Genomic DNA, 288,358 nt, shown 5'->3' on the forward strand with positions numbered 1-288,358 from the left:
CAAAAAATACATATATATATGACTTGTGCTAGACGTATATTCAGCATTGTTTTTTATATCTCTCTGAGTGGTATAGGTAGATCATGTCCATTCCTACTAGCAGCTGTACAGTTTTACATTGTATGTATACACTATTTTACTTATTCATACCCCTTTTGATGGATATTTAAGTGTTTCCAACTCTTTGATATAGAACTGTGTTGTGATGAACATCTACATAATTATCTCTTTGGGTGACTATGTGAGAATTTTTCTGCCTGAATTTGTTTTCAGTAAATATTCTCAAATTGCTCTCTTAAATGGGAGGATCAGTACAGTCAGCCCTCCATATCCACAGGTTCTGCAACCACAGATTCAACCACCTCAGATCCAAAATATACATTTTTTAATTCCAGAAATTTCCAAAAAAGCAAAACTTGAATTTCCATGCTTCAGCAACTATTTACATAGCATTTCCATTGTATTAGGTATTATAAGTAATCTAGAGATGATTTAAAATATACAGAAGAATGTGTGTAGGTTATATGCAAATACCATGCCATTATATCAATATATTAGGGACTTGAGCATCCAAGCAGTTTGGTACCCTTGCGTGTTCTGGGACCAATCCTCCTCCGAATACCAAAGGATGACTGTATAGTTCTCACCAGCTGTGTGAGCAAAAACATTCTTGTTTTCTCACATCCTAGGCAGCATATGATGTTGTCCAACCTAAATATTGTTGCCAATATGGATGTGAAGTGATCTCATTGTTTTCATTTGTATTTCTCTACTAATAAAGTTAACATCTCTTTATATGCTAACCAGCCATTTGAGTATCCCCATGTGAAAATTGCCTATTCATTTCCTTTGCCAATTGTCCAATATTTAAAACTGGACTTCCTATCTTTTCTTGAACCAATTTACAGTAGTTTCTTATATACTCTAGATTAATATTCTAGATATTAATCACTTGTTTTTTAAGTTGCAGATATATTTCCTAATCTGTTGGCTTTCTTTGCAAAGGGTGTTCTTCACTGAACAGAAATCTTTCATTTTGATGACCTCAAATCCATAATTTCTTTCCTTCTATAGCTGTGCTATGTTGTATCTTAACTCATTCTTTCTTAACCCAACATTTAAAAGATATTACCCCTATATTTTTTCTAGTAATTTCCTCATTTTAAGTTTTAATCATGAATCCATCTAGAGTTTATTTTTGAATGTACTGTTTGCCATGCACTTGCTTTTATTTTTTTATTTTTTTCATATAATGGCCCTTCTATTAAATAATCTTTCCCTTCCTCCTCTTGTTCTCCAGGCCACTATATAACGCAGGGTCCTGTTGGTGGACTCCATTCTGTTCCATTATTCATTTATCCATTCCCATGCCGGTGTCACACTGTTTTAATGACCATGGCTTTGTGATATCCCTTAATACACGGTAGGGCTAATCTCTTCTTTGTTTTGAGCATTGTCTTAATTATACACGGACTATTATTATTCCTTAAAAAATATAAAATCACTTTACAATTCTCCAAAAGTCCTGCTAGGATTTTTTAAAAATTTATTTAATTTATTTTTTGGCTGCGTTGGGTCTTTGTTGCTGTGCACGGGCTATCTCTAGGTGCGGTGAGCCAGTGCTACTCTTCGTTGCAGTGTGCAGGCTTCTCATTGCGGTGGCTTCTCTTTGTTGGGGAGCATGGGCTCTAGGCGCACAGGTTTCAGTAGTTGTGGCACGCAGGCTCAGTAGTTGTGGCTCACAGGCTTAGTTGCTCTGCCACATGTGGGATCTTCCCGGACCAGGGCTCGAACCTATGTCGCCTGCATTGGCAGGCGGATTCCCAACCACTGTGCCACCAGGGAAGTCCCCCTGCTAGGATTTTGATTCCAGTTGTATTAGGCTTATATATTAATTTGGGTACAATTGACACCTGTACAATGTTAAATATTCCCATCCATGAGAATAGCACATTTCCCCATTTATTCGGGCCTTCTTTTATACCCTTGAAGAGAAATTCAAACATTTCTCCACAAAGGCCAAGTGCAGTTTTGTTAGTGAACACTTTATAGTTTCGTTTATATTTCAAATATCTTGTTTTCTAACCGGTCATTGCTCATACAAAGGAAACTTATTCACTTTCAAATCTGATTTTGAATATAGTCACTTGGCTGAACTCTTTAACAAGTTCTAGTGGTTGATTCTCTTGTATTTTCTATGCAAATGGTTATATCCTCTGCTCTTTCCAATAAGCACGTTGAGACCTAAGGGAGTTAAAACTTGGGTCGGGAACGCCTCGGGACACACCTGCTTCCTCCCTCGAGAGCCAGCGAATCCCCTGCCCCGCGGGTTCTTGGCTGAGCGCTCGGCCCCCGCCAGGTGGACCCACTTCGCCGCAGGAACCCGCCCGGAGGAGGGGCGCCGCGGCCGCAGCCCCCGCCCCGCCAATCACAGCGAGGCCTCGCCACGGGCCGGGAAGGACCAATCCGCGACTTCTCTCCTCCGGGGCCGCCAGCCCTCGGCAAAGTGAGTCGGTTTCTGGAAAACTTCTTCCACAAGATGGCTCAGCGCTGATTTGCGGGGCCCGCAGCGACGGTTACCTGCCCCGGGGCCACAGAGCCGCCGGCCCAGCCCCCGAGCCTTGCACCTCCGCAGCCCTCGAGCTGTCCTCTCGCGCCCATGGCGGTGGCCGAGCTGTACACGCAGGTAGGCAGGGTGGCCCGACCTAAGGGAAGGCGCGCGGGAGGGAAGCGGCCGGGCGCTAGTGCTGACTGTACCTGGCGCCCGGGCCACACCTGTGCACCTGGCGCGCTCGCCGCGGGGAGGGGCCGCGGAGACAATGGGGGTTCGGGGAGCGTCGTATCCCCCGCCCCGCCGAGAGCTCGGGTCCCTATCCGTGGGGAAGGCGCCCGCCGGGAGCCTGGGTCCCCTCGGGATGGGAAGACCGAGTGCTAGGGGCTGCTTCTGCGGCAGGACCCGAGCTTCCCGGTGTCCAGGAGTTGCGGGTCCGTCCCTTCTCCCGCGCCTCTCGGCTCCTCCTCCTGAGCCACAGAGGGAATCAGACTTGCCCACGGAAACTCAGAAACCTCAGACACGGGCGAATAATAGCATCTATAATCTTCCGCCTTGAACAACTCGGCACAGAAGCTCGGACAGCAGTATTCAGGATGCTTTCTAATTCCCGGGTCTTCAAAATACCTGTACGTGCACTTAAGTTCATCTGGTGCCTGAAGCTGCGGGTGCCTGGTAGTGTGGGAGAAGTTGAGGGCTCCTGGGAATCCAGGGATCCTGACACTGCAGTCACAGGCTCTTTACTCACATTTATAAGGTGCTTTACAGCTTATAAAAAAAACCTTTCACGTACACCCCGAGTCCGGGAATCACTCTAGAGCATTCCTCTGAAACCTCCTCTTCCCACAAACGAGGGCTCCACCCCTTCTCTGGGAAGACCAGCATTCCCACATGGTGCCCAGAACCTTCTGAGATGAGCTTGGTTAATTATTTGGATAAAAAGTGTGAAAGTGTTGGAAAAAATCCACTCTAATAGCCATAAAGCCACATACTCCTGTACCCCAGTGGGGGAAATCTGTGGTACCCAGTATTCAGATAGATGAGACTAGAATTCATCCATTTGCCCTGACAAGTGTCCTAGCTTTATATTAAAGAGACACTTTTGCTGTAGATATAAACGATGGCTGTAAATAATTTGTTTCAATGGTTTAAGCAAGCTTTTTTTCTTCTACTTTGTTTAATTAGTTAACAGTACAAATACAAATTAACCAAACCGTATTTCCCCCTCTATTAACTAGAGTTCTAAATGGCAGTGTTAGAATAGTTTTACCGGTGAGAATGTGAGACATCAAATATCCAGCAATGCTTCTTAGATCTTCAGCTTACTGGAGATAAAAAAAAAATTCTTGAAAAAAACGATTCTTGGAAGATACTTTGGAGGTCGGAGGAAAATGCTGATTAATCCATTCTAAGTAACACTTTTTCCTGAAGCAAAAATACACAGGTGTGAATACCCCTATCATCAAGTGACTCATGCCACAAATATTTATTAAATACCAACTAGGTACCAGGCACAATGTAGGAAAACTAATATGGAAGAGTTTTCTAGAGGTGAGCTTGGATGGAGAAAGACTGAGAATCGCAGAGCCAGAAGGAGCCTTGATGGCCGTCTCTACCCACTTCGTGTCCAAGTAAACACCTGTGTCCAGGCACCTCCCTTCCCAGTGGCCAGTCAGCCTCCACTTTGTCAGTTCCAGAGGTGGGAAGCTCCCCCATTTGTGTAGCTGCCTGTTTAGGTTTTAGAGAACTTCTTTGTTAAAGAGTTCTTCCTTAAACTGACACAGAAATCTTAAGCTCTCTCCCTTGCTTCCCTACCACTCCCTCCCACACTCCCGAGTCTGCAGATCTAGCCAATTAGTCTAAGTCAAAGTTTGTGGCGGGGGAACCTTGGCCACAGTGAACCCCCAGGAGTGCTCTGTTTCCCTGCACGGTCTTAGCCACATAATGTTTTAAAACAACCTGAAACCCATTGCTGCACTCAGAGGCAAGTAGTCACCCTGTAGCAGGGTGATGGGTGGGCTGTCCATTCAGGGATCCGTGTGTGGCAGCCAGTTCCTGTGTGACATCCAGACCCACCCTATGATCTGCCCGCTGCCCCACTCACCCACTTTACACTGCTGTTACCTGCCTGGCCCCTGACTAATTTCCCTTCCGGCATTGAAGACAGGCATATTATCTCCCATAGAACATTTGTTTAGCACTTTTTGTATATAAAACATTATGCTTGGGGAAGGTTAGGAAAAGAACATTTAAATGATTAGTCTTGCCTCAGGGAGTTTTCTGATTAGTGAGAAATGAGAAATGTCAAGCAATTCAATCTGCTGAGGCCTGAAAGGCCTGGAGGAGCCTGCTGGGGGATGGGGCTTAGCGGGGGAGGGTCATGGCAGCCAAAGAGGTAGGTCAGGGCTTTATATTCCATTGAAGATTTTGAATGGGGATGACAGGATCCAGGGTGGTGTATGTCAGATATGCCAGCAGTGACCATGAGACTCTGTGCCCATGGGAGAGAGGCTGGAGTCAGGTAGCTGAATTCTCAGGTCATCCTAAGTGCGCGGGAAAAAAATTAGGGCTGCAGTGTTAGACATGGAGGATGGAAGGAGCGTGCAGAGAGCATGGACAGGTAGGTGAGAATGGGAGACGGCACTGGGACGTGTGAGGGGGAGGGCTGAGCCAAGGCTGACATGAGGTTAGAGTCTGAAAGATCGAAGCAGGCTGGTGCTGTGGACGCAGGGACTTCAGGAGGAGGAGACGTTAGGGAAGTCATGAGGCAAGGTTTGTACCTGCGGGGGTTGACGTGGTGAGGGGGCTTCCAAGGGAGAGTGCCCTGAGTGGTTGGAGGTTGGTATAGAAGATGGGCCAGGAGTTTTCCCCAGAGGTGGTAGTTGAAGCCCAGGCATGAGGGCCTCATCAAGGGAGAGAAGAGGGCCCAGACAGGACCCCGGGGATGCATCTGTTCAGGGAGGAAAGGAGGCAGAGGGGCCGCAGATGGAGCCATCCCAGGGAGGGGGACACGGGAGGCCTGGCACGGGAACCGCAGGAAGAGAGGTTCTGAGAAAGGGGACTCTCGGGAGGAAGTGTGTTGAGAGTAGTTGCTGCCAGTTGAAGTGTAAAACGACCCACCCCTTTTCAGAAGCTCTTTGGCAACGTGCCTTAGAAATGTTCAGAGCATTTGCTGTTCAGCAGTTCCACTGTTTGAAATCTCTCTGAGAAAAACCGGTCTGGCCATCCTCTTATTGAGCCCCTCTGGAGGCCCCTGTCACTTTCAGACTCACTGACCAGCCACAAGGCCCCGCCTCTGCATCTTCCCCTGCTGCCTGCCAGCTCCTGCCTTGGCTCACCCTCTGCCCAACTTCTTGCCATCCTGCAGCGCACTCCTGCAGTGTCACCGCTCTGTCTCTTCTGCTCACCGGTGCCTGCACCTTTCGAATTCAATTTGAGCAGTGCCTCTTCTTTCCTATTTTTTTAATCGAAGTATAGTTGATTTACAATATTGTTTTAGCTTCAGGTATACAGCAAAGTTATTCGTATTATTTTCCATGATAGGTTAATACAAGATATTGAATACAGTTCCCTGTGTTATACAGTAAATCCTTTTTGCTTGTCTATCTTATGTATAGTAGTTTGTTAATCCCATACTCTTAATTTATCTCTCCCTCCCCCGCTCCTTTTCCCCTTTGTAACCATAAGTTTGTTTACTATGTGAGTCTATTTCTGTTTTGTATATAGATTCATTTGTATAATTTTTTATATTCTTCATATAAATGATATGTAATATTTGTCTTTCTCTGACTTACTATGATATTCTCTAGGTCCATCCATGTTGCTGCAAATGGCAATATTTCATTCTTTTTTTACTGCTGAGTAATATATATATATCTATATATACACAGTCCATTTGGTGTGTGATATACATATATATATAGATATATATAGATATATATATATATCTATATATATAGGCATGTGGGCTTCAGTAGTTGTGGCGCACGGCCTTAGTTGCTCTGCGGCATGTGGAATCTTCCTGGACCAGGGCTCGAACCCATGTCCCCTGCATTGGCAGGTGGGTTCTTAACCACTGCGCCACCAGGGAAGTCCCAGTTGTAGACTTTTAGATGATGGCCATTCTGGTCAGTATGAGGTGATACCTCATTATGGTTTTGATTTGCATTTCTCTAATAATTAATTAATAATTATTAATTAATTGCTAGTAATTAGCAATGTCGAGCATCTTTTCGTGTGCCCATTGGCCATCGGTGTGTCTTCTTTGGAGAAATGTCTATTGAGGTCTTCTGCCCATTTTTTGATTAGGTTGTTTGTTTGTTTTATATTGAGTTGTATGAGCTGCTTTTGTATTTTGGAGATTAACCCCTTGTCAGTCACATTGCTGAGCAGTGCCCCTTCTGAGAAATCTTTGCAGCCAGCCCCTCCATCCAGGCACTTTTCATGATGACTTGTAACAGCTCCTTAACTCTGTCTCCCCTATTGACCAAGGGTTTCTAGAGAACAGGGAGCAGTAGGGACTCAGTAAATGTTTGATGTGTGCATGCATGAATGAATGAGTTTTTTTACTTTCAGAAAGAGCTATGGTCATGACGATGATGAATGTTGATGATAGTTACTTTTATCTTATAGTCATTGAGTACTTCTTATCTGCCAGATGCCATCCTCAGAACTCTGTGAACTTTATCCTCAGAACGTCTTTCATTTAACCTGAATAAACAATGCCATGTGTTAGTTATTGCTATCCCATTTTTACAAATGGCTCAGGTTAAGTAAGTTGCCTAAGGTTACATAGAAGCGATGGAGCTGGGATTAAAAACCTATCTTCTTAATACCTCCTACTCTCACCACCTTATTCAACGACCTTATCATCTTCCTTCTCTTCAAAGGATCTGACCTTTCCCCCAACACACAGAGGATTTTTGGAAAGTCCATTCATTTCATAGCTGCCTCCTCTGACATCTGGTTATTTATCAGATTATTCCTTCTAATAACTAAAATGGAACCAACCCCAATGTCCAGGAAGAGGGCTAGAGTTACGTGAATTATAGATAGAAGAATAGAATAGTATGAGGCCATTAAAAATGCTACTGTGAAGAGTTCATAACAACATGGGAAAATGTTTGTTATGTGGAAAATGACGGCACAAAAATGCATCTGCTCTGTGATCATAAACATATAAAATATGCAAAGTAAGAAGACCATGTATATCAATAACAATTCAGCAGTCAGTTCTGTAGCTGCAGAGAAGTCAAGGAGGATGAAGGCTGAGGAAGTGTCATTAGATTTGGCCACCAGGAGGTCCTTGGCATTGCTTCTCTTTTAGTAGAACTGTGAGGGAGAGAGGGGACACCTGGGCATGGTCACAGGCTGAAGGGATGGAACTGGTGGAGGACTGGAATCTGAAGATGTAAGAAAGGCACCAGGCATGGAGTAGCTTCAGAAGGTAATGGTGGACCTGAGGCTGGGTGGCAGGAGTTGGAAGACATGGAGCTCTTTAGAATGAGCTGTGGGCGGGACTGAGAGCTTGAGGAGAGTGACGATACCACCAACTTTTTCTCTTGCAGCATCATTCCAGACCCTTCACCATCAAGGCCACCATCCTCTGGGTGAATTTCAATTCCTTGATGCCCATCTTTGTGGCACTATTCTCTAGATCTGGTCTGCTCAGCCAGAGTACCGTGGAACCCGTGGGGCTGCAGCCTCCTGTGAGCTGCCCTCAGTGCAGGCGAGCATTAAGTCAGTGTTCTGTTTGTTTTAAGCAGAGCTGCTACATGCTGCCCCTGGAATGCACATGCACGGTGGCTGGGGTTAAGTCTTGGTTCTGCTAACTGGGTGACATTGAGCAAGTTACTTAATTTCTCTTGAGTTTCCACACCCGTAGAATGGATTTAAGTTTTACCAGTCATTGTAAGGATTCGATTACCTGTGTAAAATCCTTAGCACAATATCTGACACACAATGCTTAATAAAAGTTAGTTGTTTTTTATATTGATGCTATTGCAATACAGTTAATTTTTGGCACCTAACTGTTGGACTTTACATTTATTCCTATTAAATTTTCCATCTTGTTGTTTAGTGTTTAATGTTCTGCAGCTTGTCAAAACCTTTTTGAACCTTTTTTAAAACCTTTTTGTATCTTGATCATCTTTAGCTAATCATTTTATCTGTATATTTGATACACGTGTTCTGCTTTTTTATCTAAGATACTGGTGAAAGTGATGAATGGAGGGTGAGGCAGTAGAGCTGTATAGCATGCCTCTAAAGACCTTTCTAATTAACCAGAACTCAGGTTTTAGCCACAGATTCACAAATCATATTATCCTTCACCCATTTCTTTCTCTTCCTTGTGCTTGAGGAGCTCACAAGACATCTTCACAGAAATTCTGCTGAAACTCAGATATGCAAGGTCAAGAGAAATGCAGTCCAGGGCCTCTGTCTAAAATAAGGTCAAAGCTCAGTTTAATAACTTTCCACTTAGCTATTCTAAGCAGCTTTTAGATTTCTATATGTGATTAACCACCCTGGAAAATTAGATTTTTCTATTGTACTATATATGGAGAGTTCAAAAGAGTAAAAAAGGGACATAAAGACTAAAATACCAAGTTTATTGGTGCAAACTACTTGGAATTTGAGTTTTTGTTCAGTAGATGTTTTTATGGAGTGCTAGCCATGGGGAAATCATTGTATTGAGTTCCAGGGCACAAAGACAAGGCTCTTGAAGCTCACACGCTAGTGGGGGAGATGGGAAGCCACCTGAAACCTGGGGAGGGAGCAGAGAGCGCGCTAAAGAGGAAGCATTCAGTCCTGCCTGGGGTGGAGGGTGGTGGGGAAAGCACCGCAGGTGGGAATCTTGAGCTGACTCTTGACTGCTCAGAGCAGTTTGCTCACAGATGGGGAGAGGCGGGATGGCACTGGGGGTGGAAGGAACAGAAGTGCATAGCAGAGAGCCAGGAAGAGCTTGGCATGTTCTAGAAACTGCTAGTGGTTTGGGTGGCAGCAGGCAGAGGATGGATTGAAAAGAAGGTGAGGCCTGAGTAGGAAAACTGGCTAGGACTGTGGTTCCCAGGCCTGGATGTTCATCAGAATCCATCAGGGGGAACTTTCATCTTGCTGGGCCCCACCCACGGAAATTCTGATTCAGGTGCGGGTAGAGGAATCTGTCTATCCACAGAAACCGGTGCTCAGCCTGGTTGAGGAAGCACTCAGCAGGTTGTGGTACCCATCAAGAGAAGATTGGTGGGAGCAGCATGGGGGGATCTGATTGATGGCCATGGCATTGGGGGTGGATGGGGCAGACAGGTGGGACCTGTTTTAGATATAGGCGTCCTAGCACTTGATAACCATCTGATTGTTGGGGGCGAAGGGAAGGAGGGAGAGGGTGTCCAGCGCTGTCCCAGGTTTCTGAGTTGACGGGCAAGGGAACTGAGGAGGAAGATTGAGTGTGGGGCAGGCGTAATGATCACTCAAGCTTGGGATTTGTGAGTGTCAGAGGACATTTCGGGGCTGACGTCTGGGAGACAGTTGGAAATGTGGTCTAGACCCACTGAGAGATCTGGGCTGGAGGCCTCAGTGGTGCCCAGGTGCCAGGGCAGTCGTGGAAGCTGTGGGAATGGGTGAAAGTCTCCAGAAACAGCCTGTCATGAGGGGAGGCCGGGAGGGATCTTGGGAGACGCGGGAGGAGGCTGGGGAGCTGGGAAGGCCTGCAGGAACGAGTGAAGAGGAGAGAAGGGAGCGTGGTGTCGCTGCTCTGGCCTGGCTGACCGAGAACGTGGAGACCCCCTTCCAGTCCAGAGAGTGGCTAGGAGAAAACCCCTGTCGTCCCATATGCCATGTAAAGTCTCCAAGCCGTTTCTGTGGCTGATGCCGGTAGACCCCTCAAATAGGCGGGACACATGAGAAGATGCCACTCGTCGTATCTGAGCATGTGGGGTGGGCGGATTTGGCCTGTTCCTGAGGACGTGTCCCTTCCTCCTGAAGCCTTTGCCTCATTCCCGAGCCTGCCCGGACGTGGATGCACCATGATGTCCCCCCACAGGGGAAGATTCCCAGGACAGGCGTGGGCGGCAGGCCTCGCTGCCCTCCTGGCCCTGCGGCAGGCGGCCCCCGGAGGGCTTGGCAAGCGACCTGAGTCAGGAGGCTCCTGCCCCACAGGAAGGAGCCACCCTGGGGAGGTCCCATGGGAGCTGGTCATGTCGTTTGTCCAGACACTGCAGTTAGCTCTCTCTCCGGTTTGAAGCATTGCCTTGTGGGTTGAGGAATGTGAGGCAGAAGGGAGGGACCGAATGGGTGTAACTGAGGTGGAACCAGGTAAACTTGGGCGTGTTTACTTACCAGGCTGGGTCTCAGCTGCGGGGGGGCCCTAAACGGCCGACGGCCTTGCCGACAGAGGCATCAGGCCTGGCGGGGTGTGCGCAGCCTGGAGAATCCGGGGCTGAGGAAGCCATTTGTGTTCACGCCAGAAGAGAAGCAGCCTCTTGGTTCCATACGTCCTAATGCATTTAAGGCTACTTTTATCTGAAACAGACTAGCCTGTGCGCTCTCAAGTAGATGGCTGCAGTTGAGAGTTCAGGATTATTTTCAGAGCCAGGCTCATTCAATTAACAAGTAGTTCAAAGAAGGAGTCCCAAGCTCTGGCTCCGTGGCGTCCTGGCCTTTGAGATTCTCTGGGTGGTGTTTGGTGAGTTATTGACCTCTCTGGGCTTGAGTTTGGGGATCAGGAAAACAAAGGCCTTGGGTTAACTTAGTGACTTGCATCACTTCTCAGAGCCTAAGGTTTCCATGGAAGGGCCTGAGGGACCTCAGCTGCAGAACATGGTGGGCTACCACCATTTCATTTGAAGCAAGCTTTGAAAAGAACTTTGACAGCTTGGAGTAGACAATCTCCTGGGACCCTTTCAGCTATAAAATTCTGTAGTGGCCAATTCTTGATAAATGGGATATTCCCAATTATCATAAAAATATTATCCTATAAAAAAGTATTAATGATTTCAGCTTTATGAGGTTCGCAACAAATACTTTCAAGAGCAGACCTGACATGGAAAATAGTAGCCCATGGCAACAAGTATGTGTGGAGTGTGGGTGTGTGTGTCTGTGTGCTTGTGAGGCTTCTCTCCACCTATCTGCATGGGCGTGTGTCTCTGAGTGTGTCATTGCCCGCCAGGTCATTCTTCCATTTTCTCTCTCTTTCCCTTTCCCTCCCCCTCTCTCTTGCAAGTATCACTCATCCCGTGCCACATTTCAGCAAACTTCTGCTCTTAGCTAGCTGTCAAGAATTAAAGCAAACCCAAATAACTTAGGGAGTCATGATTGGTATTCAACGGATGATAAACATATAGTTTTTGTTCGATAAGTGAGGCAGCTTATATTAACTACTAGATTAATAAATGTGCTCCTCAACCAACTTTGTCCTAGTCTAGTCCTGGCACCCCAAACTTTGTTTTATACTTATTCCTTATTTCCTTCAACATCTTATTATGAAAATTTAAAGTATACAAAAAAGTTGAAAAAATTTTACGGTATCTGTCCCACCACCTAGATTCTAGCATGAATATTTTACCATATTTGTTATATCACATGTCTGTCCATCTTTTTATACTTCAGTCCTCAGCCCATCTTATTTTTTGAAGCATTTTAGGGTAATTGCATACATCAATACATGTCCTCCTAAATATTAGTATGCGTATTGTTGAGTTCCATAGTTGTTTAGTTCTTTTTGTAAAATTTCCAGACAATGAAAGGTACGTATCTTAAGCGTGCGTTCTCTGATGTTTGAAAAAGGGCTTAACACCTGTGTAACCCAGACCCCTTCAAGGTACAGAATGTTGCCATCGCCCCACAAGATTCCCTCCCCAGACCCACCTACCCCCAGAGGCAACTACTGTTCTGATTCTTTTCCCCACATTGTATTTGTTTTACCTGTTCTAGTACTTCATTTAAAGGACTCATACAGAATGTACTCGTTTGTGTACAGCTTCTTTAACTCAGCCTAATACTTTGGAGATTCATTCATGTTCTTGCTTGTATCAGCAGTTGATTCTTTTTATTGGTAAGTAGTATTCCATTGTATGAGTATACCACAGTTTTATGTTTTTTTAATTTATTCTCATGTTAGTGGACATAGAGTCTGTTTCTAGTTTTTAGCCATTATGAAGAAAGTTACTATGAACGTTCATGTACAAGTCTTTTTGTGAACATATATTTTGATATTTGCCTTTAAAGATGGCATATTCTGATTATAAAAGTAAAATATGCAAATTATAGAAAGTACATAAAACTATAAAGAAGAAAAGTAAAATGTCATAATTATTGCCCAGAATTTTTTTGTAACTGAAAACTCCTGAAGGTGTGATCTCTCAACCCAAGGGAAGATTTCCTCACAGTGGAAAGGCCCCAGCAGTCCACAAGCCACGTGTTCAGCTGGCTTATGTCCTGGTCATCATTTGGTCATGATGTTTGCCCTCTCAGCTGTTAAGAAGCAGAGATTCACAAAAGGCAGTGTCTTGTTTGTGACTATTCCCAGAGTCAAGGATGATGCCTGGTGCCAATTCAGTGCCCAGGAACTGTACTCAAAAGGATGGCAGGCACTTAGGCAAAAGTGCAGCATTCTTGGGCTTCCCTGGCGGCACAGTGGTTAAGAATCTGCCTGCCAATGCAGAGGACATGGGTTCGAGCCCTGGGCCGGGAAGATCCCACATGCCGTGGAGCAACTAAGCCCGTGCACCACAACAAGAGAAGCCACCGCAATGAGAAGCCTGCACGCTGCAACGAAGAGTAGCCCCTGCTCGCTGCAACTAGAGAAAGCCTGCGCGAAGACCCGATGCAGCCTAAATAAATAAAATAAATAAATAAATAAATAAGTGCAGCATTCTCCCCTAAAGGCACAAACATTCCCTGTTACAAGAGTTTACACACTCGACAATTACCTTCAGAAGGTCCCTTTGTCCCATTGAGGGACAATGCCAGAGGACCAGTATTCCTTTGGCCTGTGAATGTAAGGAGGTGGAAAGGAGATGCCACTGTAGGCACCAGCCTGAACTGGGTGCTCATCTCAGCTCTGCTCCTGGAGAACTTGGAGTCCCCTGAGGCCAGTTTTCTCTGGGAAATAAAGGTTAGACCCTGCATGGCTTCTTAGGCTTCATCTAGATCTGGGATCCCGAGCTATTGAGCCTTTGGATTCAGGAGCTTTCCTGGGTGCTGCTTCATGTCTCCATGTGAGTGCTTCCCAATTCTTGTTCCTTTTGGCCTGGTTATGTCCCAGGACATCAGGGTATCCTGTAGGGGTGCCCCAATTGATAGAAACCACCGGTATGTGAGCAGAGAGATGCAAATATACACATAATGCACATGCAGCTCTAGGTTAGAGATTGGCTGAGTTAGTAGGAAGATCATGATGACTAAGAGGAGATAACTTTCTTTCTTGGTAATTCAGCACTGTGCCAGACGCATACATAAGAGATGCCCAGGTGTTTGTTTTTTTAGATTTATTTTATTTTATTTATTTATTTATTTATTTATTGGCTGCGTTGGGTCTTCGTCACTGTGCATGGGCTTTCTCTAGTTGCAGCGAGCAGGGGCTACTCTTCGTGGCAGTGCAACAAAGACTCTCCCTGAGTCTGGTTTTGGCGCATGGGCTTAGTTGCTCCTTGGCATGTGGGATCTTCCCAGACCAGGGCTCGAACCCACGTCCCCTGCATTGGCAGGTGGATTCTTAAACACTGCGTCACCAGGAAAGTCCCAGGAGGTGCCCAGGTGTTGGATGGATGGATGGATCGATGGATGGATGGGATGGATAGATGGGATGGATGGATGGGTGAATGAATGAACGAGAGAGTGAATGAACAAACAAACAAATAGATGACCACAGGAGAATACGAAATGTGGGGTCTGGGTGAAAGCAAGAGTAGTCAGTGCATGATGCTGACAGCATGCATGCAGGAGAGAGAAGAATGACTCATGGGGCCCTGTGACAGCTGCCGTATAGGGACATGGCAGTCACTTTGTGTTTATCTCAAGCTGCGTTCAGGTGCCATTGGTGACTTCTGGAGAGTGAGCCTGCCCCCTTCCCAGTGTGTGAGTGTGAATATTAGATGTGTGTATTGGTCGGCTTGAGCTGCCGTAACAATATACCACAGACTGGGTGCTTAAACAACAGACGTTTATTTTCTCACAGTTCTGGAGGCTGGGCAGTCCAAGATCAAGGTGTTGGCAGGGTTGGTCTAGGAGGGCTTCTCCCCTTGGGTGCAGACAGCTGTTTTCTCACTGAACTCCCATGGCCTTTCTTCTGTGCATGCAGGTGGAGAGAGAGTGTGCATGCAAGCTCCCTGGTATCTCTTCTTATAAGGACACTAATCTTATCGGATCGGGGCCTTATGACCTCATTTAACCTTAATTACCTCTTAAAGACCTTATCTCCAAATATATTCACATTGGGGGTTAGGGCTTCAACGTATGAATTTTGGGAGGATAATTCAGTACGTAGCAATGTAGTTCTGCTTAAGGACTTGCACATCAGCACTGAGCCAGGTGGCACATTGAGCTCGGGACTTCCACATTTCCCACGGTGGGAATCCTTGGCTGCTGACCAGTGTGATAAGACTGTGATAACACTGCTGTAACACTACTTCCACAGCATTTTGCAAAGTGCTGTCAGCCACTCAGTCCAATTTAACCTCCCAGCAAACCTGTAAAGTACTGAGTAGGTATTGTGCCCATTTTATAGATGAGAAAAATGAGCACAAGAAGTGTCGTGTCTGGCCCAGAGCCCCGTGGTCCATCAGTGGTGAACCACATCCCTCTGCTCCAGCTCTTGTAGACAGTGCTCAGATCTTCCCATTAAGAGACTCACAGATTTCCTTTCCACTCCCAGGCTTTCCTTTTTCAATATGTATTTAAGAGACTTTGGGAATTCTGTTACCTGTGAAATGAAGCAGCTAGGCCTGTTGCATTGCAGATACGCTAACAATGACCTCACAAGCAAAAATTACGTAAAAGTATTCCTAATGAATTCACTGACGTAGTGGACAGAAAGAAATCTCCCCGAGTCTAATCATCTAACGATTTGTGTTTTGCTTTTAAAGTGCTGAAATTAAGCCTTTCTTATTCTGTTGGTCAGTACAACAGGGTTTGGATTCCTGATCCTGAAGAAGTTTGGAAGTCTGCCGAAATAGCGAAGGACTATAGAGTTGGTGACAAAGTCCTACGTCTCCTGCTGGAGGATGGAACGGTGAGGGTCCTTGATCATAACTACCATGATGTATAAAGGAGAAACTGTAGGGTGTGTGTGGAGGGGAGCACCTTCGGCGGGGGCACATGAGGGGGCACCTAACATGGCCAGCTGGTGCTGTGGATGCACCCGTGTGTTTGTACTCCTCCCCACCCCCCTGCCTCCACCCCCCACTACCCTAATGAAGACATAAAGTGCCCTGCGTCAGCTGGGCCTCTCTCTGGAATGAGATGCAGTGGACAGGTCTGTGCTCTCTGCTGCCTTTCTGGGGATTCAGCAATGTTGGGAGAATGCTGAAAAATGATTACCATTTTGGTTTTATGGGTCTCAGCACAGAGACTGGGTGACGATGAGAAACTTGGAGAGGAAGTAGTTTGAGCCCAGGACATAAACTGGTGGAGGAAAACATCAAGATGGGAAGAGGAAGAGACATAGAAGAAGGGAGATAGAAAACAGGAAGGGAGAGGGAGGTGTGGGAGAATGGAGAGTCAGTCTATGGATGGATAGAAACAGGTAAGAATTGGGACCTCCAGGAGGGAGTGTAACAGGGCAATTGGAGGAGTGACGGAAGATGGGACAAGGGGACAGGAAGCCCAGCTGGGTAGGACATTATGAGGAAGCTCTGTGGTGCTGGTGTGGCAAGGGAGAGGCAAAGGATGGGCACCTGCCCCCATGGTAGAGCATGCTCGTGAAGAGTTCCTCTCAAAGGCTGGTCATGGCTTTCGATGACCAGTTTCTACAGATTTTATCTCCGCTTTAAGTTTCCATGATGAGTCGTCCTTTCCCCCCATAGCTGTAATGACATCCCACTGGATCCATAGCTAGGCTGACCTTAGGTTTTTAGAATCAAGTATCTGGATGCAGAGCTGGGCAAAGGATTCATGATCCATCTGGATGTCAGAGTTAGTCCTGGGAATTTCACATGAATATTAAAATGCTGGAATTTCCAAGGCATGGAAATGGTCTCTGCAGAGGCAGGACTTATTACTGCCAATCAGACTGTCCTGGATTTGGAGTCATCTCCTGAGATCCTGGGAAGGGAGATAAACATAGCAGTTAAGAGCACATCCTCTAGAATCAGACTGAGTTCAAATCCTGCCCAGTCTGTGGCAGACTATCTGGGTTCAAATCCCACTAAGTCTGTGACAGTGAGCCCCTCGGCTTCCTCACATGTCAGATGGAGTTAGTAACAGCATATCACAGGGCTGCTGGAGATCAGATGAGATAATCCCTGGGGGCATGTGTAAATGCAAGAGACAAGGCAGAGGACCTGCTATTTCCATTTAGCCTTTCCCTTCCCATCAGAAACTTCTTGGGGGCATTTGTTGAGTATCTCCTGTGCACAGTCAAGGTTCTGATTAGGGATCAGATGGCTTTGGGGAGAAAAATCTCAGGGCAGCAGCTGCAGTGGCAGTTTGCTGCTTTAGTAATATGAGCAGGGCTTCAGGTGGCGACATTCCTGGCCCTGAATGAGCTGCTCAGAGGAGGAGGGGGAGAGGCAGGTAAGATGGCAGGTGGCCAGACTTTTTTTTTTTTTTTAACATCTTTATTGGAGTATAATTGCTTTACAATGGTGTGTTAGTTTCTGCTGTATAACAAGGTAAATCAGCTATACATATACATATATCCCCATATCTCCTCCCTCTTGCGGCTCCCTCCTACCCTCCCTATCCCACCCCTCTAGGTGGTCACAAAGCACCGAGCTGATCTCCCTGTGCTATGCGGCTGCTTCCCACTAGCTATCTATTTTACATTTGGTAGTGTATATATGTCCATGCCACTCTCTCACTTTGTCACAGCTTACCCTTCCCCCTCCCCGTATCCTCAAGTCCATTCTCTAGTAGGTCTGCGTCTTTATTCCCGTCTTGCCCCCAGGTTCTTCATGACCATTTTTTTTTTTTTTTTTTTTAGATTCCATATATATGTGTTAGCATACGGTATTTGTTTTTCTCTTTCTGACTTACTTCACTCTGTATGACAGACTCTAGGTCCATCCACCTCACTACAAATAACTCCATTTCGTTTCTTTTTATGGCTGACTAATATTCCATTGTATATATGTGCCACATCTTCTTTATCCATTCTTCTGCTGCTTTTTAACTTAACCCTTTATCTATACCATGAAGGGCAAAGCCTGCTTTATGTAAGAAAATATCACCTCTGTTTCTAGCTGTCGATCTGATGTTCTTCACATTCATATTTTCTCCCCTCCCCCAAAGACTTTCTGTTCTATTTGTTTTTTTCTCTCTTTCTGTTTCTTTCACACATAAGACACACACACACACACAGTGGCTGAACTGGAAAAGGAGGCTGTTGATTTAAAACATAACGGAAAAACTCAGGGTAAGTACAAATTATGTATGAGCGGCACTTTATCTTATTCTCGAAAGTGTGTAGGTTAAGAATATCCTGCTTGGGGCAGGTCCATAAATATAATTGCATTGATAATGAGCAGGCAGCTGCTATGAGGACCCATGCCCAGTTGTCCTGGATTGCCCTGAGCTGCTCTCCTTATGGAAAACAGTCCAACCAGCCAACAAACCAAACCCCTGTCAGTGTTGACCAGGCATCATGACGCAGGCTTCAGAGTCAGCCAGACCCATATTAACTGTGTGACCTTCAACAAGGAGCTTAACTTCTCTGAACCTGTCTCCTTAACTCTTAGTTAGGGCTGTCATGCTCTCCTTGGAAAGCAGTTCTGAGGATCAGATGAAAAACCAGTGCTGAGTACTTGGCATAGGGCCTGCAGAGTGGGCTCTTACTACGGGGCAGCTGGGTCACTTTGTGCAGCTGGTCCAGGACCAGGTATGGAAAGGAAGGCAGCCTGGGCGGTGGAAGGGAAACAAGCCTGCTGGGTGACCTTGCTCAAGTCACTTCCCCAAGCTGTGAAGTGAAAGTGAAGGAAGGTAGAACAGGTGGTAATAAGGTCCCTTAATGCTCTGACATCTGCAAGGCCCACAAGGCATGCTGACCTTGCCTTCATTCTGCTCAGGCAGCTACTTTCGGAATATACATGGGTGAAATCTAGCAGATGAGAGGCCATCCTGGGCCAGTTACTCAGCCCAGGGCTGAGAATCATAGAAATAGGCAGCCCTGCAGCCCTTGGGAACACAGGTGGCTGCAGACAGGAGTCACCTGTACTGGGGGCCTCTCACAGAGAGACCATCACCCCACGCAGGCTCCTTTAGACACTTCTCACCACCAAGAATGTCAACTTCCAGCAGAGATTCGGCAACCTTAGAGCTTCAAGGGACCTTAGATCATTGAGTCATTTTAGCAACAGAATCCTGTTTCCAAATGAAAACTCTCATGGCACCAGCAGTTAAACCACATGCAAGTAGAGCCCCTGTGGTAGAATTGGGATGGGATCCCCAGGTCCCTGACCATGTAACTTCCCTGTCACCCCTCATTGAGGCCTCTGTAGCTCTGAGGACCCCTGATCTGGTCCAGCCAGTCTTTTCACAGATGAGAGAAGGGAGGGCCAGAGAAGGTGAGTGACACACCCTAGGGCACACAGCCAATAATACCTTGATCACCTGGCTCCCAAAAGTCAGCCACGAAGATTATTTTCTCATTGCTATATGTAAATTTGTTTTTTAGAGTGTCAGGGATCACTCCAAAGAGGGGTAGATAGGAAAGAGGACAGTGATTCAGCAGAAACACCAAAAAACTTCTTCTTCCAGAACTTTAATTTCATCTTTGTCCACAGGAGCTGGATTATTCCGTTGATCCAGAATCTCTGCCTCCACTTCGGAATCCTGACATCCTCGTGGGTGAGAATGACCTCACGGCCCTCAGCTATCTCCACGAGCCCGCTGTGCTCCACAATCTCAGAATCCGCTTTGCAGAATCCAAACTCATTTACACCTACAGTGGTAAGGAGAGCAATTCTAGGAGCGCAGGAATGACACTGAAACTTAATGCTTGTTGTCTAGAGCATCCTGATTATGTTTTATATTATGTTTGTATTAGAAATGTTGACTCTGTCAAAATGTGTAATCACAGCTAAAAATTTGCCCAGATTTCTATCTAAAAGGTACACACATCTGATCTTAGAGTTTGTTATAAAACGAAGTATCTAGGTGGGGAGAGTCTTCAACAAAAACTAAGATTGGACTACCAAGAAAAATACATGTGGATAAAGCTTGTGTTTGAGTTTCTCATTGGATTTGATACGTTTATTACTTATTTTGGGCAGTGATATTATCATTATGTTTACACTGAGAATTGTAAGAGCCTCTCAGTTTTAGGGCATTGCCATCTGTCATCTCATCTAACCTTCAGAGTAGCCTAGAAATGTAGGTGACCTCGGCAGGGAACTGAGATTCAGAGCAGTAAGTGACCTGCCCAAAGTCACACAGGAGATTTAATAAGTGACAGAGCTGCGGTTTCTCAAAAGAACTTGGTGAAAGAGGTGGCACTAAGAATCCCATCACTGCATCTGACATCTTTCCTCAGGAATCATCCTGGTGGCCATGAATCCTTACAAGCAGCTGCCGATATATGGAGATGCCATCATCCACGCCTACAGCGGGCAGAACATGGGCGATATGGACCCGCACATATTTGCTGTGGCAGAAGAGGCATACAAGCAGATGGTCAGGTAGCCTCCTGCCACGCAGGGCTTCCTCTTGCTCTCCCAATGCTCCTGCATTTGCTGGGCCTTCACAGTGGTAGGGAGACATCTGGCCGGGTCTCATTAAAAGTGACCATCAGTCAGACCGGCGGGGGTGCTTGGTAGAGCAGACTGACTGTACCAAGTAGCAAATGACTGTTATATATAACTGTCTGAACCAAGTTTCCTGGTTTTGCCCCCTCTAGGTAGTCAAGTCAGTCCTACCAATCTGGGAATAGCCGATGCTTTTCTTGCAGTGTGTTTGATTGGAAGAAAATTGATTTATTCTTCACTGTGAGATGCTTAAGCATTTTTACCCATCCACGGCAGCAGACTCTAATGATAGATGAGCACAGGTTTTAGCTGTAGGAGATTTGGGGTTTTATTCTAATTTTGCCACTTGTTTTTTGTATGGCCTGTGAAGTTATTGTTTTGCTAGCGAACAAGGAGGCTTTTCTGAAAAGCCTCCTGTGGACCAGGCACTGTGCACACACTCTCACACGTCATCTTGAGTGCCCTCAAAAGAGCGTGTGATGAGGATGCCTGAGCAGTAGTCAGACAACTGAGATGTGAAGCCATCCACCCAAGGTCACCCAGCAAGAGAAAGGCAGAGCTGGGATTTGTGCTCAGATTTCTAGACTCCATGTGTAATTTCTTTTCCCCGTAACTATCCTATTTTGGCTTCAACATCCTGATCTGTAAAAGGGTCTTGGTAGATCCTTACAGTTTGCAAAAGAACTTTCACAGACAGTGGTCTCCTTTGAGTCTTAGAACACCTCTGTGAAGTCTATTGAACCGCCATCATGCCCTTATTTCACAGATAAAACCTGAGACACAGGACTTGGGTCTGCTGCATTTACTTCATAACCCTGGGCACAGCCCTGATCTCCCTCAGCTTCAGGATCCTCATCTGTGAGCTAGGTGCTCAGAGAGCACCCATTCCAAGCTCTACTGCTTATAACCAGGAAAAAATAATGGTGGTTTATACAAGGTAGAAATGCATGATTCTCTCCTGCAGAGAAGTCTGATGGGCAGTCCAGGGCTGGCACACCACCTCTACCAAGTCATCAAGGATCAGTGCCTTCCAGCTTCCCAATCCCTGGAGCAGGATCCTTGGCCTCAGGGCCAAGCAAGTACTCAGCCTCCTTTCTCTCTTTTCTAGGCTACAGAGTGTCCCAGGGGAAGGGTGTGCCCCTCCTGGTTAAGGAGCCCTCCCAGAAGCCCCCACAGAGCACTTCTGCTCACAGCTCATTGGTCAGGTCCTACTCACATGACCATGCCTAGCCACAAGGGAGGCTGGGATATGTAGTCTTTCATATGCACAGCAACATGTCCACTAAGAACATGGGGCCTAGTCCCTAAGAAGCAGGGGAGGATGAACGTTGGGTGGAGAATTACTGATTAAAAACCAGTAACCTGGGACACCCGAACCCCACGTCCTCAGTCTCAGCAGGCGCCCTCCATGCCTCGATGCACCTGTCAGGCCACAAGGGATTGTGTGACTCCCTCTCTTTTGGAAACACATCAGAGGCTGGGAGCCAAGCCAGGCTGTGCTCCTGAGGACACCAGCTGGACCCGAACCTGCCGTCCCTACTCTGGTGCTGTGACGAATGACGCAAAAGTCTCTCCCTTTTCCTGAGCCCTGCGGGTAGTGTGGAGGCTCATGAGCAGAGGGCAGCCGAGCCCGATGGTACCAGAACATGAAAGATCCTGCAGGTTCCAAAAAAAAATTGCCAGTTACCTTGGCTTCTGCCACAGCAAGGTTCTTTCCAATGCTAAAACACCCGTGGTTCTAGGATTTACCCTGGCCCCTGCAGGTCTCCAGGGCATCTGCAAGATTAGAGTCTGTGTGGCTCAGAGCCTGACAGGCCAGGACTGCCCCTGGGTGTCAGTAGCATGAGCTCGTTAGAGCTGCAGGACTGAGCCAGGTTCAAGCTTGAAGAGCCAGTTTCCTCTGGAGGTCTGTCTAACTGTACTAGCAGAACCGAACATAAGGCAGGCTCTTACTGGACTTGCCGATGCTGGACTAGGAGTCCGGAGAGCCCAGCGTTAGGAACCCCAGTCCCACTCCGTGCGGCTGAGGGGCGCTGGGAGTGCCGTTCACCTCCTGAGCGTCTTAGCTTTCCTCACTGAGGCCAGAAGCTCTCTCTCTAAGGTCCTCTCCAGTGTCCACAGGGAGGCTGTGTATTCTGTGCCTCGCGGAGTCACTGTTCTACTCATCTGTATGATGGATACACAGTATGTGGCATAGGATTTTTGTGAGGCTTAAATGAGAATCCCTGTAAAGTATTCACCAAGCACCTGGCACATAAGTGGTGCTAGGACAGCACTATTATAAGGTTCTACCATCATGATCTATGACACAAAAAGTTTAATGCATTTTTTTAAGATCTCTAAGTTGTGTAACAGAGCATGTTGGCTTATGGAGCACACGTGTTCCCAAGCACATTTCAAGTAATTGCTCTCCAAATGATGTCTTTAAAATGTTTTTATATTTAAGTGGGGATATACAGAAAGGAGTTGACATAGGCTTGAGACTGCTATCTTTAGAAACCTGCTTGCAGGTTTGGCCTGTGGCAAACCTCTGGGAACTTGGATCTCAGAAAGATTCCCAGCATTTCCTAATTGCTAAGAGTGGCTCACTGCACCTAAACTGTTTGTGTGAACATTGTGGTTCCTGCTGAATATCTGCTTTCCTTCTGGGCATCTGGAATTTTGGTGTGTGATGGCAGAGGATGCCTATGTGACCGGCCCCCAGTAAAAACCCTGGACAGTGAGTCTCTATTGAGCTTCCCTGGTAGACAGTGTTTCCCGTGTGTTGTCGTAATTCATTGCTGGAGGAAGTAAGTGCATCCTGTGTGACTCCACTGGGAGAGGACTCTTGGAAGTTTGCACCTGGCCTCCTCTGGACTTGGCCCTGTATGCCTTTTCCCTTTGCTTATTTGCTTTGTATCCTTCTGGTGTAATAAGTCTTAGCCATGAGTGCAAATATTTGCTGAGTCCTGTGAGTCCTCCTGGTGGATCACTGATCTGGGATTGGTCTTGGGGACTCTCAGCTCAGGGGACACAGCAGGAAACGAAGTTGTGTGTTCAGCAGGATCACAGAGAAAAAGACTAGAAGGAAATTCACCGATATGTTAAAAACAGTTACTTTAAAGTGATAAAACAAAGTCCCTTCTTCTGGCTTATCTACATTTTTCTTGATGAGTATATATTGCCTAATAGGAAGAAATGAATATTCTAAAAAATCCTTCTATTTATTTGCTTTAGAAATAATAAAAATCAGTCAATAATTGTAAGCGGGGAGTCGGGTGCTGGAAAGACAGTATCTGCTCGCTATGCCATGAGGTACTTCGCCACCGTCAGCAAGTCCAGCACTAATGCTCACGTGGAAGACAAGGTTCTGGCGTCGAACCCCATAACTGAGGTGTGTACCCTGTGGGTGTGGGGAGTGGGGACAGAGGCAGAGGCGTGTATGGAGAAGTGGGCTGGTTCGTGTATACAGGCATACCTTGCTTTGCAGATACTGCTTTTTTTCTTTTTTCTTTTTTAACTAGTTAAAGATTTATGGCAATCCTGCATCAAACAAGTCTATCAGCGCCTTTTTCCAACAGCATTTGCTCACTTTTGTCTCTGTCACGGTTTGGTAACTCTCGCAGTATTTCAAACCCTCCACCAACAAAAAGATTCTGACTTGCTGAAGGGTCAGATGGTGGTTAGCATTTTTTAGCAATAAAACATTTAAAATTAAGGTGTGTACATTGTTTTTTTAGACATAATGCTATTTCACTCTTAATAGACTATAGTATAGTGTAAACATAACTTTTATATGCACTGGGAAACCAGAAGTTTCGTGTGACTTGCTTTATTGTGACATTTGCTCTATTGCGGTGGTCTGGAACTAAACCCACCATATCTTCAAGGTATGCCTGTATGTTGTGCTTGCTAACTTGAGTTCCCTTGCTTTAAAAACCAAGGAAGTGAGGGCAGGGAAGGAGCAAGGAAGTCTGTTCTCCGGTGGGATTTGAAGGAGATTGGGGCATAGATTGCTGCTTCCAAGGCCTCTCTCCTCTACCTGCTGGGCTAGAAATTCTACCATCAGGATTTCAGGAGTCCTCTGTTTACGTTTATATCCCAGGGGAAATTTCCTCAACCCCAGAGACAGCTGGTACACCGAGACCAGTGGTGTTCTCCAGCCAACCAGCGCCAACTTTCATGAGCTGATTGTTAAACATTCAGGAATTCTTTTGCAAGTTATTGTTAAACCTTTGGTAGTTTGAAATCAGTCATGGCGGAAGTATTTACCCCTTACAAATCAGCAAATGTCACATATCCAGGCTGTTCCTCCTCCCCTCCCCGAGAGTGATTCATCAGCACACCACTGACTGGCTCAGATATGTGGGCAAGGCCAACCACGATGGCACCCAGGGGTGAGGAGACAACCCTCAAGGAAGAAGGGGCATCTGACAGCTCACGGAAGGGCCCAAAGGCCAACTCTGGCTGCCTTGCAAATTGGGAAGAGGATTGATTTGGATTTATTTGGAAGCATAGCAAGTAATTAAGAACGTTAGATTCCTAGACCCTTTCTCCCTGTTTTCTTGAATCAAAATCCTCAATGAATATTTATCAGACCACCTATTTTGTTTAAGCCACTGTGCTGAAATAATACAGGAAGTAATGAAAAAGAATAAGGTCCAATCCCCAAGTTTTAAGACTCCTCTAACATAGCATGTTTTAAATTCGAATAGAAAGATAAATCATGATCCAAGATGGCAGTAAAAAGGTTGTCAAGAAGCACTACCCTGTTAAATGCCCAGTGGATGATATCGTGTGGTTATTTGTTTAGGGCTGGTCTCACCCGCTATTGTAATATCCGTGAAGGCAGAACCATGTCTACTTGGTTTACCTTCGCCTGCCAGTAAATACATGTTATCCAAAAGCATGATGACCTGGACAGGAATGTGACGTGTGTGCATAGGAAGGGTACTTCCAGCTGGAAGGTGCCCAGGAAGGGAGAGCAGGATGGGCAAGAGGAGAGACAGAATTCAGTAGCAGAAGTAAAAAGAAAGAATCATGCTCAGTGTGGGAGGGATGGAAGAAGGCAGTTGTTTGGTTGAGTAGAAAGTTCGAGTAGGGAAGTGGTAAGGGATAAGGACAGAAATAAAGGTTGGATGAAGGATGTAGACTTTGAATTGAGCATCTCTAATATTTTAGGCATAGATGAGTTGAAACACTGTATATTATCTCATTTAATTCTCCCAACTCTGTAAGATGCATACTTCCCCATATTACAGCTAGAGAAATTGAGACTTGGAAAGATTAAATAACTTTTCTAGCATCACACAGATAGTAAAAAAGGAGCCTAGGGCCATGAAACATCAGAACCCATGTGTTTTCTGATCCTGCTCAGTGTCTACCAGTAAGATTGAGGAGAGCCTTGGGGTGAGATTGAGGAGACCTAAGGATGTGTCTTATTCCCTGTGAGCCCCTGCCTCCCGGCCTCCCTCTATAATCAGACTTTTCCCCAGCATACAGGACTGGATTTTACTGTAACTGCTCCAATAATATTGATGCAAAGGTTTTTTTAATGTTGTTACTATGTTTTGTAGGCTGTTGGAAATGCCAAGACCACCCGCAATGACAACAGCAGTCGGTTTGGGAAATACACAGAAATCAGTTTTGATGAGAGAAATCAAATTATAGGAGCCAACATGAGAACTTACCTGCTGGAGAAATCCAGAGTTGTCTTTCAAGTAAGGATAAAAATATTAAGTTTCCTTTTCCCCAACTTTTGTAGTATGGTTCACATTTATATATTCATTAGACAACCTACATTGTTCTGTGACTTGAAGAATACAGTTTTCCTATATTTCATTTGCAGTTTGGGTTATTTTTTTTCTATTTCTTAAAAATGAAAATTGATGAATAGGTGCAGTATCAGTGGAATTATATGGTTGAGGGAAAAGTTTATGACTTTCAATTTTAGGCACTTAAATCCTTAGCATTTAAAAATCAAGTTTATCTTTCTAGAACACAAAGACTACTTGAAATAGACAAAGCTGTTAGACTGGCTTTTGTATCAGGAAGGGAATGGGATCAGATCTAGAGAGGCGGGGTTTAAGAAAAAGGCTTCTCTCCATAAAATGGAGAAAACTCTCATCGTTTTGGCCCAGAAGGAGAGTAACAGTAAACCTTGTACTGCAGGGAGTTTCTTTAAAATTTCAGCTAGTACTAACTACATTATTTCCCCTTTCGTAGAATGTTTCGTTTAATAACACTTTCTCTGCGGTGGTTATTTGGAAGGTGATCTTGGGCCACCGGCTCTCCCTCTGTGAGCCAGTGGAGGCAAGAAGTTTGGTCACAGCAAAAACCCACGTGGATGTCCGTGTCCGTGAGAGCAGAGCTGTCAGTCCAGATTAGCCATCTAGGACCCTCTTGTTGAAAACCTCACATTTTCATTTGTGAAGGGCTTGTGTAATTCCAGGACTTTTCTTTATCTTACAGTCAGAAAATGAGCGAAATTACCACATTTTCTATCAGCTTTGTGCATCTGCACAGCAGTCGGAATTTAAACATCTTAAATTGGGTACGTAATGCATGGTGTGTGGAAGAGTCTCTTTTTTATGTAGGAATTTAAATTCTAGGTTAATTCCGTCTTCTTACAATAGCGTCACTTTTAAAAAAAAAGTATTCTGTCCAGAAACATAAGATCCTTGGGTTCCAGGGGTGGAATTGATGCATTTAACTGAGGAGGTAGATTAGTTAGGGGCAAAGTGAGTACAGGAATAGGGGACCCCTTCAACTCCAGGGTTCTTTGCAAAGCTCCAGAGTGATTGTGGTCCATCCAGCTAGAACTACCTGAAGAAGGCCTTCTGACCACTGGGACTTACCGATCTAAGTCCCCAAACTTTTCTTTTTATCTGAACTTCTTGGATGGTCATTTTTCTAACAGCTATGACATATTTCCGTGTCTTCTGAGACAGAGTACCTCTATCATAATTTGAATTTCCTTGATGAGTCAAAATCATTATTAATTGTAATCATAATTAATGAGCTATTTGTCGTTTAGTGCAAATGGCTCAACTCCGGTGGTATCTCGGCTCTCCTGTCTTGGTCGTTTGTGCCGTGTTGGTAGACAGAATTGTCTAGTGTGTCGGAGTTGTATGCACACTCCCTAATCCTGGAGAAGTTACTTGCACTTGTAGAATCTAAGTTTCTTCAGATTTCGTATAATTTTAATATCCATGCCTTGTCTGCCAAATAGAATGTGAAGAGCGAACATGAAAGAGCTTTCTGAAGGCTCCCCTACTATTCAAATATTAGATGCATATATGGTTATTATCTTGACCATAGTGATGTTTTCATAATGGTATATGTTTATCAAAACTTATCAAGTTTTCTACAGTTAATCGTACGTTCAATAAACCTCAGTAATGCTGTATAAAATTGTTAGGTATGGGGACAAAAACCACGCTCTCTGGAGTCAGGCCTGTGTTTTAATTCTTGCCCTGCCGTCAGCTGTGGGACCATGAGCAGGCCACTTTACCTTTCTGAGCCTCAGCTTCTGAGTCAGCAACGTAGAATTCTAAGGAATAAGTGGAGAAACATTTGTAAAGTGCTTAAGATAGCACATTAAGTGTGAACGTTTCTTCTCGCTTCTGATGTACATGTATGTTGAGATTTCTGTGTCACAGATGTCACAGTCTTACTTTTGATTTCAGGGCGTGCAGAAGAATTTAATTATACGAGAATGGGGGGCAGTACCATCATTGAGGGCGTGAATGACAGAGCCGACATGATAGAGACTCAGAAGACCTTCACACTACTGGGTAAGTGAAAGCATCCTGTCCCAGGAGTGGCCATGTTCTCCAAAAAGGCTGGGATACCCAGCATTGCATGTGTTCTGAAGACACCTAATAAATTCCAATTTTAAGATGAGCCAATCAAAACACATACTTGGAGGCCAAGCGGTCAAAAAGGTGCTTTTCCCTTAAAAGATCCAGAAATCAACTCTGTGCTCTATGATGACCTAGATGGGTGGGATTGAAGGGTGGCTGAGAGGAAGGGGATATATGTATACATATAGCTGATTCACATCGTTGTATAGCAGAAACTGACACAACATTGTAAAGCAACTATACTCCAATAAAAATGAATGAATGAGGGCTTCCCTGGTGGCGCAGTGGTTGAGAATCTGCCTGCCAATGCAGGGCACACGGGTTCAAGCCCTGGTCTGGGAAGATCCCACATGCCGCGGAGCAACTAGGCCCGTGAGCCACAATTACTGAGCCTGCGTGTCTGGAGCCTGTGCTCCGCAACAAGAGAGGCTGCGATAGTGAGAGGCCCGCGCACCGCGATGAAGAGTGGCCCCCGCTTGCCGCAACTAGAGAAAGCCCTCGCACAGAAACGAAGACCCAACACAGCCATAAATAAATAAATAAATAAAAATTAAAAAAAAAAAAAAAAAGAATGAATGAATAAATAAATAAATAAATAAATAATTTAAAAAGCCCTATGGCAGGGACTTCCCTGGTGGTCCAGTGGTAAGGAATCCACCTTGCAATGCAGGGGACGCGGGGTCGATCCCTAGTCAGGGAACTAAAATCCCATATACCACCGGGCAACTAAGCCCGTGTGCCACAACTACTGAGCTCGTGCGCCTCAACTAGAGAGCCTGAGTGCTGCAAACTACAGAGCCCACATGCTCTGAAGCTGCGCTCCACAGCTACAGAGCCCACGCACTCTGGAACCCGTGTGCACAACTACAGAGCCCACGCACCCTGGAGCCTGCGTGCCACAACTAGAGAAGAGAAAACCTGCACACCACAACTAGAGAGAAGCCCGCATGCCGCTATGAAGAGCCCGCTTGCCACAACAAAAGATCCCCGATGCCTCAACGAAGATCCTGTGTACTGCAACTAAGACCCGAGACAGCCAAAAAATAAAAAATAAAATAAATAAAATTCTTAAAAAAGAAACCTTATGGAAGAGGCACCAAATGATAGCAGTAGTCAAAGTATTCTTCACCTTCATGGGCTCACAGTAAAAAAAAGTTTTAATTAAGAATATTCTTGAGAGAGTGGGATGAATTGGGAGATTGGGATTGACACATATACACTAATATGTATAATAGATAACTAATGAGATCCTGCTGTATAGCACAGGGAACTCCACTGTACAGTAGAAACTAACACAACATTGTAAAACAACCATACCCCAATTAAAAAAAAAAAAAAAGGAAAAAAGAATATCCTTGAAGAAGCAATAAAAATAATTAATTTTATTAAAAAATAAATAAATGATCTTAACTAAGAGTATAACTCTTTGAGAAACAGTGACTTATTGCCAGTGGTTCTCAATACTAGAATATCAGATCACCTGAGAAGACTGTTTTTTTAAATTCTTATATCTAGATATCACCCCAGACCTACTAAATCTGAATGAGAATATTGAGAACAATGATATACCTAAAAGAGAAGAAATAATCATGTAGAAGCTTTTCATTCTAATCTGTGAACTGTGTGAAAACCTCGAGATAGACATTTCAAATAAAAAGTGTCTAACTTTGGGCTTCTTCCTTTCCATCAGGAATTTATGAACTAGCGTTCAATTTCTACCCTAATCAATCGTTCTAGCAAAACTCCTAATTTTAAAAAGATCAGATCTTTTTTTTGCTACAAAATTTAATTTTGCAAAGTTCACTTAAACTGAACAAAAGAAAATCTTTGTAGAGAAAAAATGCAGCTCTTAATGTTCCTCCACATGCATGCATTGGACATGGCTATGAGTCCTCTAAGAACAAGAACTTTATCTTTCTTAACATGACCATTTATTATTATCTCTTGTGATTCTGGGCTGACTGGGCTCACCTGGGCACTTCTCACTTGGGGATTCTCGTATGATGGTGGCAGGGGCTGGATCAGCTGAGGGCGTCTTCTGTCACAGGGGCTGGGATGGCTAGAACTACTGAGGGCTGGGTGGGCATTTCTCTTCCTCCATGTGGCCCTCCTCACAGCACGCCGGTCACATGCGGCTAGCTTCTCCCCGAGCTAGTTCCGACAGGCTCAGGTGGACTCTGCAGGTTTTTTTATGAACCAGCCTTGGAAGCAGTGCAGCCTCACTGCTGCTGTGTGCTAATAATCAAAAGCAAAGGCATAGGGCCAGCTCAGACTTAGGACCCTCGGGGAGAAAACTACACAGGGCGTGAACAATGGGAGGGTAATGCACTGGGGGTCATCTTTGGAGAGTAGCCACCACAGTAGCTGTTAGGGATGTGGTGAGGATTAAGAGATAACGTCTCTTGGTTTATGAACTGTGGCATGCTCTATCAGAATGAGAGATCAGTACACATTGAATGAAAGCATGACCTCAACGTATGAACCACTAAAAAATGTCCTAGGCCAGAGGTTGGCAGATTGCAGCCTGTTTTTGTAAATAAAGTTTTATTGGAACACAGCCACACTCATTTAAGTATGATCTATGGCCGTTTTCATGCTATGGTGGCAGAGTTGAGTACTTGTGCCATAGACTCTATAGCCTGCAAAGCCTAATAGGAAAACGTTTGCTGACCGTTGTCCTAGGTGATAAAGTGAGCATAGTTGATGGGTTCCTTATAGTTTTCTTGCAATTTGTGAAAAGATTCGTGGGTGGAGTCATGAAGCTAAGCTTCAACCCCAGTGCGTTTAAACATGGATGTCCCCTGAGGACCCCTGGCCAGGCAAAGAAGTTTGAGCAGGCTTCAGAGGTCTGTTTGCTGCTGTGGAGTAGATTCATGCATGGAACTCACTATAACTTTGAGATTGCCATCATCCTGTGACCCCCACAGCCAATAATCTCATGCTGTGTGTTGATTTCATGGTCTCTAAACCTGCGTTGTCCAACACAGTTAACTACTAGCCACAAGTGACTGTTTACATTAATTAAAATGAAATAAATTTTAAAATTCATTTCTCAGTTGCACTAGACATGTTTCAAATGCTTATAACCATATGTAGCTAATAGCTGCCATATTGTTCAGCACAGATAAAGAACATTTCATCCCCAAGGAAAGTTCTATCCAATAGCATGTCTCCAACAATGTGAATATCTCGTGTATACTGCTTGTCCCATTGGCTGTGTCCTCTTGTTTGTGTCTCAGTGTTATCATCTTAGACAGAGACCCCCTCAAGGGCAGACTGCCCAACATGAATCATACATAGGCTTATAACACATTTGGGCAGATACCTTTTTTAAATGTAATTGCTAAACAACGTACTTGTTGGTTGATTTGTCCATTGCCGTGGTTTGCTATGGAGACAGTTTGGAGAAACAGACAGGGTTAGCAGTGAGGTCATCTAGTTCAGTACACAGATCCACTTCACAACACGCCCATTAAGCAGACTTCTGGGATCTGCTCAGACTTCTTTGCCTGGTGCAGGGGCATCAGGAAACCATCACTTTTATACATCCTGGGGTGAGCTAAGGCAGCTTCATGACTCCACAGGTCTTTTCACTCACTGCAGTGGTCACTGGCGGTACACTGCTTAGCCATGATACACCCGGTGTGATTGTGACTTTGGCAAGTTCCCTAATCCTTCTATGCCTTAGTTTACCCCTCTGCTGACTCTCATTTAATTCATCCTTTGATCTTTGCCTAGCCATTAAGATCTCTGACAGAAAGAATACTCTGGAAACAGTCAGACCTATCCTGGACCTCAGGCTCAAGAAACTTGACCACTATGTTTCTCGTTGAAATCTACCTCAGGCCTGTGGTGCTTGTGCAGTGATTTTATCTTACTAGAAATGATTACTTAAGTGAGGTCGTAAGTTCTTTCTTTGACATCATTGCTTTGGAGTTGTTACTTCACTTTTGTCAGTTTTGGAAAGCATGGGGTAAGTAATGGATCATACAGAGAGTGGGAGTGCCAGAGCAGATTCCCAGACTTTGTGTATTTAGTTCCTTTTCTTCATCACTTACCTGTCATTTATCATGGTGATGCACAGGGGTTTATTTCTGTTAGAATCATCTGTCCTTCAAATGTAGGCATTAGCGCGAAATGGAACAGCTGCAAATGCCTGGACTCAGATTGAACTGGAGGCTTCCATGTAATTTTGGTTTGAAATTTTTTTAATTTTTATTGGAGTATAGTTGTTTTACAATATTGTGTTAGTTTCTACTGTACAGCAAAGTGAGTCAGCTATACATATACATATATCCCCTCTTTTTTGGATTTTCTTCCCATTTAGGTCACCACAGAGCACTGAGTAGAGTTCCCTGAGCTATACAGTAGGTTCTCATTAGTTATCTATTTTATACATAGTATCAATAGTGTATATGTGTCAATCCCAATCTCCCAATTCATCTCTCCCCCCACCCCGCCCTTTCCTCCTTGGTATCCATACGTTTGTTCTCTATGTCTGTGTCTCTATTTCAGTTTTGTAAATAAGGTTGTCTATACCAATTTTTTCAGATTCCACATGTATGTGTTAATATACGATATTTGTTTTTCTCTTTCTGACTTACTTCACTCTGTATGACAGTCTCTAGGTCCATCCACGTCTCTACAAATGACCCAATTTCATTCCTTTGTATGGCTGAGTAATATTACATTGTATATATGTACCACATCTTCTTTATCCATTCCTCCATTGATGGACATTTAGGTTGCTTCCATGACGTGCCTATTGTAAATAGTGCTGCAATGAACATTGGGGTGCATGTGTCTTTTTGAGTTAATGGTTCTCTCTGAGTATATGCCCAGTAGTGGGATTGCTGGGTCATATGGTAGTTCTAGTTTTAGGTTTTTAAGGAACCTCCATGCTGTTCTCCGTAGTGGCTGTATCAATTTACATTCCCACCAACAGTGCAAGAGGGTTCCCTTTTCTCCACACCCTCTCCAGCATTTGTTGTTTGTAGATTTTTTGGTGATGGCCACTCTGACTGGTGTGAGGTGATACCTCATTGTAGTTTTGATTTGCATTTCTCTAATAATTAGTGATGTTGAACATCTTTTCATGTGTTTGTTGGCCATCTCTATGTCTTCGTTGGAGAAATGTCTATTTAGGTCTTCCGCCCATATTTTGATTGGGTGGTTTTTTCTTTTTTTTTAACTTTTGAGTTAGTTTATTTATTTATTTATGGCTGTGTTGGGTCTTCGTTTCTGTGCGAGGGCTTTCTCTAGTTGTGGCAAGTGGGGGCCACTCTTCATCGCGGTGCGCGGGCCTCTCACCATCGCGGCCCCTCCCGTTGCGGAGCACAGGCTGCAGACGCGCAGGCTCAGCAACTGTGGCTCACGGGCCCAGTTGCTCCGCGTCACGTGGGACCTTCCCAGACCAGGGCTCGAACCCGCGTCCCCTGCATTGGCAGGCAGACTCTCAACCACTGCGCCACCAGGGAAGCCCGGTTTTTTCTTTTTGATATTGAGCTGCATAAGCTGCTTGTGTATTTTGGAGATTAATCCTTTGTCAGTTGCTTCATTTGCAAATATTTTCTCCCATTCTGAGGGTTGTCTTTTCATCTTGTTTATGGTTTCCTTTGCTGTGCAAAAGCTTTTAAGTTTTTATTTTTTATTTTATTTTATTTTTTTAAAATGTTCTTCTTTTATTATTTATTTATTTATTTATTTTTAAATTATTTATTTATTTATTTATTTATTTATTTATGGCTGTGTTGGGTCTTCGTTTCTGTGCGAGGGCTTTCTCTAGTTGCGGCAAGTGGGGGCCACTCTTCATTGCGGTGCGCGGGCCTCTCACTATCGCGGCCTCTCTTGTTGCGGAGCACAGGCTCCAGATGCGCAGGCTCAGCAATTGTGGCTCACGGGCCTAGTTGCTCCGCGGCATGTGGGATCTTCCCAGACCAGGGCTCGAACCCGTGTCCCCTGCATTGGCAGGCAGATTCTCAACCACTGCGCCACCAGGGAAGCCCTAAAATGTTCTTCTTTTATTTATTTTTATTTTTTAATTTTTTTAAATTAATTTATTTATTTATGGCTGTGTTGGGTCTTCGTTTCTGTGCGAGGGCTTTCTCTAGTTGTGGCAAGCGGGGGCCACTCTTCATCGCGGTGCGCGGGCCTCTCACTATTGCGGCCTCTCTTGTTGCGGAGCACAGGCTGCAGACGCGCAGGCTCAGTAATTGTGGCTCACGGACACAGTTGCTCCGCGGCATGTGGGATCTTCCCAGACCAGGGCTCGAACCCGTGTCCCCTGCATTGGCAGGCAGATTCTCAACCACTGCGCCACCAGGGAAGCCCCAAGCTTTTAAGTTTAATTAGGTCCCATAGGTTTGAAATCTTTTATGACTTTGATTTTGCGTAATCTTAGTAGAGAGAAGTCTCTCCAGGTTTGGAAATTATTTAAGAACGTGACCTAGCTGCTATTGAGATATTCCACATATCCTCAAGTCAGAAGGAGCAGGTGGCTGCAGTGGCTCTTACTGGGCATGTAGGGTCTGCTGCTCTTTTGCTGGAGGAGTCGAGGGTCTCCTGTTAACTGAAAAAAATGCACAACCTAAAAGTTGAGAATTATGTTTTATTTGGAGGACAAAACTGAGGACTTAAGCCTGGCACACAGCCTCTCAGCTAGCTCTGAGGGACCGCTCCCAAGAGGTAAGGGAGGAGCCAGGATATGTAGGAGTTTTAAGTCAGAACATCAAAAGATTACTGTTAATTGAAGAAAACCAGACATCTCAAATTAAGGAATTTAGCACTTTTCTATTTATGGGAAGATACAAGAGTCTGGGTTCATTGAAATCATTCCTTTGATACGCACCTTAGCTACTTAGGACCTGTATCCTGCTTTTCTCCATCCTGAATCCCCTCAGGGTACACTGTTGGGGGCAGTGATAATGGCTGATGGTCTGATGGCCACAGCATCCATTGTTTGCTGATATGACAGGCAACATTTTTTATTCACAAGTGATATTCCACATACATTGGTCAGGGTCCCATCGAGGAAACATGGGGCACATTCAAATAGGATAAAAGGAGGAGGGTTTATTTATGAAGGGAGCAACTACAAACTGTATGGGGCTAAGGGGGCTCTGAGGAGCAGTAGGGACCTGGAAACAGCAGCCCTTTTTGTTCAGGCACAGAGCCTGAAGGGCAGGCTGGGGAAAGTCAGCAATGACTCGGAACAGTAACATTCTGTCAGTCGGCAACACAGCCAGCCTGAGGCAACTTTGCAGGGAAAGAGATGGGGAGATGTACCCAGCACCTGTCTCCTCCTGCTCTCTCATCTCCTGCCAGGGTCCCCACTGGTCAAACGCCACCAGAGCCCATTGCCTTGGTCCAAACAGGCCAGTCTCCTGCGGCAGAGAACAGGGTGTAGAGCTGGAGGGGCAAATGAAATCCTTCCAGCACAAACCATAAAAAGCATCCAGAGAACTTATGAGCAAAAAAGCAAAAAAAAAAAAAAAAAATTAACAATCAAGAAAGCACAGCACACAGAGTGAATGAGAGCTGGTTCTCCCAGGAACACAACATGAAGTGGTTACTCAGATACTAATTTTTGTGTTGAACTTCCTAGCAGCCACAGCAAAAGGGAAACCTGGTGGGTTGTACAGCTCACATTGTGTGTCTGCACACGTCAAACTAGAAAGACAGTGAACTAGATTTTCCCTGGGGTCTACTCATTGTTCCCTGTCCCAGCTCTTGGCACTGATGGTACTAGAGTGTCATGAGAGAATTCAGGTGTTTACCTTACTAGTAACTGAGCAAGAGAAGAAATGCAGTATTCCTAATTTGGGAAAAATTTTGTTTTCAGGTTTCAAGGAAGATTTTCAGATGGATGTTTTTAAGATCCTGGCAGCCATCCTACATCTGGGCAATGTGCAGATCATAGCAGTGGGCAATGAGAGATCGGCGGTCAGTGTAAGATATGTGTTTGTTTCACCCTTCCTGTGTTGGGACAATCATCAGTAGAAACCTCTCATGGTTACCCTGCTTTTGCATTTTAGCACCAGGCACATTGGGCCTACTGGGGAGACCAGTTTAACAGGAACAAGGAAGGTAGGAGTTTCCATGGGTTACCTTCAAAGAGTAAAGCTTCTTCCCCTTGCAACAGTAGAGAAGGGGGAAATGCATTCTCTGTTTTTCTTTTATTCAACAAATTTTTACTGAGTGCCTACTCTGCCAGACACTGTTATAGGCTCTGGAGAAACAGCAGTGAACAAAACAAGATCAGAAGGCCTTCATGAAGCTTATGATCTGGGGGAAGGAAGTGGAGGAGGGGGAGACACAATAAACAGTTACAGGCTCTGGCAGCTGACGATAGCCATTAAAAAGGAAAATTAAGCAGAGTAGGGGTGGGGCGGGGCTGTGCCTTTTGTATCTGGCATTCAGAGAAAGCCTTTCTAATTCCATAAGGAAGTGAATTGTGTCACTTCACACACACACTTCGGGAAGAACATTTGAAGTAGAGGGAACAGCTGGTGCAAAGGCCCTAAGGCAGGAAGTGTTATTGGAAAAATAGCCAAAAGGTTGGTAAATGCAGAAAAGAGTGAGAGAAAGGAGGGGTGGTAGATGAGGCCAGAAAATGAGGGGTAGGCGGGAGGGAAAGGTGCAGATCATGCAGGGCCTTAAGGGCACTGGACAGTTTTAAGTAGAAAGGACACCTCCTACCTCCTGACACATGCCTGACTCAAACACCAGTGGTGCTCTCTATGGAAATATATTCCCATGTAAGTTTTGTGATGGATTTCTTTATTTAATGGACACAAGATAAGTTTATGTATGTGTCTCTTTAGCAACAAATGTTATGAGTGGTGATTCTTGGTGGGGTATGTGTTTGCTTATTCTCAACAATATCCATGTAAAGAGGACAGTCACACAGTTAAAAATTTCTCTGAAATGCAAAATCTTCTTATCGTTAAAACTTTGTATTAACGTGTGTCTTAGTCATCTCCGGTTGCCATAACAAACTACCACAGGCTGGGTGGCTTAACAACAGAAATTTATTTTCTCACAGTCCTGGAGGCTGAAAGTCCAAGATCAAGGTGCCAGCATGGTTGAACTCTTGGTTCATGGTTGAACCTCTTCCTAGCTTGCAGACAGCTGCCTTCTTGCTGTGTCCTCACATGGCAGAGAGAGACAGCAATATCTAGTCTCTTTTCTTATAAGGACACTAATCCTATCATGGGGGCCCCATCCGCATGACCTCATCTAAACCTAATTACCTCCTAAAGGCCCCACTTCCAAATACCATCACATTGGGGGTTAGGGCTTCAACATATGAGTTTTTCATATGACTGAAACAAACATTCAGTCCATAACAATATCTACTTTCATGTCTCCAAAACAACAGATGGGAACAATTGTTAATTTTGTACACCTGGTAATTTCTCAGCTCTGGGACCTGTGGTTTAAGGGGAGAGAGCGCTGAGCAGAGATGAAGGGTGTGTTTTTGGCCTGTTGCCATATGACCAGGAGGTAATTCTCCTCCCTCTCCTCAGATTCCTACATTAAGCGCCCCGCCCCCATCCCCACCAATATCCAGCCCTGACAGAGTCAGTCAGTTCACAAAGGACTGGGAAGTTTGGAGAAAGGTGATGGTAGGCCTGGAATGTGTGTAGGTGTGGTTCTCCCTCTGGATACTGGCTCATTTACCCCAGAAATGGGCTGCTGCACTTTTTCTTCTGAAACTCCCATGACTTCCACCCAACAAATGCCCTTGCTTTGAACTCTGTCCTGTGAAGTTTGTTGTGAAGGTAGTATTTTGGAGGAGGAGTTAAAATTGATAGACTAAAAATCCTTTGTCTATCCATCTTAGGAGACAGATTCCACAAAAAAGATGTCAAATCTTTGTAGAAAATTATCAGTCCTGTAATTTTCAGTCATTTGCATCAAGAACTTGAAATATTGGGCAAATTCAATCGGATGAAGCCAGCTTACTTTTTAAAACTTGCTGCCCCTTTGCATTTCCCCCGGTAGCTGCACCTGTAGCTGAATGTTTTTAACTCAGAAGGTTTGGTTCCTGCTTAGAAGGAAGGAAACCAATGACTCTGCCAGTTCCCTCCCCCAGGGAGGGAATCAGGCACATTTAAGACAGGCTTCATACTATTGTGATCTTGGTCAGAAGGGATGTGGGTTGGCGGCAGGACTTTATAGGTTGTTATCGCCACTGTAATCTGATGCTTTTTAAATGCAATCATGTGGTTTTTCCCCGATTGGCTGAGATGGTGTCTACAGATCAGCCTGCCTCAGAAGTTCCCCTTCCCGAGAGGAATGATGGTGTGCAGTCACATGGGATCACATCTCCTTGCCTAGTGACAAGGACCCCTAGTCCATGCTTCCTGAAGACAAACAGGAGCAGAACTCTCCTCGCCTGCTGGCCAGTGGGGCAGCTCTCCTGCCCAGGCTTGGGAGAGAAATAAGATTCACTTTGTACGTCCAGGAAGAGTCCCCACCACAGCCCTCAAGTTGGCTGGGAAGCTACTTTACTCCAGGGAGCCCACCGTGTTCTCTCTGACAATGACACCTAGGTACCTCCTGGGCCAGACCCCCCGGGCAAATCCCAACAACACAAGGAGGGAGAGGTCGTGAGTATAGGCTCTGACAGGTGGCCTGGATGTGATGCAAAGGGAAGAGAGGCTTCAAGGCTGTGTCCACACGCACAGGAGAGGGGAGAGGATTGCTTCTGTGGCCTAAATCACTACTGACATTCTTTGGCCCGAACGAAAATCCAGATGGGACCAAGCCCAGGACTGCCTGGCATCACCACAGCGGTGCCCTGCCAGGGACCAGGTGCAGGCTGCGTGCCACTGCAGGCCCTCCTGCTTCACTCCCAGACCTGGCTCTGTGTCCTGAGGCCTGGTCGTGCAGAGGCTGAGGGGCCTGGCTGAGTGGGCCAGTGCTGGTTTAGATGGCCCGATGGCCCTGACGGGGCTTGTGTCTTGCTTTTGAAGGAGGACGACAGTCACCTGGAGGTGTTCTGTGAGCTCCTGGGCCTGGAGAGTGGCAGAGTCGCTCAGTGGCTGTGTAATCGCAAGATTATCACAAACTCCGAGACGGTGGTGAAACCCATGACCAGGTCCCAGGCCATCAACGCCAGGGACGCGCTGGCCAAAAAGATCTACGCTCAGCTGTTTGACTTCATTGTGGAGAGAATTAACCAAGCCTTGCAGTTTTCAGGCAAGCAGCACACTTTTATTGGTGTTTTGGACATTTATGGGTAAGAGTCTCTTCAGTGAGCCTGTCTTTCCTCATTTAAATGTCGAATGCCTGTTATTTTTAGATCATTTTGTTCTGGTTGCTCTTTTGTGTTTCACATGATCAGAAAGATGGTGTTCTCTTTTTTTGCATATATATGGATGTTAGATACAGTCTCCTGGGCTACAGTGTCTTTTTTCTAGGGTATATTAAATAAATTCTAAATCAATAATGGCCAACATCCAGAGCCACATGCCAGCTACCATGCTGAGTGGTCTCCGTGCACCTTCTTATTCCTCAAACAACCTTGTAATTACCCTCGTTTTACAGATGAAACAACTAAGCCTTAGGAAGACTCTTTCACAGTTGCTCTGCTGGTGGGAAAACCCAGCACTGTATGAGGCTCTCACCCACTTCTGTTTCCCTATAGAGGCCCTGTGAGATGTAGAGCCCTGACATACCTTTCCCATTTCGTAGGGTGAAAATAACAGCCCCAGCGGTCCTGCACCTTGCCCACACTCACAGGGCCAGAGGTAGACTCAAACCCAGGCCTTTTACCAACCAGCCTCCTCACACCTAAAATCCTCTTCCATTCTTGGATCATGAGGGTCATGTGTTTGCCCCATTCTCCAAGAATTCTAATCATTTGGGGGACCAAGTTCCCACATTGGGGTTTTTTTCTTGGCTTCTTTTCATTGCCCAGTCCTGCTTTTCCAGGTCAGAATTGTGCTAAAGACACCTGTAGAACAGCCAAGAAGAGTGAGTGAGGCCTGGCCAGCGTGAGGGGAGTTAGCACCCGGGCTTTTGTTTGTTAGCAACTGGCCTCGGGCACCCAACCCCTTCCCCCTCCCAGGACCAGCCCTGGTTTCTCAGGGGGAGGAGGGGCACATGGTCCCAGGGAAGGCATCACGGAGTATTGCACCCAGATTGGGGAGTATCCCCCCACACGCCGGGAAAAGCAGCTCACCCTCCCCTTCCCGTTTGGAGGGGAGAGCCGGCTCTGCTGGGAGGGCAGGCAGAAGGGGCCGCTGAACTGTTTTTTACCCATATAGAGAGAAATAGCTTTTCCCACAGCTATTTAATGTGAGGCTGTGCCTCAGGGGAGTTCCTTGTTTAACTTAGGTTCTAAGTTAATACTGTACATATGACTCCCAATTAATAGTATCTGTCAACAGTTATAAATTAGTGATACATTGCTGGGGTAGTCTAATAAATTATTTACCTTGTCCATTCAAAAAAAAAGGATTTGAGCAGCCAATAGTCATTTAAGCAGACTTTTACATGGGAATAGTCCTGCTTAACAATAGTCTGTCTCATTGTGGTGGAAATGTGACTGTTATATTTTTTTCTATTCTTTTCTGTGTTTTTAAAATGTCTTTAAAATAAATAGCCCTTTATTTTAAGAATATATTATTTCATTCAAGAACAAATATGCATGTGCCAGGAACTATGTCAGGTGTGATTGATAAAGAAAATAGACATGGCTTCTGACCTCTAGGGACTTAACTTTTAGTGGAGTGGGCAGGCAGATACTTAGAGGTTGGGATGATTTCTGGGCAGGGAATAAGTAGATGGATGTGCTGCAGGTTAGCAGGGCGGGAAGAAGAGAGGGGGCAGCTGAGAACAGGGAGCAGTGAGTCAGGAGAATGGCAGGCCGGCGTCAGATCCGCAGGCTGATAGACCGCTGTCATAAGGAAGTTGAATTTTTGGCTAAGTGGGCAAATCTTTGACAGGAGTAATTGTAAATTTTTAAGAACTTATTAGAGTAGATTTTAAATTCATATTTTAAAATTAAATTCCTCCTTGGAAATTTAAAAAGTAACATGCTCACTGCCACCCATGAATTCATTTCATCCCTCCAAAAAAATAAGCTCTCCTCTTTAAGTAAGAGTGTTACTGTCTGGGGCGAATCCTTTCACACCTTTCTCCAGTATGCTTATGTCTAGGTTAGCCCTCGTGCATGCACACCTGCAGCTGTTGAGAGAACCGAGCTCAGGGTGACCTGGAAATAAGACAGCCTGAAAAGAAAAGTTACCCTCTGTGAAGGCGATTAAAGCCAAAGCTGTGAGCCTTGAGATTTCAGCTCGGAAAAACATGGAGGCTTGTGGTTCCCCAGCCAGTCGGGTATTTATGTTCTCTAGACCCAGAGTTGGAAAGGCCTGGGGCTTGGAGTCAGACCGCAGGGAGTGAGCACCGCAACACAGCTGTTGTGTGGCCCCCAGAAAGTCACAGAACCTCTCTGAACCTCAGTTTCGGAGGGGGCCTCTCTGGCAGGGTTATTACAAAGGTCAAATGGAAGAGATTGTGAAGATATTTTAAGAACCATAAGAATTGTTCAAATGTGAACAGGAAAACAGTCATTGATGTTTGACATTCCGCCCCTGCCCTAGGAAGTCCAGCCTTTGGCAGGGCACGATGAGGCCCTTTTGTCTCCCCTCCAGGCCCAGCCGTGGCCTGTCTGCAATGTCCAGGCCGGCAGAGCCTCCGGACCACCCAGGGCACATGTGGTATGGGGCTGTCCGGACTGTGGGTTCTGCTCCTGTTCCAAGTCACCCTGCAGCTGCCCAGAGGACAGTCCGGGCCCTTCACCTCCCCAGGAATTCTAAACTGAGCCAAACGGGCTCGGTCAAGTGAGATTCTCAGGGGACCCATGGTTGGAGCTGGCAGGAACCTCTCGGGATTAGAGCGATTAAGAACTAAGGCTTTAGACTAAGGCACCAAGAGCTGGGATCGAATTGCATGTCTGGCACCACATTGCAATGGTCACCATCTCTTCTGACCCTCGTGTGTAACAGTGGGGTCAGGGCAGCTCTTCACTTAGGGCGGTGTTGGGTTAAGTGAGGTGATGACCATCAATGCTAACACCTAAAGTACTCAGCCTCCTTCTGGCAGGAGCGCTCATCTGGACAGGTGGTGGGTTGGGTGGCCCAGTTTTGTTCAGCCCACATCACAGAGTGGGGTAATTCACATAAAATCAGGTTTCTGGATTCTCTTGAGAATCAGGTGGCCTCACATCCTGACCTGCATTAATCCACGGCCACAGCTGGCTGGAGCTGAGTAGCAGCTGCCCGTTGGGCAATCCTGGTTTTCATGGGCCCCGCACAGTTCCAGCCTGCCCCCCATTCTGTCGTCTACTGGTCTCCCCTCAGCTTGTGAGTTTGCAGCTCCAGAGACAGACACTGAAAGTCTGAAAATGGAGGTGGGGCTGTCTGCCTTGGACCTAAAGGGGTCTGCTGGGCTATGGGTATTAGATGGCCTTGCCCTTTTCCTCCAAGGACTATGAAAGCACCCCTTGGGAGGCAAAAACGTGCTGCCTCTGCGTGCAGCAAAGAGTGGGGCAACAGGAAACAGCGTTGCTTTTTCACTGGAAACGTAAGTGTTACAGTCAGGTCAGCTCACAGCTCAGTCTGACACGGTTTGTCCTCGGACAAATTTTTCAACTTCTCAGTCTTATAAAGTGAGGATAATAATGCTGATGCCAGTGTTATGGTGTGGATTAAATGATATGCCATATTGTACCATGCCTATTTTAATGCCTGCCTCAGGTAGGTGTTTTGTACACCCAAGATGCCTTGCTGGGACAGCCTGGAAAAAGGTGACTTATAAACTGAATGCTAGGATATTTAAAACAGAAGCTTTGAGGCATATTTAAAACTTGCAGAAAACATAGAAAACTTTTAAACTGTAAAATCTGTGAAAAAAGGCTAACCTATAAATGAATGTATATATCCTACAAGTTATATCTTAACTTGTTTAAACTGTATTTCAGTTTCGAAACCTTTGATGCGAACAGCTTTGAACAGTTTTGCATCAATTATGCTAACGAAAAGCTGCAACAGCAGTTTAACCTGGTGAGTGACTTTTCTGCCTTCTTGAAACTAGCTCTCAGCTGTGTGTCTGTGTGTGTGTGTGTGTGTGTGTGTGTGTGAGAGAGAGAGAGAGAGACACAGAGACAGAGACAGACCATGGAGAGAGGCTCAGTCTAGTTCTTTCCCTCTTCAAATCTTGCTGGATCACTCACATGCTGGGTCACTGCACCATCTTGTGGCCATATCTTGAAGCTGCACCTTCCCATCCTATTTCATCTTTGTGGAGCCACTTGCCAACTTCTGTTTCAGTTCATCGCCTGCCATTCTTGGACACCGACCACCGCTCCCTGCAGCCAGACCAAACCCCTTAGTTTCCTGAAGGCTCCAGTCTTTGAGAGCCTCAGTATCTGCACTTGCTGCTCTCTCTGCCATAACCCACCTGCCCCTGTCCTTTCCCCATCCCTTCATCTTCACCTGGAGAACTCCTGCTTGTCCTTTGAAATTCAGCTTCTCCCACACAACTCATGAGGAGAAGATAGTGTGACATCACGGAGAGCGTGGGCTTTTGCTCAAACTGAACTGGGTTTGAGTCTCAGCTCTACCACCTCCTTCCTCTGGGACCTTGGGTTCTCTGAGCCTCATTTTTCTCATTTTGAAAACAGGTCAGTAGTATCTGCCTAATATTCTTGTAAGGAGAAGACCTAACGGTGAATCATACCCAGTAAATGTTTTTTTGCTTTCTTAGTCCTTGCTCCAGAATTAAGTCACGTATAAGCATAAGATTTCACCCTGTTGCGAATTTGTATTCTGTTAACATTCTCAAGGATTCCCTGGAAGTTTAGCATTTAATAACTGAAACTAAGATTTATTCCAAGTGGGTATGCAGCATAACTCACCTGAAGTCGAACTGTATCTGTAGATCCTGCCCCTCCCAGGACTCCAGTGCCATATTCCTCCCCAACACACACATTCACCTCAACCTCAGAATAACATGTGCCAGACACCTCCTGAAAATAGCATGTCAGAGGCTGCAATTCCATTTTTCTCTTTTTTTATTCTGCTTTTCCTACTCTTCCACTTCATCCTCCTTCTCCCCCACCCCACTTTTTTTTGGGGGGGTGGCTTGAGTCATCTATCAATGTGCAGATCCTCCTGGAAGAGATAAAACCTTAAAATATCAACATAAAAGCCTTAGTGAGCCCTCTCCTAGCTCCAGTCCCATGAATCTGGCCGCTGCTGGACCCCTGCATCTGGGTGGCCTCTGGGAGTTCAGCAGTGACAAAGTGAACCTGCCACCTTCCCTTCTTGGCTCCTTGCCTTCTACGCTCCCTCTTGTGATTAAAGCACCACCCCTGACCCAGTGTCCTGAGCCTCACGTTCATCCCAACCTCTTTGCTCTTGCTCACCTTCCTGGCACAGTGTCCGGCCTCCACAGAACCCCGGGCTGAGTCCTGACTGGGCTTTCTGCCTCCAGTCCTGCCCTCTTCAAAGCCATCCCCACCCCCAAACCAAGTTATCTTTCCAGAACTTAGGTCTCATCATGAACTCCGTGGGTCCTCACTGCCCCTAGGAAAAGGCCACAGGTCTGAGATTCTCTGGGGATACACAGGGGGCTGGTGTGATCTCCCCTCTGCTGTCCTTTGCAGTCCCATCCATTGCCCGCCCCCAGCACTGTTGTGCTGTCTCTCTGGTCTGTACGGGCGCCGTTCAGTTCTCAACCACCTATTGGGCTTCTGTGCAATTCCCACTGGGATTCTCCTGTGGGAGCCTTTCTCCTCGTAGCCCTTCCCCCTTCTGCCGCCTGCAGCCAGGATGAGCCTGAGCCAGCCCTCTGGGAAGCCTCCCTGGTACCCTCATGGCCCAAACAAGTAATGTACAAAGCTCCCCAAGTTGTTAGCTTCTCATACTGGCCCCAGAGCCAACATTCTCAGGTGGGCTGGTTCCCACCCGGCCAAAGAGGCTGGGTCTGCCTTGGACAGCAGCAGTGACTGAGCAGGAAGGGGCTCCGGGACCACCCTGAGTGCTAAAGGTGGCAGGCTGGCTCAGGCCTTACACCCCAGGATGTGGGCACCCCCTGCGAGTGGGCTGGAAGATGACAGACCCACGTTAGGACCTCAGCAGCACTGATCGTGGGTAAGGAGGGTGGCGTGCACCTCAGGGTCTTCCATAAACATTCAAATCAGTCATATATCTACATTTTCCAAATGTTTATGTCCTGTTCTTCAGAAGCACACTCTAATATTCTCTTTTACTTTCTATGTTGACTTCTGGATTTCCAGCATGTCTTTAAACTTGAACAAGAAGAGTATATGAAGGAAGATATTCCTTGGACTCTGATAGATTTTTATGACAACCAAACAGTTATTGACCTGATTGAAGCAAAAATGGGTATTTTGGAGTTACTGGATGAAGAATGCTTGGTAACTTTTTAAAATAATTGTTGTTTTCAACTTCTGAGTAGTAATAGATGAGCATATTGCAAAATGGATTTTTTTTAATGTACATGTGAATTCCTGACGTGTTACTACTTGGTTGGATGTTAATACTGAGACAGCAGTCCATAGCAGGAACCTCAGAGGGCCCGGTGCACCTCCCACCCTCAGCAGGTGTAGCCCACCCTTGGGTAGCATGCATGACCTCTTAGGTCATGTCCAGCAGGGAGGAGCCCTTTGAAGCTGTCCCTAGGTGTATATATAGAGTGGACATGGAAACAGCAAGTGACTACACACCAGTTGTTAATGACTAATAGGAACTGAGTTTTCTCTTATTTCCTGATTCCATGAGTCACCCACTGGGAGGTGCAGCTGAAAAATCAACATCATACAATTGAGAAAAGAGTCTCTAGGAATTTTCCTATTATTATTACCCTCTGGGAGGAAAAACTTTACAGTGAGTCAGCCTAGCAGTGTCCTTCGTCAGGCCACAGGAAAAAATAATCCCTAGGACAGTATTCATTTTTTCGGTTTAAAGGTTATATTTTAATGTTTAAACACACATCTTGTTTCTTTTCCAAAGATTAATTTTTACCACCCCCAGCCCCAAATGCTTGTAACGTTGAAGACTTACTGGTATTTTCTCCCTAGAATTCTCAATTCCATGGTTCTTCTCACAGATTATCCTTTCTGGTGCCACCTATGCTTTAGCCCCTTCAGTGATGTAAGATTAAAAGACAGGCATCAAGGTCAAACATTCTGGACTGATCTACTGGGGGCAGGGTGCAGAGGCCAAGGTAACCTCTAGGAATATTTGTACCCACTCTACAGAGTTATCCCCTATATGGAGTATTAGACTCACAGAGTTCAGGCTGAATATAATCGATAGCTTCACAATCACCCGTATCAAGAACAAGTTTTGCAACCAGCTTAGTTTAAGTAGGTAAGATCTTAGTTCAAGGAGGTAGTTATTAACTAGGCAGTAAAACAAAAGAAAAACTGTCTTCCTGAGGCAGGGGGTGGGGAGGACTACATTTGGGTTCCAATCTTCCCCCATTCAACCAAGAATAAAAATCATGTTCACATAATTTTGGGGGGAAGAAATGTTAAATTACTGCCAATTTTGCAGAAATAAAATGCTTCATTCTTACGTCGTTATACGACCGTTTCCTTTTCATCGATAACATTTTGTTCTTCTAAAAGAGCATTGATATGTCCATTTAAATATCACTCTAAAGAATAAGATCAAAGACAGTTTTATGCCGAGAGTTGCATTTGGAACAGAAGCCTCTCATGTAGAGCAGTTCACTCTGAGGTGCAACTCATCTTGGTTTCTTAGAATTAGCGCTTTTCCTCTCCTCTGTTTTCTTACTTGCTATTTGGTTTGCTTTTCTCTTCCAGTTACCACATGGGACTGATGAAAACTGGCTTCAAAAGCTGTATAATAATTTTGTCAACAAGAATGCTTTGTTTGAAAAACCCAGAATGTCAAACACATCCTTTATCATCCAGCACTTTGCTGATAAGGTACAGTGAGAGTTTGGAGCAGTGCTGTCTGCCCCTGGCCCACAGCTGTCTCCTGGGAGGAGCAAGCAGGCCAGGGACTTTGCTGGTCAGAACCATCATGCTTATTTAGCACGTAGCTTTGATGAAGGATACCTGTGTGTATGCGTGCGTGTGTGAGCGTAACAGTTCTTAATTTGTCTTTATCGCAAAATATATGCGTTTCAATTGTACTGCTTTAAAGATAAACGTGTTGCCAATGGACCTCATTTCTGATTTGGGGCTTATTGTGAGTTCATTAACCTTTTTTTTTAAAATTTATTTTTATTTATTTTTTTCATTAACCTTTTATCAGTTTATTTTCTCCGTGAAATTGCTATAATCAAGACAGCATAGTTGTTTCCTACATTGAAAGGAATATCTTTTTGCTGACCCTTTCCTTTCTTATTGTCATAATATATTTTTACATTGGTAACAAAGACTGACTCAAGATGATGGGTTTTCTCTTTTTTTTTTTTTGTTTGTTTTTTTTGTTTTGTTTTGTTTTTGTTTCCAATATGATTTATTTATTTTTAAAAAAAATTTTTTTAAACATCTTTATTGAAGTATAATTGCTTCACAATGGTGTGTTAGTTTCTGCTTTATAACAAAGTGAATCAGCTACACATACACACACGTTCCCATATCTCCTCCCTCCTGCATCTCCCTCCCTCCCACCCTCCCCATCCCACCCCGATGGGTTTTCTAAGTGATCTTTATTTTCTTTATATGTCTCCAATTTCTTACGAAGAAAATGTTTAGTAAAAAAAAATTTTTTTAATGAAATTACAGAAAGCTTAGGAAACGGAAGGAAAAAAAAAAAGAAAATGTACCACAACCACCTGCCCTAAATATGCTTTCTCATCTTGCTTTCCTTCCGTATGGAAACTCCTGCCCTCTGTGTTATTGCCGGGTTGGGTGTTACTCCAGTGGCTTGGCCGGCGCCTGGGGATCACGGGGACGGCCTGTGCTTGCCTGTCCTAGAGGCTGTTGCTGGGGGTCGGTCTGCTGGTTGTGCCTGAGTGACCACGGGGACACTGGAGGGACAGCCAGCCAGACAGCTGTAATCACCTTTGTGGGCCAGAGGAGCAGAGTTAAACGTGATCGCCTGTTAGCGCTTAGAGTTTTTCAGATAGGCTCCTGAAGAGATGCACGTGAAATGAGTGATGATATATCAAGTTCTAGTTTCTAGTTGTGGTCCTTTTATAATTTCACAGTTGTGATCCCAAGGGAAAAAAAAAGGATCAGACTTCAGGTAAAGCACATATGGGATTTACTTCAAGAGACCCTCTCTACAGTACGTGGTTTCTGTACGTTCAATTCTTGTCACCTGGCGCTTCCAAGAAGACCCTCTTAAAAGAACTAACAGTGCAGCATTCTGTGTGTACTATGGATTGGTGAGAAGAAACCATACACACTGTAGGGTCAGCTTAGGTTCTCAATTTCACTAGCCAAGGAAATAAAATTGTTTTGAGAGCGAGGCAGCTGTGCTTAGATGCAGAAAATCAGCACAGTTTGCCATGGTCCCCAGTGCCCCCAACAGAGGCACTCAGGTACCTGCGACCCTGTCCCTGCAGACAGTCTCCTGGGATCGGGAAGGCTCTATATTTGTCACACCTTTGCTCGTTTATACTAGTGGCTCACACACCAGCCTGGAAGAATTTATACAACAGTCCATGTGCTGTACTCACAAGGGCGTGTTTCCAGACAGCCAGCGTTCCTGGTTCATAACCCGAACTGTGCACCAGGAAGGACACTTTCCTACCCAGGGGACAAAGCAGAGTCCTTGCCCTGGGGTCCCTGAACACCCTCTCTGCCTCCATATTCCAGCACCCCTGGAAGCCTGTTTGTTCACAGTTTGTAAATTTTTATTTTTTTATTTATGAAGAATATATATCACATTTTAAAATATATAGTCCAGAGATTTGGCTATTGTAAATAGTGCTGCAGAGGACATAGGGGTGCATGTATCTTTTTGAATTCGTGTTTTTGTTTTCTTCAGATATATACCCAGGAGTGGAATTGCTGGATCAAATGTTAGTTCTATTTTTGAGGACTCTCTATACTATTTTCCATAGCGGCTGCACCAATTTACATTCCCACCAATAGTGCAGGAGGGTCCCCTTTTCTCCACACCCTCACCAACACTTGTTATGTGTGGTCTTGTTGACTTTATCCATTCTGACAGGTGTGAGGTGATATCTCTTTGTGGTTTTGATTTGCATTTGCTTGATGATTAATGATGTTGAGCATCTTTTCATGTGCCTGTTGGCTATCTGTCTTCTTTGGAAAAATGTTTATTCAGATCCTCTGTCCATTTTTTAATAGGGTTGTTTCTTTTTTTGGAGATGAGTTGTAGGAGTTCTTAATATATTTTGGATATTAATCCCTTATTAGATATATCATTTGCAAATAATTTCTCTCATGCAATAGGTGGCCTTTTCGTTTTGTTGATAGTTTCCTTCACTGTGCAAAAGCTTTTTAGTTTGATGCAGTCCCATTTGTTTATTTTTGCTTTCGTTTCCCTTGCCTGAGGAGACATTTATGAAAAAGTATTACTAAGACTGATGTCAAAGAGCATACTGCCTATGTTTTTTTTTAGAAGTTTTATGATTTCAGGTCTTACATTTAACTCTTTAATCCTGTCTGGAAACACGCCCTTGTGAGTACAGCACATGGATTGTTGTATAAATTCTTCCAGGCTGGTGTGTGAGCCACTAGTACAAATGAGCAAAGGTGTAACAAATAGAGAGCCTTCCCGATCCCAGGAGACTGTTTGCAGGGACAGGGTCGCAGGTACCTGAGTGCCTCTGTTGGGGGCACTGGGGACCATGGCAAACTGTGCTGATTTTCTGCATCTAAGCACAGCTGCCTCGCTCTCAAAACAATTTTATTTCCTTGGCTAATGAAATTGAGAACCTAAGCTGACCCTACAGTGTGTATGGTTTCTTCTCACCAATCCATAGTACACACAGAATGCTGCACTGTTAGTTCTTTTAAGAGGGTCTTCTTGGAAGCGCCAGGTGACAAGAATTAAACATACAGAAACCATGTACTATAGAGAGGGTCTCTTGAAGTGAATCCCATATGTGCTTTACATGAAGTCTGATCCTTTTTTTTCCCTTGGGATCACAACTGTGAAATTATAAAGGACCACAACTAGAAAATATAACTTGATATATCATCACTCATTTCATGTGCATCTCTTCAGGAGCCTATCTGAAAAACTCTAAGCGCTAAAAGGTGATCACATTTAACTCTTTAATATTTATTTATTTATTTATTTGGCTGTGCCAGGTCTTATTGTGGCAGGCCGGCTGCTTAGTTGTGGCATGCGAACTGTTAGTTGCAGCATGCATGTGGGATCTAGTTCCCTGACCAGGGATTGAACCCAGGCCCCCTGCATTGGGAGCGTGGAGTCTTAACCACTGGACCACCAGGAAAGTCCCTGAAATTTATTTTTGTGCATGGTGTGGGAGTAGTCCAGTTTGATTCTTTTCGTGTAGTTGTCTAGTTTTCCTGGCACCACTTATTGAAGAGGCTGTCTTTTCCCCCACTATATACTCTTGCCTCCTTTGTTGTAGATTAATTGCCTATAAAAGTGTGGGTTCTTTTCTGGGCTCTCTGTTCTGTTCTATTGATTTATGTGTCTGTCTTTATGTCAGTACAATACTGTTTTGATGACTGTAGCTTTGTGATTAGCCAGAGATTTGAATGTTTAAGCAGCCACCCTGGATATGTTGTTTGAGGGATTTGAGAAGCCTTATGAATCAGAAAGGGCTGCATAGAGGGTTTTTCTAAGCCAAATTCAATCAGGGCAAACACTGACCCACTCTAAACCTGACTCTAAGGGTTTTGTGGTCCTGGAAGGTTTTGTGATCAGCTGGTCAGTTTTTCTTTCCTTTCTACCACATTAATGCTGATTCAGGAAAACATTTCTGTTTGAACTCAAAGGACACCACTGAGCTTTTTTCCTCCTCCTGGTGGCTTCAAAGGCAAAGGGAACCCTAAGCCAGGTCTTCTTGTATTAGCTGCACATGTTACAGGGAACAGTCAGTCACCTGTGGCCAGTGGGAACTAATGGGTGAGTGTAGAGTGACCAGCGGCCAGTGAGAAGTCCAGGCAGTGGGAGAGCCTGGCGCTTTGCATCAGATGACATATTCCCAGCTTTCTAAGCTTTCTGTATTGGTGTTGCTGTGACAAACAGAAACTGAGTCTCTTTTTAAAACATTGCCTTTATAGCCCCTTCATTAATCTTTCTTTAAAAAGAAAAGAAACCTGTGGTACTTAGACGCTGTCTGCATTTGCCTCTTTGGAACTAATTCCTTTCTTTGCATAGGTAGAGTATAAATGTGAAGGTTTCCTTGAGAAGAACAGAGACACCGTCTATGACATGCTGGTTGAAATCCTGAGAGCCAGCAAGGTTTGTAAAGTCCTAAGAGGTAGTTAATGTTATTCATTGTGTACTTGACGTAGATCTAGCTGTGTTTCAGGAAAGAGTAAGAAGTGTGTGTGTGTGTTAACTGTCTTGTAGCAGTGAATTGTAGCTCCTACATACAAAAAATGACTATTTCGGAATTGGCACTAAAATATGTTTCTAGCTTCTGAAAGCATGCAAATTTCCACTATATGCAAAATCAGAAATCAAATATGCAGATGACAGAGACGAAGAACAGATAATACAATCATTTAAAGAATCATAATTCACATTTTATTAGTTCACTTACTTATACAGCACTTATCATGTGCCAAGCACTGTCCTAGATTCTGGGGATGCAGCAGTGAACAGGGCAGACAGGGTTCCTGCTCTCATGGAGCTCACGTCCCAGAGGGAGCAACATACCTTACACATGAAAGCAAGCAATGGTAGGTAGTGCTAAGTAAGTGCTCAGAGAAAACCAAAGCAAGACAGAGTGCTGCTCTGCATATGTGAGCTCCTTGAATCCACGGTTCTGTATGATGAAGTGTCACCATAAGAGTGACTTCTGGCTTTTTCTTTTCCTCCTTAAACATTTCTTTCAGTTTAAGAATTTTAAGAATTCGAATTCTTAAAATATGAGAAAAAGGATATTTCATACACAGTCCTTTATTTTTTGTGAAGATTTGGTTATCATATTTATTTTCCTTCTTTTAGAAGGTCCCCAGTCCTTTGCTGATGCTCAAGTATTTTTTTTCTCTTTTTTTAAAATTTTATTTTATTGGAGTATAATTGCTTTACAATGTTGTGTTAGTTTCTGCTGCACAGTGAAGTGAATCAGCTATAAGTATACATATGTCCCCTCCCTCTTAGACCTCCCTCCCTAGCCATCCCACCCATCTAGGTCATCACAGAGCACCAGATGCTCAAGTATTTTGACAGTTTCCCAAATGAGCCTGAGCACTTCCCACTAATGGTCATAAGTAAATCACAGGCCATGGCAACTTCAGTTATTAAAATTGATTTATGACAGAAATAGCCTGTATTTGTGTACAAAATTAGTTGACGTATTTCACCAATTGTTTACCTGGGGTCCAGTCTGGAAGAGGGACACAGATCGTGGTGAAGCACAGATGGGTCTCTGCACTAAGCCCACAAGCTGTCAGAGGCCTGGGAATTTCAGATTCACTTGTTCCACAGGGGCTACAGGATGCATCAGGCAGGAATTCTCCCCCAAAGAAGGTTTTCAGTGTCTGATTTAAAAGAAGAAAATACGACATCTTCTCCAAGAGAGAAGATAAGACATTTAAAGAAATAAGTGATGCAAGGTAGAAAGTAGTGAGTGTCTTAAAAGAGGTACAGATCAAAGATTAAGATAACCGAGAGGAAGTTGGGATTAATTCGCACTGGGACACCAGGGAAGTTATTGTGAAGGGGGTGGGGCTAGAAAATATTATAATAGCACCTTGAGTAATGGGTAGGGTTTGGATCTACAGGGATGAGAACGTGGGGTTAGCAGGGAGGAGATTCCAAGTGCAGAAGCAACGTGAGCCAAGGCACAGAGGGAGGAAGAGTAAATGCTTCTCCTATTCTGACACTTGGAGTGATACCCACATACAGACATTCACATGGTTTCCTTTCTGCTCCCATTCCTGAGAAAGAAACCGTCAGTCATCCCAAGCGAGGACGACCCCCTTGTGGAACTGAGATTTGGCCAAGATTGTTACTTTATCCCCCACTGGTTTAGACGGGGGTGGGGGCGTTTGTTGTGACCATTTCCTTGATCGTTCCAGCTGAGGACTGTGGGCGAATACTTTTGACATTGAAACCCTCTTTGTTCTTCCCAGTTTCATCTCTGTGCCAACTTTTTTCAAGAAAATCCGGTTCCTTCTTCACCTTTCGGTTCAGCGATCACAGTTAAATCTGCAAAGCCAGTCATCAAGCCGAACAACAAGCATTTCCGGAGCACCGTGGGGAGCAAGGTACTGAGAGAGTTTTCTGAGGGCGAGGGGGCTGAGGGCGGGGAGCCAGGGGTGGGTGGGACCCATTCCGGGCCTGGACACGGGCACTGGGTTTCTTCAGATCTATTAGTATAAATGCACATGCAAAGAAAAGTAGTCGTTCATCATCATAGTGCCTCAACCTCTAAGGCTACACACATCTGAGCAAACCATATGTTTGCACAGTAACCCGAGTCACTAAAGTCCTTTGCTGTTTGGGAGTATTGGACAGAGAACTGCTCTGTCCACAAGAGCAGGATATGCTGATAAACCCAGTCACAGACTAAAACTTTTCATAATAGATGTTTATGCATGAAGTTAACTTTTCCTCTTGAGTAACTTATCAAGGTTGGACCTTTTTTTTTTTTAAACATCTTTATTGGAGTATAATTGCTTTACAGTAAGGTTGGACCTTTTTTTTTTTCCTTTTAACCTGGATCTAAGTATTAAATTTCAGCACCATGTTTGTCACCTGACCTTGTTTCCTAGTTCCGCAGCTCTCTGTACTTGCTCATGGAGACCCTCAATGCCACCATGCCCCACTACGTTCGATGCATCAAACCAAATGATGAGAAATTGCCCTTTGAGTAAGTGTTCTTCTGCAACAGAGGGGGGAAGAAACACTGAGGAAACGGTTCCTGTCGTGATGTTGGAGAATTTGCTTGCAGTTGTCATGAACTTTACTGTTTCTGGGTTTTTAAATGATTCAAAACAAGCCTGCCCTCTACATATAAGGTTAGCACAACCCCTCTGGCTAAGCCGTCTCATCTCCAGGATTAAGCAAAAGGGTTAGATTTGAAAGAATTATTCTACAGCTAAAGCTTACGCAACTGAGAAAGCCAGAACATTTTCCTTGATGGTAAGAATTTGTATGTGTTTGCAGGAGAAATGCTGTAGAGGGGATTGAAGTTTTGTCTTCCAACGTGCCTTGAGGCCTTACTTAGACTTGTTCTCTGGGGCCCCAGGGAGAAGGCCCAGACCCACGAGTGGAAGTTGTAGAGAGCCTCTTAGCTGACTCCACCTGAGAGGTGTCTAAGGCAGTGGTCTGTCTGGAGGTGGTGACTGTGTCTGTGTGTCCTCAGAGGGTCAGGCCTAAGCCAGAGGGCCACCTGTGGGGTGTCTTATAAAGGGAACTCAGCAACAAGTAGGCGCTGGGACGGGTGAGCTTGGACAGTTCTTCCACTCTGGTTGCCATTCGAAGCTCAACCCAAAGGCCATTTCCCCACAAGGCTTCTCCCTGTTGCCTCCCTCAGTCAGAATCAGCTGCTCCATTCCCCGTGTCCTCAGTGAAGCTTTCTGAACTGTTTCACAGAGGTGCTATCTTCATTTGACATGCAACACATATTTATTAAGTATCTGCTGGGCTTGGGGATTACACAGGCAGATCCTGTTGCCCAGGAGCTCACAGTTGGGGCAGGTCCGCTACACTGTTCACGGGCCTGTTTATCAACTGCGATGCCTTAACACATGATCAGATCGTCTTCTTTCAGGTTTGACTCCAAAAGAATTGTTCAGCAGCTGCGAGCCTGTGGCGTTTTAGAAACCATTCGCATTAGCGCGCAGAGCTACCCTTCTAGGTACGTTGTCAGTTCCTTGTTTGGGGGGAAAAGTGCCCAACTTCAGGTGTGTGCTGAGATCCAAGGGAGGGGCTGCCGCGTTTTCATCAGATATGTTCATAAGATGTCCCACTGTGCTGTGGGAAGGCCAGATGAACCAGCAGCATGTGGGACAGAGGCCACCGTCCCCGCCCTCACACCCCACCCTCATCTCTGCACTAGTGAGGGTCGCCCGCTGCCTCCCCAGTGCCCCTGAGAAAGGGAGTACCTGGAGGGGGAGACAGCTGTCGGAGCGGAACGTTAACAGGAAGCATCCAGGGAGCAAAACCGTCCAGGTGTGCTCAGGTGAGGTTTGTGGGCAGTGGGTCAAAGGTCAGGGTCATTGTCCCCAGAACAGTGGCAGGTAAGCCCTTGGGGTCCACACGCAGCATGCGTTTCCTCCGGCCCGCCTCCTTAGGTCTGCCTTGACTTTCCAGGTGGACGTACATCGAGTTCTACAGCCGCTTTGGGATCCTCATGACCAAGCAGGAGCTTTCATTCAGCGATAAAAAGGAGGTGTGCAAAGTGATTTTACACAGGCTCGTCCAGGTCAGTCCTGCTCTCTCCTGGAACCACGGGCTCGCAGACACCTTCCTCATCTCTGCCTCTGTCTCAGGGCTGTAACAGTCGTGAATGCCTAAACAGGAAGGAAACGTGCCCCGAGCGTCTGTGTGCTAAGGAGATCAGAGCAGACCTACTCATGGGGCATCATCTCCTGACAGCAGGAGTCACCTTGAGGGACCCGAATTCAAACCCTGGCCTCCAGCGCCACCGTGTCCTCCTGTCCTGCTGTGTTCTCCCACAGCCTAGGGAGCTTCTGCGGGCCAGGCTTACGTTACACAGTCAGCTAGACGGTCGCTGAGCCGGGGGTTCCAAGCATGGCCCTCGGTGTGGACTTAGAGGTTTGCTGAAGCCATGACTTGTGATGGAAAAGAGGTGGGGAAGCAGTGATGATGGCCAGGAAGGGGGTGGTGAAGAGAAGCCAAAGGAAGACAGAAACCAAGCCTTTCCAGGTGCCTCTGCTCTTCCGTGCAAACCACCTGTGAAAGGCTGGAGCCCCCCGGCAGCCCAGCCAACAACGCACACACCCCTTCCCACCCCACAGACGGATGCCTCGCCCTCAAGTCCATTTCTCCCCCAGAAGGAAGCTTTAAACAAACAAGGCAAAATATAAACTTCTAGGTCATAATCAGAGCTTTTCTGCTTTATGTCAAAGAGATGTCAGAATAACAATGTTGGTGGCATGTTTGGATCTCTAAACATCTTTTCCGAATACTACAGAAAATCTGAAAGATTTTGTTTCTGATTACGTCATTTTTCTCTTCCAGGATTCTAATCAGTACCAGTTCGGTAAAACCAAAATTTTCTTCAGAGCAGGGCAAGTGGCTTATTTAGAGAAACTCCGGTTGGATAAACTGAGGCAGGGTTGTGTTGTGATACAAAAGCACATCCGTGGCTGGCTCCAGAGAAAAAAATTCCTCCGAGAGAGACGAGCGGCCCTGATCATCCAGCAGTACTTCCGGGGTCAGCAAACCGTGAGGTATGTTGGAACCAAGAAGACGTGTGCCATCATATGGCTTTCTTCGCCATCACCTCGGGGGGCGGGGCCTCCTTTCTTCTGGGACCCAGGTGCAGATGCGTCCCCCGAGGTGGCTGTGAGCCTCCAGGTGAGATGGGTGTGTCCTCGGGGGCAGGTGGTGCTGACTGCCTGCTGTCCCCACGTGGCAGAGGTGACGACCAGGACCCTGAAGAGAGGAAGCCCTGATCAGCGTGCTGCTGAAGAGGGTCAGAGTTCCTGGTGAGACCAGGTAGAGGGGCTGGGCCGCTGGTCCATGGGAACTGAAAACGCCTCAAGTGATCAAGGTCCAAGTGAAGCCTCAGAGTAGAGACACCAGTGACCAGCCTACCTTGCAGGTGGTGGGGCAAACCACGCCTGAGGGGACCATGGCAAGGCTCTGCCCGCAGGCACTAAGCCCCTGGGTGGGGCTGCCTGAGTGGAGGGCAGTTCCGCCGGCCACGCCCACCCCGCCCCTCCTTGAGTTCTCCCAGGAGGCCATGCTGGCCTGGCCAGCAAGACGGGCGTCCCTCCTGGACAGCATTTTGTGGTTCTGTGTCTGCCCTGCCTCCCTCCTTCGCTTGCTCCGAGGGTAGTTGAGGGCGCAGGTGTTTAAGGGTCAGGCTGTGGGGCTCAGCCTCCCTCGTCCCAAGCTTGAGCCTGACCTCCAGCAGCATCTGGGCTTCTGCACGTGGCTGACACACCACAGCCTTCATCTCAGCACCCCCCAAACTGGACTCGCCGTTCCACCCCCCTACCCCCACCCCAGCCCGCTCTCCTCCCAGGCGACCATCTTACACAGAAACACAGCCAGCCTTGCCCTCCTGAGCCTCTGGTGTCAGTTAATAGCAGCAGTCTCCAGGGCAGGGAACTCCACAGTTAGCTTCTTCCCCAAACTCATGCTCCCTTTCCGTTTGGGAATCACCGTGGCCTGGGATTCTATTTCCCGCTTGTCTCTTGTGTCTGTCCCGTTCGTTTCATTCCTGCGCCCCTGCCCTGGACGAGGCCTTCGTCATCGTTTGCCGTTCACTGTACAGCACAGCCCTCCACCTGCTGCCTGTCTCTCCCATCTGCCTAAAGCAGGGCCTGCCCTGCTCCTGCCGTGAATGCCTCCAGCGGCCCCTGTTTCCCGCAGAAGAGCACTCAGGTTTCAACGTGGTATTCACGTCCCCCCATGGCCTGGATGCAGTTATAAGCATGGAAGCTCTGTGAGGACAGGGACCATACTTGTCTGGTTTCCACTGCATCCATACGTAAGACCCAGCACAGTGACTGTCACATAGTAGGTGTTCTAGACATACATATATATATATATTTTTTTTTGTTTGTTTTTGTTTTTTTTTTTTAAATAACAGATTGTCCCCATCTATCTTTCTTACCTCACAGACTACCAATCTTCTCCATGTATCTTATATTCTAGCAATTCCAGACAAATTCCCTTTCTCTGAATATTTCAGGCACTGTTAGGCCTTCACGCCTTCACTGGTCCCTTAGTCTGAAATGCCTTTTCCAGCCTTCACTGTCTACAGAGATCCTACTTTTCCATCAAGGCTGGCTGACATCTCAGCTCTTCCCAAGCAGAATGATATTTCAATAAGATCTCTCTTAGAGATCTTTTAGTAGTTATTTTACTTTTCTTCTTATCCCACTTGACCATTTCTGTCTGTTTCATGAGGTTGTAAACATTGAAGGTAAGAACTTTGTGTTCACCCCCCGTCCTTCAGATAGATCCTTCGAAAAACTTTTTCTGTTAAGGGCCAAATATTTGGGCTTCTGGGGTCATGTGGTTTCTCACACAGCTGTTAAACTCTGCCTTTGTAACGTGAAATCAGCCATGGGCCATTTGTAATTAATAGTTGCAGCTGCATTCCAACAAAAGTTGACAATAATAGGTGGGAGGCTGCAGATTTGGCCCCCAGGCCGTAGTTTTCCAACCCCTGATCTAGAGCCTCCAGCGTGATTTCCCACAAGAATGACTAGATGAATGAGCGAGTGCATTGCCAAAGCACAGTTGTGTTGTCACGGTCTCTGTGGGTATGTGAGTGACAGTGGGGTGATCGGCCTGAATGTGAAGAGTGTGGCAGTTCCCACGTGGTGCCCCGTTCCTGGAGCAGGTCCACATTCGGATCAGGGTGGAAAGGAGAGGTAATGACACTGATCTTGAGTAGACATTAGCATAAACCACTTACAGCGTTTAATGTGTAGATTTGCAAAACATTTGAATATGCCTTAGTTAAGAGGTGTTGCACAAGCTTGCTGCTCTGGAGTAGGTGTCAGTGCCCTGTGGGTAACAGATTTACTCTACATTCTTTTAAACCAAGGAAAGCTGTTACCGCCACAGCCTTAAAAGAAGCGTGGGCAGCCATAATCATTCAGAAGTACTGTCGTGCGTATCTTGTCCGCAATTTGTACCAACTGATTCGCGTGGCCGCCATCACCATCCAGGCCTACACCCGAGGATTCCTGGCGAGGAGGAGGTATCGAAAGGTGAGGCTTTCTGGGATGTGAATGTCTGTTCGTACATGTCCTCTACAGGTGGGATTTGGTTATTGTTTCAAAAGTCTAGGTAGGAGAAACCATTTGCAAACGATGCTACTGATGAGGGATTAATTTCCAAAATATACAAAAAAACTCATACAGCTTGATATCAAAACACCAACCCAATCAAAAAATGGGCAGAAGACCCAGATCAACATTTCACCAAAGAAGACATACAGATGGCCAATAGGCACATGAAAAGATGCTCAACATCGCTAATTATTAGAGGAATGCAAATCAAAACTACAATGAGGTATCACCTCACACCAGTCAGAATGGCCATCATTAAAAAGTCTACAAATAATAAATGCTGTAGAGGATGTGGTGAAAAAAGGAACCTTCCTACACTGTTTGTGGGAATGTAAATTGGTGCAGCCACTATGGAGAACAGTATGGAGGTTCCTTAAAAAATTAAAAATAGAGTTATATGATCCTTCAATCCCACTCCTGGGCATATATCCAGAGAAAACTCTAATTCGAAAAGATACATGCACCCCTATGTTCATAGCAGTGCTGTTTACAGTAGGTAAGCCATGGAAGCAACCTAAATGTCCATCAGCAGAGGAATGGATAAAGAAGATGTGGTGTGTGTGTGTATATATAGATACATATATATGTATACATACAATGGAATATTACACAGCCATAAAAAAGAATGCAATAATGCCATTTGCAGCAACATGGATGGACCTCTAGATTATCATATTAAATGAAGTAAGTCAGACAGAGAAAGACAAATATCATATGATTTCAGTTATATGTGGAATCTTTAAAAATGATACAAATGAACTTACTTACAAAACAGAAATAGACTCACAGACATAGAAAACAAACTTAGGGTTAGTTACCAAAGGGGATAGCGGGAGGTGGATAGATAAATTAAGTTTGGTATTAACATATACACACTACTATATATAAAATAGATAACAAGAACTTACTATATAGCACAGGGAACTATATACTCAATATCTTGTAATAACCTATAATGGAAAAGAATCTGAAAAAGAATATATATATAGGTATAACTGAATCACTTTGCTGTACCCTTGAAACTAACACAGCATTGTAAATAATTACAATTACTTACAATGTAAATAATTGTAATTTACAATGTAAAAAAGAATCTGAAAAAAGATGGGTAATGTGCTCTGTGGGTTGATTACAAGAAATTCATATTTTACCCTGTAGGAATATTTTGGTAGTTATATCTCCCAACATTGGAAGAGTTGATGAGAAAAACAGTAGAGACCCAGTTTGCATTTCACAAAATCTTGTTTTAAAGATGCTGGAGGAACACAAGGCTGTGATCCTTCAGAAGTATGCCCGGGCGTGGCTGGTCAGACGCAGATTCCAAAATATCCGACGATTTGTGATCAACATTCAGCTTACTTACAGAGTTCACCGTTTGCAGAAAAAGCTAGAAGACCAGGTAGGTGTTCCTAACGCATCTTTCATATTTACTTTTTCTAACAGATTTATTTTGTTCTGGGCCAGTTCCTTAGCTATGCTGTTGATGAAATAAAATTATTTTAAGGCAGGACAAGAAAAATTGAACATAAAATTTTCTCTGCCATTTGAGCCACAACCTTGTCCCCTTTAGCGTGCGTTGTGCATCTGCATTATATGTTAACTAGATCCTCTTAGAAGACACAGAAATGCCTACCCACCCCCTCCTCCCCAAAAAAGCAATTTCCTCCTGGTGCCAGCAAGGTAGCTGCTTAAGAGATAACTTTCCTTCTTTAATCCTGTAAAGGGTCACAGTGATCCACTACTTGTCTTGTTGGACTATGTAAACTGTCAATATATTACTTTGACGTATAGCGCTTTGTCTTAAAAACTTACGTAACTGTGCTTTGACCTCTAACAGGTGGAACAGTGCTCAGAGCTTTCTGAAAGATTGTCTCCTGGGTTATAATCCTCAGGTTGGCTCGAATAAAATACTTTATTTCTTTTTTAGATTGAATATTGATTAATTATTTTTTTTTGTCAACACTGTTAAGATTTATGCCCATGTTAGGAGGTTCAAACAGTTTACATGGACCAACTGAGCTAGGAAACAGAAGCGCACTGTGAAGGGCTGATACATATGGTTGTGTAGGTTGCACACTGCACAAGGGCACCTGCCCAAGAGAGCAAGTGGGGCTGAAATCCAGTCTGGCTTCACTTGCCAGCCCATGTGTCTCGGTATAAAGCTGTACTGCCTTGAGGCATGGGTGCCTTTTTCTAATTTGCACAAAGATGCTACCTGCATGCCAAGCCGTGCTCCCTCAGAGCTGCACTGGCCCAGAGAAGTTGCCGTTTTCTAACTTGCCCAGAGGCCCATGTGGTCTAGCTACAGCCCTGCCAAGTTTGGGAAGATTCCCCAAACCATTCGCATTGATAGGAAAAAACTTCATATACCCTCAGCCAGTGGGAGAGAGCTGTGGAATATGCAGTGTCCAGTTCTATGAAACTTACTCCTGCATCTGTCTCAAATAATACTGAGATTCTCCTACAATAAACTTTAAACTTAGCCCTAGGGGTCGTTGGTGAATGGATGAATGTGCAAACAAGAAACTTTAGGTTTTGATAAAGTTTCCCCTCCTTGTGCTGTTGTGCAGCAGGCCTGCCTGTTATATAGCTTGTGGAGAACAGCATTGAAAAACAGCCCTGGCCAAGAGGGAGCAGGGCCCGTGGGAGTCCCCACACTCCCTGAGCTCCTTTCTAGGTATTCATGTGCTTAGGGCTGCCATAACAAGCCAGCACAGACCGGGCGGCTTAAACAACAGACATTTATTTTCTCACAGTGCTGGAGGCTGAAAGTCCAAGATCAAGGTGTTGGCAGCGTTGGTCTCTTCCGAGGGGTTTCTCCTTGGCTTACACACGGTCTTCCTCTCCCTGTGTCTTCACATCATCTTCCCTCGGTGTGTGTCTGGGTCCTAATCTCTTCTTATAAGGACACCAGTCATACTGGATCGGGGCCCACCTGTATGACCTCGTTTTACCTAAATTACATCTTTAAAGACCCAATCTCTAAATACAGTGACGTTCTGAGGTACTGGTGGTTAGGACTTCAAGATGTGGATTTGGGGGGATGGAGGGGACACAGCTCAGCCCGCCGCATTAGGGGCTGTCCTGGAGCTCCAGGATTGGACTAAAAGAGCCACCCGCTCAGGAGGGCATTTGCCTGACCAGCTCTGCATCCCTATTTTCACTAGGTTGAAGATGCTCATCCATGCCATTGTAATGATAACTGTGGTCAGTGTAAATAAACCTCCGATTTAGATGAGACGTTGTGAGGAGCAAATGGAACAGCTTCTTTATTTTGGATGAACCCCTACGTATAGGATGTGTCTTTCCTCTAGAACAGAGAGAACCATGGGCTGGTGGAGAAGCTGACCAGCTTGGCTGCCCTTCAGGCCGGTGACGTGGAGAAGATTCAGAAACTGGAATCAGAGCTGGACAGAGCAGCCACCCACAGGCAGGATTACGAGGAGAAGGGGAAGAGGTACAAGGCTTCCGTGGAAGAGGTCTGTGCTGGAAGTGACTACGGGCCTAGGTTGTGAGTCATGCCGTGAAAGAGATCTCAGTGCAGCATTTTCCCCACAGAGTAGACCTTCTGCAGAGCAAATCAGATTTTGCCATTGGCTTCCGTTACCAAAGAGAGCCTGCCTGCATCTTAAGGGAGGGGAGATCTGAGGCCTGGAGTCCGGGTGGGGGCAGAAGAGGAGGCTGAGGCTTCAAGAAGCACAATATAAGGTTTCCTCTTCCTTTCCACGTTTGTAAAGTGATGAAAGGCCTGAGAAAGAGCCCTGGTCAGGTGCTTCCCTCTCTTCCAGCATGACCTTGCTCTCCTGTCACCTGTCCACCTGGTGTGCATCCTGGAAGCATCGTCCCCAGAGCAGCAGTGCAAAGCATGGGCAGGTTTCCATCTCTGTGGTGTAGTAAAAAGAGCAGTAGACATAAAAACCAGATATCCCAGGCTCAGATCTTCTCTGTCTGGGCAACCTTGGACAAGTCACTTACCCTCTCTGAATTTTGGTTTCCTCATATGTAAAATGGGAATAACAAAAAGGGACTGACAGAATTACTGTGAAGATAAAATTGTCAGATAAAATAATTTAGCCAAGTGACTGTCGTAGAGCCCTGCAAAAGCGTGAACTGCTGTTTTCTAAGCAGGTGGTCTTTATTACCATCCGTTCTGCACCTTCTGAAGTGCCACAGCACCCACCGTAGTGGCACCCTGGAGCCCCAGGGCATCCCTCTGCCCTCCCCACGACCACATGCCTGTCTGCCCTGACACGGCTGCTGGCATCCCCCTCACTGCCAGTCACCAGCCATGAGCACCCAGGGGCCCCCGGCTGCCAGCCCAGCAGGCACTTGACAAGAGAACTTAGGTCGTGATCACACATCCTTCCTGAGTCTCAGTGTGAATCCACTTTATATCATAAATTTCTTATATTAAGTATATACATACCCTGGCCAAGAAAAAGAGAAGTTTCCTTGACTTTGGGAAGGCCTTGGATTTGGTTCTTTCTCCTTGATTTCAGCCATTTCTGGGCGAGGCTGGGAACTAGTGTCTGTTGAAGTCACATGGAGCCCTTGCATGTGGAGCTAAACACAGCGTCTTGCAGTGGGCTGGTGCCGGCTGTTACCTATGGATGGGAGCCGAGACCAAAAAATGCTAATTTAAAAATATACAGGCAGTGGTGACAAAACTCAAAGCGAGGTTTTCAAAAAAGCATTTTTTTCTTCCCTTTGCTAGAAATTGGCAAAGCTTCAAAAGCGTAATTCAGAATTGGAAATACAAAAAGAACAAATACAGCTGAAGCTCCAAGAGAAGACTGAGGAGTTGAAAGGTAAAGCCCAAGGTGACCCGACACACATTCACCCGTTCACAAGTCCAGTCATTCAGGAAATAGGTACTGGGTGGGAACTGAGTTTCAGGCTGGACCAGGAGGCTCTGGTATAATGAGAAAACTTTCACTCCACAGAGGATAACTTTATTTAAATCGTGGCAACTGTACCCTACAGATTCATCCGGTTTATTTCCGTCTTTTGTCAGAGCACAGCCGTCCCTGTCTCAGAACCTCCTGGGCCATTTACAAAGTACCGATGGTTGGGCCATCAGCCTGGAGCTGTGATATCAGAAGATGGGGTGGGGGAGTATCTGTGGGTGGTGGTGGCAGGGATGGTTCAGTGTCTGTATTTTTTTAAACCTTGTAGTCATCCTGATGCATTGTCCAGGGCAGTGTTGGGATAATGTTTGTGGCTTACCAAGGATTTGCACTCAAATTTCAGCTCTGTCCAAGTTACTTAGTCTAAGTGGTACCCAGGTCCTCTGCCACTGTCCTGGCCCTGAACGAAGGGCCCTGCTTAGCACTGAGCTACATCAGCCCTGAGCTGTTAGATGCAGGCCCTTGGGACCAGCGGTATCACTTTCCTTTGGAGTGTGGAGCAGCCATCCTTAGCCTAGCTCTGTCCATCTGTACTTGTCCGACTCAAATTCTAATTGCAAGCCCTTGCTAAATCCCAGAAAAGGCAGCAGGAACATGAGCCTAGTGGTGCCTCACCAGGTAGTTTAAATCACCACACTGGATTATCTATCGTGTCCAGGAGCTATTCCTTAAGCTCCAGCGTGGGGGCAGGAGCGCAAGGGTTCAGGCCTGGGGATCTAGCACACACCTTAGGCCCAGCTGTTGGTGGATGTGCCAGCATCTGGAGCAGCACTAAGCCCTGGGGGTTCAGGTCAGAGTGCAGGAGAAGCACATGTCGGGAGGAGGAAGTAAACATCCTGAGACCTGGCCAGCAGAGCAGGCGGGGTGTTCAGGTGATACCCAGGATGGGCATGACCTCCTGCTCCAGATACTGTGTGCCCTGCACCCTGTCTGTAAGGGCTGATGATGTGGGTGCTGGGGCCCACGTACGTGGCAGTGATGGACAGAGAGAGGTTAGAGGTCTGTGAGTAAACCTTGAACCCGAATTAGGGAAGGGCTTTTTAATTACAATCCATTCCTCTTGAGTGTTTGTCCTTTTTTCTAACTTCTTTAAGTGGGATTTCCCACAAAAAATTTTAAATTCCCACAGGTATGTCCTGAAAATTATATATTTGACAGCATTGACATGTTTGGGTGGGTAATTTTATAACTCCTTCTAAAAAGTGCCTGAAAGCTTTCACACCCCATGTTTATAAACTGCTTATCCTATGGGTCTCCCTACACATGGCAAACTGAGTTTTATGAAAGCACCAACTTCCACTTACTCTTGTGACGTGGGACTCAAGGATATTATCAAATGCTGTTTCCCCTTCTTGAGATTCCACCTTGGGCAAAATCTCATTGCTTTGGGGAAGAAAGTCCCATTTGGGCAGCCTCTTTAGCCCATTTGCAAATAGCCCAAGATGGTAAACACCAGAATTGAAGTCAATTCTGTGAATGAATTAAACATTGAAATTATACCAAATACGGTATCTTCTAAATTAAAGCTTAAGCATTTTCCCTAGTATTTTCTGGCTGACTCATGACATTCTGAAGCAGTCATTCTGATTCAGGGACGTTTTACACTGCATTAGACAAACTATTAAACTGTTGGCTTTTTTTTTTTTTTTTTAAACAAAGTCATGTGGAGGATTACTATTGTCACCTCATCCCTGGGCTCCCCTCTGGGGCAGGACTCAGAAATGAGGTAGAACTCAAGGTCGAGGTGTCGGCTAAGCACATATTGGGCTGTCAGGCTTTGATGGGCTGCTGCATCTGTTAATCCTGCACCTGTTAATCCTGCACCCATTCTGAAGGGCACCTGTTGTGTGTGGACACATTGGGAACGTGGAGCTGTCCTAACCAGAGACTGTCTTGAACCCCAGTGATCGTTTCCCAGTGGTCAGGTGCCCACTTAACCTACACTTTGTGTTGGATTCTTGTATTTAAATGCAACAGTGGCTTTTTAGACTTCCTCTTCCCCAGATGAAGACAGACACTTTATTATGTTCTTGGTTATCATGAATGAGTGATTCTCCACCAAGGCCCTTTTGTTCCCACCCCCCCATCCCCCGCCAGGGGACATTTGACGATGTCTGGAGACATTTTTGGTGTCACAGCTAGAGCAGACGTGCTACTGACCTCCAGTGGGTAGAAGCCAGGGATGCCAGTCAACATCCTACAATGAGCAGGGTGGCCCCCTCTCCACAGCAAAGAATTATCTAGCCCGAAGCATCAGTAGTGCTGAGCTTGAGAACCCCTATCATAAATTGATCATCTTCTTCCCAAAGGGTTTCTGTTTATTTTTAATAATAATATTTATTGTTTCAAAGCCAACATATCTATTTTAATAAAACAAATGGTATTCAGACCAATAAAAGTACTCTGAGTGAAACTATTTATAGATTCCAACACAACAAACTTGTGAGGGTTATTATTTTGAAACCCCCTTATCTATTTCTAACTTATAAAAAATGACAATTATACTCTCATCTTAAGTCCCATTAATCATAAATATCACATGATTATTCTTACATTCTCACTTTCTTAAATGTGACATGAAACAATCAAGGCATCGCTTTGCAGACATATTTCAAAGAGCATTCATTCTCTTTCACAGAAAAAATGGACAACCTCACCAAGCAGCTCTTTGATGATGTGCAGAAAGAAGAACGACAGAGAATGTATGAAACCTCATTTGCCTTAAAGCCACTGCTTTTTTCTCTCTCTGCTGTTTTCTGTTTTGCTTCTCAGCTTGCAGGTAGCAGATCACAGATACAGGAGAGCCGGGTGTGAATATTTTTAGGAAGTGAGAGACTGAGCTTTGTGAGAGCTAAGTGCCCAGCGTGCACCTCTCAGACACTGCACAGGTTCTGGAGTTGTGGGCACAGTGGACCTTTATTGCCAAGACAGTGAGAAGTTCAGAGACTGCCACCTCTTCAGCTTCCATCAAGTCCAAGGATGAAAATTATTGCCTCTTAAATAAACCTCCCTTCCTTCCCCTCACCCCCCACATTGTATCCGTAAACTTGACTCTTGTCTCAGGCAGTAAGGGGTGTAACCCACCTCACAAAAATTAAGACAGGTCCCCATGAGCTTGTACTGTACCAGCCCTGCCTTTCCTGTCTCAGTTATCAAATCCTTTGCTAAGGTCTAGAGGTTCCAGTCTGTGCCCGCCTCTCTTAAGAAGTCAACTCACAGGTTTTTAGATCTCCAGGTAGGGATTCATGGCAGGGTGTTGGGGAGAGATGGAACATTCTTGCATATCTCTGTCGGAGGCTAGAAGGCACAGGGCTGCCTGGGTGGCAGGATATACAACTTGCCTGTGAAGTTAGTTAGCAGGAGAACCTGGGCCTGGATGAAGGAGGCAGGATGCTAAGCAGTTAGGAGAGGGAGTGTCACTGAAAATCTCCAAGAGTTAACAGATACCTAAAGTGTTTCATGATCCTACATCAGTTTTGTTTGTTTGTTTGTTTTTTTGATGTATCGTTGATTTATAATATTAGTTTCATGTGTACAACATAGTGATTCAAAATTTTTATACATTGTACTCCATTTATGGTTATTATAAGATATTAGCTAATATTCCCTGTGTTATATAATATATCATTTTAGCTTATTTAATTTATACATAGTAGTTTGTACCTCTTAATCCCCTACCCCTTTCTTGCCCCTCCACCTTCCCTCTCCCCACTGGTAGCCACTGGTTTGTTCTCTGTGAGTCTGTTTCTGTTTTGCTACATTCATTCATTTGTTTTATTTTTTAGATTCCACATATAAGTGATAACACACAGTATTTGTCTTTCTCTGTCTGACTTATTTCACTAAGGTATTATACCCCCCAGTTTCATCCATGTTGTTGCAAATGGAAAATTTTCTTTTTTTATGGCTGAGTAATATTCCATTGTATACATATACCACATCTTCTTTATCCATTCATCTGTTGATGGACACTTAGGATGCTTCCATATCTTGGCTATTGTAAATAGTGCTGCTATGAACATTGGTGTGCATGTATCCTTGTGAATTAGTGTTTTCATTTTCTTTGGATATATATACCTAGGACTGCAATTGCTGGATCATACTTACATCAGTTTTTAAATAGGGATAGTTAACTCTTTACCTTGAAAAGTCTGTTTTTCAGTGAACTCTTAACTCTAGGATAGAGGAGCTCAGCTCTTGGCATCTGCTGGTGTTCTGGGGCCACTTAGGAGTGATCATTTCAAGCAGGGGCTTGGAGAGCCAGCCTGAGGCCAAGTCACTTTGACCCCTTTGCAGTCCTCATCAGCCCTCACCTGCAGCTCCTTTTGGTCCCTGGTCAGCTGACTGGGGAAGACTTGGTCCTGTCACAACCCTTGAGAGGCTCAGAGGTGCCACGGTCAGTGGGCACACTTCTGGTCAGTTTAGGCTACACGTCTGAGATTCTCTTTACATAAGGTTTCTGGCTGCAATTTGCTTCTTCAAATGTATTTTCCTGGCCTCTTAGGAGCACTGTAGTTTTTTTTTAAATCTGAAAACAAAGTTTAAAAGTTTGTTAACACCTGTAAGAAGAAATGAAACGAAAACCTATTGGGAATATGACTCTTCCTCAGGATTTTCCCCTTTGTGCTATAAAAGGAAGTCATAAAATGGACTGAGTTGACAGCCCAGCAAGTGGGAAGATGATTTCGTAAACTCGCAGAGCCCCCAGGGTGGCTTCAATTCCGACTGGGCCCCTGTGAGCTGTGTGGGGCTGGTCTAGACTCTGTATCTCCCTTCGGTTATTTTTCCTGGGCTCAATTGAGCAGTCGTCGTACAAGGAATTGGCTTTCTGTGGCGCCTTGGGCGCCTGGGTTTGCTGCAGTTTATTCTAAAATGATTGAAGAGCTGGACCCTTTCACATATTAAATGGCTATTAACTTAATAACCATTTAACTGGTTTAGGACTAAGTATTAACTTGTTTAGGACTAAGCCAAACTGCTCCAAGGATCCTTGGTTCGAGGCAGGAGACAGGACTTAGCAGAATGTGCCACGGTCTTTGCTGAGTGAAGTGGCCCCTTTAGGGGACCACGTGGAACCGGGGCGGCTTGGGGGGTACACGACCCCCAACAAGCACTGAGTCTTTACGTTTAGCCTCCCTCTCTTGAGGTTCCTCGGAGTGACCCCTGTAGAGCCGCACTTCTCTGATCAGAAGGTGTAAGAAGCTGCCATAACCTAAGGGGACAGAAAGCAGTCTGCCAAACATAAGACCGTTGTCCTCACAATAGGTCTTAACTTGGCTCTTCCTTTGTGAAGGAAGAGCCTCTTATTTTCCAAATGATCTGTAGTTCTACTTCAGGGTAAAGCCTTTAGAGATGGTTCAAAATTTTCTCTTGCTGCTTAGACTTCTTGAAAAAAGTTTTGAACTGAAAACGCAAGACTATGAGAAGCAGATCCGGTTTTTGAAAGAAGAAATGAAAGCTCTCAAAGATGAGAAAATGCAACTGCAGCGTCAGCTGGAGGGAGAGCGGGTCACCTCTGATGGCCTGAAAGGGGAGGTGGCCCGGCTGAGCAAGCAGGCAAAGGTAGGAGCTCCTCACCCCCCCAACAAGCTCTTCCGCTGACTTGTCTGACCTGCACGAGAGGGAGGAACTTCACATCCCTTCAGGGTCAGCTAAAAGCACCCATGTGACGGCAGAAAGCCAAAGGACCCCGGTTCCTCCAATTCTTCCAAGTATAAACCCCCCCGCTGCCTTTGACTTAGCAATACTGTTTTTTTATGTTTTAAAAGTCAGCTTTCTAACTTTGTAAAAATTACATTTACATAAAGTTCTTCAAGTAAGTTGACCCAGAGAATACTTCCATATTAAATTATAAATTGATGGGAGCCCCTGTTATATAATCCATCATGTTGTATATCTGTTAATACCGGTATTAAAATTAAATGACCATATCAGAATCTTCCATTTTAAAGTGTTATCATGAACTGATGAGGATGATTATAATTTTTGTGACTTTCTGTTTGGATTATTAAAAAAAAAAAAAAAGTGTTATCAGATAATCTACACAAGTAATGGTCCATGCCTGGACAATCAAGGTTTAACTAAATTCCTTCCCCATTGGAAAATACAAACCTGTTTGTCCCTCCGTTCTTCAAGGCAGACCATTTTAGTGTAAGGTTGGAAAGCTTTTAAGCTTCCGCTAGATATGTGAGACACATGTTAGTAGAATAATTGTTATGATTACACAGATATCCTCTGTAATCATCAAGGAGCACCCATGCATGGTTTAGAAGATGTGTCATGGAATCATACCTGGGTTGCCTCTGAATTTCTTAGCAGAACTGCCAGTGTTCTCTGGGCCCTAGTTTCCTGTTGTTTGAAAGTAGTAGGTTGGACTGTGGAATCTGGAAGGACCACATATGCCTGTGAGTCCTGCATTCTTAGCAGCCACATAAGACTGATGTCAATCTGGGAGTCACGTCATCTGGCTGCAGTCTCTATCTTGGGAAATCATGTGGCTGCCCTTGGAGTACGGCACCAATATTTGTCACTCGTTTCCTCTTTGGTAGCTAAAACTATGGTCCACACTCTCCAATGTGGTATATTAAGGAGATTAGTCTGATTTTCAAAGAAAATAAACCCATTGTCATCATGATACATGTTATAATAAGCCTGTAAGTAAATACAGATATGACTTGGAACATTTACTGAAACATTACCAAGAGTCGGGCTTGAGGGTGGATAGTCCTGGGTCCCCTGTCAGCTGTCCGTGTGACCCTGAATGTGCCGCGTAACGCTTATGCAGCTTCAGTTTTCTAACCTATAAAAGGTCATTCTACTCACCTTATAGGCCTGTTACAAGGATGAGGTCGTGTATGTAAAATGATCGGTAAATGCCAACTTGATCTCCCTTTTCACCCCCTGTGGAAACAAGAGCTTTAACCTTTAAACACTTAGGCTAACTGAGAAAATATCCAGGAAGGGTTATTCACCTCTGAACAGCTCCCATAGCTACAAAAGCACAAACCTGAGCTCACAGGTGAATAGAGGCAGAATACAGCCTCTTCCCCACAACCAGAGCTGCCCCTCTTGGACCCGGGTCACGCACTCACTGCCAACTCCCGGACCTCCAGGACATGCTCTGCCCCTGCTGCTGGGCCACATCTAAACGTAGCTGGAGCCCAGACCCTTGACTTTGCCCACTTCCTTGCATCCAAGATTTCATCATACAGTGAGAGAGAACTTAGCCCCTGTGCTTGACTTCTCGCAGCTCCCTCCCCTCTCCCTCCCCTCCCCAAGCTTGTAGTAAGTACTTATTTTTTCCCTTTTTATAGTAGGGAAGCTAATTCTCTTGCTACAACCAAGTACATCTGGGAAGAACAGCATTTTAGATAGTTAAACAAGGCTTTAAGGCCAAGCTTTATGGGCAGTGATGGTTTAACAAGATTTTAACTGAGAAACTGCAGGTAGGACAACTTGCATAGATAAATAATACAGTAATAGTGTTCCCTTTGTCTGATGTAAGTCATGATAGCTGTTTTTTCTTCACCTGGTTCCATCATTGCTGGGATTCAGACAATCTCTGAGTTTGAAAAGGAGATAGAGCTACTTCAGACACAGAAGATAGACGTGGAAAAACATGTGCAGTCCCAAAAACGGGAAATGAGAGGTAACGAAAATATGAGTCACTGAGTCCATTGGGGTGCAGGCTGAATTTATCATAGGTGTCACTGCTAAGGCAGTGTGTCCTTTGATTGGTCTGAGGCTGGTTAGTTGGTTGGTTGGTATTATGGTAGGTTGAATAGCTAGTTGGCTTCATAGCTGGTTGGTTGGTGGGTGGGTTGGTTGGATAGCTGGTAAGTTAATCAGCTGATGAGATGGTTAGCTGGAGAGTCTGAAGGGCTAGAGAACTGGGTCCTTAAAAAGGAAATGGAAAAAGAGAAATTAGGCAAAAATGTAATTTATACCAGTTCTGCCTTTTTCTCTCAGAAAAGATGTCAGAAATCACCAGACAACTTCTTGAGAGCTACGACATTGAAGATGTAAGAAGCAGGTAATCATTTGTGCATTACCAAGCACTTAAAAAAAGGTAACACATGAAAGAGATGATTTTCTTACCCTCCTCATGTTGCAGGCTCTCTCCGGAAGATTTGGAACATTTAAATGAGGATGGAGAACTTTGGTTTGCTTATGAAGGACTAAAGAAAGCAACACGGTGAGAAATTTCCCTCAGGTTCTTTGTGATTTTTCAGAGATAATGTACTATTGGAAACTCAAAAGTTTATCTTTCATAGATTTGATAGACAAAGTAAATTCCTTACAGTAGAATGGTCTAATAATCCCTGGAAATATTTCTTTGAAGATTGAGTAAATTAGTTTAATAATGAAGAACAATCTCTTTGTGGGATAACTGGCCAAGTAATAAAACCCATAACCTGTACAATGAAAACTGACTATATCAAATAAGTTAGCCAGTGTTGCTATAGATATAGATATAGATATAGATATAGATATATATATATATATATATGTTTATTTATTTATTTATTTATTTATTTAATTTTTGGCTGTGTTGGGTCTTCGTTGCTGTGTGCGGGCTTTCTCTAGTTGTGGTGAGCGGGGGCTACTCTTCATTGCGGTGTGCGGGCTTCTCATTGCAGTGGCTTCTCTTGTTGTGGAGCACGGGTTCTAGGCACGCGGGCTTCAGTAGTTGTGGCACGTGACCTCAGTAGTTGTGGTGTACGGGCTTAGTTGCTCTGCGGCATGTGGGATCTTCCCGGACCAGGGCTCGAACCCGTGTCCCCTGCATTGGCAGGTGGATTCTTAACCACTGTGCCACCAGGGAAGTCCCTATAGATATGTTTAAATTTAAGGCGTTCGCTTTTTAAAAAATTAGTAAACTGTTTTTAGAGCAGTTTTAGGTTCACAGCAAACCGAACAGAAAGTACAGAGGTTTCTCATATACCTCCTACCCCTACACACGCACAGCCATTATCAACATCTCTCACCAGAGGGTGCATCTTTTAAAACAGATGAACCTATGCTGACACATCATTATCACCCAGAGTCAATAGTTTACCCTAGGGTTTACTCTTGGTGTTGTACATTCTATGGGTTTTGGAAAATGTATAATAACATGTATCTTTATCATTGTTGCATCAAACAGAACATATTTTTTTAATTATTAGAGTAAAAATATAATTTTAATAATGTCCAAAATAAAATTTCTTATCATTAACTGCATGTTAACACCACATAACTCTTCCTAACTAGCTAGAAGGAGTTTATAATTATATGTTCCTAATTCCATAGCCTGTAACCTTGTGTACACAAGTAAACTTTATGTGCTTAGCGCCTGGCTCTTAATTGTGGGTTTTCATACCTGCTGCAGAAGTACACGCTCAGAGTCATCAGCAGAATAAAGACTGCAGTTAACTTCTTGACCCCTCCTCTAACAGCATTTTGGAGAGCCATCACCAGTCCCAGAAGGATTGCTACGAAAAGGAGATTGAAGCTCTGAACTTCAAAGTGGTGCATCTAAATCAGGAAATCAACCACCTACAGAAATTATTTAGAGAAGAGAATGACATCAATGAAAGTATCCGTCATGAAGTTACCAGGCTAACATCAGAAAACATGGTATGGTCTCAGCCACGGGCCCCAGTCATGGCCATTATTCTGGAGATGTTATACATTAGTGGAGTAAAATTCAGTGTCTCAGCTGTAAAACAAATTACATTTCCCAGGAGTGAAATAGCTGGTTCAGAAGATAAAACTATAAAATTACCCCAGGCTGGAAAGCATTTTAAGAGGGTTTACCATAGGGTAGGTCCAAATTCTGAGGTGTGTGTGTGCTCTTAAATCTATCCATTTTAAATCTATCCCTAACCCCTTGGCAAGTAACACAAAGCATTAAGGTAAAAAGGTACCTCTTGAGAGGGGTGTGCATTCAGAAGGTCAGTCGCCCTGCTCATGCCCCTCATCTCACTGTTTTAACAGCTTCCTTCTTCCGTGATGCCTGTTCTTCCCCACTGTGTTTGTCTCATCCTTTCTTCTCGCTCATGTCTACTGGCATGAAGAAATACCTTAGGAACCTTCTCAACAAAAGCAGTCCTTTCTTAACCCCACAGCCCTTGCAGCCACCACCCCTTTTCTCTGGGAGACTTGGCCACACTTCTCCATGCCACCTGGCTGTGATTTCTCCACTCACCTCCCGTTTGCTCTGTGGCCACCCCATTCTGTGGGCCGCCCCTCCCACTAACTGAATCTGCCTGCACAGGGCTGAGCACAGAGGGTTCCTTTCCACCCTCGTCTTAGTCTCTCAGCAGCACTTGGTGATGTTAATGACTCCCTCTCCCTCCTTTCTGTTCTGCTGGCTTCCAGGACACTATGGTCTCCCAGGTTTCTCATCCCGCCTCGCTGGGTCCTCCTCCTCCCCCTAGCCTGGAAGCATTAGGAAATCTCAGTGCTGTGTCAACACGTGAGCATATGTGACCCTGGGCACAGCGGACGTATGGAACAGTAGTTAAGGACCTGCACGTCTTTGTTTATTCCTTGGGTGACGCTTTAATGAGGAATGTGCAGTGAAATCCAATTGCACAGTCAAACAAGTATTTTTCATCTGGACTTCAGAGGCACGGGTGTTTTCATAAACTTGCACGATAGAAAAAACTCTCCGTACGTGACTAGGGGTGGAAATGATGGACATTTAAACAAATATTAGCTAGACAAAGACAGAGGATTATGAAACATATTGGATCATTCCAGACCTCTGCTAACAGAGCCGTGCGCAGCCTGGAATTCAAAGGGCACGGTAGGACCCCTTTGAGATGATTCTCCTGTTTCTAGATGAGGAGATGATGTCTCTGGGCCTGGACCAAAGAGACTGGCTGCCATTTCCTCACATCATCCCTCCCTCAACTCAGCAGAGAATTCCCGTATGGCCTCCCAGATGTACACTTCCTTCTCTCCAGGAGACCTTGGAGATGTGGAGGGTTGTAGCTATGTGAGAACCGCTCACCCTGAGCATGCTGGTATTTCTTGTGACTATATAGGTCTTGAGGTAAAAAAAACAAAAATAAAATACATGCCGTCCATCCAGTCTATGCTTTGGCTAGCCCTCTTACACAGCTATACTAGACGTATGTTCCATGGGGTTAATGACCTAGACAGTTTAGTTTGCTTCTGAGCAGCTCTGAGATTTTAAAGTTTATACGTGAAAGTGTTCTAATATTTCTAATTCTTCTCTAAAGATGATCCCAGACTTTAAACAGCAAATTGCAGAACTGGAGAAACAGAAGCAAGATCTTGAAATCCGCCTGAACGAACAAGCTGAAAACATGAAAGGTAACTGGAACCCTCATGAAGCTGCTTTTAGAAAATGGTTTCCTGTAGCCAGGAAATGACCAAAACCTCATCGTCAAACTGATTCTCCGCGGAGCCGGGCAGGTGACATAAATGTGAGACGTGGGCTGGGTAGACAGGACATTAAGATTCATAGGCATTTGAAGGCGGCAGCTGCCTCCAGCCTCCATTGATTGTTGGCAAGTAAGAGTTCGGGCCCCAGTATTGCTTGATATTCCTATTTTTAAAGAAAAACCAGAAATCCAGGTTTTTATGTGAAATATCACAATTACTAAATAATGGCTTGAAAAGTTTTTAAACACTGTTCAGACCACATAAAACCTAATCTGTAGCTGGGTACAGTTCAGAACCCCTGATAACTGAAAATATGAAAATACGACCAAACCCAAATCAGAATGCAGTGACATGGCCACCAAAGGACTGATAGTTCTTCTCATTATAGGAAAACCAGAAGAGTTGTCTAATCAGTTGAATCACAGTCAGGAAGAGGAAGGAACGCAAAGAAAGTAAGTATCATCATGCATGTACCCCAGGTTCACGTTCATGTAATGCTTTTCTTTTCTGAAACTGGGAGTGATGCCAAAGAAAGGTTATTAAACCAAAAAAGCAAGGTGTTAATTAAGATATATAATTTGTTAGCGTTCAAGTGTGAAGAAAAGAAACACTTGTGTGCACACACACACACACCCTTCTCTGGGAGAGTGTATAAGAAATGAAACAAAACATTGGTTGCCTGCAGGAAGGGTAACTGGGTGACTGGTGCACAGGGGAGGGAGGAGACTTACTTTTCACCGCGTAGACTTTTATACCCTTAGAACATTATGCCATACGCATGAATTATCTCTTCAGAAAAAATTGATAACATAAGATCATGTGAAAGAGAACAGTTTCTCTCTCAGCAGACCACTTAGGGTAAGGCTTAAAATCCATGTTGATAGAGAATCTTCATCGATAAACCCCCCAAATTACATCCTGACCAGCAGAGGGCCTGATAGAGCCTTGTGAGGAAAATGTTTTGCCACCAGCTTGTTGAGATACTTTTTAAAAAATGGTGGTTTTTTTTGTTTTTTGGGTTTTTTTTTTAATCTCTTTATTGGAGTATAATTGCTTTACAATGGTGTGTTAGTTTCTGCTTTATAACAAAGTGAATCAGCCATACATATACATATATCCCCATATCCCCTCCCCCTCGCTTCTCCCTCCCACCCTCCCTATCCCACCCCTCTAGGTGGTCACAAAGCACCGAGCTGATCTCCCTGTGCTATGCAGCTGCTTCCCACTAGCTATCTGTTTGACATTTGGTAGTGTATATATGTCATTGCTACTCTCTCACTTTGTCCCAGCTTACCCTTCCCCCTCCCCATATCCTCAAGTCCATTCTCTACATCTACGTCTTTATTCCTGTCCTGCCCCTCAGTTCATCAGAACCATTTTTTTTTTAGATTCCATATATATGTGTTAGCATATGGTATTTGTTTTTCTCTTTCTGACTGACTTCACTCTGTATGACAGACTCTAGGTCCATCTACCTCACTACAAATAACTCAATTTTGTTTCTTTTTATGGCTGAGTAATATTCCATTGTATATATGTGCCACATCTTCTTTATCCATTCATCTGTCGATGGACACTTAGGTGTCCTTCAGATTGTCAATGCCCTTAGGTTGCTTCCATGTCCTGGCTATTGTAAATAGAGCTTCAATGAACATTGTGGTACATGACTCTTTTTGAATTATGGTTTTCTCAGGGTATATGCCCAGTAGTGGGATTGCTGGGTCATATGGTAGTTCTATTTTTAGTTTTTTAAGGAACCTCCATTACTGTTCTCCATAGTGGCTGTATCAATTTACATTCACACCAACAATGCAAGAGGGTTCCCTTTTCTAAAAATGTTTTTGAAGCTATTTTAATTCAATGCTTTTGTAATAAAATATAGATTTACTTATTTATACATAACTGAAGTTAGAATTACAAGTTTAGAGTTTCACACTCATTAGTAAGGTACCATTTTATATCCTAGTGTTTTTCCATACCACAAAGCATTGCTTCTATCAAATAATATTTTTTATAACTTAGATTAGATTGCACTTTTGTATGGTAAAAGTATTTTGTAAAACTTTATAATCTTCAGAAAAGTCAGTTACCCTGACTTCTTCACTGTGAATTTTATTCACAGTCATTTCTAGGTCATCTTCATCAGATTAAAATTGACTCCCATATTATTATTTAAATCATCAGAGGAATAGATGTCAAATTTGTCATCAGTGTTCCATTCCAATTTAAAAATCCTTGAGATAACTTGATTTTAAGAACAGTAAATGGACACTCTATGTCGCAGAGAGCATTTTTCATCATGTGACTTCTTTGGTAGGATTGGGGCCAAATGAGGGCCCAAAACAGTAGGAAAGTGGTGAGCACCATTTTGGAACTCTTTGGATGGGTTCCCTTTTCTTCTCTCTCTGATCGCTGGGTTTTGGAGTACCTGTTCCCCGTCTTTTCACAAAGGAGATAATTATCGAGCTTTTGGTCGTAAGGGTGTGAGTGGGTATGGATGTCCTGTGGGAGCACTCAAAGGGTGTAGGCAGGTGGGGACAAGAACTTCTTATCAGGTTAAGGAGACTGGAGCAGACGTGGACTTTTCTACCCCACGAACCCTGATCTCTTCCTCCCACTCTGAGCACTCCCCTATTCAGGTACCACTTGCTTTACACATAAAGTGGCCAAAGTATTTTTCCATCTTTGGAAATATCACTGCTTGCTATGACAATGAGAGACATTTCTATGACCGTCAAACTGATACCAACATTTCCTAATCCTTTTCTCAGAACCGTAGAAGCCCCAAATGAAATGCATACCAAAGAGAAAGAGAAGCTGATGGATAACATTCAAGAAACACAGGAGGCCAGCGAGCACTTGAGGAGACAATTTGAAACTGAAAGTGAAGTCAAGAGTAATTTCCGGCAGGAAGCATCTCGCCTCACTGTGGAACACAGGGTGAGGAGTTTTGTCACTTGTTGCTGAGTGATGCCTGCACATGCAGGCAACACTGAAGGGGGTCAGGCCACCTAAAGCATCCAATGAGCAGCATCTGCCTCCCACCAGAGCAGTCTGTTTCCTTATCTCAAGACAGGTGGTCTCTGAGGTTACAGCTGCCTCAGGGCAGCCTGGGGATTGACCAGGGCTGAGAGAGGACGGGTGGCGAGGACCTGAGCACTGTCCCATGGACGGCACCCATCTGAGATGACGGCGCCCTGGCCCAGAGCACCTTGGGGGTGATAGGCTGATGTGTGACCTTCTCTGAGCAGAGCTTACCCCAACAAAGGCCTATGCTTGCTTTTGTGGGGGGTGTGCCCTTCCTGCGGTTTTCAGAGTCAAAATGTTCTTCTATGCAATGATTATGATAGTAGATGACTAACTTTTTAACTTGTGAAAATCTTCACCAGATTGTCAGTGCCCTTGTCAACATGATATTTGGCAACTCTGTCAGCTTCCAGCAGTTCTTTTGAAATTTTATTGGTGTGTGAAACCCACAAGAATGAGAAGCACCAAAGTAGCAGATTGGGTGCTTTCCTGGGAGCTGGATGCTCACAGGCCCCTTCCTGGCCTGGCAACCTCCAAGACCATGACCAGGGGAGGGCTCACCTAGGCATTGGTCAGCCTGCATGTGTCCACGGGCCCTGCTGCCTGTCGTCAGGGTCCCCCATTTCCTGTCTCACAAGAAAAACATGCTAGGGTAAAATCACATTTTGCCATGTCAGGATTTAACTTTGAAGAGGACTCCAGAGAGTTTAACATTTAATAGGAAGTAACACATTCCAGTCAGGGCACCTGGATGATGACCATCTTTTTTGAGGTGGGGGTACCCCTTTCTCAGAGAATAAGTTTCTCAAATCACACTGGATAAGCAACTGCCTGCTAAACGTGAGAGGCTGTCCCACCTTCTGCCGCTGTGTCTGCGTGTGTGTCCCTGGGGTCTGAGCAGGAGCCAGTGGTGAGGGAGAGGGTAGGTGGGTGATCATGTGTGTTGCACATCTTGTCCTGTGTGAGCCTTCACTCAGCTGTGAGCATGTGGCTCTGGGTGTTGTCCGTCCCTGAGTTGTGTGGGATTTGTGTGAGTTTGTTTCTGATGTTCCGGGAGGAGTGACGTCCCACTCAGTGCCCCTCCTCAGGAGCCAAATCTCTGAAGTTTCTCCGCCTGCAGCTTCTGACATCCAGAGAGCCCATTTGCACACCTGCATATTTTAAAATTCTCTACAATGGGCATTACTTTATTAAGGGAAAATTAGATCAAGTTAACTGTGGTCTATCCGTACAATAGGATATTATTCAGCCACGAAAAGGAGTGAAGTATGGATGAACCTTGAAAACATTATGCCAAGTGAAAGAAGCCAAACATGAAAGGCCACATATTGTATGATTCCATGTATATTAAATGTCCAGAACAGGCAAATATGTAGACACAGAAGGTAGATTAGTGGTTGCCAAGGGCTGGAAAGGAATAGGAGGACAAAGGGGTGCCAGCTAAAAGTTACATGTTTCTTTCTGATGTGATGAAAATATTCTGGAATTAGATGATAGTGATGGTTGCACAACTGAGTATTCTAAAAACCGTTGAGTGTACACTTCAAATGGGTGAACTGTTTGGTGTGTGAATTATAGCTCAGTAAAGCTATTACCAAAAAATAGGTTAAGATGCTTCTGAGCTAATGTCCTTGTTTCTTTTGATTTCTGTAGGATCTTGAAGAAGCGTTAGACATGAAGGACAGAGTGATTAAAAAGTTACAAGATCAAGTGAAGACTCTAACCAAGACAATTGAAAAAGGTAGGAAAAATAACATTCACTTTCCTATTTTTTGAACTTTCAGCTAAGGTCCACATGTGTTGACATGTTATTTCTTGATGTGGTCAAAAGAATTTGAAAACCAAAGGAATGGGTCTCAACTGGTGGGTTTGGGGTTCAGTGATGGGCTAATGGAAGGATCCTTCAAGGCAGGAAGATAACCGCCTCTCAGATGATACCAGATATGCTCATGCAATTGTAAGGGGCACCCTGGAATGACTACTTTTAAACTCTTTCTCTGTTAGCTCTCTCCTTGTAAAAATGAAACTGGGAAAAAGTTTCAAATTTAATGGCTTTAAAATTTATTTCCTCTCTCAGTGACATGGAATCAATATCCCAGTTTCTATTAGAAAAAAGAAGTAGACAACTAAGAAGCTGGACAGCAGTCCTAAACATGGACTGAACTGCACACTGAATGTCCTCATGAGCTCCTGGGAAAAGGACCCTCTGCCTTTCTTTCCTTCGCCTGCTTCTTTTTTTTTTTACATCTTTATTGGAGTACAATTGCTTTACAATGGTGTGTTAGTTTCTGCTGTATAACAAAGTGAATCAGCTATACATATACATATATCCCCATATCCCCTCCCTCTTGCGTCTCCCTCCCACCCTCCCTATCCCAACCCTCTAAGTGGTCACAAAGCACCGAGCTGATCTCCCTGTGCTATTTGGCTGCTTTCTACTAGCTATCTATTTTACATTTGGTAGTGTATATATGTCCATGCCACTCTCTCACTTCGTCCCAGCTTACGCTTCCCCCTCCCTTTGTCCTCAAGTCCATTCTCTACGTCTGCATCTTTATTCCTGTCCTGCCGCTAGGTTCTTCCGAACCATTTTTTTTTTTTAGATTCCATATATATGTGTTAGCATACGGTATTTGTTTTTCTCTTTCTGACTTACTTCGCTCTGTATGACAGACTCCAGGTCCATCCACCTCACTACAAATAACTCAATTTCCTTTCTCTTTATGGCTGAGTAATATTCCATTGTATATATATGCCATATCTTCTTTGTCCATTCATCTGTTGATGGACACTTAGGTTGCTTCCATGTCCTGGCTATTGTAAATAGAGCTGCAACGAACATTGTGGTACATGACTCTTTTTGAATTATGGTTTTCTCAGGGTATATGCCCAGTAGTGGGATTGCTGTGTCATAAGGTAGTTCTATTTTTAGTTTTTTAAGGAACCTCCATACTGTTCTCCATAGTGGCTGTATCAATTTACATTCCCACCAACAGGGCAAGAGGGTTCCCTTTTCTCCACACCCTGTCCAGCATTTATTGTTTGTAGGTTTTCTGATGATGGCCACTCTGACTGGTGTGAGGTGATACCTCATTGTAGTTTTAATTTGCATTTCTCTAATAATTAGTGACGTTGAGCATTCCTTCATGTGTTTGTTGGCAATCTGTATGTCTTCTTTGGAGAAATGTCTATTTAGGTCTTCTGCCTGTTTTTGGATTGGGTTGTTTGTTTTTTTGATATTGAGCTGCATGAGCTGCTTGTAAATTTTGGAGATTAATCCCTTGTCAGTGGCTTCATTTGCAAATATTTTCTCCCATTCTGAGAGTTTTCTTTTTGTCTTGTTTAAGTTTTCCTTTGCTGTGCAAAAGCTTTTAAGTTTCATTAGGTCCCATTTGTTTATTTTTGTTTCTATTTCCATTTCTTTAGGAGGTGGGTCAAAAAGGATCTTGCTGTGATTTATGTCATAGAGTGTTCTGCCTATGTTTTCCTCTAAGAGATTTATAGTGTCTGGCCTTACATTTACGTCTTTAATCCATTTTGAGTTTATTTTTGTGTGTAGTGTTAGGGAATGTCCTAATTTCATTCTTTACATGTAGCTGTCCAATTTTCCCAGCACCACTTATTGAAGAGGCTGTCTTTTCTCCATCATATATTCTTGCCTCCTTTATCAAAAATAAGGTGACAGTATGAGCGTGGGCTTATCTCTGGGCTTTCTATCCTGTTCCATTGATCGGTATTCCTGTTTTTGTGCCAGTACCATACTCTCTTGATTACTGTAGCTTTAAGTAGTATAGTCTGAAGTCCAGGAACCTGATTCCTCCAGCTCCGTTTTTCTTTCTCAAGATTGCTTTGGCTATTCAGGGTCGTTTGTGTCTCCATACAAATTGTGCGATTTTCTTGTTCTAGTTCTGTGAAAAATGCCATTGGTAGTTTGATAGGGATTGCATTGAATCTGTAGATTGCTTTGGGTAGTATAGTCATTTTCACAGTGTTGATTCTTCCAATCCAAGAGCATGGTATATCTCTCCATCTGTTTGTATCATCTTTAATTTCTTTCATCAGTGTCTTATACTTTTCTGCATACAGGTCTTTTGTCTCCTTTGGTAGGTTTATTCCTAGGTATTTTATTCGTTTTCTTACAATGGTAAATTGGAGTGTTTCCTTAATTTCTCCTTCAGATTTTTCATCGTTAGTGTATAGGAATGCAAGAGATTTCTGTGCATTAATTTTGTATCCTGCTACTTTACCAAATTCATTGATTAGCTCTAGTAGTTTTCTGGTAGCATCTTTAGGATTCTCTGTGTATAGTATCATGTCATCTGCAAACAGTGACAGTTTTACTTCTTCTTTTCCGATTTGGATTTCTTTTATTTCTTTTTCTTCTCTGATTGCTGTGGCTAAAACTTCCAAAATTATGTTGAATAATAGTGGTGAGAGTGGACAACCTTGTCTTGTTCCTGATCTTAGAGGAAATGGTTTCAGTTTTTCACCATTGAGAATGATGTTGGCTCTGGGTTTGTCATATATGGCCTTTATTATGTTGAGGTAAGTTCCCTCTATGCCTACTTTCTGGAGGGTTTCTGTCATAAATGAGTGTTGAATTTTGTCGGAAGCTTTTTCTGCATCTATTGAGATGATCATATGGTTTTTCTCCTTCAATTTGTTAATATGGTTTATTGCATTGATTGATTTGCGTATATTGAAGAATCCTTGCATTCCTGGGGTAAACCCCACTCGATCATGGTGTATGATCCTTTTAATGTGCTGTTGGATTCTGTTTGCTAGTATTTTGTTGAGGATATTTGCATCTATGTTCATCAGTGATATTGGCCTGTAGTTTTCTTTCTTTGTGACATCTTTGTCTGCTTTTGGTACCAGGGTGATGATGTCCTTGTAGAATGAGTTTGGGAGTGTTCCTCCGTCTGCTATATTTTGGAAGAGTTTGAGAAGGACAGGTGTTAGCTCTTCTCTAAATGTTTGATAGAATTTACCTGTGAAGCCACCTGGTCCTGGGCTTTTGTTTGTTGGAAGATTTTTAATCACAGTCTCAATTTCAGTTCTTGTGACTGGTCTGTTTATATTTTCTATTTCTTCCTGGTTCAGTCTTGGAAGGTTGTGCTTCTCTAAGAATTTGTCCATTTCTTCCACGTTGTCCATTTTATTGGCATAGAGTTGCTTGTAGTAATCTGTCATGATCGTTTGTATTTCTGCAGTGTCAGTTGTTACTTCTCCTTTTTCATTTCTAATTCTATTGATTTGAGTCTTCTCCCTTTTTTTCTTGATGAGTCTGGCTAATTGTTTATCAATTTTGTTTATCTTCTCAAAGAACCAGCTTTTAGTTTTATTGATCTTTGCTATCGTTTCCTTCATTTCTTTTTCATTTATTTCTGATCTGATCTTTATGATTTCTTTCCTTCTGCTAGCTTTGGGGTATTTTTGTTCTTCTTTCTCTAATTGCTTTAGGTGCAAGGTTAGGTTGTTTATTTGAGATGTTTCTTAAGGTAGGATTGTATTGCTATAAACTTCCCTCTTAGAACTGCTTTTGCTGCATCCCATAGGTTTTGGGTCGTCGTGTTTTCATTGTCATTTGTTTCTAGGTATTTTTTGATTTCCTCTTTGATTTCTTCAGTGATCTCTTGGTTATTTAGTAGTGTATTGTTTAGCCTCCATGTGTTCGTATTTTTTACAGATATTTTTCCTGTAATTGATAGTCGTGGTTGGAAAAGATACTTGATACAATATCAGTTTTCTTAAATTTACCAAGGCTTGATTTGTGACCCAAGATATGATCTATCCTGGAGAATGTTCCATGAGCACTTGAGAAGAAAGTGTATTCTGTTGTTTTTGGATGGAATGTCCTATAAATATCAATTAAGTCCATCTTGTTTAATGTATCATTTAAAGCTTGTGTTTCCTTATTTATTTTCATTTTGGATGATCTGTCCATTGGTGAAAGAGGGGTGTTAAAGTTCCCTACTGTAATTGTATTACTGTCGATTTCCCCTTTCATGGCTGTTAGCATTTGCCTTATGTATTGAGGTGCTCCTATGTTGGGTGCATAAATGTTTACAATTATTATGTCTTCTTCTTGGATTGATCCCTTGATCATTACGTAGTGTCCTTCTTTGTCTCTTGTATTAGTCTTTGTTTTAAAGTCTATTTTGTCTGATATGAGAATTGCTACTCCAGCTTTCTTTTGATTTCCATTTGCATGGAATATCTTTTTCCATCCCCTCACTTTCAGTCTGTAGGTGTCCCTAGGTCTGAAGTGGGTCTCTTATAGACAGCATATATATGGGTCTTGTTTTTGTATCCATTCAGCCAGTCTATGTCTTTTGGTTGGAGCATTTAATCCATTTACATTTAAGGTAGTTATTGATATATATGTTCATATTCCCATTTTCTTAATTGTTTTGGGTTTGTTATTGTAGGTCTTTTCCTTCTCTTGTGTTTCCCAGTTAAAGAAGTTCCTTTAGCATTTGTTGTAAAGCTGGTTTGGTGGTGCTCAATTCTCTTAGCTTTTGCTTGTCTGTAAGGGTTTTAATTTCTCCATCAAATCTGAATGAGATCCTTGCTGGGTAGAGTAAGCTTGGTTGTAGGTTTTTCCGTTTCATCACTTTAAATATGTCCTGCCACTCCCTTCTGGCTTGCAGAGTTTCTGCTGAAAGATCAGCTTTTAACCTTATGGGGATTCCCTTGTATGTTATTTGTTGTTTTTCCCTTGCTGCTTTTAATATTTGTTCTTTGAATTTAATTTTTGATAGTTTGATTAATATGTGTCTTCACATGTTTCTCCTTGGATATGTCCTGCATGGGACTCTGCGCTTCCTGGACTTGATTGACTATTTCCTTTCCCATATTAGGGAAGTTTTCAACTATAATCTCTTCAAATATTTTCTCAGTCCCTTTCTTTTTCTTTTCTTCTTCTGGGACCCGTATAATTCAAATGTTGGTGTGTTTGATGTTGTCCCAGAGGTCTCTGAGACTGTCCTCAATTCTTTTCATTCTTTTTTCTTTATTCTGCTATGCGGCAGTTATTTCCACTATTTTATCTTCTAGATCACTTATCTGTTCTTCTGCCTCAGTTATTCTGCTATTGATTCCTTCTAGAGAATTTTAAATTTCATTTATTGTGTTGTTCATCATTGTTTGTTTGCTTTAGTTCTTCTAGGTCCTTGTTAAACGTTCTTGTATTTTCTCCATTCTATTTCTAAGATTTTGGATCATCTTTACTATCATTACTCTGAATTCTTTTTCAGGTAGACTGCCTATTTCCTCTTCATTTGTTTGGTCTGGTGGGTTTTTACCTTACTCCTTCATCTGCTGTGTGTTTCTCTGTCTTTTCATTTTGCTTAACTTACTTACTGTGTTTGGGGTCTCCTTTTCGCAGGCTGCAGGTTCATAGTTCCCATTGTTTTTGGTGTCTGCCCGCAGTGGGTAAGGTTGGTTCAGTGGGTTGTGTAGGCTTCCTGGCAGAGGGGACTGGTGCCTGTGTTCTGCTGGATGAGGCTGGATCTTGTCTTTCTGGTGGGCAGGACTGTGTCCATTGGTGTGTTTTAGGGTACCTGTGATCTTATTATGATATTAGGCAGCCTCTCTGCTAATGGGTGGGGTTGTGTTCCTGTCTTGCTAGTTGTTTGGCATAGGGTGTCCAGCCCTATAGCTTGCTGGTCGTTGAGTGGAGCTGAGTCTTAGCGTTGAGATGGAGATCTCTGGGAGAGCTTTCACCATTTGATATTACCTGGAGACGGGAAGTCTCTGGTGGACCAATGTCCTGAACTCGGCTCTCCCACCTCAGAGGCACAGGCCTTACACCCAGCCGGAGCACCAAGATGCTGTCAGCCACACGGCTCAGAAGAAAAGGGAGAAAAAATAAATAAATAAATAAATAAAGTTATTAAAATAAAAAATAAAAATAAATTTTTAAAAATTAAAAAGTAATAATAAAAAATGAAAGAAAGAAGAGAACAACCAAACCAAAAAACAAATCCACCAATGATAACAAGTGCTAAAAAGTATACCAAAAAAAAAAAAAAAAAACACGGACAGACAGAACCCTAGGACAAATGGTAAAAGCAAAGCTATACAGACAAAATCACACAAAGAAGCATACACATACACACTCACAAAAAGAGAAAAAGGAAAAAATTTATATATATACCTTTTGGGAAGTCTGAGGTCTTCTGCCAGCATTCAGTAGGTGTTCTGTAAGAGTTCTTCCACATGTAGATGTATTTCTGGTGTATTTGTGGGGAGGCAGGTGATCTCCATGTCTTACTTCTCTGCCATCTTGAAGGTCTCTCCCCCTTCACCCACTTCTGTGTCACTGAACTTTTCTGACTTCTCTCTTCTAACTCCCTTTACTCTTTGTTCAGTATTGCTTCTTCCTCCCAACCTTTATCACTAAGGCTGTATCTTCAATTCTCTGTTCTTTTTACTATATTCATTTCTTTGAAGAGCTCCTTTACTATTATTTATTCAGCTCTCACCTCACATTTAATATGTCCAAAACCAAAATGAGGATCTTTCCCCTTCAATAATTAATGATGAAGGTCAGTCTGCCCTCATGAGGGCAGAGACCATGTCTGTCCTTCCCATTGCCCAATGGTGTCCCCGTTGTTGGAATGAATGAAGGAACTGCCATCGCTACATAAGGACTTCCAAAATCCACCTGCCATTCCTCACTTTTCCTGAGTCCCAGTCCCTTTTTGCCTCTAAGAGTACTCCTTCACCTTTCTATTATCACCTCCAACCCAGTGTGTCTAAAGTGGAATACATCAGCTTTCCTTCCTGTATCATGTATCTATTGTCAAATAACAAACTACCCCAAAATTTAGCAGGAATAAAGATGCAGATGTAGAGAATGGACTTCAGGACATGGGGAAGGGGAAGGGTAAGCTGGGATGAAGTGAGAGAGTGGCATGGACTTATATATACACTACCAAATGTAAAATAGATAGCTAGTGGGAAGCAGCTGCATAGTACAGGGAGATCAGCTCTGTGCTTTGTGACCACCTAGAGGGGTGGGATGGGTGAGTGTGGAAGGGAGATGCAAGAGGTAGGATATATGGGGATATATGTGTATGTATAGCTGATACGCTTTGTTATACAGCAGAAACTAACACACCATTGTAAAGCAATTATACTCCAATAAAGATGTTAAAAAAAAAAAAAAAACAGTTTCTGAAGGTCAAGAATCCATAAGCGGCTTAGCTGGGTGGTCCTGGCTCTGAGTTGCAGTCAAGTCATCAGCAGGGATGCAGTCATCTGAAGGCTTAGCTGGGGCTGGAGTGCCTTTCTCCAAGCTCATTCACATGGCTGTGGTCAGGAAGCCAGTACCTTTTGGACACTCCATAGGTGGCACTAGCTCCCAAGGAATATGGTCAGATACAAGTGACCACACTTAAGAATACCCAAAGTATGATGTTCTTATCGCGTATTTCTGCTTCATTTATTGTTCTTCCCAGTCCAGATGCAGTTCAGCAGAGGTTATTCTTAGCATAAGCAGGTTGCTTAGTAAAACAGTTAACATTCTACCTTTATCAGTCTCCAAGGGAACAGAGCTAGTAAATCAACAGGACAAAGTCTCATGCAGTAGAAGAGAGTTCTGTTAACTCTTTACCTGGATTATCTTCTTTTTCATCTATCAGAGCCTACTCAACTTTTCTTGGCCCAACTGGAGTGCTGCCTCCTTCAAGAAGAAATTTTCAACAGTTCCAACCTACCTATGTGTAAAGTCTTATGTCCCCTGTATTTATTTCCTATGGTTGCCTAACAAATCACCATAAAATTAGTGGCTTAATAAAATACAAATCTTACAGTTCTAGAGGTCAGAAGTTCAAAATGGTCTTCACTGGGTTAAAGTCAACATGTCAGCAGGGCTTCTGTAGGCTTTAGGGGGAGATTCTATTCTCTTGCCTTTTCCTGCTTCTAGAGGCCACCCACTTTTCCTGACTTATGGGCTTCTTCCACCATCTTCGAATTCATCAACATGGCATCTTTAAAATCTTTCTGACTCTCTATCCTGTGCTTCTGTGTACATCTCCTCCTCTCAGAATGGACATGAATCTTTGGGGACCAGAAGGCAGACTGTGGCCCACCCAAAGATGTCCATGTCCCAATCCCCAGAACCTGTGAATATGTTACCTTACATGGCAGAAGGGATTTTGCAGATGTGATTAAGTGAAGGATCTTGAGATGGGGAGAGTCTCCTGGATTATCCAGGTGGATTCTATGTACAATAATCACAAAAGACGTTATAAGAGAGGCAGGAATGACAGGGAGAGAGAAGGTGATATGACAGTGGAAGCAGAGAGAGAACGATGTGATGATAGAAGCAGAGGTCAGAGTGATGTGGCCACAAGCCACATCATGTGGGCAGCCTCTAGATGCTGGAAAAGGCAAGGAATGAGTTCTCCCCTAGAGCCTCCAGAAGAAACACAGCTCTGCTGACACTTTGATTTTAGCAGTGTAAGATCTATTTCAGTCTTATGACCTCCAGAAATGTAAAATTTTTTTAAATTATATTTTTTTAAAAATTGTGCTTTATGCCACTGAGTTTGTGGCACCTTGTGATGGCACATAGGAAGCTAGCCCAGCCACCTTGGGATCATGCAGTTTGGTGTTTTGCACACCACATGTTTTGTGACTCTCGTTTCTTTAACTGTAACATCAGTGTCCTGAAGGCCAGAGCATCATCTTGGATTGTTTTCATATCCCCACTGTGCTCGATATACACCAGGTGCTCATGAGGATATATACCAGCAGCTATACTCATTGATATACTCACAGATAAGAATCACTACCCGAAGAAATTCTTCAGGATTTAATAAAGTTTGCATTTATCAGAAAGCCACAGGAATTCATGGGCAAGCCAGCCAGTATGGGATGGAAAGAGACAGAGTAGTCTCATGATAATGCTGGTGAAAGTTGTTTTTGTGTATTTAGTTGATTGTTTGCCTCTGCCTACAGCCAATGATGTGCACCTGTCCTCAGGACCCAAGGAGTACCTTGGAATGCTGGAATACAAGAGAGAAGATGAGGCCAAGCTCATCCAAAACCTCATTCTTGGTAGTGAAACCTGGAACTCTGAATTTTTGCTTTATCTTTGAGAACTTGAGCATCAGCCATTGCTACAGTCTTGGGCAGGGGTATTTCCTCTTCTTCCTCCACTGCTTCTTCTCAGCCTCACCACTGTTGACCACATAATTCTTTGTTTGGGGTGGGGAGGGGCTTTGCACTGTAGAATATTGAGCAGTGTCATTGGCTTCTATTCTGTAGAAGCCAGTAGCAACCCCCAGCCAGGACAATAAGAAATGCCTCCAGCCATTGCCAGATGCCCTCTGGGGGTACCTTGCCTTCAGTTGAGAAGCACTGCCCTAACCTCTTCCCAAGTCTCATCACATGGTCAGGGTAGAAGACACATCTCCTCCTCTTTTGTGTCTCAGCACGGGAGCCATGGGAAAAGTAACTGTGGCTCCTTTGTTCCATCTGACTTCTGCTGAGAAATTTATTTGCAGGCAGTACGGTGGAGGCTTTCTAGCCACACCTCAGTTACAGGAATCTCCCAGTGGGCATACTCTAGGGTTGGTGGTCTTAGAAACAATCTTACTAGACTGTCTTCACCATGAAAACCACATGGTTTTCCAGGGAAAAGGAGAAAAGCTGCCTCCCTATCAGCGGGTTGTAACATCTCAAAGCAGAGAGCCCATACGTAGCCTTACTCCTCTTGTCCTAATTGACTCCCCTCAGAGGACATGAGCACCCCTACCCTTTCCTTTCCACCCTCACTGGTGCACAGCTGTGGGGCCTCTTTGTTCCCCTGTCTTAATGCAGACATGGGGAGGTCTGTGTTTGCTTATCTTAACTTGTTCTGTAAAGTTTCTATCTTCCCTTCATTCCTACTCTGACTTCCAGCCATTCTCTTCTCCTCAAGACCAGCTGGTCCTCCTCTGCGGACTGCTATGTACCTGTTTTCTCTATTCAAGGCAGATGCATGTGATTGCTGAGATCATATTCCATCCTCATCATAGAGGCTGAAGTGAGGGTGCATGGAACTGGGGTTCCTCTGTTACCTTGGAGATATGAAATTCTGTCCTTTATTCAACCTTAGAAAAGAGAAGGTACTTTGCAAATGAGAAGTAAGAAGAGCAGGTGGCACCTGCATGTATATTTTTGCCAAGAAAACCGCCAGCCTGAACTCCTCAAAGGGAAAAGACATCCCTATGCATTCAGGCACTGCGTCAAATACAGAAAAGCAGACAACCCCTGCCCCATCATTATAGGTTCCTTATCGGGAGAGCTGATCATCAGCTGTAATCCTCACTGACTCTCTCTGCTCCAGACCTGAAGCCCCGCGGTGTGGTGGTGAACATGATCCCCGGGCTGCCAGCTCACATCCTGTTCATGTGTGTACGCTACGCAGACTCTCTAAATGACGCCAACATGCTCAAGTCCCTCATGAACAGCACCATTAATGGTATCAAGCAGGTGGTTAAGGTAGGAACTACCTTTGACATTGGCCCTTGGTATTATGGCTACTTTAGGAACACCTGTGGGAATGACCAGATGCCCGTACTTTTTCCATCCTTCACCTCCAGTCTTTGGTCAACCCCATGATTCCTCAAACCAGTCAGAGGCCCAATCAGCAAAAGAATCCAAGCTGTTAGGAAAAGACAATTTAGGTCAGAGAGCCCTAAGGGTGGGGATCTGCCAATGGACCCCAAATCCTTACCTGCAAGACTACAGCCTGGTAGCCAACACGCCACCACTTCTGTCCCCCGGGGCTGCAAAGAGGGGCTGGCTGCAAGGAGTATGTGTCTATCCAGATAACAAGTGTGAATGCCAAGGAATGGGAAGGACTGAAAAATTACTCCTCTCTTCCCTTGGCATTTATGTGATTCTCCCTCATAAAACCACAGTATGTACTTTTATTCTCAGCCCAGAATCGAAGATAAGATATATGTAAGGGACCAGTAAAATATAGATCCATTATTCTTCATTCCCCTTCCAGATGGAAAGTAATGTTTGATTTTGAGATATATTTAATTTTTTTAGTTGGGGAAGTCCTATCTCACTTTTAGTAAAATATGTGTTCTAGAAAAGTCATGAGCAATTAAATCCTATTTTAAATACTCTAGGAAAAGAGAAGAATAAAAACAGTGAATGCATCAGGGCATGGATAATTCTTCCCCCTATCCCCCCCCCTACCAAATTTTATACTAAGAATTCCTTATTCATCAGGAGTTAGGAGTAGAAAACTAACATTGATTTGGCACTGGGTGCTTTATGGTCACTGTCTTCACAGGAGCTACCATTGTGTTCTTAGAAGAGACTTCCATAAATTCATGTTTTCCCTGTCCGTGTTTTCATAAATTGGGTTTTCTCAGGGTACACTTGCATTGCGTTCCAGGTCATGGGCACACAGTATTTGCCCCATCGTGCTGCTCTGGAATGCTTAAATACCTAGAAACTGAAAGACACATGGCATGAGGAGTGTAAATCCTTCCTTGCCGGCATCTTCCATCTCAGCTTCTTCAGTGGCTCCCCACCCCTCCCCCTCCAGTGCACAGCACATTAAAGCAACCCTCACTTGGTCCACATACCCCCTTGGCCACCGTGCCTTTTTTTTTCACCCCTTGCAATCTGGCTTCTACCCCCATTACTCCACAGAAAGATCACAGGTAATTCCTCTTGCTAAATCCAATGGTATTTTCTTAATTTTTATTCTCTTTAAATGGACTGAACAGTAGCACCATCTCCTTGGAACGCTCTGACATTGTCTTTCAAATCCCAGGACTTTCCCGGTTTTCCTTTTATCTCTCTGGTCTTTAGTACCTCTGCTTCCTTTGCTCGTTCCTCTCCTTCCTGCCCCATAAGCGGGGGTGTTCTTGCCGACAGAGTCCTCGATCTTGAGCTCTTGTCTGCCCACCCCTTGCCTTCAAGGAGGACATCCTCCCACCTCTCTCCTGAGGTTTTCTCAGATGTCCAGGTTCCACATCATCTCTGCATCCTCTGAGCTTTTGTAGCACAGTCTATGCCCATCCTGTAGGCTGTCGGCTGCCTATTTAACTGTGTCCTATATATGTCATGTCTGTCTTACCAGTCAGAATGTGAACTTTGGAGGGCAAGGACTGAGACATTTCTCAGGCATTCCTGCAGTGCCTGCTTCAAGCATCATAACAGGTGATATAACCTGTACAGAAATACTTTGCAAACCATAACGTGCTAAATAAATACAAGAGCTTATTTTTATAGTATAAATTTAATAAAGTCTTTAATGAATAAAAAAGGAATTCTTTTTGGTCAAAAGCCACCAGCTAACCAAACAGGTAAGATATGTCTGTTCTTGGCTCAGAGGTACCAAATCCAACACCAAAATCCAACTTTGTCTTTTCTTGTTTTTTTTTTTTTTTTTAAAGGAACATTTAGAAGACTTTGAGATGCTGTCCTTTTGGCTTTCCAATACTTGTCATTTCCTCAATTGCCTGAAGCAGTACAGTGGAGAAGAGGTAGGATTGCCTGCCCGCTCTGTGTTCTACGCTGACTGCCAGTCTCCTACCTCCTCATGAGCCAGAACTCACCATAGGAGTTAGGAATTGGGATGCCCAGCTCCAGGGGCAGGTGGCTTTCTCACTCCCCTCTTACCCAGGAGGCCAGCTTCACATCACCAGCTGAATGGAAGTCACAGGCAAAAAGACTTCTAGAAAGAAGTATAGACCTCGGGCATGGTACTAAGCCTCAGTTTTCTTGACTTAAAATTCATGAGGTAGATTCTGTGACTTTTCATTTTCCTTCTGGTTGTAAAATTCTGAAGTTTTTAGTATTCTCACTCTAAAATACAGCTGTTAGTGCAACATGCCTATTTCTTCATAGCTGTTCTCACTATGAGATTCTGATTGTTCCTCCATAATCTGCAAATCCTTTGCCATTCTGACTCTGCTTTCAAGGGGCTGACATCATAAAGAAGCTCTTCACCTCCAAGTACTCACAGAGCAATATTTCGTTGACCTAAAATAGCAAAAATAGCTTTCAGGGTTTTCACTGCTCTGCAAAATGGTTATACCATTTTATAGTCCTACCAGTAGTATGTAAAGGTTCCAGTGTCTCATACCTTTACCAACACTAGGTATTGACAGACATTTTATTATTTATTAGTCTCATGGATATAAGATGATACTTTGTTGACTTAAATTGTAATTAGTTGATCACTAGTGAGATCAAGCATCATTTCATATGCTTACTAGTTGGTTGGGTTGCCTTTTAAATTGCCTACTCACATCTGTTCTCCATTTTCCTTAAGGGTGATTATTTTTCTTATTGATTTGCAGGAGGTCTTTACATATTATGGGTAGATTGTGGCTTATCTTCTACTTTTCCTTATGGAGTCCTTTGTCAGACACAATTTTTGAATTCTGATGTACTTAAACCTATCAATCCTGTTCTTTTATGATACCTGATTTAATGTCTTGTTCAAGAAATTCTTTCCTACCCTGAGATCATGAAGTTATTCTTTCTTCTAAACTGATAATTCAAATTTAGAGTTCATAATTACGCTTTTATCCAAAATTGGTATGATTATTTATCCCAAGTTGACATGTGAGGTAATGATCTCATATCTTCTTCCACGTGGATAGCCAGTTGTCCCAATGGAGAGAAAGTAAAATAAAATATAAAAATAATCCTACTGGTACTATTGAATAAAAGGAGAAATAAGTAAAGAAAATCCAACCTCTAACCAAAAGGAATATTGGGGGGAGGGGGGAAGACCAGCCCATTTAAGACAAACTGGCATCTGTGAGGCCTTCATGGGAGGCATTATTCAACACCATTTTAAAAAATCCTTTCTTTACCCCCTTCTGCCATGTATACAGTGTTCTTGTCCCTGTCTGAGTGGTTTTTAATTACTATATTTTTATTTCTAAAATCTCAATTCTTTTTCACCTCTGCCTTTTATAATGTCCTGTTCTTAATGTTTTTTTTCTTTTATCTCTTCGAACATGGTAAACATATTGTTATTAGTCTGCTTGGTCTGCTAGCACAGACTAGGTGGCCTAAACAACAGAAATTTATTTTCTCACAGTTCTGGATGACAGAAGCCCAAGATCAGGGTGCAAGCATGGTTGGTTCACTGGTGAGAGCTCACTTCTGGGCTTGCAGACAGCCACCTTCTTACTATGTAGTCACATGGCCCTTCCTCAGTGCATGGGGTAGAAAGAGAGAGATTGAGCTCTCTGCTGTCTCCTTCTGTAAGAACACTAATCCTATCAGATCAGGACCCCACCCTTATGACTTCATTTAACCTTTCTAACTTCCTTAGAGGCCCCGTCTCCAAATATAGCCACCCTGGAGGTTAGGGCTTCAATATATAAATTTGAGGGGGGGGGACACAAATATTCAGCCCAGAACCCACATTTTAAAACATTTCAGATTGGTCTATACTCTAATTATAAAGTTATGAATCTCATTTATTCACCTACCAACCTCTTACAGCAGTTTATTTCCTTGGGTGCTTTGCAGTTTTTTCTATGAGCTTCCATGGGAGTTGTTTTCCAATGTAGTCTAGCTCTGGAGGCACATATTTGTCAGGGAAATAAATAGGACAGTAATGTTTACAGTTGACCCATCCTCAGATTCAATCAACTGTGGATCATGTGGTACTATAGTACATATTTAGTGAAAAAATCCACATGTAAGTAGACCCATGTAGTTCAAACCCATGTCATTTAAGCGTCAAGTGTAGTTAGTTATAGAAAATAAATGCTACCACAAACATCGAGAACTCATTCGATATAAATCAGACATTAAGTTTTAAAGTATAGGAGTTATAGTAGAAGCTTATTATAATATCATTAGTAGAGATCGTATTTTAATTTTCTACATGTCTACATTATTCTAATATTTATATTCAAAATTACTTCCAGGAATTCATGAAGAATAACAGTCTACGTCAGAATAAGAATTGCTTGAACAATTTTGACCTTTCAGAATACAGACAGATTCTTAGTGATGTGGCTATACGAATATATCATCAGTTCATTATTGTAATGGAAAATAACATTCAACCAATAATAGGTAAGAAAAGAATCGATGACCAAGAAATATTTATAGTGACATTGAGAACTTAAAAAAATAAATCTGGTGCACGGCATGTGTAATTGCAAAGAACATAATTTTAAAACAGGAAGATTTACTGATGTAAATGTCCACTTTTTAATTCTTTGATTGCCTAAAATGATTACATATATAAAAGTACACGGGTCATAGTTTTCTTTCTGTAAGGGGGATCCATCCTGAAGGGAAAGACTTGGGAGAACTGCTGCTACTTATGTGGCTAATCCTGGTTCTTAGCCAAGTATTTTTGAAATTCTAAAGCCTCACTCAAATTCTTGTATACTTTCTTCAATTTTCTGAAATTTAAATACTTTAGGCTTTAAGTAGTTCCAGACCGTGGGTTGTCACGCTGACCAGCCCTCTCTCCTGTGAAGTTGAAAGAAAAGGAGCTATTGCCCTGCTGTAGATGACGGTCCATCCCCATCCGCCCCTTACTTCCTGGTGCTCCCCAACCCTCCATTCTTCTGCTTCCTCTGTCACAGCTGTATCCACACTAACTCAGGTGGAAAATGTCCCACCTCCTGAAACAGACACATGAGAGCAGTGGAAATGTTCTCTGGGTGTCCCCACTGCGTGTGCAAGAAAATCTTCCCGTTTTTCTCCATAGTGCCAGGCATGCTGGAGTATGAGAGTCTGCAGGGCATTTCCGGCCTGAAGCCCACAGGCTTCCGGAAGCGGTCATCCAGCATAGATGACACGGATGCCTACACAATGACCTCCATCTTGCAGCAGCTGAGCTACTTTTACAGCACCATGTGCCAGAACGGCCTGGACCCCGAGATCGTGAGGCAGGCAGTGAAGCAGCTCTTCTTCCTGATTGGGGCGGTCACCCTGAACAGCCTCTTCCTGCGCAAGGACATGTGCTCCTGCAGAAAAGGGATGCAGATAAGGTAAGACCCATAAAGCACCGCTCATCCTGGAGAGGCTGGCCAGAAAGGATGCTCTTAAAGTCCGAGGCCACACGCTCTCTGCCCTCCTTCCACAAGAGCTGCACTGCTGGAGGGTGTGCGAGATGACTCTTAGAACCTTGGAAATGTCAGCCATCTGAGGCCAGGCCCTCCTCCCGTCACTCTACCCCACGCTAACTTGACGGTCTGGCAGAATGTCTTCTACTAAGAACTAGTAATTGTGTATTTTAAATTCTGGCCCTCTGTGGTTATCATATACTCAACCAGTATTTATTGACCACCACCTCTGTGACTAGTACTGCTGGTGGGGGACACAGGAAACAGAGGAAAGGGTGATTTGATCCCTGCCATTGAGAAGCTAAATGATGAGTCAAAACCACTATAATTAAGTCACAAACAAGTGGCGAGGGAAGTGCTTCAGAGAGGAGAGATTATCGTGGACAGAAAAGTTAAAGAAGCCTGAAAACTGTGTGTGAGTGATTAAATATGGGAGAACATTTCAGGCAGGGGAATGAGTGGGCAAAGGCACAGTGGTAGAACTGAGTGGGGACCCGTCCTCAGGCAGGAGTAACTAACTCCGTCTAGATTAAGCGGAGGTTTGTGTTGGGAGCCACAGGTCCACAGTAGAGTGCTAAGTTGGACCCAGATTGGGAGGGTCTGGAATGCCAGGCCAAGCACTGAGAGTTCATCCTGTGGACATGGTCATCCAGTTTTGAGGTGCGTTGACTTCTCTTTGTCTCTAAACCGAGGAAACACAGACCATTAGCTATTGTTTGAATTAACACTGTCACATGATTAGAAAGCATATAATATGGGGTAGATATTTAAGGTTTTTATAATATGTGCAGGGATTTGACACCTGTAGGTGATAGGGGAACCTGGGATGGTGATGATGGCAGTGATACAATGAAAAGTGACCCCAAAAAGTTTATTAAGCCAAGAAATAAGAAGCATCCATTACATCTTTTTAGCATTAGAGGTGGACATCCCTACAAACCATTGTGGCAAATTCTCATGATGCCAGGTTGTGGTTTTCAGATATGAGGGAGTATTCAGGAGGACTGGGCTTTTTTTCCTCTTCACTGAGAGAGGAAAGGCTTCTGTTTATTTCCCGAGCACTGAGCAGATGCCCTGTACCCCTCTGAGGTAGGATTCAGACCTATTTAAAGTAAAGCCATAAACCTCATGTGCCACCAGAGTCTTTGCTAAACAACTCTCATTCCACCAGTAGGTCCCCAAGTTGAGTGAAAATCTGTCCCCATAGGTGCTCAGTATTTTCTCCTCTCACCAATTAAAAGTGCCATTAGAGAAGTACTGACTTTCCAGTGTGTTGCTCTCAGTAAGTAGCACATGCATTTAAGAGGCATTCATTCATTCAGATATTGACTCAGCTCCTGCCATAAACAAGGCACACCAGGATTTACAGTGACTTTACCATGACAACACAAGCAACACAATAACAAAACATGAACACAAGTGGAAAATCAAAACCAAAGAAAAGAAAAACATAAACAGTAGACAGAGTAGCTTGAAAACTGGCTCTGGGCTTTCTGACTGCCAGGAGAAAACAGGCAAACATCATAGCTCTCTGGTCTCATCTGGCTTGGTGAGGCAGACCAGTTCCTGGGAAGATATAAAGATTTTCCTAGTATGTAATTCTTTTTTGTGCCTAGTCATGAATTGTAAAAACATTATCTCATGTGGAACTTTATCTCACCGTCTCCACAATAGCATTTTTGCTGCAAGTTCCACTCTGGCTGTTTTGCCCAGGGATCTTTGATAAGAACCTAGGTAGGGGTCCTGGAGACAGAGACAGTTCTGTTAGGAACCAGAATAATGTGGCCCAACTACAAACATTGCTTGCTGGCCTGAGGGAATCTGGGGGGAGTACGAAAGGCGTTGACTTGGGTCTTGAAGGACAAGTAGGATTTCAGCTGACCCAGAACCAGAGGAATGAGCACAGGCCTCAGTGAAGGAAAACTGAGGGCAGGGTATGAACAGCCCCCTTTGAAAGGAGCACCAGGAGTGATGGGAGGACCTAGAAAGATGGGTTAGAAAGACAAAGTGGAATGCCAGCATGAGAAATGCATGCTTTAGTCCCTCAGGAGTGGCAACCACCACAGATTTTTTTTTTTTCTTTTTCAGAAGGCTTTAAACAGTGAATTCAATTTCTTTAATAGCTGTAGGAATATTCAGGTTATATATTTCATCTTGGATGAGTTTTGGTAGTTTTTGGTTTTCAAGGAATTGGTCCACTTCATCAAAGTTGAGTTTATGTGTATAGAGCCGTTCAGAATATTCCCTTATTATTCTTTTAATTTCTGCAGAATTTGTAGTGATATCCCCTCTTCTGCTCCTCTGTGGGTAATCTGTGACTTCTCTTTTCCTTGGTCAGTCTTGCTAGAGGTGTATCAGTTTGGTTTCACTGATTTTTGTCTTTTTTTTTTAAATTTAATTGATTTCTGTTACTGTCTTTATGATTTCATTCCTTCTGCCTACTTTGCTACTTTGCATTTATTTTTCTCTTCTTCTTCTAGGTTCCTAAAGTAGACACCTGGATTATTGGCTCTGAGACCTTTCTTTTCTAACATAAGCATTTAATGCTATACATTTCTCTCTAAGCACTACTTTAACTCTATCCCACAAATTTTGATATGTTATATTTTCATTTTTGTTCAGTTCAAAGTATTTTCTAATTTCCCTCGAGTCTTACTCTTGGACCCATGGATTATTTAGAAGTGTGTTGTTTAATTTCCAAGTGTTTAGAGACTTTCTTATTACCTTTCTATTATTGATTTTTAGTTTAATTTCATTGTGCTTGAAGAACATACTTTGTCAGTCAAATTCTTAGAAACAGAAGATAGAATGGTGGTTGCCTGGGGCTGAGGAGAGAGAGAAAAAGGGAGTTGTTGTTCATTCAATGGATGTACAATTTCAGTTTTACAAAGTGGAAATGTTCTGGGAATCTGTTATACAACATGGTGCATATAGTTAACACTACTATACTATACACTTACAGTAGTTCAGATGGTAATTTTATGTTATGCGTTTTCTACCACAATTTTTAAAAAAATCTCAAGGTACGTCCAGGTTAACATATACCATAGATTGTGATACTAGAATTACCAACCACCCCACTTTGTCTGAGACTTTCCCAGGTTTATTTTTAAAATACAAACTTATAAATATTTTGGGACTTCCCTGGTGGTCCAGTGGTTAAGTCTTCACACTTCCAGTGTAGGGGGTGTGAATTCGATCCCTGGTAGGAGAACTAAGATCCCACTTGCTGCATGGCGTGGCCTAAAAAAAAAACAAAAACCAAAAACTTATATTTTTACATTGAAAAAAACAAACTTGGTATGATTTCAGTTATTTTTAAATTTGTTAATATTTGCTTTTGTGACCCAGGTCTATTTTTGTGAATCTTCCCCATGCGGTGGGTTGAAAAGAATGTATATTCTGCTTTTGTTGGGTAGAATGTTCTATAAATGTAGATCAGACCCAGTTTGTTGATGGTGTTTTTCATTTCTTCTGTATCCTTGCTGATTTTCTGTCTATTAGTTCTATTGATTACTGAGAGGAGTGTTGAAGTCTCCAACTATAATTATGGAGTTGTCTATTTCTTCTTTCAGTCTGTCAGGTTTTGCTTTATGTATTCTGAAGCTCTGTTTTTAGGTGCATATACACTAAGAATTGTTATGTCTTCTTGGTGAGTTAGCCCTCCTATCATTATGTGGGATCTCTCTTTGTCCCTCCCTGGTAATTTTTTCTGCTTTGAAATCTACTTTGTCTGAAAGTCTATTTTTTATTTGGATCAGTGTTTTCATAGTATATCTTTTTCCATCCTTTTACTTTTAACCTATCTGTATCATATCTGAAGTGAGTTTCTTGTAGGCAACATATATTTGGGTCCAGTTTTTTGTTTTATTTTTTCATCCAGTCTGACAATCTGTGCTTTTTAATTGGGGTTTTTACACCATTTCAATTTAATGTAATTATTGGTATACTCAGATTTAAGTCTACCATTTTGTTATTTTCTATTTGTTCCTTCTGGTTTTTATTTCTCTGATTTCCAGTCTCTGTCTTCTTTTGGGTTCTTTGAACACTTTTGGTACCCCTTTTAAATTTATCTATTGTGTTGTCACTGTATCTCTTTGTATCTTTTTTAATGGCTGCTCTAGGAATTACAGTATACATACTTAACCTTTTTCAGTCATTTTAGAATCAGTATCTTATCACATTAAGTGGAATGTAGAACCCTTACCATTACGTAGGCCCCTTTCCCCTCTTTGCTTGTTGTCTTATATATTATATCTACATACATCAAAAACTCTGCCAGACAATGTTATAATTTTTGTTTTAAACCATCCAACATATTTTAAAGGACTTAATAGAAGAATGGTCTATTGTATTTACCCAGGTATTTATCATTTCTGTTATTCCTTCATTTCTAATGTTTCAAGTCTCATTTTCCCCCCAAATCTCATTTCGATTTCATTTTCCTTTTGCCTGAGGAAATTATTTTAGTAGTCCTTTTAGAGCAGGTTCACTGACAATAAATTCTCTTAGCTTTCTTTCCTCTGAAAATATCTTCATTTCACCTTCATTCCTAAAGTATATTTTTATAGGCTACCAACGTCTGGGTTGACAGCCCTTTCTTTCATCGGTTTAAAAATGTTCCACTTTTTCTGGCTTCCATGGTTTCTGATGAGAAATGCACAGTCATTTGAATTATTATTTCCCTATAAATAATGCATAGTTTTTCTCTGACTGAGTTCCAAATTTTTTTTCTTTGTGTTTGGTTTACCACAGTTCAGTTATGATGCGTCTGGGTGTGGATTTCTTTGGGTTTAGCCTCTTTGAGCTTCTCTGAACTTCTTGACTCGGTAGGTTTGTGGATCTCCCCAGATGTGGGACATTTTCAGCCATTTCTTCAAATGTTTTATCTGCATCACACTTTCTCCTTTCCTTCTGGAATTTCAATGACACAAATGTTAGACCTTTCATTATTTTGTTATCCCTAAAGTTCTGTTCTTTGTACTTTTCATATTGGATAGTCTTTATTGATCCCTTGAAGTTCACTGACTCTTTTCTCTGCCATCTATATTCTGCTATTGAGCCCATTCAGTGAGTTCTTTTGTTTCAGTTATTGTATTTTTCAGTTGTAAATTTCCATTGTTTTGAAACATCTTCTGTTTCTTTTCTGAAGCTTTCTATTTTTTTCATGTATTTCAAGATAGTTTGTCCTTACTTTTTGGTGCTTTTTTTTTTTTTCTGCAGCAAAGAGGGTTTATTTTCAAGACAGCCAATTTTTGTGATAGCTTCTTTAAAGCCTTTGTCAGATGATTCTAACATCTGTGTCATCTCAGAGTTGATACTATTAATTGCCTTGTTTAATGTGACTTAAGATTTTCCTGGTTTTCATATGCCAGGTAATTTTGAATTGTATTCTGGACACTTTTATTATTATATTATGAGACACTGAGTCTTTAAATCCTATGGAGAATGTTGATACTTTTATCAGATAATCAGCTCAGTTGGGTTCAGGCTCTGCAGGTTGTGGTTCCTCTGTCAGTTCTGTCTTCAAAGCCTTTGTAATGCTGTTTGGTTTTGTCTTGTGTGTGACACACAGTGACCAGTCTGAAACTTGGGTGGTGTGCAATCCTGTAGTTTAGTCCTCAAAGTTTGTGTGTGCTCTTGAGGGTCAGATCCATCCCTGGGCTCAGGGGTGTGTCCAAGAGTTCATAAATAACTTTAAGGGTCACTTTCCCAAGCTCCCCCTCTCCACAATGCCCCTGGTACTTTCCGGATACCTGGGGATCCCCTCTTTGGTCCTCCAGACAGAAAACAGGGGCTTCACTTAACTCACTGTGTGGCACACTTACTTCCAGCAAATGTCCCCACCTGGGGTCAAGTGGTGAGAGGAAGAGCAAGGAGAGTTCACGCCATCCTCTTGAGCCACAACTCCTCCAGCTGAAGAAAGTTCCCCTCTCCCAGAGTTTTAATTTCCTACTGGACCCTGTTGCCACCACCATAGGACTGTTTGGGGCTTGCACATGAGAGAATGAAGAAAAAGAAAGGAAAAGGAGAAAAAAGAAAAACAGAATTTCCACCCTGTCTCAGAGCATTAGGACACCCCTTTCCAGCACCTTGAGCCAGAACTAGAGGGTTCCTCCTGGAGCTCTTTGTTGGCACCCATGCCCACTACTGAGTTTCAGGCTGCTTTGAGTTCAGGCCAATAAATAGCAGAGGGAAAGATACTGGTAAACTCATTGTCAGTTTGGAGATACTTCAAATTCTGGTCTTCTCTCCCAGCCCACCTGCTACTGTTTACTTTTCAGAGTCCTCAAATAGCTGTTCCAGGCATTCCATCCAGGTTTTATAGCTGCATTCAGTGGGAGAAACAAAATGGAGTGCTTACTCCATCTTACCAAGAACCAGAACTCCAACACAGAGTTTTGAGTGGGAGGATTAACGTGCTCAAAATTCAGTGGATTCCCATTAGGAATCTACTGTAATAAGAACTAGTGTTGGGGGCTTCCCTGGTGGCGCAGTGGTTGAGAATCTGCCTGCCAATGCAGGGGACGCGGGTTCGAGCCCTGGTCTGGAAGGATCCCACATGCCACGGAGCGGCTGGGCCCGCGAGCCACAATTACTGAGCCTGCGCGTCTGGAGCCTGTGCTCCGCAACAAGAGAGGCCACGATAGTGAGAGGCCCGCGCACCGCGATGAAGGGTGGCCCCCGCTTGCCACAACTAGAGAAAGCCCTCGTACAGAAACGAAGACCCAACACAGCCATAAATGAATGAATAAATAAATAAATAAAATTAAAAAAAAAAAAAAAGAACTAGTGGGACAAAATCGACAATGCAAAAAAAGGGAGGGTAACCAGTGCAAGAGATGTTATCTCACACTCATTACATCCCTATGGAATACATTAATTCAGCATTTTTGTCCCAATGTTATAACCCATGGGGAGTTGCTAATCTGGAAGGTCAGAGCTGGAACCGACCTTAGAGATCACCTAGTTCAGCACTCAGTTTTTTTAAACAGCTTCATTGATATATAATTTACATGCCATAGAGTTCACTCGTTTAAAGTGTATCGTTCAGTGGTTTCTGGTATATTTACAGAGTTATGCAGCCGCCACCATAATGTAATTTTAGAACAGTTTCATCACTCCAGAAAGAAACCTTACACCCAGTAGCAGCCACTCGTATCCCCTACCCAAGTCCCACTGGGGAGTCCCCTCCCCCTCAACCTAACCAGCAACAAATATATTTTCTTTCTCTATAGATTTGCCTATTCTGGACATTTTTAAAATAAATGGAATCATAAATATGTTGTCTTTTGTGACTGGCTTCTTTCCCTTAGCGTAATGTTTTCATAGCTCCCCCCTGTGGTAGCATGTGGCAGTACCTCACTCCTTTTTATTGCTGAATAATAGCCCGTTGTATGGATAGACCACAATTTGTTTATCTATCCATCAACTGGTGGACATTTGGGTTGTTTTCTTTTTTTGGCTATAATGATTAATGGTGCTGTGAACATTTGTGTATGATTATTTGTGTGGACATGCTTTCAGTTCTCTTTAGTAAGTACCTAGAAGTGGAGTTGCTAGGTCAGAAGGTAGTTTTATGTTTAACATTTTGAGGAACTGCCTAACTGCTTTCCTTAGCAGCTGTACCATTTACATTCCCACTAGCAATGTATGAGTGTTCTCAACGCTCTGATTTACCAAGAGAGGTTGAGTAACTCTCCAGGCTCACACAACGGATTGGTGGGATTAAAACCCATGGCCCTTAACTCATAAACCTGTGATAATCAGTGACAGAAACAAGAATAAAAACCCCAGTGGACTAAAAGAAAGCCTCTACCAATTGAAAATTTTCTGCCAATTTGGGAAAAGAGATCAAACAATTTTTATACCAATGTAAGTCTTCTCTTCAAATACCACTATGATTTTTTCCTTTAATATATTTTCAAATCTATTATTAAGGGTACTTTAATAGATTATAAATTATTGTAGTCACTGTTCCTTGCTCAGATTTTCTCCAAAGTTTATTGCTGTTATGGCCCCTCACCCTTGACCATCATGATCCTTAGAACCATGGATCGTGAGAGCTGATCATCTGGCCCAACCCCGTCTTGTTACAAATAAAGAAACTGCTGGGCTGTAGTCCTAAGGATCTCAGTGAGCTCTGGTACCATGTTGGGACACACTGGAGGATTCGGCACCCTCCCCTAAAGTGTTCTAAGCAGGTCACCCCTGTTCTCTGCTCCTCTGGCGTTTACTCCAGGTGCAACATCAGCTACTTAGAAGAATGGCTCAAAGATAAGAATTTGCAGAACAGCTTGGCCAGGGAAACCTTGGAAGCTCTCTCTCAGGCAGCCTGGTTGCTTCAGGTCAAGAAGACCACAGACAGCGATGCCAAGGAGATCTACGAACGCTGTACCTCCCTGTCTGCTGTGCAGGTGACCAGGCTTGTCTCCCTGATCTTCACCCACAGATCATGTAATTGGCCTTGCCTTTCCTGGCTTAGCCAGCTGTGGGGTGCATCTGTGTCTCTCTGTGCTCTTTGGGGAGCATACGTATCTCCCATGGGCTGCCCTCTTATCTAACAAGCATTTATTAAATACTAACCCTAGGCCTTAAAAACATAAAAGTGCATATGACACATTCCCTGCCCGCTATACTCACATATGTGTATGTGTGGGGAGAGGGGGTGGGAGCGGGGAAGGAGGCAGGAAATGGGGAATTCTCTTAAGGTCATCTAATTATAGGATGTCCTTGCTGCCTTCTGTGCTCTTCTCAGCTTGTTTTCTCTTTTGGAAAAAAATAACACATGGTTCCTAGAGCCAGATTACAGTCTAAAAGAACCACTTGTGGTTCCCGACTGTTCCCAGACTACTGGAACCATTATTTCATGGACAGAGTTGTCCTTTTCTGCGGGCTCACACCATCTTATGTACTCTTTGCAGATCATAAAGATCCTCAACTCATACACACCTATAGATGACTTCGAGAAAAGAGTGACTTCATCCTTTGTTCGCAAAGTACAGGTGAGATCCTTAAGGATGTGCCTTTTAATTTTTAGTATAAGACAGTGTTGTTTAATTACCATTATAGAAATTCAGGATTAAAGTACATGTACCAAATATACAAAGGAAAGGCACCCAGGAAAAGCAGCAGGAATTTTCCCTGTCAAATTCCCTGTTTTCAGAACGCATTTTCACCCTGGTGGGAAGGGAACAAAAACACCAAAACCGTGATTCACATTCTATGTTCCTTCAGCGTGTCTTGTTTCTCATCAGTCTTTGCGTATATGCAAGGGAGCAGAGGCTGAATGGAAAGAGAGAACCTGTGTACCCATTTTTTTCTTATTTTAATCCCTAAAGTTTCTTGCCCAGTGAACTAGGGCAGGAGTTCTCAAAGTTTGGTTCAAGGGTCCTTGGAGGGTGGGGGGGGATTCTTGAGATGATTTCAGGGAGTCTGCAAAGTCTTCCTTTTTCCAAATACATACCTGTATGAGGCAGACTTTTCTTCATACACTTCAACCAAAATAACATATCACTAGAGGTGAATGCAGAAGCAGATACAAGATTCCACCTGTCATATTAAGTCAGACATTTAAAAGAGTTACAAAATTATGAAACAATACCACTTCTCACTAGTTTTTTGATTTGTTTTCAAAAATATAGTTGTTTTTCAATAAAAATATGTTAACATGTATTGGGCTTGTTATTTTAATGCATTAAAAAATATTTAAAATTATTGTTTTAATTACTAATATGATAGATATCAGTAGTGATAACCACATGCACAAAAGCTGTTTGGCGTCCTTGGTAATTTAAGAGTATAAAGGGGTCCTGAAACCAAAAAGGTTTGCAAACCACTGAACTAAAAAGAAATATTAATGCAATAAAAATTTAATACTGAGCTCCACTCGTGTTTGGTCTTAGAATTATGCCATGAGAATAGGTAAACATAGAAAGTAGATCGATTTACAGTCATTCCATCCTGTGGGAAATTAACTTCTGAAGTGAAACAGAGCAAGTTAAGTATTCATGAGAGCTAATCTGGAAGAGCTGGATAAACCATTTCACCTTGGAGCTGTGCTGTTGAAAAGCCCTTTTGTGTGTTATCTCACATGATTTTGAAAGGAGTTTTTCACTCGAGATAGAGTTGTTGTGTTTTCCTTGCTCTTGACTTCCAGACAGCCATAAAGCAAAGTGCACTGGTTTCCTTACTCATTTTTCCTCTGGTTCTCATTTCAGGCTCTCCTCAATAGCCGAGAGGATTCATCACACCTTATGTTGGATACCAAATATCTCTTTCAAGTCACATTTCCTTTTACCCCCTCTCCACATGCTCTGGAAATGATCCAGATCCCCAGCAGTTTCAAACTAGGCTTTCTCAATAGATTATAGCAGGAAAAAAGAGAATAAATGCACTTTTCTTTCAAAAGCTAAATGAAGGTCAAATAGAGGGATGTGGCTTATTAATTGGAACTGGAAATGCTTTGGAATGTGATTGAAGGAAGAAAATAAGAATTCTCCCAAATGGGCCACATCTTCTCTTGCTCGTGGTGATGGTGCTGCCACTGTCATCTTGTAAGAATTAACACACACCAGCTGAGGTTGGAAAGGCCACTGCTACCTTTGGAATCTCAGCCAGCTTTTACTAGAATTCCTGCAAGTCTCCTATTTTCTGCCAGGTGCCTCTTGTCTAGATCTATTTTGTGACAGGGGTCCACCGAGAGGGAGTGAGACCCAGGGACACAGTTTATCCTACGTTTTCTAAAGTTCGTGTGAAGCCCAGATACATTTATGAAGCCACAAATGGGTTCTAGGGCTGAGTCTTCCAAATAATCCCATTTGGCCATGGCGGCCTGTCAAAGGCGGCCTCTCACCCCACGCCTGTTTGATGGGGGCAGAGGTGTTTCACCAACTCTCTTTACTAAGAACGCTTCTGCATAAAAAAATATTTATTTCAGGCCCCTCTAATTTTTAAGAGAATATTCAATCTGAAATGAATCACAGAAGTATTTTTATGTATATATCCATTTAAAACTAATATATCAGGGCTTCCCTGGTGGCGCAGTGGTTGAGAATCCACCTGCCAATGCAGAGGACACAGGTTCGATCCCTGGTCCAGGAAGAGCCCACATGCCGCAGAGCAACTAAGCCCGTGCGCCACATCTACTGAGCCTGCGCTCTAGAGCCCGTGAGCCACAACTACTGAGCCCGTGTGCCACAACTACTGAAGCCCACGTGCCTAGAGCCCGTGTCCACAACGAGAGAAGCCACCACGATGAGAAGCCCACGCACTGCAACAGAGAGTAGCCCCCGCTCACTGCAACTAGAGAAAGCCCGCACGCAGCAACAAAGACCCAGCACAGCCAAAAATAAATAAATACAATAAATAAATTTACTAAAAAAATAAAAACACTAATATATCGTTCAAGCTTAATTTCCATGCCATTTATCATCTCCTCCTCCAGAAGAAGATTTCTTTAAATTTTATCTGCCAGCGTATTTGCCATCGTTTTTCATTGTTTAATATCTTTCATACAAGAACTTAAAAAAATAAGTTTGGAAAGGCAACATAGATGATTTTCTCTATCTTATCAGCATTCAAATATGTGTTAAGATTTTCTCATAAAAATAACTGAAGAATTTTGTCAGCTCCTCCTTTTGAGAAATCTGTTTCCCAAGTTTTGTGGGAACTATTACTTGTTCCCCCCAAGTTTTCTCCGTTCTTCCTTTCAGAGCATAAAACATCATTTGATAAGCACTCCTGGCCTGTGGCCTCTTCTGCACCACCCCAAAGTCACAGGCCATAGCTGTGATTCTGTAACATGGGCATGTATCTTAGGAGTGGAAATAATACATGATTTTGAAGCAACAACACCCTACTAATATGTAATAATGTCTTTTCATATTACAAATGATTGAATTTAGTTCATTTAGATACATGGTATATGAAGAAATGAGAAGTAGAACTTGGTGACATTTTAATCAATAAAATAAATTACCAAATGAATTGGGTCAGATTCTTTTTTTTTTAATAAATTTATTTATTTATTTTTGGCTGCGTTGTGTCTTCGTTGCTGCGTGCAGGCTTTCTCTAGTTGCGGTGAACGGGGCTGCTCTTCATTGTGATGTGCGGGCTTCTCATTGCGGTGGCTTCTCGTTGCGGAACATGGGCTCTAGACGCGCGGGCTTCAGTAGTTGTGGCACGCGGGCTCAGTAGTTGTGGCGCATGGGCTTAGTTGCTCCGCAGCATGTGGGATCTTCCCGGACCAGGGCTTGAATCCGTGTCCCCTGCGTTGGCAGGCGGATTCTTAACCACGGCGCCACCAGGGAAGTCCCAGATTCTTTTAATTGCTAGGAGATTACATTTTTCTTAAGTGCACAAATTTTATGCCTTTCTTTAAGGGTCATACTTAAAGATGCTAGAATCTTTATAGATTCATAATATCTCATGAAACATATATAAAATTTTTTAGAGAGGAAGTAAATATGCCCTCAGTCCTGGCTCAGGCTGTGTCTGCATGGGGCTCCCAGACTGTGCCAGAATGAGGGGCTACTTGGTGGAGAGCTGGCTGGGTTTTGGTCCACATGGACTGCCTTCTCCATGCCCCTTCCAGGTCTCCCCTATGCCACAAAGAGACAATCACCCTTCCTTTTTGGCCCCCGTAACTCAGGGCTCCTGTCTGTTTTACAGCATTTATCCTGGGCTATGGGACAGTAACGCTGGCCATTCCCTCCACTACCCTGTGAGCTCCTGGAGAGCAGGCCCACATCCTGCTCATCCCTGTGGTCATCCTGATGTGGCGAGCAGAACCGCAGGGGCCAAGTCCTACTGGAGGCGGCAGGGCTTGTGAGGGTTCAGTCCTGGGAGGGAGTAGGTCTTGTGTGGAGACAGGGGGAGCCTGAAAAGCCTGAAAAGTTTATGCATGGAGAAGGGGGCAGGGGAGCCCTCGCCCCACAGTCTTGATCAGCTCTACAAAGCTGAGTGTAGCAAGGGTGGCCGAAACAACGAGGTGCTGGTGGGGTGAAGACTGTGAAGAGGCAGGAGCTGGGGATAACCTTCAGTTACAGGTGAATGTCAGGGTTGCTCAGTAAAGAGGGGTCTGAATTTACGGGGGTCAAACCTGCTGAACTCTGCTTCCTGCAGAGGGCAGAGAATTGAGCCCTAGAAGCTGGTCAACGGGGGTTCTGAGGGCACCTGGCAGCATGGATGGTCAGAAGGTTCAAGGGGTGAGTGAGTGATGCGAACTGCGGTGAGCGCTTCAGACGCGAACACGGAGCTGCAGGTGGGAAGGAAGGGAGCAGCTGAGCCGTAAAGCCCAGGTAAGGAGATTAGTTAGACGGGCTGCAGTTGCCTTAGCACTTGGAGCTACAGCTCTAATTTCTCTCCGTTCTGCTGATCGGTTCCATGTGTTGAGTCTCTGGAAGGTATGTATGTGTTAACATTAAATTAGAATACTCAGGCTTCCTTAAATGCTCAGAAAAGTGTTCAGGTGTGTGCATACCAAGGTGTTGGCAGTGGTCTTTCTGTGTGGTAAGAGTATGGGTGACGGGTGGTGTGGTAGTTAGTCTGTGTTCTAATTTTTCCACAATACACATGCATATCTTTTGAAATAGGTACTTTGTTTTCAAAATATATTCAGTATTGGCATCAGGGGAAAATTAAGCATCTTTACAATTATTTAATCAGTGTTAAAAATTGACCCACATGGGACTTCCCTGGCAGTCCAGTGGCTAAGGCTCTGCACTCCCACTGCAGGGGACACGGGGTTCGATCCCTGGTTGGGGTAAGATCCCACCTGCTGCGCAGTGCGGCCCCCCAAAAAAGAGATATTAAAAAAAACTGACCCACGTAACATTTCACATGTTAACGTAAACCTCGGAGTGCAGCTTATGGAATAGACAGAGGTTTCTGACACTAAACGTTACATAATTTTAGTTAAGTCTGTGAGATTCATCCATTTACTGCCATATGTATCAGCAGTTTATTCTTTTTTATTACATGAACATATCACAATTTATGTATCTAGTCTATATTGATGAACATTTGGGTTTTTCCAGTTTGGGGCTATTATGAATAAAGCTGCTATGACATTCTTGTTCATGGGGTTTTTTTTTTTTTGAGGATGTAAGTATGCATTTCTGTTGAGTATATATCAAGGAATAGAATTATATGTATGTGTAGCTATAGTAGGTCCTATCAACCAGTTTTCCAATGTGGTTGTACCAACTTATCCTCCCACCAGCAGAGGAGGTCCAGTTCTCTACATTCTCACCCACGTTTCACATCATCAGTCTTTTTTACTGTTAGGTATTCCGGTGGGTAAGTAGTGGATTCACAGTGCGGTTTTAACTTGTGTTTCTTTGATGCCTAATGATGTTGAGCACCTCTTTATCTGTTTATTGACCATGTGAATATCTGCATTTGTGAAGTGTCCAAGTCTTTTGCACACTTAAAAAATAATTTGTGTTGAGATATGATTGCACACAATATAAAACTCTCTGTTTTATAGCATACATTTCAGAGGTTTTTAGTATATTCACAAGAATGTACATTATCTAATTCCAGAACATTTCCATCACCCCAAAAAAGAAATCCCGTATTCATTAAGCAGTCACTCCCAACGCCCTCTCCCCCACCTATTGGTAACCTCTAATCTACTTTCTGTCTCTATGGATTTGCCTGTCCCGGACTTATCGTATAAATGGAATCACAATTTGTGGCCTTTTGTGTCTGGCTTATTTCACTTAGCATAAAGTTTTCAAGGTTTGTCCATGATATAGCACATATCAGGACTTCATCATTTTTTATTGCCAAATAAGAGTCTACTGTATGAACAGACCGCATTTTCTTTATCCATACCTCAGTTGATGGATATTTTAGTTGTTTCCACTTTTTGTGTTAAATGCTGCTACAAATATTCATGTATAAGTTTTTATGTGAATATATGATATATCCAGGAGTGAATTTGCTTGGTCATTTGGTAACAACTCTATTTAACTTTTTGTGTAACTGCCAAACTGTTTTCCACAGAGGATGCACCATTTTACATTCCCACCAGCAAAGTCTGAGGGTACTTTTGCCCATTTTTAATTGGGTCAATGAAGCATTATTTTTAAAGTGAAAACTGGTGATATCCTATATATCCAACAGTAGGATGTTGGTTTATTAAATTATGATACTCCATTGCTCCCTAGGATAAAATAATACTGAAGCTATTACCATAAAACCGATAGCTCTGTAAGCACTAACAGAATAAGGTGAAAAAGCAAGTAGCTAACAGCCCCATTTATATAACTAACAAAACTTTATCTATGGCATCACAAAAGTCTGGAAGAATAGCCATCAAACTCAGGGAATTGAGTGCAGGGCAGATAATGGGGATTTTCACTTTTGATTTTCTATCTTGGCACTGACTTTTTAAAAATAATCATGGGGTAGTGGGGGTCTTGGTGATTTTTTGCGACATTTATTTAAGTGAAACATTTCAAAGAAATTTTGTGCGTGGCTTAGGGTTAGGGAACTCCTACTGCAGAGCAACTTCATGTCAAAACTTGTTAAAATGGGGTATTTTTATCTTTTTCTTGTTAAAATGCCCATTGAAGCATTTCCTCTAGCTTGAAAAGTTCCCTCATCATAAAAAGGATTATTGTCAATAAGTACAATAGAATTTACTGAAATTAAATTTAGCCCATGTTATAAATACTAAATGAAAAACACCAGTATGTAAAAATATAAACAGTGTACATGATCAGTATGACCCCTAGTCCTAAAAATCTATTCTTGCATACACCAAAATGTGAAAAGGAGTCTCTCTGGGCAATGGGATTACAGGTGATTGTTTTCTTCCTTATACCTTTCTGATTTTTCCAGACTTTCTACAACAACCATGTATAATGTTTATAGTTTTAAAATACTATAATCATCCAACTTTAGTTTGTAGTTTGCCCATGTTCAACCAACCGATCTAAAATGCTAGCTATGCGATATGATTTAAGGTTGATATAATTCAAAACTTGTGGTCTCCATTTAAAAATTGGTGTTTTCCAAGAATATGCAATGACATGCAAAGGCAAAAACACTATTAAGCAAAAAACTAAAGTTCAAAATTGCGTATGGCATGTAATTCCAATTTTTTTAATGTATACACACAGGTGCTTATGAAGATACTAGAAGAAAACATAAAATGCTAACAGAGGTCAGTTATTTGTTAGGACAGGGCATGTAGGTGATTGATTTTCCTTCTTCATGTTCCTCTGTTTCCAATTATTTATGATGAACATGTACAGCTCTTATAATTTGAAAAAATTTAAAATTCAGTTTGGGAGAAAAAAATTATCTCTATCCAGATTTGGAATATTGGCAATTTTTCTTTTCTTTTTAATATTTATTGGAGTATATATATTTGATTTACAATATTATGTTAGTTTCTGCTGTACAGCAAAGTGAATCAGTTATACATATACATATATCCACTTTTTTTTAGATTCTTTTCTCATATAAGCCATTACAGAGTACTGAGTAGAGTTCCCTGTGCTATACAGCAGGTTCTTATTAGTTATCTATTAGTTATCTATAGCAGTGTGTATATGTCAGTCCCACTCTCCCAATTTATCCCTCCTCCCCCCTTATCCCCTGGTAACCATAAGTTTGTTTTCTACATCCATGACTCTACTTCTGTTTTGTAAATAAATTCATTTGTACCCCCTTTTTTTTTAGATTCCACATGTAAGCAATATCATACGATATTTGTCTTTCTGTGTGGCAATTTTTCTACTTCTCTCTTTGTAGGGGTCGATCTCCCATAATTCCTAGTCATCCTTCTATTCCTTCTGCACTTGCTTCCTCGGGTTCCTCTCGCCTTCCATTCCTGCAGCTGCTGCCCTGTCCAGAGCTCGTTTCCTCTTCCCCAGAACATGATAACAGTCTCTTAACCTAGTCGATTTCCCTGCTGTACTTTGTCTCTCTGACCTACTTCTGGAAGCGCAAATGCTGGAATAATCCACTTGAATGACGTCGCTCCCTCGCTGAATAAATCCACGGCTCACCTTCCTAATGCTATTACTTGGAGTCCTCAGCACGACCTCGTGACTGGCCGCCTTAGCAGGTTTGGGCAGTGGGGGGCCGGGGGGCTGGGCAACATTACTAGGCCCCCGGCACGGGCCAGGATCGGGTGGGCAGGCCCTTTCCCAGTCTTTAACTCGCTCTTTGGGACAAAGCAGAGCGGCTTGATGGTCTAGCTCTGTGGTAAACACTGTGGAGTCCCACTACATAACAGATTCAGGCTCCGTCACTGACCTTGATCTCATTTAATCCCTCAGCATTTCCTCTGCGGTAACACAGATGTCCTTCCTCCCTCCCAGGGTGGCTGTGAGAGGTCAGGGACCAGCCCTTCGCGGTGGTCAGTAGCTGGTTCCCTCCTGATCTCTCGTCCTTAGGGGACTGTCCTCTACTCCTTTGTTTCTCAGAGATGTCAAGAGCTCTGCCAGCCGGCCCTTGGCTGTAGGAGTCCACCCCAACTCATGAGCTCCCCATTCTCTCCCCAGCCCCATGGGGACCTCTGCAGGGTAGACATTCCCCCTCAGCGGTGTCCCCACTGCCACCTGCCCCACAGATACATCCCTCTCACTCTGGGCTCTTCCAAATGTTCAGACCAGGGCCCCCAATATCTTTACACTCAGCGGTTCTCTTCTTTGCCCTTGACATGGCCCGCTCTTTGGAACGCCTGTTAAATTGGCTCGGCGACAATGGCTGCTCCCTCCCACCTCTACCCCCTTGTCCTCCCTCTCCAACAGTGGCACCACGACCCCTCAGCCCCCCAAACAGAAACCTAGAGGGCATCCTAGACCTCGCCCTCTGCTCGTGCCCACACGTCACCGAGTCCAGCTCCCTCTCCTTCGTAAGCATGCTCCAAATCCACCCCAGGAGCATTGCTTTAGTTCACGCCTTCATCGCGTCTGAACTGTGGCCATAGGCTCCTCTCTGCTCTTTCCTCATCTCCAGCCTCATCCCCCCTCCCCTCCTTCCCCCCCCCCCCCCCCCCCCCCCCCCCCCGCTGCTGTGGTGGCGGCTGCTATGGTTGTAGCCACCCGCAGGGCAGCATAACATCTGTGCAGCACTCACTATATTCCAGCCTTGAGCTAAACGCTTCCTGCGCTGTCCCTCATAATTCCCCTGATACCCCTGTGATGGTAGATTCTAAGATACCCATTTGACAGACTAGCAAACAAAGATTCAGAGAGGTGAAGTTTGTTGCCTAAGTAGTAGGGCCAGGATCCGGCCAGCCAGAGCCCCCACCCTTAGCACAAGATGATTTTGTTTCCTCAAGGTTACCCTCCCTTCAGTGACCTGGGCCTGTCTGTTGACTTCTGGGTGAACAGGCGGCGACCCCTAGGTCTGTGACTGTCAAATGTTTCATAAATGAGATGTGTTACTTGCAGGGAACCAACAGCACATTTACTCGGTGGGGGTCAGGCTCTGCTGTTTTCTGACTCTTGTCTTTACTGCAAAAGTTCATCCTGAGGGGAGGAATTTTTTTTTTTAAGTTTTAAATTACAGTATCCATTACAAGGACACTCTCCTTTGTGAGGCCCCACAGGATTAATACTGTGCTGCAAAGATCAATTGTGTCCATGTCTGTTCAGGAAACCTATTGTCTGACACTTTCTTACTGATTAAATAAATGAGCTGGTGTTGACCCAGCATGTTGTAATAAATCAAAGGTTACAGATTAACTGCATAGACTTTATTCCTCATGTAGAGGTCTGAGCAACTACCATAACAGGGAGACAAGGTTTTAAAAGGCGGTTTCTGTTGGCTTTTCTCATGTACACACATCCCTTTTTTTTCCTCTCCTCTTTTCTCTCCCTCTTTTTCTTTTCTTTTCTTGGTTTCTTTTTAAGTCAACAAGAGCATGTATTGGGGACTTCACTGGCAGTCCAGTGGTTAAGACTTCACGCTTCCACTGCAGGGGGCGCGGGTTCCATCCCTGGTCCGGGAACTAAGATCCCACATGCCATGCGGTGTGGCCAAAAAAAAAGAAAGAGAAAGCAAAACAAAAAGCACGTATTAACCCGCTGATTGGAAACTGGTTAAAGATTAAGGCACTCAGACTTATGGTTTCCTTGAGGTTACAGTTTTTGGCTGCTCTTACTGCTGTTTCAGAAGAAGCACCTGACTACGGTGATGCCCCGTGCTGTGTGGGAGGATGAGGCCCGCTTTGTTTAACAACCCAGCTCTGCTTTCAGCTCAGCAGCCTCAAGTCAAGAAAGTGATTTTTACATCCACACTAACTACCATGTTAATACAAAGTTCATTAAAGTCTCTTACAATGTCTCTTTTATGAACAAACAGTAGAAAGTAAAAATTTGCAGACTGTTATAAAATACTTAGGAATGTTTCATAATGCTTTCAGTTGCTGTCAAATGCCCGAGAAATCAGAGAAATAAGACTAAAGAGTTTGTGAAAGGTTGTTTCTTAAGTTGTAGAACTTTTCTTGTACACACACATCCCTTTTTCTTCTCTCCCTCTTTTTCAGCTTCATCCTGGGTAAAAGATGTGTGATCAGACCTTTCTCGTTAACGTGTTTGGCTCCTGTGACAAATGTTTCAAACAACGGGCTCTGAGACCAGTTTTCAAGAAATCTCAACAGCTCAGCTACTGTTCACTATGTGCAGAGATCGTAAGTGCCGCTTTTTAAAACTTTAAGTCGTTACCTGTCTTTGAACAATGTCTGATGTGAGGGTCCTGTGACAGGTGGTTTGCCAGAGAATCAGTTCACACACACACACCCCCACCCCCACATTTGCAGCACACCCAGGCTGGGTGAGACAGTATAGTGTGGGGATTTAGGATGTGGGCTCTGGGCTCTGACTGCCTGGGTTCAACTCCCAGTTATGTTCCTTGGAGGCCTTGTACCAATGGACCTCCCCTCTCCCAGGAGGTCTGTTTTCCCATCTGTAAAACAAGAATAATGGCATCTGTCTCATAGGGTTTTGGGAGAAACAAAAGTGAGTTTATTTGAGAAGGTGTTTAAAACAATACCCAGGGCTTCCCTGGTGGCGCAGTGGTTGAGAATCTGTCTGCCAATGCAGGGCACACGGGTTCGAGCCCTGGTCTGGGAAGATCCCACATGCCGCGGAGCAGCTGGGCCCGTGAGCCACGGTTGCTGAGCCTGCGCGTCTGGAGCCTGTGCTCCACAACAAGAGAGGCCGCAATAGTGAGAGGCCCGCGCACCGCGATGAGGAGTGGCCCCCGCTTGCCGCAACTAGAGAAAGCCCTCGCACAGAAAGAGAGACCCAACACAGCCATAAATAAATAAATAAATAAATAAAAATTGTATAACTTAAAAAAAAAATGATTACATTTTAAAAAAAAAAACAATACCCAGCAGAGGAAGTGCTCAATAAATGTTTTAGCTTATTATTTTTTAGAGCTAATGCTTTTTTCTTCTGTCTTCTCCTAGTCTGCTTGGCAAGCAACCAAGCTAGAAGAAACTCTGGTAAATAAACAGCCGGGGAGCATCTTCCCAAAGGCCCTGTTCCAGCTGTCCCTAGGAACAGCTCTGTAGAAGATTGAACCATATAGGGCCTCAGTATTTAGCAAAATCAGGCTCAAGGAAAAGTGCTCCTTGGGTCTAAGCCTTCAGCGAGGGTAGGCACTGAACACAAAACCTGGCACTTTTCAAAGTACACAAATCAATCCTCACCAGAGATGGCTTTGCGCAGGCTTCAGCTCTTGCAGCAGAAATGCCCACAGCCGGCCTGAGGCACTAAGAATATCCTGTCTCAGAGGATTTGCAAAGCCGTGTGGAGCCCCCACCTGTTCACAAGTGGTAAAGCACTCTTCCCCACAAGCTCAGTAGGAAATCCCCGATCATGGATGCGATGAAAAAACAAAAAACAAAACACATATCTAAGGGAGGAAAGATAACGTTGACATTTTATCCAACTGAAGAGGAAAAACCGTATTCATCCTTTTGGTCCCACTGTAACCCCTGACAGTGATCACATTTTAAAAAATTATTCCTATAAAGCAATTTGCAAGTAAGCGGCCTCAGGTGGCACACAGGCTTTGGTACAGCATAGTAATCCTGATGTCACAGGGTTCAGGCTCAGTGTGATGGGCTTCTACCTGCAGCACATTGTGTTCTAAACTTGGATCTGCAAACTGCAAACTGAGGACATTCAGTTCTTAAAATAAACCCGCTTTCTGATAGCCCTACCATCCTGGAGCAGTGCTATTTATTGATCCAGCTCTTCTCTTTTTGAAACAACTTCCTCTGTGGACAGAAGGAGCCCACAATCCCAGATGTCAGGCCCTCTGTAGCATCACAGATTCTTCCCAGGTCAGAACCCTGCCTGGAGATATTCTTCAGAGGATTGTCGCCAGCTATCTCCACCACAAGCACTTGGGGTTCCCAAATATTCAGACAGATTCTTTTGACTGTGGAGACATCCAAATGACTGACAGCTAACTTTTTAATCCAGGTGTTTGGGATTGTATAGACACAGCACCCTGTGGACACTTTTCACGGATAGGGGCAACCCTGTAACTCCACCACTGCTGAAATGTAGCAGATCTCAACTTGTCTGACCTCCAGCTTCCTCACTTACAAAAAACAGTGAACAGCAAACGATAGGAAGGCACTTTGCAAACTTTGCCAGCCATTGAAAAGTTACATGGCCTCATCTCTAGATGGTAAACTCTCCAGATTGGAGGATGTTTGGGGGTCATTTTACACAAAGAGCCTTCAGAGGAGGGCACACACCAGTATGAAGCTCCACTCACCCCGGGTCTTCACAAACAGGCAGCCCCTGACGCAGACACACACATCCCACGGTGGGCAAAGAGGTGCCAGCCTGAGGCCTTCTGAGATGACCCTTGTGAGAAGTGTCCCCCATGATCCAGTGTCTCATTTAAATTACTTCCTGTGAATTGCTCGAGCGTACCAGGCAGCCTTAACGATAACAACGAGCACATACTGTGTGCCACGCTTCACTCTGAATGCTCTACGTAGTCACTCCTGATGAGGATCCTATGAGGAAGGTGTTATCCCCATTTACAGACGAGGAGCCTGAGACACAGAGAAATTTAGTAAGCCACTCGAGGCCACACAGCACAACCAGGATTTACCCCCCAGGCAGTCTGATCTAGACAGAGCCTGTGCTCTTAGTCTTTTGCTCTAATTCTGACACTGTTTCTGGGAGTGTGAACTAAGCAAATCATTTAACCTTTCTGTGCCTCAGTTTCCTCATTTGTAAAATGGAGGTGACAATAGTACCCATTCAGGGTGACTGTGGTGAGTTATTAATGTAAAGCACTTGGAACCGTGCCTGGCACGAAAAGAGACTGGGAAGAACGGGGGAAGAACGGACGCTTGAGTCTGCCACAAAGTCACTAATTTGCTTCCTTGAGGGAACTATAGCAAACCTTCATTCTAAGGTGGAGGAAGCTGCCTCAGAAGTGACGTGTCTGAGATCACTGGGCAGGGGCTCAGAAGCCCCGAGTCTGGGTCCCTTTGGCTCCCTGGCCCCACCTCCACTTTCTTCTGCTGCCAGGGACTTAATTCTCTGGGCCAGGGACTTAATTCCCGAGTGAATAAAAGAAAGGCAAAACCAAGAACGGGCAAAGACCCCACAGCTTCTCAGAAGCCAGAACTAGCTTTGTATATTTAAGTCAATAAACGAGGAGAGTTTTCATTTCGTTGTAGGGGGAGCATCAGAGCTACCGGGGGTCAGACCGGGTACCAGTGGCGCGAGCCAGGCCCCCTTCCCCTCTCCTCTTTCGGCAGGCAGAAGCCACCAAGGAGGGGAGATGTGTGCGGGGGACTGGGGGAAAGGGGTGTTGCAAGGGCTGTGTCACTGGGACTTCACCAAACTCCCAGGAGCCGGGCAGTCCTGGGTTGGAATCCCAGCTTGGCCCTCACTAAGTGCGCGTCCTTCAGCAAGTCACGTTATCTCCTCCTAACCTCGGTTTTCCCACCCGCAAAATGGGCACAACACTCCCTGCGTCCCCGGGTGGTGTGCGCTGCAGCGCTAACTCAGGCCTCGCCTGGGGCACTGCGCAAGGGCTCTGCGCCCGCGGACACATCCGGGGGAGGGGAGAGGGGGGAGGGGGATCGGCCGCAGCAGCCCGGCTCTCAGCAGCCGGCGTCAGCGCCGGGGGGCGGGGCGCGCTCGGGGAGACGGCTGGAGCTGCGCCGGTGGCGGCTCGGCGCAAGCTCGCCGGCCCGGCCTCCGCCGCCCGCTGACTCGCATCCCCGCTTCCCTCCCGCCGCGTCCCCGCTCGAAGATGGCAACCGACGGGCTGCACGAGAACGAGACGCTCGCGTCGCTCAAGAGCGAGGCCGAGAGCCTCAAGGGCAAACTGGAGGAGGAGCGGGCCAAGCTGCACGACGTGGAGCGTGAGTGCGGGCCGGGGCGGGGCCGGGGGCTGCGCGCCGGGAGGCGGGCCGGGGAAAGGAGACCGGCTCCGTCTCCCGGGGGGATAGGGGGAGAGGATGGAGGGGGCGGCCCGGGCCCGGAGCCAGGCCCGCGCCACCGCCCTGGATGAGGGCCCCGGTGCCCGGGCGCCACATGAGACGCGGGTAGCGACCCAAGCCCCCGGACGCGCGGGTGGGGGACCCGAGCCGGACGCTCGCGGGCTCCCGGCACCTCGCAGAGCCCCTGCTGGCTAGTGGAAGCCAGCCCGCCTCTGGGCGGGGGCAGCCCCTGGCCGCTGTCCTCCTGACGTTGGATCGTGGGACCAGTTACCGTCATCACCTGCCTTCCTGGAAGATGCAAGCTGATCTCATTCTTGCCCTTCCCAAGCGGAGCGGGGTGGGCGGGTCGGGGGGTTGGTTGTCAGTGGAGGCAAGCGCAGCGAGCTCTTGTGGACGCGGCCTAGGGTAAACTCCTGGGTTTTTTGGTAAGCATTTTACTTTCTCCATCACTGTTGTCTTTTCTCAGTTTTGCTTTTGCAAGGAACCAGACTCTGATATAAACGCTCACTTTTCCAGTCCGAGAGTGGAGAGCCAGATGGGGGAAGGGAAGCAGAGGAGCTTACCAAATCCAAACATTTAGTTCCTTTAAGGCTGTTTAAGAAGCTTTTGGATGCATGAGGTGCGGTTAGCATAAAACAGCAGTAGCAATCTTAAATAAACTTACATTATTGACCACGACCATAATTCAGAACCGGTTTGTGACTTTTATGAGTGAACAATTAAATAGCCAGTTTACATGACTTAGTGGGATCAGCTTCCCTTTACTCTGTGGGATGCTTTGTCCTCAGTAGTGCTTGGGCTCAGGCCAGGCTTGGGGAAGTGGCTTCATCTGCTTCCTTTTCAGCCCTGAGGGTGGCAGCTCCCCTTTGCTGAACAGGGCCTCCGCATGCATGGTGTTCTCAGGCACACCTATACATTGTGCTCCTGCCATTTTGGTACCACCCCTCTACATTCACTTTGGAAAAGAAAGATGGGGTTTATGCTAGGTCCTTTAACACCTGATTCCTTTCTTTGAAAAATCACTTGATAGAAGCAGGTGACCTGAATTTCAAATGTGCTGTGCTTTCATAGGGGCCTCCTTTAAATAGGAGGCAGGCTAAGCCCCTATATCATTTAGAAATGTATTCAGCTACAATTAGCTGTAAACCCCAAGTAAAGTAATTAAGCAAATTGGGAGTTATTTTTCTTAACAAGAACAAGGGTAGGCGATTGTCAGCTTTGGTTCAGCTGCCTGGTGTGCTATCAGGAACCCATGCTTCTTTTTTCTCCACTACCTCAGAGCACTGGCGTTTGCCCCATGATTATAACTGCCACAGCGCCCAGCATCACCTCCGTATCCAGGGCTGGAAGAAGGGGGAATGTGGGCACCAGCTTCTGTTTCTCCTTCTTTTCAGGAAGGCAAAAGTTTTTTCAAAAACCTCCTTTCTCCTTAACAGATTTCTGTTTGCACTTCATTGGCCAGAACTAGGTCACATGGCTACAGCAAGGGAGGCTGAGAAAGGGAGAAGTGAGCTGGGTACGCTGCCATCCCCGAACAAAGTTGGGTTCTGTTATCAGAGAAGTAGGGAATGGATAATGGGTCTGCCCCATTTCCCTTTGCAAATTCCTACACTCTGCAGATGATAGTGACGATGCTGCAAGCATGGTGTTAGTGCCTCTGAGGTAGGTCGTCTGATTTCTCCATTTTACAGATGAGGAAACTGAGGCACAGAGAGGTGAAAGGACTTGCTGAAAGATCCCAGCCAGTAAGTAGTGGACACAGGATTCCAGCCCAGCCAGTCAGAGCTCCAGCCCAGCCTCACTTCAGCTTTTTTGCCGAACGTCTTAGTGCTCAGTGCAGAGGGCATTCTCCAGAAACGCTCTGGAGAGTAAAGGCTGCCCACTGGGATATTTTTCAGCCTTTTCTGTGAATCTGGTAAATTGCCTAAGGCGGAGAGATGGTCAAGATGCAGCTTTTCAACAGGGAACCTCTGTCCTGCCAAAAATGCAGTGCTCTCAGAGGTCGGGGCCAAATTTTGGACCCACAGTGGAAGGATTTATCCCCACCTGCATATGTTAGAATTTTTGAGTAGAAAAGACCAGAAGCCATGCGGTCAGGGTCCCCTTTATTCCCTCTGTATCTTCCGGACCACTTCTCTTCCACTCTCATGTCAAACCCTTGTTCCTTTGAGGCTCCGAGCATTCAACCGATCTCCCTCTCCATGCTGCTGTCTCCTGACCCCCCAGCCAGGCTCCCTCCTTTTTTTTTTTTTTTTTTTTTTTTTTTTTTTTTTTTTTTTTTATATATAAATTTATTTTATTTATTTATTCTTAGCTGCGTTGGGTCTTCGTTGCTGCGCACTGGCTTTCTCTAGTTGTGGTGAGCGGGGGCTACTCTTTGTTGCGGTGCGCGGGCTTCTCACTGCAGTGGCTTCTCTTGTTGCGGTGCACGGGCTCTAGGCGCCGCAGGCTTCAGTAGTTGTGGCACGTGGGCTTAGTAGTTGTGTCTCACGGGCTCCAGAGTGCAGGCTCAGTAGTTGTGGTGCACGGGCTTAGTTGCTCCGTGACATGTGGGATCTTCCCGGACCAGGGCTTGAACCCGTGTCCCCTGCATTGGCAGGCGGATTCTTAACCACTGCGCCACCAGGGAAGCCCTCCCTCCTTTTTTGAGGACTATGGCACACAGCTCAAGCCTTCCTCTTGACCCTAAGCCCTGTCCTATCCCTGGTGTCTTCAGGATCCACAGGGGTGACCCTCGTAAGACACTGGCCCCTCACTCCGTCACAGCCCCCCGGGATCTTGTGAACACTCAGCACTGCTCCTCCTCTTGTGACCGCAGTCTCTCCCACAGAGATCTCCATGATCCCTGGGCTCTTCTCTCTTCCAGTCTCTCAGCCTCTTCCTGAGCATGTGCGTTTTTGCATTTTGGTGATGTGAAATCATAGGTTGCCCTGTAGCCCCTACCCTGGTCAGGGAAAGGTCTTTAGGCCATAGCCAAGGTGACCAAGTCATCCTGGTGCACCTGGGACTCTTGGTTTTTAAATGCAAGAAAGGAAAGCCTTGCATACTGGGAAGCCCTTCAGTTCTGGGCAAACCAGGACAGTTGTTCAGCCTTCTGTTAGCTCTGACTTGCCCAAATTCTTGCCATAAAAAGCTCAACACAACAAAACTACAGAGCATAAACTTGGAGGAAAGAGAACGTAACCGAACGTCAGACTCTCAGTTCTTCAGCTCGCATCCCTTTGACCCTCAAACCAGCATCCATTTTGTTGGGCCCTCATTCCCAAGTCAGACCCTGGGCCAACTTTAACTACAGGAAGTGGCCTTTATGGGCGGCCTAAGGGGAAGCCAGCCTACATCAAACTCCACAGCCCCAGACCTCGGGCCCCTGCCCTGCCTTCCCCCTCACTCCTCCAGCATTTCCTGCTTCTCTCCACATGTTTTCCGTCATCGCCTTCCGCTTACCTTCTCCCATGGGTAGGTGCTCGCTCGTTTGATTCTCAGGCATTTTAGAACCGTGAGGTGGCAGCTTGTGTTAGTTTCCTATTGCTCTTGTACAAATCTCCATAAACATAGTGGCTTAAAACAACATACATTTATTCTCTTACAATTCTGGAGATGAGAAATCTAAAATGGGTTGGAAGGGCTGCATTCCTTCTGAGGCTTTGTGGGAGAGTCCATTCCTTGCCGTTCCCAGCTTCTAGAGGTTGCCTGCATGCCTTGGCTTGTGACCCCAACTCACTCCAACCTCGTTTCTGTCATCGCATCTCTTTCTTTGACTTTGATCCCCCTGCCTCCCTCTTATAAGGACCCTTGTAATTACTTACATTGGGCCCACCTGTATAATTCAGAATACTCTTCCCATCTCTAGATCCCTAACTTCATCACATCTTCAAAGCACCGTTTGTCACTTAAGGTAACATATTCACAGGTTCTGAGAATTAGGATGTGGACATCTTTGGGGGGGCGCCTATCACACAGCTCTTGAAACTAGAAAGGTCACCAGCTTCAGCCTCAGTTTTCGGGCACAAAAAGTTTTCTTCCCCTCCCAACAACCCTCTCCCCTTTCCTTGGGGATGAAGTAGCAGCAGAGATCCAGGGAAGGGTTAAGGAATTTCCCAGAGGTTATGCAGCTACTCTAAGGGCAAATGGGGAGTACAGCTGTCCTTCTCACCATGCTAGACCGTCTCGCCGAAGGCTGAGATTCACATTAAAATGGAAAAAAACAGAAACAAAAAGCTAAATCTGTGTGCGTGTGTGTGAAGAGTTGTCAGTATTGAGTAAGAAAAAAAAAGTGCCCAACAGTGTGTATGATATGGTCTCATTAGCTTAAACAAAAGCTGCTTGTATACGCATTAGATTTGTGGCAGGAGACACAGGAAGCTTGTTATCTCTAGAGAGGGGAGTGGAGGGATGTAGAGGTACCTTTTAGTTTATACACATGTGTGCATTTATTGCTTTTATAATAAAAAATGAATACTGAAATGGGAGTCAAGATCCAGAGAAAAAGGAGAGAGTTCAGTTTTTAAAAGTTCTTAACTTGAAATTAAAGGGACAAATGATCTGGAAGACAGACTGAAAGCAGACAGCAGGAGGGAGGCCGTGTTCATTTTGGCCAACATACATGGCAGCCTTGTGGGCCTGTGCGGGGATGACTTCATTCCGGTTCCCAGCTCCTTTGGGGAAGATTCTATTATTATCTAGGAGCAGAGCAGCTCAAAAAAGATTTGTGTAATGTCTGTAGGTTAAAACTCCAGACGAAATATGGGAAACCACAGGATTTATCGTCCGATGCTATTCCCTTTTCTATGTGTTCTAAGTGTAACTTTGTGAAAGGTCTTATTCTCAAAGGCTTTATGGCTAGAGCCTTGGACTATTCTGACTTTACAGTGTAAGGAGAAATTTAGGAAAACCATATTTCTGGATTAGTCTGAAGCAAATATGTTGATCCACTTTTTCCACGTTCTAAGGAAATATGCTGCGTGTACTGAGGCTTATAAAAGTGAGTTTCCCAGCAGAGTAATCTGTTTCCAGCTGCTCTTCCATGTGTGGCCTGTGGTGTCAGAAGGAGCAGAAAGCAAACTTGCCTTTCATTTCCTCGCGCCTTCCTCTTGCTAGAAAGCTGTCATAATAAGCTAAGGCCGCTGTAGCAGATTCAGAAATACAGGAAAACAAGTCATCCATAACCCCACCACCCAGAGGTAGCCACTTTTAATATTTTGATGTTTTCATGTTTGTGTGTGTATTTATAAGCTTACTTGGGACTTTATAGCTTACGTCTTCATGTCTGTGTATGTATTTATAAGCATACTTGGGATTGTAGTAGGTATAGTTTGAGTTTAGTTTGTTTTTTGTATGAGTCTAGTTTAATTTTTTTTTTTTTTAAATTAATACATTTTTTTCTTATAACTGCTTAAGCTTTTTTTTTTAATTAATTAATTAATTAATTAATTAATTAATTATGGCTGTGTTGGGTCTTCGTTTCTGTGCAAGGGCTTTCTCCAGTTGCAGCAAGCGGGGGCCACTCTTCATCGCGGTGCGCGGGCCTCTCACTATCGCGGCCTCTCTTGTTGCGGAGCACAGGCTCCAGATGCGCAGGCTCAGTAGTTGTGGCTCACGGGCCCAGTTGCTCCGCGGCATGTGGGATCTTCCCAGACCAGGGCTCGAACCCGTGTTCTCTGCATTGGCAGGCAGATTCGCAACCACTGCGCCACCAGGGAAGCCCGAGTCTAGTTTAATTTAACCCAATGGATTGAATAGCTCCTCATGTCATTTCACAGTTCTTTTTTTTTTTTTTAATACAATTTTTATTTATTTATTTATTTATTTATGGCTGTGTTGGGTCCTCATTTCTGTGCGAGGGCCCTCTCTAGTTGCGGCAAGTGGGGGCCACTCTTCATCGCGGTGCGCGGGCCTCTCACTATCGCGGCCTCTCCTGTTGCGGAGCACAGGCTCCAGATGCGCAGGCTCAGTAATTGTGGCTCACGGGCCCAGCCGCTCCGCGGCATGTGGGATCCTCCCAGACCAGGGCTCGAACCCGTGTTCCCTGCATTGGCAGGCAGACTCCCAACCACTGCGCCACCAGGGAAGCCCCCACAGTTCTTTTTAATGTCAGTATTTAAAAATTATGATTTGGAACCATATAGTATTCCATCATAAAGGCTGTACCATAACTTAACCCTTCCAACTTTTAATTCAGGAATTCAGGGTTTTTTGTCTGTGGCTAATTTATGGTTTTGGGGCATTTCAAAAATCTCTGACAGAGTGAAGTAAGTCAGAAAGAGAAAAACAAATACCGTATGCTAACACATATATATGGAATCTAAAAAAAAAAAGGTTATGAAGAACCTAGGGGCAAGACGGGAATAAAGATAAAGATGCAGACCTACTAGAGAATGGACTTGAGGACATGGGGAGGGGGAAGGGTAAGCTGGGACAAAGTGAGAAAGTGGCATGGACATATAGACACTACCAAACGTAAAATAGATAGCTAGTGGGAAGCAGCCGCATAGCACAGGGAGATCAGCTCGGTGCTTTGTGACCACCTAGAGGGGTGGGATAGGGAGGGTAGGAGGGAGGGAGACTCAAGAGGGAAGAGATATGAGGATATATGTATATGTATAACTGATTCACTTTGTTATAAAGCAGAAACTAACACACCATTGTAAAGCAATTATACTCCAATAAAAACGTTAAAAAAAAGAAATCTCTAACACAGGTGAGGTAATGTGATTATAAATGTTTTCCTTCCATGCAGGTGTGTGAGGGTTTTGTATACATCCCACCCCATTCTACCTTGGGGTAGAATCAGACAGAATGAGTTTTTAAAAATTAGCTTTGGATACGTTTTCTTCCTTGATTCCTTTGATCTTCTACCAAATTGTGGCCATCACAAGACTGTATGTTGGTGCAAAATTCAGTAAGTTATTCAAGATCATTTTTAAAATAGTTCTGTTTTCGTATTTAAGACCTCTCACATGTCTTTGAACTTGTGTTCTGTATTTACAGTCAGTTTCACAGTGTTCATTTTTGGGGAGATTTTAGAGCGTGTTCACGCTGGGGTCACTTTTTCACGGCCTTACGGAGCACCAGGAATGACGCTACTGTATAATTTCACTTCATGAAGTTACATGGCTTGAATTCTTGTGTGTTGACCTCCACGTTCTACATTTTACTTTAGGTTCCTGTGTGCACTGATTATAAAATAAACAGCAAAACTATTCCCTGGAAGTTGAGAGGAAGCCACATCTTGATGAAAAGCTCACCTTTGTCTGAAGCCAGAATGACAGATCATTTCCAAGGCCCCATAGAGAAACTCTTCACACCCTCGTTTTACAGAGGAGGGCACAGCCTCAGAGGACACATTTGTTTACCTCTATAAGTGTGCCCTCCCCTCAGGCCTCATTTTCCTTTCTCAGAAGCGACAGGGCTGGCGCCCCACGTCGGCCTGCACGCTTGCTCTTTGGACCTTGGGAGCCCCTGGGCCAGAGGCGTGCAGAGCAGAAGCGCCTCTGAGCCCAGCACCTCCCTCGACTGTTCACCAGCCTGGCTTTGCTCTGTCTAGTTTCTAGATTGGGCTTCTAGTAAGATTTTATCTATGAGAGAAAGTGGAAGAAGGCAGGGGGAGGGAGCCTTGTGCAACTCAAATAGAAGTTTGAAAACAACTGCTCCACATGACTGCCCGACCCCAGGCCCCGGGCAGGGAGGGTTCAGCCCTGCACACAGGGCACCCCGCACAGGGTGCCTGGGGATGATGCTGGGCACTGCTTGTCGAGTTGCTAAGGTCGCTTCTGGCTCTAACTTGGCACCCCTCGCCCTGCCAGGTGGTGGCTGAGCCAGGTGAGGGCGGGTTTCTTGACTCGTGGTCTAAATGACCCATTGCTCTGGCTCCATCAGGAAGTGGGAGGGATCCAAGGTTGGGGTGTCTTCTGGACCAGGAAGCCTTTGTCACTGCCTCACCTAGTCCTTGATTTTCTAAAGAATCACAGCCACCTGCCCAGAGTTTACCCCACGATGGGAGGTATTTATCTGTTCTCAGAGGCCCAAGTGTGTGTGTGCATAAGGTCCTTAGCCTCCCTGAGCCTGTTTTCCTTTTCGGTAGAAATGGAGATAAAGCCTGTGACCTCAGGCCATGTGTAAAGCTCTCAGCCCAGCACCTGTCACGCGGGAGACACACAGTAAATGATGGATAATGGCGATGGGTATTGAAAGCCTTCAAAAATGTGCTTTCCATTTAACTCAGCAATGCCACAAATTGGAATTTATCTAAGGAGGTAATGCAATGCAAGGGTATCACTGTGGCCCTGGAGCAAAGTAAGTGTCCACTGGTTGGGAATTTTTAGTTAATGGTATATTCATAAGTGGAATGTTCTGCCGTCATTAAAAATGACAGATAATTACATTTGACATTTCATGGCCCCTCCATTTCAGAAGCCCTCTTTCCTCCAGGTCATGTTGTTTCCAGTGTTTTGGTCCTCAGCCCCTAGTACCCACCTGTACATTTTTGATTCCTGGCCAGCCAAGTATCGTTAAGAAGTTTAATTTGCTTTCCCTGTTAAACCACAGCACACCCCATGGATTAGGTCATGTCTTCCATTTTACTGAATAACAAACAAAAGTAAATGGTAAGAAACTAATTTCCTGCCTCCCCCTTCCCTACCCCAACTCCTATGCATCCTTCAAAACCAGGTTCCTGTGACGTCTCCTCCGATGGCTGCACCTGCAGCAAATTCAGCCATGTTGCCCTCGGCTCCCCAACTCCTCTGTTATCTACCTTCTCACTACACTGCAGTGGTTACCTGTGTGCTGGCCTGTCCATGCCCTGCAGACTGCGAGCCCAGTAAGAGCAGGAACTGTCTTCTTCTTTTCTGTACCCAAGCATTTGGCACATAGGAGGGAAACATCATTCAAGCAGTAGACAGTTACTAGCCTATACTTCCAGCTCTATCCCTCTTCTTGAGTTCCAACCATGGCTTTCAGTTTCCAGCAACTACCCTACCTGCACATCATTCATAAGAAAGAGTGCTTACCATCTTAATTCCCAACCAGCTCCTTTATTTCTTTTTTTTTTTTAATTTTATTGGAGTATAGTTGATGTACAGTGTTGTGTTACTTTCAGGTGTACAGCAAAATGACTCAGTTATACATATACATATATCCGTTCTTTTTCAGATTCTTTTCTCATATAGGTTATCACAGAATATTGAGTAGAGTTCCCTGTGATATACAGTAGGTCCTTGTTGGTTATCTATCTTATATATAGTAGTGTGTGTATATGTTATCCCAAGCTCCTGATTTATCCCTCCCCACCACGTTTCCCCTTTGGTAACCATAAGTTTGTTTTCAATATCTGTAAGTCTGTTTCTGTTTTGTAAATAGGTTCATTTGTATCATTTTTAAAAATTAGATTCCACATATGAGTGATAGCATATGATATTTGCCTTTGTCTGACTTACTTCACTTAGTATGATAATCTCTAGGTCCATGCATGTTGCTGCAAACGGCATTATTTCATTCTTTTTTGTGGCTGAGTAGTATTCCATTGTATATGTGTACCACATCTTCTTTATCCATTCCTCTGTCAATGGACATTTAGGTTGTTTCCACATCTTGGCTACTGTAAATAGTGCTGCAGTGAACATTGGGGTGCACGTATCTTTTTGAATTATGGCTTTCTCCCCAACCAGCTCCTTTCTGAATTGTCCGTTGGGGTTTGAGGCATCGCTGTGTTCTCAACCACAGACTCTGGAATCCTCCCCTTATCTGCCCCATTTCCCTGCCCTGCCCTCCCGTCCAAGAAGCTGCCTTTCTGAACCTTCTCAGAGCTGCGCCACCTCCACCTTTAGTGGGTATAACTCACCTGGGGAGCATGTGGAAATGCAGCATCCTGGCTCCATCCCGTGGACTCGGACTCCTTGGATCAGGAAACAAGTGAGGCTCCCACTGCCAGTGCTAGCAAGTTTGCGCTGATAAATTTAGGAGTTGGTTGGCAGTTGAAGCAGAGATGATGGCTTAGGGGTAGAGAGAGGTACAGAAAAAGAAGGGAAAGGGGCTGAAAAGTTAGGTTAGCCCACCAAAACCTGCTGCCTAGAATTGCTGCAGTTGACTGAAATTTAGTAATCACTGAGCATTCCCTTTATCCTTTCAATAAATATTTACTGGGTACCCACTGTGTGCCAAGCTGGAGAGCAATAGCTAACATTCATTGAGTGCTCCCTTTGTGCCAGGATGGGATAGTTGTCCCAACAACCCCATGAGGGAAGCGAGGGGGCAGGAAGGTGAGCCGAGGCTCACGGTTGCACAGCTGGTGTGCGGCTGCGCAAGACTGTGACCCCGGAGCCCGGGCTCCTGACCGCTCTGTTGCAGTGAATGCTCCAAGGAGCTCCAACAAGACAGCACCCCATCCTCCTGCCACTTACCTTCTAGTGGAATTTCTTAACAGGCTATCATTCTATTGTAGTAAGTTATTATTATAGAAACCAGCTAGCTGTGTTCATCATTTCTTTTTTTTTTTTTTCATACAATGGGAAGCCACTGTATGATTTTTATTTTATTTTATTTTATTTATTTATTTATTTATTTTTGGCTGTGTTGGGTCTTCGTTTCTGTGCGAGGGCTTTCTCTAGTTGCGGCGAGCGGGGGCCACTCTTCATAGCGGTGCACGGGCCTCTCACTATAGCGGCCTCTCTTGTTGCGGAGCACAGGCTCCAGATGCGCAGGCTCAGTAGTTGTGGCTCACGGGCCTAGTTGCTCCGCGGCATGTGGGATCTTCCCAGACCAGGGCTCGAACCCGTGTCCCCTGCATTGGCAGGCAGATTCTCAACCACTGCGCCACCAGGGAAGCCCCCATCATTTCATTTTTTAAAAAAGAAAAAGTTAAACCCTGAAGGCGTGGTTCATCAGAAGGCAAAGGAGAAACCACATTTGTCCTGAACCAAGCTCCCACAAATGATTTACAAGAGCATATTCCACTCGTTTCCAGTTTTTTGGGTTTTGTTTTTACTTTCTGGTATTTAAAGTTTTTAAAAAACTCTTTAATTCAGCAGATGTGAGATTTGGCAGATAGAAACAGGATAGAGTAGGTTGGGAGTGAATCTATATATGGGAAGAGAAAATGCAGTGAGAAAAAATAATTAATAGTTGGGATGTGTTCAAATTCATGCTTTGTAAGGAGGCCCTATTTTGGTTGGTGAGTCATCTTTTTTTTTTTTTTTTTTGGTAAGAGTGACATTAAATGGCTATGATTGTCCTAATGCTGAACTGGGGGAAGTAGCACTAATATTGATATGAAGTTTCAAAGTAAAATACTGACTAGAATATGCTCACAGCTCTGAGCTGGTATAGGCTTGTGTAAAAGGCCCATAAGAAATTAGAAAAATTCAGTCTGTTTTTAAATTGCATTCAATACGTTTTTGTGAAGAATGTTTCCATAAAAGACTAACGTGCTGTTGGTGGCAATAAAGAATGCAGTGTCTTCGCAGAAGCGATGGCATAATAATTGCACATTCGTGTAGCACTTTATAGTTTAGCAAGTACTTTTTACAGCGTGGGTTTTCACAGAGACTTTTAACCTGTTCACTCATTTTTATTTCGTCACAAAGAAATGGGGCAACTAAAAGAAACCAAAACTTCTTGGAGAAATAAATGCCTGCTTCCAGGGCTAGGGCAGGGAGGGAACATGAGCCCGCAAGAAGATGTGCTCCGAGGATGATGGGGACATGTCGGAAGGTCTCGGGAGCCTGCCTGATAGGGCTCCCACCGAGCAAATCAGGGACGAGTTGGGCATCAAAATAAATAGTAGTAAAGGATTATAAATTCTTGAATAAAGTGAGAATCCATGAGTCCCTACTAATGTAAATGAATGAATAAATACACTGGGGAAGAAGGAACACTCCTCTTTATATGAGAAAGTCAACTAAAAAATGCAGAAGGAATGATGGAATTAGAAAAGTCACCCCTTACCAACCATCATAACAATTGGTTCAGGCAAGAATCATTAATGGATGTTAAAAGTAGGGTATTCAAGTTTGAGGAGTGTTGTGATGTTTATATACTCTCAGAGTACATCCCCACAAAGTACTTTTTCATGACAAAAGGCAAAATGGTAACTGTACAGTGGAGAACCCTAGCAGACGCCACCTTGACCAAATGGTCCGAGTAAACATTGCTGGTGATGGGACCAGCGGGCAGCAGGTGCCTCCTGACAGGACAGGTGTTCGGGGCAGGACCTCAGTGCTAGTCTGTGGTGGTCCTGCCAAATGTGCATTACCCAAAGCTAATCTTGAGGAAGCATCAGACAAGCCCAGGTTGGGGAACAAAGTAACTAGAGATGAAAGAGAGTGACCAGTGACTGCAACACGTGATCTTACGTTTTCTTTTGCTCTAAAGATATTGTTGGGTCAATGGAGAGCATCTCAATAAGGTCTATAGATTAGACATCGTATTGTTTCAGTGTTTCAGTTCTCTGACTTTGATAGTTACGCTGTGGTTATGCAAGAGAATTCCTTGTTTTTAGGAAATACACACCGACGTGTTTAAAGAGAAAGAAGGGAAGAGGGGAGGGAAGAAGGAAGGAAGGATTTCCTGAGAAGGGGCACTGTTGTCACAAGGGTTAAAGCACAGAGTCAACGCCTCAGCCCAGGCGTCAAGTGAGGGAGGTGGGCACTTCCCCCGCCAGCACCAGCAGCTCCCTGGGAAGGCCAGAGCCGGTGCCTTGCCTCCCTCCACCCCTGATGTTCTGTCTGTACCAAGACACCACACCTTTCCTGGGGCTGTCCCCTGGCCTAGAATGCCCCCTCCCCTCCTCCCCACCTGCCCAGAAAAAGGCCCAGCTGAGAGGTTTAGAGGAAGGAGAAGCAGAGGTGGGGTTAGGAGCCCGGCGCAGCCTCTAACCTGAAAGGGAGTGGCGCCGCACAAGGGGACAGAAGCCACATGACCCCCACCTCAGTTTCCTCCCCTGCACAATGACGGCACGGACTGAATGGTTTCGGGGGCCCTTTCTGCTCCTTCGCGTGAACTCGTCTCCCTCTGACAGCCTCTCCAAAAGCCCCCCAAAAGCTCTCCCTTGGCCTCAGGAAAGAGGCTGTGGTCCCAGCCCCTGAGAGATTGATTTTTGGAGCGCCTCCCTGATGTACGTACCTTCTGCAGATCATGTGTTCAGACTTGTGGAATGTTGCGTTGATCTCTGCCGGCACTGTGAGTTTTCAGTAAATCCACAGTGTACTGTTCGGAGGGTCAGTCAATTCGCTCTTTCCTGCAGCACGTGGGTCGGGCAATTACCATGTCCCAGACCCGTGCCAGGCATGGGGGGGACCAGTGAGGAAACACAGGGCCTGCTGTTGAGCAGGTGGTGCACGTCCTGGCACCTGATAGGACGGTTTCTGTAAAGTCACTTGTCCTTGTGACTGGAAAGTAGTAGGTGAAAGAACCAGAAGCCCCCACTTTGCTCCTGGTCAGTTGTGTGAACTCGTATTAGCCGGATAACCTCTGTAAGCCTCAGTCTCTTCACCCATTCAAAGGGAGTAGCGATCTCACTGCACTGCCTATCTGCTCGCCTTGCAGAGCTGTGGCCCTTCAGTGGGAGAGTTCTATGTAGAGCTTTGCAAATATGAGGCAATCCTGTCCTTCATCCCTCAGCGTGCATATATGGAAGTGCTTTGAAAAACAGGGTCATTTTTTATTGACGTATAGTTGATGCACAGTATTATATAAGTTATAAATGTAGGGTCTTAAACACAGAGAGAATGACGGCGTGTCTCTACCTTCTCCTGAGCTTGAAAGAGAGAGCATCGCGAGGGCAATGGGGTAAAGCGCAGGAGAACGAAGCACCGACGGCTCCCCTGTGCCAGCTCGTGGCTCAGACCTGGTCCTTGGTCCCGGGATTGAGCGTGTCTTGTCCTTGCAGTGCACCAGGTGGCCGAGCGCGTGGAGGCCCTGGGGCAGTTTGTCATGAAGACCAGAAGGACCCTCAAAGGCCATGGGAACAAGGTTCTGTGCATGGACTGGTGCAAGGATAAGAGGAGGATCGTGAGCTCCTCGCAGGTACGTCACACCTGTCGGGTGATGGTGGGCACGTTTCTGATTGTAAGCTGAAGGGAAAGAGCCGTGCTTTTCAAAAGACCCTCTCCGAATGTTATGTCTCTGCCTGTGCGCCAAAGGACACGAGTTACCCCGTTAAGAATTCTCTGGCGTACTTGAAAACTTAACTAATTTGGGTAGATTTGGAATTAGTAATAACTGAAATATTATAAACTCTATTTGACAAACCATTCAAACATTTTCTTCCTGAGCATATTTCAAGGTCTTATTTGTAAGTGAAACCATTTTTAAATTAGGGTTTTTTTTCCTCCAAGTTGAAGGCATTAAGTGGTTGAAGTGCCACTGTGGCTTCTTTCAGTTTAAGAGTTTAGCAGTTTTTATGCCTTAAAGAACAAATTTAAACTATGTATTTTGTGAAGTATAATTTTTTCATTCATTTTATACAGTTGACATGGTTTATTTTACATCTTATGTATTAGTTATTAAACTGCTACATAACAAATTACCCCCAAGTTGAACAGCTTACACAGTGACTATTTCATATCTTACATGGTTTCTGAGAGTGAGGAATCAGGAGCAGCTCAGCAGGATAGTTCTGGCTCAGGGTGTCTCACAAGGTTGCAGTCAAGATGTTGGTCAGGGATGCAGTCATTTGACAGCTTGGCTAAGGCAGAAGCTCACTTCCAGAATGGCTCACTCACTTGGCTCTTGGCTGGAGGCCTTAGCTCCTCACCGTGTGGACCGTTCCATCGGGCTGCTCGCGACACGGTAGCTGGCCTCCCCCAGAGCAGGAGAGGGAGACAAAGGCAGAAGCCGTGCTGTCTTTGATGACCTGGCCTCAGAAGTGACATTCCTTCCCTTCTTCTGCATTCCACTGGTCACACAGACCAACACCGATATAATGAGGGAGGGGCCTGGACAAGGACATGTCTTTCAGGAGGCTAGCTACCACTGCTTAGTGCTTTTTATGTCTATTTTGATGTTACATTCGTTGAACATAAAACCATAAACTGAAGTCATATATTTTTATGGCCAGTTTACACCCCACCCCCCCCCCCCCGCCGACCCCTGCCTCTGCCTTTAGTCCAGCTTTTTCAAAGGAAAATTTGGTTTTTATTTATAACCCTTTTAAGTATCAAAACTGTACATATTCTAAATAATCCATGAGTTCTAGTATCTCTGTCGGTACTATGTTTGATAGGACAGGTGTTATTAATCTCCTGTATGACCTACAAATGTAGTATATCACATTGCACTTGCTTTTTTTTATGTTCATAAAAAATTTAATGTATCAGTTATGTATTTAACTGGAAAAAAGAAAGAAAAAGTTTTTTACCCCTACCACCCTGTTACAATCATTATTATCTTAGAGCACCTCTTTCTAGACTTTTTTTTCCAAAGGCTCCTTTTTACACAGTGGTTGTTGAGATGTATGTGTTGCCGCCTAGCCTTTTAGACTTTTTTTTTTATCCTTAAAAGGATGCCATATGTTGGACTTTCTGTCACTTGTGTACCACTCTTACTAGAGAGGGTGGGAGGGGAGGAGGGATGCTTTAGCACTGCTGACTGACTCCATCCATCCACCTCTACTGCAGAGGGAGTGGGAGAGGCGGGTGGGGGAAGGGAGGAAGGTGGGAAACAGCAGAAGGGCTCTGGAACAGACTTTGAGTGACTCAGAGCAGCCCTTCTCCCTTAAAAGGCAGGAAATCAATCTGCCTGACTGTGTGGGCTGGGGTTTGGGGTGGAGGCACAGTCTCTCCAGGTACGTAGGCCCCTGGTGTAAATGTCTGTGCTCGTGGAGGGACCACATTTAGTTATGAGACTGCTTTTAGCTTCTTGGTTGCCTTTCTCTCTCCAGAGCACACAGTAGGTGGGCGGTGGAGACAGGCAGGCGGGCTGTGCGGTGGAGGAAGCCTGTGAAGGGAACGCTGACTTGGGTGATACACTGAGTCTCTACCCCCCGCCCCGCCGCAGCCCTCTACTCTGTTATCTAATTCACCCACACAGCATGTATGGGCGTTTAGTCAGAAAAATTAGAAGCACAGATGTGCTCAGGAGTCTTAAAAGGCCCCAAACCGCCGACTTTGCCTTTGATCACGGCCTCTCAGCCCCACGCAGCGTGAATATGGAAATCTTCCATCAGATCAAGTGAAGCAAGCTGCTGTGTCACTTTAGTTACTCAGACCTTGCTGGTGCCCCTAAGTGGCATCCACCTCACTCACCAGATCTGGCTCCAGATGGCTTGAGTGATTTAAAAAAAATCAAGCCTGCGGTAGAGGCTGCAGATTCTCCATCCCTGAGGATGTGGGGGGGACCCGCGTGCTGAAGGAAGTCGGCTCAGCCATCCTCCTCCACCGCCAGCGGGAGCCTGGGGGCCCAGACAACCTTTACACCACGTGCTGGGTAGATGACTGCGCTGCAGCGACCGGGGCTTACGTGGCTTTATCTCTGATGGGTTTGTGTTGCAAACGGATGGCATCATAGCCCCTCCCCACACCCCCTACTGGGGCTGCAGAGCGATTGCAGTGAAAGTGGCCGTGTTGTCTGTGGCATCGCCCAGAGCTCACCCTCCACGGGGAGTGCTCTTTGTTTCCGGAACAGCTGCCCACGGGGGTCCCCACCGTCATAGGTACGAGTCCCATGGTGATGTCCGTGAGCACCCGGGGGAGTCAGACTGATGTCAGGCCCACCCAGACCCCCTCCACAGCTTCCACACAGGGAGGGGGTGGGCGAAGAGTGGGGTGGGGCTCTTACACGGTCCTGCAGGGAATGTGGACTCAAAGGCGAACGGTAGGGAGGACAGGCTGGGGAGGTGGGGTGGGAGGAGGGGGAGGAGAAGGACCATTAGTTACTGTCAGGCATCTGAAGGTAATTTCAGCTTTACCTTTTCCCTGTATAACTTACTGGCATTTGGGGTACGATGGTGATGACAGTTTACCAACAGTTTGTGCTTGGTTTATAATTGGCATAAAAGAAGTGTCTGAGTGTTGCTTTCTGTCATTGTATCTACACAAGGAATGCAAGGTTGAGCACTGAGGCTTGCATCAGGCTGGAAAGTGCTGTCGCCACCTACTCCCATTTCTTCAAGGATGGGTTGGAGGGTCTTGATTGTCCAGATACTTGCTCTGGCTTTCCACTTGGCACTGCCCAGCTGGACTTGGCTTTCCATGAGGTTCTCAGCAGTTACGTGTTAGGGCTTGCTGACAATTTTTGAACTGTTCACTCTTTTTTGTTTTTCTTCAAGTGTAGTTGATATACAATATTATATGTTACAGGTGTACAATATAGTGACTCACAAGTTTTAAAGGTTATATACTCCATTTATAGTTATTATAAAACATTGGCTATATTCCCTGTGTTGTACAATATATCCTTGTAGCTTATGTTATACATAACAATTTGTACCTCTTCATCCCCTACCCCTATATTGCTCCTCCCCCGCTTCCATCTCCCCGGTGGTGACCTCTAGTTTGTTCAACTGTTTACTCATTTCCCTCCAGGATGGGAAGGTGATCGTGTGGGATTCCTTCACTACTAACAAGGTAAGGCATTGTCCCTGGTGGATTGAGTCACTTCGGAACCCCAGCCCTGTCCTCGTCCTCTCCAAGCACCCCACTCCTGGTCGCCCTGCCCTTCAGGAGCCTATTTGGGGGTGCAAACCCCATGAAAGCCCACCCGTGTTCGGATGGTTCAGCAGCCCACTGTAGCGTTCATTCCTCTCTTGAGCCGAACCCCTCGCCCAGAGAAGAGCATGCAGGGCTAACACAGAGGGTGCTGGTACGGAAACAGGAAAGGGCATGGCCCCGAAACTTGTCACATTCACGCATGCTACTACTGCATTTAGGATTTTTCTTCTGGCTGATGATAAGAGGTACCCAACCCCCAGTTTCCTCTCCCCTCTCTGTCTTCGACTAGACTCCATAACACGTGGACTTGAGCAAACAGTGGGTGGGGAGCTGAGACTTCAGTGGGATTAAACTGCCCTTCACAGGGATACTGTGGCGTCTCAGCCCCTTGCAAGTCTGGCGTAGGCATGTACTGCTCCAAATGAGACCTAAGTTTAGACTTCTAATGAAACAGAAAGGCCAGAATCTACGTGTAGGTGCGCTTGCATGCCTGCATCGTGTTGGCATTTGCAGTAACAAGTACTGTATATTAAATGTGGACTCCAGTGTTTACTTAGAAAGAAAGTCTTCCTTTTCACTGTATAAAAAAGGAACCTGTATCTGTCTCAAATTGAACAGCATCCTTATTCCGCATTATTGAACGTGTTCAGTAAATGTCATAATAGGCAGTTGTTACACAACCTGCTCAAGGGGGCCCAGAACCATCTTGTAGCGCAGAGTCCGGAATGGTCAGGCCCCTGGGGAATAATAAAAATGGCAATGTGACAATTTGCAGAGGGCTTTCCTATACATCGCTCTGCCTCTCCAGAACTCCTCCGCATCTTCAGGGGTGGGGGTAGGGGGCTGCTTGTGTCTATGCCTTAGCATGGCATAGAGCACACGCCGCCTGATGTCTGGGGAGCCATGGGGTTGCCACTTGTGGTCCCTGGCAGGGCCATGGTTATCACTTGTCAGCAAAGGGGCCGGGATACCCTATGCTGAGAGCGGCCACTCGTTCGTGGAAGTAGGTTATTCATGGTGTCTGAAGGGCTACTACTCCGTGAGTGACAAAGAATTTTGACAGGCAGTATCAGGGCCCATGTCTCCCCACAAAAACACAGAGAATCATAACAGGCAAGAAGACCAGCACTTGAATGTACTTTACAAACCATTTAGTCCCATCTTCTCCCTTCCCAGACAGAGAAGGAGAATGAGGTAAGACAGTGGCCAGCCTGTGCGAGGCTGCATATCTCGCTGGTGTTAGAACCAGGTCCAGGGCCCATGGCTCCCATGGAAACAGGGCCACAGACTCAGAAGTTTTTGAATCATGCCTTAGTTGCTTATATGCGTGCAGGAGAATACGGGTGACTCAGACCCCAGCCAGGAGCCGAGGACTTACACCTCCTCTGAATGCTTCCATTTTACAGGTTTCCTTTTCTCCCAGGGCACAACTCTAATCCCCCTCCCCAAGCCCACCCCCATTCCTACCTGCCCAGGAATGGTTTAAGACCCACAGAGGACAGAGGCTCTTGTATACTCACTCACAGGCAAACAAACTTGTAACACACATGTAAAAAGTCATTCAAGAACACGTTTTTAAAATAGAGGGAATCTGAGTAAATAAGGTGAAGTATATACGTATGTGAAATGAAATTGAGACAGATCTTTCAAAGAAAATGAGCCCCAATATTCATTTGGAACAACAGGGGGAGTATTCGGTAAGAAAGAAGTAAGACGTTAAGGATATTCTTTTGCTAGTTGAGATTTTTAACTTTTAGAATGTATGACGTAAAGTTTGGTTGATTATAGAGGATCTGAGTCTCCTCATCAGTCTCAGCCCAAACCACTGACCTTTGAAGCTAGAAAGTAATTTGGTAGACGCTTCAGTGATTTTACTTGGTAAGAACTGACGTTGGTATAGAAGCGCCCTTGTTCATTGCTTGCATGGTATGTGCTGTGTTGCAGGAGCACGCGGTCACAATGCCCTGCACGTGGGTGATGGCGTGTGCGTATGCCCCATCGGGATGTGCCATTGCATGCGGGTAAGTATGGGTGACACAGCAGCATTTCACGTGTCCCGTTGGCCATAAAATACTGTTCTATGACCTCTCTCCTGGAGGTCAGGTTAATATCTTTAGTCTCTACTTCCTTCAGAGGTGAGAACTCACAGGATGTGTCCCAAAACCTCCATCACAAATCACAGTGTTAGACTGTCCAGTGGCCAAAACCCCAGGCAAAGACACTCCCAACAGGCAGGACATTCCAGGACCTTAGAGATCACCTCCCAGTAGCAAAGGGCAAAGGCCAGACCTTCCATTAAGTAAGGTTAATTCTTCAATACTCAGTAAGAATGATAAATACTCTACATTTTAAAAAACCCTCGGGTAATATGATTCTAATTGGGCATTAATTCTAGCAAATGCATAGAGTTGGATGGGTTATGTAAATTTCTCAATATTTGCTATTGAGATATCAGATGTCTAGCACCAAATTACAAAAAGAATACATTGGGTATATCCTTCTGTGATATATGATGAATATAATAATATAGCACACAATGTCTTCAACAGTAGTTCAGAAAATGATTCTGTAGGCTATTTCTTATTTTAACCCTCACTACATGAAACCCGGTGGAAGGATTTCCAGGAGGACAGGGGGACAGTCAGGGGTGAGAATAATTTTACAAGGCCCAGGTAGACAGCTTTTTTGGTGACACCCGGTGCAGAGAGAGTACAGAGTGGAGGAATGGCTGGTGCCGTAATCTCTGTCATCTCTGTTTCCCGGGTCCTGGCATGTGGTGGATGGTCAAGGCCTGCACTGGCTGTCTCACAGGCTGATATAAAAACCAAAGTAGGAGAAGTTCAAGGTGTGAATATTTGGGAAAGCACTTGTTAAAATATCGGGAGTCCCATGGATGAGGAGAGAGCAGAAAAACTAAACTGAGAAAGACTGAGTCCTCATCTTAGATAAAAGCACCATCTGCCCTACTCAGACCATGCTGCGATTCGTTTTGAGTTTCCAGTGATAATCTAACATCGTGTTTCCCAGCTATGGCCTTGTGACATCCCTGTAACTCCATTATCACACAGATCCACACCCATGTCGTATTCTCGAAATGTCGTTATAGGTGACAACAGGGTGTTTTTCTCTTCATCTGCCTGACTACTGGGTCTATCTCTCAGTTGGTTCCAAACTTGAAAGCTAAAACTCCACCAGTATTTACACAATTCCCTTCTCAAAAAAATGTGTCAGTTGATTTTATATACATATATGTGTATTTTTTATTTGAAGCCATTATCACCAAGAAGCCTTCATTCAGGTATTGTACACTTGCTATAAGCACCTGTGTGCAAGACACTGGACTGGGTGTCCTAGGGAAATTCAAAGATGAATAAAACATAGTACCTGCCTCCAAGCAAGAATATAAAAATAACAATAATGACCACTTACTGAGCCTCTATCATGCGTCAAGGGCCATTCTGAACTCTATATTATCTTCACAACAGCCCCTTGTGATAGGTGGGTGGGATCCACTCCATTTTATAGTTAAGAACACTGAGGCTTAGAGAGGCTAAAAAACATAACGAAGATCACAAAATGAGTTAGGTACTAAAGCAGAGATGCAATACCAAATGCATCACATTGCAAAACCTTTCTGCTTCTCATAGCAATGCAAATAAACCCAAGTGTGAGTGAGTATCCCGACAGAGCTACAGAAATTACTCTGAAGCTTCAGAATAGGAGAACATGTTTCACCTTGAGAGTCAGGGAAGCCCATAGTCTGAAGCATGGTGATACATTGTCACAGCCAAGTGCAAATCATTCTCACTCACACCATCTATAAACATGCTTGCCAAAGCTAGTTACTGGTAAGAGACTACCCAAGTCTACACCTGCACCTCCAAGCAGTTGGAAAGGCAAAAGTGTCCCCTAGGTTCCCCAGGGCCTCAGAAGGGAGTGCCCCTCCTTAATGTCATTCCCCACTAAATGGAAGCAGAGCTCCGTGGAGTAAGACTGATCGTAGGTCTAGGGCAGGAAAAGAGTAAAGTGAGCCTAGGATATTTTCTTGTTCCAGAAAGCAAGGGAACACTCAAGTCATATTAATGGAATCTTATCAAACAGAAACAGGAGCCGCTTGAAGGGCCCCCCACCAACTTTCCAAATTGGGATAATTTTAGCATCACATGGAATAATGGTAGTAATGGATCATAACCCAGTTGAAGAGAAAAAAGAATCCATGGGTGTGCAGTGATACTGGGAGGAGGAGGGATTGGATTTGTCTTTACAGAAAAATATCAGCTAATAAATGCAGAAGGAATTATCAAATTAGAGGATCACCATTTTGTACCATAAAGTAATATTTTATTCAATCAAGGATAATCATGCTAAAGCCATTGTATGATGGTTGTTGGGAACAGGATATTAACATGACCTAAAGGTGTCACACCACAGATTATTATTACAGGCATACCTTGGAAATATTGCAGGTTTGGTTCCAGACCATTGTAATAGAGCAAATATCACAATGAAGTGAGTCACACGAATTTTTTTGTTTCCTAGTGCGTATAAAAGTCAAGTTTACACTAGACTATAGTCTAAGTGTGCAATAGCATTATGTCTTAAAAAAATGTATATACCTTAATTAAAAAATGCTTTATTGCTAAAAAATACTAACCATCAACTGAGCCTTCAATGAGTCTTAATCTTTGGCTGGTGGAGGGTCTTGCCTCAGTGTTGATGGCTGCTGACTGAGCAGGATGGTGGTTGCTGAAGGCTGGGGTGCCTGTGGATATTTCTTAAAGTAAGACAGCAGTGAAGTTTGTTGTATCGATTGAGTCTTCCTTTCACAAACAATTTCTCTGTCACATGCAGTGCTGTTTGATAGCATTATAGCCACAGTAGAACTTCTTTCAAAATTGGAGTCTATCGTCGCAAAACTTGCCACTGCTTTATCAACTAAGTCTATTAATATTCTAAATTCTTTGTTGTCATTTCAACCACCTTCACAGAGTAGATTCCATCTTAGGAAACCACTTTCATTGCTCATCCATAAGAAGCAACTCCTCATTCGTTCAAGTTTTATCATGAGATTGCAGCAATTCAATCGCATCTTCAGGCTCCACTTCTCATTCTAGTTCTCTTGCTATTTTCACCATATCTGCAGTTACTTCCTCCACTGAAGTCTTGAACCCCTTACTGAAGTCTTAAACCCTGCAAAGTCATCCACGAGGGTTGAAATCAACTTCTTCTAAACTCATATTAATGTTGATATTTTGACCTCTTCCCATGAATCACAAATGGTCTTAATGGCATCTAGAATGGGGAATCCTTTCCAAAGGTTTTCAACTTACTCTGCCCAGATCCATCAGAGGAATCCTATCTATGGCAGTTATAGCCTTACGAAATGTATTTCTTAAAGAATGACTTGAAAATCAGAATTTCTCCTTGAACCATGGGCTGCAGAATGGATGTTGTGTTAACACGCATGAGAACAGCATGAATCTTGTGTACATCTCCATTAGAGCTCTTGGGTGACTGGGTGCATTGTCCTTAAGCAGTAATATTTTGAAAGGAATCTTTTTTTCTGAGCAGTAGTTCTCAACAGTGGGATTAAAATACTCAGTAAACCATGTTGTAAACAGATGTATTGTCACCCAGGATTTATTGTTCCACTTATAAAGCACAGGCAGAGTAGATTTAGCATAATTCTTAAGGGTCCTAAGGTTTGAGGAATGGTAAATGAGCATTGGCTTCAACTTAAAGTCACCAGCTGCATTGACCCCTAACAAGAGAGTCAGCCTGCCTTTTGAAGCTTTGAAGCCAGACGTTGACTTTTCCTCTCTAGCTATGAAAGTCCTAGATAGCATTTTCTTCCAATATAAGGCTCATTTGTCTACATTAAAAATCTGTTGTTTAGTGTACCACCTTCATTAATTATCTTAGCTAGATCTTCAGGATAACTTGCTGCAGCTTCTACATCAACCCTTGCTGCTTCACCTTGCACTCATGTTATGGACAACAGCTTCTTTTCTTAAACCTCATGAACCACCTCTACTAGCTTCAGACTTTTCTTCTGCAGCTTCCTCACCTCTCTCAGCCTTCATAGAACTGAAAAGAGTCAGGGCCTTGCTCTGGATTAGACTTTGGCTTAAGGGGATGTTGTGGCTGGTTTGATCTATCCAGACCACTAACACTTTCTTCCTTTCAACAATGAGGCTGTTCTGCTTTCTTATTCATGTGTTCCCTGGAGCGGCAATTTTAATTTCCTTCAAGAACTTTTCCTTTGCTTTCACAGCCTGGCTGTTTGGCACAGGAGGCCTAGCTTTCAGCCTATCTTGGCTTTCAACATGCCTTCCTCACTAAGCTTAATCATTTCTGGCTTTTTATTTAAAGTGAGAGGCATGCAGCTCTTCCTTTCACTTGAACGCTTGGATGCTATTGTAGGGTTATTAATTGGCCTAATTTCAATATTGTTGTGCCTTAGGGAACAGGGAGGCCTGGGGAGAGGCAGCGAGATAGAAGAATGGCCAGTCAGTTGGAGCAGTCAGAACACACACAGCATTTATCGATTAAGTTCACCATCTTATATGGGCACGGTTCATGGCGCCTCAAAACCATTACAAGAGTAACAGCAAAGATTACTGATCACAGATCACCATAACAAATATAACAATAATGAAAAAGTTTGAAATATTGTGAGAATTACCAAAATGTGACACAGAGTGAGCAAATGCTGTTGGAAAAATGACACCAATAGACTTGCTTGATGCCAGGTTGCCACAAGTGTTCAATTTGTAAAAATGCAATAAAGCAAAGCGCAATAAAACAAAATATGCTTGTAATTACAAGCAAATCACCCTTACCATGGAGAGATCTGGTGGTCCCCACTTTGACCAAGTAATCAAAGTTGGCATCACCAATCTTGAGACAAGAGGCGTTGCAAGCCTCCTAAAGTGAAGCAGTAAGAAAGAAATACACAATATCACCTTTATATATCACATTTATATTATTGCTAAAAATGTTATACTTGAGGGACCTCCCTGGTGGCGCAGTGGTTAAGAATCCGCCTACCAATGCATGGGACACGGGTTTGAACCCTGGTCCAGGAAGATCCCACATGCCGCGGAGCAGCTAAGCCCGTGTGCCACAACTACTGAGCCTGTGCTCTAGAGCCTGCGAGCCACAACTGAAGCCCGTGTGCCACAACTGAAGCCTGTGTGCCACAACTACTGAAGCCCATACACCTAGAGCCCGTGCTCTGCAACGAAGAGAAGCCACTGCAATGAGAAGCCCACGCACCGCAACAAAGAGTAGCCCCCGCTCGCCACAACTGGAGAAAGCCCACGCGCAGCGATGAAGACCCAACGCAACCAAAAATAAGTAAAATAAAATAAATTTATAAAAAAATGTTATACTTAAATATAACCATTAAGAAACAGCATGACAAATCCAGACTGTGTGACATTCTGTAGGACAACTGACCTAAGTTCTCTCATTATAAACAACCAAAAAAATGTGTCTGTTCTCCATTAAAAGTTCTAAAAAAGATATAAAAACAGAATGTAATGTGTGGCTCTAAATGGGCCCTGGATCCTGGAGACAGTTGGGAAAGATTGACTATGGATGGCTTATTAAACGGTGTTATGGAATTTTTGTTTTCGCAGATGTGATAATGAGTTAGTGATTATAGAATATGTTCTTATTTTTAGGAGATGTAAATTTGCAAATTGAAGTATTTAGATGTAATGTGTCATGTCTGCCACTTGTATTCAAATGGTTCAGAATTTGCTCCCAAAAATATGGCAAAATGTTAAGTTAGTGAACGTATGTGAAGAGATCTGGGTGTTCACTGTACTATTTTCTCTTTCAATTTTACTGTACATTTGAAAATCTTCAAAGTAAAAGCTGCGGGAAAGGTTACAACATATGATACTGCCAAAGGAAAACAATTTAAAAAGTTTGTGTGAATGAGAAAGCATACACATATTCTACTGCCCTATATTAACATTTGACACTTCTGTCTTTCCATGCTAGTGGTTTGGATAATAAGTGTTCTGTGTATCCACTGACGTTTGACAAAAATGAAAACATGGCTGCCAAAAAGAAGTCTGTTGCTATGCACACCAACTACCTGTCGGCCTGCAGCTTTACCAACTCTGACATGCAGGTAAATAAGGGGACGCATGATGACGGGCCAGCCTGCTGGGGAGCGGGGTTGGTCCTGGAGAACTAAAGCGGAGGTGCAGGCGAGGAAGCTGTTCTGGTATCCCTCTTCACAGGAGGGTGTGTGCACTCCATCTGGCTCTAAGAGGAAGCTCCTGTTGTTTTTCATATATATGTGTATATGTGTTTATTTGTATATATGTTTATATGTGTGTATGTGTATATATGTGTGTATATGTGTATATATGTGTGTGTATGTGTATATGTGTGTATACGTGTATATATGTTTATGTGTATATATGTGTGTATGTGTATATATGTGTATATATATGTGTATATATGTGTGTATGTGTATATGTGTATATATGTGTGTGTATGTGTATATGTGTGTATATGTGTTTATATATGTGTGTATATATGTGTATATATGTGTGTGTATATATGTGTGTGTATGTGTATATGTGTATATGTGTTTATATATTTGTATATATGTGTGTATATGTGTATGTATGTGTATATATGTGGGTATGTGTATATGTGTATATGTGTTTATATATGTATATGTGTGTATATGTGTATATGTGTTTATATATGTGTGTATATATGTGTATATATGTGTGTGTATATATGTGTGTGTATGTGTATATATGTGTTTATAGATGTGTATATATGTGTGTGTATGTGTATATGTGTTTATATATTTGTATATATGTGTGTGTATGTGTATGTATGTGTATATATGTGGGTATGTGTATATGTGTGTATATGTGTTTATATATGTGTATATATGTGTGTGTATGTGTATATGTGTTTATATATGTGTGTATATATGTGTATATATATGTGTATGTGTATATGTGTGTATATGTGTATATATGTGTGTGTATGTGTATATATCTGTTTATATATGTGTATATATGTGTGTGTATGTGTATATGTGTGTATATGTGTTTATATATTTGTATATGTGTGTATGTGTATATGTGTATGTATGTGTATATATGTGTGTATGTGTATATGTGTGTATATGTGTTTATATATGTGTATATATGTGTGTGTATGTGTATATGTGTGTATACCTGTATATATGTTTATGTGTATATGTGTGTGTGTTTGTGTGTATGTGTATATATGTGTATATATATATTTTTTTGGGGGGGGGCGTGCCACTCAGCTTGTGGGATCTCAATTCCCCTACCAGGGATTGCACCCAGGCCACGGCGGTGAAAGGGCCGAATCCTAACCACTAGACCACCAGGGAATTCCTGGTTATATTATTATTTTTAATGCAATCAGAAACGGGGAAAGTCAGGGCTGCTGACTGTTGGTAGAGATGAGATGAACTCCATGCCATATTGAACTTCCTCCTCTCATTGACTTGCTGGGGGTGGGAGTGGGTCAAGGAACTTTCTGGGGTGGTGGAGATTCCTATCTGGGTCAGAGAGGTGGGTCCAAGGTGCTTCCGTATGTAAAACTTCACAGGGTGCTGACTTCCAGAGCTGCGCACGTGACACACCTCATCGTACCTATTTTACACTCCCGTTTTAACACATTCGAAAAGAAAAAGCATCAGAGAGTAAATCTGTGCCCTACTTTGAACACGCCACAAAGTGGAGACAATCCAACTTCAACGCTTTGGCCACGTTTTCTCTCACAAGTCCTAAAGCATCCTGTCGTGTCTCTGTCACATCTCTCCAGAAAACCTGCACAGATGTCACCACCCACATTGCCAGATACCAGGGGTGACTGAGTAGCAGGGGAGGCTGGGAGCTCAGAGCAGGAGTTGGGGGTCGTAAATGTGCTGCAGGGGCCGCGCTGGAGGACGAGTGTGTTGCCAGTGAGGTGGAGCGGAGCACTGTAGGAGGCAGGTGGCCCTAGAGGTGGGCAGGGCCCGATCACAGGGTGCCCTGAGTGGCGGGGCTGACCCTACAAATGGCAGGGAGCCATTGCTGGGGCCGGGGCAGATTGGGTTTGTTTGAAGGAGGAGACTGAGTCAGATTAAAGGCCACTCTGGCTTCAGCTGACTGATGTCAGTGGCAGGGGCGGGGTGGGGGGGGCAAGGATAGTGGCAAGGAGACCCGGGGATGGGCAATTGTCTCACTGCTGACTGGAGGGCTGTTCGGACTTAGAGGGCAGCGTTTACACCTGTTATTTGCAACCAGGAGTCTTGCAGGCCTGTGCAATAGAGAGTGCTGTTGCCCTAGCTGCTGCAGTGGCCAGATCGGATGTCTCTGGGCCTGAGGGGCAAGCCAAAGCAACAGAGGATGTTTAGTCTCCTGTTCTGGATGGTGAATCCTAAACAAGGTTTTATTATTCTCTGTGTTTTGCTTTTCTCACTTGCAAGTGAGGATGGTAGTAAATTCCTCCCTCATGCGGTTTTCTGAGGATTAAATGAGATGATTCATCTCAAATACTTAGTAAATATCAATAAACATTAGCTCTTATTGTTTGGTTATTTATATTAACACAAAGCTTCATGGGTGATTCAGATGCATAGCCTAGTTTGGGTAACACTGAACTCATGAACTAAGCTTCCTTCCAGCTCTGGGATCCAAGATGAAAAACAAAAACCTCAAGGAGCTGGTATAAGACCTACAGATTCTCTACATTCCAGAGTAAATGAATGACAATGAGTTAGAGGATCTGTTTAGTGCATTTATCATAATGAATGTTTGGTTTATAAAATTTATTTTTACTTACATTGTAATGAAGATCACAAATATTTAAAATATTTTTTTAATATTATGAATTTACTGTTAAGTTTTAAAAACTATTCATTTCTTTGACTGAAGAGTATCGTATGGAAAATTCCCATTAAAGCGCTAGACCGAGGGAATCATTTCAGGCGGTCATTTGTTTGGACCTGATGTCCCAAAAAAGATTGGCAATTACTGACCCCTTTGCAAATGTTAGGACAGGAGTGGGGTGGAACATCCACTAGTGGGTGTGACCAGCAGAGACTGGAGGGAATTGTAGCACATCACAAAATACAAGTTCTCAGATTAAGACACGATCCAAGTCTTGTGTGTTCCTAAGCTGCTTTTACCAGCCTGAGTCCTCTTGTCAGATGTACACAGGCCTCTTAAGGGAAGTCGAGGCCAGAGGGAGTCCCATGGGCAGTTGCATGGGCTTTGCAGCCTGGAGAGTCTCCAAATTTGAGAGCTGCCTGCAAGTAGGGGCTTTGAGGAGGGCCTTGGGGCCCACACCCAAGAAGCCTGAGAACTCCGGAACTCAGCCAGCTCTTTCTCCATGGAGGGGCCTCTCCTGGCTGCAAGAAGATCCTAGGCCTCCCAGACTGCTGGCAGGAACCCACTCCAAGACGGTGTGGCCAGCACGTGCAAGGCCAGGGTGGGAATGGATTCTTTCCTTGTAATATGTCCCCTCCCTGCAAGAAAAAGAAGATTCTTTTACAAGTGCTAGGCCTAGCGTGCGAGAGGGAAGGGAAGAGAGGGGGAAGGAGGGAGAGGATGAGAGGAGACCACCAGCACGTGGAAACTAGAGGTGCAGCACAGTCAGTGGGCACACTGAATGCTGGCAGTCCTTTAAGGCCTACTTCCTGTTTTCTTTCCTCAGCCATCAGTAATCTCCACCCACAGAGGGCTCTCTTGTGGGCACTTACACTGCAAGAGCCAGTTCCCACACTGTCTTATCACCTCGAGCAGCAGGAAGGTGGGGCGTAGGGAGGCTCTGCTTGCCAGGGCTTAACCCTTGGGGGTCCCCCATGGCTGCTCAGAACCATGCTGGCTCCAGGGCTCTGCGATACCATCAGCTGGGTCTTTGAGGCCTTGAGCCCTGGATCGCCACTGCCTTCCTCCCAATTGCACCAGAGCCCGAGCCTCACACACACTGGCAGCAACAAAATTTAAAACCCTAGTTCTGGCCGCCACGCCTTTCCCCAGGCACCCCAGTGTTCTTCTTCATGCATGGGCCTGCCTTTGTACTTGAAACTATCCAGAGTCTGCTTGAGGGACAGCTGCACCGACCTCAGACAGATTTTCCTAAAATATACCCTTGATTTGGTCATTCTGCTCAGAAGCTTTCCACAGGTCCCTCTTGCCTACAGGCTAAAGTCCTCACTCTGTACCCAGGCACACCTTTCATTCACTGCCCAGGTGCACCTTCACCTCAGCTCGCTCTGCTCTCCTCCCCTTCCTTAGTGAGTGGCCAGCTCTCACTCCTCCTCTGAGATCAGCTCCCATGTTGCCAAAGTGGGTTTGGTGTCCCTCTCACAGACCTACCTGTATCTCAGCACTTCTCACTCTATCGTAAGCGATCATTGTCTTGTCTGCCAAGACCATCGGAAACATCTGCCACCCAGCAATGCTAAGTTTATTAGACCTACTGCAGCAAGGGAGAACCCCAACTTGACAGAATCGCTATACCGTCTCAAAATGAAGAAACTGGGGAAGGGTCCTTAGAGGGTTTCAGGGTCCAGGGTGAGTGGTCCAACCTCGCCATGGTTGCAGACCCTGAATTGTAATTCTCTGCTGATCCTGAATAAACCCATCTTTGCTGGAGAAATACCTGGCAGTCTATTTGTTTCGGGTCAACAGCTTGCTCACCGGGACTTGCTTTAAGACCCTTACCTCGCTGGGCTTACCAACCCTAAGCTATTATGTCATAACTAGTTTTCCACCTTAAAAGACCCACCTTAAAATGGGAGGGCACACACCTTGGCAGCGGTCGTGGAGGAAACTGGCGAGGTTTCCGGAGCAAGCTGCTGCACCTGCGCTTTTTTTGCCTGCAACCATAGCGAGTGGACCATGGCGAGGCATGTGCAAGTCCCCACACAGCAAGGCAAGGAGAACCCTTTTACAGAGTGGAAAAGGAAGTTGGGAGGATTAAAGAGAGTCCATGGCTTTTCTTTTTTTTTTTAATTTAATTAATTAATTAATTAATTTTTGGCTGCGTTGGGTCTCCGTTGCTGCATGTGGGCTTTCTCTAGTTGTGGCAAGTGGGGGCTACTCTCCGTTGTGGTGCGTGGGCTTCTCATTGCGGTGGCTTCTCTTGTTGCGGAGCATGGGCTCTAGGCTCGCGGGCTCAGTAGTTGTGACTTGCAGGCTCTAGAGCACAGGCTCAGTAGTTGTGGCGCACGGGCTTAGTTGCTCCGCAGCATGTGGGATCTTCCTGGACCAGGGCTCGAACCCGTGTCCCCTGCATTGGCAGGTGGATTCTTAACCACTGCACCACCAGGGAAGCCAGAGTCCATGGCTTTTCATTGGCTGAATCCTTCCCAGGAAAGGAGAGAAGTCTGTCTTCTTCCTGTTGGTCTCTATCATCACAGGACATGAGAGCTCCCCCTTCCGGTCTCCCACTGTATTTAATTGAGGTTTCTGTTTCATTAATTTTTTACAAAGCTATTAGTCTTGATAAGTAAGCTTAGTTGGTTCACAGTTTTATCTTGCAGGAGCAGGTATTTCCTGGAGCGGCCAGCTAGGTTATTTTTACTTGGTTTCTCAGTATTGTCTAACGCAGCACCGGGAAGTGTGCCTGGCCCTGGAATTGATTAACGTGGGGACAGGGAGTTTGGTGGGTTTCAGTCCTTCCTGCCAATCCTGTTGACCAAGCTCCAGGAGAGCAGAGACCAAGACACAGTCTTTCTGCAAACCCTGACGCCTAGCGGAGGGCCTGGACGTGGTCAGCACACGGCAGATGCCGGTTGGCCCCGTGTGTCTGTCAGCACCACTCAGTGGCCCAGGCAGCCTCTGGGGGATGCAGCTACAGGAGAATGTGTTTAGCAAAATCCTGCTCCAGGTGGGTCCCGGCAAGCCGGGTCAGCGTCACCTGGGAGTTTGTGGGAAAGACAGAATCTCAGGCCCCACCCCAGGCTCTCTATTCGCAGCTGAGTGTGGGGTTGCACATTAATGTCTGGGAAGCACAACGCTGGGCTTGGCTGCTTGTGGGAGCCGCCTGAGGTTCCGTTAAGCAAACGTTCACAGAGCACTTCCTACGTGGCAGGCAGGTACAGAGCCCCGCAGGTACCGCAGGGAGACCTCCGGATTTCATACTCTGCGGGAGGACAGGCGCATAAACAGCCCAAGGACAGCGAGGGTGTCAGAAATGAACTGTTTCTTTCTCAGTACCAGAGAAAGAGTTCTGTGCTTGAGTCCAGATTTAGCAGGGGTGTGTGTGTGTGTGTGTGTGTGTGTGTGTGTGTGTGTGTGTGTGTGTAAGGAGCCTCCTCTTCCCCGTGGAACCGTAAGCATCTGCTTGGCTTCCCCTGACAGGGACATTAATGACAGCCACACCCTTCCTGTCCTTTCCTGCGGCAGATCCTGACAGCGAGTGGCGACGGCACGTGTGCCCTGTGGGACGTGGAGAGCGGGCAGCTGCTGCAGAGCTTCCATGGGCACGGGGCCGACGTGCTCTGCTTGGACCTGGCTCCCTCAGAAACCGGGAACACCTTCGTGTCTGGGGTAAAGACCCAAGGAGGATCTCTGGGGGGGTCCTTTGTCCGCTAGGGAGGCTCATGGTGGCACTTCCTGTTAATCTGTGGGACTAGACTGCACACTTCCCTGGATGGGGCTGAGATTCCTTAAATAAGCAGCAGAGAGTTAGCATCTGAGAGCTCTAGAGACAGTCGCTGGGCACCAGGAGACTCAGGTGGCAGTGGTGGCGAGGCATCGCTGTGGTGTGATCAGAGCTTTGACACTGGTGGGACACTCTCCCGCCCCACCCCTGCCAGTCAGCAGCCCCTCCCACTCTCAGGCACAGGGAACAGTGTATCTGAAGGCTAAGAGTCGGACAGGCAGGCCCCCATGGCAGAGGAGCAGCGGATGAGGAGCAAGGACACCTGGGACCCACGTTTGCTACCTGACTCTACATTTCATCATCTGTAAATTGGGCATAAGGCACGATAGCATTTGCCCACCACCTTCCGCAGGATATTGTGAGCAGTGGAGGGAAGAGCTTACAGTGTGTTATGCAGAGAGGCAAGTATTTCTGTGGACACCTGGGAATAAGAATGGAGAACTGAGGTGGCTGGCCTGACCCCTGGGTCCTGTCTCGTCTCGCTCAGGAGACAGTGATGAGAGAGGACAGAGATGCAAACACTATCTAATGATGTCTGCTCCGAGCTGCCCACATCTTAGTCCTGGGCCTCAGGTGAGGGCTGTGAGGCCTCTAGTTGGCAGGGACCCTGATTTTCCTCTTGGGTACTTGGCCCTATCTGTGTACATTTCATTCTTGTGTCTTTGTATAACTGTATTTATCCCTACTCAACTACACTGTTTTTCCAAATTGTTGATATCATTGTAGATTGTATTGTCTCTTTCCGAGTATTAAACTCCGTCTGATTTAGGGTCCTGTAACGATTTGAAGACACTCTGATTCCTTTGTCCACATTCTCAGTAAAGATGCTTGGAGTGCCGAACTCCCACAGCAGGTCTTTCTGAGACATCAGTTATGGCACCTCGTCCACCCTTTCCTCTGAGTTGAAACCAACAACTTGGACACTAATTTTAACCCATTACTCCTTGTGTTTGACCTTTGAGAGTCTAATTATTACTGCTCACGCTGGATCACAGAAAGCTCTGCAGGAATTTATCAAAACGCTCCCGGAAGCAGGATAGTATGAGAAAGCCTGGTGTTTATGATTCTCTGGGTCATGGTAGCAACCCAGAGAAGGTTCACTTTACAGGTGTTGAGGCAGAAGCCCAGGGAGGTGACTCGCCTGAGCCACCCAGCTGACACCCTGACGAGGCTGCTGGGGTGCAGCTGGCCCAGGGGCACCTGGCTCTCCACCTGCGCTCAGGCTGCCCCACACACCTGAGACAAAGCTGGGAGGTCCCACCACACCCACTGTCCACCTGCCCTCCTCCCGTCTGGGCTTATAGAGGCAGAGATAAAGAGGAGGGGGAAAGAGAGGGAAAAGCGAAGAGAGGTGCCCAGGAGGAAGGGGAGAAGGAGGCTCTGGAGAGTTTGCAGCCCTTCAGAAAGGTGGGAGAGAAGAAAACATGCTTAAAAGGGGGCTGGGTGCCTTCCCTTGCTCGTCACCCTGACCCCAAGACCTCGCTCTGGCCGTGTGAGGGCTTATCCGTTGAGGAAAGTGGCCTTAGGTAAAGCTAGTGCCAGAAAAGCATATTGTCAGCCATTTACTAATGGGAACTAAAAGGTCTCTGGGACATAACCAGAACTCATGCCTGTCTGTAGACATTCCTTGCATTGTACATAACTGTGGGTAACTTTCTGTTTGTAGGGATGTGACAAGAAAGCCATGGTGTGGGACATGCGCTCTGGACAGTGCGTGCAGGCCTTTGAAACACACGAATCTGACATCAACAGTGTCCGGTCAGTGAGTAGAATATGCACGTTGCTCCTCTGTCCTCCAGTGTTCCCCGGCCTGGGCTAGTGCTTAACCTCTAGGCTCAATTTACTTGGCTGAGAGAGGCTTTTCCAGCAATAATGGCTGATTTGTGGTGGGACTGAACAGCACTCCAGATTTCCTGGAGAATTTTAATATAATTGCACTAGGGGCAATGGAGATTATCCTGTCTAGGTCAAGTCAGTGTTTCTCATTCATTCATTCAACAAATGTTTATTAAGTCCTTATCTGCTAGACATTATTCCAGAAACTGGGAATACTGTTTTGAACAAGACAACATCTCTACTGTCCTACAGAAGACAAAGCACAGATAAACGTGCTATTTAAGTACTGCTAAGTGCTAAGAAAAAGTAAAACAGGGAACTGTGATAAGATGGGTTATTTCTTTGAATGGTCAGGCCTCTCTGAGAAATTGATGTTTAGATTGAGACCAGGATAATGAAGGAGCCAGGCTTGCAAAGAGCTGGGGGGAAGATCAGGGAGGTGAGATGTTCAGGGACCTAACAAAAGGCCAGGTGACCACTAGCGAGTCCTGAGTTGGGGAGGTGGCTAACATGATCCATGTTTTGCCTTTAAAAGATCACTCTGGGGGCTTCCCCAGTGGCACAGTGGTTAAGAATCTGCCTGCCAATGCAGGGGACACGGGTTCGAGCCCTGGTCTGGGAAGATCTCACATGCCGCGGAGCAACTAAGCCCGTGCGCCACAACTACTGAGCCTGCGCTCTAGAGCCCGTGAGCCACAACTACTGAGCCCGTGCACCTAGAGCCCGTGCTCTGCAACAAGAGAAGCCACTGCAATGAGAAGCCCGAGCACCGCAGTGAAGAGTAGCCCCCGCTCGCCGCAACTAGAGAAAGCCCGCGCACAGCAACGAAGACCCAACGCATCCAAAAATAAATAAAAAATTCAAAAAAAAAAAAAAGATCACTCTGGATGCTGTATGGAGAATGGATTGTAGGGGAACAAGAATGGAAATATGACGGCCAGTTAGAAGGTTGTTGTGTGAGTTTTAGAATGAAATGATGGTGGCTGAAACTAAAGAAGACACACAGGGAGGATAGAAATGTCTAGAATTGGGAAGGATCTGAGATTTTACCCTAGCTGCAAGCTATGAAGTAAGGCTGCCACAGATTCATGGATGCTGCTAGAAGGCATGAGACTCCTGGGTTAGAGATGAAGGATAGTTGGTTACTCATAGTGATGGCAGTAGCTGGGGTATTAGCATTTTTGTGCTGGTTACCTAAGCCCCAATTCTACAGGGTCACATGAAAAGGGCCAAACGACACCTGCCCATGCAAAGGGCTGCATTATAGGAGAAGAACCCTGAGCTCAGGGAACCCGAATCTTTTATAAGGGGCAGTAAGCACTGATCCATTTGCTAAGACAGGGAGGGTTGGAGGCAGTGCAGGGAGAAGGCAGTGGTTGCACATGGATTCTGGAGCTCTGTCTTGGGCTAGCTAAGTCTGAGATGCTGTTATACGACCAAGTGGGAATGTCAGGTAGGTAGCAGGAGCTGTGAACCGGATTCCAAGAGAGAGGCCAGGACTTGACATATAAATTTAGAAGCTGGCACTGTCAGGACAGCATTTAAAGTATAATCACTAAAGAATCTTTATCCTTAGAGGATAGCGCTAGACTTATTCCCCTTAAAAGCCAGAACACAGGGCTTCCCTGGTGGTGCAGTGGTTAAGAATCCGCCTGCCAATTCAGGGGACACGGGTTTGAGCCCTGGTCCGGGAAGATCCCACAGGCCGCGGAGCAACTAAGCCCGTGCGCCACAACTACTGAGCCTGCGCTCTAGAGCCCGTGAGCCACAGTTACTGAGCCTGTGTGCCACAACTACGGAAGCCTGCACGCCTAGAGCCCATACTCCGCAACAAGAGAAGCCACCGCAATGAGAAGCCTGCACACCGCAACCAAAGAAAAGCCCATGTGCAGCAATGAAGACCCAACACAGCCAAAAATAAATAAATAAAAAAAAAATAATAATAATTCTAAAAAAGTCAGAACACAATAAGAATACTTAATTACCTTAGTGGTAGAAATATTAATGAGAATTTTCTAGCTCTTTGACCTCAAATGTAGGAAAGGAAAACGGGAAAAAAACTATCACCTTTTGCAAATGTGCAGTAATTACCCAGAAAATCCAAGGAAATCAATTGAGAAATTACTACAGATAGTAAATGAGGTTTTTAAGATACAGGATAGAATATAAAGCCACAAAAATAAATTAAATCCGTATATATTTATGAAATAACAGCTTAAACATGCACATTCTCTCACCCATGCTGTTCCCTCTACCCAGAACCCTCTTCTTCTAATATCCACCAGGTCTCTACTTAGGCTGCCCTCTCTCCAGAAGGCCTGATTATTTTTCTTTTTAGATATTTATTTATTTTGGCTGTGCCAGGTCTTAGTTGCAGCACGCGGGATCTTCGTTGCGGCGTGCGGCATGCACGCGGGATCTAGTTCCCCGACCAGGGATCGAACCCGGGCCCTCTGCACTGGGAGCGCAGAGTCTTACCCACTGGACTGCCAGGGAAGTCCCTGAAGGCCCGATTAGAGGAGAGGATGACTATAACAGTAATAATCATTATTTATTGCATGCTTTTTATTTGGCACCATGCCACATTGTTTGTATACTATATATACTGTCTTATTCAGTCTTTACAGCAGGATATGTGCATTATCTTCCTCACTTTTCAGATGAAGAAACTGAGGCTGGGCCAGGTGAAGGCACTTGCCAGAAGTATCCCATGTAGTGAGTGGTCAGTGCAGACAGCTGCCCATGGCTCTGTATATCTGATTGCAGTGTCTGTGTTTATAACCACTGTCTTATCCCTTAGCTCTGGCCAAGTCTTGGGCATGGGGTATATGATCAAGGGGAAGCAAGGATACAGGGGACCTGCCTGTGTTCAGTGTCTGGTACAGATATACATATTATCTCATTTACTCCTCGCCAATACTCTGCAAGGCCAGTGTCACTGTCCCCTGTTTACAGAGAAGAAAATTAGGTAGGTCAATGGGACCTTCCAGATGAGCCTCCCTTTCTGGCCTCTGTAATGAGTGGTCCGTGTATCCCTAGAAGTCTGAGGGACCAGCATGGGACAGCCTTCGCAAATGGTTCTGATGGGCACCCAGGACTGGGAATCACCACTCTAAGTGCTTTCTCCCCACACTTTCTCTCTGCAGATACTACCCGAGCGGAGATGCCTTTGCTTCAGGATCAGATGATGCTACGGTATGTTTCTAAGTTATTGAGAGCTTTTCCTATCCAAAGGAGAGATATGCTGACCTAGTTCTAGTTTTCAAAAATAACTTTTTTCCTGATTACAGAACTGATGTGACTTCAATAAAGAAAACTTGGGGGAAAACACTAAATTATGTTAATCATTATACCCAAGAAAAATCACAGTTCGGTGAATTCCTTTCTGTCTTTTTAGTTTTTAAACAAAATGCTTTATAATTTCCTTTTTTCACTTAGCAATAGATTGTGAACATTTTCCCATGCCAATACGTATTTTTCTCCCACATTATATTTTCTTAATGATTGAATAGTTTTCCATGTTATGGATATGCCATCATTTACTTAACCAATCTTCAAGGTTTGGGTCATTCGGTTTTTTCCAAGGTTTTTTTTCCTGTTAAAAACACTGCTATAAGCAAATATTTTTGGTACCTCTCTTATCATTTCCTTAGAATTAATTCTCAGACATGAACTTGTTGAGTTAAAAATCAGCCTAGTTTTAAGGCTTTTGATACTAATTGTCAAACTATGTTGACCTGTATTTCAGGAGAAAAAAAATATCTTCCTGTGCCCTCAAAATAGCAAATATCTTATTAAATAATGAATTGCACTCTAATTTGCTATCATGGAAGAAATTACAGGGGAATAGATTGAGGGTTTGATAATAATGAAAATTTAAAACTTCTGTATTTCAAAAAATATTTAACAAAATTTAAGGGCATACATTTGGGAAAATTCAAGAGCTTTCAAAACTTCCCTGCCCTTTGATCCAACTGTGCTATTTCTTGGGAACAATTCTATTCTAAGGATTCTATTTTTTTGCTATTCTAAGGAAAATATCAGAGATGCATATAAAGATTTTTATAGAAGAAGGATCATGGCTTCCCCATAATTTTATTTGTAAAAGAGAAAAATCAGACATAATCAAACACTTAGCAGGGTATGGCTAAGTAGATTCTGATATATCCACGTGAGGAATATAACAACCATTTTACTCCTGTTTTTTTTAAGATTAGTTAATGATATGAGAAAATGCTCATAACATAATGCTAATAGAAGCAATAATGAAACATCCACCCCATTTAAATCCACACATAGAATAGATTAAGACTGAAGGAAATAGTCCAGATGTTAGTAAATACCTCTAGGATTGGGGGTGACTTTTATTTCCTTCTTTATGCATTTCTGAGTTTTCCTGAATTTTCTGCAGTGAACACATATTCTTTGTCAGAAAAAAAAAAAGGGCTTTCATTTTTGTTTTTGTACCTAAAGAAATCTGTATTTGCTGTTTCTCTGAATCTCCAGTAATCCATGGAGATTAATAGGAATCGGGATTGAGGGAGAAAATACTAGGAGAGAAAACGAAAGAGGTTTTTCCCTTATCCCTCAAACTACACAAGCCACTGGCACCTGCCTGTAGCTCTGTGGCCATCGATGCACCAAACAGGATCCAGAAGCAAGTGCCTCTTTGTCTTCTTTGTCACCCCAGTGTCGCCTCTACGACCTCCGGGCAGACAGGGAGGTTGCCATCTATTCCAAAGAGAGTATCATCTTTGGAGCTTCCAGCGTGGACTTCTCCCTCAGTGGTAAGATTTTATTTCAGAAACTTTCCCGGGACTGTAAAACAGGACTTCAGTGAAACCCAGCTCTGCCAAGCTTCCTCTCCTAGCTAAACTTCCTATGGGCCCATGTGCTAAAGAGTCTACTTTTGCACCAGTTTTCCTCCACTGCATTTTTGACAGCCCGCTTTGCCCTGCCTGAAGCAGCTTCCCCAGCCCAGTTCACTCCACGGGAAATGAAGGCTGGGCCCACCTAATGCTCTTCTTCAAAACAATGATATATCAAAACTCCATCTGCAGTGCCTTTAGGCATTTCCTCTCCAGCCTTCCATTTTCCCTTCACACCTGAAAAGGGACCTTTTTTTTCAGAGGTTGGGGGTAGTGAAGCAAGAGTCCCTTTCTTAATGCCCTGAAGCTCATGGCACCTCTGCCCTCACAGCTGGGAAGGCTGCCTGTGAAAGTTAAGGCAGCACTCGTATGCTGGGTCACTGGACCATTCAGTTTTCCCAGACACCCCCCGGTTGTGTAGCTGTGCCTTTGTGCATGCATGCTGCTACTGGAACGTCTTTTCTCTTCCTTCTCTGCATTGCAAACTCCTATTCAGCCCTCAAAGGCCAGCTCAAATGTTGCTTTCCCTGTAGTGCCCTTTATTTTTTTTTAATTTTAATTTAATTTAATGTTTATTTATTTATTTATTTATGGTTGCGTTGGGTCTTCGTTGCTGTGCGCGGGCTTTCTCTAGTTGCGTCGAGCAGGGGCTACTCTTCATTGCGGTGCGCGGGCCTCTCATTGCGGTGGCTTCTCTTGTTGTGGAGCACGGGCTCTAGGTGCGCGGGCTTCAGTAGTTGTGGCACACGGGCTCAGTAGTTGTGGCTCGCGGGCTCTAGAGCGCAGGCACAGTAGTTGTGGCGCATGGGCTTAGTTGCTCCACGGCATGTGGGATCTTCCCAGACCAGGGCTCGAACCCGTGTCCCCTGCATTGGCAGGCGGATTCTTAACCACTGCGCCACCAGGGAAGTCCCCTGTAGTGCCCTTCTTGATCCCCCTTCCTCTGTGATCACATAACACTTCACACATAGCTGAGCACTTCCATGACAGCCCTTACCACAGGGTGCTGCAATGATTTTTGAGTCAGCCTGCCCACCACCACCACAGGGGCCAGCAGCTGTGCTTTCTCCTCTTTGAATCCCCAGGGCAAAGCACAGTGCCTGGCACATAATGGGCACTAAATCACTGTTTATTGAATGAATGAATGAATGAGCGAGTGCATGAGTGAGAGTCATGAAAAGAAAAACAAGAAGGAACTGGTTTAGTAACCATCATATCCTCCTGCTTTAAGGTCGCCTGCTGTTTGCTGGATACAACGATTATACCATCAACGTCTGGGATGTCCTCAAGGGATCCCGAGTCTCCATCTTGTTTGGACATGAAAACCGTGTTAGTACTCTACGAGTTTCCCCTGATGGGACTGCCTTTTGCTCAGGATCATGGGATCATACCCTCAGAGTAAGAAAGAAGTTTTTCTACTTTCCTCTGTGTGTGAGAGCAGGAGTGATTGGCCTTCCTGAAAGCAGAGAGGTCAGAGTAAGCTAGGATGGGCCTGGGCAGCCAAAATAGAGCTCTACTTTCAATTCTATAGCCACAGAGAAATGATTTGCCTGGGGAGGTAGTGAGTTCCCCATCAATGCAGCTATTCAAGCATAGATACCCTAAAAGTCTGATTCTGGCCTTTGACAAGTCAGATTGCCATTCTCACCTCCCAGTAGTGCTGGGTTCTTATTCTTTGGTCACAGACCCCTGTGAAGCCCACACAGGGGCTTCAGGAGACCTATGAAGCCCCTGCAATTATATGCTAAATTGTGTGTGTGTGTGTGCATGCGCGTGTGCATTTTTCCAGGAAAAGTGTCCTCGTGGCTTTTATTATATTCTCAAAGAGCTCCATGACTTTGTCAGATATTGGCTCCCTAGAAATGCCACCAAAATAACCTGTTCATCAAGCAAAGCTTACCTCACTGTGGAAGATCACAAACTTGACAGTCTTATTAGCATTTCAGAAGGGGAGAGCAAGGGCAGGTATTTATGAGGTTTGGGGAGTCTGGTTGAAGGCAAGTCTTTTGATGGAGGGACTTAATTAGGATTGGACAAATTTGTGGCGTAGTTTAAGATTGTTGGACACAGGGTGGGGGGAGGGAGAGAATTTCGAAGACCGTCTTGAAAAGTAGCCTGTCATTTGATGCTGTGTACTGTCGTGAGAAGTGTGTGTCTTTTCTAAAGAGGGTAATTGAGTAGTCTAGTCTTAGGGTAAATAGATAAAAGGATTTTTGCAAAGTTCCTGAAACAAACAGTAAAGTTATCTGTGACTTCATCATCCTGGGCAAGAGTTTGCTAAATTAATAAACCCATGTCAATGTACCCAGTGAGCTGAATGGGTACAGAGGGTTCTGGTTTTCAATCTAAGAGTTACCTTCCCTAGCAAGAAGGCCACAGATGCCGTTCAGATGACTAACTAAGGGAGAGGGGGAGCCAGGGCCAAAGAAGCACCTTTGAGTTGCTAGGAGTAAAGTGTTATCTTTCTAAGACATGTGAATGCTCTATTTTGGATGTAGTGTGTATGTTTGTGTATAGTAGACTTTGATTTTATCTCTTTAAACTCAGGTTTTACAAGTCATTAACTGAAAACAGACTAAAAATTATCTGTTTGTGTCTTTGCAGGTCTGGGCTTAATCATAATGCACACATAGGTACCTGAGAATAGAATTTGAAATCGTCACATGTAAATAGATCTTGCTTCTAGAGGATCTGAGAGTTTATTGCAACTTAGCTTAAGGGAGCAGCTCCATGACTGAAAGTTCAGCAAGCATCTCCAATATTACTGTTAAAACCACCACCCTGGAAAGATCCCAGTATGAGCCTTCAGCACTATGAGAACACCTTCAAGTACAGTGTTTTTCATTTCAAACAGTTTTTAAAATGTATCTGTTTTTAAGGTTATTCTAAACTATCGTCTCCACTCATTCTATCCCCTGTACAGTTCAGCATATAATATATTCCATATTGTTTCCCTGAATCAAATTTATTTTTCGGAGCACTTTAAAAGCTGATTTTTCTCAGTGTACACTGTGACTTTTGGAACCTTCCCCTGGAAGTGCTGACTTCAATGGACTGTGTGAGAAGGACAGTGTTAATTGGTCTTTGATAGAAGAAAATGCCAATTCCAAATGTAATTAGACAGAATCAATTTTTTTAAAGTGTGTTTATATGGTGAAAGTATCCTTTTCAGCCTTGCGTCCTATTGTATTTTTTCGGATAAAACATTTTCATAAGTGTAAACAGTTATAAATGAAGCAGAGATATCATAAAATAGAAGGTTTGATGTGTGAATCTTGTGATGGTGGGATATATCACTGCATCATGTGGACAGGACGTTTTCTTTCATTAGAGGGAAAAGCTGAGTGCTGTTTGTGACACAAATGCTTCTCAGAGCAACCAAAACCTTTCTGTGTGGGAACACAAGACAGTAAACTCATTTAGAAACCTGTTTGTAGTGTTAGACGTATTAAGATTAGTAGCATCTACTCAGGCTAAAATGAATCTTGTCCATATCAGTTATACTCATCTTTATTGCATTGCAAGTGTAATTACATATACAAATTAATTGATAGGTCTCGAATGATAATGTCTTTGTTTCACTTATATTGAGGAAAAATAACATACAATATATCTTGTCTTTATTTGAAATTCAGCAGTTCCTTCTGGAAGATACCAAGTGCTTTAGTTACAGGATCCCTTATTTTCTGTTCTGTTTTGTTTTAAGGTGTAGAGGCTTATTCTTTGTTTTAGAAAACTCCTCATTCATAAAGATGGCATGCATCACTTAGGGAAATAAAAGGTCATCTCAGACCAAAAATGGTTCCTGGGTGAGGCTTGCCCTGTGGGTGGTCTGGGGTCTGGCAGGCCAGGTTCTCGTGGTGCCCGAGGGCTGTGTGTGCTGAGTCCCCTGGATCCTCTGTCCCCTCTCTTGGCCCTGCTCCAGCCGGGCCCTCTTCCTAACGGTAGTTCTGACTTTGTAGGCCCAGCCGCAGGCTCTGCTGCTTGAAGTTGCCCTTCCAGGGCTGGAGCCATCCGACAGGCCTGGACCCAGTGCCCCTGTAAACCTCAGGGGGCGTGCCAGGCCCACCTGCAAAACAACTTGTTCAGGTATCAAGATGGGCCCAGTCAGTCAAAAATCACCCAAGCCAGCTTTTCCATCAACTCTTTTAAAATAAACATAATGATTATATGCAATCATTTGCCAAGAAAACATTTACCAAGGGTTTTACTACACAACAGGCCCTGGAGTAGAGAGAAAATATGAAAGGCTCCTGCTCACCCCCCACCCCCTCACTCCCCCCTCCTCCCGCATCCCCCCAACCTCCACCCCGCTCTACCCACCTTGAGAGCCCAGAGGGAAAGGGGGAGGGAGCATAGTCCAGAGGGACAACTTTTCAGCCACCTTCTCCCTCTAGTAGATTCCAGTCTGGACAGGGGCTCAGGGAAATGGGCACAGGGTCTACCAAGCTCCTGCCAACTGCTGAAGGGCTGGCCCCAGAATGTGTCCTGTGACATTCTCAAGCTCTGCTCCCAGAATGTTCCTGAGCTTGTTCCTGGGCTCCTAGTTATGGCATCCCCTTCCCTCTCTTCCACAGACCTTTTCGTGTCTCTGCACTCTGACCTGGGCCTCCCAGAAGTGAAGGAAGGCAGGGCAAAGGAAAAGTCACCCAGACTCTGGGGAAGCAAATTCAAGGTTATATGTTTGAAGAGGTGGGGAGCATCTTCAGTATATATGCAAAGTAGCCCCTAACTTTCCAATCAAAAAAGTGACCACAATGTGACCACAAAAGTGACCACATTTCAGCCATAAAAAGAAACGAAATTGAGTTATTTGTAGTGAGGTGGATGGAACTAGAGACTGTCAATACAGGGTGAAGTAAGTCAGAAAGAGAAAAACAAATACCATATGCTAACACATTTATATGGCATCTTAAAAAAAAAAATGGTTCTGAAGAACCTAGGGGCAGGACAGGAATAAACACACAGACCTACTAGAGAATGGACTTGAGGATATGGGGAGGGGGAAGGGTAAGCTGGGACAAAGTGACAGAGTGGCATGGACATACATACACTACCAAATGTAAAATAGATAGCTAGTGGGAAGCAGCCGCATAGCACAGGGAGATCAGCTCGTGCTTTGTGACCACCTAGAGGGGTGGGATAGGGAGGGCGGGAGGGAGACGCAAGAGGGAGGAGATATGGGCATATATGTATATGTATAGCTGATTCACTTTGTTATAAAGCAGAAACTAACACACCCTTGTAAAGCAATTATACTCCAATAAAGATGTTTAAAAAATAAATAAAAAATAATTTTTAAAAAAGTGACCTTCAGGGCCCTAAGAAAGTATTCCCTCAAACACTCACCCCCATGGGCAGTTAGCCACCTCCCCTATAAGTATTTAATCTCACAGTGCCTGTTGTTTAGTATTTATTGATGAAATACTTGGTTGGAAATATCCTACACCACATGGAGACTGAAGGATAAACCCCAGGTAATAAATTATATTTTGCATATTGAAAATAATGCTGAGTGGAGTTTTTTAATCAGGCTTTCTTTTTTTTAGAGGACTTAGAGGCAAAGCTACCAAACCATTGTGGTGAAGGGGCCAAACAGATGTGCACCGAGGTGTGCATAGCCTTGGACGCCCCCTTTCCAGCCAGAGAAGAGAAAGGTTAGGCAGACAGGGGGGGTCAAACAAGGAGGTATGTGATGACAGGTGTTTGTGGGAAATACCTGTGAACTGAAACCAAGGCAGCTGCTTTGGAGGGAATGGGCGGCCGGCCTCCCAGAAGTAGCGCCCTGCTGCTGGTCCTGTTCTGGAATGAGCCCAGGGCCAGAGCAGGCACCCCATATCCACTTCCCTCTTCCCACCCTGGACCTCCTCTATACCCTTCCCGGGATTATAAGTGGCTTAAAGGCAGTACAGGTTGTAAGGGCCTTAGCATCTTTGCCTCTCATAGTTGCTTGGCCATCTGGCTAGAAGGTGGTCCTGCTGACACTAGGACTCATCTATAAGAGGGGGACAGCATGGGGACAAAGGATGTGCACCTAGTTTCAGACCCAGCTCTACCACTTTTACAGGATATACAATGTCTAAATTTGTCTCAGCCTTAGTTCCCCCATCTAGGAAATGGGACAGTTCCAAGGTATGTAAAGTACCTTCCCCTCCTCCCTTTCCGTTCCCTTCCTCTCCTTTCCAACTCCTTTCCCTTCTCCCTCCTTCTCCCCCCTCCCTTGCCCCATCTCCTCCCTCCTCTCTCTTCTTGTCTCGCCTCTTTCCTTATCCCCTTCCTCCTCCTCCCTCTCTCCCTCTTCTTCTCCCCCTCCTCCCTATTCCCCTTCCTCTTGTTCATTCTTTTCTCTCCTCTCCCCCCACCCCGCATAAGCGATCCCTACTCATGTATCAAATTGGTAATTATCATCAATTAGAGATTCATCTGGCCCAGTGGTTCTCAAAGTTTTCCATCTTAGGATCCGTCTACACTCTTAAAAATTGTTGAGGACCCCAAAGAGCTTTTTGTTTATATGGATTATATCTATCAATATTTATCATATTATAAATTCAAACTGAGAAAAATCATAAAACCCAAGAATACAGAAGCACATATTCCAGTGATGATGCCTTCACCACACATCAGTAGCTTCTGGAAAACTCCTGAGAAAGTGAGTGTTTTAAAAGCCACACATACAGAAAAAAGAGTCAGTATTATTATGAAAATAGTTCTGACCTTGGAGGATCCCCTGGAAGGACTCCCAGGGTCAGATCAACTTTGAAAGCAGCTTATCTGGGCTAATGAGCCCTTTTCCAGCCCCTCCGTGTGAGACCTCCCTGGGGCCATTCAGGCCCTTGTAGGGGTTTGGAAGAGGAGGAGGAAGGTAATTGAGAGAGGGGGGCTAAAGCGGAGGCTCTGGGGCAACCACATGCGGCATAGGAGGGGCCCTGCGGGCACAGAGAGGCAGTGGGAAAGGCAAGAGCCCAATGGGGGCTGTGAATCACTGAAAATCTCTAGATATTTTCAGTATTTTAAAAACAAAAACAGGGCCTCCCTGGTGGCGCAGTGGTTGAAAATCTGCCTGCCAATGCAGGGGACACGGGTTCGAGCCCTGGTCTGGGAGGATCCCACATGCCGTGGAGCGACTAGGCCCGTGAGCCACAACTACTGAGCCTGCGCGTCTGGAGCCTGTGCTCCGCAACAAGAGAGGCCGCGACAGTGAGAGGCCCGTGCACCGCGAATGAAGAGTGGCCCCCACGTGCCACAACTAGAGAAAGCCCTTGCACAGAAACGAAGACCCAACACAGCCGTAAATAAATAAATAAACAAACTATTAAAAAAAACAAAAAACAAAAACAAAAACAAAACCAGAAACCATATAAGTAAGGCTCACCAAAAATGTCACATCTTGATTTTTTGGTTAAAAGTGGGACAAGCGAGCCTGGTAACCCTGGTCAACTCATACTCATAATACCAGCTCCTCTGTAAAGAGCTTTTACTATGTGCCAGGCACTGTGCTAAGGCCTTTGCACATACCAACTCATGTAATCCTTGTAACAGCCTATAATGCAGTTTATTGCCTCCATTTCATAGGTGGGGAAACTGAAGTTGGGAGGGCTGAATAACTTGCTCATGGTCGCCCAGCTTCTAAGTGGCAGAGGGGGGATTGTAACCAAATCTGACTGCAAACTGCATAGGAAATTCTGTGTGGAGGTTAATTTATTCATTTGTTGTTTAATTCCACTGATAGTTATTAGAGTTAACCAATGGCAGGGCCAGAGGATCTACCACTAACCCCCAAGCTACTCCAAAATCTAAGAAAAAACTGTGTGCTTGCTTCTAAAATATAATGTTCAAAAAGATAAAATCATGACTCCCTTGAAAATAAAACATGAACATATATCAAAATGTTTACTTAACTTAATAATTAATAAGGGAATTCGTAAGATGTCTCAACCAGCTTGTAGTACAGAGATTGATATTCCCTTCGGGCAAAATTCATTTGGCTCACCGTAGAGGAATCACTGGCACTGGCAGATCAGGCACTCAGCAGAAGCATTAGGCAGCTCAGCCTTTTTAAGGGGAATTCTGTTGTTGCCACATCCTCGCTCCCTGCTGCATGGCCTCTTCACGGTCCCATGGAGCAAGCACTGTGGCAGCTGTGTAAAGAAGCTCTCCGACCTCCACAGAGCACAGGAGTTTGTCTACCTGATTATTAAGAGTCTTCTCTGCAGTGGCTGCCCTTTGGAGGCGTTGACATGGGAGACGAGTATCTTCAGTCTGCCTCTTCAGAGGGGTCCAGCCACATCTCTCTGTCCAAGATTTCCTTGTCACCAATCTTCAAGGCCCTGACCATCCAGCCAAACCATCAGCAACTGCCCATGAATCAATGTAGATCTGTACTCTGGCCATCTCTCACTTCAGACATAGTGTACAGTCATATGTCCTAATTGAATTTCTGCCCACTGGGAGGATTTTCCTTCACCACTGTCTTCACAGTCCCCCCCGAGTGGGGCTATAATGCTCCAGCTGTCCACTTTCGTGTAGTACCAGCATATCATACAGACCCATCTATAATCCAGGCTTGAGTTTTCTCCCTCAGTCAGCTGGTCATAAGCAATCCCCTGAAGGCCACAGGCACGGAACAAGAGAATAGGCAAACAACAGGAGCTGTGTTGCAGGGGTCTGAGCCACCTACTCACACAATTTACCTGCACCTCATGGACCCGCCTGAGTTCAGCCTCTCATATACCATTTCCACTTGATGAAAGATTGCTACTGTGCACGCCCAACCTTAAAACAAGGCAGGTCAGACAACGTCCATATTATGAGGAGAGCTCAAGCTGCATGGTCACCTCATTCAGCCTCTACGAAGACCTAATAGCAAGCCAGAACCTGCTTCTCAAAAGGATAGTCATCTGCAGAAGAGGACGTAGATTTGCTTCACAATCCTAGAGGTCTGCACCATAACTGTATCGGTGCTTGCCAGAGGCTCCATACAGCTTCTCTATGTGACACTTCAAGTATCATTGGACCTGCTGGATCACAAAACCCAAGTGATAGAGTAGCTTGTACTGTAGCCTAAACAGCTGCAGAGCCTTCTCTTGTTCTGCTTCCCAATCCACCCGCCTGTAGATGCGCTGAGGTTGCATACTCAAATGCGTATGTTGCCTCCAAAGTGACCTACCAAGGGTTGTGCCTCTTTCTTTTTGTCGGTGATACAAACTGCAGCAATTCATCTTCCACCCTGACGGGGATATTTCAAAATGCTCCAGACCAATGAACCCTCACAGATTTCACTGCTGGTACAATTCTATGTCAGTCTGGGTCCAATCAGGAGAAAGAAGCCATAGAGTAACATGAACAGAGAAAGATTAGTATAAGAAGTATTAACTATAATAGGGGATTGGAGTAATGAGGGATTGGCCAGTAAAAAGTGGAGAATTCTAAGCAATATAGGGATGGTAGCTATAAGAAGCAGCCAAAAGCTGGGTACTCCCTCAACCTCTATTATAGTGATAATTTAACGGTACTGTGATTGCCTGTTTCTTTGTCCCATCACTAGACTCTAGGGTCCTTGAGAGCAGGAACCACATGCCTTGTTCTCCATTATATCTCCAGTGCTAAGGGGGAGACCTACCACCCCAAAGACTAGGAGTAAATGAGTGAATGAATGAGTGAATGCAGCCAATATTGGCACTCTAGCAACCTGCAGGAGAATTATCCTGTTTCCTGCCACATATACCAGACCCAAAGAAAGGTACCTGCAACACACACCTGGATGCTTCAGTCCAATCTGAGAAGATGCTGATAATCCTTTCAAGGGAGCCGCCAGCGCAGGGCTGTGTGTAGCCTTTGTCAACCTCTCCTAAAAAGGAGGCAAAAGTCTAGCCCAACTTCCCAGACTGTCCCCACTGGGTTCTTAGTCCCCCAAGCCGAGAGCTAAAGAATAGCCCCAAAAGAGTCTCACTCTGCCCCTGATTGCTATGTGAACACATGCACACAGCTGGGCCTCGCCTATTGGGGCCGGAACAGGTGTAGATGGGATTCCCATCAAAGGCTCCTCTCCGGACCTGGGAAAGCAACTGCCCGGGGCGGACCGGGCCGAGCCGAGCCAATGCGGAGCGGAGCGGAGCGGGGCGGGGTGGGGCGCGGGCGGGCCTAGAAAACAGGCCGGGTCGGGCCCCGGCAGAGGCGGAGCCATGGGAGACGCGATCAAGGAGCGCACCGCCAGGCTGCTGATGGACTACCTGGAGTACTGCGCCCGGATACAGGAGACCAACCTGCACTACTTGTCCCAATACCGCGGCTTCCGCGGGAACCGCGTCGCGCTGGTGGCCTGGATGGCGCAGGAGCTACTCGCCAACAACCGTGGTGGCCCCAGCTGGGGCCGCGTGGCAGCGCTCGTGACCTTCGCGGGGACGCTGCTGGAGAGGCCGCCGCCAGGGGCCCGTAGGCGGAAGAAGACGGAGAATGAAGACGTTAGCAGGGACTGCCGGTTCCTGGTGGCCTTGCTGTGTGCTCAGCTCTCCGGACGGCAAGGTGAGCGCGGTGGGCGCGGGGACCCGGGGCGGGTGGGCAGCCCGGGACGCGCCCACGCGGCCGGCACCCGGAGGGACCCTGCGGCGCCAGCCCTGTGGGGCGTTCGTTTCAGCAGGCCTGGGACATTCGTGGTGAAGTCCGACTTTCTCCTCTACTGGCGGAGTCAGACACCAAAACAGGCCTAGTTAGACGGCTCTCATACTAACCCATTCTGAAACAGCAGCGCACGACTTGGGTTTGCACACTTCGGCCTTGTCCTTGATCGCCCTCGGGGTTTTAGGGTGCGTTCATGTTAGGTCTGGATGCTTTGCTTAGGTAGAAATTCCCAAAGTGGCGAAGTCAGCAACGGGGTGGCCTGGGCCAGGTGGGTTCTTTCTCCAACACTTATTAGATGCACCTTTCTCCATAGACCCCACGGCTCTGCAGGTCAGAGCACAGCAGCCTAAAACGTTAGAATGAAAAGGCAGCCCCTTGTCCAACCCCTCCATCGCTCAGGAAGAGCTGAGGCAGGGGTGTCTGGGGGGTGGGGGTGGGGGGGCGGTGGTTGCGTGGGCACCCCGTGGTGCTGAAGACTCGAGGTTCCTTAACTTCCGATTCACTGCACCCAGCCCTCAATTGGGAGATAGCCAGGCGCCCTGGCGCGCAGCTGTAAGCCATTGATCCTTGTGGTCTAGGCTAGAGCGGGAGGCCCTTGCAGCTCCTAAACTGAGCTCATGATAAGCGAGTCTGGCCAGCCTTCAGTAAGAGGGGAGAATGCCTCCTGGGTTCTGAGCGAGACCCCTGCTTCTTTCTTCTCCTCCTTACTGGAGTTGAATCAGCGACTGTGATGACCCAGGTTATAGAAGAAATACAGCCAAACTATTAAAACCAACAATTAAAAAAAAAAAAAAAAAGTCTAAGAATCTAGGGAAGACACTGCAGGAAACTTAGCCTCCTGTTTTGCAATTTCCTGGTAGACCTGTATTGATGAATTGGGTTCCATTTGTGGAGGAGAGGTAGTATTTGAATCAGAACCTTGACCTTGCATGAACAGTTTGAGGTGTTAGCATTAATTCCATTCTTTTGGGACGGGAAGGGATGGGGAGGCGGGGTCTTAAACTATTCCGGCCTGTGAACTCTCAGAACCCCACCTGAGCCATTTGTCTTAACAAGGCATTTGGCCCCCAAGGGCACTCCGCACTAAAGAGGAAATTGATGGGGGGGCATTGTTTTTGTTCTCGTCTTTTGGCTAATCACCATTGAGTAAGGAACAATCTTTTAACTTCAGGAAGCAGAAATTCTCCAATTGAGTAAACTAGACATGGCCACACCTCTCTCAGCTGCAGTTAAAATGCCACAGGCTGGCTTTCAAGTCCCTCCCTCCCCCCCTATTTTTCTGACTGGAACTGCTTGCTTTATTGTCTCGGGATACCTTTCAATTTAGCGATTTGTCAGTTTCCCAAAATGGCATCAGTTCTTTGCTCAGGAAAGAACATGATATAGTTTTCTACCTTCCTCTCGGCTTTTGAAAGAAGTTAGTGAAAAGACGAGTATTCCTGCTCTAAGTGACAAAGTTGTGTCCCCTATGTCCTTCTACCCCCTATGTTAGACTACTTCTTACAAATACTAACTCAAAGATTCCTAATTACAAGTTACCTATTGCTCAGGATTTCCTTTTTTTACATTTTAAATTCAGGAGTTGTCTTAGTGTTTAATCTAGAACCTCCTGTGTATTTGATTGAGTACAGGTTTTGAGTGTTATGAAGCAATCTAGTTCTCTTCTCCCTCCCCTTATAGGATGGATTTTGTCTTTTCTTCCAATGCTCATTGCAGCCATCTTGGGAAAGACAGCTGGTCTGGGTTTTTCTCTCATACTGTACAGCAATGATCTTAATCTACTTCTGTTCAAAATTATCGTGAGTTCTAAAATTCTTAACTCATTTCTACCTGCCTGACTGTGACCAGCCAAGCAAATTTGAGATGTGAAAGAACAAACCAGAGTAAACCACCTCCTGAGACATTTTTACCTGCATTCATATAAGGAATCCTACAGTGATTCAGCCAGCATTTTAACTCCTGACAAGTACTCAGAGATATTAGGACAAAGGCACAAATGGCTCTTCTTTAAATGGGAGACACAGGGGTCTAAAGGCTTATTGCTCCAAAGAATTACAGAAGAAACTGCTTTCCATTAAATAGGAAATACGGTGCTATTTGCTACGTTTGGATAAGAGTGGATATGTATCTCTCATCTATCCATGATTTCATGTGCTACTGCTGACTAATTTATCAAGGCACTGTGTCAGGGGTGTAAAATGATACTACAAGTCCTCCGAGTCACAGTTTAGTTTAACAAAGAATGTGATAGTAAATCCTTTTATAAGGAATTCTTTCTAAATCCTTTAAAATGTAATTTCTGGGACTTCTAGGTTTTTAGAGTTAATATATTGAAATTTTATTTTTCTGACTTCAATAAATTATTAAATCTTTAAAGTTTTAATTTATGCATCTTTAAAAAAAACAGTTGGTTTTACTTGGGATTCAATAAACCTTTATTCTTAGGAGTAACTTGATTGATGACAATTTCCTTTTTATTGTCTCTTTAAATACAACACATACAATTATTTTAAACATTTAATCAGTACACAGGCACATAACAAGTCCTTCTCTTTCACCTTCCATTCTGCACTCAACCCATCGCTTGAGGTAGATGGAGAAAGAAAACTTTACCCTGTACCTGAGCCCTATGAATTTCAAAGATGAAAGACAGATTAACAGGAGAGAAACATACAAACCTTATTTGATGTTAATGTTTTTTACAGGGGACTTCATAGAAAAGAAGTGAAAACTCAAAGAAGCAGTAAGACTTGGGGTTTATATACCAGTTTAACAAAGGGTGATAAATTGTGGAGATAGGACTAAACAAAGAAAAGGGGTTTGGGCTTCCAGGGGCGGTATATTGTGGGACAGTGACTAGGAAATATATGGGGGCAGCTAATGGAAGATGAGGATTATTTTAGTAAAATTCATGGAGATTAATCTTGGTATTAACTCCCATCGCCAGTGATAAGAGTGTTCTCCCCTTCCTGGTACAAGAAGGCACCTTTCTCACAGGAAATTTATGCCCTGCTTTTAGGCAGAAAGGGGTCAGAGAGCCCTTCCTATATATGCTATTTCTCAGTTGCCTTCAGCTAAAATAATCAGTATGCCAAAGTGGCATATTTGGGGGTAACATGTTCTGATCCCCTTCAGTGGTTAACAGTGAACACAGTTATTCTAGTGCCTGCTGGAATCTGCGTCCATCTGTCCTTTCGGAGCCCACACAGACCCAACCAAGCTTGCTAGCAGCCAGGGGAAAAGCACCCGTGAGGACAAGAAGCCAGCCCAGATCTGTTTCAGCAACATCTTCGTGGCCAAAGCTGTTGCCGATGCTATTAGATCAAGACTTGGACCAAAAGGAATGGATAAAATGATTCAAGATGGAAGAGGTGATGTGACCATTACAGATGGTGCTACCATTCTGAAACAAACACAGGTGTTACATCCAACAGCCAGAATGCCGGTAGAGCTAAGGCTCAAGAGAAAGAAAGAAATGGCACCACATCAGCGGTCATCGTTGCTGGCTCTCTCTTTGATTCCTGTAGCAGGTTTTTTCAGAAATGGATTCATCATTTCCAAATCACTTTAGAAGGATTTGGAAAGGGTATTGAAATCTTGACATGCCGTGACCTGTGGAACCGAGTGACAGAGAAGTGTTGTTAAACAATGCAGCCACTTCATTGAGCTCAGCAGTTGTCTCTCAGTATTCAAGTCTTTCTCTTACATGAGTGTAAATGCAGGGAGGAAAGTGATTGATCCAGCCACAGCTACAGGTGTAGATCTCAGAGGATGTCAGAATAGTTAAGAAACCTGCTAATGCCCTCGAGGGTATAATGCTAAGTGAAATAAATCAGACAGAAAGACAAATACTGTGTGATCTCTCTTACAGGTGGAATCTAAAAAAAAAACAAAAAACAAGCTCATAGATAGAACAGGTTGGTGGTTTCCAGAGGTGGGGGTAGAGGGGTGAGAGAAATGGGTGGGTAAACTGTTCTTGTTTTTTTGCTTGTTTTTAGTTTAAATAAACTGTCTTTTTTTTTTTTTTTTAAAAAGGAAACTTGGTGGGACAATTGATGATTTTGTGTTGGTGGAAGGGCTGGTTCTCACCCGAAAGGTGGCCAATTCTGACATATCCAGAGTTGAAAAGATTAAGATTGGGCTTAAAAACAGATCATGATAATCAAACAGTTTCTGATATGCCCACATGGATGGAGCCCTGAGGAAAGACAGACTATATTCTAAATTTAATGAAGCAAATTTTAAAAACGGATGTATTTTCTTTCTCATACAGAAGTCTATTCTTAAGACATGCTCTTAGTGATCTTGTATTAAATTTCCTGATCAAAATGAAGATTGTGGTAGTTAAGGACATTGAAAGAGAAAATATTGGAACCAAGCCAATTGCTCATACTGACCAACTTAACTGCTGACATGCTGGGTTTGGCTGAATGAGCTGAGGGGGTCAATTTACATGGTTCTGGCACACTGCTCAAGATTACAGGCTATATTATCCCAGGAAAAAGTTACAGCTGTTGTTCCTGGTTCTAACACATTGGTGATGGAAGAAGCCGGGCCCTCAGTTCATGATGCCCTATGTGTTATTCATTGTTTAGTAAAGCAGAGAGCTCTTATTGCAGGAGGTAGTGCTCCAGAGATAGAGTGGGCCCTGTGGTTAACTGGATATTCACGAACATTGAGTGGTATGAAATCCTACTGCATTCATGCCTTTGCAGATGTTACGGAGCTCATTCCATCTACACTAGCTGAAACTGCTGGACTGAATCCCATGTCTACAGTCACAGAACTAAGAAAACCGGCATGCTGAGGAGAAAAACTATAGGCATTAATGTCCAAAAGGATGGTATTTCCAACGTTTTGGAGGAACTGGTTATTCAGCCTTTGTTGGTTTCAGTCAGTGTACTGACTCTAGCAACTGAAACTGTGTGGCCCTGCAATAAACCTTTCTCTGCTCCAAACTCTGATGTTTCAGTTTGTTTGTCTTCACTGTATGTGGGGCACATGAACTTGCATTTGCTAACAATATGAAGTAGGACTCACTTCTTTTTTTTTAGAATTTCACTTATTTATTTATTTATTTTTGGCTGTGTTGGGTCTTCGTTTCTGTGTGAGGGCTTTCTCTAGTTGCGGCAAGTGGAGGCCACTCTTCATCGCGGTGCGCGGGCCTCTCACTATCGCGGCCTCTCTTGTTGCGGAGCACAGGCTCCAGACGCGCAGGCTCAGTAGTTGTGGCACACGGGCTTAGTTGCTCCACGGCATGTGGGATCTTCCCAGACCAGGGCTCGAACCCGTGTCCCCTACATTGGCAGGCAGACTCTCAACCACTGCACCACCAGGGAAGCCCAGGACTCACTTCTTATAAAAGAAGAGTTGGGGTGGGTATTTCAGCAGTGTTTATAGATGGTCCATTTTTTCCCAGCTAATTTGAATGTTTTCTCTAGTTTGTTGACTTATCTTTTCCTCTACTAATAGCACTCTGTCTCAATTACTATATGTTTATGACATGTTTAAACATCTGGTGTTATAGTCTAATCTCCTACCCCACCATTCTTCTTTTTCAAAAAATAAAAAGTATCCTTGGCCATTTCTGTGAATTGTTTAAGTTGAATTCTAAAAACCAGTTTATAAAGAATCCATTAAGACATTGCTTTAGGATTTTGAATAGAATGCGATTGGATTATAAATCAATCTGGAAATAAGTAGTAACTTTACAATATTGTGTCTTCCCTTCTAAGAACATAACTCCTGTTCCACTTATTTAGGTCTCCTACGGTTTTCTTCATACAGGTCCTGTGTTTTTGCCAGGAGTATTCCAACTCTTTGAGTTCTTTTGCCACTGGGAATAGAATCTGGAGAGGATGTTTTGCCTTCGCAGAGGGAGCCTGCCTTGAAGAGAAAAGCTCACCCGACAGAGGTCAGAGATTGGGGGTGGGATGGAGCGTGGAGAAACAGTTTTGATGACATGACTGAAATCTCACAATTCGGCTGTGCCTAAAGCTAGTTGGGGCTCAATAAATTTCCTTTTCTGCTTAAACTGATTTTTAAAAAACTTTTATTTTATATTGGAGTATAGTTGATTAACAATGCTCTGTTAGTCTCAGGTGTACAGCAAAGTGATTCAGTTATATACATATACATGTATCGACTCTTTTTCAAATTATTTTCCCATTTGCATTGTTACATAATATTGAGCAGAGTTCCCTGTGCTATACAGTAGGTCCTTTTTGGGTATCTGTTTTATATATAGCAGTGTATACATGTCAATCCCAAACTCCTAATTATTCCTCCCCTCCCTCCACCCTTTCCCTCTGGTAACTATAAATTTGTTCTCTAAGTCTGTGAGTCTGCTTCTGTTTTGTAAATAAGTTCATTTGTATCATTTTTTTTAAGATTCCTTATATAAGTGATATCATACGATATTTGTCTTTCCCTGTCTGACTTACTTCACTTAGTACTATAATCTCCAGGTCCATCCATGTTGCTGCAAGTGGCATTATTTCATTCTTGTTAATGGCTGAGTAATATTCCATTGTTTATATGTACCATATCTTCTTTTTTTTTGTAACATCTTTATTGGAGTATAATTGCTTTACAATGGGGTGTTAGTTTCTGCTTTATAACAAAATGAATCAGTTATACATATACATATGTCCCCATATCTCCTCCCTCTTGCATCTCCCTTCCTCGCACCCTCCCTGTCCCATCCCTCTAGGTGGTCACAAAGCACCGAGCTGATCTCCCTGTGCTATGTGGTTGCTTCCCACTAGCTATCTATTTTACGTTTGGTAGTGTATATATGTCCATGCCACTCTCTCACTTTGTCACAGCTTACCCTTCCCCCTCCCCATATCCTCAAGTCCATTCTCTAGTAGGTCTGTGTCTTTATTCCCGTCTTACCACTAGGTTCTTCATGACCTTTTTTTTTTTCCCCTTAGATTCCATATATATGTGTTAGCATACTGTATTTGTTTTTCTCTTTCTGACTTACTTCACTCTGTATGACAGACTCTAGGTCCATCCACCTCACTACAAATAACTCAATTTCGTTTCTTTTTATGGCTGAGTAATATCGCATTGTATATATGTGCCACATCTTCTTTATCCATTCATCTGTCGATGGACACTTAGGTTGCTTCCATGTCCTGGCTATCGTAAATAGAGCTGCAATGAACATTTTGGTACATGACTCTTTTTGAATTATGGTTTTCTCAGGGTATATGCCCAGTAGTGGGATTGCTGGGTCATATGGTAGTTTTATTTTTAGATTTTTCAGGAACCTCCATACTGTTCTCCATAGTGGCTGTATCAATTTACATTCCCACCAACAGTGCAAGAGGGTTCCCTTTTCTCCACACCCTCTCCAGCATTTATTGTTTGTAGATTTTTTGATGATGGCCATTCTGACTGGTGTGAGATGATATCTCATTGTAGTTTTGATTGGCATTTCTCTAATGATTAATGATGTTGAACATTCTTTCATGTGTTTGTTGGCAATCTGTATATCTTCTTTGGAGAAATGTCTGTTTAGGTCATTTGCCCATTTTTGGATTGGGTTGTTTCTTTTTTTGTTACTGAGCTGCATGAGCTGCTTGTAAATTTTGGAGATTAATCCTTTGTCAGTTGCTTCATTGGCAAATATTTTCTCCCATTCTGAGGGTTGTCTTTTGGTCTTGTTTATGGTTTCCTTTGCTGTGCAAAAGCTTTTAAGTTTCATTAGGTCCCATTTGTTTATATTTGTTTTTATTTCCATTTCTCTAGGAGGTGGGTCAAAAAGGATCTTGCTGTGATTTATGCCATAGAGTGTTCTGCCTATGTTTTCCTCTAAGAGTTTGATAGTGTCTGGCCTTACATTTAGGTCTTTAATCCATTTTGAGTTTATTTTTGTGTATGGTGTTAGGGAGTGTTCTAATTTCATACTTTTACATGTACCTGTCCAGTTTTCCCAGTACCGCTTATTGAAGAGGCTGTCTTTTCTCCACTGTATATTCTTGCCTCCTTTATCAAAGATAAGGTGACCATATGTGTGTGGGTTTATCTCTGGGCTTTCTATCCTGTTCCATTGATCTATATTTCTGATTTTGCGCCAGTACCATACTGTCTTGATTACTGTAGCTATGTAGTATAGTCTGAACTCAGAGAGCCTGATTTCTCCAGCTCCGTTTTTCTTTCTCAAGATTGCTTTGGCTATTCGGGGTCTTTTGTGTTTCCATACAAATTGTGAAGTTTTTTGTTCTAGTTCTGTGAAAAATGCCAGTGGTAGTTTGATAGGGATTGCACTGAATCTGTAGATTGCTTTGGGTAGTAGAGTCGTTTTCACAATGTTGATTCTTCCAATCCAAGAACATGGTATAGCTCTCCATCTGTTTGTATCATCTTTAATTTCTTTCATCAGTGTCTTATAGTTTTCTGCATACAGGTCTTTTGTCTTCTTAGGTAGGTTTATTCCTAGATATTTTATTCTTTTTGTTGCAATGGTAAATGGGAGTGTTTTCCTAATTTCACTTTCAGATTTTTCATCATTAGTGTATAGGAATGCAAGAGATTTCTGTGCATTAATTTTGTATCCTGCTACTTTACCAAATTCATTGATTAGCTCTAGTAGTTTTCTGGTAGCATCTTTAGGATTCTCTATGTATAGTATCATGTCATCTGCAAACAGTGACAGCTTTACTTCTTCTTTTCCGATTTGGATTCCTTTTATTTCTTTTTCTTCTCTGATTGCTGTGGCTAAAACTTCCAAAACTGTTGAATGATAGTGGTGAGAGTGGGCAACCTTGTCTTGTTCCTGATCTTAGTGGAAATGGTTTCAGTTTTTCACCATTGAGGACGATGTTGGCTGTGGGTTTGTCATATATGGCCTTTATTATGTTGAGGTAGGTTCCCTCTATGCCCACTTTCTGGAGAGTTTTTGTCATAAATGGGTGTTGAATTTTGTCAAAAGCTTTTTCTGCATCTATTGAGATGATCATATGGTTTTTCTCCTTCAGTTTGTTAATATGATGTATCACGTTGATTGATTTGCGTATATTGAAGAATCCTTGCATTCCTGGGATAAACCCCACTTGATCATAGTGTATGATCCTTTTAATGTGCTGTTGGATTGTGTTTGCTGGTATTTTGTTGAGGATTTTTGCATTTATGTTCATCAGTGATATTGGCCTGTAGTTTTCTTTCTTTGTGACATCTTTGTCTGGTTTTGGTATCAGGGTGATGGTGGCCTCGTAGAATGAGTCTGGGAGTGTTCCTCCCTCTGCTATATTTTGGAAGAGTTTGAGAAGGACAGGTGTTAGCTCTTCTCTAAATGTTTGATAGAACTCGCCTGTGAAGCCATCTTGTCCTGGGCTTTTGTTTTTTGGAAGATTTTTAATTACAGTTTCAAATTCAGTGCTTGTGATTGGTCTGTTCATATTTTCTATTTCTTCCTGGTTCAGTCTTGGAAGGTTGTGCATTTCTAAGAATTTGTCCATTTCTTCCAGGTTGTCCATTTTATTGGCATACAGTTGCTTGTAGTAATCTCTCATGATCCTTTGTATTTCTGCAGTGTCAGTTGTTACTTCTCCTTTTTCATTTCTAATTCTATTGTTTGAGTCTTTTTTCTTGATGAGTCTGGCTAATGGCTTATCAATTTTGTTTATCTTCTTAAAGAACCAGCTTTTAGTTTTATTGATCTTTGCTATCGTTTCCTTCATTTCTTTTTCATTTATTTCTGATCTGATCTTTATGATTTCTTTCCTTTTGCTAACTTTGGGGTTTTTTTGTTCTTCTTTCTCTAATTGCTTTAGGTGTAAGCTTAGGTTGTTCATTTGAGATGTTTCTTGTTTCTTAAGGTAGGCTTGTATAGCTATAAACTTCCCTCTTAGAACTGCTTTTGCTGCATCCCATAGGTTATGGGTCATTGTGTTTTCATTGTCGTTTGTTTCTAGGTATTTTTTGATTTCCTCTTTGATTTCTTCAGTGATCTCTTGGTTATTAAGTAGTGTGTTGTTTAGCCTCCATGTGTTTGCATTTCTTACAGATTTTTTCCTGTAATTGATATCTAGTCTCATAGTGTTGTGGTTGGAAAAGATACTTGATATCATTTCAATTTTCTTAAGTTTATCAAGGTTTGATTTGTGACCCAAGTTATGATCTGTCCTGGAGAATGTTCCATGAGCACTTGAGAAGAACGTGTATTCTGTTGTTTTTGGATGGAATGTCCTATAAATATCAATTAAGTCCATCTTGTTTAATATATCATTTAAAGCTTGTGTTTCCTTATTTATTTTCATTTTGGATGATCTGTCCATTGGTGAAAGTGGGGTGTTAAAGTCCCCTAGTATGATTGTGTTACTGTCAATTTCCCCTTTTATGGCTGTCAGTATTTGCCTTATGTATTGAGGTGCTCCTGTGTTGGGTGCATAAATATTTACAAGTGTTATATCTTCTTCTTGGATCGATCCCTTGATCATTATGTAGTGTCCTTCTTTGTCTCTTGTAATAGTCTTTATTTTAAAGTCTATTTTGTCTGATATGAGAATTGCTACTCCAGCTTTCTTTTGATTTCCATTTGCATGGAATATCTTTTTCCATCCCCTCACTTTCAGTCTGTATGTGTCCCTAGGTCTGAAGTGGGTCTCTTGTAGACAGCATATATATGGGTCTTGTTTTTTTTTTTTTCATCTAGCATTGTGTTTTTATTTTTTATTTATTTATTTATTTTTATTTTTACAAGAGATAAATAGACTGACACCAAGCTTTGTACCTGGATGACCACAACAAAAGCAACAATGACTGCAATTACCAAACATGAAACACACTCATACTATGTCATAATATTGACATTCTGTCCAGTAATCCTCCACTGTAACAGCTCCTTTACTTTGCAGTGAAAATTGATTTGTATATTCTTTGCCTCTGAGTCCTTGTGGGATTTTTTTTTTAATTCAAACAGAAAGTCACAAAAATTATACTCATCCTCATCAGTTCACTCAGTCCCATGTAATTAATTTTTTTTCATCTTGATCTTTTGTTAGCACTTTTATGAGTTCATCAGTTTTTCATTAGAGTTCTGAAAATGCTTATTCATTCAGTTCAGCAGTACAGTCAGTTACCAGAAACCTGTACTTGTCAGAGTCTTTTCCATGAATTTCTTGAAGATGAAACCCTTTCATAGGAACATATTTGCAAAAGCATCAGAGTACACCCAGAACTGTCTGTAAATGACAAAAGACTTAAAAATGACCACGGTTAAAGATTTGATGAAAGTTCATAATAATGCAGTTGACAGATAATTAGTTATTTCTGAGATATACATTTTAAAGTAATAACTAGGATTATGACTTATAACATTATACCAGAACATATAAGATTTTTAGAAATTTCATGTAATGTCTGAAACATTTATATTAATATATTTCCATACAAATAACCCAATGAAAGTTTAGTATTAGTTGTTTTGTTTGTGTGTTTTTTTATACTGCAGGTCCTTATTAGTCATCAATTTCATACACATCAGTGTATACATGTCAATCCCAATCGCCCAATTCAGCACACCACCATCCCCAGCCCACCGTGGTTTTCCCCCCTTGGTGTCCATACGTTTGTTCTCTACATCTGTGGCTCAACTTCTGTCCTGCAAACCGGTTCATCTGTACCATTTTTCTAGGTTCCACATACATGCGTTAATATACGATATTTGTTTTTTTCTTTCTGACTTCACTCTGTATGACAGTCTCTAGATCCATCCACGTCTCAACAAATGACTCAATTTCGTTCCTTTTATGGCTGAGTAATATTCCATTGTATATATGTACCACAACTTCCTTATCCATTCCTCTGTTGATGGGCATTTAGGTTGCTTCCATGACCTGGCTATTGTAAATAGTGCTGCAATGAACATTCGGGTGCATGTGTCTTTTTGAATTACGGTTTTCTCTGGGTATATGCCCAGTAGTGGGATTGCTGGGTCATATGGTAATTCTATTTTTAGTTTTTTAAGGAACCTCCATACTGTTCTCCGTAGTGGCTGTATCAATTTACATTCCCACCAACAGTGCAAGAGGGTTCCCTTTTCTCCACACCCTCTCCAGCATTTGTTGTTTGTAGATTTTCTGATGATGCCCATTCTAACAGGAGTGAGGTGATACCTCATTGTAGTTTTGATTTGCATTTCTCTAATAATTAGTGATGTTGAGCATCTTTTCATGTGCTTCGTGGCCGTCTGTATGTCTTCTTTGGAGAAATGTCTATTTAGGTCTTCTGCCCATTTTTGGATTGGGGTGTTTGTTTCTTTAATATTGAGCTGAATGAGCTGTTTATATATTTTGGATATTACTCCTTTGTCCATTGATTCATTTGCAAATATTTTCTCCCATTCTGAGGGTTGTCTTTTCGTCTTGTTTATGGTTTCCTTTGCTGTGCAAAAGCTTTGAAGTTTCATTAGGTCCCATTTGTTTATTTTTGTTTTTATTTCCATTACTCTAGGAGGTGGATCAAAAAAGATCTTGCTGTGATTTATGTCAAATAGTGTTCTTCCTATGTTTTCCTCTAAGAATTTTATAATGTCAGATCTTACATTTAGGTCTCAAATCCATTTTGAGTTTATTTTTGTGTATGGTGTTAGGGAGTGTTCTAATTTCATTCTGTTACATGTAGCTGTCCAGTTTTCCCAGCACCACTTATTGAAGAGACTGTCTTTTCTCCATTGTATATCCTTGCCTCCTTTGTCATAGATAGTTGACCATAGGTGTGTGGGTTTATCTCTGGGCTTTCTATCACGTTCCATTGATCTATGCTTCTGTTTTTGTGCCAGTACCATATTGTCTTGATTACTGTAGCTTTGTAGTATAGTCCGAAGTCAGGGAGTCTGATTCCTCCAGCTCCGTTTTTTTCCCTCAAGACTGCTTTGGCTATTCGGGGTCTTTTGTGTCTCCATACAAATTTTAAGATGATTTGTTCTAGCTCTGTAAAAAATACCATTGGTAATTTGATAGGGATTGTATTGAATCTGTAGATTGCTTTGGGTAGTATAGTCATTTTCACAATGTTGATTCTTCCAATCCAACAACATGGTATATCTCTCCATCTGTTTGTATCATCTTTAATTTCTTTCACCAGTGTCTTATAGTTTTCTGCATACAGGTCTTTTGTCTCCCTAGGTAGGTTTATTCCTAGGTATTTTATTCTTTTTGTTGCAATGGTAAATGGGAGTGTTTCCATAATTTCTCTTTCAGATTTTTCATCATTAGTGTATAGGAATGCAAGAGATTTCTGTGCAGTAATTTTGTATCCTGCAACGTTACCATATTCATTAATTAGCTCTAGCAGTTTTCTGGTGGCAATTTTAGGATCCTCTATTTATAGTATCACGTCATCTGCAAACAGTGACAGTTTTACTTCTTCTTTTCCAATTTGTATTCCTTTTATTTCTTTTTCTTCTCTGATTGCCATGGCTAGGACTTCCAGAACTATGCTGAATAATAGTGGTGAGAGTGGACATCCTTGTCTCGTTCCTGATCTTAGAGGAAATGCTTTCAGTTTTTCACCATTGAGAATGATGTTTGCTGTGGGTTTGTCATATATGGCCTTTATTATGTTAAGGTAGGTTCCCTCTATGCCCACTCTCTGTAGAGTTTTTATCATAAATGGGTGTTGAATTTTGTCAAAAGTTTTTTCTGAATCTATTGAGATGATCATATGCTTTTTATTCTTCATTTTGTTAATATGATGTATCACATTGATTGATTTGCATATATTGAAGAATCCTTGCATCCCTGGGATAAATCCCACTTGATCGTGGTGTATGATCCTTTTAATGTGTTGTTGGATTCATTTGCTAGTATTTTGTTGAGGATTTTTGCATCTATATTCATCAGTGATATTGGTCTGCAATTTTCTTTTTTTGTAGTGTCTTTGTCTGGTTTTGGTATTAGGGTGATGGTGGCCGTATAGAATGAGTTTGGGAGTGTTCCTTCCTCTGCAATTTTTTGGAAGAGTTTGAGAAGGATGGGTGTTAGCTCTTCTCTAAATGTTTGATAGAATTCACCTGTGAAGCCATCTGGTCCTGGACTTTTGTTTGTTGGAAGATTTCTAATCACAGTTTCAATTTCATTACTTGTGATTGGTCTATTCATATTTTCTGTTTCTTCCTGGTTCAGTCTTGGAAGGTTGTGCATTTCTAAGAATTTGTCCATTTCTTCCAGGTTGTCCATTTTATTGGCATTAAGTTGCTTGTAGTAGTCTCTTAGGATGCTTTGTATTTCTGCGGTGTCTGTTGTAACTTCTCCTTTTCATTTCTGATTTTATTGATTTGAGTTCTCTCCCTTTTTTTCTTGATGAGTCTGGCTAATGGCTTATCAATTTTGTTTATCTTCTCAAAGAACCAGCTTTTAGTTTTATTGATCCTTGCTATTGTTTTCTTTGTTTCTATTTCATTTATTTCTCCTCTGACCTTTATGATTTCTTTCCTTCTGCTAACTTTGGGTTTTGTTTGTTCTTCTTTCTCTAGTTTCTTTAGGTGTAAGGTTAGATTGTTTACTTGAGATTTTTCTTGTTTCTTTAGGTAGGCTTGTATAGCTATAAACTTCCCTCTTAGCACTGCTTTTGCTGCATCCCATAGGTTTTGGGTCGTCGTGTTTTCATTGTCATTTGTCTCTAGGTATTTTTTGATTTCCTCTTTGATTTCTTCAGTGATCTCTTGGTTATTTAGTAACATATTGTTTAGCCTCCATGTGTTTGTGTTTTTTACGTTTTTTTCCCTGTAATTCATTTCTAATCTCATAGCGTTGTGGTCAGAAAAGATGCTTGATATGATTTCAATTTTCTTAAATTTACTGAGGCTTGATTTGTGACCCAAGATGTGAACTATCCTGGAGAATGTTCCGTGCGCACTTGAGAAGAACGTGTAATCTGCTCTTTTTGGATGGAATGTCCTATAAATATCAATTAAATCTATCTGATCTATTGTGTCATTTAAAGCTTCTGTTTCCTTATTTATTTTCATTTTGGATGATCTGTCCATTGGTTTAAGTGAGGTGTTAATGCCCCCCAGTATTACTGTGTTACTGTCGATTTCCTCTTTTATAGCTGTTAGCAGTTGCCTTATGTATTGAGGTGCTCCTATGTTGGGTGCATATATATTTATAATTGTTATATCTTCTTCTTGGATTGATCCCTTGATCATTATGTAGTGTCCTTCCTTGTCTCTTGTAACATTCTTTATTTTAAAGTCTATTTTATCTGATATGAGTATAGCTACTCCAGCTTTCTTTTGATTTCCATTTGCATGGAATATCTTTTTCCATCCCCTCACTTTCAGTCTGTATGTGTCCCTAGGTCTGAAGTGGGTCTCTTGTAGACAGCATATATTTGGGTCTTGTTTTTGTATCCATTCAGCAAGCCTGTGTCTTTTGGTTGGAGCATTTAATCCATTCACGTTTAAGGTAATTATAGATATGTATGTCCCTATGACCATTTTCTTAATTGTTTTGAGTTTGTTATTGTAGGTCCTTTTCTTCTCTTGTGTTTCCCACTTAGAGAAGTTCCTTTAGCAATTGTTGTAGAGCTGGTTTGGTGGCGCTGAATTCTCTTAGCTTTTGCTTGTCTGTAAAGCTTTTGATTTATCCATTAAATCTAAATGAGATCCTTGCCAGGTAGAGTAATCTTGGTTGTAGGTTCTTCCCTTTCATCACTTTAAGTATATCATGCCACTCCCTTCTGGCTTGTAGAGTTTCTGCTGAGAAATCAGCTGTTAACCTTATGGGAGTTCCCTTGTATGTTATTTGTCATTTTTCCCTTGCTGCTTTCAATAATTTTTCTTTGTCTTTAATTTTTGCCACTTTGATTACTATGTGTCTCAGCGTGTTTCTCTTTGGGTTTATCCTGTATGGGACTCTCTGCACTTCCTGGACTTGGGTGGCTATTTCCTTTCCCATGTTAGGGAAATTTTCGACTATAATCTCTTCAAATATTTTCTCTGGTCCTTTCTCTCTCTCTTCTCCTTCTGGGACCCCTATAATGTGAATGTTGTTGCATTTAATGTTGTCCCAGAGGTCTCTTAGGCTGTCTTCATTTCTTTTCATTCTTTTTTATTTAGTCTGTTCCACAGCAGTGAATTCCACCATTCTGTCCTCCAGGTCACTTATCCGTTCTTCTGCCTCAGTTATTCTAATATTGATTCTTTCTAGTGTAGTTTTCGTTTCAGTTATTGTATTGTTCATCTCTGTTTGTTTGTTCTTTAATTCTTCTAGGTCTTTATTAATCATTTCTTGCATCTTCTCAATCTTTGCCTCCATTCTTATTCCGAGGTCGTGGATCATCTTCACTATCATTATTCTGAATTCTTTTTCTAGAAGGTTGCCTATCTCCACTTCATTTAGTTGTTTTTCTGGGGTTTTTTCTTGTTCCTTCATCTGGTATATAGCCCTCTGCCTTTTCATCTTGTCTGTCTTTCTGTAAATGTGGTTTTTGTTCCACAGGCTGCAGGATTGTAGTTTTTCTTGCTTCTGCTGTCTGCCCTATTGTGGTTGAGGCTGTCTAAGAGGGTTGTGCAGGCTTTCTGATGGGAGGGGCTGGTTCCTGCCCATGGGTAGATAGAGCTGGGTCTTGTCCGTCTGGTGGTCACAGCAATGCTCAGGGAGACTTTAAGCAACTTGTCTCCTGATGGGGGGGGCTGTGTTCCCGCCCTGTTGGTTGTTTGGCCTGAGATGACCCAGCACTGGAACCTACAGGCTGTTTTGTGGGGCTAATGGCGGTGTCTGGGAGGGCTCACGCCAGTGAGTACTTCTCAGAACTGCTGCTGCCAGTGTCCTTGTCCCCACAGTGAGCCACAGCCACCCTCGCCTCTGCAAGAGACCCTCCAATACTAGCAGGTAGGTCTGGCCCAGTCTCTTATGGGGTCACTGCTTTTTTCCCCCGGGTCCTTGTGCACATGAGACTTTGAGTGCCTGCCAGGAGTGGAGTTTCTGTTTCCTCCAGTCCTGTAGAAGTCCTGTAATCAAACCCCACTGGCCTTCAAAGCCAGATTCTCTGGGGACTCCTCCTTCCATTGCTTGACCACCAGGCTGGGAAGCCTGACATGGTGCTCAGAACTTTCACTCCTGTGGGATAACTTTTGTGGTATAATTGTTTTACAGTTTGTGAGTTGCCCACCTGGCAGGTATATGATTTGATTTTATCATGATTGCACCCCTCCTACCATCTTGTGGCCAATTCTTTGTCTTTGGATGTAGGGTATCTTTTTTGGTAGGTTCCAGCCTTTTTTTTATCAATGGTTGTTTAGCAGTTAGTTGTGATTTTGGTGTTTTTGTAAGAAGGGGGTGAGCTCATGTCCTTCTACTCCACCATCTTAAGCTAATCTCTAAACTCATTTTTTTTACAAGTGAAACTCAATTCATTATTGAGTCACAGAATCAATTTTTCCCTGTTACATTTGTTAGTTAGTAATGACTGTCATAAGAAGAAACGTAATGTGGGTTTTAAATCTGGCTATTTTGAACTCTAACTAGTTGGCACTAATGTTTCTTAAAATTTACACCTCACTTTCTTTTTCTTGGATAATTGTATAAATTAGTGAATGATGGGGATAGTTGTTTTCTATCTACCAGGAATTCCCTTGATTTCTGGTCTGTTGATGGCCTTCTTTTCTTCCAGCAATTTTTTTCATTTTAGCATTTTAGGAGGGAGGAGTTGTGGTGTCATTGCTCAGACCATAATTTAACCTAGGATCTCTCAGGTTCTTTGAGTAAATTAAGGATTAGACACACCTATGTTAATCCTCTGTGGTAAGAAAAAAACAGTACCTTAACAAAAAGTGCTGAGTGATGAAGCATTCCAGGTTTCAGATATGTTTTTGACTGGACTATCTAGCCACAAGAGAATGAAATATTTTTCCCATGTGGTAATTTTGTCATTGTTCTTAGCATGTGTATGCTTGTTCCACAAGCTAAGTATTGTGGGCTCATGAGAAGAAGATGAGTAGCATGATGTAGCACTGAGTAATGTGACAGTTCAGGACACTCTTGGAGTGCATTTTCTAGTAATATTCTTACCCATCAGCCAGTAAGCACTGGGTCCCTCAAAATTTTGTCTGATACCCTATCCCTTGTCTACTTGGAAGGATAATATATTTATTATTATAAGTTTATCCTGCATTTCTAGCTTCTAGCTGGGCACTTCTAGGTAAATGCTGTTGCTTCAAACTCATCCATTTTTTCCAGTTGTCCTTTTCTCGTAAACTTTTAGTTTTTTTGGACCCCACTCCCCTTCATCTCCCTACTGCTTTTCCCAACCCACTCTACTGTCATTTTGAGGGTGTATTCTTTCCCTCTTTTAATCAAAATGTTCTCTAATCTTCCTCTAGAAGCCCTTCTCTGCCCCACATGCCCCACATTTATGACCTTAAAACCTCCTTTCCAGCTCTCTTTGATGGCTTTTCATCCTTATATATGCCAAATCCATCTGCAACTGTGCTACCTGGAATAACTAGTAAAATGCTTCTCAGGGATGCATCCTTGTTTAACAATCTTTATTGGTTCCTCATGGCCTGCAGTGGAAACAGTCCAGATCCCGAGACCAGCTTTCCCTCATTCCGACCTCATATTCCTGCCAGTCTGTCCCACTGTCCCCTAGATTCATGTTGTCTGTCCTGTCTCTGAACCAGTTTTGTGTTCATGCCATTTCCTCAGCAACAACACTCTTTCCCATCCATGAGTCGCTGAAATTCTTTAATACCCATATTACAATTTGTCTCTTCAGTGAAATTTCAAGAAAACATCTCCCTCTTACTGCTAAGTTCTCTTTGGCTTAAACTGCCACTTTTTATTTTAGTTCTTACTTTACTTACTACTCCCCTTCCCTTCTCTCACCTCCATCAAATGGGCTAAATTATTAAGATAAGCACAAATCCCTGACTTCTACTACCCTCAACTCATTATCAACAGAAAGCCAAACACATAAAGTGTTCAGAATACTTAATAATGGCTCTTCATTAGCTTTACAATGGCTCTCAGGTGCACAGAATCACATCAATCATAATTATTAGTTCAGGACATACACATCATTAATCCATGCCTGCACAGACTGCTTATTTTTAATGAAATAACCATGAATACACCACACAGTATAAAAGCTAGGACCTTAACCAAAACATACCTGGTTCTGTGGTCTTTCCCAAAGGTTTCCTTCTGCAAGCACTTACAACTACGGAAATGCAGTGCTATGAAAGTGGGGGCAGTCAGGGCTAATATTTATGTATGTATGTATGTGGGATCTTAGTTCCCTGACCAGGGATTGAACCTGGGCCCTCGGTAGTGAAAGCACAGAGTCCTAACAACTGGACCGCCAGGGAATTTCCTTTTTTCAGCTTTTTTTTTTTTTGGAGGGCTAATTTAGAATGAGGATTCAAGGAGGGCCTTCCTGTAGAGGTGATGTTTGAGTCGCAGGAGGAGTGGAGAGCCCTGGGGGAAGGGGAGAGAAGAGAGCAGAGAAAAGGAGGAAACTATGTGTGTGATGGAAACCAAGAGGAGGTGGCGCTTGAAGAAGTCAGGACTCCTTAACCTCACGTGATAGAAACTGCAGCAGTAATTTAGGGCTGAATTGCTTTCTGATTGACTCACGTGGCTCCTGCCTGGCATGGGAGTCTTCATTTTCCTCCCTCTGGATGTTTTTTTGGGGGGGTGGGGGAGAACGTCACAGTATTTTTTTTCAGTTTTATTGAGATATAATTGACATACATCACTGTATAAGTTTAAGGTATACAACATAATGGCTTAACTTACATATATTATGAAATTATTACTACAATAAAAAGAAAATTTTTTTTCTGTGATGAGAACTCAGGATCTACACTCTTAACAACTTTCCTATATATCATACAGCAGTGTTAACTATAGTCATCATGTTGTACATTACATCCCTGGTACTTATTTATCTTATAACTGGAAGTTAGTACCTTTTGACCACCTTCATTCAGTTCTCCCTCCCCCCAACCCCTACCTTTGGTAACCACAGATCTGATCTCTTTTTTATGAGTTTTTTTGTTTTGTTTTGTTTTAGATTCCACGTATATGTGAGATCATAGAGCATGTCTTTCTCTGACTTATTTTACTTAACATAATGTCTTCAAGGTCCATCCATGTTGCAAATGGCAGGATTTCCTTATTGTTCTTTTATGGCTGAATAATACTCCTGTGCGTGTGTGCGTGTGTGCGTGTGTGCGTGTGTGTGTGTGTAGAAAACCCTGAAGTCTCCACCTAAAAATTATTACAACTGATAAATGAATTCAGCAAAGTTGTAGGATACAAGATTAATATACAGAAGTCTGTTGCTTTTCTATACACTAATATTGAACTAACATACATACACCACAACTTCTTTTCCTATTCATCCATTGACAGACACTGAAGTTTTTTCCATGTCTTGGGTATTGTAAATAATGCTGCTATGAACATGAGAGTACACATATCTCTTTGAGTTAATGTTTTCATTTCTTTTGGATATATTCCCAGAAGTCAAATTGCTAAATCATATGGTAGTTGCATTTTTAATTTTTAAGGTTTCTCCATACTGTTTGCCACAGCAGCTGTACCAACAGTGCACAAGGGGTTCCTTTTCTCCACATCCTCTTTTTTGTCATCTCTTATCTTTTTGATGACCATTTTTTTATATGGTGTGAGGAAATGTTCTAATCTCATTGTTTTACATGTGACTGTCAGTTTTTCCAGCACCATTTATTGAAGAAACTGTCTTTCTCCATTGTATATTCTTGCTTGCTTTGCTGTAAATTAATTGACCGTAAGTGTGTGGGTTTGTTTCTGGGCTTTCTATTCTGTTCCATTGATCTATGTGTCTGTTTTTGTGCCAGTACCATGCTGTTTTTATTACTATACCTTTGTAGTATAGTCTGAAGTCTGAGAGGGTGACACCTCCAGCTTTGTTCTTTTTTCTCAAGATTGCGTTTGCAATTTGGGATCTTTTGTGTTTCCATATGAATTTTAGGATTATTTGTTTTAGTTCTGTGAAGAATGTCATGGGTATTTTAATAGGGGTTGCATTAAATCTGTAGCTTGCTTTGGGTAGTATGGCCATTTTAATAATATTAATTCTTCAATCAGAGAGCATAGGATAACTTTCCATTTCTTTGTATCATCTTCCATTTCCTTCATCAGTGTTTTATAGTTTTCAGAGTATAGGTCTTTCACTTCCTTGATTGTTTATTCCTAAGTATATTATTATTTTTGATGCAATTTTAAATGGGATTTTTTTTTACTTTCTCTTTCTGTTAGTTCATTATTAGTGTATAGAAAAACAACAGATTTCTGTATATTAATCTTGTATCCTGCACCTTTGCTGAATTCATTTATTAGTGTAGTTTTGGGTGGAGACTTCAGGGTTTTCTATATAAAGTATCATGTCTCTGCAAATAGTGACACTTCAACTTCTTCCCTTGAGATATGGATACTATTAATTTCTTTTTCTTGTCTGATTGCTGTGGCTAGGACTTTAATACTGTGTTAAATAAAAGTGATGAGAGTGGGCATCCTTGTCTTGTTCCTGAATTTAGAGCAAAGGCTTTCAGCTTTTCACTGTTGAATATGATGTTAGCTGTGGGTTTGCCATAAATGGCCTTTATTATGTTGAGATTTGTTCCCTCTCTACCCACTTTAATGAGAGTTTTTAATCACAAATGGATGTTGAATTTCGTCAGATGCTTTTTCTGCATCTATTGAGATGATCATGTGGTTTTTATCCTTTTGTTAATATGGTGTATCACATTGATTGATTTTTGAATATTGAACTATCCTTTCATCCCTGGAATAAATCCAACTTCGATGGTGTATGATCTTTTTTATATATTGTTGGATTCAGTTTGCTAATATTTTGAGGATTTTTGCATCTATATTCATCAAAAATACTGGCCTGTAATTTTGTTTTTTTGTAGTGTCTTTGTCTGGTTTCGGCATCAGGGTAATGGTGTCCTCATAGAACAAACTTGGGAGTGTTCTGTCCTCTTGAATTTTTTTGGACTAGTTTGAGAAGGGTAGATATTAATTCTTCTTATATGTTTGGTAGAATTCCCCTGCAAAGCTGTCTGGTACTGGACTTTTGTTTACTGGGAGTTTGTTTTCAATTACACATTCAATTTCAATTAGTGATTGGTCAGTTCCAATTGTCTGTTTCTTCTTGATTCAGTCTTGGAAGGTTGTATGTTTCTAGAAACTTGTCTGTTGCTCCTAGGTTGTCTAATTTTTTGGCATATAATTGTTCATAGTATTTGCTTATGATTTTTTTTGTATCTCTGTGGTATCGGTTATTTCTCCTTTTTCATTTCTTATTTATTTGGGTCGTCTCTCTTTTCTTCTTGGTAAGTTTGGCTAAAGGTTTATCAATTTTGTTTATCTTTTCAAAAAACCAACTCTTGGTTTCACAGTTTTTTCTATTGATTTTTTTTTTTTGGTCTGTGTTTCCTCTCTGATCTTATTTCCTCCCTTCTGCTAATTTTGGGTTTTGATTGTTCTTTTTCTAATTCCTTTAGGTGGTAGGTTAGGTTGTTCATTTGAGGTTTTTGTTTGTTTCTTGAGGAAGGCATGTATCACTATAAACCTCTCTTAGAACTGCTTTTGCTGTATCCCACAGATTTTGGAGTGTTGTGTTTCCATTTTCACTTGTCTTGAGGCATTTTCTGATTTCCTCTTTGATTCCTTCATTAACCTATTGGTTTTTTAGTAGCATGATGTTTAGTCTCCACGTGTTTGTTCTTTCCCCATTTTTCTTTCTGTAATTGATTTCTAGTTTCATACTGTAGTGTTTAAAAAAATGCTTGATATAATTTCTGTCCTCTTAAATTTGTTGAGAATTGTTTTCTGGCCTAGTGTGTGATCTGTCCTGGAGAGCATTCCATGTGTATTTGAAAAGAATGTGTATTCTGTTGTTTTGGGATGTACTGTCCTATAGATATCTATTAAGTCCAACTCGTCTGTTGTGTCATTTAAGACCACTGTTGCCTTAGTGATTTTCTGTCTGGATGATCTGTCCATTGATGTCAGTGGGGTGTTAAAGTCTTCTACTATTATTATTGTCAATTTCTCCTTTTACATCTGTTAGTATTTGCTGTATATATTTAGGTGCTCCTGTATTGGGTGTACATATGTTAATGAGTGTAATAATCTCTTCTTGTGTTGATCACTTTATCATTATATATAATGCCCTTCTTTGTCTTTCTTTATGGCTTTTGTTTTAAAGTCTATTTGTCTGATGTGAGTATTGCTACCCCTGCTTTCTTGTTGTTTCCATTTGCAAGAAATATCTTTTTCTATCCCCTCACTTTCAGTCTGTGTGTATTTTTAGCTCTGAAGTAAGTCTCTTATAGGCAGCATATAGAAGGGTGTTGTTTTTTCATCTGATAAGCCACTCTATCTTTTGATTAGAGCATTTAGTCCATTGACATGTAAAATAAATGTTGATAAGTATGTACTTATTGGCATTTTATTACTTGTTTTCCAATTATTTTTGTAGTTATTGTCTGTTTATTTCTTCTTATTTTGTTCCCTTGTGGTTTGATGATTTTCTTTAGAATATGCTTGTGTTATGTTCTTTTTAGGTTTTTGATTTGTGGTTACCATGTGGATAATATATGTTGACCTATAACTATATCTATTTGTTTTAAACTGGTACTCATTTAAGTCCAAACACACCTGAGAGATGTACATTTTTTTTACTCCCCTCCACCACATTTTTTGTTTTTGATGTCATATTTTACACCATGTTTACCCCTTAACTGTTTATTGGAGTTATAATTGCTTTTACAATTTTTTGTCTTTTAGTCTTCAGGCTGGCTTCTTTAAGTGGTTGATCCTCAGTCCTTGCTCTGTATTTGCCTTTCCTATTGGTATTTTCCCTTTCCTCTGGATTTTACTTCTTTTCATGTAGGAGGGCGCTTTAACACTTCTTTTACAGTAGGTTTAGTATTGATAAACTCCTTTAGTTTTTGCTTGTCTGAGAAGTTCGTTATCTCTCCTATTCTAAATGATAATTTTGCTGGGTAGAGTATCCTAGGTTGCAGATTTTTCCCTTTCTGCACTTGAATATATCATGCCCCTCCCTTCTGGACTGCAGTGTTTCTGCAGATAAGTCAACTGATAGCCTTCTGGGGGGACGGTTCTCTTGTATATGACTCTGTGTTTTTCTCTTGCTGACTTTAGAATTCTCTTTTTAGCTTTAACTTTTGCCATTTTAATTATGATATGCCTTGGTGTGGGTCTGTTTGGGTTCATCTTTTTGGGACCCTCTGTGCTTCCTGTACCTGGATATCTATTTCCTTCTTCAGGTTTGGGAAGTTGTCAGCCATAATTTCCTCAAATACATTTTCAATCCCCTCTGTCTCTCTTCTCCCTCTGGGACCCCTATAATGCAAATGTTGGTATGCTCAATGTTTCCCAGAGATCTCTTAAATTGTTTTCATTTTTAAAATTTTCTTTTTGTTGTTCTGATTGGATGATTTCCATTATTCTATCTTCCAGAGGATTTATGCATATTTCTGTATCACTTAGTCTGCTATTCATTCCTTCTAGTGTGTTTTTTATTTCAGCTATTGAATTCTTCATTTCTAATTGGGTCTTTTTTATATTTTCCAGTTTCTTGTTAAATTTTTCACTGTATACATCTATTCTTCTCTCTAATTCAGTTAACATTTTTATTACCAATGCTTTGAATTCTTTATCTGGTAAATTGTTTATTTCTGTTTCATTATTTTTTTCAGGGGTTTTCTCTTGCTCTTTCAATTGAGAGCAATTCCTCTGCCTTTCCATTTTGCTTAACTTTCTCTGCCTCTATAAATTTAGGTGAAACAGTTACCTATTGCATCTTGAAGGGGTGTTATTAAGTGGGAGTGTCCCTGTACAGACTGTGTGTGCCCAATGCCTTTGATGGGAGAGCTGGATTAGACATGGATGCATGCTACCTCTTTCCTCAGGGTGTGCTGACAGCTATCACTTGGTAGGGGGTGGGGCTGGAGATGAAGGGCCTGGAGCTGGAGCTTAGTATAAGGCAGGATTTCCCCTCTGCTCAGTGGCTGTCACCACCCTATCATGGGCAGGATCTGATCCCAAGGTGCTGGAGCAGAAGCCCTGAGGGTTGGGCTGACCTGGCTGTGTTCCCTTTAAGTGTGTGTTTTCCCTTCTTCCCAGACGGGGATACTTGCCCCAGAGCAAGGGAGTGCTGAAGCAAATGGGGCCCATGTGGAGCCACACTGCAGGGCAGGAGGGGCATGTATTGGGGGGTAAGCTGTGGAGGAGCAGCACCATCAGAATCTGGGCTGCTTCTGGTGTGCCGCTTGAGTTAAGCACCAACAGTGGCCACCGCTGCCCTACCGAGGCTCCACCCCAGGACCAGGTCACCTCTATATCCCACAGTCAAGTCTTCTCCCTGGTGATGGCCACCCCAGATCCAGTGCTGCACTGTGACATGGAATGAACAGGGGGCTGATCATTCACTTGGTTCAGGCTGGGGTGCACAGCACCATGGTTTCAGGAAACCCAGCAGTTGCTAGAGCAGACCTCTCTCTGCCCTGCCTCAGGGGCAAGCCAGCACATGTGTGCTCCCCTCAAGTGGAGTCCAGGCTTCCCATAGCCCTTCTATTAGTCCCAGCAGTCCTCCAACCAGCAAAGGAGGCTCTTCTCTTCCTTCTGGTGTAGGACCCCAGGACTGGGATATTCAATCTGTGTCTCTCACCACTCACTCCCTAGGGTGGGTGTCCACCCATGTAACCTCCCTTTTCCTCTGAGTTCCCTCCCAGGGGCATAGGTCCCTACCCAATTTCTATTCTTCCCTTCCTACCTGATTACACGTGTATTTTTCTTACGTCCTTGGTTGTATAGGAGTCCTCCTGCCAGTTTCCAGTTAGTTTTCAGTGAGAATTGTTCCACATGTAGAGGTATTTTTGATGTGTTCATGGGGGGAGGTGAGCTCCACATCCTCTTACTCCACACCGTGATTGATCCCCCGCACATATAATTGATTGTATGTATTTTGCAATGTGTCAGTTATCTAACACTCACCTGATTAGTGTGCTCAGCCTTCATGGATTAAGGCCTATGTCCATGATTATTATTTACAACATCTAAAGCTTAGAGTAAACACTTGTATTAGTCCGCATGGGCTACTGTAACAAAATGCCATAGACTAGATGTCTTAAACAACAGAAATTGATTTCTCACAGTTCTGGAGGCTGTAAATCCAAGATCAAGGTGTTGGCAGCATTGGTTTCTCCTGAGGCCCCTCTCCTCGGCTTGCAGATGGCCATCTTCTCATGTCCTCACATGGACTTCTCTGCACAGCCATCCTTGGTTTCTCCCTTCTTAAAATGACACCAGTCTTACTGGATTAAAGCCCCACCCTTATAACCTTATTTACCACTAATTACCTCTTTAAAGTTCCTATCTCCAAATACAATCACATCAGGAGTGGGGGGTAGGATTTCAATATACAAATTTGTGGGGGCCAATTTAGTCCGTAACAACTGTCAGTTCTTCATCCCCTTTGAAACAGGACCCAAGAAGCTCAACCCTCCTAATAGTCTTCCATGTGGCAGCCAGAAAGCTCTTTCTTTAAAAGCCAGCCTAATGGTGTCCTGCTTCCCAGCTTTCAGATACAGTTTAGACTATCTAAATTAACCCGTAAGTGTCTAAGCCATTGGCATCTTGCTCAGCTCTCTGACCTTATATCCTGCTATGTACAAGCCACCCACCCAATGCTCTGCCTTTTCCTATCCCTCTCCACCGTGTTCCTTCTTTATGGAAGTGATTATAACTTGCTACCTTCAGGTTTTATCCTGTGGGCTTCCATCTGCTCTCCTATCTGTATCCTTTATGCAGCTGAATCTTATTTGTTGTTCAAGACTCAGCTCAAGTGTCTCCTCTTCTAGAAACCTCTTTACAGGACACTCTCCTCTACAACATCCTATCTTGTGTGCATATTTATAGCTCAAACTGTGGCTCTTGGCTTGTCTCACCTCATCTGAACCATAACCTCTTTGAGGGCAGGGACTGTGTCCTACTTATTCCATTTGTACTCCCAGCACTTCACACAGTTCCTGGAATGACACAGAGGAAGAAATCTATGGAACTATTTGAATAGTGATGCAAATCAGATACTGTCATTCCATCTCCTAAGCAAATAGCTCTGTTTGAGGCTGTTGTGGATTCCCGTTCAGATGATCATGGGGGCATCCTTTCTTACTGATTATGCTGACATATTACTAGCTGGCCCAGGCTTGTAAGCTGTTTTGCTAACGGTCCCCACAAAGAACTAGAAAAAGAACAAATTAAGCCCATAATTAGTAGAAGGAAGGAAATAAAGATCAGAGTGAAAGAAATGGAAACCAGATAAAAATAGGAAGAATCAACAAAACTAAAAACTAATTCTTTGAAAAGATAGCTAGACTATATATGTGTTGATTGCTAAAACTTTCCTCTCAGAACCTCTTTGGTTGCATCCCACAAGATCTGATATGTTGTATTTACATTTTCTTTTGTTAAATAACTTTTTATTTCAATTGCAATTTCTTCTTTGACCCATTGGTTGTTTAAAAGTGTATTGTTTCGTTTTCACATGTTTGTAGATCTCGATTTCCTCTTGATGTAGATTTCTACTTTTATGCCATTGGGGACAGAAAAGGTAGCTGGTATGATTTCAGTCGTCTTAGATTTGCTAGGATTTGTTCTGTGTCCTATCATATGCTCTATGCTGTAGAATGTTTCTTGTGCACTTGAAAAGAATGTGTATTCTGCTTTTGGATGGACTGTTCTATGTAATTTATTAAGTTCATCTGGTCTAATGTGTCCTTTAAGGCCAGTGTTTCCTTATTGATTTTCTGTCTGGATGATCTATCATTGATGTAAGTGGGGTGTTAAAGTCCCCTACTATTATTGTGTTACTGTCAGCTTCTCCTTTTATGTCTGTTAATATTTCCTTTATGTATTTGGTGCCCCTATGTTGGGTGTATTTATTATGTTTCTAATTTTTATATGTCCTTGGTGTATTGACCCTTTTGTCATTATTTGTCACTTCTTACCATTTATTATTTCAAGTCTATTTTGTCTGATACAAATATTGCTACACCCACTTTCTTTTTGTTTCCAGTTGCTTGGAATATCATTTTCTGGCCCTACATTTTGAGCCTCTGTATTAATATGTCTTTAGAGCCGAGATGAGTCTCCTTAGGCAGCATATAGTTCGGTCATTTTTTTTAATCCATCCAGCCACTCTGTACTTTTTGATTGCTGAGTTCAATCCCTTTATATTTAGGGTGATGTTGATATGTAAGAACTTACTACTGCCATTTAGTCTTTTGCCTTCTGGTTATTTTGTTGCTCCATTGGGTTTTTTTTTTTAATTTTTATTGGAATATAGTTGATTTACAATATTGTGATAGTTTCTGGTGTACAGCAAAGTGAATCAGTTATACATACACATATATACAATCATTTTTAGATTCTTTTCCCATATAGGTCATTACAGAGTACTGAGTAGAGTTCTCTGTGCTATACAGTAGCTCCTTATTAGTTATCTAATTTTATATATAGTAGTATGTGTATGTCAATCCCAACCTCCCAATTTATCCCTCCCTCCGTTTCCCCACTGGTAACCATAAGTTTGTTTTTTACATCTGTCACTCTATTTCTGTTTTGTAAATAAGTTCATTTGTACCATTTTTTAGATTCCACATATAAATGATATCATATGATATTTGTCTTTCTCTGTCTGACTTACTTCACTTAGTATGATAATCTCCAGTTTCGTCCATGTTGCTGCAAATGGCATTATTTCATTCTTATTATGGCTGAGTAATATTCCATTGTATGTACGTACCACATCCTCTTATCCATTCCTCTGTTGATAAACACTTAGGTTGCTTCCATGTCCTGGCTATTGTGAGTAGTGCTGCAGTGAACATTGCATGTATCTTTTCGATTTATGGTTTTCTCAGGATATATGCCCAGGAGTGGAACTGCTGGATCACATGGTAGCTCTATTTCTGATTCTTTAAGGAACCTCCAAACTATTCTGCATAATGGTCATACCAATTTACCTTCCCACCAACAGTGTAGGAGGGTTCCCTTTTCTTCACACCCTCTCAAGCATTTATAGTTTGGAGATTCTTTGATGCTGGACATTCTGACCAGTGTAAGGTGATACCTCATTATGGTTTTGATTTGCATTTCTCTAATGATTAGTGGTGTTAAGCATCTTGGCATGTGCCTCTCAGCCGTCTGTATGTCTCCTTTGGAGAAATGTCTGTTTAGATCTTCCAGCCATTTTTTTTTCACACACACACACACACTGTATTTTATTTTTACAAGAGATAAATAAACTGACACCAAGCATTGTAAATGGATGACCACAACAAAAGCAACAATGATTGCAATTACCAAACATGAAACACACTCATACTATGTCATAATATTGACATTCAGTCCAGTAATCCTCCACTGTAACAGCTCCTTTACCTTGCAGTGAAAATTGATTTGTATATTTTTTGCCTCTGAGTCCTTGTGGGATTTTTTTTTTATTATTCAAACAGAAAGTCACAAAAATTATAATCATCCTCATCAGTTCACTCAGTCCCATGTAATTAATTTTTTTTTCAATCTTGATCTCTTGTTAGCACTTTTATGAATTCATCAGTTTTCCATTAGAATTCTGAAAATGCTTATTCATTCAGTTCAGCAGTATAGTCAGTTACCAGAAACCTGTACTTGTCAGAGTCTTTTCCATCAATTCCTTGAAGATGAAACCCTTTTATAGGAACATTTATGCAAAAGCATCAGAGTACACCCAGAACTGCCTGTAAATGACAAAAGACTTAAAAATGACCACAGTTAAAGATTTGATGAAAGTTCATAATAATGCAATTGACAAGGAAATTTAGTTATTTCTGAGATATACATTTTAAAGTAATAACCAGAATTATGATATAACATTATACCAGAACATATAAGATTTTTAGAAATTTCATGTAATGTCTGAAACATTTATATTAACATCTTTCCATACAAATAACCCAAAGAAAGTTTAGTATTAGTTGTTTTGTTTGTGTGTTTGTTTGTTTTTTTATACTGCAGGTTCTTATTAGTCATCAATTGTATACACATCAGTGTATACATGTCAATCCCAATTGCCCAATTCAGCACACCACCATCCCCAGCCCACCGCGGTTTTACCCCCTTGGTGTCCATACGTTTGTTCTCTACATCTGTGTCTCAACTTCTGCCCTGTAAACCGGTTCATCTGTACCATTTTTCTAGGTTCCACATACATGCGTTAATATACGATATTTGTTTTTCTCTTTCTGACTTCACTCTGTATGACAGCCTCTAGATCCAACCACGTCTCACCAATGACTCAATTTCGTTCCTTTTTATGGCTGAGTAATATTCCATTGTATATATGTACCACAACTTCTTTATCCATTTGTCTGTCAATGGGCATTTAGGTTGCTTCCATGACCCGGCTATTCTAAATAGTGCTGCAATGAACATTGGGGTTCATGTGTCTTTTTGAATTACGATTTTCTCTGGGTATATGCCCAGCAGTGGGATTGCTGGATCATATGGTAATTCTATTTTTAGTTTTTTAAGGAACCTCCATACTGTTCTCCATAGTGGCTGTTATCAATTTACATTCCCACCAACAGTGCAAGAGGGTTCCCTTTTCTCCACACCCTCTCCAGCATTTGTTGTTTGTACATTTTCTGATGATGCCCATTCTAACTGGTGTGAGGTGATACCTCATGGTAGTTTTGATTTGCATTTGTCTAATAATTAGTGATGTTGAGCAGCTTTTCATGTGCTTCTTGGCCATATGTATGGCTTCTTTGGAGAAATGTCTATTTAGGTCTTCTGCCCATTTTTGGATTGGGGTGTTTGTTTCTTTAATATTGAACTGCATGAGCTGTTTATATATTTTGGATATTACTCCTTTGTCCATTGATTCCTTTGCAAATATTTTCTCCCATTCTGAGGGTTGTCTTTTCGTCTTGTTTATGGTTTCCTTTGCTGTGCAAAAGCTTTGAAGTTTCATTAGGTCCCATTTGTTTATTTTTGTTTTTATTTCCATTACTCTAGGAGGTGGATCAAAAAAGATCTTGCTGTGATTTATGTCAAATAGTGTTCTTCCTATGTTTTCCTCTAAGAATTTTATAATGTCAGATCTTACATTTAGGTCTCAAATCCATTTTGAGTTTATTTTTGTGTATGGTGTTAGGGAGTGTTCTAATTTCATTCTTTTACATGTAGCTGTCCAGTTTTCCCAGCACCACTTATTGAAGAGACTGTCTTTTCTCCATTGTATATCCTTGCCTCCTTTGTCATAGATAGTTGACCATAGGTGTGTGGGTTTATCTCTGGGCTTTCTATCTTGTTCCATTGATCTATGTTTCTGTTTTTGTGCCAGTACTGTATTGTCTTGATTGCTGTAGCTTTGTAATATAGTATGAAGTCAGGGAGTCTGATTCCTCCAGCTCCGTTTCTTTCCCTCAAGACTGCTTTGGCTATTCGGGGTCTTTTGTGTCTCCATACAAACTTTAAGATGATTTGTTCTAGTTCCGTAAAAAATGTCATTGGTAATTTGATAGGGATTGCATTGAATCTGTAGATTGCTTTGGGTAGTATAGTCATTTTCACAATATTGATTCTTCCAATCCAGGAACATGGTATATCTCTCCATCTGTTGGTGTCATCTTTAATTTCTTTCATCAGTGTCTTATAGTTTTCTGCATACAGGTCTTTTGTTTCCCTAGGTAGGTTTATTCCTAGGTATTTTATTCTTTTTGTTGCAATGGTAAATGGAAGTGTTTCCATAATTTCTGTTTCAGATTTTTCATCATTAGTGCATAGGAATGCAAGAGATTTCTGTGCATTCATTTTGTATCCTGCAACTTTACCGAATTCATTAATTAGCTCTAGTAGTTTTCTGGTGGCAGTTTTAGGATTCTCTATGTATAGTATCACGTCATCAGCAAACAGTGACAGTTTTACTTCTTCTTTTCCAATTTGTATTCCTTTTATTTCTTTGTCTTCTCTGATTGCCGTGGCTAGCACTTCCAAAACTGTTGAATGATAGTGTGAGTGGACATCCTTGTCTCGTTCCTGATCTTAGAGGAAATGCTTTCAGTTTTTCACCATTGAGAATGATGTTTGCTGTGGGTTTGTCATATATGGCCTTTATTATGTTGACGTAGGTTCCCTCTATGCCCACTTTCTGTAGAGTTTTTATCATAAATGGGTGTTGAATTTTGTCAAAAGCTTTTTCTGCATCTATTGAAATGATCATATGGTTTTTATTCTTCAATTTGTTAATATGGTGTATCACATTGATTGATTTGCTTACATTGAAGAATCCTTGCATCCCTGGGATAAATCCCACTTGATCATGGTGTATGATCCTTTTAATGTGTTGTTGGATTCTGTTTGCTAGTATTTTGTTGAGGATTTTTGCATCTATATTCATCAGTGATATTGGTCTGTAATTTCCTTTTTTTGTAGTATCTTTGTCTGGTTTTGGTATCAGGGTGATGGTGGTCTCATAGAATGAGTTTGGGAGTGTTCCTTCCCCTGCAATTTTTTGGAAGAGTTTGAGAAGAATGGCTGTTAGCTCTTCTCTGAATGTTTGATAGAATGTTTGATAGATGGCTGTGAAGCCATCTGGTCCTGGACTTCTGTTTTTTGGAAGATTTTTATCAGTTTCAATTTCAGTGCTTGTGATTGGTCTGTTCATATTTTCTGTTTCTTCCTGGTTCAGTCTTGGAAGGTTATACCTTTCTAAGAATTTGTCCATTTCTTCCAGGTTGTCCATTTTATTGGCATAGAGTTGCTTGTAGTAGTCTCTTAGGATGCTTTGTATTTCTGTGGTATCTGTTGTAACTTCTCCTTTTTCATTTCTAATTTTATTGATTTGAGTCCTCTCCCTCTCTTTCTTGATAAGTCTGGCTAATGGTTTATCAATTTTGTTTATCTTCTCAAAGAACCAGCTTTTAGTTTTATTGATCTTTGCTATTGTTTTTTTTGTTTCTATTTCATTTATTTCTGCTCTGATCTTTATGATTTCTTTCCTTCTGCTAACTTTGGGTTTTGTTTGTTCTTCTTTCTCTAGTTTCTTTAGGTGTAAGGTTAGATTGTTTGAGATTTTTCTTGTTTCTTGAGGTAGGGTTGTATAGGTATAAACTTCCCTGTTAGAACTGCTTTTGCTGCATCCCATAGGTTTTGGGTCGTCGTGTTTTCATTGTCATTTGTCTCTAGGTATTTTTCGATTTCTTCTTTGATTTCTTCAGTAATCTCTTGGTTGTTTAGTAACGTATTGTTTAACCTCCATGTGTTTGTGTTTTTTACGTTTTTTTCCCTGTAATTCATTTCTAATCTCATAACGTTGTGGTCAGAAAAGATGCTTGATATGATTTCAATATTCTTAAATTTACTGAGTCTTGATTTGTGACCCAAGATGAGATCTATCCTGGAGAATGTTCCATGCGCACTTGAGAAGTGTAATCTGCTGTTTTTGGATGGAATGTCCTATAAATATCAATTAAATCTATCTGGTCTATTGTGTCATTTAAAGCTTCTGTTTCCTTATTTATTTTCATTTTGGATGATCTGTCCATTGGTTTAAGTGAGGTGTTAATGCCCCGCAGTATTACTGTGTTACTGTTGATTTCCTCGTTTATAGCTGTTAGCAGTTGCCTTATGTATTGAGGTGCTCCTATGTTGGGTGCATATATATTTATAATTGTTATATCTTCTCCTTGGATTGATCCCTTGATCATTATATAGTGTCCTTCCTTGTCTCTTGTAACATTCTTTATTTTAAAGTCTATTTTATCTGATATGAGTATTGCTACTACAGCTTTCTTTTGATTTCTGTTTGCATGGAATATCTTTTTCCGTCCCCTCACTTTCAGTCTGTATGTGTCCCTAGGTCTGAAGTGGGTCTCTTGTAGACAGCATATATTTGGGTCTTGTTTTTGTATCCATCCAGCAAGCCTGTGTCTTTTGGTTGGAGCATTTAATCCATTCACGTTTAAGGTAATTATAGATATGTATGTCCCTATGACCATTTTCTTAATTGTTTTTCATTTGTTTTTGTAGATCCTTTTCTTCTCTTGTGTTTCCCACTTAGAGAAGTTCCTTTAGCATTTGTTGTAGAGCTGGTTTGGTGGTGCTGAATTCTCTTAGCTTTTGTTTGTCTGTAAAGCTTTTGATTTCTCCATTGAATCTGAATGAGATCCTTGCTGTGTAGAGTAATCTTGGTTGTAGGTTCTTCCCTTTCATCACTTTAAGTATATCATGCCACTCTCTTCTGGCTTGTAGAGTTTCTGCTGAGAAATCAGCTGTTAACCTTATGGGAGTTCCCTTGTATATTATTTGTCATTTTTCCCTTGCTGCTTTCAATAATTTTTCTTTGTCTTTAATTTTTGCCAATTTGATTACTATGTGTCTTGGCGTGTTTCTCCTTGGCTTTATTCTGTATGGGACTCACTGCGCCTCCTGGACTTGGGTGGCTCTTTCCTTTCCCATTTTAGGGAAATTTTTGACTATAATCTCTTCAAATATTTTCTCTGGTCCATTCTCTCTCTCTTCTCCTTCTGGGACCCCTATAATGTGAATGTTGTTGCATTTAATGTTGTCCCAGAGGTTTCTTAGGCTGTCTTCATTTCTTTTCATTCGTTTTTCTTTATTCTGCTCCACAGCAGTGAATTCCACCATTCTGTCTTCTAGGTCACTTATCCGTTCTTTTGCCTCAGTTATTCTGCTATTGATTCCTCCTAGTGTATTTTTCATTTCAGTTATTGTATTGTTCATCTCTGTTTGTTCTTTATTTCTTCTAGATATTTGTTAAACATTTCTTCATCTTCTCGATCTTTGCCTCCATTCTTTTTCCGAGGTCCTGGATCATCTTCACTATCATTATTCTGAATTCTTTTTCTGGAAGTTTGCCTATCTCCACTTCATTTAGTTGTTTTTCTGGAGTTTTATCTTGTTCCTTCATCTGGTACATAGCCCTCTGCCTTTTCATCTTTCCTATCTTTCTGTGAATGTGGTTTTTGTTCCACAGGCTGCAGGATTATAGTTGTTCTTGCTTCTGCTGTCTGCCCTCTGGTGGACGAGGCTATCTAAGAGGCTTGTGTAAGTTTCCTGATGGGAGTGACTGGTGGTGGCTAGAGCTGGCTGTTGCTCTGGTGGGCAGAGCTCAGTAAAACTTTAATCCACTTGACTGTTGATGGGTGGGGCTGGGTTCCCTCCCTGTTGGTTGTTTTGCCTGAGGCAACCCAACACTGGAGCCTACCTGGGCTCTTTGGTGGGTAATGACAGACTCTGGGAGGGGTCTTGCCAAGGAGTACTTCCCGGAACTTCTGCTGCCAGTGTCCTTGTCCCCATGGTGAGCCACAGCATCCCCCCCCCCCCCGCCTCTGCAGGAGACCTTCCAACACTAGTAGGTAGGTCTGGTTCAGTCTGTCCTGGGGTCACTGCTCCTTCCCCTAGGTCCCGATGCACACACTACTTTGTGTGTGCCCTCCAAGAGTGGAGTCTCTGTTTCCCCCAGTCCTGTCGAAGTCCTGCAATCAATTCCCACTAGACTTCAAAGTCTGATTCTCTAGGAATTCCTCCTCCCGTTGCCGGACCCCCAGGTTGGGAAGCCTGACATGGGGCTCATAACCTTCACTCCAGTCGGTGGACTTCTGTGGTATAAGTGTTCTCCAGTCTGTGAGTCACCCACCCAGCAGTTATGAGATTTGATTTTACTGTGATTGTGCCCCTCCTACTGTCTCATTGTGGCTTCTCCTTTGTCTTTGGATGTGGGGTATCTTTTTTGGTGAGTTCCAGTGTCTTCCTGTCAATGATTGTCCAGCAGCTAGTTGTGATTCTGGTGTTCTTGCAAGAGGGAGTGAGAGCATGTCCTTCTACTCCGCTATCTTGGTTCCTCCCCTGCTCCATTGGTTTTGTTCTTCTGTTTCTACCTTTGTAAGTTGTTGGTTTTCATGGTGATTTGCTCATTATCCACTTTTTTAATATTTTGTGTCTCTGGTATAGATTTTTACTTTGGTGTTACCATGAAGTTTACAGACATCATCTCATAGATAAATTGCTATCAGCAGAAAAAGGACAATTTTATCTTCTTTTCTTTTTTAACATTTATTTATTTTTATGAAAGTATAGTTGATTTACAATGCTATTAATTTCTGCTGTACAACAGAGTGACTCAGTTATACATATATATACATTCTTGTTTTATATTCATTTCCATTATGCTTTATCACAGGATACTGAATACAGTTCTGTGTGCTATACCACAGGACCTTGTTGTTTATCTGTTCCATATATAATTGCTTACCTCTGTTAACCCCAAACTCCCAATCCATCACTCCCCCAAACCCCTACACTTTGGCAACCAAAAGTCTGTTCTCTATGTCCGTAGGTCTCTTACTGTTTTGTAGATAGGTTCGTTTGTGTAAAATTTTGATTCCATGTATAAGTGATATCATATGGTATTTGTATTTCTCTTTCTGGCTTACTTCAGTTAGTATGATAATCTCTCAGTCCACCCATGTTGCAGCAAATGGCATTATTTTCATTCTTTTTATGGCTGAGTAGTACTCCATAGTTTATATGTACTATATCGTCTTTATCCATTCATCTATTAATGGACATTTAGGCTGTTTCCATGTCTTGGCTATTGTGAATAGTGCTGCTCTGAACATAGGGGTGCATGTATCTTTTTGGATTAGAGTTTTGTCTGGATATATGCCCAGGAGAGAGATTGCTGGATCACATGGTAATTCTATTTTTAGTTTTCTGAGGGACCTCCGTACTGTTTTCCACAGTGGCTGCACCAACTTACATTCCCACCAACAGTGTAGGAGGGTTCCCTTTTCTCCACAACCTCTCCAGCATTTGTTCTTTTTAGATTTTTTCATGATGACCATTCTGACCAGTGTGAGGTGGTACTTTGTTTTACTTTGGTTTGCATTTCTCTAGTAATTAATGATGTTGAACATCTTTTCATGTGCCTATTGGCCATCTGTATTTCTTCTTTGGGGAAATGTCTCTTTAGGTCTTCTGCCCATTTTTCGATTGGGTTATTTGTTTGTCTGTTGTTGAGTTGTACAAGCTGTTTGTATATTTTGGAAATTAAGCCCTTGTTGGTCGCATCGGTGGCAAATATTTTCTCCCGTTCTGTAGGTTGTCTTTTCGTTTATTTTTTATGGTTTCATTTGCTGTGCAAAAGCTTGTAAGTTTGATCAGGTCCCATTTGTGTATTTTTGTTTTTATTGCCTTGGGAGACTGACCTAAGAAAACATTGGTGTGATTTATGTTAGAGAATGTTTTGCCTATGATCTCTTCTAGGAGTTTTACAGTGTCTGTCATGTCCTTAAGTCTTTCAGGCATTTTGAGTTTATTTTTGTATATGGTGAGAGAGTGTGTTCTAACTTCATGAATTTACATGCAGCTGCCCAATTTTCCCAACACCACTTGCTGAAGAGACTGACTTTTTCCCCTTGTATATTCTTGCCTCTTTGGTCGAAGATTAATTGACCATATGTGTGTGGGTTTATTTCTGGGCTGTCTGTTCTGTTCCATTGATCCATATGTCTGTTTTTATGCCAATACCACACTGTTTTGATTACCGTAGATTTTTAGTATTGAAGGACTATTTTATCTTAATTGGCTTATAAAGGTTTCATTCTTTTATGCCTCCCCTATTATAGTTTTGGCATTACAGTTTATCTGTTTATGCTGTGAATTTATTTCCAAATTATAGTAACTATAGTTATTTTCAGTGTTCTTGTCCTCTGACATATCTGCTATAATTATTTAGTATTTTAAACTAGAGTTACAGCTTTCTACTTATCACTTTAATCAGAGTTTTTTGTACTTTCAGTTTTTTGTTTCATCTTGAAAAGCTCCTTTCAATATTTCTTTAAGGCAGGTCTAGCGGTGGTGAAACTGCTTTAGCTTTTGTCTGGGAAAGCCTTGGTTTCATCATGTCTGAAGGATAACTTTGCCAGATAGAGTATTCCTGGCTGGCAATTTTTATCTTTCAGTATTTGAATATGCCATTGCCCTCTCTCCTGGCCTGTAGAGTTTCTGTTGAGAAATCTGTTGAGAGCCTAATGGGTGTGTGTTTGTTTGTTTGTTTGTTGGTAGATTACTGTCTTTTTTCCCCCGATTGCATTTAAAATTCTTTGTCATTGACTTTTGACACTTTTACTATAATATATCTTATAGGGTCTCTTTGCATTAAGATAAGGTGTTCTCTTAGTGTTGTGGACATGTGTATCCAGTTTCTTCTCCAGGTTTAGGAAGTTCTGGGCTATTATTTCCAAATTTTTTCTATCTTTGTTTTATTGAGATATAATTTACATAAGGCACTATAAGTTTAAGGTATATAGCATAATGATTTGACTTACATATATATAATAAAATGACTATCACAGTAAGTTTAGTTAACATCCATCATCTCACATAGATACAAACTTAAAAGTAGAAAAAAACTTTTCTTGTGATTAGAATCTTAGGTTTTACTCTTACAAAGTTCATATATATCATAGAGCAGCGTTAATTATATTTATCATGTTGTACATTACATCCCTAGTACTTATTGATCTTATAACTGGAACTCTGTACCTTTTGACTGCCTTCATCTAATTCCCCCTCCTCCATCTCCTGCAACTGGTAAACACAAATCTGACCTCTTTTTCTATGAGTTTGTTTTTGAAGTATAATTGACCTACAACACTGTGTTAGTTCATGTTCCACAACATAGTGATTTAGTATCTCTATACATTTCAAAATGATCACCACAATAATTACAATATGTCACCATACATAGGTATTACATAGAGATTGACTGTATTCCCTACACTGTACATTTCATACCTGTGACTCATTTATTTTGCAGCTGGAAGTTTGTACCTCTTGATATCCCTCACCTATTTCTTTCCTCCCCCTCCCATGCAGTGAACACCTGTTTGTTCTCCATATCTATAACTGTTTTGTTTGATTATATTTGTTGATTTGTTTTGTTTTTACAGATTTCACATACAAGTGAAATCATACAATGTTTGCCTTTCTCTTTCTGGCTTATTTCACTTATCATAATACCCTCTAGGTCCATTCACGTTGTTGCAAAGGGCAAGATTTCATTCTTTTTTATGGTGGAATACTACTCCATTGTGTGTATATACATATACATCTTTATTCATCTATTGATGGATGCTTCGGTTGCTTCCATATCTTTTATTTTCATTTTCTTGAAACTGTCTCTGTATTTATTTATTTATTTTTAGTCAAAGTATAGTTGATTTCCAGTTTTGTGTTAATTACTGCTGTATAGCAAATTGACTCAGTTATATATATATATATACACACACACACACACACTATATATATATATATATATATATACACACACACATGTTATATACACAGACACACACTTTTTCATATTCTTTTCCATTATGGATTATCATAGGATACTGAATATAGTTCCCTGTCCTATACAGTAGCACCTTGTTTATCCTTTCTGTATATACCAGTTGGCATCTGCTAATCCCAAACTCCCAATCCATCCCTCTCTCACCCCCACTCCTTCTTGGCAACCACCAGCCTGTTCTTTATGTCCACGATTCTGTTTCTGTTTCATAGATAGGTTCATGTCCTATTTTTGATTCCACATGTAAGTGATATTATATGGTATTTGTCTTTCTTTCTGACTTACTTAATTTAGTATGATAATCTCTAGGTTCATCTGTGTTGCTACAAATGGCATTATTTCATTCTTTTTATGGCTGAGTAGTACTCCATTGTTTATATGTACTACGTTGTCTTTATCCATTCATCTATTGATGGACATTAAGGTTGTTTCCATGTCTTGGCTATTGTGAATTGTGCTGCTGTGAACATAGGGGTGCATGTATCTTTTTGGATTAGAGTTTCATCTGGATATATGCCCAGGAGTGAGATTGCTGGATCATATGGTAATTCTATTTTTAGTTTTTTTTTAATTAATTAATTTATTTATTTATTTTTGGCTGCATTGGGTCTTCGTTGCTGTGTGCAGGCTTTCTCTAGTTGCGGCGAGCAGGGGCTACTCTTCATTGTGGTGCGCAGGCTTCAGTAGTTGTGGCACGTGGGCTCTAGAGCGCAGGCTCAGTTGTTGTGGACACAGGCTTAGTTGCTTTGCGGCATGTGGGATCTTCCCAGACCAGGGCTTGAACCCGTGTCTCCTGCATTGGCAGGTGGATTCTTAACCACTGCGCCACCAGGGAAGTCCCTACTTTTAGTTTTGAGGGACCTCCACACTGTTTTTCACAGTGGCTGCACCAACTTACATTCCCACCAACAGTGTAGGAGGGTTCCCTTTTCTCCACAACCTCTCCAGCATTTGTTATTTGTAGATTCTTTCATGATGGCCATTCTGACCAGTGTGAGGTGGTACCTTATTGTACTTTGGTTTGCATTTCTCTAGTAATTAGCAATGTTGAGCATCTTTTCATGTGCCTATTGACCATCTGTGTTTCTTCTTTGGGGAAATGTCTCTTTAGGTCTTCCGCCCATTTTTCGATTGGGTTATTTGTTTGTCTGTTGTTGAGTTGTATGAGCTGTTTGTATATTTTGGAAATTAAGCCCTTGTTGGTCGCATCAGTGGCAAATATTTTCTCCCGTTCTGTAGGTTGTCTTTTCGTTTATTTTTTATGATTTCATTTGCTGTGCAAAAGCTTGTAAGTTTGATCAGGTCCCATTTGTGTATTTTTGTTTTTATTGCCTTGGGAGACTGACCTAAGAAAACATTGGTATGACTTATGTTAGAGAATGTTTTGCCTATGATCTCTTCTAGGAGTTTTACAGTGTCTGTCATGTCCTTAAGTCTTTCAGGCATTTTGAGTTTATTTTTGTATATGGTGAGAGGGTGTGTTCTAACTTCATGAATTTACATGCAGCTGTCCAATTTTCCCAACACCATTTGCTGAAGAGACTGTCTTTTTCCCATTGTATATTCTTGCCTCCTTTGTTCAGGATTAGTTGACCATAAGTGTGTGGGTTTATTTTGGGGCTCTCTATTTGATTGATGGAGGTTTCTGTTTTTATGCTGGTACCATGCTGTTTTGATGTCTGTAGCTTTGTAGTATAGTCTGAAGTCAGGGAGCCTGATTCCTTCAGCTCTCTTCTTTTTTAAGGTTGTTTTGTCTATTTGAGGTCTTTTGTGTTTCCATACAAATTTAAAAATTTTTTGGACTTCCCTGGTGGTCCAGTGGTTAAGACTCTGCACTCCCAATGCAGGGGGCCTGGGTTCAATCCCTGGTCAGGGAACTAGATCCTGCATGCTGCAACTAAAAGAGCCTGCATGCTGCAACTAAAGATCCTGTGTGCCACAACTAAGACCCAGCGCAGCCAAATAAATAAATTAAATAAATAAAAATTTTAAAAACTAAAATTTTTTTTGTTTTAGTTCTATGATAAATGCCCTTGGTATTTTGATACAGATTGCATTACATCCTATGCCTACTTTCTGCAGGGCTTTTATCATAAATGGGTGTTGAATTTTGTCAAAAGCTTTCTCTGCATCTATTGAGATGATCATATGGTTTTTCTCCTTCAGTTTGTTAATATGATGTATCACGTTGATTGATTTGCGTATATTGAAGAATCCTTGCATTCCTGGGATAAACCCCACTTGATCATGGTGTATGATTCTTTTAATGTGCTGTTGGATTGTGTTTGCTAGTATTTTGTTGAGGATTTTTGCATCTATGTTCATCAGTGATATTGGCCTGTAGTTTTCTTTCTTTGTGACATCTTTGTCTGGTTTTGGTATCAGGGTGATGGTGGCCTCGTAGAATGAGTTGGGGAGTGTTCCTCCCTCTGCAATATTTTGGAAGAGTTTGAGAAGGATAGGTGTTAGCTCTTCTCTAAATGTTTGATGGAATTCGCCTGTGAAGCCATCTGGTCCTGGGCTTTTGTTTGTTGGAAAATTTTTAATCACAGTTTCAATTTCAGTGCTTGTGATTGGTCTGTTCATATTTTCTATTTCTTCCTGGTTCAGTCTCGGTAGGTTGTGCATTTCTAAGAATCTGTCCATTTCTTCCAAGTTGTCCATTTTATTGGCATAGAGTTGCTTGTAGTAATCTCTCATGATCGTTTGTATTTCTGCAGTGTCAGTGGTTACTTCTCCTTTATCATTTCTAATTCTGTTGATTTGAGTCTTCTCCCTTTTTCTCTTGATGAGTCTGGCTAATGGTTTATCAATTTTGTTTATCTTCTCAAAGAACCAGCTTTTAGTTTTATTGATCTTTGCTATAGTTTCCTTCATTTCTTTTTCATTTATTTCTGATCTGATCTTTATGATTTCTTTCCTTCTGCTAGCTTTGGGGTTTTTTTGTTCTTCTTTCTCTAATTGCTTTAGGTGCAAGGTTAGGTTGTTTATTCGAGATGTTTCCTGTTTCTTGATGTAGGCTTGTATTGCTATAAAGTTCCCTCTTAGAACTGGTTTTGCTGCATCCCATAGGTTTTTGGGTCGTCGTGTCTCCATTGTCATTTGTTTCTAGGTATTTTTTGATTTCCCCTTTGATTTCTTCAGTGATCACTTCCTTATTAAGTAGTGTATTGTGTAGCCTCCATGTGTTTGTATTTTTTACAGATCTTTTCCTGTAATTGATATCTAGTCTCATAGCGTTGTGGTCGGAAAAGATACTTGATACGATTTCAATTTTCTTAAATTTACCAAGGCTTGATATGTGACCCAAGATACGATCTATCCTGGAGAATGTTCCATGAGCACTTGAGAAAAATGTGTATTCTGTTGTTTTGGGGTGGAATGTCCTATAAATATCAATTAAGTCCATCTTGTTTAATGTATCATTTAAAACTTGTGTTTCCTTATTTATTTTCATTTTGGATGATCTGTCCATTGGTGAAAGTGGGGTGTTAAAGTCCCCCACTCTTAACTGTGTTACTGTCGATTTCCTCTTTTATAGCTGTTAGCAGTTGCCTTATGTATTGAGGTGCTCCTATGTTGGGTACATATATATTTATAACTGTTATATCTTCTTCTTGGATTGATCCCTTGATCATTATGTAGTGTCCTTCCTTGTCTCTTGTAATAGTCTTTATTTTAAAGTCTATTTTGTCTGATATGAGAATTGCTACTCCAGCTTTCTTTTGATTTCCATTTGCATGGAATATCTTTTTCCATCCCCTCACTTTCAGTCTGTAGGTGTCCCTAGGTCTGAAGTGGGTCTCTTGTAGACAGCATATATATGGGTCTTGTTTTTGTATCCATTCAGCCAATCTATGTCTTTTGGTGGGAGCATTTAATCCATTTACATTTAAGGTAATTATCGATATGTATGTTCGTATTCCCATTTTCTTAAATGTTTTGGGTTTTTTATTGTAGGTGTTTTCCTTCTCTTGTGTTTCTTGCCTAGAGAAGTTCCTTTAGCATTTCTTGTAAAGCTGGTTTGGTGGTGCTGAACTCTCAGCTTTTGCTTGTCTGTAAAGGTTTTACTTTCTCCATCAAATCTGAATGAGATCCTTGCTGGGTAGAGTAATCTTGGTTGTAGATTTTTCTCCTTCATCACTTTGAGTATATCCTGCCACCCCCTTCTGGCTTGCAGAGTTTCTGCTGAAAGCTCAGCTGTTAACCTTATGGGGATTCCCTTGTGTGTTATTTGTTGTTTTTCCCTTGCTGCTTTTAATATTTCTTTTTATATTTAATTTTTGATCGTTTGATTAATATGTGTCTTGGCGTGTTTCTCCTTGGATTTATCCTGTATGGGACTCTCTGTGCTTCCTGGACTTGATTAACTATTTCCTTTCCCATATTGGGGAAGTTTTCAACTATAATCTCTTCAAATATTTTCTCAGTCCCTTTCTTTTTCTCTTCTTCTTCTGGGACCCCTATAATTCGAATGTTGGTGCATTTAATGTTTTCCCAGAGGCCTCTGAGACTGTCCTCAGTTCTTTTCATTCTTTTTTCTTTATTCTGCTCTGCAGTAGTTATTTCCACCATTCTATCTTTCAGGTCACTTATCCTTTCTTCTGCCTCAGTTATGCTGCTATTGATCCCATCTAGAGTATTTTTAATTTCATTTATTGTGTTTTTCATCATTGCTTGGTTCCTCTTTAGTTCTTCTACGTCCTTGTTAAATGTTTCTTGCATTTTGTCTATTCTATTTCCAAGATTTTGGATCATCCTTACTATCATTATTCTGAATTCTTTTTCAGGTAGACTGCCTATTTCCTCTTCAATTGTTAGGTCTGGTGTGTTTTGACCCTGCTCCTTCATCTGCTGTGTGTTTTTCTGTCGTTTCATTTTGCTTATCTTACTGTGTTTGGGGTCTCCTTTTCACAGGCTGCAGGTTCGTAGTTCCCGTTGTTTTTGGTATCTGTCCCCAGTGGCTAAGGTTGGTTCAGTGGGTTGTGTAGGCTTCCTGGTGGAGGGGACTAGTGCCTGTGTTCTGGTGGATGAGGTTGGATCTTGTCTTTCTGGTGGGCACGTCCACATCTGGTGGTGTGTTTTGGGGTGTCTGTGGCCTTATTATGTTTTTAGGCAGCCTCTCTGCTAATGGATGGGGCTGTGTTCCTGTCTTGCTAGTTGTTTGGCATAGGGTATCCAGCTCTGTAGCTTGCTGGTCGTTGAGTGAAGCTGGGTCTTGATGTTGAGATGGAGATCTCTGAGAGATTTTCACCGTTTGTTATTACGTGGAGCTGGGAGTTCTCTTGTGGACCAGTGTCCTGAAGTTGGCTCTCCCACCTCAGAGGCACAGCCCTGATGCCTGGCTGGAGCACCAAGAGCCTTTCATCCACACGGCTCAGGATAAAAGGGAGAAAAAATAGAAAGAAAGAAAGAAAGAGGATATAATAAAATAAAATAAAGGTATTATAATAAAAAATAAAAAAATTTATTAAGAAAAAATATTTTATTTTTTTAAATATATTAATTTTTTATAATAAAAAATAAGAAAAATAGAAAAAAATTTAAGAAAAAATTTTTTAATTTTTTAAAATAAAATTTTTTTAATTTTTAAAAATAGAAAATAAGGAAAAAATTATTAAGAAAACTTCTGTTAAGAAAAAAATTTTTAAAAAAAAAACAAAAAAAACGGATGGACCGAACCCTAGCTCAAATGGTGAAAGCAGAGCTATACAGACAAAATCTCACCCAGAAGCATACACATATACACTCACAAAAAAAGGAAAAGAGGAAGAATTAATATATCCTGCTCCTAAAGTCCACCTCCTGAATTTGGGATGATTTGTTGTCTATTCGGGTATTCAACAGATGCAGGTACATCAAGTTGTCTGTGGAGCTTTAATCCGCTGCTTCTGAGGCTGCTGGGAGAAATTTCCCTTTCTCTTCTTTGTTCATACAGCTCCCAGGGTTCAGCTTTGGATTTGGACCTGCCTCTGCGTGTAGGTCTCCTGAGGGTGTCTGTTCTTTGCTCACACAGGATGGGGTTAAAGGAGCAGCTTCTTTTGGGGGCTCTGGCTCACTCAGGCTGGGGGGAGGGAAGGGTACGGATGCGAGGTGAGCCTGCGGCGGCAGAGGCCAGCGTGACGTTGCACCAGCCTGAGGGGCGGTGTGGAGAGTGACCTGTGCTCGCACACAGGCTCCTTGGTGGCGGCAGCAGCAGCCTTAGCATCTCATGCCCGTTTCTGGGGTCCGTGCTGATAGCCGCGGCTCGCGCCCGTCTCTGGAACTCGTTTAGGCGGTGCTCTGAATCCCCTCTCCTTGCTCGCTGCGAAACAGAGGCAAGGAAAAGTCTCTTGCCTCTTCAGCAGGTCCAGACTTTTTCCCGAACTCCCTCCCGGCTAGCTGTGGTGCGCTAACCCTTCAGGCTGTGTTCACGCAGCCAACCCCAGTCCTCTCCCTGCAATCCGACCAAAGCCCGAGCCTCAGCTCCCAGCCCCGCCCGCCCCGGCGGGTGAGCAGACAAGCCTCTCGGGCCGGTGAGTGCTACTCAGTACCGATCCTCCGTGCGGGAATCTCTCCGCTTTGCCCTCAGCACCCCTGTGGCTGTGTTCTCCTCCGTGGCTCCAAAGCTTCCCCCCTCTGCCATCTGCAGTCTCCACCCACGAAGGGGCTTCCTAGTGTGTGGAAACCTTTCCTCCTTCACAGCTCCCTCCCACTGGTGCAGGTCCCGTCCCTATTCTTTTGTCTCTGTTATTTCTTTTTTCTTTTGCCCTACCCAAGTACGTGGGGAGTTTCTTGCCTTTTGGGAGGTCTGACGTCTTCTGCCAGCGTTCAGTGGGTGTTTTGTAGGAGCAGTTCCACATGTAGATGTATTTCTAATGTATCTGTGGGAAGGAAGGTGATCTCTGTGTCTTATTCTTCTGCCATCTTCCCAATTAAAAATTGGATGTATATGTATGTATATGTATATGTATATTTTTGATTTATGGTTACAATGAGGTTCACATACAGCTAGCTAGCAGATAGATAGATATGAATGACTGTTTTAAGTTGCTGATTTCTTAATTTCACATGCATTTAACAACCCTGCATTTGTACTCTCCTCCCCTCACCATTACTGTTTTTGATATAATATTTTACATCTGATTGTTTTGTCTTTCCCTTAACTGCTTAATGTGGATATAGATTATTTTACTACTTTTATCTTTTAACCTTCCTACTAGCTTTATGAGTGAATGATTTCCTACGTTTACTATATGTTTGCCTTTACCAGTGAGCTTTTTCCATTTGTAATTTTCATGTTTTCTTGTTGTGGTCTTTTCTTTTTCACTTAGAGGTTCCTTTAACATTTTGTGTAAAGCTGCTTCGGTCATCCTGAACTCTTTTAGCTTTTGCTTGTCATTAAAGCTTTTGATCTCTCCAACAAATCTGAACAAGGGCCTTGCTGGGTAGATTATTCTTGTTTTAGGTTTTTCTCTCTCACTACTTTAAATATATTATGTCACTCCCTTCTGGCCTTCAGAGTTTCTGCTGAAGAGTTAGCTGATAGCCTTATGGGAGTGCCCTTGTGTGTAACTTGCTGCTTCTCCCTTGCTGCCTTTAATTTTTGCCATTGTAATTAAAAAGAGAGAATATTAAAGATAATCTTTCTTGCTGTGTTCCTCTTTGGGTTAATCCTGTATGAGATACTCTCTGAGCTTCGTGGACTTGGATATCTATTTCCTTTCCCAAATTAGGGAAGTTTCCAGCCATTATGTCTTTAAGTATGTGCTCAGTCTCTTTCTCTTCTCCTTCTGGACCCCCTATAATGCGAATATTAGTGCACTTAAGTTGTCCCAGAGGGCTCAAACCATCTTCATATCTTTTCATTCTTTATTCTGTTCAGTTTCAGTGATTTCCACCTGTCTTCCAGCTCACTGATCCATTCCTTTGTATCATTTGGTCTACTGTTGATTTCTTCTAGTGTGTTTTTCATTTCAGTTATTGTATTCTTCATCTGTTTGTTTGGTTTTTCTTTGTATATGCTCTTTGTTAGAAACATCTCTCTCTCTGTGCATCCATTCTTCTCCCAAGTTCTTTGATCATCTTTACAATCATGACCCTGAACTCTTTCTTGGGTAGATTGCCTATCTCTACTTCACTTAGTTCTCCTGGGGTTTTATCTTGTTCCTTTGTTCGCAACATATTCATCTGTTGCCTCATTTTGCCTAATTTGTTCTTTACACTTCCTAGCCTAGGAGAAGTGGCCTTTCGTAAGAGACGTCCTATGCATCTGAGCAGTGCACTCCCCTCTTGCCACCAGAGCTATATGTGCTAGGGGTTCCTAGAGAGCTGTGTGGGGCTTTCTGTCTTGGTAGGCTGACTGTGTGGTCAGTCTGGTAGGCTTGGTTGGCCCCTAGCCTGGTTGGTTGCCAGGTCCTACCTTTTGTGGAGGCTGCCAGCTGGCAGGACTGGGTCATGAGGCGGCTGACTGTGGAACCCCACAGGTTCTCTAGGCTAATGCAGGGTTACTGGTGGGCAGAGTCAGGGTCCAGGAGACCCCAGGGCTGTTGTCCACCCACTGTTATATGAAGCTGGGTCCTGGGGCTAGTGCCAGCCTCCTGGCTGATAGAGGTGGGTCTTGGGGTCTGGTTGCAGGTCCCAGAACTGGGGTCAGATAGCTGGTGAGTGGGGCCAGTTCCTGACACAGTTGGCTGTGGGACCTGGGGTGTTTTGAAGCTTGTGTTGGCCTGCTGGTGGCCAGGGCCCAGCTGGTCCCTGGGCAAAGTCTGGCCTCTTGGGTCTGCAAGCTGCAGGGCTACAGTTTTCTTGCAGCTGGTGTCTGCGCCCTAGTGGGTGAGAGTGGGTCCTGGGGTGCCTCAGCTACTGCCTGCACACTGGCATGTGGGGCTGGGTCCTGGGCCCTCTCATGGACAGGGCTGCGTCCAGAGGCAGCTGTGGGCTCAGAGGGTCTTAAGGCAGCCTGTCCACTGGTGGGTGGGACTATGGTCACACCCAGTTAGTTGCTGAGTCCTGGGGCCAATAAGCTAGAGGGAGGATTCCAAAATGGCACTTGCCAGCACCAGTGTCCACATGGTAGAAGGAGCTCCCAAAGATGGCTACCATCAGTGTCTATGTTTCCAGGATGAGCTGCAGTTGTTTCTTGCCTCAAGGAGACTTTCCAAGATCAGCAGGCTCCTATCAAATTACTGCTTCTCCCTGGGTCCTGGAGTGTGTGATATTTTGTGCACATCCTTTAAGAGTGAAGTCTCTATTTCCTACAGACTCTGGGACTCCTGAAAGTAAGCACTGCTGCCCTTCAAACCCACATGCTCTAGGTGCTCATCTTCTTGGTGTAGAACCCCTGGGCTAGAGAGTCCAACATGGAGCTCGGACCTCTCACTCCTTTGGGAGAACCTCTGCAATTGTAATTATTCGCCCTTAGCTCGGTGGTTTGTGACCACCTAGAGGGGTGGGATAGGAAGGGTGGGAGGGAGATGCAAGAGGGAGGAGATATGAGGATATATGTACACATATAGCTGATTCACTTTGTTATACAGCAGAAACTAACACCATTGTAAAGCAACTGTACTCGAAGATATTAAAAAAAAATTGTAATTATTCTCCCATTTGTGGGTTGCCAACCCATATGTAGGGGACTTGACTATATTGCGACTCTGCCGCCTCCTAACTGTTGTGGTTCCTTCTTTATATCTTTAGTTATAGAAGACCTTTTTTGGTCGGTTCTTCTTTTTCACTGATGGTTGTTCTGCAGATAGCTATGATTTTGGTATGCCTGTGAGAGGAGGTGAGCTCAGGGTTTTTTAACTCCACCATCTTGACTGCTTCCCTCACCTGAATCATTTCCAAAGTCCTATCCTCTGGCTTGCTAATTGTCTCTTCCATGCGATCTGCTCTATTTCCAATGTTTTTAATGCAGCCTTCATCTCATTTCCTGAGTGAGTTCCTCAGGTCCAGAATTTCTGTTTGGTTCTTTAGAATAGAATGTCATTCTCTTGCTAAAGTATTCCTTCTGTTCATTAATTTCATTCCTCAGTTCACTGAAAGTTCGTTGAATTTCTTCATGACAACTCTTTTGAATTCTTTATAAGGTAGATCACAGTATTCTGTGTCTTTGAATTCTTTATAAGGTAGATCACAGTATTCTGTGTCTTTGGGTTCAGTTGCTGAAAAACTCATTTTATTTTTACTTTTGCCATACTACGACGATTTTTTCATAGTGTTTGTTTGATGAAATGTGCCTCTGCACATTTTCATTTGAAATAACAAATACCTTTCTTACTTAGGTAAGGCTTTGTTTGCTTTGATTCTAATAAACAGGTTGGCAATAAGAAGCTTTTCTTTTGCTTTCCAGAAGGTGGCAATATAGCACAAGTTTTTGACTTACTGGAGCGAAGTTGGGAGCATGTGCATAAAAAAGCTGGTGTTAAAAAAAGAACAAAGGCTGGTGACAGACTGGGGGATGGGGGGGTATATAATAAGCACTTGGAGCTTTGGGTATGCCCATGGCCTGGTAGGGGGATCTTCCACTGGGGGAGTTCCAGCAGTGCGTAGGGGGACTTCTTGATGGAATTCCAGGACAGATGGCAGGAAACCCATACCTTCGGTTGTCTTTGGCTGCCTTCTTTCCTTTCCATCCTCCTGGTTACAGAGGTCTCTCTTCAGGACTCAGGTGTTGCTAAAGAACAATAGGGCCCTCCAGCTGCCACCCACATTGCCAGGCAGACTGTCACCCCTTTCACTTTCCGCCCCCTCTGCCAGAGAGACTGTTGCCACCACCACTGCAACTCCCTTGGCTCTGTGGTCTTCTCCAAGATCCAACCCACCCACTTTCAGATGCACAGGTGGATGCATCTCTTGGCTGTCTTGGTGTGTGTGCAGAGGCACTTTCTTGTTACAGATGTCTAATAGTTGTAGGTTGAAGGGGAGAGAAAAAAGGAACAACTCATGCCACCATGATACTGCCCTCACTCCCAGCCTCACTCTTGTGACCAGCTGCCAACATTGCATTGTGCCCTTGAGCACATCCTTTCCTTGTATGTAATTAACACCAGATGGAAATCAAATCTATTCAGAAACAATTTTTACTCATTGGAGTTAATGAGCTAAAAGAATAATATCAGTACTGTTGACAACTGCAAGTCCCCCACAGGCTGCAGTCCTGGAAGTCAGGTGGAGAAAGTATTTCAAGGAGGAAGGAGAGATCAGCTGTCAGATCATGCTTGATGGGTCATGTAGGATGAAGACTGAGAAATGACCACTGGATTTAACAATGTGGAGGTCATTAGTGGTCTTAAGCAAGTTTGCTGAAATGGTAAGGGAAAAAAAAAGCCTGAATAAAGGAGAGGTTCAAGAGAGAATAGGAGGAAAAAAAATCCGAGTCAGTGAATATACTAGTTCAAGGAGTATCACCATAAAGGGAAGCAAAGAATGTAATAGCTGGAGAGAAAGTGGAATTAAGATGATTTTTTTAAACTTTTCCATGTATATTTTCAAGCATACACAAGAACAGAGGGAAAAGTACAATGGACCTATTGATACATGTACTCGTTTCCCAGTTTCAATAGCTATTGATATTTTGACAATCTTGTTTCATCTACAACTTTCTGATTGGAGTATTTTAAAGAATCATTGTTTCACCTCTGATAACTTTAGTATATATTGTTTTTAGATGAGAACTTAAAAATTATAATCACATTGACAGTATTAACAATAGTGCCTTAATGTCATAACTCATCTGTGTTTATCTTTTTCCAATAGAAAAGAGAATTTTTTTAAGGGAAAAATAACAGCATGTGTGTATACTGATGGGACTGATCCAAGAGTTGGAAGGAATGAGATGCAGGAACAAGAGGAGATGGGCCCTTATGCCCAGATGGAGGAGTGACCTTACAAAGATGCAGAGTGGTCTCCCTGGTTAGAGGAGAGAAGGCCGAGTGTGCACACAGATGCACAGCATGGGGGAGATGTAGTGGAGAGAGCATGTGGTGGTTCTATTCAGATGCTTCCATTGTCTCAGTGAAATAAGAAGCAAGATCCTCATCCGGAGTAAGGATGGAAGAGAAGGCGTTGGAGGTTTCAGGAGGAGAAAGTGTGTGATAGCAGGAGCTGAGCACTACTTATCCAGAATGGGATCCTTAAGATAATCCTTCTTTCTTCGCAGGAGAAGGAAGGCAAGTCACTTTGCTTGGCCACCATTAAAAAATACAAAGGAAGCATCTGAAGTAACTGGTACAGAATCAAAACTTCATCGTTTCCAGGTTCAGGAATTTATCTTTATATCCAAAGCAATCTGAATGCCAGGTCACTGGACATTCTAGTTCTGAAGACTCAGTGTTAATGCGTGGTCCATTTCAAGGCCCAATGTGGTAGTCACTGTAGAAGTGAAAGAATTCTGAGCCAGAAAGAGAAACTGCTGTTGTCCCTACCTTCTGTCTTATCCCTGAACTTCTGCTTTCTGATTTGAAACTTTGCATTATCAATTGGGAATTTTTCTCAACTTTTTCAGGGCTAATTGGGAATTTAAAAATTATTCAAAGTATAGTATGATGTTTCCTCTTCTTTACCTTTATCTAAGCTCTCCTCTCTGTATATTCACTCCTGCCTGCTTTCACAGCCATTTATACTAGTTAATTAACATTTATTCATTATTCACTCTATGCTTTGTACTCATTTGAGGAAACAGACTTTGAGAGGTTGAGTGACTTGCCCAAAGACACATTATAGGTAAGGGGCCAGTTCTTGAACCAAGGTCATATGACTTCCAAGACCTCTATCCTAGCCACAATACTGCATCCACCTGGTTATCACTCAGAAAGTTTCCCCCACAGCCATTAGCACAATGACATGCTGAAAAGCAAACTAAGACGACTGGCTGGCCCCCTGACCCTGCCTGGTCTAATCTCAGCTCTGCCACTTTTTAATTGAATGACATTGGACAAATTATTTAGCCTTTTGTAACATCTGTTACCTCATTAGTACAGAAAAATACCTATTAATAGATTTACAACATAAGGTTGTTTTGAAGATTGAATTACATGAAACATATAAGGTACTTAGAGCCTGCCACATAACAAGTACTAACTAAATGTTACCTAAAAAATATTGTTCTTACCACTCATCAGCTTTGGCCAAGTGACTTCACATCTCTAAATATCATGTTCCACTTCCCTGATTTGCTTTGATAGAGCTCTGGGAATCACTGAACCATGTAAGGTATACCTTGGGGGATGATCTTCCTGGTTTTGCCCTATTAGGGAAAATTGGGTGTTCTTATAATTTATCATTCTTTCTCTGACCATCCCACAAAACTCCTTTCTCCTTTTCTTGTAGTGACTGGATTTGTTCTGGGAAGCTGTTACATGCTATCTGCCTTTTATTTATTTGGGACAACAGTACAGAGACTTCTTACATTTTTGTTACTGCTAATTTCCCACAGAAAAACTGTAAAAATAGGCCACACAAAAATGATAAAAACAAAAAAAATTGTGTTTTTAGGGTGAGAAGTAAATAATATTTAGTTCTCCAGAGATTGAAAACCTAAAAGACAAGTTGATTAGCATACAGTTCTGCCCAGTAGTCAGAGAAGCAGGGAGTAGAAGGATTTTGGGTTCAGGGGTGAGAGGATTTGTCTAAAATCAGTTGTTCTTCTACAATGAGATATCACCTCATACCAGTCAGAATGGCCATCATTAAAAAGTCTACAAACAGCAAATGCTGGAGAAGATGTGGAGAAAGGGAACCCTCCTACACTGTTGGTGTGAAAGTAAATTGGTAAAGCCACTATGGAGAACAGTATGCAGGTTCCCGAGAAAACTAAAAATAGACTTGCCATATGATCCTGCAATCTCACTCCTTGGCATATGTCCAAAGGAAACTCTAATTCAAAAAGATACATGCAACCCTGTGTTCATTGCAGCACTATTTATAATAGCGAAGACATGGAAGCAACCTAAATATCCACTGACAGAGGAATGGATAAAGAAGATGTAGTACATAGAAACAATGGAATATTACTCAGCCATAAAAAAAAATGTCATTTGCAGCAACAAGGGTGGACCTAGAGATTATCATACTAAGTGAAGTAAGTCAGAAAGAGAAATACCATGTGATATCACTTATATGTGGAATCTCAAATACGACACAAATGAACTTATCTACAAAATGGAAATAGACTCACGCCAAGACACATAGTAATCAAATTGGCAAAAATTAAAGACAAAGAAAAATTATTGAAAGCAACAAGGGAAAAATGACAGATAACATACAAGGGAAATCCCATAAGGTTAACAGCTGATTTCTCAGCAGAAACTCTACAAGCCAGAAGGGAGGGGCATGATATACTTAAAGTGATGAAAGGGAAGAACCTATAACCAAGATTACTCTACCTGGCAAGGATCTCATTTAGATTTGATAGAGAAATCAAAAGCTTTACAGACAAGCAAAAGCTAAGAGAATTCAGCACCACCAAACCAGCTCTACAACAAATGCTAAAGGAACTTCTCTAAGTGGGAAACACAAGAGAAGAAAAGGATCTACAAAAACAAATGAAAAACAATTAAGAAAATGGTCATAGGGACATACATATCTATAATTACCTTAAACGTGAATGGACTAAATGCTCCAACCAAAAGACACAGGCTTGCTGAATGGATACAAAAACAACACCCATATATATGCTGTCTACAAGAGACCCACTTCAGACCTAGGGACACATACAGACTGAAAGTGAGGGGATGGAAAAAGATATTCCATGCAAATGGAAATCAAAAGAAAGCTGGAGTAGCAATACTCATATCAGATAAAATAGACTTTAAAATAAAGACTATTACAAGATACAAAGAAGGACACTACATAATGATCAAGGGATCAATCCAAGAAGAAGATATAACAATTATAAATATTTATGTACCCAACATAGGAGCACCTCAATACATAAGGCAACTGCTAACAGCTATAAAAGAGGAAATTGACAGTAACACAATAATACTGGGGGACTTTAACACCTCACTTACACCAATGGACAGATCATCCAAAATGAAAATAAGGAAAAAGAAGCTTTAAATGACACAATAGACCAGATAGATTTAATTGATATTTATAGGACATTCTATCCGAAAACAGCAGATTACACTTTCTTCTCAAGTGTGCACGGAACATTCTCCAGGATGGATCACATCTTGGGTCACAAATGAAGACTCAGTAAATTTAAGAAAACTGAAATCATATCAAGCATCTTTCCTGACCACAATGCTATGAGATTAGGAATCAATTACAGGGAAAAAAACGTAAAAAACACAAACACATGGAGGCTAAACAACACATTACTAAATAACCAACAGATCACTGAATAAATCAAAGAAGAAATCAAAAAATACCTAGAGACAAATGACAATGAAAACACGACGATCCAAAACATATGGGATGCAGCAAAAGCAATTCTAAGAGAGAAGTTTATAGCTATACAAGCCTACCTCAAGAAACAAGAAAAATCTCAAGTAAACAATCTAAACTTACACCTAAAGGAACTAGAGAAAGAAGAACAAACAAAACCCAAAGTTAGCAGAAGGAAAGAAATCATAAAGATCAGAGCAGAAATAAATGAAACAGAAACAAAGAAAATAATAGCAAAGATCAATAAAACTAAAAGCTGGTTCTTTGAGAAGATAAACAAAATTGATAAACCATTAGCCAGACTCATCAAGAAAAAGAGGGAGAGGACTCAAATCAATAAAATTAGAAATGAAAAAGGAGACGTTACAACAGACACAGCAGAAATACAAAGCATGCTAAGAGACTACTACAAGCAACTCTATGCCAATAAAATGGACAACCTGGAAGAAATGGACAAATTCTTAGAAAGGTATAACCTTCCAAGACTGAACCAGGAAGAAATAGAAAATATGAACAGACCAATCACAAGTAATGAAATTGAAACTGTGATGAAAAATCTTCCAACAAACAAAAGTCCAGGACCAGATGGCTTCACAGGTGAATTTTATCAAACATTTAGAGAAGAGCTAACAGCCATTCTTCTCAAACTCTTCCAAAAAATTGCAGAGGAAGGAACACTCCCAAACTCATTCTATGAGACCACCATCACCCTGATACCAAAAGCAAAGATACTACAAAGAAAGAAAATTACAGACCAATACCACTGATGAATATAGATGCAAAAATCCTCAACAAAATACTAGCAAACAGAATCCAACAACACATTAAAAGGATCATACACCATGATCAAGTGGGATTTATCCCAGGGATGCAAGGATTCTTCAATGTATGCAAATCAATCAATGTGATACACCATATTAACAAATTGAAGAATAAAAACCATATGATCATTTCAATAGATGCAGAAAAAGCTTTTGACAAAATTCAACACCCATTTCTGATAAAAACTCTCCAGAAAATGGGCATAGAGGGAACCTACCTCAACATAATAAAGACCATATATGACAAACCCACAGCAAACATCATTCTCAATGTTGAAAAACTGAAAGCATTTCCTCTAAGATCAGGAACTAGACAAGGATGTCCACTCTCACCACTATTATTCAACATAGTTTTGGAAGTCCTAGCCACGGCAATCAGAGAAGAAAAAGAAATAAAAGGAATACAAACAGACTGGACACTATAAAACTCTTAGAGGAAAACATAGGAAGAACACTCTTTGACATAAATCACAGCAAGATCTTTTTTGATCCACCTCCTAGAGTAATGGAAATAAAAACAAAAATAAACAAATGGGACCTAATGAAACTTCAAAGCTTTTGCACAGCAAAGGAAACCATAAACAAGACGAAAAGACAACCCTCAGAATGGGAGAAAATATTTGCAAATGAATCAATGGACAAAGGATTAATCTCCAAAATATATAAACAGCTCATTCAGCTCAATATTAAAGAAACAAACACCCCAATCCAAAAATGGGCAGAAGACCTAAATAGACATTTCTCCAAAGAAGACATACAGACGGCCACAAAGCACATGAAAAGATGCTCAACATCACTAATTATTAGAGAAATGCAAATCAAAACTACAATGAGGTATCACCTCACTCCTGTTAGAATGGGCATCATCAGAAAATCTACAAACAACAAATGCTGGAGAGGGTGTGGAGAAAAGGGAACCCTCTTGCACTGTTGGTGGGAATGTAAATTGATACAGCCACTATGGAGAACAGCATGGAGGTTCCTTAAAAAACTAAAAATAGAATTACCATATGACCCAGCAATCCCACTACTGGGCATATACCCAGAGAAAACCGTAATTCAAAAAGACACATGCACCCGAATGTTCATTGCAGCACTATTTACAATAGCCAGGTCATGGAAGCAACCTAAATGCCCATTGACAGACGAATGGCTAAAGAAGTTGTGGTACATATATACAATGGAATATTACTCATCCATGAAAAAGAACAAAATTTGGTCATTTGTAGTGACGTGGATGGATCTAGATACTGTCATACAGAGTGAAGTAAGTCAGAAAAACAAATATCGTATATTAACGCATATATGTGGAACCTAGAAAATGGTACAGATGAACTGGTTTGCAGAGCAGAAATTGAGACACAGATGTAGAGAACAAATGTATGGACACCAAGGGGGGAAAGCAGTGGGAGGGGTGGGGTGGGGGGATGGTGTGATGAATTGGGAGACTGGGATTGACATGTATACACTGATGTGTATAAAATGGATGACTAATAAGAAAATAAATAAGTAAATAAACATTAAAAAATAAATAAATATATGTACATCATTAAGACCACTGATTTCATTATGTATTTTCCAATACCTAAATATAAAATAAAATGAAAACTGCAGAAAAAAATAAAAAACAAAACTATGGAATAATGCCAAGATCAGAAGCAGCAAAGACATCAAAAGAGGGAGTAGTGGGCTTCTCTGGTGGCCCAGTGGTTAAGAATCTGCCTGCCAATGCAAGGGACCCGGGTTCCAGACCTGGCCCGGGAAGATCCCACATGCCGCAGAGCAACTAAGCCCGTGCACCACAACAAGAGAAGCCACCGCAATGAGAAGCCTGTGCTCCGCAACGAAGAGTAGCCTCCGCTCACCGCAACTAGAGAAAGCCCGCACGCAGCAATGAAGACCCAATGCAGCCAAAAAGAAAGAAAGAAAGAAAGATTCTTAAAAAAAAAAAAAAGAGGGAGTAGGGCCTGGAAGTTGGCTGGGCATTAAATAAGGAGTGAAGCACGAGGGCCAGTTTCAAACCCCCAAACATCTGACTCTAGCTTATTCTCCAGTGGATAAAAGCACAATTACAGTTTCTTGAAATTAGAGTTCTGGCAAGGGAGCCACCAAGTGAGAACTGAAGCCAGCGAAGCAGCAGAGCTGAGGTCACAATACACCTGGGAGCCTAGATGTGTAGGCAGGCTAACTGGACCCCTTGCGTGGTTGCTTTTCTCAACCCCACCCTCCAAAAAACCTAAGGCTGACATAAGGTAGAGTTTCCTGGCCCCCACAATCTCCTAAGGTGGAGTTTCCAGAGCCCCTTCATTCACCAAGAAGGAATTTCCTGGGGCCCCGCACTCTCCTAACTTTGACTTTCCTGGGCCCACACAATCATCTTAACTACAGTTCACTGGGCTCTCACATCACCTAAGGTGGAGAGTATCCTGACTCCATCAACACTGAAAAAAATAGAGAAACCTCAGATAGAGTCAGGAAACCAGAAGGGGGAACTCTCATGTCCTGTGATGATAACAGAGCCCAACAGGAAGAAGACGGACTTCTTTCCTGGCAAGGACTCAGCCAATGAAAAGCCATGGACTCTGTTTACTCTAGTCCTCCCAACTTGCTTTTCTCCTCTGTAAGAGTTTGCCTTGCCTTGCTGTGTGGGGACATGCAAGTAGCTCCACATAGTTGCACACCCTGAATTTTAATTTTCTGCAGATTCCGAATAAACCTATTCTTTTGCTGAAGAAATAACTGACAGTCTATTTTAGTTCAACATCACCAAAAGGTAGTTTGTGGACCCCCACAATAACCTAGAGTGGAATTTCATGAGCCCCCTACAGTCACTAAGGTGGAATTTCCTAGTCCCCTCACAATAAGCCAGATTTCCTGGGCCCGCACAATTACCATATAGAGTGTTCTGGCCCTCCAGTCACGTTAGGTAGAGTTTCCTGGGCCCCCACAATCACTAAGGTAGATTTTCCTGGAAACAAATTCATCTAAAGTAAGTTTTTAGTCCCTCAGAATCACATATGGAAAAATTTCCTGCCCCGCCCTGACACTAACCTAATGTAGATTTTCTTCACCCTCACTCTCATAAGGTAAAGTTTCCTATGCCCCAAAAGTCATCTACTATAGAGTTTCCAGGGCCCCCAGTATCACCTAAGGTAGATTTTCCTGGGACCCCAAATCACTAAGGGTTAGATTCCTATCCCCCACAATGAACTATGGTAGTTTCCTAGACCCAAATCACCTAACATACAGTTCTTAAGACCCCTTACAATTGATCACCTAAGATATATTTTCCTAGGCACCAACAGTTACTAAGGTAGAATTTCCCCACAACCATTTAAGGATGAATTTCCTGCCACGCCATGATTACCTAAGCTTGATGATTTCCTGGGCCAAAACAGTCATCTAAGCTTCCTGGGACCCCACAATCACCTGAGCTAGAGTTTCTTAGACCCCAAATCACCTAAGCTTTATTTTCCTGGACCCCCCAAATTCACCTAAGATAGAGTTTCCTGGGCCCCCACAATCATCTAAGGTAGAATTAGTTTACTAGGCCCCCCAAATCACCTAAGGTGGACTTTCCTGGCCACAGAAAACCTTAAGATGGAATTTTCTGGGGACCTAAAATCATTAAGATATAGTTTCCAGGCCCCCAAAATCACCTAAAGTAGAGTTTGGGCCACAGTCACGTATTGTAGTGTGTCCTGGGCACCTACCATAACCTAAGGTAGAGTTCCTTGGCCCCCACAATGAACTAAGATAGTTTCCTGGACCCACAGTCATGTAGGGTGGCGTTTCCTTGGCCTTCACAATCCACTAAGGTAATTTCTAGGGCCTCCACAGTCACCTTAGGTAAACTTCCTGGGCTCACATGACCTAAAGTAGTAGGTGATTTGGGCTCCTGAGAATCACATAAGGAAGATTTTCCTGGTCCCCCACAATCACCTAAGGTAGAGTTTCTTTGACACTCTCCCCCCCACAATGACCTAACAGTTTCCTGGGCCCCAAAACAACCATAAGTAGAGTTTCCCAGGCCTCAAAACCCACAAAGTGTACAGTCCTTGGCCCCCTAAGTCACCTAAAGTAGAACTTCCTTGGGCCCTAAATTCAGTATAGTTTCTTGGCCCCCATGATGAAATGACAGTTTTCTGGGAACCTGCAAATAACTGAGGTAGAGATTCCTGAGAACTCACAATCACCTAAGAAAGAGTTTGCTGGAACCCCACTAACACCTAAGATAGGTTTCTTGGTCTTCCACAATCACCTAAATTAGATTTTGCTGAGATACCACATTTCCCTAAGGTAGTTTCCTGGGCCCCCAAAATCACATAAACTAGAGTTTACTGGCTCCCACAATCACATAAAGTAGATTTTCCTGGGCCCACACAATCGTCTAAGCTAGTTTCCTGGGCATCCATAGTCACTAAGCTAGAGTTTCCACGGTCCCCCCAAATTACCTAAGGTAGAGTTTCACGGGCCCCCAACATTCACAGAAGCTAGAGTTTCCTGGGCCCCCAACTTCTGTAAGTTTCAAGTGCCCCCACAATCACCTATGGTAGAGTTCCTGGGACTTAAAATCAACGAAGTAAGAGTTTCCTAAGCCCTCATAATCCCCTTACATAAAGTTTCTTGGGCTCCCAAAATATTTTAAGGTAGGCTTCCTGGCCCCCCACAATCACCTAAGGAAGAGTTTCCAGCCTTCCACCATCACCTGAGCTAGAGTCTCCAGGACCCCCACAATGACCTAAGCTAGAGTTTACCCAACAATAACCTTAGGTAGATTTTCCTGGGCTCATGTCACCTAAAGTAATAATTTTGGGCCCCCCAGAATCACATAAGGAAAAACTTCCAGGCTCCCACAGCTACCAAAGGTAGAGTTTCTTCAATTCCCACAATCCCCTAACACAGAATTTGCTGGATCCCCAAAATATCCTAAGGTAGAGTTTCGTAGGCATCAAAAATCACATAAGGTACAGTTCCATGGGCCCCTCAGTCACCTGAAGTAGAGTCTCCTAGGGCCCCAAATTTGCTAAGGTAGAGTTTCCTGGGCCCTACAATGAAATGAGGTAGAGTTCTGGGCACCTACAGTCACCTAACCAAGTTTTCTGGTACCCAACAGTTACCTAAAGGTAGTATTGCCTGGGCAGCAATAACTACCTAAAGCAGAGTTTCCTGAGGCCCACAATCACCTAAAGGTGAATTTCCTGGGTCCACAATCACCAAATATAGATTTCCTTGGCCCACAATAGCTTAAAGTAATAGTTTTAGGTCCCCCACAGTCTCATAAGGACGATTCACTGCCCCCCCCTTCAATCACCCAAGCTAGAGTTTCCTGGGTCCCTACAATCACATAAGTTACAGTTTATTGGGTCCCCACAATCACCTAAGTTACAGTTTACAGCATCTCCACAATCTTCTAAGGTAGAATTTACTGGGCTCCCACGATTATCTAAGGTAGACTTTCCTGGCCCCTCAATCAACTTAGAATTTCCTAGCCTCCTGTATCACCTAAGCTAGAGTTTCCCTATCCCCCAACCAGCAACTAAGGTAGAATTTCCTGTCCACCCACAATCCCCAGAGCCAGAGTGTCCCAGGCCTCCACAATCACCTAATTTAGAGTTCTTATCCACCACCATAAACATCTGAGGTACAGTTTCATAGGCCCCCAACATTCACCAAAGGAGAGTCCCCTGGGGCCCTAGAAACACCGAAGCCGATGTTTTAAGGGTTGCCCAGTCACCTAAGGTAGTGTTGCATGAGGCCACAATCATGTGAAATAAATCTCCTGGGATTACATCACCTAAACTAATCGTTTGTTTTTTCTTTTTAAAGTAATAGTTTTTGACCACAAAAATCAAATAAGGAAGAATCAAATTAATTCTGACAGACTGCGTTGGGACACAAGTTCCCCTAAGCAAGTTTCCTAAAACCACAATCACCTAATGCAGAGTTCCCTGCTCCCCCACGCCCCCCCCCAACCCCCGCCAAGGGAGAGTTCCTGGGACACAGCATCACTTAACTTAGATTTTATCTTGATGCTCAAAATCACCTAAGGTGAAGTTTCCTGGGTCCCCACCATCAATTATGGTATAGTTTGCTTGGACTACACTCACCTAAGGTACCACACCCTGGAGCCCCACACTCACCTAAAGCCGTCTTTCCTGGGCCCACAGTCACCTAACTAATACTTTTGGGACCCACAATTACCTAAGGGAGAGACTTCTCGGCCCACAATCACTTATGGTAGAAGCTCCCAAGCCATCAAAATCACTTAAGGTAGACTTTCCTGGGCCCCCACAAGCACATAAGCTACTACCTTTGCTTCCACAATCACCAAAGCTAGACTTGCCTGAGACCGAAAGCACCGAACATAGAGACTCCTGGGCCCCCCGAATCACCTAAGCTAGAGTTTCCAGGGTGCCACAGTCACATCCACAAGGATTTTCTGAGCCCCCACCATCACCTAAGGTAGAATTCCAGAGACCCCCAAAATCACCTAACGTAGGGTATCACGAGCCCCCAAGAATCACATAAGCTAGGTTTCTGGGCCTCCTAAGTAACGTAAAGTAAGATTTCCTAGGGCACAAAATCACTCTTATACTTCCATGGCCCCCACGGGGAATTAAGGCAGAATGTCCTGCTCCTATAATCACCTGAGCTCGAATTTCCTGGGCCCACAATAACCTAAGATATTTTACTGGGTGTCCACACTCTGCTAAGCTCAAGTGTTTAAGAACCCCAAATCACCTAAGGTAGGGTATCCTAGGGATACAATCACCTAAGGAAGAGATTTATGGCCCACTACAATCACATAACGGACAGTTTGGGACCACTAGTATAGCCTTTCCTGGGTAGAATTTCTTGTAACAATCATCTAAGGTAGCCTTCCTGGGCCCACACAGTCACATACGGCAGAGTTTCAAGAGGCCACAATCACCTAAGATGGGTATTCTTGGGTTTACAATCACCTACATAATTGGTTTTCGCCCCCACAATCCCATAGGGAAGAATTTCAAGGCACCCCACAATGCATGAAGACAGGGCAAGCTAAGAAGCACAATCACCTGAGCTAGTGTTTCTTGGGCCCCCACAATAACTTAAGAGTTTTCTGGGCTCCCAATCACCTAGAGTCTCCTGGGTCCCCAAAGTCGACTAAGGTAGAATTTGATGCCCTCCCAAAATCAATTACGTTACACCCTCCCGGTCCCCCCAATCATCTCAGTTCGAGTGTCCTGGGCCCCAACAATGTCTAAGGTCAAAATTCATGGATCCCAGTATCACCTTTGGCAGAATTTTCCTGTCCTTTGGCCCCACAATCAACTAAGGTCAAGTTTCCTGTCCTGCCACAATAACCTAAGATAGATATATATTCCCCTACAATCACCTAAGGTCGAGTCTCTGGGGGCCCCACTATCACCGAAGTCAAGTTTCCAGCACCTCCACGAGCTCCACGAGCTCCAGAGCTCGAGCTTCCAGGGTCCCCACAGTCACCAAGAAGGAGTTTCCTGGGCCTCCACAATCTCCTAGTGCCGAGGTTCTTGGTCCACCATCGTCTCCTAAGGTAGAGTTTCCCAGGCTCATAATCACCTGAGGTCAAGTTTTGGGGGACCCCACAAACACATAAGATAGACTTTCTCTGGCCAACAATCTCCTCAGTAGAGATTCCTGGATTCCCACAATCACCTAAGGTCCAATGTTCAGCGTCTCCACAACCACCATGGAAGAGTCTCCTGGGACCCCACTGCCACCTCAGGTTGACTTTATGGGTCCCACAATCACTTAAGGTTGAATCTCCCAGGTGCCCACAATCACCTTAGGTATAGTTTCCTAGGCCCCCATCATCAAATAAGGTAGATTTTCCCAGGCCCCCACTATCTTCTAAGGGTGATTTCATGGACCCCCACAATCACTTAAGCTAGTGTCCTCACAAACAACAGGGTAGAAGTTCCTAGCCCCTCCATGAGCCAGTCAACTAAGGTAAACCATTCTGGCCCCCCACCATCACCTAAGGTTGAGTGTTCTGGGCCCACACAATCACCAAAGGTAGAGATTCCTAACCTCACCACCACCCCCCCCCCAAGATCACCTAAGGCTGACTTTCCAGGTGAGTTGGGACCCATCACGTAAGGTTGATCTTCATAGGGCCTTACAGTCTCCTAAGGGGGAGTTCCCTAATGCCCCACAATCACCTAAGGCAAGTTTCCTGGGGGTCCTCGTCAACTAAGGTAGACAATCCAGGCCCCGCACGACCGACTATCGTAGATTATCGTGGCTCCCTCAGTCACTTCAGGATGAGGTGATTAACTAAGGGTGAACTTCCTGTACTCCACATCCACATAAGGTAGAGATTGCTGGGCCCCTGTAATCACCTATGGTAGATTTTCCTGGCCCCCTCAAAATTAACTGAGGCGGACGTCCTGGCCTCACACAGTCACCTAAGGTCCATATGCATGGTTCCCCACGAACACCTAAGGTACAGTTTCCTGAGCCCTCACAATCCCCTAACATGGACTTTCCCAAGTCCCCTGGGATCACCTGAGCTAGAACACCTCAGGTCCCAAAATACCTAAGGTTCAATAATCTGGGCCCCCACAGTCAAGTAAGGTCAAGTTTCTTGGCTCTCACAGTCACCTACAGTCCAGTTTCCTGGGCCACCTCAATCACCTAAGGTCTAGTTTCCTGGGGCCCCACAGTCAACTAATAGGCAGAGGTCCCTGGCCCACAATCAACTAACGTACAGTTTCCTGGGACCCCACAACCACCGAAGGTAGAGTTTACGGGGCAACCACAATCACTGACATAGTGGATCCCGGCCTCACAATCACCTAAGCTAGTTCCCTCTGCCCCTAGAAGCAGTAAGGTATAGTTCCTTGGGCACCCACACTCATGCAAGCTAGCGTTCCCTGGCCCCCGTAATCACCTAAGGTAGTTTCATGGACCTTCACAAACAACTCACCTAGAGTTTTCTGGGACCCCATAATCACCTGAGGGGAGATTCCTGACGCCCTACAATCACCTAAGCTAGAGCATCCCGGGACCCAACATTCGCCTAAGGTAGAGTGTACTGGCCCCACAATCACCTAAGCTAGAGGTTTCTAGGCCCCCACAATCACCTAAGCCAGCATTTCATGGGTCCCCAAATCCCCTAAGGCAGAGTGTTCTGCGACCCCACAATCATCTAAACTGGAGGCTCCTAGGCCCCCCAAATCAACTAAGATCATTTCCTGAGCCTCTACAAACACATAAGGTAGAATGTCCAGGCCCCCTCATAATTACCTAAGGTATAGTTTCTTGGGCACCCACAGTCACCTAGGATTTGTTTCCTGGGCCTCCAAAATCCCCTAAGTTAGAGATAGGGGTCTCGAAAAATCACCTAATGGAGAGTTTCCTGGCCCCCCAAAAACACATACTAGTTTCCTGGGCTCCGACAATCACCTAACGTATTATTTCCCGGCTCCCCTCAGTGACCTCAGATCGAGTTTCTGACTCCCCAGATCACCTAAGTTAGAGTTTCCTGTGCTCCCACCATTACCTAATGTAGAGTTCCTTGGGACCACACAATCCCCTAAGGCTGGGTTTCCTGAAACCCCACAATCACCTCAGGTAGACTTTAGGCCATGTTCACCCACTAGAGAACTTCTGAAGCCCACAACACCTCAGGTAGAGTTTTCCAAGCCCCCGCAATCACCTAAGGTGGAGTACCCTGGCCCCATAATCAACGCAGCTCGACCTCCCTTGTGCACCCACAGTCACCTACACTGAATTGCCTCAGCTACCGTCATCACGTAAGGTATAGTTTCCTGAACGCCCCAACACCTAGGTCGAGTTTCCAGGGCCTCATAATGCCTTAAAGGTAGATTTGATTAGGCCCCCACCATTGCTTGCACAGAACTTCCAGGCACCCACATCACCTAGGTAGAGTTTCCTGGGCCCCCACCATCACCATAGCTAGCTTTTCCTGAGGTCACAATCACCTAACGTAATAAGCTTTCAACCCCACAGAATTACTTAAGGGAGACTATCCTGGTCCCCCACAATCACTTAACACAGAATTTCCTGGCCCTCCGCACTCCCATAGGGTAGAGTTTCTTGGGCACCAACAATCACCTAAGCTAGAGGTTTCTGGCCCTACAATCACCTAAGTTAGACCTTTCTTGGTACACCTCCCCAATCAACTAAGGTAAATTCCCTGTGCCCCTCAATCGACTCAGAAAGGGTTCCTGGGCCACCAAAATAACCTAAGTTAGAGTTACCCAAACCACCATGATCACCTATGGTCGAGATTTTAGGGCCCACATAGTCACGTACACTAGAGCTTCCTGGGCACCACAATCACAGTAGATTTTCTAGGGTCCCCACAGTCACCTAAGGTACAATTACCTTTGGCCAAACGATCACCCAAGGTAGAATTTCCTTGGTCCACAACCACCGATCACCGGAACTAGAGTTTCTTAGGCCCACACTCACTGAAGGTAAATAGTCCTAGTCCCACCAAAATCACCTAAGGTAAGAGTCTCCGGAGCCCACAATCACCTAAGGTAGTTTCCTGGGATCACTTCCACCCGAGGTAGAGTTTTCCGGGCCCGCAACACCTAAGGGAGAGTTTCCTGGGCCCTCACTATCACCTGTGGTAGTTACCTGGCCCAATTGCCTAGCTAGAGATTCCTTTCAGTTAGACATTCCTAGGCTCACAGGCACCTAAGCTAGACGTTCTGGCCCACCACGTCCACCTCGGTAAAGTTTGGGCCACAATCACCTACTTTAGACTTTCCTGGGCTCCCACAATCCCCTACGGCAGAATGTTCTGCACTCCCTACCATCAATTCTAAGGTAGAATTTTGGGACCCCCACAATGAACTAAAATAGATTTTCCGGAGTACCCACAATCACCTAAACTAGAATTTCCTGGTGCCCCCGCCAGCCGAGAGTTCCTGGGCCCCCACAATCAAAGAAGTTAAGCATCACTTAAGTTAGGTTTTATCTGGACCCTCAAAATCACCTAAGGTGGAGTTTTCTGGGTCCCCACCATCAATTATGGTATAGTTTGCTTGGACTACACTCACCTAAGGTACCACACCCTGGAGCCCCACACTCACCTAAAGCCGTCTTTCCTGGGCCCACAGTCACCTAACTAATACTTTTGGGACCCACAATTACCTAAGGGAGAGACTTCTCGGCCCACAATCACTTATGGTAGAAGCTCCCAAGCCATCAAAATCACTTAAGGTAGACTTTCCTGGGCCCCCACAAGCACATAAGCTACTACCTTTGCTTCCACAATCACCAAAGCTAGACTTGCCTGAGACCGAAAGCACCGAACATAGAGACTCCTGGGCCCCCCGAATCACCTAAGCTAGAGTTTCCAGGGTGCCACAGTCACATCCACAAGGATTTTCTGAGCCCCCACCATCACCTAAGGTAGAATTCCAGAGACCCCCAAAATCACCTAACGTAGGGTATCACGAGCCCCCAAGAATCACATAAGCTAGGTTTCTGGGCCTCCTAAGTAACGTAAAGTAAGATTTCCTAGGGCACAAAATCACTCTTATACTTCCATGGCCCCCACGGGGAATTAAGGCAGAATGTCCTGCTCCTATAATCACCTGAGCTCGAATTTCCTGGGCCCACAATAACCTAAGATATTTTACTGGGTGTCCACACTCTGCTAAGCTCAAGTGTTTAAGAACCCCAAATCACCTAAGGTAGGGTATCCTAGGGATACAATCACCTAAGGAAGAGATTTATGGCCCACTACAATCACATAACGGACAGTTTGGGACCACTAGTATAGCCTTTCCTGGGTAGAATTTCTTGTAACAATCATCTAAGGTAGCCTTCCTGGGCCCACACAGTCACATACGGCAGAGTTTCAAGAGGCCACAATCACCTAAGATGGGTATTCTTGGGTTTACAATCACCTACATAATTGGTTTTCGCCCCCACAATCCCATAGGGAAGAATTTCAAGGCACCCCACAATGCATGAAGACAGGGCAAGCTAAGAAGCACAATCACCTGAGCTAGTGTTTCTTGGGCCCCCACAATAACTTAAGAGTTTTCTGGGCTCCCAATCACCTAGAGTCTCCTGGGTCCCCAAAGTCGACTAAGGTAGAATTTGATGCCCTCCCAAAATCAATTACGTTACACCCTCCCGGTCCCCCCAATCATCTCAGTTCGAGTGTCCTGGGCCCCAACAATGTCTAAGGTCAAAATTCATGGATCCCAGTATCACCTTTGGCAGAATTTTCCTGTCCTTTGGCCCCACAATCAACTAAGGTCAAGTTTCCTGTCCTGCCACAATAACCTAAGATAGATATATATTCCCCTACAATCACCTAAGGTCGAGTCTCTGGGGGCCCCACTATCACCGAAGTCAAGTTTCCAGCACCTCCACGAGCTCCACGAGCTCCAGAGCTCGAGCTTCCAGGGTCCCCACAGTCACCAAGAAGGAGTTTCCTGGGCCTCCACAATCTCCTAGTGCCGAGGTTCTTGGTCCACCATCGTCTCCTAAGGTAGAGTTTCCCAGGCTCATAATCACCTGAGGTCAAGTTTTGGGGGACCCCACAAACACATAAGATAGACTTTCTCTGGCCAACAATCTCCTCAGTAGAGATTCCTGGATTCCCACAATCACCTAAGGTCCAATGTTCAGCGTCTCCACAACCACCATGGAAGAGTCTCCTGGGACCCCACTGCCACCTCAGGTTGACTTTATGGGTCCCACAATCACTTAAGGTTGAATCTCCCAGGTGCCCACAATCACCTAAGGTATAGTTTCCTAGGCCCCCATCATCAAATAAGGTAGATTTTCCCAGGCCCCCACTATCTTCTAAGGGTGATTTCATGGACCCCCACAATCACTTAAGCTAGTGTCCTCACAAACAACAGGGTAGAAGTTCCTAGCCCCTCCATGAGCCAGTCAACTAAGGTAAACCATTCTGGCCCCCCACCATCACCTAAGGTTGAGTGTTCTGGGCCCACACAATCACCAAAGGTAGAGATTCCTAACCTCACCACCACCCCCCCCCCCCAAGATCACCTAAGGCTGACTTTCCAGGTGAGTTGGGACCCATCACGTAAGGTTGATCTTCATAGGGCCTTACAGTCTCCTAAGGGGGAGTTCCCTAATGCCCCACAATCACCTAAGGCAAGTTTCCTGGGGGTCCTCGTCAACTAAGGTAGACAATCCAGGCCCCGCACGACCGACTATCGTAGATTATCGTGGCTCCCTCAGTCACTTCAGGATGAGGTGATTAACTAAGGGTGAACTTCCTGTACTCCACATCCACATAAGGTAGAGATTGCTGGGCCCCCGTAATCACCTATGGTAGATTTTCCTGGCCCCCTCAAAATTAACTGAGGCGGACGTCCTGGCCTCACACAGTCACCTAAGGTCCATATGCATGGTTCCCCACGAACACCTAAGGTACAGTTTCCTGAGCCCTCACAATCCCCTAACATGGACTTTCCCAAGTCCCCTGGGATCACCTGAGCTAGAACACCTCAGGTCCCAAAATACCTAAGGTTCAATAATCTGGGCCCCCACAGTCAAGTAAGGTCAAGTTTCTTGGCTCTCACAGTCACCTACAGTCCAGTTTCCTGGGCCACCTCAATCACCTAAGGTCTAGTTTCCTGGGGCCCCACAGTCAACTAATAGGCAGAGGTCCCTGGCCCACAATCAACTAACGTACAGTTTCCTGGGACCCCACAACCACCGAAGGTAGAGTTTACGGGGCAACCACAATCACTGACATAGTGGATCCCGGCCTCACAATCACCTAAGCTAGTTCCCTCTGCCCCTAGAAGCAGTAAGGTATAGTTCCTTGGGCACCCACACTCATGCAAGCTAGCGTTCCCTGGCCCCCGTAATCACCTAAGGTAGTTTCATGGACCTTCACAAACAACTCACCTAGAGTTTTCTGGGACCCCATAATCACCTGAGGGGAGATTCCTGACGCCCTACAATCACCTAAGCTAGAGCATCCCGGGACCCAACATTCGCCTAAGGTAGAGTGTACTGGCCCCACAATCACCTAAGCTAGAGGTTTCTAGGCCCCCACAATCACCTAAGCCAGCATTTCATGGGTCCCCAAATCCCCTAAGGCAGAGTGTTCTGCGACCCCACAATCATCTAAACTGGAGGCTCCTAGGCCCCCCAAATCAACTAAGATCATTTCCTGAGCCTCTACAAACACATAAGGTAGAATGTCCAGGCCCCCTCATAATTACCTAAGGTATAGTTTCTTGGGCACCCACAGTCACCTAGGATTTGTTTCCTGGGCCTCCAAAATCCCCTAAGTTAGAGATAGGGGTCTCGAAAAATCACCTAATGGAGAGTTTCCTGGCCCCCCAAAAACACATACTAGTTTCCTGGGCTCCGACAATCACCTAAGGTATTATTTCCCGGCTCCCCTCAGTGACCTCAGATCGAGTTTCTGACTCCCCAGATCACCTAAGTTAGAGTTTCCTGTGCTCCCACCATTACCTAATGTAGAGTTCCTTGGGACCACACAATCCCCTAAGGCTGGGTTTCCTGAAACCCCACAATCACCTCAGGTAGACTTTAGGCCATGTTCACCCACTAGAGAACTTCTGAAGCCCACAACACCTCAGGTAGAGTTTTCCAAGCCCCCGCAATCACCTAAGGTGGAGTACCCTGGCCCCATAATCAACGCAGCTCGACCTCCCTTGTGCACCCACAGTCACCTACACTGAATTGCCTCAGCTACCGTCATCACGTAAGGTATAGTTTCCTGAACGCCCCAACACCTAGGTCGAGTTTCCAGGGCCTCATAATGCCTTAAAGGTAGATTTGATTAGGCCCCCACCATTGCTTGCACAGAACTTCCAGGCACCCACATCACCTAGGTAGAGTTTCCTGGGCCCCCACCATCACCATAGCTAGCTTTTCCTGAGGTCACAATCACCTAACGTAATAAGCTTTCAACCCCACAGAATTACTTAAGGGAGACTATCCTGGTCCCCCACAATCACTTAACACAGAATTTCCTGGCCCTCCGCACTCCCATAGGGTAGAGTTTCTTGGGCACCAACAATCACCTAAGCTAGAGGTTTCTGGCCCTACAATCACCTAAGTTAGACCTTTCTTGGTACACCTCCCCAATCAACTAAGGTAAATTCCCTGTGCCCCTCAATCGACTCAGAAAGGGTTCCTGGGCCACCAAAATAACCTAAGTTAGAGTTACCCAAACCACCATGATCACCTATGGTCGAGATTTTAGGGCCCACATAGTCACGTACACTAGAGCTTCCTGGGCACCACAATCACAGTAGATTTTCTAGGGTCCCCACAGTCACCTAAGGTACAATTACCTTTGGCCAAACGATCACCCAAGGTAGAATTTCCTTGGTCCACAACCACCGATCACCGGAACTAGAGTTTCTTAGGCCCACACTCACTGAAGGTAAATAGTCCTAGTCCCACCAAAATCACCTAAGGTAAGAGTCTCCGGAGCCCACAATCACCTAAGGTAGTTTCCTGGGATCACTTCCACCCGAGGTAGAGTTTTCCGGGCCCGCAACACCTAAGGGAGAGTTTCCTGGGCCCTCACTATCACCTGTGGTAGTTACCTGGCCCAATTGCCTAGCTAGAGATTCCTTTCAGTTAGACATTCCTAGGCTCACAGGCACCTAAGCTAGACGTTCTGGCCCACCACGTCCACCTCGGTAAAGTTTGGGCCACAATCACCTACTTTAGACTTTCCTGGGCTCCCACAATCCCCTACGGCAGAATGTTCTGCACTCCCTACCATCAATTCTAAGGTAGAATTTTGGGACCCCCACAATGAACTAAAATAGATTTTCCGGAGTACCCACAATCACCTAAACTAGAATTTCCTGGTGCCCCCGCCAGCCGAGAGTTCCTGGGCCCCCACAATCAAAGAAGTTAAGCATCACTTAAGTTAGGTTTTATCTGGACCCTCAAAATCACCTAAGGTGGAGTTTTCTGGGTCCCCACCATCAATTATGGTATAGTTTGCTTGGACTACACTCACCTAAGGTACCACACCCTGGAGCCCCACACTCACCTAAAGCCGTCTTTCCTGGGCCCACAGTCACCTAACTAATACTTTTGGGACCCACAATTACCTAAGGGAGAGACTTCTCGGCCCACAATCACTTATGGTAGAAGCTCCCAAGCCATCAAAATCACTTAAGGTAGACTTTCCTGGGCCCCCACAAGCACATAAGCTACTACCTTTGCTTCCACAATCACCAAAGCTAGACTTGCCTGAGACCGAAAGCACCGAACATAGAGACTCCTGGGCCCCCCGAATCACCTAAGCTAGAGTTTCCAGGGTGCCACAGTCACATCCACAAGGATTTTCTGAGCCCCCACCATCACCTAAGGTAGAATTCCAGAGACCCCCAAAATCACCTAACGTAGGGTATCACGAGCCCCCAAGAATCACATAAGCTAGGTTTCTGGGCCTCCTAAGTAACGTAAAGTAAGATTTCCTAGGGCACAAAATCACTCTTATACTTCCATGGCCCCCACGGGGAATTAAGGCAGAATGTCCTGCTCCTATAATCACCTGAGCTCGAATTTCCTGGGCCCACAATAACCTAAGATATTTTACTGGGTGTCCACACTCTGCTAAGCTCAAGTGTTTAAGAACCCCAAATCACCTAAGGTAGGGTATCCTAGGGATACAATCACCTAAGGAAGAGATTTATGGCCCACTACAATCACATAACGGACAGTTTGGGACCACTAGTATAGCCTTTCCTGGGTAGAATTTCTTGTAACAATCATCTAAGGTAGCCTTCCTGGGCCCACACAGTCACATACGGCAGAGTTTCAAGAGGCCACAATCACCTAAGATGGGTATTCTTGGGTTTACAATCACCTACATAATTGGTTTTCGCCCCCACAATCCCATAGGGAAGAATTTCAAGGCACCCCACAATGCATGAAGACAGGGCAAGCTAAGAAGCACAATCACCTGAGCTAGTGTTTCTTGGGCCCCCACAATAACTTAAGAGTTTTCTGGGCTCCCAATCACCTAGAGTCTCCTGGGTCCCCAAAGTCGACTAAGGTAGAATTTGATGCCCTCCCAAAATCAATTACGTTACACCCTCCCGGTCCCCCCAATCATCTCAGTTCGAGTGTCCTGGGCCCCAACAATGTCTAAGGTCAAAATTCATGGATCCCAGTATCACCTTTGGCAGAATTTTCCTGTCCTTTGGCCCCACAATCAACTAAGGTCAAGTTTCCTGTCCTGCCACAATAACCTAAGATAGATATATATTCCCCTACAATCACCTAAGGTCGAGTCTCTGGGGGCCCCACTATCACCGAAGTCAAGTTTCCAGCACCTCCACGAGCTCCACGAGCTCCAGAGCTCGAGCTTCCAGGGTCCCCACAGTCACCAAGAAGGAGTTTCCTGGGCCTCCACAATCTCCTAGTGCCGAGGTTCTTGGTCCACCATCGTCTCCTAAGGTAGAGTTTCCCAGGCTCATAATCACCTGAGGTCAAGTTTTGGGGGACCCCACAAACACATAAGATAGACTTTCTCTGGCCAACAATCTCCTCAGTAGAGATTCCTGGATTCCCACAATCACCTAAGGTCCAATGTTCAGCGTCTCCACAACCACCATGGAAGAGTCTCCTGGGACCCCACTGCCACCTCAGGTTGACTTTATGGGTCCCACAATCACTTAAGGTTGAATCTCCCAGGTGCCCACAATCACCTAAGGTATAGTTTCCTAGGCCCCCATCATCAAATAAGGTAGATTTTCCCAGGCCCCCACTATCTTCTAAGGGTGATTTCATGGACCCCCACAATCACTTAAGCTAGTGTCCTCACAAACAACAGGGTAGAAGTTCCTAGCCCCTCCATGAGCCAGTCAACTAAGGTAAACCATTCTGGCCCCCCACCATCACCTAAGGTTGAGTGTTCTGGGCCCACACAATCACCAAAGGTAGAGATTCCTAACCTCACCACCACCCCCCCCCCCCAAGATCACCTAAGGCTGACTTTCCAGGTGAGTTGGGACCCATCACGTAAGGTTGATCTTCATAGGGCCTTACAGTCTCCTAAGGGGGAGTTCCCTAATGCCCCACAATCACCTAAGGCAAGTTTCCTGGGGGTCCTCGTCAACTAAGGTAGACAATCCAGGCCCCGCACGACCGACTATCGTAGATTATCGTGGCTCCCTCAGTCACTTCAGGATGAGGTGATTAACTAAGGGTGAACTTCCTGTACTCCACATCCACATAAGGTAGAGATTGCTGGGCCCCCGTAATCACCTATGGTAGATTTTCCTGGCCCCCTCAAAATTAACTGAGGCGGACGTCCTGGCCTCACACAGTCACCTAAGGTCCATATGCATGGTTCCCCACGAACACCTAAGGTACAGTTTCCTGAGCCCTCACAATCCCCTAACATGGACTTTCCCAAGTCCCCTGGGATCACCTGAGCTAGAACACCTCAGGTCCCAAAATACCTAAGGTTCAATAATCTGGGCCCCCACAGTCAAGTAAGGTCAAGTTTCTTGGCTCTCACAGTCACCTACAGTCCAGTTTCCTGGGCCACCTCAATCACCTAAGGTCTAGTTTCCTGGGGCCCCACAGTCAACTAATAGGCAGAGGTCCCTGGCCCACAATCAACTAACGTACAGTTTCCTGGGACCCCACAACCACCGAAGGTAGAGTTTACGGGGCAACCACAATCACTGACATAGTGGATCCCGGCCTCACAATCACCTAAGCTAGTTCCCTCTGCCCCTAGAAGCAGTAAGGTATAGTTCCTTGGGCACCCACACTCATGCAAGCTAGCGTTCCCTGGCCCCCGTAATCACCTAAGGTAGTTTCATGGACCTTCACAAACAACTCACCTAGAGTTTTCTGGGACCCCATAATCACCTGAGGGGAGATTCCTGACGCCCTACAATCACCTAAGCTAGAGCATCCCGGGACCCAACATTCGCCTAAGGTAGAGTGTACTGGCCCCACAATCACCTAAGCTAGAGGTTTCTAGGCCCCCACAATCACCTAAGCCAGCATTTCATGGGTCCCCAAATCCCCTAAGGCAGAGTGTTCTGCGACCCCACAATCATCTAAACTGGAGGCTCCTAGGCCCCCCAAATCAACTAAGATCATTTCCTGAGCCTCTACAAACACATAAGGTAGAATGTCCAGGCCCCCTCATAATTACCTAAGGTATAGTTTCTTGGGCACCCACAGTCACCTAGGATTTGTTTCCTGGGCCTCCAAAATCCCCTAAGTTAGAGATAGGGGTCTCGAAAAATCACCTAATGGAGAGTTTCCTGGCCCCCCAAAAACACATACTAGTTTCCTGGGCTCCGACAATCACCTAAGGTATTATTTCCCGGCTCCCCTCAGTGACCTCAGATCGAGTTTCTGACTCCCCAGATCACCTAAGTTAGAGTTTCCTGTGCTCCCACCATTACCTAATGTAGAGTTCCTTGGGACCACACAATCCCCTAAGGCTGGGTTTCCTGAAACCCCACAATCACCTCAGGTAGACTTTAGGCCATGTTCACCCACTAGAGAACTTCTGAAGCCCACAACACCTCAGGTAGAGTTTTCCAAGCCCCCGCAATCACCTAAGGTGGAGTACCCTGGCCCCATAATCAACGCAGCTCGACCTCCCTTGTGCACCCACAGTCACCTACACTGAATTGCCTCAGCTACCGTCATCACGTAAGGTATAGTTTCCTGAACGCCCCAACACCTAGGTCGAGTTTCCAGGGCCTCATAATGCCTTAAAGGTAGATTTGATTAGGCCCCCACCATTGCTTGCACAGAACTTCCAGGCACCCACATCACCTAGGTAGAGTTTCCTGGGCCCCCACCATCACCATAGCTAGCTTTTCCTGAGGTCACAATCACCTAACGTAATAAGCTTTCAACCCCACAGAATTACTTAAGGGAGACTATCCTGGTCCCCCACAATCACTTAACACAGAATTTCCTGGCCCTCCGCACTCCCATAGGGTAGAGTTTCTTGGGCACCAACAATCACCTAAGCTAGAGGTTTCTGGCCCTACAATCACCTAAGTTAGACCTTTCTTGGTACACCTCCCCAATCAACTAAGGTAAATTCCCTGTGCCCCTCAATCGACTCAGAAAGGGTTCCTGGGCCACCAAAATAACCTAAGTTAGAGTTACCCAAACCACCATGATCACCTATGGTCGAGATTTTAGGGCCCACATAGTCACGTACACTAGAGCTTCCTGGGCACCACAATCACAGTAGATTTTCTAGGGTCCCCACAGTCACCTAAGGTACAATTACCTTTGGCCAAACGATCACCCAAGGTAGAATTTCCTTGGTCCACAACCACCGATCACCGGAACTAGAGTTTCTTAGGCCCACACTCACTGAAGGTAAATAGTCCTAGTCCCACCAAAATCACCTAAGGTAAGAGTCTCCGGAGCCCACAATCACCTAAGGTAGTTTCCTGGGATCACTTCCACCCGAGGTAGAGTTTTCCGGGCCCGCAACACCTAAGGGAGAGTTTCCTGGGCCCTCACTATCACCTGTGGTAGTTACCTGGCCCAATTGCCTAGCTAGAGATTCCTTTCAGTTAGACATTCCTAGGCTCACAGGCACCTAAGCTAGACGTTCTGGCCCACCACGTCCACCTCGGTAAAGTTTGGGCCACAATCACCTACTTTAGACTTTCCTGGGCTCCCACAATCCCCTACGGCAGAATGTTCTGCACTCCCTACCATCAATTCTAAGGTAGAATTTTGGGACCCCCACAATGAACTAAAATAGATTTTCCGGAGTACCCACAATCACCTAAACTAGAATTTCCTGGTGCCCCCGCCAGCCGAGAGTTCCTGGGCCCCCACAATCAAAGAAGTTAAGCATCACTTAAGTTAGGTTTTATCTGGACCCTCAAAATCACCTAAGGTGGAGTTTTCTGGGTCCCCACCATCAATTATGGTATAGTTTGCTTGGACTACACTCACCTAAGGTACCACACCCTGGAGCCCCACACTCACCTAAAGCCGTCTTTCCTGGGCCCACAGTCACCTAACTAATACTTTTGGGACCCACAATTACCTAAGGGAGAGACTTCTCGGCCCACAATCACTTATGGTAGAAGCTCCCAAGCCATCAAAATCACTTAAGGTAGACTTTCCTGGGCCCCCACAAGCACATAAGCTACTACCTTTGCTTCCACAATCACCAAAGCTAGACTTGCCTGAGACCGAAAGCACCGAACATAGAGACTCCTGGGCCCCCCGAATCACCTAAGCTAGAGTTTCCAGGGTGCCACAGTCACATCCACAAGGATTTTCTGAGCCCCCACCATCACCTAAGGTAGAATTCCAGAGACCCCCAAAATCACCTAACGTAGGGTATCACGAGCCCCCAAGAATCACATAAGCTAGGTTTCTGGGCCTCCTAAGTAACGTAAAGTAAGATTTCCTAGGGCACAAAATCACTCTTATACTTCCATGGCCCCCACGGGGAATTAAGGCAGAATGTCCTGCTCCTATAATCACCTGAGCTCGAATTTCCTGGGCCCACAATAACCTAAGATATTTTACTGGGTGTCCACACTCTGCTAAGCTCAAGTGTTTAAGAACCCCAAATCACCTAAGGTAGGGTATCCTAGGGATACAATCACCTAAGGAAGAGATTTATGGCCCACTACAATCACATAACGGACAGTTTGGGACCACTAGTATAGCCTTTCCTGGGTAGAATTTCTTGTAACAATCATCTAAGGTAGCCTTCCTGGGCCCACACAGTCACATACGGCAGAGTTTCAAGAGGCCACAATCACCTAAGATGGGTATTCTTGGGTTTACAATCACCTACATAATTGGTTTTCGCCCCCACAATCCCATAGGGAAGAATTTCAAGGCACCCCACAATGCATGAAGACAGGGCAAGCTAAGAAGCACAATCACCTGAGCTAGTGTTTCTTGGGCCCCCACAATAACTTAAGAGTTTTCTGGGCTCCCAATCACCTAGAGTCTCCTGGGTCCCCAAAGTCGACTAAGGTAGAATTTGATGCCCTCCCAAAATCAATTACGTTACACCCTCCCGGTCCCCCCAATCATCTCAGTTCGAGTGTCCTGGGCCCCAACAATGTCTAAGGTCAAAATTCATGGATCCCAGTATCACCTTTGGCAGAATTTTCCTGTCCTTTGGCCCCACAATCAACTAAGGTCAAGTTTCCTGTCCTGCCACAATAACCTAAGATAGATATATATTCCCCTACAATCACCTAAGGTCGAGTCTCTGGGGGCCCCACTATCACCGAAGTCAAGTTTCCAGCACCTCCACGAGCTCCACGAGCTCCAGAGCTCGAGCTTCCAGGGTCCCCACAGTCACCAAGAAGGAGTTTCCTGGGCCTCCACAATCTCCTAGTGCCGAGGTTCTTGGTCCACCATCGTCTCCTAAGGTAGAGTTTCCCAGGCTCATAATCACCTGAGGTCAAGTTTTGGGGGACCCCACAAACACATAAGATAGACTTTCTCTGGCCAACAATCTCCTCAGTAGAGATTCCTGGATTCCCGCAATCACCTAAGGTCCAATGTTCAGCGTCTCCACAACCACCATGGAAGAGTCTCCTGGGACCCCACTGCCACCTCAGGTTGACTTTATGGGTCCCACAATCACTTAAGGTTGAATCTCCCAGGTGCCCACAATCACCTTAGGTATAGTTTCCTAGGCCCCCATCATCAAATAAGGTAGATTTTCCCAGGCCCCCACTATCTTCTAAGGGTGATTTCATGGACCCCCACAATCACTTAAGCTAGTGTCCTCACAAACAACAGGGTAGAAGTTCCTAGCCCCTCCATGAGCCAGTCAACTAAGGTAAACCATTCTGGCCCCCCACCATCACCTAAGGTTGAGTGTTCTGGGCCCACACAATCACCAAAGGTAGAGATTCCTAACCTCACCACCACCCCCCCCCCCCAAGATCACCTAAGGCTGACTTTCCAGGTGAGTTGGGACCCATCACGTAAGGTTGATCTTCATAGGGCCTTACAGTCTCCTAAGGGGGAGTTCCCTAATGCCCCACAATCACCTAAGGCAAGTTTCCTGGGGGTCCTCGTCAACTAAGGTAGACAATCCAGGCCCCGCACGACCGACTATCGTAGATTATCGTGGCTCCCTCAGTCACTTCAGGATGAGGTGATTAACTAAGGGTGAACTTCCTGTACTCCACATCCACATAAGGTAGAGATTGCTGGGCCCCCGTAATCACCTATGGTAGATTTTCCTGGCCCCCTCAAAATTAACTGAGGCGGACGTCCTGGCCTCACACAGTCACCTAAGGTCCATATGCATGGTTCCCCACGAACACCTAAGGTACAGTTTCCTGAGCCCTCACAATCCCCTAACATGGACTTTCCCAAGTCCCCTGGGATCACCTGAGCTAGAACACCTCAGGTCCCAAAATACCTAAGGTTCAATAATCTGGGCCCCCCCAGTCAAGTAAGGTCAAGTTTCTTGGCTCTCACAGTCACCTACAGTCCAGTTTCCTGGGCCACCTCAATCACCTAAGGTCTAGTTTCCTGGGGCCCCACAGTCAACTAATAGGCAGAGGTCCCTGGCCCACAATCAACTAACGTACAGTTTCCTGGGACCCCACAACCACCGAAGGTAGAGTTTACGGGGCAACCACAATCACTGACATAGTGGATCCCGGCCTCACAATCACCTAAGCTAGTTCCCTCTGCCCCTAGAAGCAGTAAGGTATAGTTCCTTGGGCACCCACACTCATGCAAGCTAGCGTTCCCTGGCCCCCGTAATCACCTAAGGTAGTTTCATGGACCTTCACAAACAACTCACCTAGAGTTTTCTGGGACCCCATAATCACCTGAGGGGAGATTCCTGACGCCCTACAATCACCTAAGCTAGAGCATCCCGGGACCCAACATTCGCCTAAGGTAGAGTGTACTGGCCCCACAATCACCTAAGCTAGAGGTTTCTAGGCCCCCACAATCACCTAAGCCAGCATTTCATGGGTCCCCAAATCCCCTAAGGCAGAGTGTTCTGCGACCCCACAATCATCTAAACTGGAGGCTCCTAGGCCCCCCAAATCAACTAAGATCATTTCCTGAGCCTCTACAAACACATAAGGTAGAATGTCCAGGCCCCCTCATAATTACCTAAGGTATAGTTTCTTGGGCACCCACAGTCACCTAGGATTTGTTTCCTGGGCCTCCAAAATCCCCTAAGTTAGAGATAGGGGTCTCGAAAAATCACCTAATGGAGAGTTTCCTGGCCCCCCAAAAACACATACTAGTTTCCTGGGCTCCGACAATCACCTAAGGTATTATTTCCCGGCTCCCCTCAGTGACCTCAGATCGAGTTTCTGACTCCCCAGATCACCTAAGTTAGAGTTTCCTGTGCTCCCACCATTACCTAATGTAGAGTTCCTTGGGACCACACAATCCCCTAAGGCTGGGTTTCCTGAAACCCCACAATCACCTCAGGTAGACTTTAGGCCATGTTCACCCACTAGAGAACTTCTGAAGCCCACAACACCTCAGGTAGAGTTTTCCAAGCCCCCGCAATCACCTAAGGTGGAGTACCCTGGCCCCATAATCAACGCAGCTCGACCTCCCTTGTGCACCCACAGTCACCTACACTGAATTGCCTCAGCTACCGTCATCACGTAAGGTATAGTTTCCTGAACGCCCCAACACCTAGGTCGAGTTTCCAGGGCCTCATAATGCCTTAAAGGTAGATTTGATTAGGCCCCCACCATTGCTTGCACAGAACTTCCAGGCACCCACATCACCTAGGTAGAGTTTCCTGGGCCCCCACCATCACCATAGCTAGCTTTTCCTGAGGTCACAATCACCTAACGTAATAAGCTTTCAACCCCACAGAATTACTTAAGGGAGACTATCCTGGTCCCCCACAATCACTTAACACAGAATTTCCTGGCCCTCCGCACTCCCATAGGGTAGAGTTTCTTGGGCACCAACAATCACCTAAGCTAGAGGTTTCTGGCCCTACAATCACCTAAGTTAGACCTTTCTTGGTACACCTCCCCAATCAACTAAGGTAAATTCCCTGTGCCCCTCAATCGACTCAGAAAGGGTTCCTGGGCCACCAAAATAACCTAAGTTAGAGTTACCCAAACCACCATGATCACCTATGGTCGAGATTTTAGGGCCCACATAGTCACGTACACTAGAGCTTCCTGGGCACCACAATCACAGTAGATTTTCTAGGGTCCCCACAGTCACCTAAGGTACAATTACCTTTGGCCAAACGATCACCCAAGGTAGAATTTCCTTGGTCCACAACCACCGATCACCGGAACTAGAGTTTCTTAGGCCCACACTCACTGAAGGTAAATAGTCCTAGTCCCACCAAAATCACCTAAGGTAAGAGTCTCCGGAGCCCACAATCACCTAAGGTAGTTTCCTGGGATCACTTCCACCCGAGGTAGAGTTTTCCGGGCCCGCAACACCTAAGGGAGAGTTTCCTGGGCCCTCACTATCACCTGTGGTAGTTACCTGGCCCAATTGCCTAGCTAGAGATTCCTTTCAGTTAGACATTCCTAGGCTCACAGGCACCTAAGCTAGACGTTCTGGCCCACCACGTCCACCTCGGTAAAGTTTGGGCCACAATCACCTACTTTAGACTTTCCTGGGCTCCCACAATCCCCTACGGCAGAATGTTCTGCACTCCCTACCATCAATTCTAAGGTAGAATTTTGGGACCCCCACAATGAACTAAAATAGATTTTCCGGAGTACCCACAATCACCTAAACTAGAATTTCCTGGTGCCCCCGCCAGCCGAGAGTTCCTGGGCCCCCACAATCAAAGAAGTTAAGCATCACTTAAGTTAGGTTTTATCTGGACCCTCAAAATCACCTAAGGTGGAGTTTTCTGGGTCCCCACCATCAATTATGGTATAGTTTGCTTGGACTACACTCACCTAAGGTACCACACCCTGGAGCCCCACACTCACCTAAAGCCGTCTTTCCTGGGCCCACAGTCACCTAACTAATACTTTTGGGACCCACAATTACCTAAGGGAGAGACTTCTCGGCCCACAATCACTTATGGTAGAAGCTCCCAAGCCATCAAAATCACTTAAGGTAGACTTTCCTGGGCCCCCACAAGCACATAAGCTACTACCTTTGCTTCCACAATCACCAAAGCTAGACTTGCCTGAGACCGAAAGCACCGAACATAGAGACTCCTGGGCCCCCCGAATCACCTAAGCTAGAGTTTCCAGGGTGCCACAGTCACATCCACAAGGATTTTCTGAGCCCCCACCATCACCTAAGGTAGAATTCCAGAGACCCCCAAAATCACCTAACGTAGGGTATCACGAGCCCCCAAGAATCACATAAGCTAGGTTTCTGGGCCTCCTAAGTAACGTAAAGTAAGATTTCCTAGGGCACAAAATCACTCTTATACTTCCATGGCCCCCACGGGGAATTAAGGCAGAATGTCCTGCTCCTATAATCACCTGAGCTCGAATTTCCTGGGCCCACAATAACCTAAGATATTTTACTGGGTGTCCACACTCTGCTAAGCTCAAGTGTTTAAGAACCCCAAATCACCTAAGGTAGGGTATCCTAGGGATACAATCACCTAAGGAAGAGATTTATGGCCCACTACAATCACATAACGGACAGTTTGGGACCACTAGTATAGCCTTTCCTGGGTAGAATTTCTTGTAACAATCATCTAAGGTAGCCTTCCTGGGCCCACACAGTCACATACGGCAGAGTTTCAAGAGGCCACAATCACCTAAGATGGGTATTCTTGGGTTTACAATCACCTACATAATTGGTTTTCGCCCCCACAATCCCATAGGGAAGAATTTCAAGGCACCCCACAATGCATGAAGACAGGGCAAGCTAAGAAGCACAATCACCTGAGCTAGTGTTTCTTGGGCCCCCACAATAACTTAAGAGTTTTCTGGGCTCCCAATCACCTAGAGTCTCCTGGGTCCCCAAAGTCGACTAAGGTAGAATTTGATGCCCTCCCAAAATCAATTACGTTACACCCTCCCGGTCCCCCCAATCATCTCAGTTCGAGTGTCCTGGGCCCCAACAATGTCTAAGGTCAAAATTCATGGATCCCAGTATCACCTTTGGCAGAATTTTCCTGTCCTTTGGCCCCACAATCAACTAAGGTCAAGTTTCCTGTCCTGCCACAATAACCTAAGATAGATATATATTCCCCTACAATCACCTAAGGTCGAGTCTCTGGGGGCCCCACTATCACCGAAGTCAAGTTTCCAGCACCTCCACGAGCTCCACGAGCTCCAGAGCTCGAGCTTCCAGGGTCCCCACAGTCACCAAGAAGGAGTTTCCTGGGCCTCCACAATCTCCTAGTGCCGAGGTTCTTGGTCCACCATCGTCTCCTAAGGTAGAGTTTCCCAGGCTCATAATCACCTGAGGTCAAGTTTTGGGGGACCCCACAAACACATAAGATAGACTTTCTCTGGCCAACAATCTCCTCAGTAGAGATTCCTGGATTCCCGCAATCACCTAAGGTCCAATGTTCAGCGTCTCCACAACCACCATGGAAGAGTCTCCTGGGACCCCACTGCCACCTCAGGTTGACTTTATGGGTCCCACAATCACTTAAGGTTGAATCTCCCAGGTGCCCACAATCACCTTAGGTATAGTTTCCTAGGCCCCCATCATCAAATAAGGTAGATTTTCCCAGGCCCCCACTATCTTCTAAGGGTGATTTCATGGACCCCCACAATCACTTAAGCTAGTGTCCTCACAAACAACAGGGTAGAAGTTCCTAGCCCCTCCATGAGCCAGTCAACTAAGGTAAACCATTCTGGCCCCCCACCATCACCTAAGGTTGAGTGTTCTGGGCCCACACAATCACCAAAGGTAGAGATTCCTAACCTCACCACCACCCCCCCCCCCCAAGATCACCTAAGGCTGACTTTCCAGGTGAGTTGGGACCCATCACGTAAGGTTGATCTTCATAGGGCCTTACAGTCTCCTAAGGGGGAGTTCCCTAATGCCCCACAATCACCTAAGGCAAGTTTCCTGGGGGTCCTCGTCAACTAAGGTAGACAATCCAGGCCCCGCACGACCGACTATCGTAGATTATCGTGGCTCCCTCAGTCACTTCAGGATGAGGTGATTAACTAAGGGTGAACTTCCTGTACTCCACATCCACATAAGGTAGAGATTGCTGGGCCCCCGTAATCACCTATGGTAGATTTTCCTGGCCCCCTCAAAATTAACTGAGGCGGACGTCCTGGCCTCACACAGTCACCTAAGGTCCATATGCATGGTTCCCCACGAACACCTAAGGTACAGTTTCCTGAGCCCTCACAATCCCCTAACATGGACTTTCCCAAGTCCCCTGGGATCACCTGAGCTAGAACACCTCAGGTCCCAAAATACCTAAGGTTCAATAATCTGGGCCCCCCCAGTCAAGTAAGGTCAAGTTTCTTGGCTCTCACAGTCACCTACAGTCCAGTTTCCTGGGCCACCTCAATCACCTAAGGTCTAGTTTCCTGGGGCCCCACAGTCAACTAATAGGCAGAGGTCCCTGGCCCACAATCAACTAACGTACAGTTTCCTGGGACCCCACAACCACCGAAGGTAGAGTTTACGGGGCAACCACAATCACTGACATAGTGGATCCCGGCCTCACAATCACCTAAGCTAGTTCCCTCTGCCCCTAGAAGCAGTAAGGTATAGTTCCTTGGGCACCCACACTCATGCAAGCTAGCGTTCCCTGGCCCCCGTAATCACCTAAGGTAGTTTCATGGACCTTCACAAACAACTCACCTAGAGTTTTCTGGGACCCCATAATCACCTGAGGGGAGATTCCTGACGCCCTACAATCACCTAAGCTAGAGCATCCCGGGACCCAACATTCGCCTAAGGTAGAGTGTACTGGCCCCACAATCACCTAAGCTAGAGGTTTCTAGGCCCCCACAATCACCTAAGCCAGCATTTCATGGGTCCCCAAATCCCCTAAGGCAGAGTGTTCTGCGACCCCACAATCATCTAAACTGGAGGCTCCTAGGCCCCCCAAATCAACTAAGATCATTTCCTGAGCCTCTACAAACACATAAGGTAGAATGTCCAGGCCCCCTCATAATTACCTAAGGTATAGTTTCTTGGGCACCCACAGTCACCTAGGATTTGTTTCCTGGGCCTCCAAAATCCCCTAAGTTAGAGATAGGGGTCTCGAAAAATCACCTAATGGAGAGTTTCCTGGCCCCCCAAAAACACATACTAGTTTCCTGGGCTCCGACAATCACCTAAGGTATTATTTCCCGGCTCCCCTCAGTGACCTCAGATCGAGTTTCTGACTCCCCAGATCACCTAAGTTAGAGTTTCCTGTGCTCCCACCATTACCTAATGTAGAGTTCCTTGGGACCACACAATCCCCTAAGGCTGGGTTTCCTGAAACCCCACAATCACCTCAGGTAGACTTTAGGCCATGTTCACCCACTAGAGAACTTCTGAAGCCCACAACACCTCAGGTAGAGTTTTCCAAGCCCCCGCAATCACCTAAGGTGGAGTACCCTGGCCCCATAATCAACGCAGCTCGACCTCCCTTGTGCACCCACAGTCACCTACACTGAATTGCCTCAGCTACCGTCATCACGTAAGGTATAGTTTCCTGAACGCCCCAACACCTAGGTCGAGTTTCCAGGGCCTCATAATGCCTTAAAGGTAGATTTGATTAGGCCCCCACCATTGCTTGCACAGAACTTCCAGGCACCCACATCACCTAGGTAGAGTTTCCTGGGCCCCCACCATCACCATAGCTAGCTTTTCCTGAGGTCACAATCACCTAACGTAATAAGCTTTCAACCCCACAGAATTACTTAAGGGAGACTATCCTGGTCCCCCACAATCACTTAACACAGAATTTCCTGGCCCTCCGCACTCCCATAGGGTAGAGTTTCTTGGGCACCAACAATCACCTAAGCTAGAGGTTTCTGGCCCTACAATCACCTAAGTTAGACCTTTCTTGGTACACCTCCCCAATCAACTAAGGTAAATTCCCTGTGCCCCTCAATCGACTCAGAAAGGGTTCCTGGGCCACCAAAATAACCTAAGTTAGAGTTACCCAAACCACCATGATCACCTATGGTCGAGATTTTAGGGCCCACATAGTCACGTACACTAGAGCTTCCTGGGCACCACAATCACAGTAGATTTTCTAGGGTCCCCACAGTCACCTAAGGTACAATTACCTTTGGCCAAACGATCACCCAAGGTAGAATTTCCTTGGTCCACAACCACCGATCACCGGAACTAGAGTTTCTTAGGCCCACACTCACTGAAGGTAAATAGTCCTAGTCCCACCAAAATCACCTAAGGTAAGAGTCTCCGGAGCCCACAATCACCTAAGGTAGTTTCCTGGGATCACTTCCACCCGAGGTAGAGTTTTCCGGGCCCGCAACACCTAAGGGAGAGTTTCCTGGGCCCTCACTATCACCTGTGGTAGTTACCTGGCCCAATTGCCTAGCTAGAGATTCCTTTCAGTTAGACATTCCTAGGCTCACAGGCACCTAAGCTAGACGTTCTGGCCCACCACGTCCACCTCGGTAAAGTTTGGGCCACAATCACCTACTTTAGACTTTCCTGGGCTCCCACAATCCCCTACGGCAGAATGTTCTGCACTCCCTACCATCAATTCTAAGGTAGAATTTTGGGACCCCCACAATGAACTAAAATAGATTTTCCGGAGTACCCACAATCACCTAAACTAGAATTTCCTGGTGCCCCCGCCAGCCGAGAGTTCCTGGGCCCCCACAATCAAAGAAGTTAAGCATCACTTAAGTTAGGTTTTATCTGGACCCTCAAAATCACCTAAGGTGGAGTTTTCTGGGTCCCCACCATCAATTATGGTATAGTTTGCTTGGACTACACTCACCTAAGGTACCACACCCTGGAGCCCCACACTCACCTAAAGCCGTCTTTCCTGGGCCCACAGTCACCTAACTAATACTTTTGGGACCCACAATTACCTAAGGGAGAGACTTCTCGGCCCACAATCACTTATGGTAGAAGCTCCCAAGCCATCAAAATCACTTAAGGTAGACTTTCCTGGGCCCCCACAAGCACATAAGCTACTACCTTTGCTTCCACAATCACCAAAGCTAGACTTGCCTGAGACCGAAAGCACCGAACATAGAGACTCCTGGGCCCCCCGAATCACCTAAGCTAGAGTTTCCAGGGTGCCACAGTCACATCCACAAGGATTTTCTGAGCCCCCACCATCACCTAAGGTAGAATTCCAGAGACCCCCAAAATCACCTAACGTAGGGTATCACGAGCCCCCAAGAATCACATAAGCTAGGTTTCTGGGCCTCCTAAGTAACGTAAAGTAAGATTTCCTAGGGCACAAAATCACTCTTATACTTCCATGGCCCCCACGGGGAATTAAGGCAGAATGTCCTGCTCCTATAATCACCTGAGCTCGAATTTCCTGGGCCCACAATAACCTAAGATATTTTACTGGGTGTCCACACTCTGCTAAGCTCAAGTGTTTAAGAACCCCAAATCACCTAAGGTAGGGTATCCTAGGGATACAATCACCTAAGGAAGAGATTTATGGCCCACTACAATCACATAACGGACAGTTTGGGACCACTAGTATAGCCTTTCCTGGGTAGAATTTCTTGTAACAATCATCTAAGGTAGCCTTCCTGGGCCCACACAGTCACATACGGCAGAGTTTCAAGAGGCCACAATCACCTAAGATGGGTATTCTTGGGTTTACAATCACCTACATAATTGGTTTTCGCCCCCACAATCCCATAGGGAAGAATTTCAAGGCACCCCACAATGCATGAAGACAGGGCAAGCTAAGAAGCACAATCACCTGAGCTAGTGTTTCTTGGGCCCCCACAATAACTTAAGAGTTTTCTGGGCTCCCAATCACCTAGAGTCTCCTGGGTCCCCAAAGTCGACTAAGGTAGAATTTGATGCCCTCCCAAAATCAATTACGTTACACCCTCCCGGTCCCCCCAATCATCTCAGTTCGAGTGTCCTGGGCCCCAACAATGTCTAAGGTCAAAATTCATGGATCCCAGTATCACCTTTGGCAGAATTTTCCTGTCCTTTGGCCCCACAATCAACTAAGGTCAAGTTTCCTGTCCTGCCACAATAACCTAAGATAGATATATATTCCCCTACAATCACCTAAGGTCGAGTCTCTGGGGGCCCCACTATCACCGAAGTCAAGTTTCCAGCACCTCCACGAGCTCCACGAGCTCCAGAGCTCGAGCTTCCAGGGTCCCCACAGTCACCAAGAAGGAGTTTCCTGGGCCTCCACAATCTCCTAGTGCCGAGGTTCTTGGTCCACCATCGTCTCCTAAGGTAGAGTTTCCCAGGCTCATAATCACCTGAGGTCAAGTTTTGGGGGACCCCACAAACACATAAGATAGACTTTCTCTGGCCAACAATCTCCTCAGTAGAGATTCCTGGATTCCCGCAATCACCTAAGGTCCAATGTTCAGCGTCTCCACAACCACCATGGAAGAGTCTCCTGGGACCCCACTGCCACCTCAGGTTGACTTTATGGGTCCCACAATCACTTAAGGTTGAATCTCCCAGGTGCCCACAATCACCTAAGGTATAGTTTCCTAGGCCCCCATCATCAAATAAGGTAGATTTTCCCAGGCCCCCACTATCTTCTAAGGGTGATTTCATGGACCCCCACAATCACTTAAGCTAGTGTCCTCACAAACAACAGGGTAGAAGTTCCTAGCCCCTCCATGAGCCAGTCAACTAAGGTAAACCATTCTGGCCCCCCACCATCACCTAAGGTTGAGTGTTCTGGGCCCACACAATCACCAAAGGTAGAGATTCCTAACCTCACCACCACCCCCCCCCCCCAAGATCACCTAAGGCTGACTTTCCAGGTGAGTTGGGACCCATCACGTAAGGTTGATCTTCATAGGGCCTTACAGTCTCCTAAGGGGGAGTTCCCTAATGCCCCACAATCACCTAAGGCAAGTTTCCTGGGGGTCCTCGTCAACTAAGGTAGACAATCCAGGCCCCGCACGACCGACTATCGTAGATTATCGTGGCTCCCTCAGTCACTTCAGGATGAGGTGATTAACTAAGGGTGAACTTCCTGTACTCCACATCCACATAAGGTAGAGATTGCTGGGCCCCCGTAATCACCTATGGTAGATTTTCCTGGCCCCCTCAAAATTAACTGAGGCGGACGTCCTGGCCTCACACAGTCACCTAAGGTCCATATGCATGGTTCCCCACGAACACCTAAGGTACAGTTTCCTGAGCCCTCACAATCCCCTAACATGGACTTTCCCAAGTCCCCTGGGATCACCTGAGCTAGAACACCTCAGGTCCCAAAATACCTAAGGTTCAATAATCTGGGCCCCCACAGTCAAGTAAGGTCAAGTTTCTTGGCTCTCACAGTCACCTACAGTCCAGTTTCCTGGGCCACCTCAATCACCTAAGGTCTAGTTTCCTGGGGCCCCACAGTCAACTAATAGGCAGAGGTCCCTGGCCCACAATCAACTAACGTACAGTTTCCTGGGACCCCACAACCACCGAAGGTAGAGTTTACGGGGCAACCACAATCACTGACATAGTGGATCCCGGCCTCACAATCACCTAAGCTAGTTCCCTCTGCCCCTAGAAGCAGTAAGGTATAGTTCCTTGGGCACCCACACTCATGCAAGCTAGCGTTCCCTGGCCCCCGTAATCACCTAAGGTAGTTTCATGGACCTTCACAAACAACTCACCTAGAGTTTTCTGGGACCCCATAATCACCTGAGGGGAGATTCCTGACGCCCTACAATCACCTAAGCTAGAGCATCCCGGGACCCAACATTCGCCTAAGGTAGAGTGTACTGGCCCCACAATCACCTAAGCTAGAGGTTTCTAGGCCCCCACAATCACCTAAGCCAGCATTTCATGGGTCCCCAAATCCCCTAAGGCAGAGTGTTCTGCGACCCCACAATCATCTAAACTGGAGGCTCCTAGGCCCCCCAAATCAACTAAGATCATTTCCTGAGCCTCTACAAACACATAAGGTAGAATGTCCAGGCCCCCTCATAATTACCTAAGGTATAGTTTCTTGGGCACCCACAGTCACCTAGGATTTGTTTCCTGGGCCTCCAAAATCCCCTAAGTTAGAGATAGGGGTCTCGAAAAATCACCTAATGGAGAGTTTCCTGGCCCCCCAAAAACACATACTAGTTTCCTGGGCTCCGACAATCACCTAAGGTATTATTTCCCGGCTCCCCTCAGTGACCTCAGATCGAGTTTCTGACTCCCCAGATCACCTAAGTTAGAGTTTCCTGTGCTCCCACCATTACCTAATGTAGAGTTCCTTGGGACCACACAATCCCCTAAGGCTGGGTTTCCTGAAACCCCACAATCACCTCAGGTAGACTTTAGGCCATGTTCACCCACTAGAGAACTTCTGAAGCCCACAACACCTCAGGTAGAGTTTTCCAAGCCCCCGCAATCACCTAAGGTGGAGTACCCTGGCCCCATAATCAACGCAGCTCGACCTCCCTTGTGCACCCACAGTCACCTACACTGAATTGCCTCAGCTACCGTCATCACGTAAGGTATAGTTTCCTGAACGCCCCAACACCTAGGTCGAGTTTCCAGGGCCTCATAATGCCTTAAAGGTAGATTTGATTAGGCCCCCACCATTGCTTGCACAGAACTTCCAGGCACCCACATCACCTAGGTAGAGTTTCCTGGGCCCCCACCATCACCATAGCTAGCTTTTCCTGAGGTCACAATCACCTAACGTAATAAGCTTTCAACCCCACAGAATTACTTAAGGGAGACTATCCTGGTCCCCCACAATCACTTAACACAGAATTTCCTGGCCCTCCGCACTCCCATAGGGTAGAGTTTCTTGGGCACCAACAATCACCTAAGCTAGAGGTTTCTGGCCCTACAATCACCTAAGTTAGACCTTTCTTGGTACACCTCCCCAATCAACTAAGGTAAATTCCCTGTGCCCCTCAATCGACTCAGAAAGGGTTCCTGGGCCACCAAAATAACCTAAGTTAGAGTTACCCAAACCACCATGATCACCTATGGTCGAGATTTTAGGGCCCACATAGTCACGTACACTAGAGCTTCCTGGGCACCACAATCACAGTAGATTTTCTAGGGTCCCCACAGTCACCTAAGGTACAATTACCTTTGGCCAAACGATCACCCAAGGTAGAATTTCCTTGGTCCACAACCACCGATCACCGGAACTAGAGTTTCTTAGGCCCACACTCACTGAAGGTAAATAGTCCTAGTCCCACCAAAATCACCTAAGGTAAGAGTCTCCGGAGCCCACAATCACCTAAGGTAGTTTCCTGGGATCACTTCCACCCGAGGTAGAGTTTTCCGGGCCCGCAACACCTAAGGGAGAGTTTCCTGGGCCCTCACTATCACCTGTGGTAGTTACCTGGCCCAATTGCCTAGCTAGAGATTCCTTTCAGTTAGACATTCCTAGGCTCACAGGCACCTAAGCTAGACGTTCTGGCCCACCACGTCCACCTCGGTAAAGTTTGGGCCACAATCACCTACTTTAGACTTTCCTGGGCTCCCACAATCCCCTACGGCAGAATGTTCTGCACTCCCTACCATCAATTCTAAGGTAGAATTTTGGGACCCCCACAATGAACTAAAATAGATTTTCCGGAGTACCCACAATCACCTAAACTAGAATTTCCTGGTGCCCCCGCCAGCCGAGAGTTCCTGGGCCCCCACAATCAAAGAAGTTAAGCATCACTTAAGTTAGGTTTTATCTGGACCCTCAAAATCACCTAAGGTGGAGTTTTCTGGGTCCCCACCATCAATTATGGTATAGTTTGCTTGGACTACACTCACCTAAGGTACCACACCCTGGAGCCCCACACTCACCTAAAGCCGTCTTTCCTGGGCCCACAGTCACCTAACTAATACTTTTGGGACCCACAATTACCTAAGGGAGAGACTTCTCGGCCCACAATCACTTATGGTAGAAGCTCCCAAGCCATCAAAATCACTTAAGGTAGACTTTCCTGGGCCCCCACAAGCACATAAGCTACTACCTTTGCTTCCACAATCACCAAAGCTAGACTTGCCTGAGACCGAAAGCACCGAACATAGAGACTCCTGGGCCCCCCGAATCACCTAAGCTAGAGTTTCCAGGGTGCCACAGTCACATCCACAAGGATTTTCTGAGCCCCCACCATCACCTAAGGTAGAATTCCAGAGACCCCCAAAATCACCTAACGTAGGGTATCACGAGCCCCCAAGAATCACATAAGCTAGGTTTCTGGGCCTCCTAAGTAACGTAAAGTAAGATTTCCTAGGGCACAAAATCACTCTTATACTTCCATGGCCCCCACGGGGAATTAAGGCAGAATGTCCTGCTCCTATAATCACCTGAGCTCGAATTTCCTGGGCCCACAATAACCTAAGATATTTTACTGGGTGTCCACACTCTGCTAAGCTCAAGTGTTTAAGAACCCCAAATCACCTAAGGTAGGGTATCCTAGGGATACAATCACCTAAGGAAGAGATTTATGGCCCACTACAATCACATAACGGACAGTTTGGGACCACTAGTATAGCCTTTCCTGGGTAGAATTTCTTGTAACAATCATCTAAGGTAGCCTTCCTGGGCCCACACAGTCACATACGGCAGAGTTTCAAGAGGCCACAATCACCTAAGATGGGTATTCTTGGGTTTACAATCACCTACATAATTGGTTTTCGCCCCCACAATCCCATAGGGAAGAATTTCAAGGCACCCCACAATGCATGAAGACAGGGCAAGCTAAGAAGCACAATCACCTGAGCTAGTGTTTCTTGGGCCCCCACAATAACTTAAGAGTTTTCTGGGCTCCCAATCACCTAGAGTCTCCTGGGTCCCCAAAGTCGACTAAGGTAGAATTTGATGCCCTCCCAAAATCAATTACGTTACACCCTCCCGGTCCCCCCAATCATCTCAGTTCGAGTGTCCTGGGCCCCAACAATGTCTAAGGTCAAAATTCATGGATCCCAGTATCACCTTTGGCAGAATTTTCCTGTCCTTTGGCCCCACAATCAACTAAGGTCAAGTTTCCTGTCCTGCCACAATAACCTAAGATAGATATATATTCCCCTACAATCACCTAAGGTCGAGTCTCTGGGGGCCCCACTATCACCGAAGTCAAGTTTCCAGCACCTCCACGAGCTCCACGAGCTCCAGAGCTCGAGCTTCCAGGGTCCCCACAGTCACCAAGAAGGAGTTTCCTGGGCCTCCACAATCTCCTAGTGCCGAGGTTCTTGGTCCACCATCGTCTCCTAAGGTAGAGTTTCCCAGGCTCATAATCACCTGAGGTCAAGTTTTGGGGGACCCCACAAACACATAAGATAGACTTTCTCTGGCCAACAATCTCCTCAGTAGAGATTCCTGGATTCCCGCAATCACCTAAGGTCCAATGTTCAGCGTCTCCACAACCACCATGGAAGAGTCTCCTGGGACCCCACTGCCACCTCAGGTTGACTTTATGGGTCCCACAATCACTTAAGGTTGAATCTCCCAGGTGCCCACAATCACCTAAGGTATAGTTTCCTAGGCCCCCATCATCAAATAAGGTAGATTTTCCCAGGCCCCCACTATCTTCTAAGGGTGATTTCATGGACCCCCACAATCACTTAAGCTAGTGTCCTCACAAACAACAGGGTAGAAGTTCCTAGCCCCTCCATGAGCCAGTCAACTAAGGTAAACCATTCTGGCCCCCCACCATCACCTAAGGTTGAGTGTTCTGGGCCCACACAATCACCAAAGGTAGAGATTCCTAACCTCACCACCACCCCCCCCCCCCAAGATCACCTAAGGCTGACTTTCCAGGTGAGTTGGGACCCATCACGTAAGGTTGATCTTCATAGGGCCTTACAGTCTCCTAAGGGGGAGTTCCCTAATGCCCCACAATCACCTAAGGCAAGTTTCCTGGGGGTCCTCGTCAACTAAGGTAGACAATCCAGGCCCCGCACGACCGACTATCGTAGATTATCGTGGCTCCCTCAGTCACTTCAGGATGAGGTGATTAACTAAGGGTGAACTTCCTGTACTCCACATCCACATAAGGTAGAGATTGCTGGGCCCCCGTAATCACCTATGGTAGATTTTCCTGGCCCCCTCAAAATTAACTGAGGCGGACGTCCTGGCCTCACACAGTCACCTAAGGTCCATATGCATGGTTCCCCACGAACACCTAAGGTACAGTTTCCTGAGCCCTCACAATCCCCTAACATGGACTTTCCCAAGTCCCCTGGGATCACCTGAGCTAGAACACCTCAGGTCCCAAAATACCTAAGGTTCAATAATCTGGGCCCCCACAGTCAAGTAAGGTCAAGTTTCTTGGCTCTCACAGTCACCTACAGTCCAGTTTCCTGGGCCACCTCAATCACCTAAGGTCTAGTTTCCTGGGGCCCCACAGTCAACTAATAGGCAGAGGTCCCTGGCCCACAATCAACTAACGTACAGTTTCCTGGGACCCCACAACCACCGAAGGTAGAGTTTACGGGGCAACCACAATCACTGACATAGTGGATCCCGGCCTCACAATCACCTAAGCTAGTTCCCTCTGCCCCTAGAAGCAGTAAGGTATAGTTCCTTGGGCACCCACACTCATGCAAGCTAGCGTTCCCTGGCCCCCGTAATCACCTAAGGTAGTTTCATGGACCTTCACAAACAACTCACCTAGAGTTTTCTGGGACCCCATAATCACCTGAGGGGAGATTCCTGACGCCCTACAATCACCTAAGCTAGAGCATCCCGGGACCCAACATTCGCCTAAGGTAGAGTGTACTGGCCCCACAATCACCTAAGCTAGAGGTTTCTAGGCCCCCACAATCACCTAAGCCAGCATTTCATGGGTCCCCAAATCCCCTAAGGCAGAGTGTTCTGCGACCTCACAATCATCTAAACTGGAGGCTCCTAGGCCCCCCAAATCAACTAAGATCATTTCCTGAGCCTCTACAAACACATAAGGTAGAATGTCCAGGCCCCCTCATAATTACCTAAGGTATAGTTTCTTGGGCACCCACAGTCACCTAGGATTTGTTTCCTGGGCCTCCAAAATCCCCTAAGTTAGAGATAGGGGTCTCGAAAAATCACCTAATGGAGAGTTTCCTGGCCCCCCAAAAACACATACTAGTTTCCTGGGCTCCGACAATCACCTAAGGTATTATTTCCCGGCTCCCCTCAGTGACCTCAGATCGAGTTTCTGACTCCCCAGATCACCTAAGTTAGAGTTTCCTGTGCTCCCACCATTACCTAATGTAGAGTTCCTTGGGACCACACAATCCCCTAAGGCTGGGTTTCCTGAAACCCCACAATCACCTCAGGTAGACTTTAGGCCATGTTCACCCACTAGAGAACTTCTGAAGCCCACAACACCTCAGGTAGAGTTTTCCAAGCCCCCGCAATCACCTAAGGTGGAGTACCCTGGCCCCATAATCAACGCAGCTCGACCTCCCTTGTGCACCCACAGTCACCTACACTGAATTGCCTCAGCTACCGTCATCACGTAAGGTATAGTTTCCTGAACGCCCCAACACCTAGGTCGAGTTTCCAGGGCCTCATAATGCCTTAAAGGTAGATTTGATTAGGCCCCCACCATTGCTTGCACAGAACTTCCAGGCACCCACATCACCTAGGTAGAGTTTCCTGGGCCCCCACCATCACCATAGCTAGCTTTTCCTGAGGTCACAATCACCTAACGTAATAAGCTTTCAACCCCACAGAATTACTTAAGGGAGACTATCCTGGTCCCCCACAATCACTTAACACAGAATTTCCTGGCCCTCCGCACTCCCATAGGGTAGAGTTTCTTGGGCACCAACAATCACCTAAGCTAGAGGTTTCTGGCCCTACAATCACCTAAGTTAGACCTTTCTTGGTACACCTCCCCAATCAACTAAGGTAAATTCCCTGTGCCCCTCAATCGACTCAGAAAGGGTTCCTGGGCCACCAAAATAACCTAAGTTAGAGTTACCCAAACCACCATGATCACCTATGGTCGAGATTTTAGGGCCCACATAGTCACGTACACTAGAGCTTCCTGGGCACCACAATCACAGTAGATTTTCTAGGGTCCCCACAGTCACCTAAGGTACAATTACCTTTGGCCAAACGATCACCCAAGGTAGAATTTCCTTGGTCCACAACCACCGATCACCGGAACTAGAGTTTCTTAGGCCCACACTCACTGAAGGTAAATAGTCCTAGTCCCACCAAAATCACCTAAGGTAAGAGTCTCCGGAGCCCACAATCACCTAAGGTAGTTTCCTGGGATCACTTCCACCCGAGGTAGAGTTTTCCGGGCCCGCAACACCTAAGGGAGAGTTTCCTGGGCCCTCACTATCACCTGTGGTAGTTACCTGGCCCAATTGCCTAGCTAGAGATTCCTTTCAGTTAGACATTCCTAGGCTCACAGGCACCTAAGCTAGACGTTCTGGCCCACCACGTCCACCTCGGTAAAGTTTGGGCCACAATCACCTACTTTAGACTTTCCTGGGCTCCCACAATCCCCTACGGCAGAATGTTCTGCACTCCCTACCATCAATTCTAAGGTAGAATTTTGGGACCCCCACAATGAACTAAAATAGATTTTCCGGAGTACCCACAATCACCTAAACTAGAATTTCCTGGTGCCCCCGCCAGCCGAGAGTTCCTGGGCCCCCACAATCAAAGAAGTTAAGCATCACTTAAGTTAGGTTTTATCTGGACCCTCAAAATCACCTAAGGTGGAGTTTTCTGGGTCCCCACCATCAATTATGGTATAGTTTGCTTGGACTACACTCACCTAAGGTACCACACCCTGGAGCCCCACACTCACCTAAAGCCGTCTTTCCTGGGCCCACAGTCACCTAACTAATACTTTTGGGACCCACAATTACCTAAGGGAGAGACTTCTCGGCCCACAATCACTTATGGTAGAAGCTCCCAAGCCATCAAAATCACTTAAGGTAGACTTTCCTGGGCCCCCACAAGCACATAAGCTACTACCTTTGCTTCCACAATCACCAAAGCTAGACTTGCCTGAGACCGAAAGCACCGAACATAGAGACTCCTGGGCCCCCCGAATCACCTAAGCTAGAGTTTCCAGGGTGCCACAGTCACATCCACAAGGATTTTCTGAGCCCCCACCATCACCTAAGGTAGAATTCCAGAGACCCCCAAAATCACCTAACGTAGGGTATCACGAGCCCCCAAGAATCACATAAGCTAGGTTTCTGGGCCTCCTAAGTAACGTAAAGTAAGATTTCCTAGGGCACAAAATCACTCTTATACTTCCATGGCCCCCACGGGGAATTAAGGCAGAATGTCCTGCTCCTATAATCACCTGAGCTCGAATTTCCTGGGCCCACAATAACCTAAGATATTTTACTGGGTGTCCACACTCTGCTAAGCTCAAGTGTTTAAGAACCCCAAATCACCTAAGGTAGGGTATCCTAGGGATACAATCACCTAAGGAAGAGATTTATGGCCCACTACAATCACATAACGGACAGTTTGGGACCACTAGTATAGCCTTTCCTGGGTAGAATTTCTTGTAACAATCATCTAAGGTAGCCTTCCTGGGCCCACACAGTCACATACGGCAGAGTTTCAAGAGGCCACAATCACCTAAGATGGGTATTCTTGGGTTTACAATCACCTACATAATTGGTTTTCGCCCCCACAATCCCATAGGGAAGAATTTCAAGGCACCCCACAATGCATGAAGACAGGGCAAGCTAAGAAGCACAATCACCTGAGCTAGTGTTTCTTGGGCCCCCACAATAACTTAAGAGTTTTCTGGGCTCCCAATCACCTAGAGTCTCCTGGGTCCCCAAAGTCGACTAAGGTAGAATTTGATGCCCTCCCAAAATCAATTACGTTACACCCTCCCGGTCCCCCCAATCATCTCAGTTCGAGTGTCCTGGGCCCCAACAATGTCTAAGGTCAAAATTCATGGATCCCAGTATCACCTTTGGCAGAATTTTCCTGTCCTTTGGCCCCACAATCAACTAAGGTCAAGTTTCCTGTCCTGCCACAATAACCTAAGATAGATATATATTCCCCTACAATCACCTAAGGTCGAGTCTCTGGGGGCCCCACTATCACCGAAGTCAAGTTTCCAGCACCTCCACGAGCTCCACGAGCTCCAGAGCTCGAGCTTCCAGGGTCCCCACAGTCACCAAGAAGGAGTTTCCTGGGCCTCCACAATCTCCTAGTGCCGAGGTTCTTGGTCCACCATCGTCTCCTAAGGTAGAGTTTCCCAGGCTCATAATCACCTGAGGTCAAGTTTTGGGGGACCCCACAAACACATAAGATAGACTTTCTCTGGCCAACAATCTCCTCAGTAGAGATTCCTGGATTCCCACAATCACCTAAGGTCCAATGTTCAGCGTCTCCACAACCACCATGGAAGAGTCTCCTGGGACCCCACTGCCACCTCAGGTTGACTTTATGGGTCCCACAATCACTTAAGGTTGAATCTCCCAGGTGCCCACAATCACCTAAGGTATAGTTTCCTAGGCCCCCATCATCAAATAAGGTAGATTTTCCCAGGCCCCCACTATCTTCTAAGGGTGATTTCATGGACCCCCACAATCACTTAAGCTAGTGTCCTCACAAACAACAGGGTAGAAGTTCCTAGCCCCTCCATGAGCCAGTCAACTAAGGTAAACCATTCTGGCCCCCCACCATCACCTAAGGTTGAGTGTTCTGGGCCCACACAATCACCAAAGGTAGAGATTCCTAACCTCACCACCACCCCCCCCCCCCAAGATCACCTAAGGCTGACTTTCCAGGTGAGTTGGGACCCATCACGTAAGGTTGATCTTCATAGGGCCTTACAGTCTCCTAAGGGGGAGTTCCCTAATGCCCCACAATCACCTAAGGCAAGTTTCCTGGGGGTCCTCGTCAACTAAGGTAGACAATCCAGGCCCCGCACGACCGACTATCGTAGATTATCGTGGCTCCCTCAGTCACTTCAGGATGAGGTGATTAACTAAGGGTGAACTTCCTGTACTCCACATCCACATAAGGTAGAGATTGCTGGGCCCCCGTAATCACCTATGGTAGATTTTCCTGGCCCCCTCAAAATTAACTGAGGCGGACGTCCTGGCCTCACACAGTCACCTAAGGTCCATATGCATGGTTCCCCACGAACACCTAAGGTACAGTTTCCTGAGCCCTCACAATCCCCTAACATGGACTTTCCCAAGTCCCCTGGGATCACCTGAGCTAGAACACCTCAGGTCCCAAAATACCTAAGGTTCAATAATCTGGGCCCCCACAGTCAAGTAAGGTCAAGTTTCTTGGCTCTCACAGTCACCTACAGTCCAGTTTCCTGGGCCACCTCAATCACCTAAGGTCTAGTTTCCTGGGGCCCCACAGTCAACTAATAGGCAGAGGTCCCTGGCCCACAATCAACTAACGTACAGTTTCCTGGGACCCCACAACCACCGAAGGTAGAGTTTACGGGGCAACCACAATCACTGACATAGTGGATCCCGGCCTCACAATCACCTAAGCTAGTTCCCTCTGCCCCTAGAAGCAGTAAGGTATAGTTCCTTGGGCACCCACACTCATGCAAGCTAGCGTTCCCTGGCCCCCGTAATCACCTAAGGTAGTTTCATGGACCTTCACAAACAACTCACCTAGAGTTTTCTGGGACCCCATAATCACCTGAGGGGAGATTCCTGACGCCCTACAATCACCTAAGCTAGAGCATCCCGGGACCCAACATTCGCCTAAGGTAGAGTGTACTGGCCCCACAATCACCTAAGCTAGAGGTTTCTAGGCCCCCACAATCACCTAAGCCAGCATTTCATGGGTCCCCAAATCCCCTAAGGCAGAGTGTTCTGCGACCCCACAATCATCTAAACTGGAGGCTCCTAGGCCCCCCAAATCAACTAAGATCATTTCCTGAGCCTCTACAAACACATAAGGTAGAATGTCCAGGCCCCCTCATAATTACCTAAGGTATAGTTTCTTGGGCACCCACAGTCACCTAGGATTTGTTTCCTGGGCCTCCAAAATCCCCTAAGTTAGAGATAGGGGTCTCGAAAAATCACCTAATGGAGAGTTTCCTGGCCCCCCAAAAACACATACTAGTTTCCTGGGCTCCGACAATCACCTAACGTATTATTTCCCGGCTCCCCTCAGTGACCTCAGATCGAGTTTCTGACTCCCCAGATCACCTAAGTTAGAGTTTCCTGTGCTCCCACCATTACCTAATGTAGAGTTCCTTGGGACCACACAATCCCCTAAGGCTGGGTTTCCTGAAACCCCACAATCACCTCAGGTAGACTTTAGGCCATGTTCACCCACTAGAGAACTTCTGAAGCCCACAACACCTCAGGTAGAGTTTTCCAAGCCCCCGCAATCACCTAAGGTGGAGTACCCTGGCCCCATAATCAACGCAGCTCGACCTCCCTTGTGCACCCACAGTCACCTACACTGAATTGCCTCAGCTACCGTCATCACGTAAGGTATAGTTTCCTGAACGCCCCAACACCTAGGTCGAGTTTCCAGGGCCTCATAATGCCTTAAAGGTAGATTTGATTAGGCCCCCACCATTGCTTGCACAGAACTTCCAGGCACCCACATCACCTAGGTAGAGTTTCCTGGGCCCCCACCATCACCATAGCTAGCTTTTCCTGAGGTCACAATCACCTAACGTAATAAGCTTTCAACCCCACAGAATTACTTAAGGGAGACTATCCTGGTCCCCCACAATCACTTAACACAGAATTTCCTGGCCCTCCGCACTCCCATAGGGTAGAGTTTCTTGGGCACCAACAATCACCTAAGCTAGAGGTTTCTGGCCCTACAATCACCTAAGTTAGACCTTTCTTGGTACACCTCCCCAATCAACTAAGGTAAATTCCCTGTGCCCCTCAATCGACTCAGAAAGGGTTCCTGGGCCACCAAAATAACCTAAGTTAGAGTTACCCAAACCACCATGATCACCTATGGTCGAGATTTTAGGGCCCACATAGTCACGTACACTAGAGCTTCCTGGGCACCACAATCACAGTAGATTTTCTAGGGTCCCCACAGTCACCTAAGGTACAATTACCTTTGGCCAAACGATCACCCAAGGTAGAATTTCCTTGGTCCACAACCACCGATCACCGGAACTAGAGTTTCTTAGGCCCACACTCACTGAAGGTAAATAGTCCTAGTCCCACCAAAATCACCTAAGGTAAGAGTCTCCGGAGCCCACAATCACCTAAGGTAGTTTCCTGGGATCACTTCCACCCGAGGTAGAGTTTTCCGGGCCCGCAACACCTAAGGGAGAGTTTCCTGGGCCCTCACTATCACCTGTGGTAGTTACCTGGCCCAATTGCCTAGCTAGAGATTCCTTTCAGTTAGACATTCCTAGGCTCACAGGCACCTAAGCTAGACGTTCTGGCCCACCACGTCCACCTCGGTAAAGTTTGGGCCACAATCACCTACTTTAGACTTTCCTGGGCTCCCACAATCCCCTACGGCAGAATGTTCTGCACTCCCTACCATCAATTCTAAGGTAGAATTTTGGGACCCCCACAATGAACTAAAATAGATTTTCCGGAGTACCCACAATCACCTAAACTAGAATTTCCTGGTGCCCCCGCCAGCCGAGAGTTCCTGGGCCCCCACAATCAAAGAAGTTAAGCATCACTTAAGTTAGGTTTTATCTGGACCCTCAAAATCACCTAAGGTGGAGTTTTCTGGGTCCCCACCATCAATTATGGTATAGTTTGCTTGGACTACACTCACCTAAGGTACCACACCCTGGAGCCCCACACTCACCTAAAGCCGTCTTTCCTGGGCCCACAGTCACCTAACTAATACTTTTGGGACCCACAATTACCTAAGGGAGAGACTTCTCGGCCCACAATCACTTATGGTAGAAGCTCCCAAGCCATCAAAATCACTTAAGGTAGACTTTCCTGGGCCCCCACAAGCACATAAGCTACTACCTTTGCTTCCACAATCACCAAAGCTAGACTTGCCTGAGACCGAAAGCACCGAACATAGAGACTCCTGGGCCCCCCGAATCACCTAAGCTAGAGTTTCCAGGGTGCCACAGTCACATCCACAAGGATTTTCTGAGCCCCCACCATCACCTAAGGTAGAATTCCAGAGACCCCCAAAATCACCTAACGTAGGGTATCACGAGCCCCCAAGAATCACATAAGCTAGGTTTCTGGGCCTCCTAAGTAACGTAAAGTAAGATTTCCTAGGGCACAAAATCACTCTTATACTTCCATGGCCCCCACGGGGAATTAAGGCAGAATGTCCTGCTCCTATAATCACCTGAGCTCGAATTTCCTGGGCCCACAATAACCTAAGATATTTTACTGGGTGTCCACACTCTGCTAAGCTCAAGTGTTTAAGAACCCCAAATCACCTAAGGTAGGGTATCCTAGGGATACAATCACCTAAGGAAGAGATTTATGGCCCACTACAATCACATAACGGACAGTTTGGGACCACTAGTATAGCCTTTCCTGGGTAGAATTTCTTGTAACAATCATCTAAGGTAGCCTTCCTGGGCCCACACAGTCACATACGGCAGAGTTTCAAGAGGCCACAATCACCTAAGATGGGTATTCTTGGGTTTACAATCACCTACATAATTGGTTTTCGCCCCCACAATCCCATAGGGAAGAATTTCAAGGCACCCCACAATGCATGAAGACAGGGCAAGCTAAGAAGCACAATCACCTGAGCTAGTGTTTCTTGGGCCCCCACAATAACTTAAGAGTTTTCTGGGCTCCCAATCACCTAGAGTCTCCTGGGTCCCCAAAGTCGACTAAGGTAGAATTTGATGCCCTCCCAAAATCAATTACGTTACACCCTCCCGGTCCCCCCAATCATCTCAGTTCGAGTGTCCTGGGCCCCAACAATGTCTAAGGTCAAAATTCATGGATCCCAGTATCACCTTTGGCAGAATTTTCCTGTCCTTTGGCCCCACAATCAACTAAGGTCAAGTTTCCTGTCCTGCCACAATAACCTAAGATAGATATATATTCCCCTACAATCACCTAAGGTCGAGTCTCTGGGGGCCCCACTATCACCGAAGTCAAGTTTCCAGCACCTCCACGAGCTCCACGAGCTCCAGAGCTCGAGCTTCCAGGGTCCCCACAGTCACCAAGAAGGAGTTTCCTGGGCCTCCACAATCTCCTAGTGCCGAGGTTCTTGGTCCACCATCGTCTCCTAAGGTAGAGTTTCCCAGGCTCATAATCACCTGAGGTCAAGTTTTGGGGGACCCCACAAACACATAAGATAGACTTTCTCTGGCCAACAATCTCCTCAGTAGAGATTCCTGGATTCCCACAATCACCTAAGGTCCAATGTTCAGCGTCTCCACAACCACCATGGAAGAGTCTCCTGGGACCCCACTGCCACCTCAGGTTGACTTTATGGGTCCCACAATCACTTAAGGTTGAATCTCCCAGGTGCCCACAATCACCTAAGGTATAGTTTCCTAGGCCCCCATCATCAAATAAGGTAGATTTTCCCAGGCCCCCACTATCTTCTAAGGGTGATTTCATGGACCCCCACAATCACTTAAGCTAGTGTCCTCACAAACAACAGGGTAGAAGTTCCTAGCCCCTCCATGAGCCAGTCAACTAAGGTAAACCATTCTGGCCCCCCACCATCACCTAAGGTTGAGTGTTCTGGGCCCACACAATCACCAAAGGTAGAGATTCCTAACCTCACCACCACCCCCCCCCCCCAAGATCACCTAAGGCTGACTTTCCAGGTGAGTTGGGACCCATCACGTAAGGTTGATCTTCATAGGGCCTTACAGTCTCCTAAGGGGGAGTTCCCTAATGCCCCACAATCACCTAAGGCAAGTTTCCTGGGGGTCCTCGTCAACTAAGGTAGACAATCCAGGCCCCGCACGACCGACTATCGTAGATTATCGTGGCTCCCTCAGTCACTTCAGGATGAGGTGATTAACTAAGGGTGAACTTCCTGTACTCCACATCCACATAAGGTAGAGATTGCTGGGCCCCCGTAATCACCTATGGTAGATTTTCCTGGCCCCCTCAAAATTAACTGAGGCGGACGTCCTGGCCTCACACAGTCACCTAAGGTCCATATGCATGGTTCCCCACGAACACCTAAGGTACAGTTTCCTGAGCCCTCACAATCCCCTAACATGGACTTTCCCAAGTCCCCTGGGATCACCTGAGCTAGAACACCTCAGGTCCCAAAATACCTAAGGTTCAATAATCTGGGCCCCCACAGTCAAGTAAGGTCAAGTTTCTTGGCTCTCACAGTCACCTACAGTCCAGTTTCCTGGGCCACCTCAATCACCTAAGGTCTAGTTTCCTGGGGCCCCACAGTCAACTAATAGGCAGAGGTCCCTGGCCCACAATCAACTAACGTACAGTTTCCTGGGACCCCACAACCACCGAAGGTAGAGTTTACGGGGCAACCACAATCACTGACATAGTGGATCCCGGCCTCACAATCACCTAAGCTAGTTCCCTCTGCCCCTAGAAGCAGTAAGGTATAGTTCCTTGGGCACCCACACTCATGCAAGCTAGCGTTCCCTGGCCCCCGTAATCACCTAAGGTAGTTTCATGGACCTTCACAAACAACTCACCTAGAGTTTTCTGGGACCCCATAATCACCTGAGGGGAGATTCCTGACGCCCTACAATCACCTAAGCTAGAGCATCCCGGGACCCAACATTCGCCTAAGGTAGAGTGTACTGGCCCCACAATCACCTAAGCTAGAGGTTTCTAGGCCCCCACAATCACCTAAGCCAGCATTTCATGGGTCCCCAAATCCCCTAAGGCAGAGTGTTCTGCGACCCCACAATCATCTAAACTGGAGGCTCCTAGGCCCCCCAAATCAACTAAGATCATTTCCTGAGCCTCTACAAACACATAAGGTAGAATGTCCAGGCCCCCTCATAATTACCTAAGGTATAGTTTCTTGGGCACCCACAGTCACCTAGGATTTGTTTCCTGGGCCTCCAAAATCCCCTAAGTTAGAGATAGGGGTCTCGAAAAATCACCTAATGGAGAGTTTCCTGGCCCCCCAAAAACACATACTAGTTTCCTGGGCTCCGACAATCACCTAAGGTATTATTTCCCGGCTCCCCTCAGTGACCTCAGATCGAGTTTCTGACTCCCCAGATCACCTAAGTTAGAGTTTCCTGTGCTCCCACCATTACCTAATGTAGAGTTCCTTGGGACCACACAATCCCCTAAGGCTGGGTTTCCTGAAACCCCACAATCACCTCAGGTAGACTTTAGGCCATGTTCACCCACTAGAGAACTTCTGAAGCCCACAACACCTCAGGTAGAGTTTTCCAAGCCCCCGCAATCACCTAAGGTGGAGTACCCTGGCCCCATAATCAACGCAGCTCGACCTCCCTTGTGCACCCACAGTCACCTACACTGAATTGCCTCAGCTACCGTCATCACGTAAGGTATAGTTTCCTGAACGCCCCAACACCTAGGTCGAGTTTCCAGGGCCTCATAATGCCTTAAAGGTAGATTTGATTAGGCCCCCACCATTGCTTGCACAGAACTTCCAGGCACCCACATCACCTAGGTAGAGTTTCCTGGGCCCCCACCATCACCATAGCTAGCTTTTCCTGAGGTCACAATCACCTAACGTAATAAGCTTTCAACCCCACAGAATTACTTAAGGGAGACTATCCTGGTCCCCCACAATCACTTAACACAGAATTTCCTGGCCCTCCGCACTCCCATAGGGTAGAGTTTCTTGGGCACCAACAATCACCTAAGCTAGAGGTTTCTGGCCCTACAATCACCTAAGTTAGACCTTTCTTGGTACACCTCCCCAATCAACTAAGGTAAATTCCCTGTGCCCCTCAATCGACTCAGAAAGGGTTCCTGGGCCACCAAAATAACCTAAGTTAGAGTTACCCAAACCACCATGATCACCTATGGTCGAGATTTTAGGGCCCACATAGTCACGTACACTAGAGCTTCCTGGGCACCACAATCACAGTAGATTTTCTAGGGTCCCCACAGTCACCTAAGGTACAATTACCTTTGGCCAAACGATCACCCAAGGTAGAATTTCCTTGGTCCACAACCACCGATCACCGGAACTAGAGTTTCTTAGGCCCACACTCACTGAAGGTAAATAGTCCTAGTCCCACCAAAATCACCTAAGGTAAGAGTCTCCGGAGCCCACAATCACCTAAGGTAGTTTCCTGGGATCACTTCCACCCGAGGTAGAGTTTTCCGGGCCCGCAACACCTAAGGGAGAGTTTCCTGGGCCCTCACTATCACCTGTGGTAGTTACCTGGCCCAATTGCCTAGCTAGAGATTCCTTTCAGTTAGACATTCCTAGGCTCACAGGCACCTAAGCTAGACGTTCTGGCCCACCACGTCCACCTCGGTAAAGTTTGGGCCACAATCACCTACTTTAGACTTTCCTGGGCTCCCACAATCCCCTACGGCAGAATGTTCTGCACTCCCTACCATCAATTCTAAGGTAGAATTTTGGGACCCCCACAATGAACTAAAATAGATTTTCCGGAGTACCCACAATCACCTAAACTAGAATTTCCTGGTGCCCCCGCCAGCCGAGAGTTCCTGGGCCCCCACAATCAAAGAAGTTAAGCATCACTTAAGTTAGGTTTTATCTGGACCCTCAAAATCACCTAAGGTGGAGTTTTCTGGGTCCCCACCATCAATTATGGTATAGTTTGCTTGGACTACACTCACCTAAGGTACCACACCCTGGAGCCCCACACTCACCTAAAGCCGTCTTTCCTGGGCCCACAGTCACCTAACTAATACTTTTGGGACCCACAATTACCTAAGGGAGAGACTTCTCGGCCCACAATCACTTATGGTAGAAGCTCCCAAGCCATCAAAATCACTTAAGGTAGACTTTCCTGGGCCCCCACAAGCACATAAGCTACTACCTTTGCTTCCACAATCACCAAAGCTAGACTTGCCTGAGACCGAAAGCACCGAACATAGAGACTCCTGGGCCCCCCGAATCACCTAAGCTAGAGTTTCCAGGGTGCCACAGTCACATCCACAAGGATTTTCTGAGCCCCCACCATCACCTAAGGTAGAATTCCAGAGACCCCCAAAATCACCTAACGTAGGGTATCACGAGCCCCCAAGAATCACATAAGCTAGGTTTCTGGGCCTCCTAAGTAACGTAAAGTAAGATTTCCTAGGGCACAAAATCACTCTTATACTTCCATGGCCCCCACGGGGAATTAAGGCAGAATGTCCTGCTCCTATAATCACCTGAGCTCGAATTTCCTGGGCCCACAATAACCTAAGATATTTTACTGGGTGTCCACACTCTGCTAAGCTCAAGTGTTTAAGAACCCCAAATCACCTAAGGTAGGGTATCCTAGGGATACAATCACCTAAGGAAGAGATTTATGGCCCACTACAATCACATAACGGACAGTTTGGGACCACTAGTATAGCCTTTCCTGGGTAGAATTTCTTGTAACAATCATCTAAGGTAGCCTTCCTGGGCCCACACAGTCACATACGGCAGAGTTTCAAGAGGCCACAATCACCTAAGATGGGTATTCTTGGGTTTACAATCACCTACATAATTGGTTTTCGCCCCCACAATCCCATAGGGAAGAATTTCAAGGCACCCCACAATGCATGAAGACAGGGCAAGCTAAGAAGCACAATCACCTGAGCTAGTGTTTCTTGGGCCCCCACAATAACTTAAGAGTTTTCTGGGCTCCCAATCACCTAGAGTCTCCTGGGTCCCCAAAGTCGACTAAGGTAGAATTTGATGCCCTCCCAAAATCAATTACGTTACACCCTCCCGGTCCCCCCAATCATCTCAGTTCGAGTGTCCTGGGCCCCAACAATGTCTAAGGTCAAAATTCATGGATCCCAGTATCACCTTTGGCAGAATTTTCCTGTCCTTTGGCCCCACAATCAACTAAGGTCAAGTTTCCTGTCCTGCCACAATAACCTAAGATAGATATATATTCCCCTACAATCACCTAAGGTCGAGTCTCTGGGGGCCCCACTATCACCGAAGTCAAGTTTCCAGCACCTCCACGAGCTCCACGAGCTCCAGAGCTCGAGCTTCCAGGGTCCCCACAGTCACCAAGAAGGAGTTTCCTGGGCCTCCACAATCTCCTAGTGCCGAGGTTCTTGGTCCACCATCGTCTCCTAAGGTAGAGTTTCCCAGGCTCATAATCACCTGAGGTCAAGTTTTGGGGGACCCCACAAACACATAAGATAGACTTTCTCTGGCCAACAATCTCCTCAGTAGAGATTCCTGGATTCCCACAATCACCTAAGGTCCAATTTTCAGCGTCTCCACAACCACCATGGAAGAGTCTCCTGGGACCCCACTGCCACCTCAGGTTGACTTTATGGGTCCCACAATCACTTAAGGTTGAATCTCCCAGGTGCCCACAATCACCTAAGGTATAGTTTCCTAGGCCCCCATCATCAAATAAGGTAGATTTTCCCAGGCCCCCACTATCTTCTAAGGGTGATTTCATGGACCCCCACAATCACTTAAGCTAGTGTCCTCACAAACAACAGGGTAGAAGTTCCTAGCCCCTCCATGAGCCAGTCAACTAAGGTAAACCATTCTGGCCCCCCACCATCACCTAAGGTTGAGTGTTCTGGGCCCACACAATCACCAAAGGTAGAGATTCCTAACCTCACCACCACCCCCCCCCCCAAGATCACCTAAGGCTGACTTTCCAGGTGAGTTGGGACCCATCACGTAAGGTTGATCTTCATAGGGCCTTACAGTCTCCTAAGGGGGAGTTCCCTAATGCCCCACAATCACCTAAGGCAAGTTTCCTGGGGGTCCTCGTCAACTAAGGTAGACAATCCAGGCCCCGCACGACCGACTATCGTAGATTATCGTGGCTCCCTCAGTCACTTCAGGATGAGGTGATTAACTAAGGGTGAACTTCCTGTACTCCACATCCACATAAGGTAGAGATTGCTGGGCCCCCGTAATCACCTATGGTAGATTTTCCTGGCCCCCTCAAAATTAACTGAGGCGGACGTCCTGGCCTCACACAGTCACCTAAGGTCCATATGCATGGTTCCCCACGAACACCTAAGGTACAGTTTCCTGAGCCCTCACAATCCCCTAACATGGACTTTCCCAAGTCCCCTGGGATCACCTGAGCTAGAACACCTCAGGTCCCAAAATACCTAAGGTTCAATAATCTGGGCCCCCACAGTCAAGTAAGGTCAAGTTTCTTGGCTCTCACAGTCACCTACAGTCCAGTTTCCTGGGCCACCTCAATCACCTAAGGTCTAGTTTCCTGGGGCCCCACAGTCAACTAATAGGCAGAGGTCCCTGGCCCACAATCAACTAACGTACAGTTTCCTGGGACCCCACAACCACCGAAGGTAGAGTTTACGGGGCAACCACAATCACTGACATAGTGGATCCCGGCCTCACAATCACCTAAGCTAGTTCCCTCTGCCCCTAGAAGCAGTAAGGTATAGTTCCTTGGGCACCCACACTCATGCAAGCTAGCGTTCCCTGGCCCCCGTAATCACCTAAGGTAGTTTCATGGACCTTCACAAACAACTCACCTAGAGTTTTCTGGGACCCCATAATCACCTGAGGGGAGATTCCTGACGCCCTACAATCACCTAAGCTAGAGCATCCCGGGACCCAACATTCGCCTAAGGTAGAGTGTACTGGCCCCACAATCACCTAAGCTAGAGGTTTCTAGGCCCCCACAATCACCTAAGCCAGCATTTCATGGGTCCCCAAATCCCCTAAGGCAGAGTGTTCTGCGACCCCACAATCATCTAAACTGGAGGCTCCTAGGCCCCCCAAATCAACTAAGATCATTTCCTGAGCCTCTACAAACACATAAGGTAGAATGTCCAGGCCCCCTCATAATTACCTAAGGTATAGTTTCTTGGGCACCCACAGTCACCTAGGATTTGTTTCCTGGGCCTCCAAAATCCCCTAAGTTAGAGATAGGGGTCTCGAAAAATCACCTAATGGAGAGTTTCCTGGCCCCCCAAAAACACATACTAGTTTCCTGGGCTCCGACAATCACCTAAGGTATTATTTCCCGGCTCCCCTCAGTGACCTCAGATCGAGTTTCTGACTCCCCAGATCACCTAAGTTAGAGTTTCCTGTGCTCCCACCATTACCTAATGTAGAGTTCCTTGGGACCACACAATCCCCTAAGGCTGGGTTTCCTGAAACCCCACAATCACCTCAGGTAGACTTTAGGCCATGTTCACCCACTAGAGAACTTCTGAAGCCCACAACACCTCAGGTAGAGTTTTCCAAGCCCCCGCAATCACCTAAGGTGGAGTACCCTGGCCCCATAATCAACGCAGCTCGACCTCCCTTGTGCACCCACAGTCACCTACACTGAATTGCCTCAGCTACCGTCATCACGTAAGGTATAGTTTCCTGAACGCCCCAACACCTAGGTCGAGTTTCCAGGGCCTCATAATGCCTTAAAGGTAGATTTGATTAGGCCCCCACCATTGCTTGCACAGAACTTCCAGGCACCCACATCACCTAGGTAGAGTTTCCTGGGCCCCCACCATCACCATAGCTAGCTTTTCCTGAGGTCACAATCACCTAACGTAATAAGCTTTCAACCCCACAGAATTACTTAAGGGAGACTATCCTGGTCCCCCACAATCACTTAACACAGAATTTCCTGGCCCTCCGCACTCCCATAGGGTAGAGTTTCTTGGGCACCAACAATCACCTAAGCTAGAGGTTTCTGGCCCTACAATCACCTAAGTTAGACCTTTCTTGGTACACCTCCCCAATCAACTAAGGTAAATTCCCTGTGCCCCTCAATCGACTCAGAAAGGGTTCCTGGGCCACCAAAATAACCTAAGTTAGAGTTACCCAAACCACCATGATCACCTATGGTCGAGATTTTAGGGCCCACATAGTCACGTACACTAGAGCTTCCTGGGCACCACAATCACAGTAGATTTTCTAGGGTCCCCACAGTCACCTAAGGTACAATTACCTTTGGCCAAACGATCACCCAAGGTAGAATTTCCTTGGTCCACAACCACCGATCACCGGAACTAGAGTTTCTTAGGCCCACACTCACTGAAGGTAAATAGTCCTAGTCCCACCAAAATCACCTAAGGTAAGAGTCTCCGGAGCCCACAATCACCTAAGGTAGTTTCCTGGGATCACTTCCACCCGAGGTAGAGTTTTCCGGGCCCGCAACACCTAAGGGAGAGTTTCCTGGGCCCTCACTATCACCTGTGGTAGTTACCTGGCCCAATTGCCTAGCTAGAGATTCCTTTCAGTTAGACATTCCTAGGCTCACAGGCACCTAAGCTAGACGTTCTGGCCCACCACGTCCACCTCGGTAAAGTTTGGGCCACAATCACCTACTTTAGACTTTCCTGGGCTCCCACAATCCCCTACGGCAGAATGTTCTGCACTCCCTACCATCAATTCTAAGGTAGAATTTTGGGACCCCCACAATGAACTAAAATAGATTTTCCGGAGTACCCACAATCACCTAAACTAGAATTTCCTGGTGCCCCCGCCAGCCGAGAGTTCCTGGGCCCCCACAATCAAAGAAGTTAAGCATCACTTAAGTTAGGTTTTATCTGGACCCTCAAAATCACCTAAGGTGGAGTTTTCTGGGTCCCCACCATCAATTATGGTATAGTTTGCTTGGACTACACTCACCTAAGGTACCACACCCTGGAGCCCCACACTCACCTAAAGCCGTCTTTCCTGGGCCCACAGTCACCTAACTAATACTTTTGGGACCCACAATTACCTAAGGGAGAGACTTCTCGGCCCACAATCACTTATGGTAGAAGCTCCCAAGCCATCAAAATCACTTAAGGTAGACTTTCCTGGGCCCCCACAAGCACATAAGCTACTACCTTTGCTTCCACAATCACCAAAGCTAGACTTGCCTGAGACCGAAAGCACCGAACATAGAGACTCCTGGGCCCCCCGAATCACCTAAGCTAGAGTTTCCAGGGTGCCACAGTCACATCCACAAGGATTTTCTGAGCCCCCACCATCACCTAAGGTAGAATTCCAGAGACCCCCAAAATCACCTAACGTAGGGTATCACGAGCCCCCAAGAATCACATAAGCTAGGTTTCTGGGCCTCCTAAGTAACGTAAAGTAAGATTTCCTAGGGCACAAAATCACTCTTATACTTCCATGGCCCCCACGGGGAATTAAGGCAGAATGTCCTGCTCCTATAATCACCTGAGCTCGAATTTCCTGGGCCCACAATAACCTAAGATATTTTACTGGGTGTCCACACTCTGCTAAGCTCAAGTGTTTAAGAACCCCAAATCACCTAAGGTAGGGTATCCTAGGGATACAATCACCTAAGGAAGAGATTTATGGCCCACTACAATCACATAACGGACAGTTTGGGACCACTAGTATAGCCTTTCCTGGGTAGAATTTCTTGTAACAATCATCTAAGGTAGCCTTCCTGGGCCCACACAGTCACATACGGCAGAGTTTCAAGAGGCCACAATCACCTAAGATGGGTATTCTTGGGTTTACAATCACCTACATAATTGGTTTTCGCCCCCACAATCCCATAGGGAAGAATTTCAAGGCACCCCACAATGCATGAAGACAGGGCAAGCTAAGAAGCACAATCACCTGAGCTAGTGTTTCTTGGGCCCCCACAATAACTTAAGAGTTTTCTGGGCTCCCAATCACCTAGAGTCTCCTGGGTCCCCAAAGTCGACTAAGGTAGAATTTGATGCCCTCCCAAAATCAATTACGTTACACCCTCCCGGTCCCCCCAATCATCTCAGTTCGAGTGTCCTGGGCCCCAACAATGTCTAAGGTCAAAATTCATGGATCCCAGTATCACCTTTGGCAGAATTTTCCTGTCCTTTGGCCCCACAATCAACTAAGGTCAAGTTTCCTGTCCTGCCACAATAACCTAAGATAGATATATATTCCCCTACAATCACCTAAGGTCGAGTCTCTGGGGGCCCCACTATCACCGAAGTCAAGTTTCCAGCACCTCCACGAGCTCCACGAGCTCCAGAGCTCGAGCTTCCAGGGTCCCCACAGTCACCAAGAAGGAGTTTCCTGGGCCTCCACAATCTCCTAGTGCCGAGGTTCTTGGTCCACCATCGTCTCCTAAGGTAGAGTTTCCCAGGCTCATAATCACCTGAGGTCAAGTTTTGGGGGACCCCACAAACACATAAGATAGACTTTCTCTGGCCAACAATCTCCTCAGTAGAGATTCCTGGATTCCCACAATCACCTAAGGTCCAATTTTCAGCGTCTCCACAACCACCATGGAAGAGTCTCCTGGGACCCCACTGCCACCTCAGGTTGACTTTATGGGTCCCACAATCACTTAAGGTTGAATCTCCCAGGTGCCCACAATCACCTAAGGTATAGTTTCCTAGGCCCCCATCATCAAATAAGGTAGATTTTCCCAGGCCCCCACTATCTTCTAAGGGTGATTTCATGGACCCCCACAATCACTTAAGCTAGTGTCCTCACAAACAACAGGGTAGAAGTTCCTAGCCCCTCCATGAGCCAGTCAACTAAGGTAAACCATTCTGGCCCCCCACCATCACCTAAGGTTGAGTGTTCTGGGCCCACACAATCACCAAAGGTAGAGATTCCTAACCTCACCACCACCCCCCCCCCCAAGATCACCTAAGGCTGACTTTCCAGGTGAGTTGGGACCCATCACGTAAGGTTGATCTTCATAGGGCCTTACAGTCTCCTAAGGGGGAGTTCCCTAATGCCCCACAATCACCTAAGGCAAGTTTCCTGGGGGTCCTCGTCAACTAAGGTAGACAATCCAGGCCCCGCACGACCGACTATCGTAGATTATCGTGGCTCCCTCAGTCACTTCAGGATGAGGTGATTAACTAAGGGTGAACTTCCTGTACTCCACATCCACATAAGGTAGAGATTGCTGGGCCCCCGTAATCACCTATGGTAGATTTTCCTGGCCCCCTCAAAATTAACTGAGGCGGACGTCCTGGCCTCACACAGTCACCTAAGGTCCATATGCATGGTTCCCCACGAACACCTAAGGTACAGTTTCCTGAGCCCTCACAATCCCCTAACATGGACTTTCCCAAGTCCCCTGGGATCACCTGAGCTAGAACACCTCAGGTCCCAAAATACCTAAGGTTCAATAATCTGGGCCCCCACAGTCAAGTAAGGTCAAGTTTCTTGGCTCTCACAGTCACCTACAGTCCAGTTTCCTGGGCCACCTCAATCACCTAAGGTCTAGTTTCCTGGGGCCCCACAGTCAACTAATAGGCAGAGGTCCCTGGCCCACAATCAACTAACGTACAGTTTCCTGGGACCCCACAACCACCGAAGGTAGAGTTTACGGGGCAACCACAATCACTGACATAGTGGATCCCGGCCTCACAATCACCTAAGCTAGTTCCCTCTGCCCCTAGAAGCAGTAAGGTATAGTTCCTTGGGCACCCACACTCATGCAAGCTAGCGTTCCCTGGCCCCCGTAATCACCTAAGGTAGTTTCATGGACCTTCACAAACAACTCACCTAGAGTTTTCTGGGACCCCATAATCACCTGAGGGGAGATTCCTGACGCCCTACAATCACCTAAGCTAGAGCATCCCGGGACCCAACATTCGCCTAAGGTAGAGTGTACTGGCCCCACAATCACCTAAGCTAGAGGTTTCTAGGCCCCCACAATCACCTAAGCCAGCATTTCATGGGTCCCCAAATCCCCTAAGGCAGAGTGTTCTGCGACCCCACAATCATCTAAACTGGAGGCTCCTAGGCCCCCCAAATCAACTAAGATCATTTCCTGAGCCTCTACAAACACATAAGGTAGAATGTCCAGGCCCCCTCATAATTACCTAAGGTATAGTTTCTTGGGCACCCACAGTCACCTAGGATTTGTTTCCTGGGCCTCCAAAATCCCCTAAGTTAGAGATAGGGGTCTCGAAAAATCACCTAATGGAGAGTTTCCTGGCCCCCCAAAAACACATACTAGTTTCCTGGGCTCCGACAATCACCTAAGGTATTATTTCCCGGCTCCCCTCAGTGACCTCAGATCGAGTTTCTGACTCCCCAGATCACCTAAGTTAGAGTTTCCTGTGCTCCCACCATTACCTAATGTAGAGTTCCTTGGGACCACACAATCCCCTAAGGCTGGGTTTCCTGAAACCCCACAATCACCTCAGGTAGACTTTAGGCCATGTTCACCCACTAGAGAACTTCTGAAGCCCACAACACCTCAGGTAGAGTTTTCCAAGCCCCCGCAATCACCTAAGGTGGAGTACCCTGGCCCCATAATCAACGCAGCTCGACCTCCCTTGTGCACCCACAGTCACCTACACTGAATTGCCTCAGCTACCGTCATCACGTAAGGTATAGTTTCCTGAACGCCCCAACACCTAGGTCGAGTTTCCAGGGCCTCATAATGCCTTAAAGGTAGATTTGATTAGGCCCCCACCATTGCTTGCACAGAACTTCCAGGCACCCACATCACCTAGGTAGAGTTTCCTGGGCCCCCACCATCACCATAGCTAGCTTTTCCTGAGGTCACAATCACCTAACGTAATAAGCTTTCAACCCCACAGAATTACTTAAGGGAGACTATCCTGGTCCCCCACAATCACTTAACACAGAATTTCCTGGCCCTCCGCACTCCCATAGGGTAGAGTTTCTTGGGCACCAACAATCACCTAAGCTAGAGGTTTCTGGCCCTACAATCACCTAAGTTAGACCTTTCTTGGTACACCTCCCCAATCAACTAAGGTAAATTCCCTGTGCCCCTCAATCGACTCAGAAAGGGTTCCTGGGCCACCAAAATAACCTAAGTTAGAGTTACCCAAACCACCATGATCACCTATGGTCGAGATTTTAGGGCCCACATAGTCACGTACACTAGAGCTTCCTGGGCACCACAATCACAGTAGATTTTCTAGGGTCCCCACAGTCACCTAAGGTACAATTACCTTTGGCCAAACGATCACCCAAGGTAGAATTTCCTTGGTCCACAACCACCGATCACCGGAACTAGAGTTTCTTAGGCCCACACTCACTGAAGGTAAATAGTCCTAGTCCCACCAAAATCACCTAAGGTAAGAGTCTCCGGAGCCCACAATCACCTAAGGTAGTTTCCTGGGATCACTTCCACCCGAGGTAGAGTTTTCCGGGCCCGCAACACCTAAGGGAGAGTTTCCTGGGCCCTCACTATCACCTGTGGTAGTTACCTGGCCCAATTGCCTAGCTAGAGATTCCTTTCAGTTAGACATTCCTAGGCTCACAGGCACCTAAGCTAGACGTTCTGGCCCACCACGTCCACCTCGGTAAAGTTTGGGCCACAATCACCTACTTTAGACTTTCCTGGGCTCCCACAATCCCCTACGGCAGAATGTTCTGCACTCCCTACCATCAATTCTAAGGTAGAATTTTGGGACCCCCACAATGAACTAAAATAGATTTTCCGGAGTACCCACAATCACCTAAACTAGAATTTCCTGGTGCCCCCGCCAGCCGAGAGTTCCTGGGCCCCCACAATCAAAGAAGTTAAGCATCACTTAAGTTAGGTTTTATCTGGACCCTCAAAATCACCTAAGGTGGAGTTTTCTGGGTCCCCACCATCAATTATGGTATAGTTTGCTTGGACTACACTCACCTAAGGTACCACACCCTGGAGCCCCACACTCACCTAAAGCCGTCTTTCCTGGGCCCACAGTCACCTAACTAATACTTTTGGGACCCACAATTACCTAAGGGAGAGACTTCTCGGCCCACAATCACTTATGGTAGAAGCTCCCAAGCCATCAAAATCACTTAAGGTAGACTTTCCTGGGCCCCCACAAGCACATAAGCTACTACCTTTGCTTCCACAATCACCAAAGCTAGACTTGCCTGAGACCGAAAGCACCGAACATAGAGACTCCTGGGCCCCCCGAATCACCTAAGCTAGAGTTTCCAGGGTGCCACAGTCACATCCACAAGGATTTTCTGAGCCCCCACCATCACCTAAGGTAGAATTCCAGAGACCCCCAAAATCACCTAACGTAGGGTATCACGAGCCCCCAAGAATCACATAAGCTAGGTTTCTGGGCCTCCTAAGTAACGTAAAGTAAGATTTCCTAGGGCACAAAATCACTCTTATACTTCCATGGCCCCCACGGGGAATTAAGGCAGAATGTCCTGCTCCTATAATCACCTGAGCTCGAATTTCCTGGGCCCACAATAACCTAAGATATTTTACTGGGTGTCCACACTCTGCTAAGCTCAAGTGTTTAAGAACCCCAAATCACCTAAGGTAGGGTATCCTAGGGATACAATCACCTAAGGAAGAGATTTATGGCCCACTACAATCACATAACGGACAGTTTGGGACCACTAGTATAGCCTTTCCTGGGTAGAATTTCTTGTAACAATCATCTAAGGTAGCCTTCCTGGGCCCACACAGTCACATACGGCAGAGTTTCAAGAGGCCACAATCACCTAAGATGGGTATTCTTGGGTTTACAATCACCTACATAATTGGTTTTCGCCCCCACAATCCCATAGGGAAGAATTTCAAGGCACCCCACAATGCATGAAGACAGGGCAAGCTAAGAAGCACAATCACCTGAGCTAGTGTTTCTTGGGCCCCCACAATAACTTAAGAGTTTTCTGGGCTCCCAATCACCTAGAGTCTCCTGGGTCCCCAAAGTCGACTAAGGTAGAATTTGATGCCCTCCCAAAATCAATTACGTTACACCCTCCCGGTCCCCCCAATCATCTCAGTTCGAGTGTCCTGGGCCCCAACAATGTCTAAGGTCAAAATTCATGGATCCCAGTATCACCTTTGGCAGAATTTTCCTGTCCTTTGGCCCCACAATCAACTAAGGTCAAGTTTCCTGTCCTGCCACAATAACCTAAGATAGATATATATTCCCCTACAATCACCTAAGGTCGAGTCTCTGGGGGCCCCACTATCACCGAAGTCAAGTTTCCAGCACCTCCACGAGCTCCACGAGCTCCAGAGCTCGAGCTTCCAGGGTCCCCACAGTCACCAAGAAGGAGTTTCCTGGGCCTCCACAATCTCCTAGTGCCGAGGTTCTTGGTCCACCATCGTCTCCTAAGGTAGAGTTTCCCAGGCTCATAATCACCTGAGGTCAAGTTTTGGGGGACCCCACAAACACATAAGATAGACTTTCTCTGGCCAACAATCTCCTCAGTAGAGATTCCTGGATTCCCACAATCACCTAAGGTCCAATGTTCAGCGTCTCCACAACCACCATGGAAGAGTCTCCTGGGACCCCACTGCCACCTCAGGTTGACTTTATGGGTCCCACAATCACTTAAGGTTGAATCTCCCAGGTGCCCACAATCACCTAAGGTATAGTTTCCTAGGCCCCCATCATCAAATAAGGTAGATTTTCCCAGGCCCCCACTATCTTCTAAGGGTGATTTCATGGACCCCCACAATCACTTAAGCTAGTGTCCTCACAAACAACAGGGTAGAAGTTCCTAGCCCCTCCATGAGCCAGTCAACTAAGGTAAACCATTCTGGCCCCCCACCATCACCTAAGGTTGAGTGTTCTGGGCCCACACAATCACCAAAGGTAGAGATTCCTAACCTCACCACCACCCCCCCCCCCAAGATCACCTAAGGCTGACTTTCCAGGTGAGTTGGGACCCATCACGTAAGGTTGATCTTCATAGGGCCTTACAGTCTCCTAAGGGGGAGTTCCCTAATGCCCCACAATCACCTAAGGCAAGTTTCCTGGGGGTCCTCGTCAACTAAGGTAGACAATCCAGGCCCCGCACGACCGACTATCGTAGATTATCGTGGCTCCCTCAGTCACTTCAGGATGAGGTGATTAAC

The 288,358-nt window shown here is 44.5% G+C and overlaps 3 protein-coding genes and 1 pseudogene across 8 annotated transcripts; all 4 read left to right on the top strand.

Moving 5' to 3' along the window:
• Positions 1-2,323: 2,323 nt before the first annotated feature.
• MYO5C (myosin VC) lies at positions 2,324-108,788 on the top strand. Of its 3 annotated transcripts, none has more exons than XM_059913283.1 (41): positions 2,324-2,686; positions 15,666-15,776; positions 19,486-19,651; positions 20,235-20,379; positions 23,662-23,818; positions 26,001-26,144; positions 26,896-26,977; positions 28,113-28,220; positions 36,130-36,236; positions 39,269-39,534; positions 43,282-43,363; positions 45,601-45,741; positions 47,155-47,280; positions 51,635-51,718; positions 53,560-53,694; positions 54,202-54,299; positions 55,203-55,289; positions 55,745-55,856; positions 56,636-56,847; positions 59,184-59,349; positions 60,683-60,829; positions 62,745-62,909; positions 64,145-64,238; positions 66,976-67,039; positions 69,719-69,899; positions 71,892-71,985; positions 72,306-72,369; positions 72,451-72,531; positions 73,775-73,955; positions 75,569-75,662; positions 76,123-76,186; positions 78,506-78,674; positions 80,415-80,502; positions 89,733-89,831; positions 91,105-91,259; positions 93,182-93,271; positions 95,684-95,834; positions 96,481-96,763; positions 105,081-105,255; positions 105,763-105,843; positions 107,059-108,788. In XM_059913283.1, the coding sequence occupies exons 1-41, from the start codon at positions 2,660-2,662 to the stop codon at positions 107,209-107,211; spliced, it is 5,229 nt and encodes a 1,742-aa protein (XP_059769266.1). In that variant the 5' UTR covers positions 2,324-2,659; the 3' UTR covers positions 107,212-108,788. The 3 variants fall into 3 exon arrangements, with proteins under 3 accessions (XP_059769266.1, XP_059769267.1, XP_059769268.1); XM_059913284.1 differs by having other exon boundaries at positions 36,130-36,230; XM_059913285.1 differs by having other exon boundaries at positions 105,081-105,295; positions 107,059-107,147.
• Positions 108,789-113,655: 4,867 nt separating this feature from the next.
• GNB5 (G protein subunit beta 5) lies at positions 113,656-162,576 on the top strand. 4 transcript variants are annotated; one of them, XM_059913289.1, is made up of 13 exons: positions 113,656-113,924; positions 116,355-116,498; positions 120,110-120,221; positions 134,182-134,318; positions 137,816-137,857; positions 139,886-139,962; positions 145,955-146,087; positions 152,356-152,499; positions 154,281-154,372; positions 157,597-157,645; positions 159,141-159,237; positions 160,550-160,716; positions 161,923-162,576. In XM_059913289.1, the coding sequence occupies exons 2-13, from the start codon at positions 116,373-116,375 to the stop codon at positions 161,932-161,934; spliced, it is 1,188 nt and encodes a 395-aa protein (XP_059769272.1). In that variant the 5' UTR covers positions 113,656-113,924; positions 116,355-116,372; the 3' UTR covers positions 161,935-162,576. The 4 variants fall into 4 exon arrangements, with proteins under 4 accessions (XP_059769272.1, XP_059769269.1, XP_059769271.1 ...); XM_059913286.1 differs by lacking the exons at positions 113,656-113,924; positions 116,355-116,498 and having other exon boundaries at positions 119,987-120,221; XM_059913287.1 differs by lacking the exons at positions 113,656-113,924; positions 116,355-116,498; positions 120,110-120,221 and adding an exon at positions 120,688-120,724.
• A 6,923-nt stretch (positions 162,577-169,499) lies between these two features.
• On the top strand, positions 169,500-171,773 carry BCL2L10 (BCL2 like 10). The gene is made up of 2 exons (XM_059915195.1): positions 169,500-169,839; positions 171,616-171,773. The coding sequence occupies exons 1-2, from the start codon at positions 169,500-169,502 to the stop codon at positions 171,771-171,773; spliced, it is 498 nt and encodes a 165-aa protein (XP_059771178.1).
• Positions 171,774-174,121: 2,348 nt separating this feature from the next.
• LOC132360093 (T-complex protein 1 subunit delta-like) lies at positions 174,122-175,781 on the top strand (annotated as a pseudogene).
• The last annotated feature ends 112,577 nt before the right edge of the window (positions 175,782-288,358 follow it).

Source organism: Balaenoptera ricei, chromosome 2 (assembly GCF_028023285.1).
Source record: "Balaenoptera ricei isolate mBalRic1 chromosome 2, mBalRic1.hap2, whole genome shotgun sequence".
NCBI lineage: Eukaryota > Metazoa > Chordata > Mammalia > Artiodactyla > Balaenopteridae > Balaenoptera > Balaenoptera ricei.

Bases quoted from the DNA above. Each gene is read 5' to 3' on its own strand.
- BCL2L10 (XM_059915195.1), top strand. From the start codon at position 169,500: ATGGGAGACGCGATCAAGGAGCGCACCGCCAGGCTGCTGATGGACTAC. The intron at 169,840-171,615 runs GTGAGCGCGGTG...CTCCCCTTATAG, and splicing joins TCAGCTCTCCGGACGGCAAG to GATGGATTTTGTCTTTTCTT.
- GNB5 (XM_059913289.1), top strand. From the start codon at position 116,373: ATGTGTGATCAGACCTTTCTCGTTAACGTGTTTGGCTCCTGTGACAAA. The intron at 137,858-139,885 runs GTAAGGCATTGT...GCTGTGTTGCAG, and splicing joins ATTCCTTCACTACTAACAAG to GAGCACGCGGTCACAATGCC. The intron at 152,500-154,280 runs GTAAAGACCCAA...TTCTGTTTGTAG, and splicing joins GGAACACCTTCGTGTCTGGG to GGATGTGACAAGAAAGCCAT.
- MYO5C (XM_059913283.1), top strand. From the start codon at position 2,660: ATGGCGGTGGCCGAGCTGTACACGCAG. The intron at 71,986-72,305 runs GTAACGAAAATA...TTTTTCTCTCAG, and splicing joins CCAAAAACGGGAAATGAGAG to AAAAGATGTCAGAAATCACC. The intron at 72,532-73,774 runs GTGAGAAATTTC...CTCCTCTAACAG, and splicing joins GGACTAAAGAAAGCAACACG to CATTTTGGAGAGCCATCACC.